The 288358-nt window shown below is 44.7% G+C and overlaps 8 protein-coding genes across 32 annotated transcripts in view; 4 read left to right on the top strand and 4 right to left on the bottom strand.

Moving 5' to 3' along the window:
- The window catches only part of zeb1b (zinc finger E-box binding homeobox 1b), a 69589-nt gene extending 2302 nt beyond the window's left edge, over window positions 1-67287 (top strand). Inside the window, exons 2-8 of one of the 2 annotated variants that reach the window (XM_054764940.1) lie at window positions 44701-44829; window positions 51180-51341; window positions 53203-53405; window positions 54002-54107; window positions 54414-56146; window positions 59523-59703; window positions 60239-67284. In XM_054764940.1, coding sequence (XP_054620915.1) covers window positions 44701-44829; window positions 51180-51341; window positions 53203-53405; window positions 54002-54107; window positions 54414-56146; window positions 59523-59703; window positions 60239-60810 — 3086 coding nt within the window. In that variant the 3' untranslated portion in view covers window positions 60811-67284. Of the gene's footprint in view, window positions 1-44700; window positions 44830-51179; window positions 51342-53202; window positions 53406-54001; window positions 54108-54413; window positions 56147-59522; window positions 59704-60238 lie in introns of both variants that reach the window. The other variant, XM_054764941.1, reaches the window with a different exon arrangement.
- An 11488-nt stretch (window positions 67288-78775) lies between these two features.
- arhgap12b (Rho GTPase activating protein 12b) lies at window positions 78776-120127 on the bottom strand. 6 transcript variants are annotated; one of them, XM_054765169.1, is made up of 18 exons: window positions 120030-120127; window positions 115440-116171; window positions 93247-93516; window positions 92313-92453; window positions 90493-90573; window positions 89965-90087; window positions 88112-88186; window positions 87025-87086; window positions 86837-86918; window positions 85415-85519; window positions 85249-85347; window positions 85092-85185; window positions 83446-83568; window positions 83266-83364; window positions 83011-83088; window positions 82233-82367; window positions 81264-81369; window positions 78776-79434 (listed from the first exon to the last, which is right to left on the bottom strand). In XM_054765169.1, exons 2-18 carry the CDS (start codon window positions 116094-116096, stop codon window positions 79260-79262), a joined length of 2505 nt encoding a protein of 834 aa, XP_054621144.1. In that variant the 5' UTR covers window positions 116097-116171; window positions 120030-120127; the 3' UTR covers window positions 78776-79259. The 6 variants fall into 6 exon arrangements, with proteins under 6 accessions (XP_054621144.1, XP_054621145.1, XP_054621147.1 ...); XM_054765170.1 differs by having other exon boundaries at window positions 85415-85516; XM_054765171.1 differs by lacking the exon at window positions 78776-79434 and adding an exon at window positions 80311-81032.
- A 1233-nt stretch (window positions 120128-121360) lies between these two features.
- On the bottom strand, window positions 121361-131941 carry u2surp (U2 snRNP-associated SURP domain containing). 7 transcript variants are annotated; one of them, XM_054765166.1, is made up of 26 exons: window positions 131803-131940; window positions 131063-131161; window positions 130866-130980; window positions 130635-130759; window positions 130481-130551; window positions 130324-130412; window positions 130101-130136; window positions 129887-129969; window positions 129333-129498; window positions 128212-128423; window positions 127933-127976; window positions 125697-125801; window positions 125531-125597; window positions 124632-124795; window positions 124401-124563; window positions 124245-124324; window positions 124082-124169; window positions 123861-123998; window positions 123300-123489; window positions 123143-123223; window positions 123017-123068; window positions 122810-122933; window positions 122190-122300; window positions 121996-122117; window positions 121732-121899; window positions 121361-121657 (listed from the first exon to the last, which is right to left on the bottom strand). In XM_054765166.1, exons 1-26 carry the CDS (start codon window positions 131845-131847, stop codon window positions 121519-121521), a joined length of 2877 nt encoding a protein of 958 aa, XP_054621141.1. In that variant the 5' UTR covers window positions 131848-131940; the 3' UTR covers window positions 121361-121518. The 7 variants fall into 7 exon arrangements, with proteins under 7 accessions (XP_054621141.1, XP_054621140.1, XP_054621138.1 ...); XM_054765165.1 differs by having other exon boundaries at window positions 121732-121923; window positions 131803-131939; XM_054765163.1 differs by having other exon boundaries at window positions 121996-122300; window positions 131803-131941.
- Window positions 131942-132916: 975 nt separating this feature from the next.
- Window positions 132917-185509, top strand: trpc1 (transient receptor potential cation channel, subfamily C, member 1). 8 transcript variants are annotated; one of them, XM_054764882.1, is made up of 18 exons: window positions 160192-164024; window positions 164121-164143; window positions 164213-164388; window positions 164969-165052; window positions 165393-169511; window positions 170734-171188; window positions 173881-174035; window positions 174093-174194; window positions 174275-174477; window positions 177425-177556; window positions 177638-177833; window positions 178275-178611; window positions 178994-179133; window positions 179359-179508; window positions 182271-182455; window positions 182517-182718; window positions 182796-182990; window positions 183055-185509. In XM_054764882.1, exons 6-18 carry the CDS (start codon window positions 171023-171025, stop codon window positions 183280-183282), a joined length of 2391 nt encoding a protein of 796 aa, XP_054620857.1. In that variant the 5' UTR covers window positions 160192-164024; window positions 164121-164143; window positions 164213-164388; window positions 164969-165052; window positions 165393-169511; window positions 170734-171022; the 3' UTR covers window positions 183283-185509. The 8 variants fall into 8 exon arrangements, with proteins under 8 accessions (XP_054620860.1, XP_054620854.1, XP_054620855.1 ...); XM_054764885.1 differs by lacking the exons at window positions 160192-164024; window positions 164121-164143; window positions 164213-164388 and adding exons at window positions 132917-133052; window positions 133590-133662 and having other exon boundaries at window positions 173884-174035; XM_054764879.1 differs by lacking the exons at window positions 160192-164024; window positions 164121-164143; window positions 164213-164388 and adding exons at window positions 132917-133052; window positions 133590-133662.
- On the bottom strand, window positions 167354-170046 carry chst2b (carbohydrate (N-acetylglucosamine-6-O) sulfotransferase 2b). Its single transcript, XM_054764887.1, has one exon. The coding sequence runs from the start codon at window positions 169149-169151 to the stop codon at window positions 167754-167756; it is 1398 nt and encodes a 465-aa protein (XP_054620862.1). The 5' UTR covers window positions 169152-170046; the 3' UTR covers window positions 167354-167753.
- pcolce2b (procollagen C-endopeptidase enhancer 2b) lies at window positions 177071-203704 on the bottom strand. 3 transcript variants are annotated; one of them, XM_054764889.1, is made up of 13 exons: window positions 203391-203704; window positions 196540-196711; window positions 196037-196108; window positions 195455-195945; window positions 193471-193653; window positions 193284-193392; window positions 192453-192708; window positions 189421-189545; window positions 189212-189348; window positions 188962-189125; window positions 188748-188831; window positions 185835-186002; window positions 177071-185465 (listed from the first exon to the last, which is right to left on the bottom strand). In XM_054764889.1, the coding sequence occupies exons 5-13, from the start codon at window positions 193554-193556 to the stop codon at window positions 185335-185337; spliced, it is 1260 nt and encodes a 419-aa protein (XP_054620864.1). In that variant the 5' UTR covers window positions 193557-193653; window positions 195455-195945; window positions 196037-196108; window positions 196540-196711; window positions 203391-203704; the 3' UTR covers window positions 177071-185334. The 3 variants fall into 3 exon arrangements, with proteins under 3 accessions (XP_054620864.1, XP_054620866.1, XP_054620865.1); XM_054764891.1 differs by lacking the exon at window positions 185835-186002; XM_054764890.1 differs by lacking the exons at window positions 195455-195945; window positions 196037-196108; window positions 196540-196711; window positions 203391-203704 and having other exon boundaries at window positions 189208-189348; window positions 189421-189564; window positions 193471-193519.
- A 957-nt stretch (window positions 203705-204661) lies between these two features.
- Window positions 204662-210172, top strand: zgc:92594 (uncharacterized protein LOC436996 homolog). Of its 4 annotated transcripts, XM_054765565.1 has the most exons (9): window positions 204921-205335; window positions 205661-206308; window positions 206410-206518; window positions 207738-207833; window positions 207901-208134; window positions 208213-208235; window positions 208314-208462; window positions 208541-208944; window positions 209996-210172. In XM_054765565.1, the coding sequence occupies exons 2-8, from the start codon at window positions 205713-205715 to the stop codon at window positions 208894-208896; spliced, it is 1563 nt and encodes a 520-aa protein (XP_054621540.1). In that variant the 5' UTR covers window positions 204921-205335; window positions 205661-205712; the 3' UTR covers window positions 208897-208944; window positions 209996-210172. The 4 variants fall into 4 exon arrangements, with proteins under 4 accessions (XP_054621541.1, XP_054621542.1, XP_054621540.1 ...); XM_054765566.1 differs by lacking the exon at window positions 204921-205335 and adding an exon at window positions 204662-204736 and having other exon boundaries at window positions 208541-210172; XM_054765567.1 differs by having other exon boundaries at window positions 204912-205335; window positions 205696-206308; window positions 208541-210172.
- Window positions 210173-212166: 1994 nt separating this feature from the next.
- dipk2ab (divergent protein kinase domain 2Ab) lies at window positions 212167-247677 on the top strand. Its single transcript, XM_054765597.1, has 4 exons — window positions 212167-212599; window positions 221929-222801; window positions 238682-238985; window positions 243985-247677. The coding sequence occupies exons 2-4, from the start codon at window positions 222148-222150 to the stop codon at window positions 244323-244325; spliced, it is 1299 nt and encodes a 432-aa protein (XP_054621572.1). The 5' UTR covers window positions 212167-212599; window positions 221929-222147; the 3' UTR covers window positions 244326-247677.
- The last annotated feature ends 40681 nt before the right edge of the window (window positions 247678-288358 follow it).

The following is a 288358-nucleotide window of genomic DNA, read 5'->3' as shown; positions in this document are numbered from 1 at the left end:
TGTGTCTCACATAAGGATTGTGGATGATGGCTGGACACTTTTCCATTAAGACGCCTCATCCACTCATTGCACAACTGACTTGGTTGTGGATTAAAACACACCATTTCATCAACATAGTGAGATATTAGATGGGCAGTGGCGTGTTCATTATCTTTCAAATCAGCACTCACATCTACCGCTGCATGAAATGAAGCCAACGCCAGTAAAAGTCAATAACTTCATGTTCTGTTGTTAAAAAGCTTTAAAATCATGAGATCATGTCACACATTTCTTACGACACAAACCTAAAAGCTCTGTTTTACCCATCTACACACACACGCACATGCCACAGATACACTGCAGTCCTGTGGGAAACCCTGCATTATTGATCACTATACATGTGCAAGCTATTCCAGCGAGAGGAGGCCATGTGCCAAAGATACTCTTCTTTGGAGATACTGTGGTTGTTTGTCTAATGTTGTCCATAACTTGGAAAGTTTGAGTGGCTGTGATGCAGGAAATAAAGACGGTGTTTGTTGGTTAGTGGAGGACGACTGCTGGACGAGTGTGGTGTGGGAGGCAACATGCCACCAAAGTGTGTTTATCTGTGTCCTTCCGTTGGTGACTTGTCACAGCGCTGTTGAGAAAGTGTCTTGTTTTTCCGCTGTGGTGTTGTTGTGGGGCGTGTTGGCTTGGCTGTTGCGTCTCTGGAGCTTGGGTGTAAATATGTGGACACGCCTTAGATAACAGTGCTGCTCTGAAGGGTTTTGGACCCGCTGTGTACCTGTCCCCTTTCAACTGATGAAACTTTACACAAGACTGTTGATATTTCAAGAGCTGTTACTTGCGAGCTCATTTGCATTTGGCTCAATGTCCACACTCGCAGTTGAGTTTAGCTTGTGACCTGTCATGCACAATCAGCACAATGGAGTTCCTGTGAAAAGTGAACTTGTGCAACATGTCAACACTTGGATATTCTTAGGATGCTGTGGTATGATGACCTTCTGCTTTCTTGTAAATCTGCACATTTCCAAAGGAAAGGCTGCTTGGACTGGTATAATTAGATAAGTGCAGGAGCGGTAGGCAGGGGTTTATGGCGGTCTGGCGTAGCTCGCTCGCTATGATTTGTAGCAGAAATGAAGGGCTGTATTTCGAATGGAATATTTCCGTCAGTACACTAGAGTAAGTATACTGTGTATTTTGAGCGTGCAGTGCTGCCCCAAAGCCATTAGTGAAATGACTATTTGACTATTTAGCCGCTTCTTCTACTTCTCTGCTTTTGAACGGTGACTTGCAAGCACTAAAGTTAGCCCCTCCCCCTCTGCTACATAGCCAAGATGGTGACTATTTAGGGTGGCGTGTCCATCACTGCACACTCACCATTTTGAGCGTGCAAGAGTGCAACATCCAACTACTACTGCACAGTGTCATCTCCCAACAGAAGAGCACTTTCAGTGGCAGATTACTATCACTGCCCTGCTCCGCCGAAAGACTGAGCACATCATTCATCCTCCACGCCATGCCGCTTTTCAACACAATACAGGGGGAGCGATAAAAACACACACAGGACTGGACTTACTAACTTATTATGTATTATTATTATTATTTATTATGTACCTATATTGCACTATACATTTGACGTGATTCCTTATTTATTTATTTATTTTTATTCTCTTTTCTTATTTTTGTTATCTGTAAAAGTGAATTTCTCAGGAAAATTAATAAAGTATCTATCTATCTATCTATCTATCTATCTATCTATCTATCTATCTACCTATATTCTGTATTCATTTTCTCCTACTTCACTTCTGCACTCAAAAGAATAAGTCAGAAGGTTTCCATGCATTAAACGTGCAGACGTGTTAAAAAGGCGGCTCTTAGCCGACACTGGATGATGATCGTTGTCGCTGTTTGCTGTGGAATACAAGAGCCACACTAGATCACACGTGCACTCTTAATGTCAGCGTTCATTCTTACCCTTTGCAACTAGCGGCCATGGTGCCTTGTGTTGTGATGTGTAACAGGTCAGCGGGAAACGTTTACCTGCACTGAAAGGAGCATAAGCGCCATCTAGCGTTTGGGAGGCACGCAGCATATGGCCAATGATCAAGCGCTTTTCATGGGAGTTGCCCTCCACGCCTACCAGGGATCGGTGAAAATCATGCATAAAACACACACATGCCTCACTCCTCCCCCTCCAAAAACTGCTAATAGCTTGACGTTGACACTCTCCTTCAGCATTTGCAATAAAAGTGACAGCTGTAATTATTAATTACACTCAGCTCCAGAACCCTCCCCATCTCTCTTCAATTGCCATTGCTCACACGTGACAGAAGCTGACAGGCTAAATGAGGGGCAAAATTATTAGAGTCCTGCAGACAGGAAATAATACCCCTATGGTCACCTTTACACTGCTATGATTCTTTGTTTACACCACATTGCTCAACTGTAATGCGCAGGCTATGGATCACTGCAAGGGTCACAAGAGACGGCTGCCGCTAGCTTAGCAAGCAAAGTAGTTAGCCTCTTCGATTGACTTATTTTACACTTAAAAAAGCATTTCAAAAAGAGTGGCGTAGAAGGACACAGCCCTTTACCACTTCCACAAAGAATGGGAGGAGAACTGCCATGTCTGACGGTAATCTAATGTCATGTAACATTACTGACGCCTAGTGGCCAGAATACTACACTACTACTTTTGACCAATGGTAGTCCATAGTCGACCGTGAAACGGGAATCATTTAGCCATGAATTCATTTCCAGGAAAACACGTTTGAACCACAAAGTAGTGTGTGACCACTGTGTTGTTATGATTACTCACTTGGTGCATGAGATGTGTTTTGTGTGAAAAAACCCCCAGCCTATTTTGGAGATAAAAAATAAAAAGCCAATTTTTTGACCCAAAAATCAGCGCCTCTGTAGGGCCGTGAATGTGCGGGAATGTAAACATGGACCTGGCATGCACGTGTGAAAATGGGAGAGAGGGATTTGTTTGGGGAGCGGGACTGAAGTAACGTAGCACATGTAAAGGTAGCGAGTGTGAGTACGGAAGTGCGGCCATTGAGGCACAGCCAAGGTGAGCTGCATTCTCTGCTGTAAACGTGGAGGTGTTAACAGATGACAGGTGTTTGCAATTGCTGGTGGATTCTACTGCGCCTTTTGTCGCTGCTCCCCAGTCGGGAATAGCTACCATCCCCGCAATGGTAATTTAACACAGCAATTTGGGAATAAAGGAATGCGGCCGGTATTAACATTCTTGGACAACTTGTGTAAACAAGGCGTCACTCGTGACTCTTTCTCTCGTAAGGGTAACACCCTGACTTTCTTCCTGCTTTTCTCTGCACTCCTTTTTTTCACGCTGATGAATCATCCGTCAAACAAGGAAGATGAGGTGGACGCTTGGCAAAGACTTGTGATGTTGAGCACCGTGTTTATGGGCTGGATGAAACTACGCTGAGCGTGCTCACCAAGTGCAGGTTTGCAGGAGAAGGCTAGCTAGCAAACGCAAGTGAAGCAAGTCCTGGCTTGGTGTGGATTGGCTGTGTCGCCCCCCATGCCACCTTGGTGCTTGCAAACATGTGTTTACATTTAAAAGCTTCACCCCTGTTGTGTGAATACTTAAGAAGAGGAGGACATTTTTCATTTATCTCTCGGCTTTTCACCAACTTCCTCAGCGTCTTCGTGTGAAAGTGCCAAGTAAGAAGAAATCGCCTCTTCTTGCCCCCCTCCCACCCTTGCAAGCGTCTCCTTTATTTGTGGGGGTGAGGACACAGTAGCCAGGGGTGCTGTTGATTGCCCCCTGACCTAGGCGCCCAGCGTGCCGAGAGTATGACTTCACCCCCCCTGTGCCATTGTGAGCCTTCCAGCGTGTCCAATTGTGTTTGTGTTGAAGTCTGTTCAATGAAAGGGGAAGAGTGGGGAGGAGAGGGAGGGAGCGTCGGAGCCCTCGGCCCTTTCTCCTCTCGCTCCTTCTTCTCTCAGTCCATTCTTCATGACCCCTTCAACTGTGGACTATGCCTTCCCCGCGGACTGGAAGGTGGGGGATGGACGGAGGTGGCGAGAAGAACAGGTGACAGCTGAAGGACTTGGTGATGGCAGATGAAATGCACGACACATGGCATGGCAGGACAGCGTGGAAAAAACACAACCAAACTTGGGGGAACGTCATAGTATGCAGTGGAACTTTAGTTTTCTTCATTCGTTCATACAAAAGGTCCGCGTCAAACCGAATCCATTTTTCTGAAACAATTTTTCCCATAGAAATGAAAATCCAATCAATCTACTCCAAACACCGAATGACTTTTAATATAAATATGCTGTATATTCTTGCTAGATCGTTGGAAAGCACAGAAAAGAGAAAGACGTGTGTTCATGGCTCACGCAAGGATTGTTGATGATGGGCAACATTCCAAAAAACGTGTACTTTTCCTTTAAGTCTGGCCAGATTTGGCGTTGGTGTGTGAGCAGCAGTGCTGGGAGCATCATCACATCTTTACTTTCAATACCACGACACAATGTGCACCAGAGTTTGTCACGTGCCATATTGTACGAGAACGAGGGAAAAGTTGGGCAGAAAGCGAATCCTATGAAAACTATTTGAACAAATATTAACATGAAGGTTGGAGAAAGGCTTTCCTGATTTTCAAACGGCAATTCTACGATGTCACCTCTGTAAAAGCTGCTTAATGTTTAGCTGCCCCCACGGAGGCGGGAGCATTAGCCTATAAAAAGGTGCTCTTCCTCCATAAAGGATGCGTTTTAAAGCCAGAGTCAGTTTCAGTAACCCCCTTAACTGTGCTGCTTGGATGTGCTTTATTGTGGTTTGTGTGGTTGAATGTGTAAATGAAGCATTGTGTGCGGAGGCTTTAGTGAGAAAGCCCGAGGAGAAAGAGCCTAGTTACCTTTGCAGTTTGCCTGCTCTACCTCATTCACTTTCAGCGGCTGAAGAAAAGGCCCATTCAGCGGGCCTGGCATGGGGAGGGAGAGCCTTTTTCACATTGGGCTTGTGGGAAACTTCTCCTCCATACTGTGCATGCCATTTGCATATGACCCATTCTTTTCCTGAAGGTCCCGGCGAGGGAGGAATCTGTGGAACGTTAGCAGAATGCATCAAATCCTTCCCACACGGCCTCAGGCCCTGAAGGACCCACATTGTAGCACGCTGACATGTTTATCTTGTGGATGGAGCTTACGTACGTCCACGTCGCCCTTGTTCTCTTTAATTGCTCGTTACCTTTCTTGCCTGCCTATTTCAAACGCCGCCTTGGTGCTGTTTTTAGCGCCGGGGCCCAAGCTTAATATGGCTCAGTCGGCAGGAGTTTCCCTGAATCCGAAACATGAGCCATAAGGACAATGTGACGGGGAGGGGGCCACACACCTTGGAGCCTCCCCAAATGAGGATGACGTAATCGTATATATCTGAAAGAAATTGGTGGGGGTGGTAGATTGATGAGCCAAACAAAACAACAAGCGTACATATACGGACTACCTGACGTAGTTGGATGCCCAAATATCCATGTTTCACCCTCCTATATGAAGACCCGGTGGACATGCACTATGTCTTGTCTCCAAAACACTAGGGGGCCATTTTGGTCATTTCAGCTCACTTAGCTGTGTGGGCAGAGGAAGAGAACCCTACATGCGAACAGCTAACTCTCAGCTTTCTACATGTCACGTGTGGTGGTTACTGTGGGTGTCAGGAGACGAGACAATACAAGAGGTTGGGTCTACCAGAACAAGATAAGATAAGATTTTAACTTCACTTTTAAGAAAAGTACAATGAAAAAACATAAAATAATATATTGCAATCTATTCATATAATTTCTACTATGTTCTGCACTCTTAGTGTGTATTCTAGCAGCCCCGCCTCCACCCAGACTCCGAGACAAAGAGACTGTGTGACTGACCAAAGGGCTCACTCCATTCATGCCGTTGTTGTATGGAACAAACACACCGAGGTTCTGAAAGCAATGCACAGAGTGAACCCTCTTCCTGCCAGACACACATGCACATGGCGGTATATTGATGATCCACTTCATTTTCATTTCGTGTGCCACGCATTCATTCATTTATTACCATATTGCCCACCAGACGGTTTTCTCTGAACAAGAAATCTTGTCACCTTTTAATCTCACGAGATCTTGTGACACCCCTAGTGGTGACCGTGTTAGCGTGCGGTTAAATGGCTTTGGCTTTGGTTTTAGTGGTTATGCCTATCCTCCAAGACAGAAAAAAAATCACATGACTGTCCCTGAAATGTAGAGAATACTTGTCCTTCTTTAAACTAAGAAGCAAAGGTAAAGGAAGGTAAGGAAGTGTGATGTCCGGGCGCTGAGCGGATGGCAACTGGACTCTTCAGGTTGTCATCTGACATCTGAGCAGGCTTCATGGGTTCATGCTCAAAGACCAGATAGGACTGCTCTAGTCACAAAGTAAATGATTGCCACGGCCCGCTTTGACTGTTTCAAGAATTCATTCGAAATTCATTCAGCGATTCTCCACTGGCGGGGCGGGACCCAGAAGATGGTCGGGTCAAAAATGATCATATACAAACAATGGTTGACTTTTTTTTTTTAATTTTGAAGTAAAATGAAGCAATACTTTAGTCATCATTCACGTTCCACATTCCACGTTCCATTCTTACTTCACAAAATAAAGTTTGATTAAGTCGACCTCAGCGTATCAGTGTGTCATGTCATCACAAACGGAACTTTCCTTTCCTTTTCTGTGCCCTTGCGGTCCCGCCCAACATCATAATTGCCATCTTTAGTGTCCTTGGTGTCCCCCGTGGTGGTGTCTGTGTGTGCTTTTCATCATGTATGTGCTGGGGTTCAGTTGTGTCTGCAGACCACCTCCTTGGCCCCCATCCCCCTCATGACTACCACCTCGTCCTCCCCTCCCTCCCGCTTGTGGTCCTCAGTGGAGCGGGTAATGAAAAAGACTGGACAGGCACAATAGGCAGAAGGCGGGCCCAAGGAGCTCAACGCCAGCTTGCAAAAAGCTCTGCTATCGCGTCACTTCAGAGCACCCGACTGTCAGTTTGTCAACTTTTTCCTCCTCACAAAGACGCTTGTGGGCGAGCCCCCTCTAACATGCTTGACTTTATTCTGGTGGCACAGCGGCCGCGTCCGCAGGGATGAAATTGGATGACATCAGATGAGAAGTAATCCGTTGCGGCGTATTGTGCTTTGAACGCAGCCTAGCGGTTGGCTCTTTGCCAGGCCATTATGATGACCATATTGATTTTCCTCTCCATAGCACACACAACCGATAATGGCCCTCCTGAGGGGGCGCACATTCATATTCACACACTGATTGCAGTCACCCAGCCTGACTGCCATGTCCCCAGGGTCACAATGAGTAACAAATGGAGAGCACTCCCGGGTCCCCCCGCGAGCTTGTACACTGAACGAGGCGGGCGAGGCAAGCCCTATGACAGCTCAAGCAAAGAAAACCTTAGTCACCCTGTTTGTTAGTCAGAAAGAGGCCGTCTGCTATGCTGAATGTCAACATGGATAAACATCCACACGGGATTAATGAGAGGAGAATGGCCCGCCTGAAAGAAGAGGGAGGGCGTAATAGAGGGAGGCATGGAGCAACCACATCGCCCCATTTAACCCATAAGCTTTTTTTGAGCTGCCTTTGGCCCCCCCGAGTATGACCCAACCGAAGGAGGCCAAAGGTAGACACCAAATATGAAATGGACAAAAGATCATCTCGTATTGGCTCAGCACCACCACACTGATTCAGCCACTTTCACATGCGTGTGTGTTTGTCCTCAACCATGCGCACGTTTAGCCCGTTACGCTGCTGAAAAACCTTCATCCACACCGGTGGAGTTTTAAAAAACACTTTCACTGGCTTTCATGCCAACTTTGGCCAATCAGAAACCTGAAAAACAACCTCAACCGTTATATCAGTGTTTCACACAGGACCTCAATCTATGTGTGGCAGTGGTGGGTGGCATGGGGGGGTGATGTAATGACATCATTGCTGAATTTGCAGAATTGGCCATGATGCATGTGCTTGTGCGTATGATGCATGTGCATGTGCGTATGATTCCCAGTGCATGTGCGTGTGATACATGTGCATGTGCGTATGGTGCATGTGCGTATGATACATGTGCATGTGCGTATGATTCCCAGTGCATGTGCGTATGATACATGTGCATGTGCGTATGATACATGTGCATGTGCGTATGATACATGTGCATGTGATGCATGTGTGTGTGATGCATGTGCGTATGATACATGTGCATGTGATGCATGTGCATGTGCGTATGATACATGTACATGTGCGTATGATTCCCAGTGCATGTGCGTATGATACATGTGCATGTGCGTATGATACATGTGCATGTGCGTATGATACATGTGCATGTGCGTATGATTCCCAGTGCATGTGCGTATGATTCCCAGTGCATGTGCGTATGATACATGTGCATGTGCGTATGATACATGTGCATGTGCGTATGATTCCCAGTGCATGTGCGTATGATACATGTGCATGTGCGTATGATACATGTGCATGTGCGTATGATACATGTGCATGTGATGCATGTGTGTGTGATGCATGTGCGTATGATACATGTGCATGTGATGCATGTGCATGTGCGTCTGATACATGTGCATGTGCGTATTATACATGTGCATGTGCGTATTATACATGTGCATGTGCGTATGATACATGTGCATGTGCGTATGATACATGTGCGTATGATACATGTGCGTGTGCATATGATACATGTGCATGTGCATATGATACATGTGCATATGATACATGTGCATGTGCATATGATACATGTGCATGTGCATATGATACATGTGCATGTGCATATGATACATGTACATGTGCATATGATACATGTGCATGTGCATATGATACATGTGCATGTGCATATGATACATGTGCAACGGGTGAGTCAAAAACAGGAAAAGCAACACAAACTACAAATGAAATGTATTCTGTCGCCTCTTTTTGTGTTTTTTTTCTTTGAGAAGAGCAATACGTGCTTTCATGTCAGTCTCCAACAGTCTTCTGACTAGATTTGTTGTGATTTACGTTTTTGAAAAAGTGTATCTGGCGGTGTCTTGACTACTTGCTAAATAAATTGGTCGTTGGTCTCAGCCATGACTCGTCCTTCTCAGCCATGACTCGTCCTTCTCAGCCATGGCATGTGTGCTGTGCTCTGTTGGCTCAGTAGCCAGTATCCATGCCGTGTAGGTAGTTAGGGAGTGGGGAAGAAGGATCTCAGCACGTTGGCTCGGCTGACTCTGGAGCTCTATGCAGTGTGAAAGGTCATGTAATGTAAGGTCATGTCGCATAACATTCCTGATGCCTTGTGACACAATGCGACATATGACTTGTCTTTCAAGACCAATAATATGCCACGAAACAGCCATCATTTATGAATTCTTTGATATCGTGAGGGAGTGCTATTGGAACCGTGACATAAGGAACGACTATATTCTAATTTGGTGAGCCACCACAAATAAATAACAGAAAACATGAAATGACTGCTATTCCTCTCTCTTCTCAAGTTCTTCTCTTTAACCCCCCCTTGGTGAGGCTGGTCCACGAAGCTCAAGAAAAAGCACCTCACCTTTAATGTCCTGCTGTGCAAACTCCAAAGTTTTGTGAGTGGTTTATTTGTGGTGGGCCTGTAGATGATATATGACATGTCCAATGACGTATGGATTCTATGTCAAATCAATGTGTGAGCTTAGGAAACATGAATATATGTCTTCAAGGCTAATAAGGTCCTGCTCTGTTGGTACATAAGGCTTAACTTTAAACACATGACATAATGTTACGCTAAAAGCCCCGTTTGAGCCATGCACACGTAAACGCTGAAGGAGCGTTTGAAAGTCTTGGTCCAGGCCAAAGTCATCCCGTGGAAGTTTTCCAAACGTGTGTTTGTGTGGATCCGAATCCCAACATGTAGCAGGTGGGGTTGGATGGGAGCTATTGTACATCTGTCTTTTTACTCATGCTGACAGCCGGCCCCCCCTCCCCCCACCCCCACCCCCTCTCTTGTTACTCTGGCGCCAGTGCTTGCGCCTGTGAGTCAATGAAGCGCGGCCTTTAATTGATTGTGCTGTGAGTTGTACAACACTATTAATTAGCGCTTCTCCGCCACTTGTTTGTTTTGTTCTTCTGTTCCCATCATAACACCCTTCATTAGCGCTGTCATATGTGAGCTCAGCGTTGACGATCCGCTTTCTATTTTCTCATCCTCACGCTCTCCCTCCTAAACTCTCTCGTCAGAGGGCCCGAGTAGTCTTTTCTTTTCTTTCCTACCCTCTTGTCTCTTCTTCTCTTATTCTCGTCTCTGGCAGCTGCCTTGGCTCGGATTCTCCAACACCAGCAGGTGCTGCAGGCATGCAGCTACTCAGCTATACAACTCTCATAAATAACACCTGACAAAAGTACCAGGGAGGCAAAGATTGAAAGTTTCCTCTGGCAGCAGAACAGGGTGTGGCTGACCGTGCAAAGCCGGCCTTCTCCCAGCAGACGTCTTCCCAATTTCTTTTTCTAAGGCTGCATTCACGCTGCAGCTCAGTTTACTTTGGTTTTTGCTCATATGTGACCCGCATCTGATTTTTTCATGTCAGTGTGAACAGTACAACTACTACTACTACTACTACTACTAGTAGTAGTACTACTGCTTTAAACTAAGAACTAGGAAGTGTGATGTCAGGGCCTGAATGGATGGCAACTGGACTCTTCAGGTTGTCATCTGACATCTGAGCAGGCTTCATGGCTTCATGCTCAAAGACAGCTCTAGTCACAAAGTGAAAGATCGCCGCGTCTCGCTGACTGTTTCAAGACTTCATTCGGAATTCATTCAGCGATTCTCCACTGGCGGGGCGAGACCCAGAAGATGGTTGGGTTGCACCCTGCTGGTCAAAAATGATGATGATGATGAAATATGTAGCATACAAACAATGTTTGACTTTTTACAATTCCAAAATGTAAACTTAAGCAATATTTTGGTGATCTTCCTCAATGGTATGCATTCATTGCAAATATCTGATTCTATTTCATTGGAATCTATGCATTATTTGCATACATATGCATTTATGGTTCTCTGCATTGCCTTAATAAAATGCCTTAATAATTCTTCCAAAATGTGTTTTAGATTTGTAATTATATGCATTCATGTTTTAATACCTAGGCTCCAGCATACCCCCCCACCCTAATGAGGAGAGGCGGCAAAGCAAATGGATGGATGGGTGTTTTAATACAGGCCAATTTCGATTCTTTCTGCTCCTGTGTGACCTGGATCACATTTTTTTCATGTCAGTGTGAAGAGTAGAATTCATGAATGTGATACGTAAGTGATGCTACTGTAGGCTGAACGTAGGGTGTTACGGTTTGCTGGAGCTCTCCGAAGCTTGACCCCCAGTGTGCAGAGACGCGGTGGCGCGCAAACAAAAGATCTTTCATGATGTAAGAACAGGTACAAACAAAAGGCGACAGAAGGAAAAAGCTCTGTGAAAAAAATAACACAAGCGGAGGTACCAACAGGTAAGTGGACACTTCAGGTGACAGCACCGGTGAGGAGTTGAGGAAGAATAGCAACAAACCTTTTAACAGCCACTACTAATTGTCCGCAGCTGCGCGGCAACCACGAGTAAAGCGGCTGCCGCCTCCTCCCAGCAGCAAGTACAGCCCGCCAAAATAAGAGCACACAACAGGAGGCGCTTGCTCCTGTCCTGCGAAACATGACATAGGGTTGTGTTTAGCCGACCTGCTCGTCACAATTTGTCACCAAAATAGACATGATGGATGAGGAAGCAGACAACAGTCCGTGGTGAAAAGATGTTTTGGAAAGATGTTACTCACGTCAACGTCCCACCATTCCCGGTTCCCACTCCACACCCACACGCTCCTGGGAACAGACGTCACAGCACCAACTGCCAAAACCTTTTTTCTTAAAACTCCCATGCAAAATCATTTGGTTCAGAAAATGTTGACTCTGGTTGCACAAAATCCTTGAAATTGCCACAAATGCGGCAGGGCTGAGACCAGGAGTTGGGGGGCCGTGATTACTTCCTGAATGCGTTACGTTCACGTTACACACAAGTACAAGTCGCAGGTTTTTTTGTAATGTGATAAATGGGAATCGGGCATCATACCCTGCAATGTGAACATAGCCCAAATGTGTTTTCTGGTGATGCCAGCCTTCAAGAGAAGCTTTTCATGCTAAAAAGATGCAGCAAATGCATCTTTTTAAGCAGGCTCTCTTTAAGTGACTGTCGGGAAAAAAGCTCTATTGTTTAATCAGGATGTAAGAGCTCGGAACAATGTTAATTATGCTTGAAAAGCGAATGAAGGGGTCAGAAAAGAAAGTACATGCACACTTTTATCATCCTTACCACTAATGAAGCAGCACTCTGAATAAATCCATCCATCCATCCATCCATTTTCTATACCGCTTCATCCTCATTAGGGTCGCGGGGGCATGCTGGAGCCTATCCCAGCTGACTTCGGGCGACAGGCGGGGTACACCCTGGACTGGTCGCCAGCCAATCGCAGGGCACACTCTGAATAAATGAATCCTTAAATCATCTGAAACCAAGAGCCTCTATTGTATTTGACTGTCATTGTACGCTCGTCAAATCCACAAATGCCAGACACACATCCGGCCTAATCACAAGTTATTGATCAGCCTCTCATGGCGAAGGTTACTTTGTCATTTTCGCTCCCCTTGCCTCAAACAAAACCAGGAAGTGTGGGGGAGATTACGGCCCAGGATGCAACCCGAAAGCCCTTTATCTCTGTGAAAACAAGAAGCTTCCTGCGGCCCAGCTCGCATCCAGACTACAACCCCCCCACCCCCCCACCGGTCCCCTGCACCTGTGCCAAACTATTTTGAGGCTGCAAGGACCACTAACCGGGACAGAAAACAAACGCTGGGGATACAAACCTGTGCAGCGGTTCGGTACCTGTTGTTAAGTTGCACATGGGAACCTCCCTTTTCACCGTTCATCGGTTCCAAAAGATCACACGAAAACCAAATGGTACGAAAGGCCATGTTTCCCATTGGAAATAATGCCAATGCAGTGAATCCATTCCACACACAAAATACATTTTATAGAGAATAATTGTAGTTTGACATGTGGAAAACAATATGAAATGATTAGAAATGAGGAAAGGATGGAAGTTATGTTCATGTGGACTTCATGTACATCCTGGTGACGTGGAATCAAAAACAAAAAGACATTTTTATGGCAATATCAATGACTCGTTTGCTGTTCAAAGCCAACGAGAATCTACTGTATTGTTTTTTGCTGTAAACATGAGAGCCAGAGCTGAGCGTACAGTATGTCATGTATTGTAATATACAGTAGACACCCCTACAACGTCAATTATCCGTTCCGATAACCTTTATGTTATAGGGATTTTATGTTATACGAAGCGTAAAATACATGTAAATAGGCTAATCCGTTCCAAGATCTTCCCAAACTCACCCCTTTGGCCCTTCAAAATATTCAAAGTCCACCAAATATGGTGGGAAAATATAAGAAAACAGTAGCATAAACATAGTAGAGTAACGCGTCTGTGTAGGCTCTCAGTTGTACAGGAGTTGTCCATCGAGGGAAAGGCTTCTTGAGACGTCATCTGTACTTCTGTGAAGAAGGTGTCGGACAATTCGCTCCTCATCCGAAGAGCTTCGTCAGCGAACAGTTCGAACAAGCGTCAGTTCGCTGACGAAGCTCTTCGGATGAGGAGCGAAACGTCCGACACCTTCTTCACAGAAGTACAGATGACGTCTCAAGAAGCCTTTCCCTCATAGTAGAGTAACATTCCAATATAAAATAAGGTAATAAATAAGATTACTGTAAATGAATAAAACTGAAAAACAAAAACAATCCTACCGTTCACGAGATGTCTTGATCAGGAGCGCAAGTGGAGGCAGGAAGTAGGAGGAGGACTAGCCTGAGTCGAAACGCGAGTCAAAGAGTCTAAGAGTCAGCTGGTCTCACAGACCAACGCACACGCACTACACGATAATGCTGTGTGCAAAATTTTAATTTGTAACTTAACTTAATTGTTTAAGTTAGTTTCAGGGCGACTACGAAGAGGAAGGAGTTTGAAGGGAGAAGCCTGTCTCTCACACAAACTCACGTACGTGCTGTGTAAGTCAGCCAATGAGATGAGAGCGCAGGCGGTGCCCCGAAAATCAGCCAATGAGAGTGTAAAGTGTCAGAAGGCGTCACCAAGTGTTAGTCTGAACTTGCATGACTTGACGCATTAATAAAGTTGATTGAAAAAAAAAGACTTGCACTGACTTGACGCTTTATGTTATATGGAATTTCTTCTGTAATACGAAGCGAAAACTTTACATAAATTCTTTATGTTCAGTGGAATTTACGTAAAAGGAGGTTTACATTATGCGAGGTACTACTGTGCTGTATTACTACATGTCCAAAAACTCCCACAGTGCCCATCAAGCAATGTTGGGAATGATGTGGAGAATTACGATGTGTGTGTGAAGGATTATTATTATTATTATTATTATTATTATTATTATTATTCATTATCAGATCGATAATTATTGGGCCAATACCATGGAATTATGACATCATACCGATAAAGCCGATATTAAAAATAGCTCAGACAATTTAAAAAATGTTCCAATGAGGCGAGATTACCCATACTGTGCAGGTGATGTTAACGTAACTTCCCCTGAACTCACTTGTAAACAAACAAGTGCTAAAGGTTTGCCAGAGGCCTCCATGGCGTCGCGCCGGCTGCTCGGAGCGTGTGCCCGAATACAGTGCACCTTGCTGGGCCATGCCGGGGGGCGTCCTCCACTCTACACTCTGGTTCTCCTGATAGTAGTGATGTGGCAGTCATGTCATATTTCATGAGGACAAATCGAGCAAATCCTAATTTGTTCAAGTCCTTCTTACTTCCAGGTGTGCAGGTGTGTAACTACACTCACATCTACATTTAAAGAGTACATATAAAAAGGTTATTGGTTTTCGGGATCATATCGGTCTTAAAAGGAGAAAGTTATCAGTATCGGTTTGAAAAAAAGATATCGCACAACGAACCCCCAAAACCAGCGGCCCCTTTAAAATGTGAAAAATGTAGCCCCTGCTACCAGTTTCACAGATGGTGATGAAAAAAAATGTCTATGATGACAGGACGCATGTAAAAGTCTCAAGGAGGCGTGTTACAAAACAAACAGTCGGCCATGTTGGGTGAAAACCAGGACTCGTACATTGACCAAATGAGCCCAAAGGAACGTGACGGACATTAGGCAGGTGGGCGACGATACTTCCAAGTGAATTTAGTTTGCACATTCATTGATACTGAGCAGCTGCAACCCTGGTGAGGACAAGCGGTGTAGAAAATATTCCACAGCAGAATACCCGTGCTAATAATGTGAAAAAGAAACGAGTCAGAGAAAGCATTTCCTGTCAGACTCGTTACAAAGATGTGTCTGTTTGGACTGATGGCTGAGCCCTTCGGGTCATGTTTTGTCCAGCAGTGACTTTTAAATAAGGGCTGAAGAAGGCCGCTACTGTCGGGTCGGGATGCTCAGCGCTTGTAGTCGCGTCCTCACAGAGCATCGAGTGTCTCCGCGGCGTCTGACACTCACGCCTCAAGAAAGAAATAGCCTGGCACTCTTTGCCTGTCATGTCAGCGTCATCCTCCAAAGGGTGGCTTCAATGAGTCACGTTGTCTGTACGGGCCTGGCTGGTCCAGTTTCACTTCTCTTTTCTATCTTTCCACTGCAAGCACAGACTCCATTTTTGATGAGCAAGCGACGCCACAACAAATGTCCTCCTATCGGCCAGTGTTGTATTTTTTGATCCCCAACTCGGCCGTGTAGAACACCCCCACGCTCCACTTGGTTGCTGCCACAGCTGGCAAGGGTGCGCTTGGTCTTGACAGGAGCCTGCACGGAATTTCAATGACCCCCACCCCCGTCCTCACCCCACAGTCTTATTATGCCATCCCCACTAACTGGTTCCTATTCACTGCTGTGTCCTGACTTCCCAAAGGGACCTAGACAAACAAGGGCTATTGAGCCACTAAATAGCACCTCCCCCCATCACCCGCCCCCCACCCGACTCGGTCCCTCCGTGTTTCAGTGCCAGGCTGTGGCGCATCTTTGCTCAGCACAGACGCCAGCAGCAACGGGCAGCGTGCCATGGATTCTTCTGCGCCTCACAGTCTTCTTTTAAAGGGATTAAACGTAGACTTAACTGAGCGCGCTGATAAATGGCCGCCGTTAATGTAACATCTGAATGATGGGGAAGGCTGGAACACTGTTTGTTTGTTTGGGCCTTTTTCTACTTGGAAAGGCACAGACTGTGTGTGTGTGTGTGTGTGTGTATGCAAGGCAGAGCTGACTTATCTGTAGGTGTGGTGTTAGTTGCGGGCCCGTTGGAGGCTGACTTCCTGTTGTTACAGTCCCATCGGTGGGATCGGGGGTGGGGGATGCTCCCGTGAGATTACCCCGTGGGAGTCACATGGTTTGGCTGCAGTGTACTTCCAGCCAATGGTTTTTGTAAGTTATGCGTGTTGTTTGGAGTGTTTGATATTAGCGAGGTTTCTGAGTGGATGTCCAACCTCCACCTGAAGCTACCTTACTCATCCTTTCCTTGTATCGTTTTTATGCTTTCTTTCTGCCTGACCGGCCACCGTTCCTCCTAATCAGCACATCTCCGTTCCCTCAGAGCTTACATCATTGTGTCTCACAGAAGGCTTATTTGTTTGTTTGTCCAACAGCCAGCGCTTGGATAGATAATACAAAGATGAGAAATGTGCTGCCATCACTGGGGTCCTCAAGTGAACATTAGTATTTAGACATGTTCTTTTCACGTTTGTCATTGTGACATCAGCTCGTTGTGTAAAACTCACTGAACAAGCATCCTAATTTAATCATAGGTCACAAACGTCGTACGGGCTCCTACTGCCGGTCTACGTGCAAAAAAACCACAAGAAACGCATGGGGGCCACACGTGTGATGTGTGCCGATTTTGGAGCCATAGACCAGCCGAAGAGGTTCTTTGTCAAGTCAAACAAACTCTACGGGCGCCTACGTTTTTGCAAGACAAAGTCCCATATCTTCGTGTGCCGTCGGTGCGGCCAACGTGTGCCTTTTGTACAATTTTCTGGTGTCGGGCAAATGTCCACTTTTTCGTATGTCACACTTGCGGACTCCTGTGTGTCGTGCGCTACACATGCACCCCACACATGTAATTAGTGCAGCCAGCGCACGTTCAGATATTTCTTAGGTGCTCCATGCGTGTCGAGATGTTACTCGTTCATGGTCACCACAACTATGTTCTCCACCAACAAAACAAACACGTGGTTTCTGAGCTAGGCTTTGTTGTGGTCCAGCAGTAAAGAAAGTACTTTGGCTTGTACAATAAGCATCAAGGTCTTTACTTGCATAGCAACATCATCCATGTGGAGCTCTGGATATGTTTATATTGCACTTTACATGGCATCAGGGATTGGCAACTGATCGTCAGTTCCAATGCAGACGGAAATGACTGTGCTCAGGCCTGTGATTGGCTGAAATGCCTTCACAGGGAGGGGCTATAGCGCCACCTGTTGCTTTGGCATGCACTGGGCTCTCCGTAACTGCATCTCTGTGTGGACAGATCTTGTGGATTTTCGGCACGAGAAGGCCGTCGGTAGGACAACGTTCCAACACGGCAACGGCGCGGCGCTCCAGCCCGGTCCCGTTTTTCGCTGACGTGCCAGCTACTTCAAAGCGGTGCCCTTCCAGTCAAACGTCTGGGTGATAAATGTACGAAAGCAGGACTGATGTCCAGCAGGGAGTGGCAGCGTCGCGGCGTCTAGACGGCTGGAGAGGCGAGTGGATGACTCTAACGTGATTGAGATCTTAAGGAATCTGGCCTCTGCTGACGTGGAATGGCATGTTAACCTGATCTGCTTCTGTGGAGTATGTAAGGCTCAGCGCTTCAGCAGGACAGGGAGGGCATCTCCGGGCCGCGGGCATTATTATGGACGCGCACAATGAATCTTAAGTGCACCCTCAGAAATAACATTGGAGATGACTGAAGCGTACGCGGTGGAAACAGGGTAGCGGGTTTATATTTGGGTCAGGCTTTATCTGGCCCTCTTCAGAGGAAAGGGCACAGGCTCAAGGCTGGATTCCACACAATAATTGTATTGCGCCATGACAGATAACATGGATGTAAAGCTGTTTATTGTTGGCAATGAGTCTATTCAACCCGGGCGTGCTCTTTCCCTCGTCCTTGGGGAGCTTATGCCTTAGGCAGGGTGACTGTTTTTATTCAAGTCCGGCTTTAAATGGACCAGATCCTCTGATGGACAAGCAGATTAACCAACTAATAAAACATACATCGCAATCACATACAAGAGATGGTCCACCCCTGAGACTCCTGCTATTAATATAAAAATATGGAGGATTACTGTCTGCTTGTCTCTATGGCAGAGGGGAGGGGGATTAAGGTCCTGGTCCAGACAGATTGGATTTAATGTGTGTAAGACTAAATGATTGGTGTACTACAAAGCCCTCGTGGATGTGCGGGCCTGATCTCTGCTGCAATCTTTCTGGATCACTTTCATTCATCATCATCTGATTATCACCACGCAATAATCAACTCGTTTGCTAGCCCAAATGTTCGTCTGATGGACCACACAGCATCAGGAAAAACAACAAAACATTAGGATCACTCGCACATCAGGCGGACAACATGACAGGTTGTGATTGACACGCTCAGATATTAAACTAAATGTTGATTTTTTCGGTGTAGTTAGCAGCATGCAGGTGTTAGGTTGTGTCCACACCCAGACGCATATTTTTAAATTGGCATAAAAATGAGATAGCGGTTCCTATCAGTTCCTACTGGTGATGTGCAGCACGGAGCTCTTTGGTTTGTGTCATAAGAAATGTTTTTTATACCTCATTCAACAACATAACATGACGTTATTGACTTTTCATGTGCATGAGTAAAGATAATGTGCACGTCTGATATGCCACTACACGGATCAACAGATGCCTTACAAGTCATCCACGCTGGCCAAAATGCACATGACAGCCTTTTTACGCATTATTTATACTTAGAAGATATGATGAACAATCACCACGTTCATATTGTCAAGCATAGCCAAAGACAAACGGAAGTCATTGTGGCTTCCACATCTGCCAGCGCACTGTGCTGCACCTTTGACTTGACCAAATACATCAAAGTCAAGTTGCACTAATGGAGTTTCATTCAAACACTCATCAGTCTTGAAAAATGAAAGATGAAAAAAAAACCTTATAAGCTGTGGGTGATCTTCTGGCTCCGTACCGTGCTGCCGTTGAACCATTCCACCTGCCTCCGCCTCAATATCCACGCCACACGGTGTCATTTGGCGGGAAATTGTAACGTTGTGGTCATGAATGGTATCACGACTAACACCCAAATATGTCTGCTTAAGTATGAATAACGAACCAAATGGCTGAAAAATGACTATCAACAATCAGTTTGCATCGAATAAAAGGCTGAGCTCCGCCCATCACTTCATCACAACAGTAGGAGCTCCTGGATGCTCCACATTGCTCATTTTGAAATTATATCTGTATCACTATTACCTTGGAATACTACTCTTATCTGTAGTATCTAGTAAGATTCTACCTGAGTAACACTGAAAATGGTAAAAGAAAAACAACCTGCTAGAATAAAATATGAGAAGCACTAATGGCTAACTAAAGCTGGCTGTCAGAAATGTTGAACATTTGGGAAGTTTGGAACGTCTTGCAACGTCCACATATATCAGAAAAGCAGCTGAAAAACTGAAAAGTCTCTGAAAAGTACATTTTGCATCCCAGCAAGTCCCAACCTCCTGCAGCAACGTGATGAGAAACAGCGTAAACATGTGGTGGGCAGCCAGATGTCCTACAGATAGCATTAGATGTACAATATGCCCTTTACCTGTTTTTACATGCCGGCCGCACACACGGCCGAAGCCACACCCCCTTGGCTATTTATCCCCAAGGGCGGGCAGCTAAAGGAGAGCGAGCCCCTTAATCATGTCCCTGTCCCATGTCCTCGTTATCAGCCACGATTAATGAGCTCTCCATTAATGAAAAAAAACAGAGGCGGTGTCTTGTGGAGGATGAAGAGGCAGGATGTGTGATAGTGGAAGTTCCTCAGGTGCAATGACATCACCCTCCAAGGTAGATATGATAGGAGTGTGTGTCTGTCTGCACTGCTATGATTGGTCCAGCTCAACTCTTGGGTCTAATCCGTTATGCCTTTGTGGATCTGTCCTCTTCTTCAGTGTGGGGAGGAAGGGAGGAGAGTGAGGGATAGGGAGCGCTTGATGATGATGAGGAGGAGGAGGAGGAGGAGAGGGCGGCAGGTGCAATGGACACCCGGTGCAATCACCGGCACTCGGCAAAAACGGTGACAGGAAATCAAGGTTGTCTTGGCAACCTGGCACTATCGATTAAGCGGGGGCCATCTCCGAGCTCCCATCAGAGTCCCGTTGGGAGCTGTGTTGGCTTTCAGGAAAGTAAGAAGATGACGTGGGGGGGTTTGGGGAGACAGGGTGGATGGAGGAGACAGCACTGACTTGTCTCACTAACAATTAGCCCGGCTTGGCCATTTGAAACTTGTGTTCCAACGCGATGGTCCCAGTCGCCTCAGGGTTTGTGAATATTGCTGATGGGGTGCTAAAATGCTAAACGGACACCTGTGTCTCTCCATAGCGCAGACTTTCCAATGCTCTTATCTATACTGTATATTCCTCTGGGATCCCTCATAATACGCTGGTATCATAACTCAATGTAACTCACCCTCATAATACGCTGGTATCATAACGCTGGTATCATAGCTCAATGTAACTCACCCTCATAATACACTGGTATCATAACGCTGGTATCATAACGCTGGTATCATAACTCAATGTACATCCACATCCATTTGCTTGTTGTAACTGTCTCAAAATAAACGTACATGTCTGTGTTTTCTTCACCCTAAATCTGATAAGACATTCAGCTGCTCAAAACCTCTATTGGCCCATCTCTGGCTTCTTTAGTTGATTTTTCTAGAAGATTCCTAAGCCAAGATCAACAAAGAAGAAACAAACATATAGATAAAGATATCCTGAAATACTTGGATATTGTGGAGTACATCCATGAACACTGGTGTTTTCATGTTGTAAGGTTGAAGAAGATCTTATGTATGCAAATACTGCTTTTCATCAGCCAATAAACTATGTAAACATACAGTATGGATGCATATGCTGATCAACATGTTGTTGTCCCTATGAAGATGAATACTGTATGCAGTAGCGTGCATGGAAAGGTGGTGGTTGATTTGAGCCGTGGCGTAGTGAGGTGGGTGGGGTGTTGCATAAGCTCTGTGAGATGCAATCAATACGCGTTATTGATGTGTGAGGACGTCTATTTTGGGCTGACTTGTGTGTTTTACACGGGCCGTGTCTCTCTGCCCTCCTTTCCTGACTCTTGCGTGACATGAGGTGAAATACGTCCAAATCCCAAACATATGTCCTCCCCTTGGTGTCCTTCACACGCACACACAGGTGTACGTTCACGTGTTCATCTTGTATGTTCTATTTTTTTTAACCCCCTCCCCCACCTCCAGAGTCATGTGAGCATGGATCAGCAGCGTGTGTCGTCCGGCCTGGTTAACCCCTTGACGTGCGCTGAGTCAGGCTGTGTTGTTCCCGCTCTTGACGGTGTTGTCACACGCCGCGCCTCACATGGCTGAACGGCGGCGGTCTGTGTGAAATCACACACCGTGGCAGCACAATGCTGCGTTTGTTGCCTTCTTGGCCAGCACCATCATCTTCTGCATCGTCTCTGAGCATGAAGGCCGCATCATTGAGTGCATTTCAGCTTCCTTGTTTGCTCTGCTGTCATCTTGGCCATCAAGCTGTTCAAAATAGAGTTGATTGCAATCTTCTACTTGATGCTGTTTGCACATCATTTGGACCCAATATACAGTCAAACTTGTCTATAGCGGCCACTAGAGGGCGTCTGTAAAAGTGGCCGCTATAGACAGGTGGCCTCTAGAGACAGGTTGGCGTCCAGTTTGAATGTTGACCAGTAGAGGGAAAAAAAAGAAAAAAAAGGGGGGGAAAAATAATAATAATAATAATGTTGACCAGTAGAGGGCACTGCGGACTGCGGATAAAAGTTGTACAGAACTACTAGGGTCGTTATTATCATGGTTCATGGTTTTAATTCATCCTGAACATGCATATGAGTCAAACAGTAGCACATCACATAGTACAATTCACAATTTTGCATGTCCAAAAAGGAGTAGGAAGAAGCAAAGCTTATTTAATCCTACCCCTCATCAGTTTCACATCAGTTGCAATACATTTATTCACCTCTTGTTCTTCCAAGTGTACTTTGTAGGTCTACATGACAATGTAGTGCAATCATAGCCAAGGTTTTTACTTACTAAAAGGAAGCTAGAGGCTTAATAATAACTGATAGAATATATCCACGACCCACAGAACAAAGCTGTGCTAGTAATGTCTTATGCTTGTTTTTAATATTTTACTTTTTATACGGCAGAGTGGCATTACAGCTTTAGTTCATCAGGAAGTGACAGGAAGTGACGGTGGGCGTCCCGAGCAGGAGAGCTAGGCTCAGTGCTAGCTGTGAGTTTGGAGAGAGTTGGGAAGTGTGTTTATGTTGGCGTGGATGTAAAGTCCTGCAGTGTTCTCCGCTCTTAATAAAGCCATTAAAGTGCATCGGCGACGTGAGTCTCTCCTTCCCCACAACAAGCGGCATTGCAGTATTGACCAGTGCACACCAGGAAATAAACGGTGTCATTTCTTACAGGCATTGGCTGGACAGCTATGTAGTGGGGCTTGTTTCTTTGCCTTGTGGGCAAGCAGGAAGGAGAGACGATGCTGAGAGATGTGTGTGTGTTCTGAGCTGCTGTCTGGTGGCCGCGTTCAATAACTAAAGTTGGCAGAAGCAACAGGAGAAGTTTCCTTCTTTGCTTCGGAGCTGAATAACACTGACAAGTTAACAGACTAGTAGCGAACGGAAAAGAAGACGGCTTTGTTTGTGTCGAATACAGAAGATGAGGACTTTGATGGATTTGTGGATGAGGATTGATGAAAAATAACGTGAGTACATTCTAAAATACTTCAATTAAGTACAACCGAATTCATTTTTGCTCCCGCTGCCGCATGCATGCTAGCGTATGTTTTTTTTATTGTAGCGTCGCTGGGAGCACGTCCTGTTCCCAGCCTACTTTGTGGTAATGTTTTGGTGCAAATGCTCTTAAAGTTACATGTTTGACCAGGAAATAGCAAGCTCAAGAAGACGGCTTTTTTATGTGGAACAACTGACAGTTTGTGTGGATCTTGTGAATGATTGTGACTGAGCTAGGACTCAGTAATTAAAGTCTACACACGACGACTTCATTGATTGGAAAATGAAACTTTTTCGTGCATGAAGCTTCTACTTGAGTTGGTAATTTGGCCGCTATATGCAGTCAGATATTGACCAAGGGAGACAAAATGGGTGGCCGCTGGCCGCGTTGGACAGGTGACTGCTATACACAGGGTCTATAACATGTAAATTTGCTGGGGGGGGATTTTTCAGTGGCTGCTATAGGGAGGTGGCTCTTCTATAAAGGTGGCCGCTAAGACAGGTTTGACTGTATTTGGCACTGCTTGTTTGTCCTCAACTCATAAACACATGAAAACACACATCATGCCATGCCAGAGAATAAGAACATGTAGCAGGAGAGATCAGTGTTGCATTTTTCATGCATGAACCTTTTGTGTTGCCATCATTGCCTTGTGCTACCTAGTCGAGGAAAACAATGTTGTCAATGTGCATCCTTTTGAAGGACTCTTTCACGGAGTAAAAAAGATACAAGATATATTTGTGTCTTTTCTACTTCTTTGTAAGCCGTGAATCAGCTCATTACTGTTGAGCAGGACTTGTAAAGGATAGAAGAACAATATGAACATCTCCTCCCACACGCTGGACGGAGTATTTGAGGAGATGGTGTCATGTGACACGCACGCCGTGAGTGCATTTTATTTGAGAGCGATAGCTTAAGATTAGGTGTTAGAAAGAAGGCTAGGGCGGGGTGGGGGTTTGCCAAGGCGTCCTTGTGGACCTCCCTCCCACTGCATGCTCCGCCCTCTTCATTTCAAACCGGTGTGGGAGTCACCGTCACACCTTCATGACAATATCGGATATCTTATGTTCAAGCTATTAAAGTGCGGGTCGTGCACAATCACTTATCCACAAACTCAAAACTATTGAATGAAAAGGTGTTTTCTGTTGTGCTCGTACGTAAGCAGCATCACATACATCCACTCAAACGCTTGCTCAGGCTCAACAAGAGACACGAGCGGCACATTCAACATCTTGTTGGTCTTCATTTCATTGCATGGTATAACTACCTGTTTTACTGTGCATGTGACAATAAAACTCTTGCATCTTCTGAGACAGCGACTTTCAAACAGGACTGCAGAGCGTTGTCGCCACCTACTGTATGGGAGTATTGATAGATGCTCCCTTTAAGAGTAAAAGCGCAAGACCCAATGAAAAGGGGCTGATTGGAATGTTTCCATTTCAACTTCTCTCATCCTGACGGCTTTGCTGAGATAGGAGTCCACTTCACAGAACACCTTGTTGTCTTTGAGCCTCTCTCGCGCTTGCAGCTGTTTATTTAGCTGCCATGTTTACATTCCTGCTCAGACAGCCTCTCTCAGGGGGAGGACGGCCTCCCTCACACTTACACACGTGCACCCACGTACCCGTAAGAACTTACCATTATTAAAGAACGTGTGCATTGGCCTCATTAGGGCCGCCGATGAGCTGGAGCCTATCCCAGCTGACTTTGGGTGCGAGAAAGGGTCCATACACCCTGGACTGGTCAATCTATGGACAATCTAGAGTCTCCAATTAACGTGGATGTTTTTGGGACATGGGAGGTAGAAAACCCACAAAAGATCATCCAAACCCTCGATCTTCTGACTGTGAGGCCCTCATGCTCACCACCCGTGAATGACACATGTACTGTACAAAGTCAAATGGGAGCACAAAGCTACAGCGCATGTACACGTATTGGAGTAAGAAAGGTGCAAGTAGATGGCTGAGGACGCTGGAACGTCACCGGCCTTATCACTGCAGTCCTCTGGCAGACTGCTGTCTGCACACCCTCAGGGCTGCCATCCCCTTGGTTCAGCCCGAAATAGCCCGGAACAAAGAGACGGGAGAGGGACTGTGCTGCAACTGTCCTGTAAGACGTTAATGGAGGCCGCATTCAGCGCCATGGACTTCAGGCAATTCCTCTCCTACGCCATCTTAGAACCATCTATCTTGTCAACAACTACCATCATCAGACACGCCACAATATACGTGTGCCACACCAGGGGTCACATGATCAACCTTGCATAACATTCCTACACCACCCCCACCTAGTTTTCCCAAATGAATGGATGTGTGTACGGGCACACATACACTACTTCCGACCATGTGTAGCGTATACGCACTTACACACACTTTATACACACACTTTCACTTCCACGAGGAAGGACTAAATCACGAACATTTCATTTATCCAACACCAACTTAGTTTCCTAACTTTCTATCTTACTGCTGTAACGAAATCAAAAATAACCAACCAAATATGAAATATGAAAATGTTGCGCTGGCAGGTGACGGTGGATGTGATGCACTGAAGGCCCGGCCACTTCGCCATTTTTAAATCCCCAAAACGCGCGACAGGTGCAGTACAAGCTGTACACAGCCGAGCATGCACGGGACTTTTTAAGGTGAGATGGGTGTCTGGATGTCCCCCATGTCATCCATGACCCAAAGCTGCTGATGGCAGCTTGGCTCGGAATGGAAGCCTCGTGCTCATCCGGTGGCACACGCTGCACTTTTTAGCCTCTTTTCCTTTCTTTTTTGTCTCCTCCAGGGTTCTCACCTTGTATTCACGGCCTCCGTTACCTTCTGCTCTTCTGTTTGCTTTGTTTTGGTTGTCATCCCGGTGCCCAAACTCGCAAAGAATGCAGACTTTTCTTTTTTCTGTTGGTTCCACCAGGACTTCCCTTTGGCAATCTGTAAAATTGCGCTTCTTCTTTCTCAGTTTCTGGCTTGTTTCTGTCATCATGACTCAAAATGAAAGAAAATCCTGTCGCTTTAGGGGCAAACAAGGGCATTGTGGGTGTGTTGGAAACCATCGGGTGAATTACGGCCATGGTTACAAGGCTTCAGGATGACTGATGTGTAAGAAGGAAAAGCACGTAGGAAAATACGTGCGTCAGTTTTAGACATCTGATGGAAAGACTGCGTATGTTCTGTGAGTACTTACACACTTTGATACACTTGGTCCCACAATATTTCAGCTTTTGTTTCCAGATATTTACATGTACAACTTAGATGGCACCTTTTGTTTGAAGTATTGGAACATGTGAGTGGCAGGTGTGTCCTATTACGTGACTTGTTCAATCAATCAATAGCACTCATTTCAGATTGGGAAGGATAGCTTTGGCCCGTGTAGACTGCATTTAGAGGTGAAAACAACATGAAAACCAGAAACCAAGCAATTGTGAATGTGAGAGAAGATGGAAGATGAATGAGAAGCATTCCACAAACATTACTCATAGTCACGCCAAGCATTTGGTGGTGTACAAAATGGCAGACGTGGAAAAGGTAGAACATGGGAAACATCAGCAGGTGATGTAAAGACAGAAGATGAGCAACAAGGTGCGGAGGGCAGGAGTGAAGGTATCAATATCTACTCTACAAGACTTCATCAACAAAAGTACAATGATACACCGCAAGATGCTAACCCCTCATTAACCAAAAAGCTCACAGATGAGCCTCAAACATTCATCAGTCCGTAAAAGTTGCAGACTTTTTGAAAAGATTCCCAACATCTGCTGCTTGCTGACTGCTTTTGTCTTTTTAAGCACTTTTGGTTTGAGGCGGCTTCTGTCCTGAAATGGGTTAGCTTGCACTTTTAGCTTGAGGTTGTCGTGGTTACGTGAATGTATCTAGCATGTGTATATTTGTAGTTGTTACCATAGCAGGACACATGCAAGCACGCTGAACGTGGCGGGGGTGGGACAAAGTTTCATACGGCTTTTACAGTAACAAAAACATGCTGTGCAGATTTTCCAGGCTCCGCCCACAACTCCCACTAATCCTTCCATCCTTGTTTTGATGTGCTGATTGGACAACTGAGCACAGGTGCTGCCTGCTTTTACGAGCTGGCGCTATTTGCCATAACGGAGGGCAGGTGGTGGCCATTACGTCTCTGTGCAAGGCAGCAGACTGGCAGGTTCAGTCGTCACCGTGCCAGATTCTGTTCTCAGTCGCCTCTCAACGCAACGATTGGCATTGCTGTGAATGTCAGCCAGACTCCCACGACCACCTGTTCCTCTGCAACATCACCAGGACTTTCCCAGAGGCGCTGCTTTAGATCGCTGTGCTCCTTTTCTCATGGTGGATCAAACAGCATAGGTCAGTGGAGGCGTACGGAACCAGAGTCAACGCCAACAAGTAGCTTTTTATATCGCCACAGCCCATTTGGATATCCTGATCCTGCTGGACTTTGAAAAGTTACACACTTAATTTAAAAAAACCTGGCTAGGAAACCATGCGTTCAATGCATGCAAGAAATACATTCTGCTTCTCAACTGCCTTCCTGGAACTTACAATGTATTATCGGTGTTGCCCACAGGACTGCCATCCACTTGTGGCAGTGGGTGGTTATTGGTGGGGGGGAGTGTACATATTGATCATTGTTGAATATGCATCATTGATCATGACGCATTTGCAAAATGTGAGTAAAGACGAAAAGCATAAGATGTACGTTTACAAATACAAATAACTTTCTTTTCTGCCTTTTTTTAATGTCACAAACAAGACGGAGCTGCTTTAAAGGAAAAGTGCACTTTTTTTGGAATGGAACACATGAACACACGTCTTTCTCTCTTCTGTGCATTCTAAAAACAGACAAAAAGAGGCAGCTAAGAATGCACGTAATGGAACGCACCTATTCTGCCTATAAAGCCTTCTGAAAAAAACTCCAACAAGCGCCAGCAAGGCTCCGTTTCCATCATGTGAGCTGCGTATGAACCACATTGTTGTTATTATTGTTACGCCCAAGAACTACCTTACTGGCGTAGTGACACCTCACCACACCACAGCGGCTAGCCACTAACCGGCTAGCGACTAGCTTCACCACACACTCGCTCACAACGCCTCAGGCCACTAGCCAAAGGTAACGCTACATATTGGAGCTGCTGCCACTGCTGCTGTGTTTTTGTTTTTGACGCTAGGTGTAGCGTTCCTTTCTATGTTGCTATGTGAAATCAATGCACCCAGGAAGGAAGTATTCCATGTTATCATGAATGTACCTGCTACTACATGCTCACAGCACGGATGGAAAACCACTAAACCTTGCTGGAGGTGTTTTAATAGCGGCCTTTCTAGGCCGAATAGGTGCGTCCCATTACGTGCATTAATTAGCTGCCTCTTTTTACCCGTTTTTATATCTTTAGAACGCACAGAAAGAAGGAAGACGTGTGTCCATGTCTCACATAAGGATTGTGGATGATGGGCAAAATTCTAAAATAAAGTGTAGTTTTCCTTAAAGATGGGGGGATGTCATAGTCTTGACTAGATGACTAGAGGACTTGATGACTAGAGGACTAGATGACTTGATGACTAGAGGACTAGATGACTTGATGACTTGATGACTAGAGGACTAGAGGACCAGAGGACTAGATGTGTTTCTATTTGTGACAGTCCAAAGGTATTTCTTAATTATTATTTTGGCGAGCCATGTCAAATGAGTGAAAGTATGAGAAATGCTGATATTTCTTTCCCGTCTCATGTTCTTCTCCTTCACCCTCCTTAGTGAGGCTGGTCCAAAAAGCCAAAGAAAAAGCACCGAACCTGACTAACTGTAAGGTTCTGTGAGCTTCAGATTTGCTGCTGAAATGATGCTGCAGTTGTCGTTTGGAGGAACGACTTGATTGTGTAGATGATGATGAAAGTCATTGATGGATTCATCATTCATCATCAACCAGCCCCTCAATCCATCTTCATGTTCCACCTTTTGCTGATGTCTTGTTCTTGGTCCACGCCACAGCAGCCGCGCCTCCAGCGCCTTGGCGCCGAGCCCGAGGTGCTAAGCGGCGTCTTAAACGGGTGTCTGAGCCTGCACTCATCCTTTATTCATCGCCATTAAAGTAGCATGAGAGTTGTTCCGGGCTTGGAGACGCTGCTGCCCCCCCCCCCCATTACAAAGACAAACGGCCACAGTGTGAGTCTCCGTCACTGCTTTGCCATGCATGACTAATATGCATCCATGAAGGAAATATGCAGGCTCTCCTGCCCTGATACCTGCATGCACGCCGCACGCCGCCTTTGGAACAAGACCCAGACCCAGACGCTCACACTTGATGGAAGACACAAACGCATCCTTTTTATTCCTCTTTCTAACCTGCGTCCCTCTCCTCTACTGGACGGTTGTATTCAATGATCACATTTGCATGTATTTCTGTCACGGCGGGGGTTGCTGCTGTCGAAGACTTGACCCCCGGTATGCAGAGACGAGGCGGCAAGGTGCAGAAATAAAAATAATTTTATTTGCACAAGGCAACAGGAACAAAACTAAAAGTGACAAAGGAAAAACAACTGAAAAGTAGCTGAGATGGTAAGTCTAGGTGACAGCTGGCAGAGCAACGAGGGTCATCAACCGTGACATCAACAATGAACCAGCGCCGCACATACGATGGCGCTGGCCTTTTAACCGCCGCTAATACAAATTGTCCGCAGCTGTGCGGACACCAGGCATGAAGCGGCTGTAACTTCCACCACACCGGAAGTTCACCTCGCCAAAATAAGGGCGCAGGACAGGAAACACTCGCTCCTGTCCTGCGAAACATGACATATTTCTATTGAAGTCAATCGTTGGAAGATATCAGCATACCAAAAACAATGAAATGTGTTCATATTAACTGTGAGACATATTTAGGGAGGGGCGAGTGAACAATGGCAATTGAAGAGAGAAAGAGAGGAGTCTGGAGCTGAATCTTATCACTACAAGCCTCACTTTTATTGCAGATGTTGATCCGAAATCGCAGGGGATCATCAACGTCAAGCCAGCAGAAGGGTTTGGAGGGGGAGGAGCGAGCCGTGTGTCAAAATAAAATGTATCTATTATTCACAATGGAACTCCCATGAAAAGCCGTGCACACAAAAGCACATGCAGAGAAAGACAGACCGCATTGTCGTCGCTGCTCCACGGTTCCATTCCACAAACGCTTCGAACAGAAAGAAAGAGGTGTCATTTATTGAATGCTGCTGCTCCTCCACGTGTCAACAAATACGATGGCAGTGGAAACTCTCAGCATCTTGTATGTAGGAGGGGAGGGAAGATAAAAGGTGGAACATACTGATGAAAATGGCACCAAGAAAAGTGCTGTGCCAGCATCTTGGGCAGGAGGGTGGACAGGAGGGAGGATTTTTTCTCCACTGGAGGAATTTTGAGCAGGAAGGTGTGTGTGTGTGTGTATTAGCATATAACACAGGCCACCATCCTAAATGACGCCTCTTTGCCCGCCGCATAGACAGTAAGAAAGTTTGATGATGTGCGATGCCGAGCAGAACCGGTGCCGTAATCCAGCTTTGGAGGAGCTCTTTAAAACGAGCAGAGCCACTTAGGAGAGGTGGATGAGGAGGTCAGGATTTTCCCTTAATCCTCACACTGCTGCTGGCACAGGAGAGTGACGGGGGCAGACGGGTGGTAAACTTGACCACTGTGACTGTTTAGAGAGGAGGGTCGGGCTGGCACCGTGCCACGCCAGCACTGTGCTACAGACTGGCATCATTCAGCACGGCTTTGCTTCATGGCTTCATGAAACGCCACAGACATGAGCACACGAGCATCCGGGGGCTTCACAGTCTCCCACCACCCCCTTGTTTCACGGAGACTCCTCATCAATAAAAGCACAAGCGTGCGCACACACACACACACACACACACACACCATTGTAGCTGGTAGGCATGGGTCCGTAAACAGCAAGATGGCACCCTCCGTGGCAGACGTCTCTGTTTCACTCGCCTGTTTTTTTGCTATTTTTTTGCTATTTTGTTATTCTTATTGGACATTCAACGTGCTGCGTTGCATTGCAACATAAGAGACAACTTTTGAACATCGGCGGGGTTCACCATGAGCTTTCGTTCAGCCTCACGGACTGGCTTTCTTCTGCATCGGGAGGACGCAGCAGCTTGCGGGCCTGGTGAGCTGAATGCCCGGCGAGCGAAGCGTCCGGGCCGGAGGCGAGGCAGGAGGGGCGGCCTGCGTGCTAGGCTAAAAGCTGGAGCGACTGGGCCACCGCAACCGGGCCTGCTGTTGGCCCGCGTCCGCTCTCGAAGACAGGATGGACGAGCTGCGAGCAAGGATTGCAGCTCTACGTGAGATCGGAGAGTGCTGTGTGCTCGCAGAGGCCTGGCTGGACGGAGGATATACCGGACTTGGCGGTCCGGTTGGGGACATTTGCCGCTTGCCGGGGAGATCGGACTTCAGCGTCTTGTGGACACAGAGCCTCGGGACTGTTCTCCCCGAATGTTACCAGCATGTAGGCTTTCCCACGAGGGCAAATAGCATCCTGGACCAAGTCTACAGCAACATGAAAGGTGCTTTGAAGGCTGTTCCAAGACCCCACTTTGGAAAGGCTAATGTCTCTTCTGTTGTTGTTGCTTAATTTATTGGTATTTATGTATTTGTTTCTTCTGTTCTTATTCATTTTCTTGTGTTTTTCTTTCTTTCTTTCTTGGGAGAATGAACAGAACAAGAATTTCATTGCATAGCAGAACCACCTGTTTTACTGTGCATATGACAATAAAACTCTTCAATCTTGAATCAGTAATCTTGGGCCAAAGTATCATGGTTTGATGCTTTCACGCTATTTGAATTCAAATGTCTTATTTTGGAATATCTTTATTGAACAGAGTAAAAAGTCATCAAAATATAACCGCATTAAAGTGGAACATGTATTTCAAATAATAACCAAGACATAGCTAAACTCTTTCTAAATAAATAGTAAAGACATAAAAAGTGGCTAATGTGTGGCTAATCCTGTAACTCAGTAAATGCAACCAAGTCACCCAAGAAGCTCACAATAGAAATAAATGTTTTTAGCTCCTAATGTTACTTATCATTATCATTATTATTACAAGTTTATTATTTGAGAGTGGCAGGTCACACTTTTCCACAAATGTGCATTTGCGGGTCATGTGATTATTAGCGGCTGAGACGTTGTTAAGTGGTTGTTGCTTTATGTCACTTACCCCCCCTACTCCTGCCTCCTTCTCAATCACATCTCCACATTTGGTGAGCCTCCACGTGAGTAATATGCCAACAGACAACGGCGTGGCCGTATGGGCGCCACTGGATGCTAACGAGGCTGTGCTATCTATGCCTGACGCACGGCAACCCGGCACACGCCTGTGCTTTCAACACGTGGAAGCCCAGTTTCAACTGCAAGGAATAACACAGGACGCGACAAAGTATTTCCACTTCCTGGCTATGATACAAAGTGATGTCTTCATAGCTTGAAACCACCTAGTAGCTAGTTTGATGATCTGCAGGAGAAGATTAGATGATGCAATGCTCATGCAGCGGGTAGATCCTGTCTAGATCTTGTCTAGGTTCAGAGATCTTGAGCTCAGAAAGTTTGGTGACCACTGGGTATGTTTCACTTCTACAGTGGATTAATGGCTGACTTTATTATTACGTTGGCTTTTTTCTGTCCTATAAAGAGTAGTATGCAAGTGTCAGCACATGTACAGCGTGTACAAAGGCTTTCTTCTTGGTGAATAATCATCTCTACTGCAATATGATGGGAACAGCCAGAGAAGTAGCTCTGACTGACTCATGGAACACAACCACAGGGTGGACCAGAAGTTTCCATACAGAGGAAAAATAATACTATTTTATGTACGCATTTGTATTTATTAATAACATATCAAGACATGTGTTGAAGTTGAAGTTCTGGTTGTGATGGCGTTGGTGATGCGTTCCTTCAGATGATATGTCTCGTATCTTCACATGATACACCATGGTCTTCAGATAACAAACATTTTTAAAAGAAAAATACAAGACACATTGGACTATGTATGGAAGGTACGTAGGGTGCAACATACGCCCACCATGCCAGTGCACGTCTCCTACTAATAACTCGTCATGTGGTGATAAAACTGTACAAACCTTCATATGCCAATCAATTATTCCCATGGGGGGGGGTTTACTTGAACACAACGCACTTGAATGTAAAAGACATTGTTCCGTAACACGCGTGAAACGTTGTGAGTGTGACCTGGCGGCTGCAGCGTGGAACATCAGCTTCATCTTTAAAGTGTCATTGTGAGTTAATACCATCATTCCAGCCACCCCACACACCGCTCACATCAACACACTTAACCCTTGCTGTGCAACTTGGGTGCCACTGGTGTGCATGTGTGTGCATGGGTGCATGGGTGCATGTGTGTGCATGGGTGCATGTGTGTGCATGGGTACATGTGTGTGCATGGGTACATGTGTGTGCATGTGTGCATGTGTGTGCATGGGTACATGTGTGTGCATGGGTGCATGTGTGCATGTGTGTGCATGGGTACATGTGTTAGCATGTGTGCATGTGTGTGCATGGGTACATGTGTGCATGTGTGTGCATGGGTACATGTGTGTGCATGGGTACATGTGTGTGCATGGGTGCATGTGTGTGCATGGGTACATGTGTTAGCATGTGTGCATGTGTGTACATGGGTACATGTGTGTGCATGGGTGCATGTGTGCATGTGTGTGCATGGGTACATTTGTTAGCATGTGTGCATGTGTGTGCATGGGTACATGTGTTAGCGTGTGTGCATGGGTACATGTGTGTGCATGGGTGCATGTGTGTGCATGGGTGCATGTGTGTACATGGGTACATGTTTGTGCATGGGTGCATGTGTGTGCATGGGTACGTGTGTGCATGGGTGCATGGGTAAATGTGTGTGCATGTTTCCATTGGATTGATGTTTTGGATGGTGCAGCTACAGAATGATACAGAAGTGACATAGACGAGGTCATGATCCACTCAGGAGGAGTTACTGGCTTAATTGTGGAGTCAGGTGACTTGGCTCAACACTGCGACAGAAAACAAAGTTAGAATTCAACTGGAAAGTCCCCCCCATTTATTTAACATGAGCGTATTGGAAGCTGGAAGTACAGTAAGCTGAGTCGTGAGGGTGAGAAGTGGGCTGGGATAAATGGAACTTGGAAGGGGATTGGACAAAGTGACTTGGGCTGGAGCGTGAAGACATCGCTTCATCACAAAAATACATGGGATGAAATGGTTTCCAGCTGCAATAAAAGTGCTGATCTTTTAGCCTGGTGGTGTTTACACTCTTCAACTTTCACTTTGGCAACAAGCACATCCTTCCTTTTTGGGTGGACCATCATTGCATCTGCTCTACTACATCTTGTTGGAGTTTACCACTGCAACATCCTCATGTCTGAAAGGCAGGATTTACTTCATAAACTTGTAACATCTCTTCTTGAAATGACAACAACATGATTTGGATGGACATGTGGATGAATGATTGATAGACAGATGGACGTATGAATGAACGGGTGAAGCATAGATAGATGGACAGACGTGTGGATGGATGATGGAGAACTAGAAGGACAGACGGATGGACGATAGATAGAAGAAAGGTTGGATAAATGGATGGACAGTAGCTAGATGGGATGGACAGACGGCTGGTGGATGGATGGATAAATGAAAAGTCTTTTAGTATGCGACCGTGCTGACAGGATGAAGACAAGCTTTTTGTCATTTTGGATGAGGGGGTCTGACGGCGTACATGAGGCTCACATGGCCTGGCCTCACCTGTTGATGAGCTGTCTGTGAGCAAGTCACAAGACGTCTAAGGGGATTATAGCTTCCTCTAAAAGTAGTCCCCGTGCCATGCCGTCTCCTCGGGCAGGCGGTGGAAGTGTGGTGTCAGCTCTCTCGACGGCCCCTTCAACTTCCTCCTGCTGCTAAGATAAAACTTCCCCCGAGCCTCGGGGTTTGGCAGCAGAAGTGTTGTTGATGGCTTACTTTGACAATACAGACGCTTGATGCAAACGAGGACTAAATGCCAGCGCCGCTGCTAAACTCGACTATTGCTTGTAATTCTGAAGAAGCGTTATTTGCAGTCTTCCTTGTTGGTGTCCAGCACCTGGGAGGAAGCAGATGGAGGTGGTGATTACTGTTCCCCAACCCCAAAATAACTTCCCCTCCTCCCTTGCTGGTCTGCACACTCTTTGCAACTCAACTAATCAGCCACACACACACACACACACACACACACACACACACACACGCCTCTGTGGCTGAATACTACTCAACCTCACGTTTGTTTGAATTCTACTAGAAGTCATGTGTCAAAAGGTTACTTTATCAACCTTTTAAAAGCAGGGGGGCAGCGTGCTTGCATTTGTGTCGCTATGGTAACCGCTATGGTGAACATTTCAACTTACATAGGCTGAGTTGGAAGTAAGCGACGTCAGTGTCAAAATATGTTGTGTAACTATCAAACACAAATAATACCACACAGACTTGCGACTACACTTAACTTTTAGTTTGCATTCTTCTTCTCTCCTCGCCTCACCTTCTTCCGTACCACCCGTGGTGGCCTTTTGGAATACCTCAGGCGCATTGTGCTTGACTGCAGGCATCATTTGTGGGAGTTACGTTCATGGGCCACCAGCGAATGGTGAAGAAACATGAGTGATAGATGCACCCACAAAAATGTTGATTTTTGACACACGGCTCACGCCGCCCCCTCCAAATCCTCCCACGAGCTTGACGTTGATGTTTTCCTCAGACCTCGGATCAACATTTGCAATAAAAGTGAGTGTTGTAATAATTAAATTAGATACAGCTCCCGAACCCTTCCCCTTCTCTCTCCGTTTGCCATTGTTCACTCGTCACACAATCCAGGTTTAATCCCTAAATATTCTGAACACGCTTATTATTCATCACATGTAGAGTGTAAAATGTATCACTGGTCACCACCAATCAATGGTCGTGGAAGATGAAACACTTGGTGTAGAAGTTATGCAATTTTCACTTTTGTGTCTCAAAGCAACTATGGTGCGTTCAAGGACTGCCCAACAAAGTGCGAAATGTCAACGCTTGGGGAAAAGCGTTAGCAGTGAAGCATAAAGACCTAAACATGCATGTGTAACAGTGGTACATGTGTGCTGTACATGTGGCCTGTATTGTCATGGTTTCCAAGAGAAGTCTTCTGCAAATTGGACCAAAAACCTGCAGATTTGTGGGGCTGCTGTGAATGCTGAATGCTGAATGTGCGGGGATACTCCTCCTAAATGCTCCTCAATGCCAACCAATGTTTGATCCTTCATAGATGTGCAAAAAAGAGGATGCAACACTCGCGTCTGCTCGCACAGATAAGTGAGATTGTCCAATATGACCATCCTGAGTGTGGATGATGGGCGTGTCCAGGCTAGGCGAACCCGATCAATCACATGGCAAAGACCTTTCAACAAGCAGCACACACCGAGATGCTAAAACACTGACACTCCTGAGGAGATGATAACCAGCTGCACACGGGAGCACACATGCGTTATGTGGGGCATGTTTACAACGTGCATTGCTGTGTGAATACGTCTACGTAACGCTCACGTTTGGTCGAGAAGGTGCTGCTGGTGGATGAAGTTTATAACGTAGAAGTCCATGTCAAATGACATACTTGGATGGATTTGTCTTTCCTTTTCCAGCAGTTGAACAGGAAGGCCAGAGGTGACGTAGGATGCAGTGGAATTCCCCGTCATGTGCATCCAAATCTTATTTCAGCCTGCATAGCAAAGAGCTCCTATACAGCCCCACCCAGCCATGTCCACCCCCCTTCTCAGTGTGACCAATCACTTTAGCAATGGCAGTCAGGGAACGTGTCGGGAAGCGTGAAAGAGAGTTGTGTGACTGGGGGGGTTTCCTCACCTGTGTGCTAGGACAAGGTAGTGTTTGGAGGTTTTACTGAGTATGGCATTACTTGGCGTGCTCCTCGTGAAAAAGAGAGAACATCTGGACGTTCCCTGCCTAATTGCTGTACGCCACTCATGACATCACATGAGAGTCCAGTCCAATGACTGCACTGTGCTACACCCTGTTGGCTGCTGCGTCTTGGAAAACGTCTCCATGGGGGAAACAAACATGTGCATCTGGCCAGAGAGGCACTGAAGTAAGAGCTGTACGTGAGCGTAGTGTGAGCACATTATCTGAGAGCTGAATTGCATTTGTGGGAGTATTAATCCTACCATTAAATTCCTCATTGGAGGCTGGCTGACTCACTAGTTCCCTTCAGCAGCTCATCTGGGATTTACAAAGAAGCACAATACAACACTTTTGGCTAACTTTTGGGCAGTTCAGAACAAAACTCGTGGGCACGAGGACGGGGATGATCATAAATAAATACATCAATCACACAATGAATGAAAGCAATCTGTTCGCCTCCAAACAGGCAGCAAGAGGTCAGGTTTGTAGGTCAGGTATCAGGTGTGTATTTTGTGTAGCAGTACAAGGGCAAACGTTTACATACACCAGTAGTTTAGGATAAGCACAGGCAGGGTGAGCAGCAACATGGCCACCTGGAAGGAGGAAGTTCATGAAAAGCTGGTGTAAACGTGTCCTAAGTCAAGTCACATGACAAAGTTTGACTAACTGGAAGTCCGGCATGGAGGCCTCTTGTGGGAGAGAGAGATCTGTGCCAGTCGATCGCCCCAGCTGGACTGTCAATACGCCCGTCAAATTCCCATGCGGTGGACTCATGGTCTCTCGGGCCGGTGGCCGCCGCATGCATGCCCCCACGCACCAACCCACCACCTTGCGGTGTAGCCAACAAAGGAATCCATAAATGCATCAGTACGCCACCTGAGCTCACCTGCCCCGTCAGCACTGAGCTGGACTAGGAGGCCACACTGACTCTGCTTTTTTTATTCTGGTTTTGTAATGCCACAAATGAGATTTTGGACAGGGTGCGGGGGTCCCACAGCTTTCATGTTAGTCTCCACAGGTGTCCAATAAGACCAGAAAAAGTTGGAGTCTGATTCCTTGCTAAGTTGTTGGGTTACCCAGCATGCCTTGCGGTGCGTAGTTTAGGGTGTGTGTTAGTTTGATGTCTGTGTGCTCCAGTAGATAATGGTAGCACATGGTGTCTTCCAAATTTGTTACTGTGGGCACCATGGGCGAGGGGGGTTTTTGGTGTTCCCGTGTGCAGGCTAACTGTACCTGCAAATAAAGAGCCCCTTGAAGTTTGCCACGGGCTCTTCCTGTGCGGCACAGTAGCCACAAAATTGCAGAGCTGACATGGTGGATCCCTCCGGTGCGCATTTGCTGTGTTAAGAAGGGGCATTAGCATCCACAGTAATTAGAATGTGTTTATGGGCAAACTGGTAGCGCCAAGTCCATATGTGGCAGGTGGCCACAAATACATGAATGTTTGGGGAAAACTGCCCCCCAGGCAACCCCAGGTTCTTTGGCAACTCTGAATTGTCCATAAGTATGAATGTGAGCGTGAATGCTTGTTTGTCTAAATGTGTCCAGTCCAGGGTGTACCCCGCCTCTTTCCCAAAGCCAGCTGGGATAGGCTCCAGCATGCCCGCGACCCTACTGAGGATAAGCTGCATATGTAATATCCTGTACCTACTGTGCAGTTACTGGCTGGTGTGAATGAAAGGTGGGCTGCTAGATGGATTAGCGTTGGTGCTCTGTGGTTTTGGTATCATTAGATGGTTCATCAAGGCTAAAAGGATCAATATCATATGTCCTGCTTACTGGAGGGATTGTGTTGTTGCTCTGGTGGGGGGAGCAGGATCACCCCCTCCCTGATCACATGGGCAAAGGCCACTTTGTAAAAGGGAGAGGTGACAAAAGATCTTTTGTGGGTGCAAGTTTACGCCATTAACCCCTCTCTCTCTCAGCATCACATGTAGAACAAGAAACTACTGTGACAACTTAGCCGTAGCCTGAGGCAGCGTCTTTTATTATGCGCTGCGTGTGTGTGTGTGTGTATGTCAGGGGGTGTCCAGGATGTTTGCCCTGGGGAGTCTTGTGACTGAGTTGACATTCTGTGGTCATCTGTTGTCAAAAATGCTGCAAAGGAGAGAATTTGCTGCAAAAAAAGGGAAGAGCTGCACTTTTTTGCATGCTAGTGTCAGAATTAGTGAAGACACACCAGGTTGTCACCTTGCATCGGGGGCTCGGCGTCACGCGAGTCAAGCTGACCTGCTGATTGCTATCAGTGGGGAAATAAAGATGACATTTGCACATGTAAGATGTTGCATAAGGGTCACATTTTGTGTTCCTACAGTTGAGGTAAATTTAAACAGGTTCAAATGTGAAAATCAACTCAGAAATGACTTGAATGCATTCTATTCTCTTTTTAAAAGAAAAGTGAATGTTGCCCATCATCCACAATCCTTATGTGAGGCATGAACACACGTCACGCAGCTAATCCGTGTAATGGGACACACCTAGCTAGTCGCAAGCAGCTAGTAGCTAGACGCTGTGGTGTGGTGAGGTGTCACTACGCCAGTTAGTTCTTGGGCGAAACAATGTTAATAACAATAATAATAATAATAATAATGTGGTTCATATGCAGCTCACATGATGGAAATGGAGCCTTGTTGGCGCTTTTTGGAGGTTTTTTCAGAAGACGTGTGTTCATGTCTCACATAAGGATTGCGGTTGATGAGAAAAATTCCCCACAACGTGCACTTTTCCTTTGAAGGCCAGGGCTAACATGAGTATTTGATGAGTTTAGAGAGAGTATTAAGGGGATGATGGGAAACATGTCAGGGTGGTGTAACCCTAACAAGCTCTTAGTGGTTTCCTGTGATCAACCAAGCAAAACAAAGCAACACGGGCTTGAGCTGCGGTGTCACCAGTTTTTCATAAAAATTATGGAAATATTACAATTTACAGGAAACTAAATGGGGAATAAGATGCAGTACTCTATTGTAAGGTACTAATATATAGTTCAACACTGTTTACATCTCTTTTCAAACTCTATTTTGCAAAAGTAATCCTAAAGAAATGGATTTGTAAGTGCCACATGATGGATGGATGGATGGATGGATGGATGGATGGATGGCATCCACTTTAGGTGGAAATAAATATTTCCTATTTGTCGTTGTGTTGTTGGTTAAACCACTTGCCATTTTCAGGGGAAATCTTTCTGTCATTTTGGAAAATATGTTGTTGAAATGCCATGAAAGCAACAGAAATCTAAAACCACCAGAACAGGTGGTTTAAAAACAGGCGAGCTTTAAAAACAATGTACTGAAACATGTTAGCGTGGCCCATAATGCTTATTTGTCGCTGAGCCATAACCAGCAGGTTCACGAGTGGTAACGAGGCCTTGTGTGGGAGTGAGATGGTGATTATTTGGGACGAGGAGGGAGCAAGAAGGAAGTGCAGCCTTGGCTCCTTCAGTCAAATGTTAGCGTTTGTTAGTGATGTCATGACGTGTTAGCGTGAATGGAGGTGGGGGTGGTCGTGTGCGGAGCAAGTGTAGGTGTTGTGGACCACAGCATCAGTAGCTGACCTTTACTGTGGGACACCAACGTTTCTACTCTTCTGTCTTCACCTGTCATTCCACCGCAGACCAGTGCTTTGGTGTTCGTCTTTCCAAAGCTACATTTAAGCATCTTGACGTGTCTGGCGCTGACATTGTGTGACACGCCCCCCCCGAGGCAGCCATCACTTCAGATGAGCATCGTGTGTGACAGGCCAGCTTTGTCTTTTTAAGCCATTAGCACTTCCTCCCCCCCACCTTGCCATCAGCCCCCCCCACCGCCCCTTTACATGTTCTGCCCTCATTTTTGTTGGTGTGCCCATCCTTGGCTTCTGCCCTGACACCTTGATGGAGCCTTGATGGCCGTACACCAGCCTTCCACCACGCCAACCTCTGCTTTTCCAAGTTAATGGAAACACAATTAACACTTTGGCTAATTGGCTAATAATTCCTTCCAGAAGGTCTGACCACAACCCAAACGTACAAAAACAGAAGCCATTTTTGACTGAGCCAATGAATCCCTTCCTGACACCCACGAGTATGCATTTTCTACAGGAGAAGTAGTTGGACGTGCAGAAACAATGCATGGATCGTCATCTCGTCAGCGAACACGTCTTTAACGTCCTCCATTTCTTCTCCCCCCCCCCCCAGGACGGAACGTATCATTGATGCGGACTTCCTATAGAGCGCAATGTTGTCCCATAAGCGAGGCAGTGTGCATAAAAACAAACCATACAAGAAGGCGAGGTTTGAGTGGAAGTCGCCTCCACCCACTCTTGATGAACGAAGTCCTGAGGTGAAATGGATTCATTTATTAGATTTATTAGTGGGCAGCGCTTTTGGAGACACTGAGTCTTCAGGTGGACTTCCATGACAGCCGTGACAAACGTGCTTAACTTGCAGGTAAAATGTAATGAGATGTTCCAGTTGGAGAGTTATTTGGCAGTGTTTGCTCCCCTCCCTCTTGTAATGCTCCTTGCCGTGCACTCCCCCACAGTAAAGTGTCAGGCCTAATACAGGAAGGAATGTGCAGTCACCTGCTCCTAAAATGCAACAGGCCTGCGCTACAGCAACCTAATATAGACCTGCACCACAGCAGCCATTGCTCCTGGCGTATATTTAAACACACACCTCACCCCACCCCACCCCAGCTGTTCCGCTGCACCCCAACACCGTGCAAATGAAAATCCCAATGCATCATTAGTACTAAACACAGTGAGCGGAGGGGGCGGTGTTGTTGATTAAGAACGGGACTCAGAAGGTCAAACACGCACAAAAGGCCATCAAGCGCCTTTTCCTAACAATCACCATCATGCAGATGAAGACAACAATGGCCGCCATTAGCACTGCTCTTATCATGGAAGTGCTCACGGAGAGCAGAGATGAGCAACCCGCTGAGGCCAATTAGCTTCTTGATGTGTCTTTAGAAACACCCCAGCGCTCGTCCTTCAACACATTAGACTAACAAGAGCACCAACTCAAATGGGAAACCTGAGCACCCTCCACGAGGGCAGCATCAGGCCCATATCGGAACCATGACGTCATACCGCTAGATAAAGTAGCTGTGATAAGGGGTCACTGCCATGAAATGAGGCGTACTGGGCTAAGGTGAGCTAAAGGAGCATAAAAGGGAAACAATCACGCCATGGATGGTGTGGGTCTTGACAAGACATGTCATGATCGCCACCCAAAAACACACAACATTCCGGCTGCTAGGAGTATGGTGTGCAGCGTGTTTGTCAGCACGCATGAAGGGTGCTTCCACAGGTCCGTCCCACAGGTCTCCTAACTATCTAACTTGTAAAGCCAGAAGGTGGCGCAAACTGGAGAAAAAGCAAAGCGCAGAAAATCCCCAATTCTTTGACTTTTATCAAGGCTTGCCTTGGCCTTCTGACTGCGTGGAAGGAAGGTTGTTGTTTTAACAAAATCAGCGGCATTTACCTCGGCGCTGGACGAGGCGCCTCACCTTGAGACAACATGCTTGTGGTTTGGAATGGAAGCGCTTTGTTTTACTTCGCTTGCCGTTGGGGTTTTTGTCGTGGTTGGCTTCCCTGAGAAAATAGCACTGTGGACTTGCAAGGGCAGACTTGGTGACGGCAGGGTCTGTACTCCGGGAGGACGCCTGCGGTCCTTGCATCGCCGGCTCCCCTCCATACCGAGTGGAAACACACAGACGACTTCATTGGTCTTAGCGTAAGCTCAATAGGAGAAGACATAATAATACACGTCACCACAACACCACCACGGCAAACAAGAGCCATCCTTACGCTGACATGCTGCGGTTGGACAGTGACAGAAATAAATGAAAGCTTTGTTCACACGCTTGGTCACAGCCTAACATGCAAGAAATGATGATGTTGTTGTTGTGCTGAGAAGAACCAACTCGCAGACAGTCCCATCATAATGTGCTGATGGGGGTACCACAGCAGCACCACATCTACTGCATGTGTTGCGGTCTAGATGTCACAGAAGGAATGGCAAGTCCAGGCCTCCATCAGATGTCACGAATACACAACACATCAGCACAAGCGACGCTAAACTGCTAAACTGTGGCCCTGAGACCATTTGTGGCCCGTGGATGTTTTGTTATTGGTCCGTGGCACATTCTAAAAATATCATTTAATATCATTTCAAAAGTCAGCAAGAGTAAAACCAGAAAAATCAGCAGTAATTTAACAAAAATAAAGTCAAAATATTGAAAGAAAAATGCTGTAATTGAATGAGAAAACATCGTACTTTTACGAGAAAAAAACAACTTTATTTTGGTAGCATATTTGTTTTAAAAAGATGTACTTTTTAACAGTTGAAGTATTCTGAGACACAAACAAAATAAAGTTGGAAATGTTGGAAAATTAGGTTACGGGGAAAAAGTCATTGAGAAAACAGCAAAAATGGGGGAAAAATGATGAAAGCCGAGTGAAGTACACTTCACTTCTTCATATCTTCACAAAATCCAAGTGGCAAACTTGCATCTTCTCATGTCCCATGTGAAAAAATGAGCACAAATAAAGGAACGTATGGGAGGGAAAGGAAGGCTTTCATCTTCAGTTGCAAGGAGGGTAATTGGCATATCTGTACTGCAGTCATGTTTGGTGGAGGTGATTTCGCCCGCATTGATTGTGGCACATTAGCAAAATGGATGGAATGTTTGAGTAATGTGGGATCTACGGCCACAGGTCACGGACTAGCTCGCACGCTTTCTTCTGTTGAAGGTAAAAGGCAGCGTGGAAGGAGCGGACGGGGCGGGGCGCATCACCTCCACCTGCCAATGAGTTGGAGCGGCCCTGCTGTTAGCATGCTAGTGCTAATACAGGCAGCTGTCCTAACAGCCGGGCTGCTCGGCCAGAAGGTCTCCCAGTCTTTGTTCATGCTAGGTGCTACTTTGCTTGTTGGAACCATTTGGCACAAACACCTCACCCCCGCCCCCACACAGGGACACCAAACACCACCCACCAAACCTTTCCTGGCCCCCACCCAGCGTGTTTTTCCACTTGGTAAAACGCTGCTGCTGCACATTGATTTTCTCTCCACCGCCTGATAGTTGATCATTTTGTGGTGATGGAGCGAGTGGAGCTGGATTTGCTTACCTGGCTGCCTTTTGGAATAAAGTATCTTGTGTTTGGCCGCTCATCAACATTTGGAAATAGCACCATAGCCCATGCGGGGGTGGACACACTGTTTCACTGGTGGGCCACATTGGCTTGTATGCAGTTTGAGTCAATAAATGATAGACATAGTACAATACTGGCCGTGTGGAATAAATACATGAATAAATGAATAAATGAATGAAAGACATAGTACGATACTGGCCGTGTGGAATAAATACATGAATAAATGAATAAATGAATGAAAGACATAGTACGATACTGGCCGTGTGGAATAAATAAATGAAGGTGCGTTGTTGTGCAGGAGTATCTAGAGGGGTCTGATTAGTTGCTCAGCTGGCAACACGGATCCCTCCTGCTGCATCTTCTTCTGTGGCGGACCATAACGTGTTCATGAACAAGTAGCGTCACGTGTATTTGTGGCAGGAGAGATATTCACACGTTTTTGGGAACGACAACGCTGCTACACCAAACGAAAGCATCAATCGGTCTTCCTGTGCTCCTCCGCAGTGGTCGGCTACAACAATGCGGTCGAGGCCGGCACAGACTCGGACGACGAGGACAAGTTGCACATCGTGGAGGAGGAGGGCAGCCTGGCGGACTGCGACGAAGACCACCCCAGGGAGCCCTGGGACCGAGGTGAGACCAGCTGCACCCTCGTGGGCCGCATGATTGCACCATCCGCCCGCCATCCGTACGGCAACTTGTTACATCGCCGTTCAGTGTTGAATTTGTTTCCCGCAACCCTCGTCCATGATTGGCACTTGGGGTGGGGAGTACGTGTCCCCTGATGACGTACGTGAGTAAGTTGGCGTCCTTAAAAGACACCAACAGTCCATCGTGTTTATTTGAATTCAATGAACGTCACGACACGGAAATAACATAGAATTCCTATTAAAAACTAATATCATCATAACAGTCATGGTGCATGGATGCAGGGTGTCCCCAGGGTCCTAAAAAGTCTCAAATCAATCACTTGATTGGAAAGTCCTGAAGTGTCCACAGTTCTCTTGAAATGTCTTCATGGCACGTTCACCCAAAATAACACCAAACACATCCAATGTTTCCATGACTGGGATGCTGTCACCCCCCCTGCAGCTTCAAGTTCAACTACTCAAAAGAACAAGAAGACCAAAAAAGGACAAAGTCGTCCTTGTGTGAGATCACCAATATGAGGACAAACAACATCAAATAGTTCAACAAAAAGGTTGTTTTTACAGTTGGAATGCTCTGAGAAACAACATAGTTCTTGGAAAGTTATGTAGGGGGGAAAAGCTTTTGGAAAAAGTAAAAAAAACAGCAAAAATGGTTTAAAAAAAGCGAAGTTGATGGTAACAATGGTCCTGTACCGTGTGCCGTGTGCCGCGTACCGTGTGCCGCGTACCTAGGACTTTCCTTCATGTCTCATGTACTTTTTTGCCAGTATGGATGTGAAATGGATCTTTCATAGTATTGATTACAGTCTTTGATTTGACTTTTGAAACCTGCAGCCCCCCCATGAATGAGCACAAAACTCATTTCTCCAAAAAGCGGATTTTTTTGTCATTTGAACGAGTTTTTTGACTCAATCAAGGAAATGAAAGTTGGTGTAACACTCCTACCATTTCTATTCATTTATTCATTTGATTTCCTTTAGAAAGTTCTGTGACTTGCATGAGTGCATGCTGTCATTGTAGTACATGCTTGCAGCACACGCAGCACATGCAGCACACGCAGCACATGCAGCACACGCAGCACATGCAGCACATGCAGCACATGCAGCACACGCAGCACACGCAGCACACGCAGCACACGCAGCACATGCAGCACATGCAGCACACGCTGCAGCCTTCCAAGTGAGACAGGAAGCATGGCAGCCAACAAGGACAATGCCAACAGAGCAAGAGACCTTCAGCTGCAGGAAAATGGCCAGCACAGACCAGCTTGACACTGGTGGGCATTGTCACATGCTGTGAACTTTTTTTTACCTCCACCCGCTTGGGGGTGACGTCAGAAGCAGGCCTGCCCCAAAGGAAGGACAGATGTGGCCCCCCCCTTTCAATAACAATGATGTGGTGTTTGAAGCTTTGGGAAGGGAATACAAGCACAACACGATGAAGACCTGGAAGAATGTTGACGCTATCTGCTCTAACATGCTGCTGCACCTGACATGCCTTCAGTGTTCCAAACACGTCTCAGACATCCTGCAAGTAAAACACATCCTGGACTAGAAGTCGTGCTGGAGTGTAAGTGGCGCCAGTCAAAAATGCATCAGGAAGAGGAAAAGCAAGACATGTAAGTTGCACTGGACTATTAGTTGCATTTAGTGGGAGAGAAGACCAAGCCAGAGGGAGGGGAGGGGGGCAATGTTTACACCTACAGACACACAAACGAAAGCAAGTCCCATTTGGAAGAATGTGGCTAGAATAAAAGCTTACCTGTTTATGAATAAATGTGGATAGTTTTAATACGTGACATGACGCCTGGACGCATGAACCCACCACATTTTAACACCAAAACTTCATTTTGGTATTCACAAATGAATGAAACTCGAGTGAAAATCATGTGTTCATCACATGCAGACAGTTAGTGTCCTAACACAACAGCACTGCTGTCTAAAATAGCACATTTCCCAGTGTTGCACATTACTTACAGACACAGTCTCTAAGGCAGAAGAATAGAAGAAAGTATTGCAAGCATTCCATTTGGGCGTCTAACTGCGTCACCCTGACCTGGTCACAGCAATCTCTAGTCTTGAGCGTGAATTGATGGAAAAACACACAGAAACCCCCAAACACAACAGCATTACAGAAATGCTCAATGTGCCACGGGCCCATCAAATCTGTAAAGCATCACCAAACAATGGAAAAGTGTCTCCAGCTCCGTCTTCTTAGCTTGATCGCTATCATGCCTCCAAGGCGCTGTCCGCATGGAAATGTGCTGGATTAGCGAATAGTTCCATCCAGACGGGAACGGGTACTGGGTGAGAAGGATGCAGTACACAAGGCACACCTGCATGTGGCGCTGTGAACAGATGGAACCATGTGACACACCAAACTGTTGAAGAAGAAAGAACTCATCAGTCTGTCGTGTTCGGCTGTGCAAGGCTCATGTGGACTTCTGAATTACGTGGAATTAGTGTGGAATTAGTGGAATTACTTCTGTCGACTGGGGTGTCACGCCCTTCCAGATATTCCGTTGGCTGACTTCTGGTCACGTGATAGCAATGGGGTTGGGGTCGGTTTCCATCAAGCAGCGGGTCGCTTGTCTACACAGAAACAACAAGCCGGTGTTTTCAGATCTTCCCACTCTGGAAGCCACGTTTCAGGGCACCCGCGATGCCGTTTCCGTGCGGATGAAAGACAAACCATAAAATGCTTTGCGGTTTTGACCTGGAAACATCTTTTGCTCCGGCTGATGAAACTCAGGGCGAGCTGCCGTCCACAAGTCTTGTTTATTTTGTTTGCTTCGACATCCTGCTGGTTTCACTCCTGAGCGCAGCCTTGAAACGTGTCGGCCACCCACTAATCTGCTCCCAGTTTGCTGGAAATGAAAGCCTGGACACCCCTTCCTTCCTTCTGGCAGGACCGCGGCGCTGCTACGTGTGGATTTACAATCTCAGCCGTCTTTTCCTTCGCTGTAGCTGCGGTTGTGAATCATTCCTCTTGATTGTACAGCATCACGGCCCCCTGCTGGCTGCCATTACCCAGCCCCTCCTTCCACATCGTGCTGTGCTGGAGATGCGTTCAAGTGCAGCCGAAGATCAGGCTGACGAATTTAGGGGAGGAAAAGGCAGTGAGAACGTCAGCCTGGGAGGACTCTCTCTCTGGGACATGACGACGTGGAGGGCATGATGCATCTCACGGGATCAGCAGGGTGGAGTCGGACAGCAGGCGGTCATCATGTTGAGCGTGAAGACATGCAGCCATCATCTTGGCCACGTGCTAGCATGACTTGGCGTGTAGTGCTCCACGTTCACTCTGTGCAGCAGGGACTCTACCAAGGCAGCTTTCCTGTGTGCGTGATGTCATGATGTGGTGGAAACGTGAGCCAACAGGAGCTGAAGGCACTTTGACACAAGCGAACCGATGGAGAGGCAAGTCCTTCCTGCCGCGCTGGAGGATCATGAATGAGTCTTTCATTGATTCATTGATTCATCAGCAACATGAACGAGCCAGAGGATGTAGAATGTAGAATGTAGAAGATAGACAGAGATGTGGAATGAGACGCCTCGCGCTAACTTGCTTGTTATGCTAACGTAGCCTATTCAGGCTCCCGGGTATGTTGATGATGCAATAGTGTAGCTGAGTAAGTGCTAATGTGTTAGCTTATCGTGGCGGACGCCCATTCGGCGTGTTGTTGTGTGTGCTATTGTGTACTTCGTCAAATACGTTTCCAAATAAAAATCACTTGTGTGTTTTTACTCCTCATGATGCATTTTGTGGACTGATGCTACGTGTAGTCCGGAGCGACGTGTAGTCCAGAAAATAGGGTGATTGCTATTGGTAGCGTAGTATGACTAATGACGTTGCGAGCGGGAGGATGGTAGCACGAGGCAGACCGGAGGGAGGACGAGTGAGTGGGAGCCACCTTGCTTTGGCTGCACCGCATTTATTTACTTTTCTGTGTCAGCACACAAGCGGGCCGCGTCACGTCAGGGGAGGCGGCCTTGATAACGCAAAGCCGCCCCAGCGTGGCCGCAAAGCCCCCCCGGCCTCGTTCCACGTACGAGGAGCCAAAACAAGAGCCCCTTTCCCCCCCGCACACCCCCTGCTGGGACAGCACTTCACAAACAAGCGCAACATTTTGGGAGCCTGGAGGTGCGTTTGGAGCGTGTGGATTCAGCAACACACAACAACACAACCTGCACACACGTTGATCCCCATCATCATCATCAGTGAAACGTCTTCTTCACCAACACGCAAACAAAGATGACGACAATCCCAACATAAGCAAAACTTTTAAGAATGACACAAATTCCAAAAGAAAAACAAAACAAGTAAACAAAAAACCAAAACAAGAAAAATATAATAATTCTAATTATATATTCTCTTCTTCTTGGCTTCATGAAACGTGTGTAATAACTACAATAACATACATAATTATTGCTTTTTTGCTGAATGGGAGTTGTAATCATGTCATATCATAACTATTATGATATGTAATTATATCATATAATAATTATAACATGAAATTATATCATAAAATTATAACAGATGTAATTTTATCATCATAATTGTAACAGATGTAATTATATCACATCATAATAATTATAACATGCAATTATATCATATAATTATAACAGATGTAATTATATCATAATAATTATAACAGATGTAATTATATCATATCATAATAATTATAACATGTAATTATATCATATAATTATACCAGATGTAATTATATCATATCATAATAATTATAACAGATGTAATTATATCATAATAATTATAACAGATGTAATTATATCATATCATAATAATTATAACATGTAATTATATCATATAATTATAACAGATGTAATTATATCATATCATAATAATTATAACAGATGTAATTATCATATAATTATACCAGATGTAATTATATCATATCATAATAATTATAACATGTAATTATATCATATAATTATAACAGATGTAATTATATCATATAATTATACCAGATGTAATTATATCATTATAATTATAACAGATTGGATGAAACTTCTTAAACATGACACTCAACAGACTCCCAATAAATAATCAAATATTGTCCACATTCATGTTGTTGTTGTGCTTTTGCAGCTCTTTTTCATGACATCCATGACTTCTATCATAAAACAATCAACTAGAAACAGTCAGGATTGTTTTCAGAGCCTTCAGAGCTGCTGAATTAAAGCAAAGGTGTGTTGGGGGTGTTGAGGTCATGGGGGACTAGCAGTATGGTGTGTATGCTTAGCTAGCTTAGCTAGCTTAGCTTGCTTGTGTTGCTGTGGGAAGTCAATGCTGCAATTCTCAGCTGTTGCATATCAGCACTAATGTTTGCCCATCTAGTCCGCTCTTTCTCAGGGTGATGTCTGGAAGCTTCATTAGGGTGAGGGGCATAAGGTGCCATGCTCCTAATAACCATAGCAACACATGAGTGCTGGCTCTTATTGTTTGATGGCTTTGTTGTGGCGCACCAGAGGAAGCAGTGCAAGATGACGCCTGCTAGCATCTCCAAGGAGGACACAGCTGCTCTTGTCCGTCAGAGCACACACACACACACACAATACTCTACTCAAATCTACACTAAAAGGGAGGGCAACACCCCTACTACTACTACTACTAGTACTACTACTACTACGTTAGTAGTACGTCCAGGTATGCAGTGATTGACAGGCATACTACCCACAGTACTTTGTCATGGATGAACAATGCTAGCTAGCTGTTACTTCACAGCAAACGTGAGCAGGCCCCCACGGGGGACACATGTTCACCATGCACAGCTGCTTCCTCTTTCATTGGGTGGGTGTGGACACACATACTGTATTCCCATACACTCATCTATTTGTGGCAGCCCACCACAAGTACATTTGGACCGCCATGATCGCATTGTAATGGGTCTGCGTACAGGAGACGGCGGCGTCCACATTCATTTACTAGCAACAAATGGAGCAACTTACTGGACACTTCAACATGAAAGCATGGATTGCTCTTCTCCGCCAGCAGCGGGTGCTTCTGTGGGCCCCCTCCCCACCTTCTTGCTTGTGACATAAAGAAAACTAAATCAAGAAGCAACAGAAGTTGCTTAGTGTTTCTATGAAGCAGAGCTATGATGTGCTGTGATATTCCACACTATGAATATTTGTGTGTTGGCTTCATGTTCACTCATCCAAACAAGCGTGGCTTTGGTTGGCTTTTTGTGTCCCACAGCCAGCTCTGCAATGACATGATGATGTCACGCACCCTCGCCACCACAAATAGATTGCGGTCCTGCGCTGCTAAGAGGCACGTGTCTAAGCAGCGTGTGCTTTTGTTGCTTTGTAGTGAAGGAAGATTGTGTGTCAGACGGCGAGGACGATGCGAGCACAGACGCGCTGGTGGAGGAGATGCTTCAGCAAGGGGACACAGCCGTCATTTACCCCGAGGCCCCGGAGGACGAGCTGCAACGCCACGGCACTCCCGACGCCAGCATTCACGATGAAAACGGTATGGCCCCGACACCACACACCACTGCTCGCTTTCCAAGCTGGTAGGAGCCTGGACCCTCCTACAACACAGTGGGGGGGTCACAAGGCCAGACGATACGTGGGATTGGGTCAAGAAAAGTACAATGAAAAAAAATCTAAAATATTGCAATCTACTAAATGAATTTCTATACTCCTCTGCACTCGTGTGTATGCTAGCAGCCCCGCCTCCACCCAGCGAGAGAGTGTGACTGTATGACTGACAAAAGGGCTCACTCTGTTCATGCCGTTGTTCTATGGAACAAACGTGCCAAGGTGCTGAAAGCAATGCACAGAGTGAAGCCTCTTCCTGCCTGACACGCGTGCACATGCTAACATTATGTTGATTACCACTTCATGTATGATGAATGAATTCATGTGTTGTGGTCCCAGACCAGTGCCCACAGCACAACTCTTGTCATGTTTTATCTCGTGAGTGGTTGTGACACCCCCGCAACGATGATCCAAGGTAGATGTGCTAGATGATCCACGGTAGATGTGCTAGATGATCCACGGTAGATGTGCTAGATGATCCACGGTAGATGTGCTAGATGATCCACGGTAGATGTGCTAGATGATCCAAGGTAGATGTGCTAGATGATCCAAGGTAGATGTGCTAGATGATCCAAGGTAGATGTGCTAGATGATCCACGGTAGATGTGCTAGATGATCCACGGTAGATGTGCTAGATGATCCAAGGTAGATGTGCTAGATGATCCAAGGTAGATGTGCTAGATGATCCAAGGTAGATGTGCTAGATGATCCAAGGTAGATGTGCTAGATGATCCACGGTAGATGTGCTAGATGATCCAAGGTAGATGTGCTAGATGATCCAAGGTAGATGTGCTAGATGATCCAAGGTAGATGTGCTAGATGATCCAAGGTAGATGTGCTAGATGATCCACGTGGTTTTATTTCTAACATTTCCACTTTTTATTGCCTTTTGCTCTTTTTTTTTTTTTGCTGTTGTGATTTTGGAATTTTCTTGCTCAGTTGTATTTCTAGTATTCTCCTTATGAAAAAATGGAAATGGCCCCCAGGTTGCACTTTGGAAAGACTGCGGCTCGCACTGACGGAGAGATGACTTGATTGAAGCAGATGAGTCGTTGCAGCGTGTGGGCTTTGTGTAGTCGCTGAGCAAGCATGTGTTCATGTTAGTGTGACTGCTTCACACTCGTAGTTCACGTTGTTGATGGTTTATTCTTCCAGTTGGCCACAGGCCAATAAAACAAACCAAGCTGGGGGCCCCGGGTCGCACATTGGACACACTTGCACCACCTGCTCCCATCTCACCTGGGGTGCATCATGACCTACGCTGCTGTTTGCTGCTGCTTGGTCGCTTTTACCTGCTACGCTGCAGGTGGGGGAGGGTGTTTGGGTCAGCAACACCTGAACAAATTTGTCAGGTCAGTGAGAGCTGACTCACTGCTACCTGTGCGATAAGGTGTGCATATTTCCAGCCTGAGGCCCTCACCTGTCCCGCAGGGGAACTTAATACATCACCTGTTAAGTAATGTTTCACCTGGGGGGGGGGAGCTGGACCACTGCCAGGCTCAGTGCTGCTCCAGGCTGATGAAGATGGAATGTGGGGGCGTAGTAAAACAGCAGAGTCCAGTGGATCCTTCCGGACCCACGGGGGAATGGTGAAGAACCACAAGTCATTGAGCCATCAAAATGGGCTCCTCCCACTTAAACCCACCTGCCGACCGTCTGATTTTGGATTAGCATGATGAGGAAGGTGACACAGTGATCAAGTATTTGCATGACCTGCGTGGTGTTGAGCTGTGGGGGAGGACTTGTAAGCCACGAGTCATTACAGACCTCTTTTCCTTCATCCCATCCAGGAATGCCCGACTCCTTCTCGCAGCTGCTCACCTGTCCCTACTGCGCACGCGGCTACAAGCGCTACAGCTCGCTGAAGGAGCACATCAAGTACCGCCACGAGAAGACGGAGGAATGCTTCAGCTGCCCCGAGTGCAGCTACACCTTTGCACATCGCGCACAACTGGAGAGACACATGACGGCCCACAAGCCAGGAAGGGACCAGGTAAACCTCCACGTGCAAACGCTTTAGAAAAGCAAGCACCAGCTGCTGCTGGCTTCTGTTGTTGCTTTCAAAGATAGTTTTACACCATTACCACCAGAATAAGAGATGTGAGGCATACAAACATGTTGAGCAGCTTATCTCAGGTGGTATCTTCGCTTACAGATCGTAAAAGACGGAACAAATATCCATGGGAGGTATTTCTGTACGTTAGTAATAAATATCCATGGGAGGTATTTCTGTACGTTAGTAATAAATATCCATGGGAGGTATTTCTATACGTTAGTAATAAATATCCATGGGAGGTATTTCTATACGTTAGTAATAAATATCCATGGGGGGTATTTCTATACGTTAGTAATAAATATCCATGGGAGGTATTTCTGTACGTTAGTAATAAATATCCATGGGGGGTATTTCTATACGTTAGTAACAAAGTGATCCCGAGGGACTCAAACATACGTGGAAGCGTTGTGTCGCATCCTTTTCCCCAAACACGATAAATCAACATGAACTTCTGCCCCGGATTGATTGATGACATGAATTAGTGGCGGTTCAAAGGTTGTGTTGTCATTGTGCGTTTCTGCCTGCTTCAACAGCGACACATCACGCAGTCGGGAGGCAATCGCAAATTCAAGTGCACTGAATGTGGCAAAGCCTTTAAATACAAGCACCACCTGAAGGAGCACCTACGCATTCACAGTGGTGAGTGGACAAGCCTCAGCCGCCATGGCAGTGCTGTGTGTATGTGTGCGCGTGCGTGTGTGTAGGTGTGTGTGTGTGTGCGTGCGTGTGTGTCGGTCATGTTTGTAGTGCAGTGTGTGTGTGTGTGTTTGTTTTAGCGTGATGGCCGAGCAATTAAAGAAGGGCATTTCCCAACTGTGTCATCACACCTCAGCCAAATGCATGACAGTTTTTCCGTCTTGCCTCTTCGAGCCTCACCTGCCGGTTTACGTTCATCGGCCGACGGAGAATGATACTTCCCTTCTCCCCTTGTGTTTGTCCGTGCAGGAGAAAAGCCCTACGAGTGCTCCAACTGCAAGAAGCGCTTCTCCCATTCGGGCTCGTACAGCTCGCACATCAGCAGCAAGAAGTGCATCAGTCTCATGTCGGTGAACGGCAGGCAGCGTCTGAGCAACAGCAAAAGCCAGGCCCAGATTCCAAACCCCATTGTTCCCACGTCCCCGTCCGTCCTCCGTGCCCAAATCCGTGAGAAGTTGGAGCACAGCAAGCCGCTGCAGGAGCAGCTGCCCCTCAACCAGATCAAGAGCGAGCCGCCGGACTACGAGTACAAACCGGCGGTGATGGCTTCCCCGGCCGTGGCTGCCATTAACGGCGGGATGTACAATGGAGGGGTTGCCGCTCCTCTGCAAGGCACCGTGCAAGCCGTGGTCCTACCCACCGTGGGGCTGATGTCGCCCATCAGCATCAACATAGCGGACCTGCAGAACGCTCTCAAAGTGGCCGTGGACGGTAACGTGATTCGACAGGTCCTGGAAAGCAACGCCCAAGGCCATCAGGCCAGCTTGGGTTTAACCACTGGAACCATCCACCCCTCCCAGCAGCAGCTCATCTCGGCCATCAGTTTGCCCATCGTGGGTCAGGATGGAAATGCAAAAATCATTATCAACTACAATTTGGACCCCAGCCAGGGCCAACTGGCAGTGCAAAACCTTAAGAAGGAGTCTGAGCCATTCTCAAGTGCTCAGCCAACCACTGAGTCCCTCAAGTGTCAGAAACTCCCTGAAGATCTGACCATCAGGGGCGCCAGGGCCACTGAGATGAAAGAAGAGGATAAAACCACTAAGACTTGTCTCCTATGCGATAGCTGTCCTGCTGGGCTGGAGGCCCTCCATGCCCTCAAACACTGCAAGAAGGAGGCTCTCAGGCTGAATGGAGAATCTGCTGTTGCTGCTCTGCTGTCAGAGGGAGGATTATGCAACCAGCCCAAGAACCTCTTGTCCCTGCTGAAGGCCTACTTCGCTTTAAATGCAGAACCCACCAAGGATGAGCTGGCCAAAATCTCTGACTCTGTCAGCCTACCAGTCCATGTGGTCAAAAGGTGGTTTGACAAAATGCAGGAGGGTCAAATATCACTAGGCGCCCCAACGCCCCCTTCTGAGGAAGAAGATGCCTATGATACCAGCAGTGTGGTGTCTCTGGTGCAGGGGAAAGGTATGGCCTCCATGAGTCCTTCCGTGACTCATGACAGTCCCACAGAAGCGTCCCCGGCTGAGCTCAATGGCTCCCACAGCTCTCCAGCCTCTCCTTTGCCACTAAGCCTGAGAGCTGACGGCCTCCTTAAAGGCCTGAAAGACCAGCCCCCTCAGATCACTGATGCACCCCTAGACCTGTCGCTGCCAAAGCTCGACAAAGAGGAAACTGAGGCCACGGTTCTAAAACCCAGCAACCACCCCTCCCTTTCCTTTGTCCGCACCAATCAGGAGGAACCTCTGAACTTAACTTGCACAAAGAAAGACACATCGCCACTCTCATCCATGGGCTCCGGCCCTGTTGCACTGTACACCAGCCCCCCAAGTGCCAACCCCCTCAATATTGTGACCACTCAACTCCCCACGCTGGTGGCTATTGCTGACCAGAGCCGTATGCAATGTCTAAGGGCCGTGACCACCAACAACAAACAGACTATCCTCATCCCTCAGCTGGCTTACACCTACACCACTACCGCTAGCAGTCCCGCTGGAACCGACACGCAGGAAACCATCCACCTCAACGGTATCAAGGTTGGTATCATGCCGGCCTCCAGTTGGGAGAACAGCATTTCACTAAGCGCTACGGTCTGCTATGTCAAGCCAGATCTGGGTCGGGGTGTGTTGGCAGGAATAAGCAAGAAACCCAAAGAGCTTTTAATGCTGTCTGACCTAACAGAACGTTTGTCTCATTCCATTGCTCTTCATCCATGTATGCTAATACGTACGCACGCTGCCTACACGCAAAGCTGCTCTCCAGGTATGCATTTTGTTGCATTTCGCCGGTTTCAGTTACCTTGTTCAGTGTCTGCGCGTAGTGTGACACATGCCCTCAAAAAAGTCGTCGAGACCGCAAAGACTGTGATCGTCCGTGTCGTCGTACATTAAGAATCGTTCAGAGCTTGTGCGGTCCACCTCCACCTCCACGTGCTGTAACACATTGATTAGTTTCAGCTACGATAACACGACACCTTTCTCTTTAAGTGCCACTGTTCACTCGCTACGGAGGAAGCTAACAAGGGTTACTCATAGAGTTGATGTCACATCGCGTGTTCAACCCTGACGAAGAGCTATAAAAGCAAGGGTGGCCCACTTGGGGCCCAGGGGCCATTTGTGGTCCATTGCTCATTGGTTATTGACCCGCGGCACGTTGGACAAATACACTTCTACTTAAAACCCAGCAAAATGTAAAACATACAGCAAAAGGCATCGTGTGACAAGTAAAAGTGTTTGTGTGTGTTGGGATGTACTCAAAATGTCTTCAAGGTTGGCAGATCGAAGAAATCCATTCCAGTTTTCCCCAAAGGCCATGTTCTGCCAAGCGTGCAAAGCTTTGGTAGTAGTATTACTTGTAGTTGAATGTGTACTTGTTACAGTACTGCTTGTGTTGGTAGGAGTATTACTAGTAGTTAGATGTGTACTTGTTACAGTACTGCTTGTGTTGGTAGTAGTATTACTGCATGAAACCCTATTTGTGTGACTTGATGACTAAAAGCAGGAGTTCTAAGGATGATGATGATGATGATGTTTGGTACAAACTTGTTTGAGCAAATATTTCTGCAGCGGGTGGTTTGTATCTTTTTCTCGTCCTTGTTGGAGATGAGCAGAAGAAGGTCTGACACCAACTCCAATCTAATCAATAAGTCATATATACGTAGAAATGTCAGCATAGATCTGTGGATAATAGCTATTCACCGTCCAGACACCTTAATGGTCCTGCAGTGATGGATGGAGATCTTTCAGGATCTTCTGCTCTGTCACCCAAAGGACACAAGGCTGCACTTTACTGCAAAGCCTCTTTATTGATCTGCTGGAATCGTTTTAAACGCCACCTGTGCCTTTCTCTTTGAGTGACTCAACCGCAGGAAGGTTGGCAATGGGGCGCTGAGGTGTTAGGAATACCACAACCACTACATTACCATATGGGACTACCACGTACTCCGTAATGTCAACCACTACATTACCATATGGGACTACCACGTACTCCGTAATGTCAACCACTACATTACCATATGGGACTACCACGTACTCCGTAATGTCAACCACTACATTACCATATGGGAATACCATGTACACTGTAATGTCAACCACTACATTACCATATGGGACTACCACGTACTCCGTAATGTCAACCACTACATTACCATATGGGAATACCATGTACACTGTAATGTCAACCACTACATTACCATATGGGAATACCATGTACACTGTAATGTCAACCACTACATTACCATATGGGAATACCATGTACACTGTAATGTCAACCACTACATTACCATATAGGAATACCATGTACACCGTAATGTCAACCACTACATTACCATACGGGAATACCACGTACACCGTAATGTCAACCACTACATTACCATATGGGAATACCATGTACACTGTAATGTCAACCACTACATTACCATACGGGAATACCACGTACACCGTAATGTCAACCACTACATTACCATATGGGAATACCATGTACACTGTAATGTCAACCACTACATTACCATATGGGAATACCATGTACACTGTAATGTCAACCACTACATTACCATATGGGAATACCATGTACACCGTAATGTCAACCACTACATTACCATATGGGAATACCATGTACACCGTAATGTCAACCACTACATTACCATACGGGAATACCACGTACACCGTAATGTCAACCACTACATTACCATATGGGAATACCACGTACACCGTAATGTCAACCACTACATTACCATATGGGAATACCACGTACACCGTAATGTCAACCACTACATTACCAGTAGCGTAGAGATAACTATTTGTGGGGTAGTAGTTGTTGCACGTAACAAAGCTGTATTGTTCACATCCTCACTTCGACCTTTATTGAACAGTGTTGTTGAAGATGCTGTGTTTCCTTGACACACCAACAGCAGCTTCCCGCACTTGAAGCACGGCGAGTAAGGCATCGACGTGTGGGATGCTTTGTTTGGCAGCTGCATTACGCAAAACAATAACAGTACAGGGAAAATTGGCTAGTTTGTTACGTGTCATGAAAACTGAAGAAATTTCAGTGAAAATGGTTGTTGGAAAGCTGAATCACGTGCCAGGTAGGATTTTAATGGAGGTTTGACTATAAAGTAATGCATCACCGTTTATCACTTTCACTCTCATTGCTTTCAGCTATCAATCTATGAATTGATCATGCTGTTTTGTAGCGGAATACAGTCTGTTATTAGTCCAAGAAGATTCAAGATTCAAGAGTTGTATCGTCATATGCACAATAAGACAGGCAGTTCTACTATGCAATGAAATTCTTATTCTGTTCATTCTCCCAAAAAAGAATATGCATATTGAAGCGAAGTTGATGATAGTGTAGTGTTGTACACCGGTCACTAGGTGTCACTAATGTTATTGTAATGTTGGCTGAGACACACAAGCACCAGACCTGATGGCTTTTATGGCGGCTTTGAATGATCTCACAACAAGCACAATAATCTCTAATGTAAATCCCTCGTAAAAACACGCCAAGCTAAAAGTCACCTCTGAACCCCAACATCACTTCCTGTCCGCCCCCCGTTCAGCTCCCCATTTACAGCAACACACGAGTATGAGTGTTGTTTATGTCTTAAATGTCTTATGTTCTGTTCTTATGTCTACTATATTGGCTAATAGGAATGTAAAGGTGACTATAGGGGTGTTAGTTCATGTCTGCAGGGCTCTACTAATGTGTATTTAGCAGGTCATTAACAGGGTTTCTGTGCTCTAAGGATGAAATTTAGGAATCAGGAATCTTACTTAGTGATGAGGTTTGGAAGGAGGGATTATTACTGTATTTGCTTCATTCCTTCCTTCCCGAGACCAACGTTAGATTCTGCTTTCTGAGTCATGCAAGCTTTTTTCCTTTTTGTGATTTGTCCCTTTCGTGGCATCCCAGGAAGAGAAGCAGGACGCGGGCTCGGAGGGCACGGAGGGCGCGGAGGAGCACAACGACTCGGACTTGGGCCCTCTGAGGAAAAAGATGAAGAAGACAGACAGCGGCATGTACGCCTGCGACCTGTGTGACAAGATCTTCCAGAAGAGCAGCTCGCTGCTCAGACACAAATACGAACACACAGGTACGCAAGTGTTGAGCTTTGCCAGGAGACACAGTCAGCGTTGTGAGGTAGGAACATTGAGTCAGTGGGGGATTTTTCAGCAAAAGAAGGGTGGACACCACCATTCCATCAGGTATGACTCAACACACACAGCAGAGGTCTGAGAAGATCTTTCCGCCAACTCCCCAACCTTGGCACTGACAGCTCCTCCGAGTAAGCATCAAATGTTGCAACATGCGAGCTGCTGGTGACCTTCTCCGAGGCTAAATAGCATCATACCTGGAAACCAGCAAATGTTGTTTTCATCTCCAAATAAGCTCAGCCGAGCCAACACAACCCCCCCAATTGGATTCAGCTCAGTATTTGCCTAAGCACAATCATGTCATGTACAATCACGCCGTAGAGGGTTGAGTTTGACAGCTTAGCTGCTTGCTTGCAATGATGGAACTTCTCGACTTTTACGCCTTTCACGTTTTTTAGGCAGGTGTGATATTACGCCATTACTGTATGTGTGTTACACATGCTCCATTAATCCTTCTTGTCTTTTTGTGGACAGGGAAGCGACCGCACGAGTGCAGCATTTGCACCAAGGCGTTCAAACACAAACACCACTTAATCGAACACATGCGCCTCCACTCGGGGGAGAAACCCTACCAGTGCGACAAGTGTGGGAAACGCTTCTCCCACTCGGGCTCCTACTCGCAGCACATGAACCACCGCTACTCCTACTGCAAGAAGGAGTCCCCCAGCCAAGGGCGAGGCCGGGAGAGCCCCGAGGAGGACACCCTGGGCCCGGCACCGGACTCTCACCTGGTCCCCTTCCAGGCGGATTCGGACGAGCGAGGGAGCAGCGCGAGGGAGGACGAAGAAAGCGAGGAGTTTGAGGAGTTTGAGGAGGAGGAGGACGGGGCGGTGGACATGAAGGACATCCAGGTGGTGCAGGTGGGGGACGAAGACGAGCAGGAGACGCAGAAGACCGGAGAGACAGAGGAGGAAGACATGAGACAGGAGGAGGGAGTTGAGGCAGCGGATGTGACGCGAGAGGAGGAGGAGGAGGAGGAGGAGGTGACGGCAGGCGGTGCAGGAGAAACAAAGACGGCATGTGAAGACGAGGAGAAAGGAGACTAAAAGAAGGACAAGCTTGCTACTGTGTAGAATCCAGGTGTGCCTGAAAAAATACTTTTCCCGCAGGAAACGCATTTGTACAAAAGAGAAAGTGAAGGCAAACAGGAAGGAAGGAAAGGACTTTTATTTTATGACTAAAACACGTTGTTTTTATCAGTGTTACTAATTTGACCACTCTTGTTTTACTCCCGGATGCTGAAGACGCTTTCTATTGCCAACAAACACCACAAGTCAGTATTTGATGGAAGGAGGAAGACAAATGCACTACAACAATCCCACTTTTCTACCCTTCAGTATTATTCTTCTTGATTGCTCGTTTGGATTGTGAGCCTTAGGAATCAAAACATCGGAGCGATGACGGGTCTTTGCAGCCATTTCCACTTTATTGAGGACATCTCCTTTGCCTTTTACTAATCTTTGACATTTTCGGACGGGTGCTCATTCGCTAGCTTGCTTGTGTAGCAAGACCGCTTCCACTTTCTGATGAATATTTGATGATGGAAGACGAGCATGTCACGTACTGAAAAAGCTTTTATCTTTACTTCTCTCATTTTGCAACTTTTTATTCTCTTCTCTCACAAACTATTTTCTCTGCTCGTAATTTCAAACTTGACATTTTCTTTTACACATTTATTCTTGCAGTGTTGTTTGTCCTGCTACTTTTATTTTAACACCATGTCCTTTTTGTATTTGCAATGAAATGAGTGTGTTTGGTTAGTGAAGGATAAGGAGACAGCAAGAACAGCGGCAGTAGATAGACAAGTACGATCAATAAGTTAGATAAGTATGATCAATATGGATGAGTTATGTTGGGTTATTATTTGGCAGTTTGGATCAATCAAGTCGTTAATTACCAAACGATAAGCTGACACACACCACCACAACACATAACGCAAAACACCAACAATAAAAGAGGAAGGCTAGTTGGCATCCATCCATCTTCCACCGCTTATCTGAGGTAGGGTCGTGGGGGCAGCAGCCTAAGCAGGAAGCCCAGACTTCCCTCACCCCAGCTACTTGATCCAGCTCCTCCCGGATCCCGAGGTGTTCCCTTAAGGTCTTGCCCTTAACACCCCCACAGGGAGGCGTCCTCATCTGGGCCCTCTCAATACGGGTGAGCAGCGGTTCTACTCTTGACTTTTTCCTGGATGACAGAGCTTCTCAGCTTGTCTCTAAGGGAGCCCAGCCACCCTACCCGGAAAACTCATTTAGGCCGCTTGTTCGTATCATCTTGTCCCAAAGCTCATGACCGTAGCCTTCAACACCTTCAGCTTTACCGGATCCGTTGGCAGCCGAGTGTGAAGCAGCCAGGATGAGAATCAGCACCTCCATGTCCGAGTCCACGGTTATCACCCGAAAAAGTGTAGCGTGCCATCTTCGGGTGGGGGATGAGATGCTGCCCCAAGTGGAGGAGTTTAAATATCTCAGGGTCTTGTCCTTGAGTGAGGGAAGGATGGAACGTGAGATGGACAGGCGGATCGCTGCGGCGTCTGCAGTGATGCCGACTCTGCGTGGGTCTGTTGCAGTGAAGAGGGAGCTGAGCTCAAAGGCAGAGCCCTCAATTTACCCCCCCATCTATGTTCCTAGCCTCACCTGTGGTCACGAGCTAAGGCAAATATGTGCTGTACCTCACCATGGAAGGTGGAAACAGGAACATGCATGAGGAGAATCAGACCAGAGAAGAGGCAAAGCAGCAGCGATGCACGCAGGGAGCAATGGTCCAACACTAATCAAACCCATTTGATCAATTCACGAATGACAGCTGCACACCACAAAGGGCAGCATTAAGAACCCAAACAGGAAACAGATAACAAAATAAAGCACGGAACAGGAAATACAGGAAAACACAGGACTTCTAACACAACAACACTGAGCCTGCAGTCTCAATAGTATCATTACGATCATGATGACGATGACGATGATGACGTGTGACTGTCAGGATGCACAAACAATAATAGATATTTCATGATGAGGTCGCGCTTGCAAAAGAGTGAAAGAATGAAGAAAGTGGAAGCTTTGTCTTTTCTCCAAAGTGGACAAGAGAGTGAATGGGCATTTTCCCCAAATGTCAAACATCACGTAAATGTTTAGAAGTCAGCAGGAAATGAATTAGATTTTTATTCTTCTATACAGGCACCCCTCCCCCAACCCCCGCCTTCCAAGCCTTATGCAAAAACAAAGTAAGATGCATCCTTCTGAAAAAGTGCCATTGAATTTGCTGTGCAACGTTAGCAGCCAAGATCAGGTATTAGCAGGTCCCAGATCAGCCAGTCAACAGTAGAATCTAGTTGAGCATATTCTAGACGTACGGCTATTGGAAGTAGAAGAAGAACGCACACGTGTTGCGGTGGTTGTGTTGGTTTAACACACAATCATCAAATGTGTCTTCAGGTAACAACACCACCTGTCAGTATTATTCATTCTTTTTTTTGGTCACTTCCTGTGTGTGCGTGTGCGTGTGTGTACTGTATGTTATGTTCAGCAGTTGCAGTATTACCCCCCCCCATTGCCCTCCCCCCAACCCCCAAAAAAGAGATGGGTCTGTCTGTTTAGTCATAGACAACTTTTCTATTTATGTGTCTTATTTTTTTTATATTTCTTTATGGTTTATTTATTTCATGATGTAGTGTACAAGACTGTAGTTTGTATTAATACGATAATATATTTTAGTATGGGGGGAACAAACATTTTTTCTAAAGAAAAAAAACAAGCCCTTGCAAGCGTGACAAAGTGGAAGCTGTGATTGTTTGCATCCATCCTCCCCTTGCTTCAGTTTCCCCGTCAATAAGAAGCTACTGAAGTGGTGGAAGATACAGTATATGATGTATGTTAATAGCATGGATGTGTGTCGTATTGCAGGATCAACCCTAACCACCCAAAGACTAAATAATATTCCATTCTTTTTCTTTGGACATCCTTGTCAAGACCACGCCCACTTTTATATGTTTTAACACCATTATCTCTTTGTTGCTTTTTTATGACTCCCCATCTCACAATAAAATACACCAAATACAAGCGTCTGCCTTTGTGTTGATATTCAAGCAGTCATGTCTTTCATCATAGTCACCTTTGAGAGAAGTCTCTTGTTTCGTGGTACAGTGGAACACAACCACACCATCGGTGAAAGAAGAGAAAAGGTTTTCCCCATCGGAAATGTTGGAAATTGTCGCCATCATAAAAAGTCTTATCACACACATGCAAAGCTAAATGTTGAGGAAAAGCACTTTGAGGAACATTGAAACAACCACAAGGACAACAGTCAAACACCAGCAAACAGTGGAGAGCAGCGTGTGTCGTCGTCATAAGGGACGTCCCGATCTACACTTTTTTAGCTTCCAATACATTTTTTTTACAGTCTTGCCGATCTGATCCTTTTTTTTTATATGCTTTTGTGAAATTTGATATGGTTATGAAAATAGCTCTCAAAGCATTAGAATAAAGCAAAGTACTGCTGAATGTACCTTTTTGTTCCACAGCATGACCAACAAATAGTTTGGCTTTTGTAACAAACCTCGAGTCGGGTCCCTAATCCAATAAGATAGATCCAATAAAAAAAAGGTCCATCCAATAAAGGATAAAATTGGAAAAAATGAGCGTGCAAAATGCTTTTCGGGTGGGACTAACCATTTGACATGGTTACATGGTTATAGATGAGTTTGTGGTTTGAGGCGCATTACGGCACCTCCGGTGTCGGTGTGTGCCTCAGCTACGAACGTGATACGGCCCGATCTTGTGGCAGAAGCCGATATTATCCGATCTTCAAAATACAGTGGCTCAGCAGCCGATCCCGATCCTGAAGATGGGATCTGGACATCCCTATGATTAAATCCATCAAATGAGAAGATTTACATCACAAACCACCTAGCGTCTAGTATTCTTCCTCTAGCGCTAAAACACGCTGGACATTGAAGACGAAGAGTAGAAAAGTACGCGTTTATGATGATGAGAATCTCGTCTTACCTTTGCTGTTTTCTCATCATAGCTTTGAATGGATTCGTCCATAGTTTGGTGTTACACTGAAATGATTCCCAACACAAACAATGATGCTTTCCTTAAATGTTTGTGATGATGAATCTCGTCTTACCTTTGCTGTTTTCGCTGCAAATCTGTGCTTCCCAAGAATGAATGCATGTCCATCGTTCAGAGTTATAATGAAATGATTCCCATCACAAACAATTGACGCTTTCCCTATAATAGACACACATAGCCTTAACTTCCTGTCGTGACATCCTTATTTGGACAAAATGTACAACTAAACAGGAATCATACACAAAAACCTGAGGGTTGACTTGATGCTAATGGATAGTCACAGTCAGTCTACCCATGCTAGCATGCGAGGACTAACCATTAGGCAAACACAGGCCATTGCCTTGGGCCCCAACATTTCAAGGGGCCCCGATTGTCCCATAAAAACTGATTTAAAGAACATGTTACTGTTTCAATTTTATCATGCCATCTATCATGATGGTTAGGTCTGCTCCCCCCTCCGTTGTCATGCAATAGACCAGGGGTCACCAAGGTTTGTCCTTGTGAGAGCTACTTTTACAAAATGAAAATGGCCAAGAGCTACTCATTTTTGTAACATTTATTTTCAGAGCTTATTTTAAACCCAAACAAAGCGAATATGCTTGTTTTACCAGAACATGAACAAAATGCTGGTGTCCACAACTCACATGTTGTATTTCAGAATGCATTTCTTTCTACTGTTCTTTCATTATTAACTGAACACCTGAATGAAAAGCAGGCTTGTGGGCACCTCATGTGGTCGTGGGGGGCTACCTGGTGCCCGCGGGCACCACGTTGGTGACCCCTGCAATAGAATATTCCATGTTACTGTGGATGTGCTTATTGGTTCCGGAAAACAGAACAAAACATTTTGGCACGGTTTGGAGAAAATTGATGAGGAGTTACCCCAGTGGAGCGAGGAAGAGGAGAAGGCGAGAGGAACGCAAACAGTTTTTAATCAAAACTACTGAAAGGCGCCAACCTTTTTCACAGTCACAACAAACGTAGATGCGCGAGGACAGCAGCACCGCTACTGGCAGTCTCTGCTGAGGAGAATGCAGTTTTACAGATGAAGCTGAGAGTGATGCTTTTCATCACAAAGATATGAGATATGCTAAACCCCAGTATGTTAAATGTTGCTTAATGGGCTCATCAATTAAAGTAAAAGCGTTGAGATGATTCACTTGTTAGGTAATAATAACCCCCATGGAAGCTTTTAAGAACGCTGGAAAAATAATTTTCTAATAGTCACACTTGTTAATAGATGATAAACTTGAATATTTAAAATGGTTTTGGGGGGTGTATGTGAACATGGCTATGTAATTACAGATAACTAATACACACTTATATTTATAAAAAATTTTAACTAAAAAAGGATGTGGAGGGGCCCAGTGACTAGGTTTGCCTTGGGCCCCCAAATGACGAAACACGTCCCAGCACTCTTAAGCAAACACTGAGAGACCAGCACATGTCATTAATAAATCCATGAACTCATAAGCTTTACAGCCCAAACTTCACCTTGCTTAAAGCTAACGTTAGCCATGGTGTTGTTAGAATTAGTCTTCACTGAATGAATGAAGACAAAACAGTACAAAATGAGTGTTTATGATGGTGACTTTTGTCTTACCTTTGCTTTTTTCTGAATGAATGGATGGATGGATTCGTCCATTGTTTGGTGTTACACCGAAATGATTCCCAACACACACAATGACGCTGTCTTTATGATGGCCCCATAGTCCAACTTCCTGTCATAACGTCTTACGCGTACATTTCTGACAAACCGATTGGCAAATTTGACATGTGGAGGCGGGAGCTGCTTTCTATTGGCTGAAAGCATTGTAGTGACTTGTCAATCACTGAGATCAAACGTCACATTCAGGACGTCACAGCCATCCATAAACACATTTAGTATTCGGAATATCACGCTTCAAGATGCATCATTTGTGACAAAATGTCTCGTTCAGTGTCAAACATTACTCACACGTGGACACGTATGTTAGAACTAGTCTGGTTTAGTTAACTTTATTCCATAAAAAGTGGATTCCCACTAATGAATTGCGTTTTTGCCAGCGTGTCTGTACATCCTCTGAAGGTTTTGTTGATTCATTTTGTCTGTTTGGGGTCTCCACAGTGAATTGATACCATGAAGGGTTTTGGATTAGTTTTCACGCCGGATGCTCTTCCCGACCAGTTAAAAATAATGGCGTCACTCAGGTGGTGATGGTTTTCCAGCAACAGGTAAGCTAATTCATTATTATTTCAAACGTTATAGCGCCGTTATCGTTAGCGACAGTGAAATGTGGACCGATATCGTGCACTGATATCAAACGTCTGGATGTGGCTTCAGTCGCCATTGTTCACTCGTACTACACAGGAAGCTAAATAGCTAGTCAACGAGAGTTGTGTTGCTCATGCTCAGGAAAACACTGCCCCCTCGCGTTTTGGTGGAGCACTGCAAGTCACGAGCTTAGCCCCCCTTCCTATATTATGAATCATCTCTCAACGCCACCACTAAACTAAACCCTGGGGGTTTTGGAATCTTTTTCGAAAAAGCAATGCAATAATGACTTTCTCTGATAAGTAATTCCATTTATGAAGAATTGATTACTTTATTACTTTGATTATTTTGGGTAAAGTAACTATAATTACTTTTTTAAAGCAATTTGCCCAGCACTTCCTATAAAATTCATAATCATAATAATAATAATATATTTTATTTGTAATGAACTTTACATTTTAATGACGCAACTCTGGCTGGGAATCAAACCTACGCCCTCTCCCATGCGTGACAGAAGCGTTAACGCTACGCCACCCCACCGGGGACTTGGTAGCATGGCAATGTTGTCGTGTTGCTTTCAAGTGAATGCAAGCGGTAAAGTGGAAAGTAAGAAATAAGTGGTGACGTGTGATATCATTGGCTGACACCGACATAAAAAGGAGCGGTAAGGCAACACAAGCGGTGTCCTGGCTGGTCCACCAACATTTGAAACCACTAAAACAGGCGATCCGGGGTTGCCATATTCTGTATCGTACTATCATGATGCTGATACCTGTAGGTACAATCTAAGCCAGTGCTGCTAGTGGCGCTAGGAATGCTTTTCTTACCCGCACCCCTGTTAGCACTCCAAGGTCAAACCTATTGATCCGGATTTGGTTTCCAGTGGGGGTCGACCCTCCCTCCCCCACCCGCGCCCAGCCTGTTTGCCAGCATGAATTAGTAATGGAATTGAGCCAAAAAATCCATAGTCCTTTGAGAAGTGGAAAATGATACAATAGTAGGTGTTCATATTTGATTGGGGGGGAGGGGGCTTCAGACAGCCAGAAAGGAGGAACAGTGTATGTTCCAGAGTACGCGTCACATCAGAATGTGAAGAGGAAAAAATACAAACATACGGACTCTAAGTGGTATTTATTTAGAAATGATTTCACCAAGATTCAAGGCTCAAGAGGCTGAATAGGTGTCGGCTACGTTAAGCTAACACATGAGCACTTATTCAGCTACACAGTAGCATCAACAACGTAACAAGCAAGTTCACCAAACTCCCAATCTCAGCCGCATCACTGTTGTTGTCACAAGCCTAGAGCGCCCTCTGGTGGCCGTCCATGCTAACGTTCATGCCAGTCACTATGAATGGACATTTCCAAATAAATATGAATGTCTTATATTTGGATGTATAAGTTGCACCTGACTAGAAGTGGCCAAACTATGAAAAAAAAGAAATATGAGGAAATACTTCAAAGCTTTACTGGACGGCGGAAAGCGTCACCTCAGCGTGTCCGACCCCCAAACAGGATCCTGTCATGGAGTCAATTCCAAACGTTGCAAAATGACTCTTCAGCGTGGCAAAGGTCAGCGAGTGTGTGGCCTGCAGCTGCGTGTCCAGGATGTGAGCGGGCTTTCACGGCCGTGGAGATATTGCCGTCTCTTCTGCTGGCCTCAGCATTTCAAAGGAAAATTGAAAAGCTGCAACTGCAAAGAGGATATGGAGCACTCTCGCCAATGATGGCGCGGAGGCCTGATGAAGTACCGCTGCTGCTGGGACTCTGACACCGAGCCAAGCCCAGGAGAGCCGCGCTCCCCCGGGAAATTTACAGAAAAGCGTGAAGGAAATAGCAGACACTTCTAGTCATGTTCATTCAAGACGTTCACTGTGAGGGCAAGTGGAAAAAGCAACGTTAACCTCCCAAAGCCTTGCCAGAAAAAGACAAAATCAACCGTTTTTCATGTCCACCGTGGACATGCACGCTCCTGCCATCACGCCACACAAAGCAGTTGCCTTCCTAGACGCTGACGCCAGAGCAAGCGGGGACTCATACCCAAATAATACATCAAAAACAGACACAAGAAAAACACAAGAATGTCATGAAAAGTCATCAAAAGACTTTTATCTTTTGTAACAGTGTACAGAATCCATGACCCCTCTAGCGTTCATTCACATTCAAGCCTCTTCATCCTTTTGATGATGCTAGCCACTGCTGGCCAATATTGGTGGGGGTGTCTACACCTCCTGGGTGGTCTTTTTACGATGTGCATTTTCACTTGCCTGGTGACGGCTTTCCTTTTCTTTGGCACACTGCCGCTTGGGCGACGTAATGAAGTGTAAAAAGTCAACTACGACTTCTTCCTCGGTGTGGCGAGCAGAAGAAACACACACGGTATCCGACCTCCCAGCCCCAGCCACTCGTGCCCACTTCTCCGGCGAGTCTCGTGTTTACTGACCAAAATTACCTTTTTAATTCGTTTATGGGAGCGGGACATTGTAAAGCGAGGACCACCTGTAATGAAATGACACCCACAATGACGTTACACACACATGTGGGACAACTTGCAGTCCTGACTGGAATAACAAGGAGCTGAAAAGAATTCAATTAAATAGGCCCCTCTTTGAAAAGCTCCCGCCCACCTGCCTGCACACACACACACACAATAATTGACCCTCTCTCCTGGGTTTGTGTGTAAGCTGCCCCTCCTCCTTCCAGTCTTGCATCTTCTCCAAAGATGACGCCTCATCATCTGCTGCAGGTCATGGGATAATCCCCCAAAATCTCTCTTTACACTCGTTAAATGTTCCCCTTATAAGACCAGCGTGTCCTGTACATGTAGAGCAGAGTATGATGTCAGCACCAGGCAGGATATGGAACATATGGACCAGCAGTCGGGTGGTGTGTACTTCCTGGTACTTCCTGGTTGATGGAAGACAAAAAAGAAACGATGGAAGTGATGATTCTAGTCTATTGTCCTACGCTTGTGGCCCAGTCTGCTCCTTGTCGCAGATGTTCACCAACATTTCACGGCTTCTTCTTCAGCCACACAATGTTGTGTTTGACTTCACATCCAAGGCCGTCCACACTCCAGCTGTTTAGCTTGCAGCCTAGCGTTACGGCGGTGTGCATCCAGCATTTCAAAAGGACGTCATGTCCACACAGACACGGAGTTGTAAAATGTCCATCCACGTGAGTGGACTTTAAAAAGCAGCCACAACTACGTTTGTTTGCATTTTGACCAATCAGAGGCCTGAACTCAATAATCGCAGCACGCTACGTGTGTGTGCGTAATAAAGACGTGTCTTTTCATTCCTGCGATCGCTCCTCTCACACGTAATTCATCAAAATAAGACTGGAAATAATTCACAAAGTCAAGGAAATTGCAGTAAAACATGAGAAGAGAAGTGGCGGCACAAGTACAGCGCTGGTGGCACGAAGGCTCCGTGTGAGCGCAGGCAGAGGAGGAATGGAAGGAATGTCCACGGCGGGACCACCGCTCTCCTGCCGAGGCCTCCGACGTCAGGTGACAAATAAAGTCATTCGCTTTTAGTAAATCCTTTACTTTCAAAATAAAATGAGGTGGAAGAAAAAGCAGGGGCGGGAATGAAAGAATGGGGGTGGGGAACTCCTTCTGTCCCCGTGTGTCCCCATGTGACCCCCATGTCCTCCTTCTCTTGTCATGAACACACCAGAGGTCTCATTAGCATCACTGACCTTCACACAGCCAGTGTGACCTCTGAGCTCTCACTCTTTGCTATGTGGACACCTACCGTAACCCTCCCGTCCACACCCTCCCATCCGTCCACACCCTCCCGTCCAAACCCTCCCGTCCGCACCCTCCAATCTGGGTCGTGCATCTCCTGTTATGTTTTGGGTGCGAACCAAAAGTCACTTCAGAATAAAAGAGAGAGAAAGGCACAAATGAAATTTTTGGTTTTTTTTTTAAGGTGTGTTTAAATCTCATTGGTCACGTGACCCGCTTTCTTCCTCCACAGGAAGTTGGGGGCCATGTTTCCGTGCCAGATGGTTCCACATTGACAAATCAATCAGGCTCCACCTCGTCATCCAGGGGCCGCCCCCACCACCCTGGGGTCTACTCGGTCAACAACCCCCACCAACAACCCCACCTCTTCATCACCCCCCGCCCGGTTCTAGCCTGGTGACGGAGCGCCAGAAGAAAACACAAGAAAGAAATTGGCAGCACGTGAATCACGTCCACGCCGAAACACGACTAGAGAAGACAGGTGGTGGACAATAAATGGACGTTTAGAAGACTGTCTACTTGTCCTCATCAGTGGATGGACGTGCTTGAGGGTACTTGAAGGTGCTTGAAGGTGCTTGGGATTGGAGAAGATCAAGAAAAAGAAAAAGCAGAGCCTGAGAGAAAGGATGTGCATTTCACTGCCCCCTAGTGGAAGAAGAGAGAACTAAAAATCCAATACATCAACAAGAGAACGTCCAAATAACAACAGCAACAATGCAGCCGTTTAACAAGAATAATAATGATGAAATATTCAAATTGAATATATATATAAAGGAAAAAGTTGGAATCTTACCAAAGAACAACTTTATATTTTTTAAATATTTTTTGGAGAACAGTATTTTGTAAAGTAATACTATGAGAACAAAAGACTTCTTTTATTGGTTCACATTCTTATGACTTGTTGTGTTCCTCGTCCTTGTTGACGTGTCTTCTTCTGGCTGGCCTCAAAACAAGTTTACCAAAAAAATGAAGCTACAGCAATTTTGGGAAAATTACTTGAAAAATGTATGATACGACAAAAATAAAGTCCTCATATTCTGGAATAAAGTCAGCAATTTGTTAGGATGACAATATTTTCTTTAAAAAACATACAAAAAAAGACGAGATTGTTGTTTTCTTCACAAATCACGCAAGGAACGCTTTCACGGATTCAAATGTGGGTCTTTCAAGAGAAGCTGATTGGCTGGTTATTGTTTCCCTGCAGGAGGTAATCCAAACTGCAACCTGCTGGTATTACGTCTTTCATGCCGAAATGAAACTGAAGCAGCGTGTGAAAAAGGTCTCCATGGAGACGGATGATGATAAGCTGAAGACATATTTGATCATTTGAGCAAATAAGGAACTCTTTTCTTCTGAGCAAAGCGGGCCCGCAGCAGAAGGTGGGAGGCGGGTTAGCACCATGTGTGGGTGCCCTCCTGGCTCTCCTCCATCCTCCGTCCTTTTCCTGGCAGTCTGGGGGCAGCAACCGGAGAGAAGGCGAGAGCTGCCGCTGAGACCCCTGGGGAGAGATTAGCGCTGACAGCACAACAAAGAAGAACCGTGGCAGCGGCCCTCCGAGCTCCTTCCGCAAATTCAAATGTAATGTATGCTTTACGGCGCCAAGGAGGATCAGCATAATATATCATCCACCCACTTTGCACTGCGCTGCCTTGCTACTCATGGAAAAAACATTTATGCCCCCAAAATGCAGGCTAATTAAGGAGCATGTTGGCACACCGTGTTGGCAAATCCCATCAGCTTATGTGGGACACAGCAAAGTCCGCCTTCTCAAACCACCACACCACCTGCACGCAACAACACACTCAACAAAGCTGCTTTTCCACTGCAGGGACCACAAACTTTACCCACAAACCAGGAACTTTAACCAGGAATCAGGAATTTTACCAAGGAACTAGGAGCTGTAACTAGGAAGCTTAAACCAGGAATCAAGAACTTCACACAAAAAGTCCAAGTAGCAAAAAATAACAGCAGGAAACATCATCAATCATGCAACGCACACGGAACCACAGCACAACCAAACAGAACCGGACACGCCCTTCCACACGAAGGACAGGTGTGCTCCCCAGCTCCCTCCAACCAGAGTAAAGTTGAAACATTCAGCTGAAACAGGAAACAGATGCAACGAAATAAAAGCACCAAACAAAAAGAGCGAGGACGCAACAAGGCAAGTGTAAGAAAGTGTCCACGGAAGGTGACGGGGATGCACGGCGCTGCATGTGGAAGGTTGAAAGGTAGCATCTCCATGCTCATGTGGGAGTGCTTCAACGTGCAAAGAAAGCAGAAGGAGGCTTTGGAAAGCTTCCACGCATGAATCTTTAATGTTCCATAATGGCATGTTCACATTACCTGCCCACACCTCCGCCCCGCCAGCGCCCAGATGAGGCCGGGAAACCACCGCCAGCATCTGGAGCACTTCAAACGCTCCGAGCACTCAGGCTGCGGTCGCAGGCATCAATTATACAAATCATCTCATTCTTCCCTCATTTGGAAACTTCTTTCTGTCTCCGCTTGAAAACACGTTTGTTGATTCTGAGGTGCTCCGTCCAGCCCAAATAGACCTTTACGTCATGGAGGAGTGGGGGTGAGGTGGGCACCTGTGGTTTGGACACGTAAAGCTGGAATTTGGCTGCGGTTGACTTGTGGCTCATCAAACATTCAGCAGAGGTTTGTTCGTTCCTGCTCCAAAAGCAAAAAGAGCAAATAATAGCACATTTTCACCAAGTCAAGCGTGAAAAAATAACAAAGTTAAACTTCCAGTACGCCGTTGAAGTGCAATGGATGCCCAATGTGGCGTCTAAGACGGTGACAGCTCTTCCAAAAATCACACGGACACGTTGGAATTACTGATGGAAGCTCCTGTCTTTTACGGGAACCGCTTCTTTTGGCTCAGCTCCCGAAAAAGAGCCGGACCTTTCAGCACCCAAACGGCTCCTCAGATTTTGTGTTGCTTAAGTTGATTTCTGAGCAAAATACGTCCAATACATTCTTACTGTACAAATACTGTATACCAGATGTTTCTTTGCACTGATCCTCCTTCATGGCGCTTCATTGGTTCCAGACACGACCATGATAAGTGAAGCTCTGCCAAGTAGGATTCCTGTTTTGGTATTTTGAGCATAGAAAACCTGTTTACTACCTTCTGCATACACTTTTTTTTTTTTTTTACATTATTAGAGCCCTGTGGACATGAAATAACACCCCCATAGTCATCTTTACACTCTTGTTACCCAATACAGTAGACATAGTAAGACAAAATAAAACATATTAGGCATAATAAACCTGTTGACCACCTTCTAAATACGATTTTAACATTATTAGAGCCCTGTGGACATGAAATAACACCCCCATAGTCCCCTTGACACTCCTGTTACCCAATACAGTAGACATAATAAGACATAAACAAGACATAATATAGACTCACATGCGTTAACATTGAGGGAGTTCCTTGTTGTTCCTTTTTATGTCTGGCTTCTGTCCAGTACTTCCTGTGGCGGCTCTTGTGTCATCAATGTAACATTAGTGACACCTCGCGACCAGTGTGGAATACTACATATCATCACAGCGTGTCTTTCAATGCGTCTTCTGAAGCCTTATATTTGTCATTTCATTTAGACATTTGTATGCATGAAAATGCTTCATTTAGGCAAAAAGCTGTCAACATTGCTTACATTGCTTACTAATAATAGACTGTATTCATTCATGAAACAACATCAAGCTAGCAGGAGTGTTTGATGCGAGACATATGTCAAAAGAAGACATTTTTATGTACCGTACTGACTCCTGGATTTTGTCTCTTTGCTGGTCCTGGAAGGTAGTCCTGTGGAAAGTGTGGATTTACTTCATTGAGGAGAATGATATGATAGCGTGTGTTGACATACTGGATGTAGATTGCTGGATTCTACAGTGGAACTAATGTTTGCTGATTTGTGTTGCTGGGACATGAATGACTTGTAGGGTCTGGCCACACTGCAAACGTTGGTATCAATGTGATACCAAGTAAATACAGGGCTGGTATTCCTGATACTGATACTTTTTTACTTCATATAAAATACACTAAAATGAATAAATGACGTGAAACATCTACATGTAGCTGTTATTTATCTTGTGCAGTCGTGCATGCAGTGTAGCTCATGTGATCATTGACAGCTTGCAGGATAAGAAATGGAAAGCTAAATGAAGCTTTCCTGCAGACCGCTTTGCTCAGCACTTTCACCGCTGGGTGCTTCTTAATCAAAGCTGGCACCCTGGCAATTACCTAATTAGACATCAATTAATCGGAAACCTTCGGGTCGGCAGTCACGTCTGACCTGCAGAGTCAGGACTAGAAGAGAAATTGATGGAAGCGTCTGAAAACGACGAAGAAATATACTAAAGTGCTTTTCATAATTAACAGCTAGGAAAATAATTGATTGAGACAAGGAAGCTTAATCACGGCACTCAATAAGCAGGACATCACAGCACAGGACATCCATTCATGAAAGGCTTTACACTCGATTGAAGTGGAACAACACATACTCACCTCCTGCCTTTGCCATGATCACGCTCACATGCACTATGGTATGCAGCATGATAGATATATACGTATATATATATATATATATATATATATATATATATATATATATATATATATATAGTATGATATACAGTATGATATATAGTATGATATGCAGTATGGTATATAGTATGATATGCAGTATGATATATAGTATGATATGCAGTATGGTATATAGTATGATATACAGTATGATATATAGTATGATATGCAGTATGATATATAGTATGATATACAGTATGATATATAGTATGATATGCAGTATGGTATATAGTATGATATGCAGTATGATATATAGTATGATATGCAGTATGATATATAGTATGATATACAGTATGATATATAGTATGATATGCAGTATGGTATATAGTATGATATGCAGTATGGTATATAGTATGATATGCAGTATGATATATAGTATGATATACAGTATGGTATATAGTATGATATACAGTATGATATATAGTATGATATGCAGTATGGTATATAGTATGATATACAGTATGGTATATAGTATGATATACAGTATGATATATAGTATGATATACAGTATGATATATAGTATGATATACAGTATGGTATATAGTATGATATACAGTATGATATATAGTATGATATACAGTATGGTATATAGTATGATATGCAGTATGGTATATAGTATGATATACAGTATGATATATAGTATGATATACAGTATGGTATATAGTATGATATGCAGTATGGTATATAGTATGATATGCAGTATGGTATATAGTATGATATACAGTATGATATATAGTATGATATACAGTATGGTATATAGTATGATATGCAGTATGGTATATAGTATGATATGCAGTATGGTATATAGTATGATATACAGTATGATATATAGTATGATATACAGTATGGTATATAGTATGATATACAGTATGGTATATAGTATGATATACAGTATGGTATATAGTATGATATGCAGTATGGTATATAGTATGATATACAGTATGATATATAGTATGATATACAGTATGGTATATAGTATGATATGCAGTATGATATATAGTATGATATGCAGTATGGTATATAGTCATTGTGACACCCGTATTCAATTTGAATTTTTATGATTACATATAAATATTTTAGGGATGTCTGATATTGGCTTTTTTGCTGATATCCGATGTGCCGATATTATTGCTAGTGGACACAGCATCAGCAGTGAGCTGGAAACATCCAGGAGTTTGAAAGGCTTAAAGTTGGACTTAACACTCAAGGCCGCCACCGAGAGGATGTGGTCCAACACAGGATAAATACTAAATAGTAAACTGAAGAGGAAGAAGTAATGTACCTAATAAACATGTATCTGAATGAAAATACACGCAATGTCATACGGAAAAAGCAGCATTTTCATGGACATCCCTACAGACTCTCCTAATCCGGCGCACACAGAAGTGTCAGATTTTATCCGCACTTGCTTCTGGGAATTGTAACATTTCTGCTATTGAGCATAAGCGACACAGAAATGGATGGAAGGAGTGAGCTAGCTTGCTACTAGCCACCCACGGTTGTTGATACGCTTGAGAGGTGTTTTTTATGGCAATATCGCTGAGCCGATATTATCGGCCATCCCTAATATCCCGTATATATACTGTAAGTCAGCGGTCCCCAACCCCCAGGCCGTGGCCCGGTACCAGGCCAGGGGTCATTTGGTACCAGGCCACACAAAAAGAAAAAATAATTTCCATTATTTCATTTTTTTTACGTTTTATTTTGAAAAGTGGCCGGATCCGTCTCACTTGACATTGTGGGTGTGCTAACTTTATCTCATGCCGCACAGATAGACTACTACTGTATTTTTACCATTTTTCTTTCACCTCATATTTGGTCTCAAATGCTGTTTCACCAAGTCCTCAACTTACGAACACAATTGGTTGCAGACGACCGTTCTTAAGTGGAATTGTTCTTAAGTAGGGGAAAAGGTAATATTAGCAATAATATAGGTACTACATGTACGTGTATACATATACAGTATATGTGTATGTATGTAAATATGAGTTTGGATGCAGTAGTAATATTAAACCAGGATAATTAATGAAAAAAACAAGAATAAAAGTGATATAATAATACGTAATGATAAATGTTATTTACCTTTGAAGAGGAGTGGTCCAGCATACGTCGTGGAGAAGGAGGAGTTATTGGAAAAAAGGGCAAATGGTGGTGGTGGTTAGACTCTTCTAAAAGAGGTAGTGTTCTGTGGGTGGTGTAGAATTAAGCAGCCGTATTAACTCTTCATAAACTTTAATCACGCGCTCTGTCCGGGTTGTATCATACAACTACAATGTAGCTTTCTCTCTCCTCCCCTCCTCCTCCTCTTGTTCTCCCTGTTGGTCCCATTAGCAGTGTCACAGTGCCCTCTGCTGGTCAAGCATGTACAGTATAAATATGGACTTATAAGGCAAAACACATGAAAACATAGACTAGTCAGCTTGCGTTTGTATCTCCGAAAGTTCGCACGTCGGATGTTCGTTAGTAGGGGACTTACTATGTACTATGGACTTAGTGTACTATGTGGGAATGCATGAAGGTAAGTTTGATGATTAATTGAGTGCTAATGTGCACATTTGTCTCAAGTTAATTCATGCTAGCACACTGCCTTTTCCCACACACGTCAAGCAGCCATGTCATCATCTCTCTGGACACCTTGGCAGGAACTTGAACTGGTGGATTGTGGGTCGGCATTCATTTTGTGCTTTTAATTTGATGTTATTCATGTCTTAGTTTTACACATTACATCATAAATAAGATAAATTAGGTCGCTATAATGTATGACCCTCCCCGGTCTGCGGGAGATTTGTGGGAACACAAGCCAGTCTGTGGGTTGGGGACCACTGGTGTAAGTGACAGGACCAGCCAAACTATGAAGAGAAGTGTGGCTTATGGTCCCAGAAAGTACAGTACTTTGGGTTGCTTTGACATCTTTAATGTAGGAAATGTGTCAAAGTGGCCCCCACTATTTCATTGTCATGCAAGCAACATGTGACACCCGCGGTGTGAATACATTTGTGTATGTTTTCTTGGAGAATTGTAAAGATCATTTTACTCAACCCAACGTGAACCAAAGCATCACCTTGAAAGCCAACCGGGAGTGTGACGTGCAAACCGTTGCGCCCTGCCTACATGCACGCACACATGCACGCACACGTGATCAGTGGAAGAAATTGCAGCCATGAGCTTGTGTGAGAGCGAAGCGTGTGAACTAGTGCTGCTATTGCGGGAATGCTTGATTGGGAGCCGAGTGGAGGCTCATCAGCGCTGGAACGAGTCACTGCGGGACCCCAGAGACGCCTGCAGCCGCCACACCGAGCGACACAGACAAACAAACATGACAAGAAGAGCACACCGTGTTGTACAACCAGGCCAAAGATGCTTCTGTGCAGGTTTTAATTCAGTCTCAGCAACAAACACTGTTTTTTCCCCTCCATGGGGGTCAACACTTACAGGTGTGGGGGTGGGGTGACGGGAACACAACGTGAACGCTGCTCCAGTTCATTCATGTGCAAACAAAACAAGAAAACACTTTACAAACACTTCCCACCTGAAGCACAAGGTGGCGTCACAGACACGGAAGACCACCACAGCTGAGGGTCTGGAGCAGCGACCTTCAGGATTGGAGGATCCTGAAGGATTCAGTGGCTGGAAACAAAAAGCCTCCACTCTCAAATCCACCAAATGGCAACATAGTCCATGTGAAACCTCGTCATCCACATGTCAAATCCTTCCAACTCATGTCCGTCGCTTGGAAGTGCCCACGACGCTCGTTTCCCTCCCCAGCTCGCCGGCGACACGCTCACGCCCAAAAACAGCAAAAAGTCTGAAGCGGCTTGGCGTCTACCTGCCAAAGATGCCCTCATACTCCAGCAGGATGAGCTCCACTATCTGGTTCTGGTAGACCATGTGGACCGCTATGTTGCCCGTCTCCGTCTCCGGCCGCAGCAGCGTGGGTCCGAACACGATGGCCACGCTTTGGGTCGTCATGCGGTTCGCTTCTCCGTGGTCGATCACCCTGTGTGGGACCAGGGCAGGTGAGGAGAATGAGACATTTGCAACAAAATGATTCCTTTGTAAACGCAACAATCTACCAGGGACAGTCATTGCAGGGGTCCTTCGTCTAACGTGCGACCCGGGTAGCGCATTTTACAGATAACATGCTACATTTTCGTTACAATTTTGCCTTGGCTTGTGTTCGCCTGTTCGGTTAGCGTGCATCACAAACTGTTGTACTCGTGCTTGGTTTGTTTACGCAGCCATCTTGGATCACACCTCGAGGCGAACGCTCATGATACTTAGCTCACGCTTAGCTGCAGCAGCCTGCAAGGCGCATGCATTACATGTAATATACGTTTATTACATGTAATGCACATGCATTACATGTAATATACATTCATTACATGTAATGCACATGCATTACATGTAATATACATTCATTACATGTAATGCACATGCATTACATGTAGCGGCATTGAGAGAACACTAGGGGGCAGTGTTTTCCTGAGCATGAGCAACACAACTGTCACTGCCTAGCTATTCAGCTTCCTTTGAAGCAGGTGTCCTGCTCTCAAGGGTGACTGAAGCCACATCAGATGCTTGATCTGACATCACATCAGTGCATGTTTATTCATCGTTTCTTTTACATGACATAACTTACATCCAACGTCGATGGTATTCTTCCTGTAAAAGTCAAAACCAATCCATGTATGGTGTCTGTGGCTGTGCGTATACGCAAGTGTTTAGCATATGGAATGGATTGTGCCTTATGAGCATCCTTTCACGTTCATATCGCAACCCTTGGTGGTAAAAGCAAGCAGTGTTGGACATTAGGAAGATTACAACAACTCCTACAGTGTTTACATTCACTTCCATGGCTAGCATTGAGATGTAGGACTCAGAACACACACACACACACACACACACACACACACACACACACACACACACCAAATCAGCGCCGGCACCCCCGGCAAGAGGAGAGCAATACGACTGGAGTTGCTTTTAAACAGAAGCAAGGAAACAATAACATATTCATGAAGGGAGAAAATAACATCAAATCCATCCGCTTGATATAACGCCCTCCTCCATACGCTGAATGTCACACCATAAATGTCCTCAACAAACACCACCATGGCTACTAAATTACAGCAAATGCAGGGCCATATAAATGCAAATGCACAAGCTGGGAAAATGTCATTGGGAACATTGGGAACCACCATCATGCTACTGGGGAATAAAAACACTTGAATTAACATATTCATCTCCTCATCAATTCACACGTATTATTCTTTCATACTTACTATCAACTGATACTTACTCCGCACCAGTTCTCCTCTACATTTCAGATACAATTTTGCCTTGGTTTTGGTCCATTATTGCACGTAACAAACGAGTGTGTTTGCTGTGTACTACTTCCATGGAATGGAGTGCCCAAACAAACAAAGCACCCCACATCTTGCTAGAACAATAACCTGGTGTAAGGTTGCTTCACGTCATGTAAAACTACATTTATTCTCTACAAAAGGCATTTTTTCTTCATAGTTTTGGGTGTCTGCAGCAGATGAATTGTGTTGACGTGATTTCCTACGTGAAGCATCGTCTGGCTTGAAAGGCCTTGTGGAGGAAATGAATGAGTGAAAGGTTAGGGATTTCTTTCATGAAGTGCTGATATGCAGGAGATGTTTTTTTAAGCTTAGCCTGGAAGTGAGGACACACACACACACACATTGTGTACTGTACGTGTGTCCACACCATTTAGTGTAGTGTGAAGTATTTGTACTACATACAGTGTACCTACTGCCAGGAAGTGCAAGAAGATGTGTAAATATGATGGTATGGTCTCACCTGCGCAGGTGTTTGAAGAGGACTTGCATTGTGTCCTGGTTGGCTTTTGGCAACTTCTTGATCAAGTCTTTGATGGAATTCAATCGCTGCTTGTAGTCACAACATTCTGAAGCAGACACACGAGGGCAGGGAATTGTCAGGCAAGCGGCGCCACCTTGTGGACACTTTGTACACACGCAGCGGCAGCCAAACACCTTCAATGTCTTCCGTACAGCGCAATACTTCACTTGAACTCATCACCTTCCTGTGACGTCTAGGAAACATTTACGAGTCATGTGACTATCCCGGGCTACGTGTCCCTTTTTCTTTTCTTTTACAAAATGATGAAAATGTCCTGCTTTTCATCATACGCTGTAGTTACCTGTCTTGAAGAGAGATTACTCTATATGGCTACCGTGTATGTACAGTACACGTGTAGTTACTGTACGTGGGTACTTTTACTGTACGTGGCTACAGTACATGTGTACTTTTACTGTACGTGGCTACCGTACATGTGTACTTTTACCATGTATGTGTACTTTTACCGTATATGTGTACTTTTACTGTACGTGGCTACCGTACATGTGTACTTTTATCATGTATGTGTACTTTTACCGTATATGTGTACTTTTACTGTACGTGGCTACCGTACATGTGTACTTTTACCATGTATGTGTACTTTTACCGTATATGTGTACTTTTACTGTACGTGGCTACCGTACATGTGTACTTTTACCATGTATGTGTACTTTTACCGTATATGTGTACTTTTACTGTACGTGGCTACCGTACATGTGTACTTTTATCATGTATGTGTACTTTTACCGTATATGTGTACTTTTACTGTACGTGGCTACAGTACATGTGTACTTTTACCTTACATGTGTACTTTTACCATGTATGTGTACTTTTACCATATATGTGTACTTTTACTGTACGTGGCTACCGTACATGGGTAGGGTGTGGTACAGAGTACGAGAAGTGACGTACTAATAGCATGAACAAAGTCGTTGAAGGATCCGTAAGTGAAGAGCGGTTCAGGAAGTTCCCGGAAGAACATCTTGAGCGCTCCCGTGGTGACGTGGATGTCCTCCCACTTGCTGTCGTCCAACTGTACCTTCTCATCTGATGAACACACAAGGAACATTTCAGCCCACACAGAGAAGATGTTGCTGACATGGATGGTACTGCAGTATTTCCTGCAGCAGTTATGGATTCCTTTGGTCTACAATCATCCCACAGAAAACTGCTCTTAAGATGGAAGCGTCTCTGACATGCGCCCTCTGCTGGATGTGCTTGGAAATGCGCCGTGATCAGCCTCCATATGCATTCATCATTCATCACACCCAAGCACCTGTTCCCACAGGAAATACATGAAATCCAACCAATCCCTTCCAGGCAGCCACAAATATGAAGAAAATGTACATTCTACAGAGAATAACCATCATTTTACATGAACCACACTGGAACAGGTGCAATCGTTACACGTGAGGAAGAGATGGAAATGATACATCCTGGCGACATTAAATACTCAAGTTAGTCCCTCCCCTTCCACCACGGAGCCAAGATGGCGACCAGTGAGGGTGCCGGGTGCTCTCTCACCATTTTCAGTGTTTTAAGTGCAATGTTATAGCCTTCTTGATGAATTTCATAATATGTTGAGGGCCGATACAAACCAAGCCTCCGGCCGCAAACGGTCCCCGGGCCGCACTTTGGAGAGCGCTAGTGCGGGGCTAGCTAATGACATAAGACAGTAAGTGTGTTTTACCGTGATTGACAGCAAAGCGCAGCTTCTGAATCACTGCCAGGTTCCCGCTCACTCTGTACAAGCCATCAATACTCAGACCTGCAACACACACACAATAACAAACATAAACACACATATGATGCACACAGCTTGTATAAAGGCTGGACACCTACTGTGCTTCTCACGAAGGATAAGCACTGACATCAAAGCACTGATATTTCTGTTGATCTACCGCATGTTAGTGGCCAAGAAAAAGTCATGTGATGTTCATCATACCCGTGTTCTCCACGTGCTCGATACACGTTCTGACGAACGTGGGCACAGACGTGTTCTCCCGCTGGCACAGGCTGCTCAGACTGCAGCCAAAAACTTGATCTGAAAGGCAGAAAGCAGGACAGAAAGGTGATCTGTGAAAGCTGCGTGTGGAACACGACGTCGTCTTCTTCCTCCAGCTACCTTTGATGTAGCCTTTGTCTCGGACCGCCTGGTAGGTGGGTCGGCGTGTCAAAAACTTCTTCAGCTTCATGCGAGTTTTCTTCTGGTCTGACGCGTCCATACTCACGGAGGTCTTCATCACGACTGTGGGAAGACGGCAGACTGACTACGTTAGCTGCCTTGCTAACAATCAATGTCACCCTCCCATTACTGCTCCCTCACAGTTTTTCACAAAGCACTAAATGATGACTGTTTCGTGTTTGACTGCGGTGTATTATTAGTCAAACAATATACAGTAGACACACCGAAGGTGTAGGTAGTATTCTGGCCACTAGTGGTCAGTAAAGTTCCATTACTGACACAGGTACTGTATTAGCTTACCATCACACTGCATGGACTCCACATGATAAGAGTCAAAACAAGTTCTCCTCCCATTCCATGTGGAAGTGGTACGCTTTTGGCTTCTTTGTTCTTCTTCCTCATCTCATTTTAAACCCTTTCTTAAAGGAAAAGTGTACCTGTTTTGGAATTTTGTCCTGCGACAACCTTGAACACAAATGTCTCTCTTTCCTGTGCCTTCTAAAGATATAAAAACAGGTAAAAAGAGGCAGCTAAGAATGCACGTAATGGGACGCACGTATTCCCCTTATAAAGCCTTCTGAAAAAACCTCCAACAAGCGCCAACAAGGCTCCATTTCCATCATATGAGCTGCATATGAACCACATTGTTATTATTATTGTTACGCCCAAGAACTACCTTACTGGCGTAGTGACACCTCACCACACCACAGCGGCTAGCTACTAGCAGGCTAGCAACTAGCTTCACCACACACTTGCTCACAACGCCTCAGGCCGCTAGCCAAAGGTAACGCTACATATTGGAGCTGCCGCCACTGCTGCTGTGTTTTTGTTTTTGATGCTAGGTGTAGCATTCCTTTCTATGTTGCTATGTGAAATCAATGCACCCAGGAAGGAAGTATTCCATGTTATCATGAATGTACCTGCTACTACATGCTCACAGCATGGATGGAAAACCACTAAACCTTGCTGGAGGTGTTTTAATAGCGGCCTTTCTAGGCCGAATAGGTGCGTCCCATTACGTGCATTAATTAGCTGCCTCTTTTTACCCGTTTTTATATCTTTAGAACGCACAGAAAGAAGGAAGACATGTGTTCATGTCTCACGTAAGGATTGTGGATGATGGGCAAAATTAAAACAAAGTGCACTTTTCCTTGAAGTTTAGTATAGAGTAAATAAACAGGAGGCTAACCAGTTAGCTCGCTAGCTTGCTAATGTTTAAAGCCAAGGCTGACTCTTGTGTCCTTGCAGTGACCCTGTAGCCTGCGTATTACAGTTGAGCAACAAAGAATAACAGGAGTGTAAAGGTGACTATAGGGGTGTTATTTCATGTCTTGAGGGCTCTAAGGACATTAAAAAGCAGATTTAGAAAGTCACAAACAGGTTTTCTATGCTCTAACTATGAAAATGTTCCATTGATGAATATTGAATCCTACTTCATGGAAATTCACTTATTGTGGTCGTGTCTGGAACCCATTAACCGCCATAAACGAGGGGAGGGGTGAATGTACAGGGAACTGTGTGTGTGTGTGTGTGTGTGTGTGTGTGTGTGTGTGCGTGCGTGCGTGCATGTGGACACACGTCCTCACCTCTGTTCTTCTTTGAGTCTTTCTCCTTGTCCTGTTTCTCTGCTCCTGGAGAGTCTGGCATGTCCTCCTCGATGGCCTCGTCCGACTCCCACGCCTGAAAGAATACGAGCAGCGTTAGACGCTCCATCAAAGACACAAGACCAGCCAGTCCTCTCACATGTGTGTTAATGGTCTCAGTCAGGGCCCGGTACCAGTCGCTGATGACGCTGTCAATCTCAGACTGGATCAGCAGCTCTGTCCCCTGACGTGTCTTCAGCTGAGGAACGGAAAGGTTGAAGGTCAGAGGAGCACGACATGCATCTCGGCCCAACAGTGTCGGATACCTCGATGACGTGCTTCTTGCTGGACTTGTCCTTGGAGGCCCAGTCCACTGAACCACCGCGCAGGTCCACTGTGAACTCGGGCTTGGATTGGTTGCTGCCAAACTTCTGAAAGGCAGCGAAGCACAATGAGTGACAATGTCGCACACAGTGAAGTCAAACACACACTCCCAAGTCAGCATTCCGATTTCTGGTCCAAAAAAGTTATTTTCTCCTGAAAATTGGCCATTTTTCACGCAGCGATCACACCTCATTCACCACAAGTCAACAAATACGTGCTCATTAGGGGTGTCAAAAGATCCTGCGAGGTCAAAATGTTCTGAAAAAAACTAATATTAGAGCGGTTAGCTCTAGCCATGCACTGCCGATCAATAAACGAGCTCAATCACGCTAAGTCACATTTATTGGCTACTCTGTGCTCCCCAGCCTGTGGAACCTTTGCTACTGCTCCAGATTCCGCTAGGTCTGGTGCCGCTAACACGTTTTCCTTGGCTTTCGCCTCCAGACAGGCAGGAAGAGTTCACTCTGTGCACCGGGATGAAAATGCTGTGGGCCATAGTTGTGTGATGTGACTTTAGCATTTGGTTAGCAGAGTTCGGACGGGAGGGGGGGCAAGTAGACATTTGTATGGGTTTTTCACTGGTGGTCCTGGAAGGGAAGCAGAGCTCTACCGTGCATGCTGTCATTCCTTGCGCTGTTTTACAGGTCTCTTTGAAAGCCCACGACGGTTATTTGATGGTCCCTGAACGCATCACGGTTAAAGGCTGGTTTATACTTCTACGAGGAGGCTTCAGTGTACGCCATGCCAGCTCACTTGTCCACCTTCCCCGTAGAAAATCAAACCTCACAGTGCGGCGATGCAAGCCATCAGGGCTGTCTGTGATTGGTCGGCTTTTAGTACATTATTTCCTGTTGGTATATGACTCGTTCCGAGTCTTAAAGTCCGGGTTATGCTTCTGCATGACGTCTCATCGGTTATTTGGCTTGTTAGCACAACGGCAGCTGGAGAGAGACGGGCTGTGTGATTGGAACGGATCAACTTTTATTGCAAATGTTGATCTGAAATGGGAGGAGACTATAGACGGCAGCATAGAGCATTCAAAACGTCCACGCATCCTCTCACAGAGGTGAGTTAGCGATGTCAAATGCAGGAGAAAGGAGCTGCCGCTATTAGTAAAAATACACACACACTAAATAAAGTGGGTCCATGCTGGGGGGGACATACAGCACACGCCTGCAAGGGCCTGCAGACGGCAGCACGGGGCTTGACCGAGTGCTTCCAGGTGCTAAGAAGAGAGAGGAGCAGCTCCGGGATGGAGCCGCCGTGGTAATACGACTTCAGGAAGGAGGAGAGGAGAGAGCGTTGGCCAGAGGAAGACAAGATGACGGAGATGGCTGGCCTGTCTAGAAGCCATCACCACGTACCCAGCTGGTGCTGCCGCCTTGACCTTTTGCAAAGAGGAGGGACGACCCCTGTAAGACCGTCCACGAGGACGCCCAGTTCTTCCTGCGTGTCACAACAAAGTCACATTTGGAACCAATGACGAGCAAAAGCAAAAAGCAAAGCACCCCCCACCCCACCCCACCCCACCCCGTGCATCCAAGCTTCCTACCTGACTTTCTTGCCATTTTCCGTAATTTTGGTGACATTTAGGACCCCGCACTTCTCTGATGGCTGTGGAGGAACACACAGCAGCCAATTAGAAGCTGCCAGAACACGTGGAAATACACACACGCGGACTGATGCAATGGCCAAGTATCGCCAGCAGGCGGCGACATTTCTCATACTTTCAAGCATCTTTTCCCGTCGGAAATATTGGAAGCAAACATTCTCCGTTCCAGAATCTTCAGCAGTTAACATTTGCACGTTCTGGACTGCCATACAATTGTTAAAAAAACAACAATTTATGGAGTAAAACAGGTCAATAATCTACAGGGTGTAGAAAATGTGCATCATGTATAGAATATACAGTTTATCTTCTTGTCAAAAGGAATTGATTCATTTTAAAACCATTTAAAACCATTTTAAAACCATATACAACATTTTTATAACAAATAGATTTTTTTACATTTCTAAAATGTAAGAATTGTGCAATGATTCTTTCTTTTAAATGAAATATTGACTGTATCTGATATATGTGTAGTGTATTATCTGTCCAGACGTCCGGGACATCCTGAACGTGTGATGATGATGATGATGCATGATGAACATGGTGATAGCATGACGGCGGGAGAGGAAGCCGTTCCTTTCCTCTTCATGCAAGTATTGAAGGAGAGCAGCACGGCTAGTGTACGTAACACACCGTTATGACAATCACGTAATATTGTTGACTTAGCCGTTCGGTACAGCTTTAGTTGCTAGGCAACCGTTAGCATGCACGCAGCTACATTATCCGGTTCTATGGTTATCATCACGTATTTCTTGTCTTGTCAGGTGACTGGCGGCATCACGTGATAGACACTTTTGTGCAAAAGCCTGAGGAGACGTACTGAAGTCCAGCCAGATTTGCTGCGTTTGGTTGAACTCTGGATTGTTCAACGTTAGGGACATTCTGAGTGGTCAGTGCCACTAGAGCTAGATGACTTAGTCAGCTCAAGGTGGTGCCATGCAGCAGATGGGATGCAAAACAAGGCTGGGATTTAGCAAGAGGATGAGCAGAGAGGTGATGATGATGATGAAGATGGCGGTGGGATACTAACAGTTGAGGGGTGCTTCGGAGATGATGGGCAGGAGTCGGAGTCAGGAGAGCTGTGCTTGGGCGCCGGAGCACACTCCTAACAAGAAAAGCAGCACACCATGAGTTCCTACGGCTCTAAAGACCAGCAGCCAATGAAGAATGTCAGTCGGGTTAGCGGATCAGAACCGTGCTGTAGAACCACAACATGGACTGGCAGAAGAAAATCATGTGTTAGTCCTGGAAGATAACGCAGACGGGCCAAAAGGGACTCCCGTAAAGATGATGAAAGGATGTGAGAAGAGTGTGATGAGGAGAGAACGAGGCAGTAAAAGGCTTTCTGAATGACGTTTAGTAACATTTGGGCATTCTTGATTCATTCATGAATCCCTTCAACAACGACACGAGGTGCAAAGCTAACCAGCCATGTTTTTGGCAGCCTGTTTACTTTGAAATAGTAACTTTCAAAAATGCACATTTTAGTCAGGTCTATGTGTGACACTTTGTCACATTTACTCAACAAAAACTCAAAAAGGTCTTCGTTTTAGTATAGAAAAATACAAAATGACAATATAATTGATGTCAATCAGTATTGGGAATGGGATGACGATAAACAAAGCGGACTCTCTCTCATACAAAGTACACCTGAAAGACCGCAGCCAATCAAATGTGCAGGAGGTAAATGTCATGCGTTCTAAACCTCTCATACCCCAACCACCGGTCCGTGTGCAGGGCCGAAGCGGGCCGCTAAGGTGGTTGGCTCCGTGGCTTCCTTCCTTTCGTAGAGGAAGTGGGGGAGAGAAGGATGTTGGCTAAGCTGACATCCATCATGGACAACACCTCTCACCCGCTACATGACACTGTGGGTTCCCTTAGCAGCTCCTTCAGCAGCAGACTGTTACACCTACGGTGTAAGAAGGAGAGGTTCCGCAGGTCCTTCATACCGACCGCTGTCAGGCTCTACAACACCTGCACCACCTGAACCATGTTGTAGTCACTATGTATTCTTTACACTGTTCTCTTTACTTGTCTTGCTTGCTTGCTGCTGTAACAAGTCAATTTCCCCGCTGTGGGATAAATAAAGTACTATACAAAAAAAAAAGGCATATGTGAATAACTACATCGTATTTCATGTAACTGCATATCAATGCTGGAGATATGGGCCATTACTGTACTGAAAAAAACAATATACAGTAACAAAGCCTTATGTCAACAACAACCCATTCCACTTTGTTTGACGGTCCTTGAACGCACCATTGTGCCACGCTGCACAGAAGACAACTATACTGTATTTTTAACCTTTTTCTTTCACCTCCTATTTGCTTCCAAGTGCTGCTACTACGTGGGAATGCACAAAGGTCAGATTTCATGACTTTATTGAGTGCTCATGCCATCATGTAGGAACCCCCCCCAACATGAGTCTGGTCCGTGGGTGAAAAAAGGTTTGGGACCCCTGTGATAGACCACCCGCCAGCATTTTAGTCCAGTCTGGTCTTGTCAAGGAAAACTGACACACGACTTGTCACGTCGTAGCCATCAAAGAGCCACGTGAGCTCGTCATGACAACAAGGGTTTGTCAACGCAATGACTGCATCGTCGTTTTCGTTGATGAAAACACTGATTGCGATGCTATTTTTGTTACTGCAACGCTATTTTGAAAGCCTTGAACTATTTGCACTATGAAAATGATTCCAACACTTTGTGAAAGGGGGGGTCGATGTGGCGTACATGTCGTTCCAGCCATCCCAGGGACTGCGTCACAGCAGCTCTGAGCAGACGAGGCTGTGATACAAAGTCTGAAGATGCCTTAAAGATGGCGCTAAAATCGGCCATGGGAGATGGCAAAGCCGCCAAAAGCTGCGGTCACAAACGTCCTACCTTGTCGTTGAGGTCGAGGACGTAAGTGCTATGTCTCCACTTGGTGAGGACGATGGGGTCCGGCTGCTTCCTCTCCAAGCTGCGACTCTTGGGGGCCTCGCCAGAGTGAGGGGAGACGTTGTACTGCGTGGAAAGAGGAGGACATCTTCAAAGCTTTTCACTCCACTGAGTTAGCCTGGAGCACCTTCCCCTCCAGCCCTACCTCTCCTTTTGCTGTCCACAGCAGCATCGGAGAGAGACGCCCCTCTCTCAGCCCCCCAGCGCCACACCCGTGAGGGGCCTCTAAACGTGCCCGTGTCTGCCTTAGCGAGTAATCACTCAGAGAATGGGGCGGCCTATTGTGATCAGCTCTAAAGCCTCCAGATTAGTCATGTCATGAGCTGCTAATAGACCTGCAGGAGTCTCCTGTGAGCTTGCCAGGCCCTCATCCACTTACGTAATCAGGACTGAAGGGGAAGACTTCTATTAAAGGTGAACGTCTCAGGTGCAGAACATAATGTTGCTGTTGTACTGACATAGGAATCCTACCTTTGGTAGCTCCCATTCAGACCTGGATCCATCAGCATTGTAGTAGTACGCTCGGCCTTGTTCATCCACGTGCTTTATCCACTGCAGACACACGGAATTAACTTTCACTGCCTTTTAAAGCCACGCTTTTTTCATAGTTGGGGTCCTGTGAGAGTCAGCTGTGACTTAGCAAGGAATACTTAGCAATACTGGATGTTTCAGTTAAAACGGGGTGGTGCTTGGCTTTTTGGCGACACCTAGTGGCCACAATAAGTCATTGATTTGAGCTTGTTGGGATGCAGCTAAGCACACAAACTGAATGATACAAAGCATACCAGATGCGTTTTGCTTTTTATTTTGTTCGAAACAAAATGTTAGAAACAAAATGCGTGCCTGGAGAGCAGTGACGCGTACGTCCAAGGGTCAAAATGTGTGGCGTGTACCAAAACTGCGTACATGTTGGCAGGTCTGACGTTCAACACAGCACAGCACATTCCCAATGTTGTTGCTAATAATGTCCCCACATCAAAACAAAAGAAATGCATTGTTTTTGAAGACAACATGGCTGCCGTTATGCTACATCAGCAAAAGCATTAACCAATGCTTGGTGTTCAAAGCCACCAATGACTGCACACACAGTCACAGCATAGGCAATTACACTCCCACCGTACAATGTGGATACAGTATACACTCTACCTACCGTATACTACAATATAGATATATACTCTACGTACTGTACACTACAATATGGATACTGTATATACTCTACTAGAATATCTATATACAGTATACTCTATGTACACTACAATATGTATATACAGTACACTGTATGTATACTAGAATATGTACAGTATATAGAATATGTATATATACAGTACACTGTATGTATACTAGAATATGTACAGTATATAGAATATGTATATATACTGTATGTATACTAGAATATGTACAGTATATAGAATATGTATATATACTGTATACTGTATGTATACAAGAATATGTACAGTATATAGAATATGTATATATACTGTATGTATACTAGAATATGTACAGTATATAGAATATGTATATATACTGTATACTGTATGTATACAAGAATATGTACAGTATATAGAATATGTATATATACTGTATGTATACTAGAATATGTACAGTATATAGAATATGTATATATACTGTATACTGTATGTATACTAGAATATGTACAGTATATAGAATATGTATATATACTGTATACTGTATGTATACAAGAATATGTACAGTATATAGAATATGTATATATACTGTATACTGTATGTATACTAGAATATGTACAGTATATAGAATATGTATATATACTGTATACTGTATGTATACTAGAATATGTACAGTATATAGAATATGTATATATACTGTATGTATGCTAGGGGTGTCACCGAACGAGACAATACACCAGATTGAGTCGACAAGAACGAGACGAGATTTTAACATTACTTAAGAAAAGTACAATGAAAAAATATTTTCTAAATAGGACAATATATTGGGCCCCGCCTCCACCCACAAAGACAAAAAGACTGACAAAAGAGCTCACTCTGTTCATGCCATTGTTCGATGGAACAAAGGTGCTGAAAGCAATGCACAGAGTGAACCCTCTTCCTGCCAGACACGCATGCACATGGCGATACATTGATGATCCACTTCATTTTCATTGGTTCATTCATGAACCTATCATCATGCCAGGCCGAGTGCCCACCAGACTTTTTTTTCTGAATGAGAAATCTGGTCACGTCATCTCAGGAGACACCCCTTGTGACACCCGTAACAGAGGCACAACAAAAAAGAGCATACTGCACGTACTGCACCTTCTCTTGCGTGTATTCCGACACATAGAGCGTGTGTCCGTGCTCGTCAAGCTCCTCAGACCAGCCTCTAGGGGGCGAACCGTACTGGCTGTCGGACTGACTGGAGCGGGTGCTGTGGCAGTTTTCTTCCGATGAAAGCAGCTATTGACAAAAGACAGAGCGTGTATTAGCAGCTACTCTCTCTTACATGAGAGCGCATGTGCATGTGGAATGTTTAGTCAGACCGTCAAGCCCAATCTAGCACGTCGTCATCAGCAAATGTCCATGAACCTTGACTTACTAGAACTACAAGACACCCGTGGGCCGCTGTGTTCTGGGAACTTAAAACCTACCTACCTACCTACCTACCTACCTACCTGGTAGCCCAAAAACAGCTCTGCAAATTGCCCGGAACTGAATTCTTGCCCCAGTTCCTGGTTTGTGGGGCAAAGTTCCTACAGTGGAAAAGTGAAAAACAGACCACAGGAACTACAGCTAACAGGAAATGGTGGAAAAGAGGTGATCGAGGGTGGTGTCAACCCAAAAGTTCCTGAGTATCAGGTCCAATACGATATCGATATCCGATATTGGTCCAATATTGACAAGTATCAAATGATATCAGCCTGCATCTAGAATCTCTGAGCTGGTCTAAGCATTCAAATATAAGAAGTGCATTCTACACTCCAGCACTTCTATCTAACAACAGCGTGTGCTAATATACATAAAAGTATGCATGATTCTAGCTGATATCGGATCTGTATTGGCTGGTACTCAAGGTTGCAACATTGGTATCATAGTGGAAGTAAAAGAGTTGCATCAGGACACCCCCGGTTCCTGATATGGGACAGTGAGTATGACAAACATGGAAATGCATGTACAGGATGGCCTAGATGCTTTAACGCAGTGCTCTCCAACTTTGTACCACGACGGAACATGAACATGTCCTTCAGCTCACCTCGCTCTCTGCTGTGCCTTGGCTTTCTCCTCGGAAGCTGCTGGTGCTGCCGGTGTCGCGGGTGCGTGGCGGTTTCCATGTGCGCTCCCCCGTGGCCCTGTTGTAGTAGAAATGCCTGCCACTCAGGTCTTTGTGGGTCTCCCAGTCACCGTGGATGTGGAGAGGAGAGCCGGAGGGCACAGGCGGCAGGCTGGACTGGGAGATCTTCAGCTCCTGAAGGTTCGTGTAGACCGGCGAGTCCGACCTGCCCTGACCTGTAGGGGATGTCGTCTGGAAACAGACAGAAGCCAACAGGAGCTCAGATGTCATCCTTTCCTGAGAGAATGGCCTTACTCAAGACTTGTAAGAAGTGTCGGCCAGAGAGAGAAGGCTCACACATTTTGAAAGGCTTTGGGTTCAGTGACCCCATGACACAAATACTCTAACGCTCATGTCTCAAAACGTCTCATCAAGTCCTGGTCCATCCTCATCTTCTGATAGCTAAAAAAGTGCTTCGTGCTACGGTCACACTGCAGGGTATCATGCCCCATTCTGATTTTTGTGGAACGTGAACAAAGCGTCCGGGAAGTGACAGGAAGTGACAGGAAGTGACAGGAAGTGACGCACGTCCGCACAAAGCAGGATGAAAGTCCTGGCGCATTTGTGGCAATTTCAAGGATTTTGTGCATTTAGAGTCAACATTGTCTTACATTTGGTTTGTGGGGAACGTGCTGGCACGTCTCCTGGGGGAGCATACGGAGGGTGGGTGGGGCATCGACGTGAGTAATTGGTCTGCCATTTCTGCCACCTTTGTCTCCTTTCCATCACGTACGGTCAGATATGTGCGACCCCAAAGTTCAGACTGCAGTAGCATATCCCATTTATGGCTGCAGAGGAAAGTGGCCTAGGTTGCATTTGAAAACATCAGGATTGTTCACACTCACGTCCAGTTATTTGATACATGGGGCCCTATGTTTGCCACCTTAACGCAATCGCAGAATTGGCCAATAGAAACGGAATCTCCCAGAAAATGACATCATGTGAATGAAATGCTGTCATCATGACGAGAAGAACCGTTTGTGTGGGGAAGTATTTCCCCAGCAGGCCGCTCGATCGTCATCACAAACACTAAACCGCTGCTGAACTAAACGTGTTGTGCTGAAACACCAGCAAAAGTTGGCACAAAGAACTCTTTTACTGAGCATGAATGGAAGCTAGCTGGGTTAGCTTAGTTTAGCAGAGCATGCTAGTGCAGCTGTGTGTGTGTGTGTGTGACTCAGGCTGTGTTGCGTTTTACTGCTTGCTAATGAAAGCAAGCGTTTTACAATGCTCGCTGACGTTGTGCAAGGCTCATCTTACCCATCAACAGACATTCTCAACACACACATTTCCGGCCTTGAAAATATGAGCGCTACATCCTGGCTAATTGTGCAAACAAAATAAGGGTGTCATAAAAAATAGCTTACATGACAAGCCACATCCGTTTCTGAATTACTGGGCAAACGTAAAAAGAGGAACACGGAAAAAAATAAAACAGAATTTGGGCGAAAATAAAAGATTTCACAGGGCCCGGGACACATAGGACTTGTAAATCAACGCTGACATACGAGGTGTTTTAATGCTGGCTTTATTTTTGCGGCCCGCAAATGACCACCCGGCCCAACTGTGGACGTCCATGACTTAGATGGAAAATCTCAGTGAGCTTTGAGTAACAGGGAAGATTAAAACTAAATGATTGTTTCATAATTGGTGAGAACAAAAAAACACAGCGCACGGAAGTGACGTCAAGAAGATAATTGGGGCTCTTTTTAAAACAGCTCCAGAGCAATGCACCATATGGCGAGGCAAAGACGCCCAGGATGCATGTTTAACTGAAGTCAGCATCAAGCACTTCCCTGGCAGACCAGCATCTGCTACTTTGTCTACGTTCACGTCTCATTTCATGCTCCCTGGAATTTCATGTAACCACTCAGGGAGAACAAAAGTGGCAATAAATAAACATAACCTGCTACATCAAACATTTATTCAGAAATATATCGGACAAAACTCAAGAGCGAGAAGAGACATTTCATGTGGAAAGGCAGGGTATTCAAGTACACAACAACAGGCTGAATGGGTGTGCTTACCCAGCTACACAATAGCATCAACAACATACCCGGGAGGCTGAATAGGCTACATCAACATAACATGCACGTTCACCAAACTCCCAATCTCATTCCACATCACTGTTGTTGTCACAAGCCTAATGTTCACTCCTTGCTTCATGTCAGTCTATGAATGAACAATTAGTAACACGTTCTGTTCAGTATTTGGATTAGAAGTGGCAGGACCAGCCAAACTATGACGAAAAAGTGCTACTTTTAGTCTGGAAAATACAATCCAACAACTATTAGTCTTTTCTTTCACACCATCTCTATCCATGTGCACCTTGTGAAACCATGAGAGCCCCATTCTAAACCACTCACACTGATTTTCCCAAAATAACACATTTGTCAAGATTGCATCACTTCATCTTTCCCCCGCAGGTCACCTTGTATCCGGAGATCCTCACAAACACCTCATCGTCATCCTCAGCAGCTCTCCTATAACCTCTGAGCACACGCTGCATCGTGGCACCAGCTGGGCGCGGGGGACGGGAAACACAGCAACTCTTGGGGCCGCAACGAGTGGCCGTCGCTGTGCAAGATGGAAAATGGACGCGTGCAGCGGCTGCGACGGAAGCAAAGAGGAAGTGGCTCTTCCTATCTGTCAAGCGCACAGTGCACCAACGGCAGTGGCACAACAGGAAGTAGTGGTGAAATATTAAGATCCCTCTTTGGAAGATTAGGTAGGCCCTTATGTTTGCTCATTTGTTGCGTTTTTTGCAGCTAAGTGGTGAAGAATTTGAAGTGAAAAGCAGCAACCCAATCATGCAGTAACACCATTAGCATGACGTAGAATGGCCAATGAAAGCCAGTGGGTCTCCAGCTATGTGCACGTCGCTCCTCTACCACTGTTTCCTATTCATTTACTTTTGGCGGACGACCGCAAAGAGATTTGGCTCGACCTGTTGACCCTTGCGCCTGGTCTGCCAGAGAATAAGAAGATGTAACAGGAGGGGTCTGTGTTGCCAACTTATTGGCTTTGTAGCGATATTTACCGAGTAGTCAGACCCCTTTAGGTGCTCTTTTCCAAAAAGCGACTAGCGACTGGAGGCTGACATGAAAGTACGTATTGCTCTTCTCAACGAGTGCCGAGTGCTGCCCCTCCCTATCTAAAAAGAGACAGGCGGCTCTGTCTTGTTTGTGACATTAAAAAAAGCCACTATGCCTCTGCATCATGGGGTAGTGCAACACGCAACCTTAGCAGAAGATGGCACTGCTGTTATTTTGGCTGCACTGGTTTGAGAAGAACGAGATGTGGCAAAGGAACTGATGGAAACGCCAATTAAAGCTGTACTTAATAGCAGCAACTTCTTTAGACCCACGGAGCGGCCCATGTTCCCACACACCCCCGGGGACCAGGAAGTTTATGTGTCAAACTAAGACAGGAACAACATCAAATTAAAAGCACCAAATGAAAACAGCGCCACCATCAGTACCAGCCTGAACTTTGTTTTTCAGAGAGAAGATGATTACGTTGCTGTTTGATGTGCAGTGTGAGTTAGATGGTGTGTTCATGGTGGGTATGGGTCGCTGCTCGCAACAAACAACAAACATGCAAAAACTGTGGGACTTCTATTATTTGTTGAACAAAATAATGCCCCATATTGTTCCAAAATGGATACTCATTTGCACAAACTTCTATATAGTTATTTACAAATGTGTTATTATTATTTTTCTATTTTTAAGTGTATTTTTGTTATGATTGCGCCTGAAGGTCGGGAAGCCCTGGTGTAAAAGACACGTTGGGGAGGGAAGTGAAAGCGAGGGGTGCATGGAGTGAGATTGGGGGCGTCTGCGGCATGTCTGTGCAGCCGTGATAAACGACTTTCACACGGTGGGCCAGTACAGCCCATAATCTCCACACAGTGCATTCGGATGCACACGCAGGCTGGACACGGTGGAGGCTCACTGAATACTAATCACACGAACATTCAACCACTCGTGACGGTAAGACAACTGATGCTTATCGCCAGGAACACGCTGCCCATGCTTTCTGTGTTTATTGTCATGTTGGCACGAATGATTCTTCTTCTCTTTCTGCTCTGCATCCTACCGTCCCGCAGCGGCTGCACAGTCAATGAAAAAGACCTGCGCCTGGCAGTGCACTGCAAATGAAACCATAAATCAGCCGTGTTCTGACGAGCGGGTCAAGGTAAGGGCAGCGGGGGCGGGGGTGTAGTACTACCACATGCCCACTTGGTGACTCACACCAGCCAGGGCTGGAGGTCCATGGAGTGCCAAAAGATTGTGGCCAAGCAGGAAGCAGTGCAAGGGGGAGGGGATCCAATCCCTGCAGACATGGCAACGCACACACGTTGGTGCAGCGTCTTGGCTCACATTTCATCCAATCACCTTGCTGCTGCATCCTCACACTCGCACTCAGATATTTGATTGGAAAAGGTTCTATGTTTCTTCCCAATATTCAGTGCAGCAAATTGCCTTTTCCACATGAAACGTCTCTTCTTCACATCGATACCATTCCTGAGTATCGGATAAGACCATCCCTAGTCACCACGCTCACGTGCACTAAAATGATAAAAAGCTTTTTTGCTGTTATGTTGGACATTTTAAGGACCACAAGCGTGGTGGTGATGGTGGCCATGGAGACAGCGAGCCAATGAAAGTGTCTCTACGTCAAGAGATGCTTGAGGATAGGCTGCAAGGTTGGAGGGGAAGGTGGCGGGGGTCACGCCCCTGCCAAGCTGATACATCAATCCACTTGGCTCCCTCTGTTCTTTTGTCCTAAGTCCTCCCATTTCTCTCTGTAGCCCTCTTCACCACCCCCTTCTGTATCCTCTCTGGAGAAACTAAATGCATGGCGTGGCAATCCAATGTAGTACCCTGGTGGGCACGTTCTTTCCCTCCAGACGACGGCCCACTGCCTCCTCCCTGCCCTTTCCTGCTGCTCCAGGAGCTATGATGCTGCTGATGAGAGTCATGTCAATATGACCGGATTAACCTACATTTCCACCTCAGTGATCATCAGTCAGACCGCGTTTGCCCACTCCTCCATCACCACACATGTGGCATTTTCAGCCAGAATGATGTTGGAATGTGTACATGCTTGGGAAACACACATGCTGTTCATCTCAAACCTCTGCACACAATTCCAGCAAGCACTGCATGTGTAAAATAAAAAAACGACAGGCTGGACTGAACAATACTAATTAGATTGCAACATGGGCTTCATACGCAGGTCAGGAAGACTTAGACGAGGCGTGAGCGCCAGACGCACAGAGTGAGTCAGCATCTTTTCAGTCAGCCTTGCTGACAGATCAAAGCGTCTGACAAGGCTGGACTGTCATGTGCACAATTAACCTTTGGCTCTGGACAGCAACAAAATGTCAGCTCAGTTAAAGCCACAGTAACTCCAGTAAGCGATGGTGCTGCCACACAAAGAAGCTGAGGGCCACCATCAAACATATTCATTCTAAACTGTCAGCAGTTGATAGCTGATCTCAACAAAGAACACCGGTTCCTCTCCAATCAGACTTTCCTTTTCAGAAGCACCAATGGTTCAAACATCCTGGCTTCCACTTCCAGCAAGTTAGAGCTCAATGTCTCCTCCTCAAGAACAAGGAGGCATGGAGTGTCTGGGCGGGTATCTCAACACATCCAAAGGAGTGTATAATGTACAAGTGCTTCTAAACCCTGACATTTTTATTGAATCGGGAGTCACGGGTACTCGTTTTTCTTCACTCATTGACTTAGAAAAAAGCAACACATCTTATCCTTGCCTCAAATCAACTCTCCTTTCCACTTCCTACCTGCGCTGCATCACAGGTGCTCGACAAAGACTTCGGTTTTACTGACTCACGGGTGCTCAATGAAGACTCAAGTTACACTGACTCACAGGCGTTTTACAAAGACTTGAGTTTCATGGACTCACTGGTACTGAACGAACACTCGAGTTTCACTGACTCAGTCACAGGTGCTCGACGAAGACGTGGGTTTCATTGACTCTTTAGTGCTCGACAAAGACTTGCGTTGCATGGGCTCACAGGTGCTGAACGAAGATTCGAGTTTCACTGACTCGCGGGTGCTCGTTGAGCATCCTCCAGCTCAGCTGCCAAAATTGTTGCGCATGTGCGAGTTTCTACTTTCTGTGACAAGTGACTCCAGTAAATCAGGTACCCGATTGACTCCAGTGAGTGACTCATAAGAACTGGAGTCGGTAAAAGGAACGGACCAGCACTTGTGTATAAGCTTCTGGTGAAGCTGTGAACATCCTGGTACGATTCCTCGAGGAATATACTGTATCAAGTATTGCTTTTTGTAAGAATGATTTGTCTGGTTGGTGGCAGGAATTGCGAAGCCGATGCAGCCTTAGCAGCGCTTCCCCCATCGTTGACAGCTGACAGTTAAGCCTCCAGTTAATGACTAATCCTGACCTAATGCCTCCGGCCTGATTGGTTTGAGCCAATTACACAAGGCTCCCTGTCTGCGTGCTGATTGGCCGGCCGGTTCCAAGTAGAAGTGGAAATTGCTGAAAAATACTTTTTTGGTAATCAAACAAAAGAATATGAATCATATTCATCAGCAGCAACTGTTTCTCCAGCTGTGTCAGCTAATCGTTTCCCATTGAAAGGACTTTAAGATGGCACATGCTCTTCCAACATTTGATGAATTCTTATTTGAATGAAGCCGCAACGAGAAAGCAAACAAATCCCTACACCCCCGGGGAGGATGAAACCCGTTTACAGTAAATAATTGCTCCTGTGGGACACCATAAACTGGACCGTCAATACAGCTTTTGGATCAGTGGCACAGAACTAAAGAAGACCAGGTGTTCCGTAACCCTCCTGCTAGCTTGACGTTGATGTTCTCCTCTGATTTTTTTATCATTGGGGTTTCCAATAAAAGTGATGGTTGCAATAATTAGATTAGATTCATCTCCAGTACTCTTCAATTGTCATTGTTCATGAGCAACACCAATCCAGGTTGAATCCCTAAATAATGAAAGATAAGAATAAGACGATCACCTTGCAACCTTTAGCCTGGTCTTCAGGCTAGCACTAGAGTTAGCAGGTTAGAGAAGGTGTTTTCCAGGCTGCGTCTACATAATGCACACTACTTATCTGTTGTAATTCCAGTAATGACTTAGCATCATACGCTACGTTACCTTGTGCTCACCTCACTGCAAGTTTAGCCAAACAAACCTTTGCATCTCACAGCACACAACTATGGTGCATTCAAGAACCGTAACACAATGAACACTTGGGGAAAAAACATTAGCAGTGAAGCATGAAAACATAAACATGTAAAAATGGTCGGCTTTGGTCTGGCTTTTCTGTGTGCTGTACATTTAACTGCATTATCTCATATCTATAAAACATGACTGACTTGTGAATGAGATGTGTTTTCTGTGGAAAAAAACATTCTATTTTCAGAGATTTTTGGGGGGACTGGCAATCTGGGGGGTCATAAATGCTGGGTGGCGAATATGCAGATGTACTGTCCAGTGTATTGGGATTGCCGCATGGAATTAGTTGAGCCTATGAGGTGCAGGGGCGCGACAACAAATAACTTCGCAGCAGGCACTCATCTGCATCAATAATGGTTTTGAACTTTGGTTTACCGCTCTAGCCGTCATGGCCACAGGATGAACCCGCAGCCACTTCCTCTATGAAACATTCATTGTGTTTGTAGGCTCCAGTTATTTCAGGCTGTGTTGTTGCAACACACCACCGAGGAGAGTAAACGTACTTCACACTTGAACACTTTAACATATCACAGCTGTTGTCGGGGACGGAACATGCAGACAGGAAGATGGATATGGAATAGCAATGCATTGATTTGGTGGCATTGTTTGCTTCTTGCGACCTAGAAGCTAAGAGGAGCATCAACAGATCCGTTTGCAAGTATCTGTTGGTCAAAGGAAGATATTGCTTGTGCAATGTCCTTGTTCAGACACATGCCAAGCAAGTTCCCTTTGACATGACATGTCCAACACTCAGAAAAGATCATTTGAAGCTTTTCTTGGTGTAGTAATTGCTGTGTCACTGCAAGAGGCCTATAGTCAACTTCACTTTGTACTCAATGCAAGAAACGGTCACGAGGCCAACCAACACCTGTTCTACTTTTACGTCAGCCAAGCAGCCTAAGCTTTACTGCACATTCACTAAGCCGGCTGGAGGACAACACAGAAATGGTTGCTACTCACAATGTAGTTGGGGCTCCTCAGGTAGGAAAACATGGTCCAAAGCAGCACGTCCTGCCAGGAGTAAGGACATCCAAACAGGTGAGGAAGGACAGGTGAGGATTCTACATCAGCCTCGCTGCACTCAGACGCCTGTCCCAGTGATTAAAGGGTCTTAAGAGATCTATCTAGGACGATGGTGCTTAAACAGGAGCACTCATTCGTTCTCTCTGACAGAGGCAGAGACACACAAAGAGGCAGTGACGTGACTACACTGTCTGATGAAGAAGTGGTGGAAGTGAGAAGAACCAGTGTGGATCGCTTGATGGGCTTGACCATGCTCAAAGTTCACACAAAACAGGTCAGGGTTTGTGACCCCGCCGTGGTTGACACGCTGACACGTGTAGTTGAACACTTCAAGACAGAAACACTTCCAAAGTGTTTGGAAGGAAATCCCAAAGACCAGAGAGGTCAGTGATTGACACCAGATAGCTAACTCAACTCAACGCAACGCAACGCAACGCAACGCAACGCAACGCAACGCAACGCAACGCAACGCTTGGATCTGGCACCATCCCCCCAGACTGGAGCTGATGCTTTGGCCGTTCATATGAGGTCCAACCCTAAGTACTACGTATGTGTAAGTCCGGGACGAGACATGTACACATGTACGTGCACACGTACACACGTACACGTGTACACATGTACGTATACATGCACGTGTACGTGTACATGTACGTGTACGTGTACATGTACGTGTACGTGTACATGTACGTGCACGTGTACTTGTACGTGTACGACTCATATGGTTGATTGTGAATGCAGTTTGGCCAGTTTGGCCATTTCTTCAACGTTTTTACAAAAATAATGACTACTTCAAAATAAAATGGGTGTTACTGTTTTCTAGTAACGGGTAATGTCATGAAGTACTTTTTCAAACATTACAACGCTGTTACAGTTATCGACGTGAATTGTGGTGTGTTATTATAAAGTGATATCTAAACATCTGTTATCCACTGGTCGGCTTGCTCATAAAGATGTGACGTTTCTGATTGAGTCGAGTATTTTGAACTCTTTTGAGTATTTTGTCTCTTTTAAGTGACCGATAGGAACCCATTTGCAGATACTGTACAAGAATAGAAGAGATTAGAACAATCCCTTCTTATACTCACTATGACTCGACTTCATTGCGAACATCACATCTAACTTGTTAGTCACTCTAAGTGACTTATTCTAAACTTAAGAGAGGGTTTCAAAACAAAGAAGACAAGGAAGCCAAAAATGTACCACTTCCACACAAAATGAGATGAGAACCATTTTTTCTACTTGATCTCAGCCATGGCATGTGGGCTGGGCTGTCCATGCAGTGTGAAAGGTCATGTATCATCACGTGTCACAATACTGATGCCTCGTGACCACAATACCACATAGAAGTTGTCTTTCAATATCGTTTGACTAAATAACAGTCCCCCACCAAACAGCCACTGTTATTTGTTCCTGTCCTTTTTGGCTTGTTGCCCAGTGTCTTTTTGTTGTACTTTTTGGACTGTATTGTGTTCCTCCCTCGCCTGTTTTTTGTATTTTTTGTTACTACGCCAGCGTGTTCATTCTCTGCATCTTGGGATCCTTGGCCGAGCGTGACAGTGTCCAACACTGCCTATGGCTGGTGGGACGTGAAGTCTGTCGAACGTGAGGCTAGCAGCACACAACGAGTAAGCTGGATTGCAATGAAGTGAGCAAGGAGAGCTTTTGTCCAACACTACCAATCAGGTGAAAGCGATCACAAGATGAAATAAATGGAAGCCTCAGCAGGAGTCAGCGTGTAGCCTCCACTTTGTGTTTTTGTCATGTGATATTTGGAGTCATGCATATGCAAGTAGTTTCTGTTCTCATGTTGCCAATTTCTAATGTCTCATATTCATTCCTCCTCTTCTGCATGCAGTATGTGACCCACATAGCAGCCACACTGCTGCCTCGGAGGCTACGTTGGCATCGTTTCAAAGCCCTCCTCCACGACGGCAGCACTCCAGCGTAGCCCTAGAACCCATCTTGAAGCCCAATCAGGTAGCTTTGCGAGAGCGTGGACATGGCAACATCAGACAAGTGATGATGATGGGCAAATACCACATAAGAGCCACACACAAAGGAAATGAAAACCTCCCAGACTCAAAGCAGCTTGTGTTAAACATTACAGACACACTAGATTCAGAAGCTGGGATGGGGGGGACGATGCCTTGCCATTGGTGCGTTTGGTGTTTATTGAAAAGTACTAGAAAAGGTAGAGTGGACAGAGTGGATTATTTTGTGCACCAGCAGATTGTCAGAGAACATTTTGGCGGGGAGAGACTGTCAGCAAAGACCCCCAACTGAGATGACTGCCATGTTCACGGCTCGTCCACAATAAGGAAATGGAATTACCACATGCAGGGAGAGAAAACCCAAAACACAGCAGGCGGGCGAGACAAATCATTTTAGTTCTCGCTTCAGGCACGGCATGGGAACCAAAAAAAAATCATGGTGAGCACACATTTTGTTCGAGTTAGTGAAGGAAAAATGGGACTATAATCAGTCTTTGGCATAGTTGGATCTCCAATAACTGAACATACTGAATTCTGGAGGGTTTGAGTCTGGTCCACAGCCTAACACGCACAAATCCATTTGGGAAAGCACCGAAACAGTCTCGTTAGTAGTAGCAAAACATTTCAATCCCACTTGATGTGTGTTCTTAAAAGCAATGAGGGGTCACGTTCAAAGACACCACATCATCTGCTGTACCTCCCACATTTTGACTGATCTTTCAAGGCACACAGAATATTGTGTTGTATGGCTAAAAACATGGAACCCACCAAAAGAACAATGAGACTGCCGTCTTTCATCGTTGTTTCTACCTAATCAGCAGTAGAACATACAGTAGCTAACATCAGTTCCTGACTAGAAAATTTTCCTTTTTATGAAAAGATACATTTCAAGGATAACTTTCACTTTGACACAAATTGTTCCATTAGTGGAGAGTTGCATCATCACCTCTTTTTGCCTCCTGCGTAAAAAACGACGTATAAATGCGTTGTTAGGGTTTATAAAAGCGTACAATTACGTCTTTGGTAATGGATGAGTTGACTTGAATTCGCATCTTTTCAGTGTATTTTGGGGGGATTTCCAAGCATCATTAAATGTTCATAAATATATTGTATCCACTTATTGGTGTTTTTGTCTCTGTTTATCTAGACCACACATATGCGCATAGTCCATCTATCCATCCATCCATTTTCTATACCGCTTCATCCTCATTAGGGTCACGGGGAGCCTATCCCAGCTGACTTGGGGTGACAGGCGGGGTACGCCCTGGACTGGTGGCCAGCCAATGGCAGGGCACATATAGACAAACAACCATTCACACTATGGACAATTTAGAGTCTCTAATTAACATGCATGTTTTTGGGAATGTGGGAGGAAGCCGAAGTGCCCGGAGAAAACCCCCACACACACACGGGGAGAACATGCAAACTCCACACAGAAATGCCCAGGGGAGAATCGAACCAAGGTCTTCCAGGCTGTTCCTGTATTGGCCAACGTGCTAACCACTAGACCACCGTGCGGCCATATGCACATAGTATCATAGTATAAGATGTTGTGATGGTTGGCGTGTCAGTGAACGCACCTGGCACTAGGCAGTGTGGTGACAATGAAGACGCGTTGAACGGATAGACAGTGAGATACAGTATGTGCAGTATATGGTGTTGGAATTGCATGGCTGTTGATGTGTTAAGGTAGGAATAAAGTTATAAAAGTGTGTGTGAGTCTGTGGGGATACTACAGCTGCGGCTGAGGACTGGCTGGTCAGGATGCACATGCATTAATTATGCTAAAAGTATGAAGGAAATACATTTGTGATTTTTCACAGCTTAGCTCAAAATGTGAGAAGGTATGAACAGAAAGCTACACTTCTGGGTCACTCAGTCCACCATCCACTGCTGGGGTGTCATGGTCTTTCCCTCAGTAGCCAACCAGCGTAAAGTTCCAGCAAGCTGGGGGTGTAAAGCAACTATTGTGGATGGTCCATGCCAGAGAGAGGGCTGTTATTTTCTATACTGCCCGTCACATGGTCACAGTTACAGAAGTTAAGTGCATCATCAGCAGCTGCCCACCCGCTTCCACCTTCCTCTGAAAACCTGAGCATACATTTATTCCAGCATCAGCATCTTTTAATCCTGACAAATGCTCGATGGCTGGAAAATACGATACAAAGTGGTACAATCAGCTCACATTGTGACTACACAATGCTTGTATCGGAGATTTCAGATGCAGGCTGGTATCATCCATTTCAATATTGTTGATAGTTTTCCTGGTTAGAACAATGTTCCCAAGGGGACAGCACTGACCTCTGGATGAACCGTAAACGTGTCATGGTTAGCCAGCACATTTCCATGGAAGTCATCCAATTAGCACTAAGTATGTCTTGCACCAAGACTCAGAATGCCGCTATTGTTTTCCCAAGCTGGTAATGGCACGAAAAGGCAGTGCTGCCAAAACACCCCCAGTCTCTGGATAGAATGTGTACATAGCAGCCATAAACGAGAACGCCGTTATCTTTGACTGACTATCAATGGAACTATCAATGTACCCCTGGAGTGGACTACACGAGCAAAGATGCTCAGTTGCTCTTGACATTCGGCTGGTGAGTAACCAGATGGTTTGTGATGTAGTCCCCAGTAACCAAGCCACATAACGCAACCATCACCGTACTTTCCATGATGTTTTATGCCTTAAACTTAGATTGTCTGAAAATGGACTTATATATATATATATATATATATATATATATATATATATATATATAGGGTTAGGATCTACCCCGCTGAGGATCCAATACATACCATAGTTTTCCAAACAACCCAAATCAATTGTAATTTGTCCATCTTTAGTTGAGATCTTTGGAGTGTCATTAAATTGACACAAATTCAAATAGTTTATTCAGTGAATATTGGGTTTTACTGGAGTGGCTTTCCAAATGAAAAGAATCCCAGTGTTTGGTCAAAAGAGAAACTGGAATGCTCACCCCAACCATATTCAGCCTTTAGACCAACAGCCTTGTGTGCATATTGGAAAGAACGTGGTGTGTGATGACAGGAGTTTATGGGGGCTACAGAGAGGTTTAACACAGGAATGCACCGTACACAACCCCTTAATCCAGATATGTAAGAAGATTTCATTCTTGTGTGTGTGTGTGTGTGTGTGTGTGTGTGTGTGTGTGTGTGTGTGTGTGTGTGTGTGAGAGACAGAGAGGAGGGTGGGGCTAGGAGGTAGGGGGAGGGGGGTTCTGTCTCAGCTCAGGACGACCTGTAAGCTGCTGTGAATGCTGCTCACCAAGACCAGCCTGGAACACATTTCAAAACAATGATTGTGGTGAAACGACAAGCAGGCTTGCTTTCCCAGCTCATTAAGCCCCCCCTTGCTGTATTATTATTTGCAATGTTTCAAAGCAATCTGCTGGCAGAAGGATATGTCCTCAAAGGTGCTTTGAGTAGAAGAAGCCCAATGTGTTGATTCCACAACGTTAGTTTGAGGGACCTGCTGCTGCCTGCATCAGTATCACTATCAAGTACTGGACAGTATCCCATAGCAGGAAGAAAGCCAGTATCAAGCATCTCTCACTTGACTGTATGTATGTATGTATGTATCTATGTATGTATGTATGTATGTATGTATGTATGTATGTATGTATCTACGTATGTATGTATGTATGTATCTATCTACGTATGTATGTATGTATGTATGTATGTATGTACGTATGTACGTATGTATGTATGTATGTATGTATGTATGTATCTATGTATGTATGTATGTATGTATGTATGTATGTATCTATGTATCTATGTATGTATGTATGTATGTATGTATGTATGTATCTACGTATGTATGTATGTATCTATCTACGTATGTATGTATGTATGTATGTATGTATCTATGTATGTATGTATGTATGTATGTATGTATGTATGTATGTACGTATGTATGTATGTACGTATGTATGTACGTATGTATGTATGTATGTACGTATGTATGTACGTATGTATGTACGTATGTATGTACGTATGTATGTACGTATGTATGTATGTATGTATGTACGTACGTATCTATGTATGTATGTATGTATGTATGTATGTACGTACGTATCTATGTATGTATGTATGTATGTATGTACCGTATGTGCTCGAAGTGGCATCAGGCAAAAGAGAATATAAAAATAAAAAAGCATATAAGTGGCATTTAGTGGTATTTATGATGGACCTATCAGAAGGCATCGCTCCTAACAACATTATAGTGACAAGAGAAGACGACGCCAGAGGGAGGGGCCAACGTTTACACCGACAAGGGCACAAACTAAAGCAACACAAGCAGAAATACGTCACATTTTTTAACCTTATGGATACAATAAAAGCTTACCTGTTTAATATGTTGTGGAAGAAGACACTTTTAATATGTGACATGATGCCTGGACGCACCTCGCTGCGTAGAAACGTATCAAACAGCCGTATTTTAACAGCATGTGTGTATTTAGTTAGTCAGTGGCTGATGCAGCAGCTCCAATCTTTAAGCCAGACATAATTAGTGTCCTGATGAAACAACACTGCTGTCTAAACTAGCACATTTCTCCATCCACACAGCTGTCATATGATTAACTTGCACATTACTTACAGACACATAGTCTCCGGGGCAGAAGCGTATTAGAAAGTATGCCTGGAATGCCTTTTATCATTCCATTTGTGTGCCTAACTGCGTCACAAACTCAACTCAATGAATTATTGCAGCCACTAGGTGTCGCCAAAAACCAACAACAGCCCACTTCTACTTAAGAGCAGCACATGTTCAATAACATCCAGGATGTACCGTATTTTAATATACAAGTCACACCTGACTATAAGTCAAACTATGAAAAAAAGCGTGACATATACTCCAGAAAATACCTTCTGGTTTTGGACGTTGGCAGTAAATGCTGTTGACTAAAAAGGACACTGGCCTCCAACATAAATATTTTTTTTTTTTTTTTTTACAGATAAACTCCCCAAAGGCCATGAGACACCCGATGGTCTTATGCAGCTTTCAGTTCCATGGGTTTCCTTAAAGGACCCTGACTGTGACTCTCTGCCAATCAAACACGAAGCTGCTCGGCTTGGCTGTTGGAGAGAATGTTGATCAGCCCTTCCAGTATCTTTCTTTGAATCCATGAACTGTTTTACTTAGCTTTGAGGAAATGTGCAAGGACTTGTAGTTTAGGTTTAGCAGGAAGACCCCCTGGCGAGCTGGCAGACCATCCCAGCGCAGTTACGCCACATGCACTGCTGCAGGGTTAGAATTGGATTGGGTGCAGAAGCAAGCATTAGTTTACAGAACTGTAAAGCAGGCGGTGGTCTAGACCCATCCACAGTGTTGTCATTGTTTGGTGACAGCGGGTGGTGGAAGGTTCTGAGCTTGAAAACAGATGCTTTGATTGAATGGTACCATCAACATGGAGCGGGAAATTAAGTATTTTGTCCCCTGCTGTGTGACTGATGGGTTTACCACCTTACAAAGATATGAACAGTCCATCATTTTTATGGTAGTAACAACAAATCTCAAAAAAATACCATGAAACTAAAGTTATACACTGAGGAAAATACGTATTTCATCCCCTAGCAGAAAGAAAGTACCCCAAATCTCAAGTCATTATGTGCATGAAATACACCTGCCCCAAAAACACCCTCCTCCACTCAAACCTCTCCACCATCATGGGACCAAGACCACAGAGCTGACCTCAGGAACAAGGCTGTAGACCTGCTCAAGGCTGGGATGGACTACAAGACCACCAGCATGAAGCTTGGTGAGAGAGACAACAGGCAATCACTGGTGGGAGGAGCTGCTTAATGATGTCAGGAGAGTTGGGAGCACATGAGCGACACACTTCCACCATGACAGTCATGTAAGTTTGGTAAGGGATAGTTGAGTGTTCAAATAGCTTGATCCCAAGGGTAGGCCAGTGTAGGAGGACAGCTGTTAGAGGCTCTAAAAACATCTAGCCTCGGTTACGTAACTGAGCTCCAGCAGCCAGGGTCTTGGGCGTCCCTAATTACAGATCAACTGGCTAAATAAATCAGCTGCCAGTTGGTGTCATGACTCTGTGGATGTAACAAGATATCCAGACACCTCTCAGGCATCAGGATGCTTTCTGCAGGTTGATAGCAAAGGAGGGCAGGAGGAGGAGGATGAGGAAGCTTTGGGAAGATCAATGAAAAGCAGAGCAGTCAGGTGTTCTTACCTTCTCGGGGTGCATGCTGTGCCGATCCAGCAGGTTACATGAGTGAGGCGGGCCCACAGAGACGCACAGTGACAGGCTGGAAAGGCACAGGCTGACCTACATCCAGCCACAGGAGGGAAAGGGCGGGAGTGATGCTTCCCGTCGTTCCATCCCCAAATCAATGCTCAGGCAGAAATGCTTGATGGACATAATAATAATAATAATAATAATAATAATAATAATACAGAACAAAGGCCAGCAGAGAATGTCAGGATCAAGAAGCCAATCTAAGGCCATGTCCACATGAATGTGCATATTTGATATTTGATATTTTCTATGTGTTTTGGCCTCTCCTCCACACGCAAGCCCTTCAAAAAAGAGCTTTTGGAAAACTCCAGCTTCAGTGTTTGTTTGTGGACGGGGAAAACAAAGCTTTTTGGTTTGTGTCATAAGAAAAGTGTGATATTATCTCATGTTATTAAGGCTTATTTAACAACAGAACATAAAGTTAGGAAATGACAGTGCTGGTATCATTTTGTGCGGCGGTAGACGCGTGCACTGGATGTGCCGCAGAATTTCTGACCAGGCTGCACGGGTACTTTACTTCAACTTCATGCATTTGTTTTAAATGTTTTAAATAAAATACATTTTTAAGACCTTTAGAAATCATATTTTATGAGATTTTAAGAGAATTTTTGTCACTTCAATGCCTTAAATTGAAATGATTGGATTTTAAGACTTTTTCTGACTTATAGTCAGGTGCACTTATATATCGAAATATATATCTTCATCTTCCTCCAGAGATGTTCAAAAGTGACAGCGAGGATGAAGAATTGAATGGATTCAGTGATCCCAACTGAGATCGGGAGCTTGATGAACTTGATGAACTTGGTGGTCACTTGTTATTCAGCTAAATAAGTGTTATTGTGTTATGCTAACATACTATTCAGCCGGTTGTTGGGTGCGCTATTGTGTAGTGTAGAATAACTTTCCACAATAAAGGTCTCTTCTTGGTCTTGAATTAAACGTGTAAACGTGTCTTAAAATCCAGTGTGACTTATTTATGTTTTTTGTCATTTTTATGACACATTTTTGACTGATGCAACTCAGACACCGGAGCAACTTCTACGGTAGCGGTCTGGTAACCGTGTGAAACTGGTTGCTGATGAATCACTCCTTGCAACAAGTGAGGCAGAACAGAGGATAAAACAATAGACAAGTAGAGGCAGACACTGCAGGGGAGGATCATGGGAAATGGAGTCCCGGTAGTGGGTGTGTGAGTGTGTGTGTGCGTGTGGGCACTGAGGCAAGAATGTCAAGTATGCAGTGAAAAACAAGCTGGGAGCTCCTTTTCAGCTGCTCCATTGGCACTGAGAGATGACGGGGGCACTGACTGACAGGCTTGGACATTTTTAACCGGGTTTTCATGTCCATCATTGAAAATCAAAGATGTGCACTTCTTTGGAATTTGGCTATAGAGTGTCTCTGGAAAAAAGGCGTTTCTGTGAAACATGCACGAAGACTAACCAAGGGGGCTGTTGGCATGTTTATGGTAGGAAGAGTTCCTTTCTGTTCAGGCGACTGAAAAGCTTCCATTCACCCTCAATCTTGTCCTTCTAGAAGAACAACCAACTTCCTGACAAGAGATAAATACCCGCTATTAATGATCCAATTCACTGCTCCCCCCCCCCCCCAGTCAGCACACATGACCAGGAATTATAAACCATGACCAGGTAAATCACTTCCTGGAAATGTCGTGGGGGGTGGGCCGCACGGCGGTGCTTGCGTTTTTTCATGGTGTTGTAAAGGAAAAGTGCAATTTTTTTTTGTGCCCATCATCCACAATCCTTATGTGAGACAAGAACACATACGTCTTTCTCTTTTCTGTGCGTTTGAAAGATATGAAAAGAGCACGTGTGGGACATACGGTACTTTTTCCTCCTATAAAGTCGTCTGAAAAAGTCTCAAAAAGCAGCAACAACGCTCCATTTACACATAATGTCAGGCGCATATAAGCAAGCTGTTATTATTATTATTATTATGATTAACATTGTCACACCGATCCAACCACATGACTGGCATATTGATACTTAGCCATACCACACCAACCACACAGACTGGCGGGTAGGGTGTCAGCGTCGCGCTCACAGCACCAAAAGGTAAGGCGACATGTTTGAGATGTTTTTATTTCTGAGTTTGGAAAAGTTAACGCTAGGCGTTAATGCTTAGAATGGCCGAAATACGCAGAATACTAACATGTACCTGCTACTAGAGTACACGCTCACAGCACGGATGTAAAACCATAAAACCTTCTTGGAGGGGTTTTAATAGCAGCCGTAGCAGACAGCATAGGTGCATCCCATTACGTGCACTACTGAGCTGTCGCTTCTATCTCTTTTTATGTCTTTAAAATGCACAGAAAAGGGAAAGACATACAGTCTGTGTTCATGTCTCACATAAGAACTGTGCATGATGGGCACAATTCCGCCAAAAAGTGCACTTTCCCTTTAACCCTTTGGAGTCCAAAGGAGGATTGTAAGCATTTGTGTAATTGTGTGTTTACTGTCATATTTCGCCTTAAAAAGTTTGGTTTCTTTTTTCCGCCAGAACACGTTCACATGTGTGACTTATTTTGTCATTTTGACATCACGTATTAATACACTGGGACTAACATCACCCAAAAACCTAAATCCCGGTCAGTGAATTTACTTGTTTTTCTTCCTGTGAAAATGTCTAACATATGAAATGTATCATTGGAAAAGTCATATAGAAATGCAGCAAACAACAAAGTGAACTGGTGTGTACTTTCAAAGTCAGGCACGGTCTCAGGCAGCTAGCTACCGTAATAATAATAATGATGATAATAATAAACGTAATAATGATAATAATGTAGTAGTAGTAGTTGTAGTAGCAGTAGTAGTAGTAGTAGTAGCAGTAGTAGTAGTAGTAGTAGCAGTTGTAGTAGTAGTAGTAGTAGTAGTAGCAGTAGCAGTAGTAGCAGTTGTAGTAGTAGTAGTAGTAGTAGTACTTGTAGTAGTAGTAGTAGTAGTAGTCATAGTAGTAGTAGTAGCAGTAGCAGTAGCAGTAGTAGCAGTTGTAGTAGTAGTAGTAGTAGTAGTACTTGTAGTAGTAGTAGTAGTAGTAGTAGCAGTAGCAGTAGCAGAAGAATAGTGGCAGGGAATGACTTAACATGTGAGTGAGCAGAGTGTGATTGTGTGAGACAGTATCATGGTGGGGGTGGCCGGGGGCCTCTCAAGGTCGTCCATGGCTGCAATCAGGCGGTGAATGAGTGCGTGCACGGCTCCACAGTGCACATCCACGCACAAAAACTCAGCCAGCGCCACCACGTCTTCCACATCGTTGAGAGAGCAACAAGACCATTTGGTCTCTGGCACGTTACCACGGGGGCACAGTGCGCCCATTCATGGTGTCACCGCGCTTCGCCAGCACAGAGATTGAAGTCACACATACGTCTTCTCTGACAGCAAGAAGCCAATGCAAAGTGGCTCCATGCCAAATGAGAAAATGACAAGAACTGCAGAGCTCTACTAAGCAGTTAGATGCGTCCTGGTGGCATCTTTCCGCGCAAGGACTACGTCGCTTCCTCCTTTAGCTCATTTTTTCGACAGTGCTTGTGCGACGTCACGTGCTGTGGTCGTTATTATCTATGATGGTTAGATATATATAATGGTATTACCTATGGTCTTATGACCTCCACCAAGACTGAGCTACGTAAAAACGTAGGCAAGGCACGTAGCGCAGACGTACGTAGAGTGCGATGATGGATTCATCTACAGGATTCAGCTATTTCATCTTTTGTTCTAAACGGGGAAATAGCATCCATCCAAACATATCTTCCTAGCAAATGCTTTTGTGTGTCTTTTTTTCAGTGGCAAAAAAAAATAATAATAATGTATGGGACAGAGAAAAGAGGGCTTATAAACTGTCCACTTGCACCGTGGGTATGATTGATTATGTTATTTCTCTAGTTTCTATCCATCTTAATAACATTTTTGGGAGTGGGGGAGGCAGGCGTACATCGCTTGCTGCCTTAAAATAGATGGACGGATGGCGTAGATTACACATGCCTAACATGTGACTACCGAAAAATAGTCAGAGCGGATGTAGACGCGTTCTGCACATGCATAGAACCCAGTTGAACCGAATGCGTGTTTGACAGAGCTACTTGTTGTTGTTCTGCTTTAGCACCTGGGCTGGAGAGTACTTCCTGTGGAGGCTATGTAACATTACTGACAGTGCAGAATGCTACATATCATCACAACGTCTTTCCACAAGTCTTCTGAATGTCTTATATTTGTACTTTACTTCATTTGGCCATTTTATGCTACTTCAAAATGCGTATTTGTGACTAATAATAACCACAAAACAGCATCAGTTATTAACATGATGGAGTGGAGCAGCGAAATTCAAAGTGCAAAGTGGCGAGGGATTAGCGTACAGCTTCCTTAAGCAAGCTCAAGAGCCTCTGCCCATGCCAAGTTACCATGCCATCTAGTGGGCGAAGTTGGAACGACAAGCCACTCAAGCAGCACCGCTATCATGTCATGGGGCGTAAAGTGTCAAACCTAAAAAACAAAACAGAAAATCCTTCCAGTGCCGGGTCAAACGTCATCATGGCGGTGGGCCGCCACAAGTCAATGACAGTGCGGGAAACCCTGCACTTCTTCTCTTTAGATCTCAGCAACTTCTAATAGGCAGCAGAAGGAATGGCTCATACTGTATGTGGTGACGAATCACGCTGTGTCTAAACTGGGGCTGCATGATCATTATCAACCCATAGTTATTGGGTGGATCATGATACCATTCCCATAAATCCAATAACATTCAAACTAGCTCAGATAACTGATCATTTAGAAAAAAACGCTCCACTGAGGCAAGATTACCCGTACTGTGCGGGTCAGCAAATCAAGCGCTCCTTTTTTCTCCTGCTTGTGACGTAACTTCCCCTGAGCTCACTTGTAAACAAGCATTCACTTTAAAAGGAAGACATTTTGTGTGCCAGTTGGACCAAATGCTCCGCAACGAGGGGGGAGAAAAACATCGCGCACACGAAAAACCTTAGCACCTGAAACGCCAGACCTCCGTGGCGTCACACCGTCTGCTCGGAGCGTGTGCCTGAATACAGTGCACCTCCTGCTCAATACTCTGGTTCTCCTGATAGTGATGTGGTGGCAGTGATATCATGATATTTCATTGGAGCAAATCAATCAAATGCTGTGCATAAACTGCAGTTGAGTCCAAATAAAAAGTTATCAGTTATCAGTATCACTTTGGAAGAAAACAAGAAATGGTGCAGTCGGGTCTAGATGAAAGCATGTGAAGTGTCTTTGGTTTGCTTCACATGGCATTCCCAGCCTTTGACACGGTGGGGTGACTGGGGGCTACAGACTGACCCTCCTCTAATATGACCTACTTTCCATTCAAGCCTGCCGCTTTGTTGGCGGCGTGGAGGAGGAGGATCCTGTGCAACAAAGACGTCGAGCTTCAAACAAGCCAACCCCACCTCCAATACGCCACCCCAAAATTGTGACGGGGGAGTTGTCGGTCGGACTGATAATCGATAGAAAGACGTAGAAGTGGCAAAGACAAAGACTGCCTAGCTTCCACGTCCCCGGCGTCTAACAAAGCATCACGTTACCTGCATGTGTTCTGTTGAACTGCTACTGAGCTCGTCCCCAGACTCAGAGTCGTTGTGCAGCTTGCTGAGCCCGTTTCCTGTCAGCTGGCACTGCGGAGGGGTCTTGTTCCGGTCTGGACTTTGGTTGCAGTTGCGCTCGTCTTCGAGCGGAGGCGACTCGGCTCGCGTGCGTGGCAAAGTGGAATTGTTAGCGAGGTGATGGTTGTTGTTGTGAAGAAGCACCAGTTCAGCCACCACCTTGCAGTTCTGGTTGGCGTCCTTGGGCGGAGCCGGCGGTGTGAGGCCGTCCGACGAAGGCGATGGCGTGGAGGAGGGTGACGAGCGGCCAAAGCTGGACATTTCTGGCTGCGGCCTGTTCATGTTCTCATTTGCTGCCCTGCAGATATCGAGAACGGTGGGCTTGGCCCTCAAGGTGGGCTTCTGGGGGGGCATCAGGGCGCGGCGCACCTCCCTGACATACTGGGCTGGCACATAGAAGGCCTTTGTGCCCTCCTCCTTCCTCACCTGCCACCAGTCCTCATTGGTCTTCTTCACCAGCATGTAGGACTCCCCCTGCCGGATGCTCACCATCTTGTCCTTGGCCTTGTACTCGTAGTCGTATTCCACTTGGATGTAGACCTGACCCGGGGCCGCAGGGAGTCCGTCTTTATCAGCCATGGCTGTCAGGAAGCGTTCTTCACTCCGACTCAACCATCCAGGCCTTGAGGGCTCCTCATGTCCAACCAGGGTGGGCTGGGGGGGTGAAAACACATTTTATTCATATCAACGTTTTCTCCCGAATTACACTTTTTTCTTGCTTGTGTTTCCATTTCTGTTGTTTTTTTAAAAAAATATTTTCCAAATATTTCAACATTTATATTTCACTTAATTCTCGTAATATTTTGACTTTATTCTTGTAATAAAGTTTGTTTTTTTGGTTCTTTTTCTTATGAGATGACAACTTTAGAAAAACATGTTTTTTCTTTAATATTTCAGCTTGGATTCCTTTATATTTTACATTTCGTTGATTTAATTTTTTAAATAATGATGAGTTTTTTCCTCATAAGGTTACTATTTTATCTCATAAAATTACACTTTTTTTATTATTTTGACTTTAATCTCTTTATATTTCAACTTTATTGTTGTAAAATTACTGCTGTTTTTTCCCAATTTTGCTAGGGTTTGTTTTGTCCATTTTCGTCTTTAATCGCATTTTTAGAATGTGCCGTGGGCCCCCGGGTTGGACACTCCTGCTTTAGAAATTCAAATGAACGTTTTTTTTTAATGTTGTTTTATGAGAAAGGGAGCGCTCGATTTGCTCACGCTAGCCTGCCTACAGTACAGTGCTCGTTTTTAAATGATTGGTGATATGAGCTATTTTTTACTGTTATCAAACGTATGCGTATGACGTCATAATTCCTCATTTATTGTGCACCCCCACTTCTTACTCACCAAAATCGCACAAAGTGCCACTACTGCAGCATACGCATGCACGCTACACACACGGGCCAAAGGACAAGTCGTCATGCGCCACACACCACAACGGCGGCCGGTAAGCGATACGGCGAAGGATATTCAGCCTGATAAACGATCCCCCCCTGTGTGGAGCACAACATGATCCTACGTACAGACCCCACGTGCGATCCCATGACGACAGACACTCTTTGGCGCTTGCATTCCTGCAATGCCTTCATCCGAAAATAACAGCGTCATCATTTGGCATCATTTCTCGTGAATGAAAAGATTTGTATTTGATATGGTATCAGGTCTTCAATCCACCCAAATAACGACACTACACGACAGATGCAGCTTCCTCCTGCCTAAAATAGCTGCCAGCAAGGCTCCGGCACGTGTAGGCTGCAAGAGCAGGTGCTTTTAGTGGGGCGTGAGAACCTGCCGTTCGCTCTATTGGAGGCCCAACCTCCTGCAGGAGAAAATGCACCCTGAAGCTCAGACTGACAGCCTGGCACCCAGAATAGATCTACGGTGGGGGAGAAGCATCCGTGCTTCCCGTCATTCAAGACAGTGAAGAACATGCACGGTGTTACATAATAAGCGGGCTGTAAACGTGGTGCCGCCTCTTTCAAGGAACGCTGCTGAACAATGAATCACACGCCAGGCGGATCCTGGTGGAACCTCCTTTCATGGCCTCACACACCACAAGCACACCCGGACATAAACAACATCACATTTGGACTGATATGAATAGACGGAGGTCACATTGCCCGTGTGTCCACAGATATCTTTATCTGCTTAGACTGCCAGCAGTCTTCCATCTGACACGGGAGAGGCCAAGACGAAGCTCCCAAGCAGACAACTGGAGGCTTTTTACGTCAAAGCTCATTCTCAGTCTTCTGGGCGTATTCACCAATCGATAAAACCAAATACTTTGCTGGTTTGTTCTAGTCAACGCACCATGAAGCAATGGGGATAAAACACCAACGTGCGACAATGGCAGTGTAACGGAACGTGGGTTCAGACTTTCGGTTCAATTTCCCATCAAAAGTGAGGGACAGGAAGTGTTTATGGCATCTACTCGGTAAACAAATAGAGCCGACCGACCCATTAGGCAGTATAGGCAAACGCTAAGGGCATCAGGAAACGATTCACATTCAGTATCATAGTTTTCCTACTAACTCATAAACTGGACAAGCTCCATTGATTCAAACGTAAAGCAACGTCCAATTCACAGTACTACAAATTATAGCAGGGGGGCCCAAACTTTTTCCACAGGATGAGGGGGGGCCACTTTGATATTTTTCAGTTTTGTTTTTTTTAAGGCTCAAAAACCATTACATATAGGCCTGTCACACCAACAAATTTTGCTGGTCGATAATTGTGCTACAAATTATCGTCAATAATTGATGTTATCGACAACATTTTTTAGACCATTTTTTTCATGAATTACATGCCATAAAACATATGCCATTTAACCATATGGAATGGTTGCATTCCTTTTGCAATGTAGCGAGCGACACTGGCTGCGAGCGCGCACCATTTTGTTTATATTTACATTGCCGGCTGTTGGGACGAGGGCTCTGCTGCACCTCCAGCGGTAGTTTTTTTCCCCAGATGGGAAAACTGAAAAGGATGGTTGTCTTTCAGGTGTGCATAAAAGTTGGTCGTGCCCCCCTTCCTCCTCGTCATTACTTCCGAACAAATGCAACATATGGGTTCGTCTGTGTTCATGTGCTCGCCGTGTTCATTCTGTAATATATATATATAAAAATATTCCCACACTGGGGCTGTCAGTAAAACATGACAAGATTTCTCAATCAGAATGCCTTGGGGGCACTCGGCACTCATAAATACATGTACATTCATTTATCATACAATAAATGAACATTAAAATATAATATATTGCCATGTGCATCCATGTCTGTTTTCCTCATCTGGCGCCTCCAAAAAGGCAGGAAGAGGTTTCACTTGTTTGTTCCAAAGAACAACGGCATGAACGGTGTGAGCCCTTTTCTCAGTCATGCAGTCTCTTTGTCTCGGTGGATGTAGGCGGGGCCGCTAGCATACACACAGAGTGCAGAAGCGTATCGCCTCATGCAGTAATAAAAAAGGACACCCCTGAACTGGAGCAAGTATGGTGTGTGAATATTGTTATTTAGTTTTTGTATGTGCCGCTCCAGCCCTGGTGGAGGGGTGTGCTCATGGGCTTATTGGCATGCTGACCACGCACATTAAGAGAGCTCACTCTTCCGAAGCAGCAGGAAAATGGGTTACAGCAGTAAAGTGTACGACATGCAGAATAACAGTGCAGCCCAGCAACAGGTGAGACAAAGCAAAAGCACCAACGTGCAGCCTTGGCAAGTAAGAAAGCTGGCATGTGTGCCCCACCTCTCACCCTCAGTCAGCTGGGGTAGGCTCCAGCTTCCTGCTATCCTGATTAAGTGGTAGAGAAAATGGCAGGATTGGTACAGCATGTGTTGATACCACATCAGGATCACCACCTGTGCCTTTGTGTGCAGCAAAACGCCCCCAGACCGGGACAGCCTTTGTCCGTGTCCTTCCGTCCCTGAGCAGCATCCACTCCAATGTCTGCTCCTGCTGCTGCATTTCATCACTCTGCAGCTTCTGTGCAACATCATGATGCTCTTATTTGTCACTGGGATCTCCAAAAAGAAGACGAGCAGCTAAGCTGTTCAAACATGGGGGCTGATGGACAAGCGAACGTCCGAGGGGGGTGTAGGTGGTGATGGGGGGCCATGGGGTGGGGCGGCAATGCTGCACAAAGCCATTTAATTCATGTCTTTAGGTAACAAAAGGCACCGAGAAGACATTCCTGGATACCCGGAGGAGGCGAGCGATGGCAGCCGAATAAAGAGCACCCTGAGCGGGCTACAGCAGCCAAGCACACCGCTAGAAAATCTCCCAAAAAACCGGACGTGTTCCGCAAACATCAACGCTTTCTAACCTAATGTTGTCCAACATTTAAAGCCTTCACGCAATTATTATGTGGCCGTTCCTATCTGGGTTTGACGCTTGGACAAAGCACGGCAGGTTGACGGATCAAAAAAAGACAAATAAGACACACAAACGGCGTGCACAGCAACAAAGTAACTCACGATGGCGTCAGGAAAGCTAAAAAAGACAAACACTAACCTTTAAAAACTCTTTATGGACCTGAAAGATGTTTGCCCTCCCGACTCAGTATCGACAGCCCGTAGCTTCCATCAGCATTGTCCTTCTCATCCAGGGTGGGCGGGGAGATTCAAACATCGATATATCGATACCAAATGTGGTGTCGGATTGTTACGAGCGTAATGCGATTGATTTTTTTATCGGTTCTCGTCTTTTTATGGTCACAAATATCATATATTGTATTCATATACAATTTAATTGTTCACAAATACGTTAGTTGATAAAAAATAATATTAGTTGTTTGCCGAGAGTGTTTGACCCGTGTTTTATCGTGATTATAATCAGTATCAAACAATTTAAGCCCAAATCACAAAATTATTCAAATTTAAAATTCAAGTTAAAAAAGCATTGGTATCAGTAATGATATCGCTAATTATGGCTCTGTATTTACTTCACATCGGGTCGATACCATCATTTGCAGTATAGCCCAAACCTAATTAACAATGCATCTTTAGTGGTTTCATGACTTCCGCATTGCATGTTGGCGGGAAATGTATGGTCAGGACCCGGAAATGGTGATCCATTAAACTTGGCTTAAACATTTAACTTGGCTTGGCTCCTTATTTAAATAAAGCCCGCAAAGGAATATAAAGGTTTATTCCGCTGAACACACACACACACAGTTTATTTTATAGTTTCATTATTTTATTTATGGGCTCTTTTCTACTGCTGCGAACGTTATTTTCTTGTATTATAGTTTGGTTTTGTTTTTACTGTCTGCTTCAGCCTTCTGCCATCTAGTGGAGGAGTATGTAATTGTTCTGCTTATAGACGAAGAAAATAGATTATCTCACCGCACACCAATATGGTTGGGAATCGTCAGTACGGTTGCAGGATCACAAGCAAATGGTGTAAAACTGCAAGTAATTGATACGTCCATAGAAATGTCTGACACGTGGCTCCTCCACCCTCTCACACTAGCTTGACTGTTGAGTTCTCCTCCGCTGATTAAACACATTTAAAGTACAAAATGTACGATCGATGAACGGCTGCAATCAGTCGAGGTATAGTCACAACATACAACTGTGGTGCATTCAAAGACTGCTAAACAAACCTGTATTATCACCTGGTCCACTATTTTCAGAGACAACATTTTAATATATAAAACACATTTCATTTTTATTGTTAAAGGTGAAGTATTTGCTTTGCAGGTATTCCTTTATTGATTGCTGATGGATCAGGTGAGGTGCACACCTGTCCATGAGTGCGGTGGAGGAGTGAGGGATGAATCATCACACGAGGTAAGCGTCCTGTGGTTTTTGCAATCACACAACAGCGTCGTGCACAGAATGCCTGATTAGAAATGAACTTTTTATTAGGAATAATAACTGATGAGGACTACAAAAGAACAGCAGACTATTGTCTTCACACTGTGGCAGGCCATGAGGACACGAGACATTTTGTACAATATAAAACAGCAAGGACGCCACCTTCATTGTCTTCCTCAGCGTCAGTGTTTGCTCTTCTTGGACTTTTTGTGGGATCTGTGCGGGGATCTGGACTTGGAGCGAGACTTCTTTGCTGACTTCTTGGGCGTCCTAGAGCGCGACCGCCTGGACCGTTTGGGTGTGCGAGGTGATGACGGAGATCTGGGAGGTTTGAAGAAAGTGACGTTAGCTTCACCAAACAAAGCAAAAGCAACAAGTTGCTGTCAGGCAAGTACCTCTTTGAGGACTTTTTGCTGGAAGATCGAGGAGAGTCTTTGTGAGATGAACGAGTCGACGTGTCTTTAGAGTACGAACGCTCAGACCTCTCCGAGCGAGGAGACGACGAGCGTCCTCGTCGGCTGCTGCTGCGTGTGGGACTAGGGGAGCCGCTGTGACGGCGCTTCCTGTCAAGCGCAGGAGACACATATCTGTCACACAAGACATGAAAACACGTGAAAGACTGCTGGTGGAAGAAGACCAAGACATCCACGTTAACTCACTTGTCTTTTCTGGTGGGCGTGTCTTCCTTCTCCTTCTTCAAATCTTTCAGGCGAGCCTCGACTTTCTCCTTGTCCTTCTTCTCCCTCTCTTTCTCACGCTCCAGCTTCTCCTTCTCTTTCTCCTGCAGGACGCCAGCAGCACGATGGGGAAAAACACTCTGAATAAAACCCGTGAATGTAAAGGTCTCTCCTACCTTCTGCAGTAGTTTGTCTCTGTAATGTTCCACTTGCTCCTGAATGCTCTGGCCAGTCTTCTTGGGCCTCTTCCCTGACTCCAGCTCATCCTGGAACTTCATCACCTTAACCTATTTACCACATTCATGTACAGGACATGGTCACTTAGGGGGTGTACTCTTGTTTTAGACATGAATGTCTGTGTGTTGATGTATTTAGTGGAGACAGTACAGTTCTCCAAGCTATACCCTGATGACTTTGCATTGTATCTCCTCCTGCTGGAGATGGTCAAATGAACCCAAAGCCTCCAAGCTTGTGCCAGACTTCCTGAATCAGCCTGTTTCAAAACCGCCTGTTTGGAGCTTGTGTCGTTATGCAAATGATCACGTGACCGATTACTGTTGGAAGCGTCACAGCACACTTGGTGGCTGTCGTTGCTTTGACAGGTTATTTTGGCGCTAACTTGTGTATACAATAACCACCAAGCTGTTGGCCAATGATGGCTTGTAATGAGAGCATTGGCGGCCTACTGTATGTTTCACTCCAGTTAGTGACATTGATTGCTTTGACTTCACTCTTCCACTTCATGAGGCTTCACAGGAGGCTCCTGTGAGCTTGATGTTTACCTTCTGTTGCTCACCTCTATCTCCCGTAGCTTGGTGCGCTTCTCCTCGTTCATTTTCAAGTCCATGTCATCCCTGACGGAATAACCGGGCGTGTCCACTGAGCGGGGGCTCCTCTCGTCGTCGCTGTTGTCCACGTACCTTCAAACATCAAGCACACTTTTGTTAGCAAGGTGTCCCTCACATGATCTCTGTCTAAATGATCATGAGAAGAGAAAGGTTACTTTTTCGTTTCTTCAGGCTGTTCAAAAGCTTCCCACTTGGAGGTTGTCACAGCTGAGGAGCAAACCAAAAGGTGTTGGGCGAAGCAAGCACAGTTTCAAAGAAAAAAAGATGACAAGATGTCTGACCTTGAGACGCCAGCTCAGACTCATCCACAGCTTCCCACTTGGAGGGCGCCACCTTAAAGGTGGCCTCCTTGGACTGGTCGACTTTTGACGACAACAAATTCAATCATTCTGTTCACTTCTTCAGCCTCACCACCACCATCTTGTCTGCTTTACTCACAGGGAATGCCATCAATGTCTTCCTCTGTCTGCTTAATAGGAACGCCATCCAGGTCGTCCAAGGGCGCCCCGTCGATCGGGGCACCGTCAATGGCCCCCCCGTCGATGGGGACCCCATCCACATCTTCTAGTGGGGAGCCGTCCACATAGTCACCTATTGGAGCGCCATCGATGTCCTCCGTTGGCTCCGCCTACGACGACACAAACACAGCTGTGTTGAGTGCTTCCCACACGTTCCTTTCATTGTGGCGGCCCATCACTTTGACATTTGGACCACCACAGACAGGTTGTTTTTTTTAAAGATATGTCTCTACCTGTTCACTCTCACTCACTAACACATTGTAATGGGACTGCGTGTACAACTCTGTCCACTAGATGGCGTGGTGACATCAGTATAGTGTTACGTTACACTATATACAATGATGTGTACAATAAATCACAACACACTTGCATGGAGCCCAGAAAAGATCACAAATGTTTTGTTAATGGCCCGTGTGTGTTATAAAGGTGCACCACGGCACCAATGAAGCCATCCAACCATTCTGTCCTCATGACGCTTTACCTCGACCGGCGCTGGAACGGGCTCCTTGTCGGCGGCCAAGTTGACGAGACCCAGGAAGATGTTCTGCAGCTTGATGAGGAAAGGGTCGGGATACACGGCCCACTCCTCCCACGCTCGGAAGCACGCCATCACACGTTGCTGCAACCGAGGACACCACACAGCTAAGCGCCGCCGCCCACTTGGTTAAGCCACTTTAGCCGTCGTCTGTCATTCTTGCTCACCTTAAAGTTCTCACTCTGCAGGTGACCTTGGATGGTTTTGTAGGTGGCGTTGAGATCGGAAAAGATCTGACAGAGCTTGTTCTCAAAGCTGTGGACAAGCAAGGACAGACAAAGGCTGAGTGTCTTGTGACAACAAGCAGACTGAGGACAGGGCAAAACTGACTATTTTCTGTAGTAGGACGCGTTGGCTACTTTGGCAGAGGAGTTGTAAAGCACGTCAGACACCAGATACAAGCGAGCAATCTGAAAGCACAAAAAGCGGTCTGTTGAAAACATAGATATACATTGATAGAGATATATTGTTAAGCTGTCTGCTTGCCTTCTTGGGCAGAGGAGTCTTGAGGATGGAAAGAGATTCTGCGACACATTCCACAATCTCTTCAGCAGCTTCAGCGTGATTGAGACAAAACAACATGGCCTCCGCCACGTCGCCCCTCCTGGGGCTCAAAGCGCGCAGCATCTCCTCCAGCTTGTCTCGCTCACTGGATGCAAGCACAGCAGCAAAGGTCAGCTAAGTGTCACCAGAAATGTCGTACATCTTCACTCTTACTCTTCTTTCAAGCAGCCTTTCTTGATGGACTCGTCATCTTCATCCTCCTCCTCATCATCGTCGTACGGACCGTGCAGGTATGGATTGAGAGGAGGTGGGCGCCACAGGGAGCCATTTTTGAACATTCTAAAGTCATCCGTTCGCCATTTGACTGGAGCTTCACCCTGCAAATGTCACCTTGTCCAGTTAACATCAAACTCATTGTCATAGACAACCACAACGTACCCCCACTGGACATCACCTGGATGCTTTTAGGTGAGTGTAAGTACCTTTAAAGGAAAAGGGCACATTTTTCGAATTTTACCCATCATCCACAATCCCTATGTGAGACAGGAACACACATCTTTCTCTTTTCTGTGTGTTCTAAAGACATGAAAACAGATAAAAGAGGCAGCTAACTAATGCGTAATAGAACACACTTATTCTGCCTAGAAAGGCCGCTATTAATAACAGGTACATTCATGATAACTTCCTGGGTGCATTGATTTCACATAGCAACATAGAAAGGAACGCTACACCTAGCGTCAAAAACAAAAACACAGCAGCAGTGGTGGAAGCTAGTCTGTGGTGAAGCTAGTTGCTAGCCGCTGTGGTGTGGTGAGGTGTCACTATGCCAGTAATGTAGTTCTTGGGCGTAACAATGTTAATAACAATAATAATAATGTGGTTCATATGCAGCTCACATGATGGAAATGGAGCCTTGTTTTTCCAGAAGGCTTTATAGGCGGGATAGGTGTGTCCCATTACGTGCACTCTTAACTGCCTCTTTTTGCCTGTTTTTATATCTTTAGAAGGCACGGAAAAGAGGAAGTCGTGTGTTCATGTCTTTGTGGATGACAAAAATTTCCCCAAAAGTGTACTTTTCCTTTAAATGTATTATGGTGTGACAGATCACATACCTGCAGGATGGAGTACAGCTTCCAGCGGTAGTAAACATGCGCTGGACTCTGGTTCTCAAACAGAAACCTATAAGAAGAAGACAAGTAAAACAAACAAAACAAAAAGTCAGCCATAAGCCATCTAAGCTAGCAGCAAAGCTTGCCGAGGCACGGAGACATAGCCGACCTGTACATGGGGTTGTTGATCTCTCGGTTCATGATCATGGCTTCAAACATTGGGCCTTCACGCACCACAAACTCGATCATTCGGTGGATGAGAGAGAGCAAATTCCTACAAGAAAGACACAGTTAAAGCAAACACATTCAGACCGGCTGCACGTCTAACATGCTACAGTTCATTTTATCACGAATGCTTTTCAACTGTTGCGTCTCCAGACAAAATCACTTCCATTGGGACAGGAACTCCACTACATCACCTTCACCGATTCATTGAGGGAAAAAAAATGATTTTCCCAATTCATCAACAAAGGAAATTTTGTGAAATTTCAATCCCGAGTTTAATGGAGGAAGCCTCTAAAGCAGGGTTGCCCAAAAATGCAGCCCAGGGGGCCATTTGCATGTGAGGCGTTGGGCCAGTTAACGTTTTGCCCTTAATGATGTCTGACAATCAGAAGGCAGGCTTCTGGTGGCAGTGTGCCAAAGAAAAGGAAGGGCATCACCATGGAAGTGAAAATTAACATAAAAAGATCGGCAAGCTCAACTGTCACTTCCACTAGTGATGTGCAGACTGATACTGAAATATCCATCCCGATACCAGTTCTTCATGCTGGAAAACTGATTCTCAAATCAAAATATCGATACTTCAATCATTTGATACATTTGTCTGTTGAAATGTGAATTGTGAATGAAGTTTTCATTTTTATATTTTACTTTTTTTTTTTTTTACTGTTCAAAATACCATTTTTACATATTTTATATTTTACCCTGCTATGCAAATACACATCAGGGTTTAACATGAATAAATTAAGGACCTTCAGTTAATTATTAAAGTAATTTTTTCCATTAATATTTAATGAACGTAATTAAATGCCTCATTTTTTTACTGTTGTATATTAGCTTGATTATATTTAAAATCATCAACATACTTCAGAGTTTAAAATAAATAAATTACTTTAATGAATTAAATTATTAATTCATGAATTGATAATAAAATTTACTAGACACATTCAATGAATTTGTAGTATTGAATCGGAATCGCCAATGCCAGCCTGAATTTGACTCCGTATCGGATTGGAAAGCGATGCGAGTGGTATCGCACGACTGGCTACCACCGTAAAGGATAAAGATAATCGGTCAAGGTGTGTTGGTGTGGAGCGTGAGTAGCTTCCTTCAGGTAGGAGTGCTGACTTACAGTAAAAATAAGCTCAGGACTACAAGGAGGCCAACTCCTCATTTTGTTTGCTTTTACAATTCATTTGCTTAATTGTAAACATATTTTGTATAACGACTGAGCACATTGGGTTGCTTCCAACATTTTGGAAACATGCGAAATATGAAAGTGGTGCCCGAGTGGAGGAGGTTTGGACAGCCCTGCTCTGAGGGACGGTTGAATAATTCATCGACTGTGTCGTCAGAAAGGCAACAGTTAAAAAGGGTCATGTGACAGTTATCCCCCCGCCCCCCAACGTGTAAGTACTATTACATGATGTTTGTGTTCCTTGTTGTGTGTTTAATGCTCAGACTCTTCCAAAGACGCACTGACAGGACACGTGTGGACACCAAGTGTCCACACGTGTCCTGCTAGTGTGTCACTATGCTGGGACTGGTGTAGTGTGTAAGGGAGCATCCTCATGTTGTGGGTGAGTGCATGGCTGGAGGTCAATTTGGGAGATAACTAATCAATCAAATCAACACAGATGACAGTTACTTGTATTGGAGCCGATCGTACCAATGGCGGGGTACAAGCCCGTATACTTTCCCAATCCATCCCATGACGCCTTTTTCAGGTCCCTCGCTGCCGCAGACAGTTCAACGTGTGCTGCTCACCAAGGCCAATGTCAAAGGTCATAGCTAGGCTAAGAGTGGCTTGTTTGGCGGGGGCCAGATTGAGTGTGACGCAGGCCAAGAGGGAGGACGGCGGGCGTGAGCAATGATCTGACGGCACAACGCGAGACGTTCAAAGTCAGCGCTAAGCTACCGTGTGGCTACTCTTGTGGGAGTGAGGTGGAATGGTTGTGGGCAAGTGTGACGTTACTTATGGCGTTTATTGTGATGGAGTCGTCTATCGTACAAGGCGGACATGATGGTGTGGCCGCAACCATTGCTCACACACACTGACCAGCCCCCTGCAGCATGCGGTCATCAACTGATCAATAAGCTTCATTATTATTGATATTACTCATTGGATGGGATGCTTTTGTGTTGCTACACCAATTTAGGGAAAAAAGGAAAAAAGCATGTACCTTTCTGTTGGGATAACCACTTTGACTATGGCTTGCGACAGAGTCTGTATATGAAGTCACATCAGATAATAAACATAGAGCGTGAGTATTGTTACAAACAGGTGAAATATCAAATATGCATTTGAAAAGTGCAAAAAAACATGACAGCTCTGACCCTGACCTACAGTACTTCAACTGTGATATTCAGTGCAAGGCTACTGTTTACAATATGCAATAACAACTATGTCTAACACAGTCATGATAAAGGCTAACATTGAACACAACGGATGGTGGCAATACCTTCTCAAAGTCCTCCTTGTTTTTGGGGAGGGGCAGCAGGGGGGCATTGGGATTCTTTAGCCTCTCGCGGGGCTGTGCGTTGAAGGGGAGGCCTGAGGGAGGCGGCGGGAGCGTGTGCTCCATCATGGAAGGAGGGATATAGATGGGGTGTGGTGGAATGGGAACACCTTTGCCCCATCCTAGCTTCATCTCAAAGTTCATGATCATCTTTCCTGCGACAGAACAACAACTATTCAACATATCTGTAGGACACTATGAGTTCCGTGTTAACAGAACCGCAATATTGGCCAATATATACGGAATCTCGCGGAAAGTGACGTAATGTGAATTAAATACTGTATCATTGTGAGGAGAAGGAACATCTGTTTGGGGAAGTATTTCCCCAGCGGATCGCTCAACTGTGGTAGAATCTCATCACAAACACTAACCAGCCCCCCCACCAAAACAAACATGTCAAAACGGCAGACTAAAACACCAGCAAAACTTTAAAAAACCTGGAAACTCCTCTCTTACGCCACGTGAATGGAAGCTAGCTGGGTTAGCTTAGCTAGCTGGGTGTGTGTGTGTGTGTGTTTACTGTGCTGTGTTTTTACCAGCATTTAATGAGGCCCGCAGATGTTGTGCAGGTTCTGAGTCGTGCAGCTCATCTTAGCTGTCAACACACATTCGCAACACACTTGTGGCCTTCAAAATAAGAGCACCATTTGCCACAACTTGTCTCATCGTGTGACCAAAATAAGGTGTCATAAAAACCAAAGTATTAATAATGCAACTGGAATTGCATGTGTGACTACAGCTTGCTGGAGATTTAGTAGCAAAGTGTGCATAGGATGACACCCTGTTAGAAAGGTTAGCCAGGCTACATCCATTCTCAATTACTGGGAAAAACTGGCCAATGATGTATTGCATCAACAAATGTGAAGACTTTTGCATTTAATTCATGGACATTGTATTCACTAACCCAAAAGTCACATGCTCTATGTATTCTATGTAAAATAAGTGGAAAAGGTAGAAAATGGAATTCTAAAAACATGAAAAACCAAAAAAATGAAATTTGCGGGGAAAAAAAAGGGATTTCATATATCTGCTGCTTCTTATTATTTCCAAGCAGACAAGCCTACCATTCAAGTTTTTTAGGGCTCTCTCTGCATCTCTCCTGTTCATGAAGGCCACAAAGCCACAGTTCCTCTCCCGTGCCCTCTCCTCGTCCGTCCTGGGCCACATGATCTTCACGCTGGCTAGCGGTCCATAGCGTCCAAACTCCTGACACAGCATCTCCTCGTTCATCTGCATACCCGCCATGCAGCAGGTGTGTAAATATGTCATTTGTAAAGGAACAACTGTTGGCATTAGACAACGTGTTTCCCATTTCATTTGTGGAGCTGCCACTGTTTTTTTTTTAATTTTAAGATTTGGACATGCTCACCCTCACTTACAATTATAATAGCACTGCCTGTGTGACTTGTGGTTACAACGCTGCACAGTAGATTGCATCATAACCAGTCAAACCGAAGCAAGGTGCTCTTCAATTTGCAAAACACTGAATAGTGTGTTATGGCCGACTATGCAAATTAGACTATGATGCTATGTAGCTCCACCCCCAACACGATGCTGCAGACACGGGTACATTGTTACTTTGGGAAACACTGAAGCAATGTGAGTGCATGGAGGTTACCTGTGGATTGATGTTTCCTAAATACAAGTTAGTGGTGGACGGGTCGCCAACATCGTGCGAGCCGGGTGCGCAGTCATCCAGAACTGCAGAGACAAGACGAGAAGACATTTCCAACTGCAGTCTGCGGAGAAAGACTTGCTCTTTGCCAGAAAATAAAGTAATTCGTCATTTTAACAAAGACATTTACAGCCACTGTATTCAAAGTCTAAATTACCACTGGATGGACGGTTTCTTCGTGAAGAACCATCCGCTAAAAGAAGCAGAGAGGCAGTGTAAATTTTGTTTCAGGGTTCGGTGGTGAGGAGCTGAGCAGTGGCACACAGGTGTGTGTGTGTGTGTGTGTGTGTGTGTGTGTGTGTGTGTGTGCTGTTCCCGGCGACAGGCCGGTTCAGACCTGCTTCAAGTAGTGTGTCTAGTGGCTGTTTTTGGACACTTACATGAACGTCTTCCCTCTGCGCCGCCAAGAGGTTCAAACCGACTAACTCTCCCTTTCAGCTTGTGCCTCTCATCCCTCTCCTCCTGGATCCTGGCAATGCGGTCACAGGTTAGACACAAAGACACACCAAGACAACACTAAATGTAACAGTAACGTACTGTTTAAGTTCCTCCTTGAACAGCTCCAAGTTGCTCTTCTTCTTTTCCTTCTCGTTCCCTTTCTTCACAGGCTGCAGTATGAACAAAACAAGTTTTTAAAAAAAACTAACACCGCACACCAAGTGTTTGCTTTTGTCGCCACCAGCGCACTCACATGTCGTTTGTCCACTGCTATGAACTGAGGTGGACTTTGCAAGGGCAAGATGCTTTTGCTTTGTGCCTCAAAGCGGGACTTGGGCTTGTACAGTTTTCCTCTCTTCTCATCTGCTGCTGCTTCCTCTGAAAGGTATGCAAGGTCCACACAAACGCACATATGGTTGAAACAAACATATCTTTTATGCCTTCTTTCACATGCAAAGGGTGATCTTTTTAATAAATGCTGGACCTTTTGTGGCATTTGCAATTCCACCGCGGACAAAAGCTTTGATTTTTCCCTCCCCGCCTCCTTCAAAAGCGGCAAGAAACTCCTCGTAGATTTCTGCTGCTGCACGCTCGTCCTCCTGAACACACAAATTATACAAACATTTATTAACTCTTATCATATACAGCTGGAAGGAATATTTTTACTTGGCATCTACTGACCTTTTTCTTGATCTCATCTTGCTCTTTTTTGCTTAGGGTCCTCTTTGTAACGGACATTTTTCCTATGCTGAAAGACTTCAGTTTGCTCTCCAGCAGCGCCTGTGGATGTCATATGTGCCAAGAGGCCAAATTTCATTGTCATTATTATTATGCAAAACGTACCAGATGAGTTGACAGCTGTCATTAACTTAATTTATTATAGTCACAGTCTACCACATTGAACAGACAATGGTCACTCGTGTGCAACATTTATTGGCATACTTAACGTAGAGCTGACCTTTTCACCAATTTTTTTAAATTTTATTTTATTTTTTAGCAACATCAGGGTACAATGAGTAAAGGGCCTACGAACCCAGCCCGTGCATGCCGCCGTGCCACCGACAGACTGCGGCCAAGCAACCTTAGCATTGTTAGGCCCAATTACTACGTTTTCCCGCACACACTTATTATGCAGGTATGCTATTCCCAATATGTTAGTGGCTGTATTGCTTGATCATCGGTGGCAAAACTGGTCTTCTGTGCCAAAATGGAATATGACTTTAGGAAGAGAGTAGTTAGCTGTGCTAAGCTAAACTAGCAGACAAGCGAAGGTTGGCTAGTTAGCTTGCTAGCATAGTGGCGTACACACTGTAAGCTGCATATACGTCTCATTTTCACCGCTGTTTTAGTGCATTAATACACACATGGTTCGCATTACACAAATAAGATGGATCTACTGGAAGCAGAAAGCGTAAATTCACCTTAGCGCTAGCTTTATGAGAGCCTCCTGGCGCTCGGTCCGCCATCTTTTGTGGAACTCAAACACAATCGATCACCGATAAATAGATAAGGGAGGGGGGAGAAAGTTGGGCTACATAATCAATCACAGAATCCGCAATAGTCACTTTTTCAGGTTTTAAACCTCAAACATAAATGTCAACATTATTTAACAAAACACTATCGCGTGTCCTGTTTTACGTCGTTTGGGAGGGTTTAAAAAACTGGTGAATATTACGAACAATTTCCATAAAAGTACTAATATAACTTATGTCATATAACCTGCACACACGCCGTATAAGCTCCCATTGCGTTTGTTACATTTAGTTTATTCAATGACGTAGTTATTAAGAGAACAGCTCAGTAATTATAAATGTAGTATATTCACTCTACCAGATGGCGCTCACTCTAAACCGTCAATTTTACAATTGTATTTGGCTGCGTTCCAATGTGTGCACTTCCACTTAGCATTTTGAGTACATAAGTGCGTTCACACTGGAAAGTACGGCGAGGTGCGGTGCGCTGCCAGTACCCGGATGTAACACTTCGTGATGTGTCGGTCGCGAAGGAATCTGCTGTAAGAGCCGGCTTTTTAAAATGAACGACAGGAGCCGGCTCGCGTCGTTTTCAAGCCAATTGAGAGCAGATTAGTTTTTTCCTCGCCTTTTTTCTGTTAACGTGTGACGCCATAGGGGCGTGGCTAAACACACAGCACACGGAGGAGTCTTTGAACGCCAGTCTTCAGTAAACACACAACTGTTACCCGGATGCAGCTTTTTCCTTTTGTTTTGCACTTTTTAATTTATGTTTTGCCGTGTTGTTTGATTGTAACTTGTTAGAAATAAAATGTGTCTTATATTTTATAATATATGTTTTGTAGCTGGTCATTGAGGATTTAAATAGATTCACTTAATTAGTTTTGACGTTATTTATGCTTGACACATAACTTGGTAATAAATTCATTTAAAACAACAAAACAATCTGAGGAGCCACTTGGGAGCCGAAAGAGTCGGCTCTTTTTAGAGACGCAGCCAAAAGAGCCGAAATTTCCATCACTCGGTACACTCAACACTCCCCGTCATTAATCGACACTTACTGCCCTCAATAGTCGCCATCTTGGCTACGTAGTAAAGGGGAGGGACTAACTTGAGTGGTTGCAAGTTATTTTTTTTAATTCCGCCTTTATAAAGAGACAAGAAGAGGAAGCGGATAAATATTACGAGCGTCATTTCCGGTAAGTGCCGATGTCAGTGTGGATTTGGGACAGCGGCACGCTGTCAAAATTCGCGCCCCCAGGAACCAAGTACACACTGTACACCGTATATATTTACATTATTGGCAACAGTGTGTGTGTCCATCAGTTTTATGTAGTATTTGTCGTACACATATCATCTGAAGAGGAGATCTTCAACTGTGTGGGTACTTGCGCTTGCAAAAACATGAGCAAATGTGAAAAACACGGTATTTGGCCCTTTACAAAGCAGTGCAACTGCAAATACTGCAGTCAAGAGTGCTAATGCCGCCATTAAAGAGACGTCAGGTTATGTAATGCATGTACTGGTCACCAGTGGTGATTGATTGCTAATGAAGGTAATGCCAAAGCCTGCTTTAGAGCTCAATAGCTGAGATCTAAGAATTTGCTGTGACTCCATGCTCTCCCTTAATTGCATTAGATCAAGTACAAGAAAGGGTGTAGTCGAACCTAACCTGAAGTGTGTATCAGTCAGTCACATTGCAGTAAATCTTCATGGAGCATCTCATCTTTCTGCAGGAATCCTCTGATGCCAAAGCTCCTCTTCCAAGTGTTTCTTAGCATCCTGACATCTTCCCTGGGGCTCAGTCAGGTGAGTCCGCTGTCCCGTCAAGTCTAAAATATCCAGGACGTCTTTCAAGGACTGATGGGATGGTGACCGATTTGAAAAAATAATATATTATTGTTACGTAATCCTCGATTTTCGACTGACCCTTTGGAATGAGGTTTTACTGTATGGCCTTCATTAGTGTATCTAATGAAGTGGCCATTGGCTTGTCTTGCTATTCTTTCCTGTGAACACTAGATGGCGCCGACAGGCTATCAAGGAGCTTTTTGCATTGACAGGCTGCACACAAAAGAAAAAAGTCTCAGCAGTTGTTTTCTTGTCAGGATCCTTCATGATTGTGTTGTTTTGTCCTCCCTGACGTTGTGGAGATGTTTTACCACATCTACACTTAGATAGCTTCAGCAGTGACTTATTGTCCTTTTTTTCTTTGTATCCACAACCTCCATTTCCATGTCATCATTGTGCTGTCAGCTGTTATTTGTTTTTTCCATTATTATCTGGGAGTGACAGCCTGATGTAAGCTGTCGTTAAAGACGTCGTCTGGTCTTGCTTCCATTCTCAAAAACTCCCTAGAAAGCCTTCCTCCCCCTCGTTCGCGCAGTACGTGTGTGTATTGGGGGGGGGGTGAGGCAGATTTGGACAGGCTGGGTCACGTTTGCATTCTTTGACATGCAGACACTGGACCCGACCAACCCTGTCGCTTGTTAGCGGGAGTGACGGAGCTTTACTTCTCCATTTAAAAGCCTTTCCTCCCTTGCCGGCCTGTCACTGTCTTCCCATCCTTCATGAAGACACTGGCTGCATGCCATTACCATACCTTCATCACCCTTCAAGATCAGCAAGCTCCTCTTGAGAGCAGACTACTCGAACCTGGCCTTCTGTGTCGTCACCATGGCGACAGAATAACGCAAAACGGGCTGAAACGTTCCCCACGGGACACTTGGATGCGTTGGTAATCACAGCGTTAGGGCCTGACGTGTGTCATACAGCAGTGCATTGTGGGAGAGCGTTCAGTGGTATTCATTGTCTTGTGCTAGAAGTGCTTGCAAAAAAAAAAGTCTCCACATTGTTTGGAGTGATTCTGGGAATTCTGTGGGCTACGCTGTGCATACAATCTACCCACTTACACACACAAGCCCCTTGTGTCTAGACTACTGTAGAGCCGTCCTATCTAGTCTGTGATGGATGAGAGTGAAGAGTGATGGATTTTATCTGCAGAATATGCTGCGGGACAATAAAAAACGAGGTGCGGGCAGCCAATGGGCCACTGGTCGCCCTGTGGACAGCCCTGCCCTAAAAAGCCTTCATCTTGTGCTGTGACCAGACTGATGCTGCCAAGCAGCAGTGGGTGATATAACCTTGTGCCCGGTGCCAATATGTCACAGCAGGCCAAGGTAGCAGCTCGCAGGCTGTTTAAAGGAGATTCTACAATAACTTTCAGCAGGAACACTTCAAACAGACGTGCAAAGCCTGCTGCAGATTGTTGCTGTGAGCATGAATATGAGTTCAGAGACATCACAGGGATCTGCCTCAGGATGGTGCATACAAATGAGAAACAGGAGGGGGGAAAAAAAAAAAAACAGGAAGGAGGGAAATCTAAAACATGTGACGTGCCAAGACTGTCTAAGCATCTGCACCAAAAAAAGGGAAAGCTGCTAAGGTGAATATTTCTCTGGACTTTCATCTCCCTCCCAATCAGTGCACAGGCTTGTTTGACCCGAGAAGGCTTCCGTAAGACCCCGGTGGTCGAATGCATGAAACAACTCTTCACGTTAGCATGTTGCTGTGGTAACTGATGAACACTTGTCAACTGTAGCACAGGGGCGCCATGGCAACATAGCCCGCCACTTGTGTGTGTGTGTGTGTGTGTGTGTGTGTGTGTGTGTGTGTGTCTTTGTGTGCAGCCCGTATTTGCTGCATGACATGCATCCGTCTATCTGTCTAGTCATATCTGTACATCCATCTATTGATTATACTATCAATTGTCCATCCATCCATCTATCCATCCATCCATCATCTACTGTATATATCTACCCACCCCTCTCTACATCTGCCCATCCATCCTTCATTGAGCTACAGGCCCATCCATCCATATATCTATACATCCATCTATTCATTTGTCTATTGTCCTTCCATCCAACATCTACCTACAGTATCTACCCATCCATCCGTACAGCTACTGGTCCATCCTTCATATATCTACCTGGTCCATGCAGCTATCGCTTCATTGTCTGTCCATCCATCTACATTTCTGCCTGGTTATCCATCTATTGATGTATCTATTTATTGTCCATCCATTCATCCATCTGACCATCCATTCATCCAGCCATCTATCGACCTGACAGTTCATCCGTCCGTGTCCATTGTGTTTCCAGGAGTGGCATAGATGTACAAGTATGGAGTTATGTAAGACCGTCAAACACATGTCGTACATATGCAAAGGCAGCCGTGCTTTTGTCCACCCCACAGTGCAGCGTTTGTTCCTTGAGTGTCGTGAGCGGCCCTCGCTCCACGTCCCCGTCACTTGACCGGCCCGTCAGCCTGCCGTTCACCCTGGCCCCCCACACAAAGGCGGCCCTTATTAGCGAGCCACGTGGGGTCCTGGCACCGGAATGTTAACAAGCTCCCAGGAGCTGCTTCCAACCTTACGCTGACGTGTCAACCGGGCCCGCTCGCTGACGTCTTGACGTGTTGTCACAGCTAAGAGGCCGTTTCCACCACGTGGCTTTCACTTGTCAGACGTTTTCACAAGGCTAAGGCTGAATCCAAATACTACCCCCCACCCCTAGTCCTACCCTTTCAGTTTACACGAGTAAAGCGACTACATGATTGTGTGAATAAGAGTATTTCTCAACCCATTCAAACCATCACAACATGAAAATGTTCAGCTCATTCGGGACATGCGACATAGGATCTGTTGACACGTTCCCAAAAATATGTAATTTCACATTTTCTGCAACAATGTTCCCATTCAAAATGAATGGACAGTTCTCCCATTCATCCATTCATCTCCCATGCCGCTTATCCTCACTTGGGTCGTGGGGGTACGCTGGAGCCTATCCCAGCTGGTTCTTGCATTCAAGCTATCTATTTTCCACGTTCCAGAAATTCCCAGTCTTCCTGAAATTCCACATTTTTCCTGTCCAAGAATTCCCATTAAAATCAATGACATTTTTTTTCAGCCCATTCAAACCATTCCAGCATCAAAACATTTTCCTTACTCCAAAAATTCTTGGTCGTCCCATAATTCCACATTTTTTTGCACAGCATTTGAGTTCTGCTTCAGCAGTCACCATTTCTACACAAATTGTCTTTTGAAGTTCTCCATCATGACGTGACTGTGTTTTTTTTTGGATAGAATAATAGCTCCTCCATCATTAGCGGCAGCTTGATTGATTTGTCCTTCTCTACAAGTGCAATGAACGCATGTTGCAACGTGGCAGCGTGAAAAGTGAAGCTCATTGGTCAGGCGTTTGATGTATTACTATTTTGCTACTTTTTCCATCGAGCAGTTAGGCTTGCAAGAACATAGTCACTTTCTGAAGTGTCCTATCCCGTTAATGGAAGAGAGACACTGAGTCATTGTTGTTCAAAGTCCAAAGGGAGAGAGCAGTGGCGGTTCTGCAACAAAGCCAACCTCAGGCCCTCGCATGGCTGCCTGCCTCGGGACGGCTCTCACTCTCTCACTCCCTACCTATTACCCAATTCAAGCCTCGCTCTTTCATCCCTGTGAGGCCTCTTTTCACGCAATTACTTCGATGTGGAGGTCACTACCCCCCCCCCCACACACACACACACACACACACACACAGTATTTATAGCCACAGAAGTAGCATGACTCCACTCTGTCGCCCACAAACTAAAAAAGGGGCTTCCCGGAAGGAATTACTGTCCCAGGAAGTCCTACAAGTCATGGATTTAAGATTAGACTGACCGGCGATTAGATTTGGGTATCATTTAGATATTATCCAATATGTATAATCACTACTTTTGAAACGGTGGCGGAAATTGACCATTGATACACAATTGTCGTGACAACATTTGTTGTTCAGAAGAACAATGTCTTGTCGGTACTAGGCCTGGGACAATAATACATCAATAATACATCAATGACTCACACATGAGAGTGAAGTGCTGGCCTCAGTATCGTATTGCCACGTGCATGCATGTCTGTTTTCCTTGTCTCTCCTCCGAGGAAGGGGGATTCACTCTGTGCATTGCTTTCAGCACCTGGCGCAAGCCCTTTTGTCAGTCATACATTCTCTTTGTCTGGGTTCAGGCGGGGCCGCTAGCATACACACAGAATGCAAACAAGTGTAACTTAGTAGAAATGAAATGTGTAGATTGCAATACATCCATCTTCTATGCTGCTCATCCTCACTACGGTTGCATGTCCCAGCTGACTTCGGGCGAGAGGCGGGGTACACCCTGGACCGGGCGCCAGTCAATGGCAGGGCACATATAGACAACCAATGACACGCTCACATTCATACCTATGGACAATTTAGAGTGGCAATTAATCTAACATGCATGTTAGTACCCGGAGAAAACGCACGCACACACGCACGGGGATGACATGCAAATTCCACAGAGATGCCCAACAGAGATTTGAACCCAGATCTTCCAGGTCTCCTGACTGTGTGGCCAACATGCTAACCACTAGGCCACCGTGCGTTGTCATACATTTTGGATGTTTTTTCATTCTACTTTTCTTGCCTTGCTCACGTGGACCCGGTCTCGTATATCATCTCGTCTTGTGAGAAGAGTGTCTCGTGACACCCCTACGAGTTAATCCTACATGCATGTGTCGAGCAAAATGAAGTGAGTGTGACGATGTGCTTGTTTTGTAATGTTGATGTTAGTTTTGTGCCAGTGGGAACTGAATGACCATCATGTTGATGGAAGCCAGGTGTTTAAACCATTGTGTTTTCCTACGGAATGTTCCTTGAAGACTTTCTCCTGTGCCACCACCTCTCTTAACCAGGTGGGTGTGCTTGAAGCCCCATGACCTCCAGTGTGCACCTTCAATCCCTCTTTTTTGCTTATTTTCTTAGCAGGGGTGCCTCCTTTTGTTTTTGTTTTCAAATTTAAACCAGCACCGGCCTCTGTAGCCAAACTTAATTAGCACCTCCCCATTTCACCCGCCTTGGATTCGCTTCTAAAACAAAGCCTGCCTGCATCCGGCCATTATTAACAAACACTGAAGTGCTGCTGCAGCATTAATGCTCTCTGAGAGGCCGTCAATCAGCTCAGTGGCTCGTGATGAAGCATCGACTCGTGCTGCGTTTCTCTCTCATCTTGCTTTTGTTGGACTTCAGACTTTAGTTTGACAAATGGGCCACGTAAGGTTTGGGTCTTATTCTCAGAGGGGATCTGGGGTGAGGGCAAAGTGCAAAAATGAGAATTCAGCAACAGCCTGCAGCTTTTTGTTTCTAGTAGTTTGTATAAAAGATCATCTTTAGCGGTGACTCACCTGTCCTTTTTCTTGACCATCTTCTTAACCATCTTTAAAACGGTTGGCACGCTAAGAGCTAAGCAGATGTCATGTTTCACTTTGAGTTGGTGTGGCGTTACCCCGGGATGCACGGACATGGTTGGAATACCAGCAAGAAACAGGAAAACAGCTAATGGACCAGACCAAACACACGGGTAAAACTAGCCATATGCAGGTGCGCTCCTCGGCTCCCTCTGACCACAGTAATGGGGACGCATTCAGTCCAAACAGGAAAAGACCTCACAAAATAAAAGCACAGAACTGGAAATAATGGCTGCAATGGAGAAAAACAAAAGTCCAAACTGTCATGCAGAGCCTCAATAACGAAGAATCCGCTTCCCTGGCAGTGCCGTTACTTTTTAATACTAACTATCGGTGCTTCTTTCTATCATTGAAACGCTGAAGCCATCCTCCATTGGACTCGTCAACATCTTGATGGGACGCCTTGTGAACGTGAAGATCCCTGAATGTCATAATACGTCTGGCAGCCCAGAAATGCTGCACATGCTGTACATAAATCCCCTCAATCAGATGCAATAGGAGGGCAGCATGCAGGTGTACTTAATCATGTGTCCAGTTATAAAGTCAAACAATGTGTCGTTTTACAGCTCAATCATTTGCTCTTTGCTGTCCTTCAGCTGCCCCCCCTCACATGTAGCCAAGCTTTGTGTGTGTGTGTGTGTGTGTGTGTGTGTGTGTGTGTGTGTGTGTGTGTGTGGGTGTGCGTGCGTGCATGTGTGGGAATGTGCACGCTCTGGTCTCTGGGTGTCAGGGGGAGGTCAGACAGGATACAAATCCTTTTAATGAACAACTGCCCTTTTCTCCCCAGGCCTACCTTCACCACTGCGTGCTTACACACACACACCCACACACGCATGCATGCCCACACGCACGTTAGCGGGTGGTCATTTATGCAGCTTACGGTGCTTTTCTTACTGGGTGGATTTATTAGCCTTGTTGACTGGCATCAAGTGCAAACCATCAGCATTTTTCCAATAAACAAAAGAGTGAGAAGCCCAAGAAAAGACATCTATTGTGCGTGTGCAGGGTGACTGCGACGAGGCTCGCTGCTGCTGTCGTCAGGGGGCTTCCTCTGCAGACCTTGTCGTCCTCCCTGTGGTCCGTAGAGGCAGACTTAATGAAAGTGTTGACTTTTCACCTCGTGTGGGCATGTGGGAGGTGCAGCACAGGAAAAGCAAGGAGGTTTTTCCTTACATAGTTTCATGAAGATCCTGGAGTGTTTCTAGTGTGGTAAAAAGTCATTATGGACATTGTTTCAAGATAAAGATTGTAACATATTCATTTAGATGACTAATTCACACACACATTCTGATGTTGGAAGAGGCGTCCGAAGCAAGGATATGCAGTATATCTACAGTATGTATACCTGTTGGGTGTCGTGAGGTGATGGCGCATCTGAACAACAGTCCAAGCTCATTGTATCTGTATCACATCTAAACTGTGCAGGGGATGGAAGAGCACGCTGGTGGCCTTTTTCTAATTGAGCCACTGTCAGGGTGTGTCTAATGATCCTCAGGCTCTGCCGTCATTAATCTTGTGCCCCCTTTCAACCGCTCACATCAGGATGTGTCATGTCTCAGTGGAGGCTCTCTGTTGTCAACACGCCGGATCTCTCCACCAATGGGAGTCCAAATGAGAGGCGCCGTGCCGGCACGCTCCATTAGACGTAGTTGAAGAGTGCTGAGAAGGACGTTTCTGGAGCGAGTGCAGTACAGGTGCAGGTCAGCCTGCTAGCAAGTGCGTGCGTGTGAAGTGTACACAGCACAATAAAAAGAGTCATAAGTAGGGCTGGAACTCTACACGCTCTTTCCCATGCATTCAGTGTTCGCCACAAATAGACTGGCGCTACCTGTTCGCCCTCGCTCATAAACACATTATCATGGGACTGTCTGTGCATGTCTGGAATGGACCGGAATAAGATGATTGCTGTGCACGTCTTTCGCTCACTCACATTAAAAAAAGCACAGAAAAATGACAGAAAAACATTGATTTGTATTTCTCAACATATTTGCTTTGCTCAATTTTTGTCTCTCCCACAGCATCCATGAATAAAAATGGCGTGCACGTGTCACGGCCAGTTATGCAAATGAGATGATGACATCATCTAGCATATTCTCAAAGTGTGGCCCCGGGGAGATTTTCAGTCATTTTCTTTTATTGCCCCTCAGCATATTGTAAAAATACAATCCATTCATGATTAATGAATGACTGCACTCCTAACATAAGACAAAGCTAACGTGGACGTTTTGTTCACGTAGCTCAGCATATTTGGAGCTACGCTGGATTGTTTTTAGCATCATTCATGTAGAAAATGTATGAAATCTTCATAGAGACAAAGTGATGGACAGCCTCCCTCCAGTGGTGTCCTCTTCGCTCCACGTGAGACACTGTCTGACCGCCATAGCATCGTGTCAGCATTTCTTCCCGACCTGCCGTCCCCAGAGCCGAGGTGGACGTCCAGCTCTTGGCTGCGAGCTTGTTTCCACAGCTGGAAGCGCTTCAGTGGGTGGTGTCTGGGTTGGGTCGCTGCGACGCGATGTTCCTTAGGTGCACCATTTCAATAAGTCATGTGGACATCTGGAATTCTCTGTAAGCTCTTCTCTTGTCTGCTTTGATGTGATGTTTTCTCTCCTCACCTTCTTCTTCTCCTCTTAACCTCCCTTGCAGGCTGCTCCTCCGTGTTATCCATACCCTGAAAACAAAACACCAAAAACTCCAGTGTTACATGTGATCTTTGCAGGACATTTTGAATTCCAGCCTCATTACGATGAGGGTTGGGCATTGTTTGTATTTGAACGATGATGGTTCTGATTCCTCGCTTCCATTCCGGTTGCTATAACTGTTCTCTATTCCAACACTTTTAAGAGGCAGGCTCAGAAAAGTTTGCATGGTTTAAACGTGGGCGCTAACCAGAGTTCTTTTTGGATGAAATACCTCAACTTCCCAATGATTTCATCTTTACTGTGAATTTACAGGAGTAGACTTTCACAAAAGATGACAAACCATTTCCACATATGCTGTTGTGTACGTGTTGGTGGTGTGCCCTCCTTTGCATGACATCATTGTGTTGCAAATGTTGCACTCAGCCGACCGCTCTTTTTTTAAATAATGAAGTTAAGCTAAACTTTGTAGCTTCTTTTTCTTTGGTGTTTGTGGCTATTTCTTCCTGTCAGCAGATAGGGCATCGAATATCCATCCATTCATCCATCCATCCGTTTTCTATGCCACTTATCCTCACTCGGGTTGCGGGGGTATGCTGGTCGCCAGCCAAACAACCATTCACACTCACGTTTATACCTGTGGACAATTTAGAGTCTGTGGGAGGAAGCCAGAGTACCTGGAGAAAACCCAAGCACACACGGGGAGAACAAGCAAACTCCACGTAGAGATGCCAAACGGAGATTTGAACCCAGATCTTCCCCATCTCCTGACCGTGGGGCCAACATGCTAACGACCAGGCCACCGTGCATCAAAAGTAATAATTGAAATAAAACAAAATTGAACAATCCCGGGAGAACCGGACTGTTAGTGCTGGTTCCCATCGATGCCCGAGACATGATGCCCAACCCGAGTTCCGATGTTTGATGTCATGATGTTAGGCTCCCATAAATGATCGACACTCTAGAAGAAAAGAGAATAAGTAGGCGTCACATTTGTTCCTTTTTAGTTAAACTTTTTCTTGGGATGTCTGTCAGCCAATATCAGTCAGTATTGGTATAAAAAAAATCTTTTTTAGTCATTTTCTCTGCTGATATTTATCGGCGTGCAAGTAAGCTCATCAAATGCGTTATCATACACCCCTACCGAGCAGTGTGCTGGTCTTCCTCCTCCCAATAAGCCTGTCTGTCTCCGCCTTGCAACGCCCCTTCCAGTGATCACCCACAGGGATAAAAGTAAGGTGTTGTTCTCTCGTGTTTCATCTTTTTAATGCTGTGCTTTATATGTCCTCCGTGTGTTCTGTTCACACCGTGAGCGACTCAGGTGTTCTTTAGCGTTACTAAAATAAAATCCAACACAACTGGCACGTAGACGTAGGACGTCCTGTATTGTGCAGTAGTTTTTATTGACTACATGCTGAAGGCATGAATCTTCCCCACGTGCATTTTTGTGGTGTTCCATTTTGCCGTGAGGACCCCCTACATCATATTGTCATTCTTTGTGATAAGCAAGATGACACCGTGTGTGTGTGTGTGTGTGTGTGTGTGTGTGTGTGTTTGTGTGTGTGTGTTTGTGCGTGTGTGCAATGCATAGAAGCATGTTTTTGTTTTTTTTTTTCCTCCAGTCCCAACCGCAAGAATCAATCAGTCTAAATGCACCTTGTGTTTGATATATGATGGTGTTGGTTGTCTGGTGTGCAGGCAGTCATTAAATGTCCTCCATTAGCCGTCCTAGTGTCCACTTGTCCACCGGGTGTTGTCACAGCGGCCTGCTGGCTTCACAAGGGAACATCTCCATCATACCGCTGCGCATCAATTATTTAGTAGTGCCAGCGTGTAGTGAGGCCGGAAGTGCTTTTTATGTGTGTGTGGACTTTATCTACAGCATGGTTCTGATTATTTGTCTGCAGTGCAGTGAAAGAACACCACAGTGTGATGTGGTTTGCAGATACGCAGCTACACAGTCAATTATTGACAAGTCACTCACGGACTACGTGTCAATCACGTTGTCTAAATTATATACGGGCACTCCTTTCTTGATGAACAGTTTGATGAAGTGTTCTTGTCACTCGCTGATACTGTATAGACATATTTATCTAGTCAGCATTTCTATCACTTTTATGGGGAATGTGAGACAGGCAATACTTTCTTCTCTTATTGGCTATAGTGTGTGTGGGTGTGTGTGTGTGTGTGTGTGTGTGTGTGTGTGTGTGTGTGTGTGTGTGTGCGCGCGCGCGTGTGTGCCCTTTTTACCACGCACAGGCAATTAGTGATGTGCGATTAGTGATACCACTGATTTTGTTTCCCATCCAATACTGAGTAAAATTCAGGCTGGTATCGGTGATACCGATCCGATTCTGATATTTTGTGCAAATTCCCCCGATGTGTCTGGTAAATATGAAAAGGTAGTATATTTCATATCATAGTATAAAGAATACAAGACATGGAATGAATTTATGAATGAAATAAATGATCAATTAAAATACATGAACAATTTCATAGTTAAACTTATTGAAACCCTGCATGGAGTATATGGGGGGGGGGGGGGGGGGGGGTTACAATAAAGAGCATTTTCAACAATAAAAAAAGAACATAAGTAAATGAATAAAAAATGAATTATTAAGAAGCGCTAGAAGAATGAAAACATTATTGACATTTCACACATTTCCGTTTGCAATCGGTCATCGCTTCAACAGACAAACGTTTCAGACCTCAAATGACTCAAGCATCAAAAGTATCGATTTGAGAGCATGAAGAACTGGGGTGGGAAGTATGGATATGTCATGATGGATCCGCACATCACTACGGGTGATTGATGATGATTCCGGGTGTCCACATAAGCGTGCGCTGATAACGTAATCTAACGTCTCACTGTAATTCAAGATTCAAGAGTTTGATTGTCATGTGCACAGTCAAACAGGTGTTCTACTACGCAATGAAATTCTTATTCTGTTCATTCTCCCTAAAAAAAGAAAGAAAACGCAAGAAATGAATAAGAACAGAAGAGACATCAATACCAATAAATGAAAAGCAACAATAATATGTTGAGTGTTATGTGTGAGTGCTTCGTTGAGAAGCCTGATGGCCTGTGGGTAAAAGCTGTTTGCCAGCCTTGTGGTCCTGGACTTCAAACTCCTGTAGCGTCTGCCTGACGGTAGGAGTGTGAAGAATGAGTTAATATTGTAACAACAAGCGACACAGATAGTCCCATTATAACATGTTTGTGAGTGAGGGCAAACAATGACACACATCAGGGGTGTGTTGGGGCATCACGGCGCGTATTAATGGACGTGTCTTATTGTAGACACTTATTAAACAAGTAGCTTTTTATTTGAAGATATACTTAGATTTCCTCCTGTGTCCTTGTTGGGGTTCACATGCTTGCTGTTGTCGTCTTGTGAAAGTGACGGAGTTCACTTTGTACCAGAAGTCCTCATGGAGGCCGGTGCTAATCATCCTTCTGTCAAGGTCTGCTTTCCAGTCCCATGCGTGCATGCCATAGGATGGCTCCAGACGGGCGTGATCCCCGTTTAGGGCCCGCTTTAACAGAATCACGGAACTGCCCGATAAAAACCAGGAAATGCTAAACGAGGAATCTACAATGAAAAGCAGGATTTCATAGAGCCCTGCCTGTGTGCGTGTTGTCTTTTGCAGTTTTAGAAGATACTTTGCTTTTGGAGTAGAACGTGTGAGCTGGTCTGAGGACACGATAACATCCTCCAGGCTCCTGTACGTAAACATCTACTGGACCTAAAAAACCCAACCGAACATCACCTTCTCCATGGCAGCGTTTGCAAGGCTGCCATGTCTGTCCAGCGTCTGAGACTAATGTCTGTCGGGCAGAATGGTGAAGATGGGAGGAATAATATTTGATGTGAAGCGATGTGGGCTTCTCAGCAGCAGCATGTCTGCATGGCTGCTATCTTGACCCACTTTGCCTCTTACGTCATTTCAAGGTCAGAAGAAAAGAAATGACAACACAGCCGCACAGCTCTTGGATTGGATGTAAAAATAAGTTTAGTGTGAGAATTGTCGTCCAGTTGAGCCGTGAGGAGTGTAGACGTTTGCTGTTTGAGCTCATTTACCCTCCTGGATGCTCCCTTGGCGCATTGATGAATGGTCGTTGCAGGTGGCACATTTCAGCTCCTGGCAAAGCTTTTATCTGCGTACATGCTTGAATTGATGATTACTGCCCGTGTCCTTCATTGTCTCAGCTGCACATCCTTCAGACACGTGGCACTAACATTAAAATGAAGAAAAATCATAACAAGAACACGCAGGCTGCTGGTCCATCAATGATTGTTCGGCCAGCGGGCGCTAATGATGAAGGCCTGAAGATGCCAGGCAGTAATTATTATGGCCCACATCGTGCTCTATTTCACTCCCACACTCTTTCAAGGCTTTGGAGTCTCAAGGCACCTTTTCTTCATGCACTTTGCAGCTGTTCTTAACAGGGTGGTAACGGTACTTGTATTCAAAATCCCAATTTAAGGTATGGAACATGTGGCACCCATTCCCCAAATCACACTCACAGCGAGGGACAGCAAGTGTTTATGGCGTCTACTCTGTAAACAAACACAGTGAAGTCCGGTCGTTGGCTAGCAGGAGTCACGGCTGCGATAGTGCCAAGGAGAAGCCAGAGCTTGAAAAGCCTCTTCTGTGGTTAGTCTCCTGTTTGGGAACACTTGGCCTTCCTGTGATCCAGTGTCAAGCCCAGAAATGTCAGAAATGTTTGAAATACTATTGAGAAACTCAATCTATTTATTTTAGTGATGGAAGCATGTTAGCATGTTGGCCACACAGTCACAGTCTGGAGTTGGGGAAGACGTGGGTCGATTCTCCTTAACCCTAACCCTAACCGTTTTTGTGTTGTTTGCATGTTCTCCCCGTGTGTGCGTGGGTTTTCTCCGGGTACTCCGGTTTCCTCCCACATTCCAAAAACATGCATGTTAGGTTAATAGGAGACTCTAAATTGTCCATAGGTATGAATGTGAGTGTGAATGGCTGTTTGTCTATATGTGCCCTGCCATTGGCTGGTGACCAGTCCAGGGTGTACCCCGCCTGTCGCCCCAAGTCAGCTGGGATAGGCTCCAGCATACTCCCGCGACCCTAATGAGGAGAAGTGGCATAGAAGATGGATGGATGGATAATGTACTATTAGCAAAACAAAGACCCATCTCAATCAACAAATTAGGTCAAAATCGGTTAAATATCTTCTTGCAAATTTCTCACAAACTAATCCAAGAGCACCACAGCGTGTTTAACCCCGCCCCTCCCCCGCTCGGTGTGGACACAGCAACGCCGCCACACATCTTGACCAATGACAGAAGATGAGGAAAGAAGGAATCGGCTCCCAATCAACTCCCACTGACACGAACCGGCTCCTGTCGTGCATTTCAAAGAGCCACCTCTTAGAGCCGATTCGTTCGCAACCGACACATCACTCCTGTATTCACTGTATAGGGGTATGTGTACTGTACAAGCTGAACTGGAAAGTGAAGGAAGCAAAATGCAACCAAATGGAGAGCAGTGAAGCATACAAGTGTATTCAAGAGTCACGTTGCAGATTCTAACATGTTGGATGACCTACAAGACGTTTGCAGTTTCTCTGTTTGATTGTAAAGATCGTGAAAGCTAAGCAGCTTTATGTTTTGCTTTTGAACCCAAAATGAAGCTCCAATGCCAGACATGTACCGTTACACCTAACCCTAACTTCCAACATGTGCAGCCACTCCTAGCTGCAGTAGATCATGTACGCGTGTTATTAGTGAGGCAGTCTTGCACAATGAAGAACACGTGTCAGTCGTATGTGTGGAATAAGGTTTGTTTTGGTGTGATGATGTGCATAAGTAAATAGTTCATCCCTGGTCAATTGAAAACTAAGAATGACCTCTTGACATCGTCAGCAATGTGAAGCAGCGGTTTTATCTGCAATTCGTTGCAGATTGTTTTCTGCCAAGCTTTCACAGCCAATAAGCTTCAGTTCATTGCGAGCGCTAACATTTATCAACCGCACCAGGAGCTGAAATCTCTCTTTAGAAGGAAGCGCTTTGATGAGCAGGCTTCTTTTTGTGACCTCTGATAACGCTAGCCACGCTCTAGTGCAAACGTATGAAATGGAGATCCATCCTGTGCATCTTTGTTGTCCTTCCTCTCGTGGAGAAACACGCTGGAAAAATACCATTTAGCTCCATAAAGCATCACATCCCTTCCCTCCCCCCAGAGACCCCTCCACAGCTGCATCAAAACACTGCGGGTGTTGAAGAGAATAAAACAGGAAATGATCTTCTTTCAAGTTATCGGCAGCGGTTGATCACATGACCATGACCTCCTCACAATGTGATGGCCGTTTGACGTTTATGGAGCGTGCAGCTGTCGGTGGTTCAATACCAACATTTCTTTTTGCTCTGCGTAGGCCACTATCACGTACAGTGGATCACATTTGCATCATCACCGTTCAGACATTCCTTTGATTTGATTTGATTTGATTTGATTTGATGTATGCATTCATGTTTTATGTTAGTTTATAATATATATTTTGTTTTATTTGAATCTATTTTCAATGGAATACATTTTGTAAACATATTTTTATTTGTATTATGTACATATAGTATATTCCGTCCATCCATCTTCTATGCCGCTTCTCCTCATTAGGGTGGCGGGGGTATGCTGGAGCCTATCCCAGCTAACTTGGGGCGACAGGCGGGGTACACCCTGGACTGGTGGTCAGTCAATGGCAGGGCACATATAGACAAACAACCATTCACACTCAACCATTCACATACAGTGTATTCTTTAAAATATTTATTTAGCAACCTGACAGTTTTTGCTTTTTTATCTCTAAAAAATAGGCCGTTTTTTTTAAAGGACATGTATCTCATTTTTTGGTCGTAATTATTTGCATGCTAATAAAGCATAACTTGTGAGCATAGTACATAACGGCACTGTAATACTGTGTACTGTGGACGCAAGTTTCACTTGTTTTACTTGCTAATGCTATCGGTAATGGTTTCATCTCTTGTGAACGTACAAGTTACATTGGAACACATCACATTGTGCAAGTCACAGTTCCACATGTCCAAAGCAAAGCTTTATTTCATTCGTCAACTGCAAGACATTTGTTCACTTCCTGTATTCCAAATGTACCAATTTTAAATACATAAGGAAATATGTGGTACAGTAGGAGTCAATGTTTATAATCCCTGTAAATGAATGATATCACGGTCATAATAAATACTAATAAATATATCCAAAATAAGTGATAAAAAGGTTAATAGTTGACAGAAGCATAGTAGGATGCTGAGTGAGTACAAGCAATGTAATACGTCAAAAAGTCCTAAGAAATGAAGAGTTGGTAGTAAGTGCAAGAGTGGTTCGACATAGCACTGTATGCGCTTGCTAATAGTAGCTTAGCAAACACTCATCCACACGGCAAAAAAGAGCAGAGGGTCGTCAACTCGAGCCACTGTCTCACTCTGGGTCTGATCGGCACAAACACGATGCCTGCTGGGGATATCAGATGCTTTATTCATCATTAATAAAAATGATAGATCAAAATATTAGTAATACTGAGGGGTGTAATGGTACACTCTATCATCACGGTGAGGTGGTACCTCAGTTCCTATAAGGACAGGTTTGTTTCCTTTTGGGTGCATTAGAAATAAAGAATAGAAAAACATTAAAGAATTGCTAAAAGCAATTCAGTGTATAGGCAGAAGCGGACCAGCCAAAATCCAGGACCAAAAGTTTGTCCCAGTCCAGCCCTGAATGTAAGCTAAGCTGTGTGAAGAAAACATCGTAGCTTAAAAGAGGCTTTTCAAGCTCTGCTTTCTTTTTTCTGATGTGACTCAGCGACAAAGTCATATATTCCCATAAAGTCACTTCCTGTTGTCAAGGCTGAGCTCTCAGCTTTGAGGGCCCCCCCCCGGAGAGATCCAAGGCAAGCACAGTGAGCGTCCTCAGACTTTGAACGTGGACCAGCTGCATCCTATCTAGGGCCTTCCAGCTCAGCCATTCCAATATTATTTGATTTGAAATGGCTCTCCTAAGCACGTGCGCTTGGCTATTAATAGAGGGGGGGGGTGGCGTCACTGTGCATGAGCAGCGGTCAGAGGGTCTGAGGACTTATTGCCTCGGCTGCGTATTTATGGCGGCCGTCCTCCCTTCCTGTCATTCCTCATTTGCATAGTCAATGGGGTGTGCATGATGGAGGGCGATATAAAGATGTGCAAATTGCTCACATTGAGCCCAGTAAGTGGTTGTGCTTGTGTGGATTAGAAGCGAGCGGTCTGCTTTGGGATCTTGGTGTGTTTGTGTGCGCACGCTACTGTCAATTAGCAGCATTAGCCCGTCGCAGGCTAAGAGGCTGGAACAGCTGGAGCTCTCCAGTGACTGGCTCGTTTGTTCCGAGTGGACAGATGGACGGGTGGAAAAGCGCCTCTGATGTCACTGGCTCTCCTTCATGGCCCACTGACCCGATATCTGCCTTGTCGGCGCTTGACGGCACGTTTTAACTCGACGAGGACATTCAAAGAGCACAAACACATCTACAGGCCGCAGGACACACTTATACAGTACACTGGTTCCTCGGATAACGTCCGCCCCGGTTAGTGTGTTTTTTGGTTAACATTCGAAATTTTTGCTCAAATTTTGCCTTGTCTTGTGTTCGCCCGCTTGTTTAGCATCCAAAATATTAGATCACATGTGGTTGTGCTAATGGAAGGGTAGGGAAACACGGCAGACGTTGGAGCTTTGGAAAATAATATGCAGGAAGAAGGCTGCATTCACGGCTAATAGATTACGATGAAATGGACTTTTTTTCTTTAGTTTGTCGGTAGTGTGGAAAGTGTGCAATCATTTGTTGTTTTGTGGGAGAAGAGCACATTGCTTATTAATAATGCAGCCTGGCTCGCCTGTGATGGATTGGACTTGTAACCCAGTGTGCACTGTTGGTGTTATTCATCAAAACAATGCAGAGTTCATCCTCTCTCTTCTTTTTGCACCTCCCTCCTCGTGCTCGCTCATTTTTCATGGTGCGGCGCCGGGCTCCAGCGGGCGCTTCAGCCACGTCGGGCCATGGAGCTGCACTGAGCGCTGATTATGTCTAATCAGGCTTCATTTCAGCTCTCCAGCTCTGTTTGATTTGTTGAATTCTCAGGCAGGGAAAAAATGGTGGCTGCTACGACTCGGCTTCCACCTCACCTTCATTTGCATTCCGCTTTTGCTGCAGTCTCATTGTAATATTGATGAAAGCGGCTTCATGCTAGACGGATGCAAGCGCTGATAGATGGCGGCAGCAAGAGCAAATAGTACGGGAAACTTGACCTCCTCCAATGATCTTACTCTCTGTGGTATCAGACACCAAACGCCATCCCTCAGCTCAACTGGCCTGTGCGTGTTCGTGTGTGTGTGTGTGTGTGTGTGTGTGTGTGTGTGTGCATAAAGTAAACAAGCATGCACGCTGTGGCCCTAATGCACACTTCAGTAGGTCTTGGCTTGCAGTGGATGGACGGCATGGACAGATTGGCAGATCAGTCCAGGTGAAGACTTTATCAAGTGGAGATGGACTGTCGGCACAGCCTTCATGGATGTGGCAGCGTGAAGGGAGGGATGCAGAGGCACCCTTAAAGACAGCATCAGGGTCATAAAAGTGTTCTTTGTGTGGGCGTGAGCAAGGCATCTCAGCTTCAAGGCAACTTTTTATCGTCACCCAAATGTACTTCAGACCACACCGCCCCCCTTTTGGGGGAATTTTGCCCATCGTCCACAATCCTTATGTGAGACATGAACACATGTCTTTCTCTTGTCTGTGCGTCCTAAAGATATAAAAACAGGTAAAAAGAGGCAGGTAATGAATGCACGTACTGGGACACGCCTGTTGTGCCTAAAAAGGTCGCTATTAAAACACCTCCAACAAGGTTTTGCCTCTTGTTGGCGTTCCTGCTGCTTAATTCGATGTTTTGGTGGATTACCTTCTTGGGCCAAGGTGCCATAAGGTGCCGTTAGTTTGGACTTTATTGAAAGGATTATTTGTTCCTGTGTGAACACATTTTGGATTCATTTCATTTTCCGCTCATCTTTGTCCCTTGATGTATTTCACTGACAAGGCCGAGTGTTCCCCAATGACGGAAGAGGATTTTCAAGGTCTGGATTCTCCTTGGCACTATCGCTCGCCATGACTCCTCCCAGCCAAAGGCTGGGCTGCGCTGGGTTTTTGTCGCACATATTCTGGTGTGGGATGGGGAAGCAGTCCAGTGGTGCGGGACTGCTGGGATACGTCCAGGATGATCAGTCAATAGGAAAAGGATGGATGGATGACACAGACCTACAAGAAATGACATGTCAGGTGGTGATAGTGCAGGCAGGAGGTGCTTTGTCGTTGGTTGTTAGGGAAGGAGGAGATCAGTACGTGCTGGGTCTATCTCAGGCAGGTGAAAGAGGAGCCACACATGAGGATGAATAATAAAACATGAGGTGCCACTCCTGCACGCTGTCCCCCACAGCACAGGCACACAAACACACACACTTTGCTGCTGCATGAACAATGCTTGAAGACTGCGCTGAGCGTGGAGATCTCCAAGGAATGGAGGGTGTGGTAATGAGGCTTGAAGGATGATGCTGACTGGGCTAAACCTGCAACACTTTGGACCCCAGCGTGGTATCGCTGCGTGCGAGGACGCCATGCAGCATGTTTGCGTGGGAGAGCGGCCCACGCAGGCTCCCGTACGGAAGCCAAAAGCGCTGATGAATCTGAGCTCAGCAGCCTCCCCAGCTGCCTCTCAATCACTCCAAGTGGGCGCCAGTATTTTTAGCCTGCTTTCAGTGCATCTTTCTGAATAATTAGCAACCTGGAGGGAGAGCCAGAAAACATCCACGGAATTCTACAAACAAGAAACAGAAACAAAGCTAAGCACCGAGGTCACGATTCTCCATGTTTAGAAAGATACCAAAGTGAACTCGCTGCGGAGTGGTTTCCACATGACGCCTCTTGTGATTGGACCAGGGAAGTTGTGTGGTGTAGCTTCAGGCAAGGACACGTACTGGAGGTCCAGTTTTAGGAGGGAACGGAACACCAGCAGGAACTCAACCAGGAAGTCAACCCTCAGCCTCTCACCAATTGCAACAGAGGAGACGTGGTCAGGGGAGGAGCATGCTTAATCTGAGCATGTCAGCCAAGAGGAGAAGAATGCAGATTTACCTGTCAACAATTTGAGATTTATGGAGTATTTTAAGCACTTTAAAACTCAAAAATGAACAGAATAGGACCCCTTGCGTTGGTCCAAACTTCTTCTTGAGGAGATGAAGGATTTAATGATGTGGGCGTGCACAGGGGGGCGGGAGGTGGGCGTCGCGGAGACATGAATGGACTAACTGGCTTGTGGGTCGAGATGGTCATTTATTTATTTATTCAGTCCTGAAAGCCTCCGAGCTTCAAGACGGTGTAAATCAACTCCATCAAATCAAATCTTCATCCGAGGCAACCAAGCGTGTGTTGTGTACCCGGAACACCGCCTGGAATGAGACGTAGCTGGAAGATGAGGTCTTTATACTGTAGCTATTCTACGAAAACAAAGGCTAGACTTTGGAGACCTTGACTCTGTTTGCCATGGATGTCATCAGTCTCAGCAAGTCTTCCTTCACGCAGGGCTGTGTCTCAATACTTGCATCAGTACACGCCAATAAGTACACTGTGTACTCTGTGAATTCCATGACTGTCATTGCACTCTTACTGTAAATAACAATTCTGGCACATTCAGAAGTCAGTCATTTTGGTGCAAAGAAATGTTTTATTTAGATGTTTTTGTATGTATGTGACAATGCAGGTCAAATGTGCAGTATATTGCACAATCATTACAAATGCACAAGTTAAACATGAATTTCTGACTTTTTATGTTTTGCGTGTCCCTCGTCACTCCCCTTCCGCTCCGTAGCCAAGATGGCCACTATGGAGGGTGGTAAGCATCCGTCACAACCCACTCAGCATTTTGAGTGTTTGGAATGCAGCATGCGGGTGCTGCCAGTGTACAGTCATCCCTCGCTGTGTTGTCTTTTTTCAATAACAGTGAATTAATAAATGATTATTGTGGTTGACTACAGCATATTATAGGTCAAAAACATTGAAAGACAAGTTATATGTATTTGTATATGTGGTATTGTGGTCACTAGACATTAGTAACCTTTCACATTGTATGGAGACTGACACGCTATGGCTGAGACTGAGGTTCTCCTCTTATTCTGTGTGGAAGTGGTAAGTTTTTGCCTTCTTTGTCCTTCTTCCTCAATCCGTTTAAAATACTTTTCTGTAGACGTGTGTTCATGTCACATAAGGATTGTGGATGATGGGCAAAATTCCAAAAAAAGTACACAAGTTTAGAGTAAGTAAATTGGAGTGGCTAACTAGTTAGCTCGGTAGCTTGCTATGCTTGCAGTGGCCGTTTCTTGTGTAGTAGTATATAGTATAGTATGTAGTATAGTATATGTATATAGCATATGTATACAGTATGTATATAGTGTATAGTATATGTATAGTATATGTATATGTATAGTATATAGTATATTATATGTATACACTGTATAGTATGTAGTGTAGTGTATAGTATGTAGTACAGTATATGTATTGAGTACATTATATGTATAATATGCAGTATAGTATAATATAGTACTGTATATGTATATAGTATAGTATATGTATAGAGTACATTATATGTATAATATGCAGTATAGTATATGTATAGTATATGTATATAGTATATGTATAGTATGTAGTATAGTATATGTATAGAGTACATATGTATAATAATAGATATATATATAATATACATATATGTATATGTATAATATGCAGTATAGTATAGTACTGTGTATGTACATAGTATAGTATATATGTATAGTATACTGTATGTATGGTATGTAGTATAGTATAGTATATGTGTATCGTATACCTGTAGTATATGTATAGAGTATAGTATATGTATAGTATATGTATAGCATATGTATATAGTATAGTATATGTACAGTAGTAGTATAGTATATGTATATGGTAATATGTGTAGTATATGTATATAATATAGTATATGTATATAGTACACCTGTAGTGTACGTATAGCATGTAGTATAGTATATGTATAGAGTATAGTATACATATAGTATGTAGTGTAGTATAGTATATGTATATAGTATAGTATATGTATGTAGTATAGTATAGTATATGTATATAGTATAGTATATGTATATGTATGTAGTATAGTATATGTATATGTATATAGTATAGTATATGTACAGTATGTAGTATATGTATATAGTACACCTGTAGTATACGTATAGTATGTAGTATAGTATATGTATGTAGTATAGTATATGTATATGTGTAATATGTAGTAGCATAGTATATAATATGTATATATATAGTATAGTATACCTGTAGTATAGTATATGTATAGAGTATAGTATGGAGTATAGTATAGTATATGTATGTAGTATAGTATATGTATGTAGTATACCTGTAGTATATGTATAGTGTGTAGTATAGTATAGTATATGTATAGAGTATAGTATACATATAGTATGTAGTATAGTATAGTATATGTATGTAGTATAGTATATGTGTAATATGTAGTATATGTATATAGTATAGTATATGTATATGTATGTATGTAGTATAGTAATATGTATGTAGTATAGTATATGTATGTAGTATACCTGTCGTATACGTATAGTATGTAGTATAGTATAGTATATGTATAGAGTGTAGTATACGTATAGTGTGTAGTATAGTATAGTATATGTATGTAGTATCGTATATGTATAGAGTATATAGTATATAGTATACACACGCAGTGCTTTTGTGACTCAACGGAAGGATGCCAGAACTGGAGTACAAGAGTGAATATTGCAGCGCCTGCCAAAGTGGACAGAGCACATTGCTTGGTAGAAGTGTGTATTTGTACGGAGGTGGTAGTAGTGGTGGGGGTGTTTGGGGGTTGGGGGGCTGATATGGATTCATCCCCTCCAGCGAGGTGCCAAGAAGCTGCTTTCATAATCTCTCCTTGCCTAAATAATTCATCACTTGCCCTCAAAATTTCATCAGCACCTCCACAGCGGAGAACAATCTCCTCCTTCTCCTCCTCCGCGTGGAAGGCGAGGGGTGATGAAGATGATGACGAGGATGCCCCCGTTTAATGCGGCATGTGAGCATCTACTGAGACGTGGTGGCGTGGCGGCTCGGTGCCTGCAGGTTGTGATTTGACACCTCCTGTGATTTGTGACACACACTGGGCACACTGGGGGGGGGGGGGGGGCACACATCCCTGAAGATACCACAATAATTGACTGCAGTACCATGGTACTAGAACTTACTAGTACATGTACTACAAGTGACTGTGAAGCTAAGCTGCTATTGGCCCAGCACTGCTGCTTGGGTCGCATTGTCAAACATTTGGAGATGTTGTGCTGTCCCACTCCGTCCTGACAATGTCCCTCAGCAGCCGTGGAAGCCTCGTCTCAGCGGGCCGTTTGATCTCCTCGACTCGGGGCGGTCTTGGCAAAGGCGATAAAGAAAGGAGAAGAAGAAATCCAAGCATGTAAAAGGATTAGTTGTGGTCCGGACTGACGAACGCCGTGGCGAGCGAGCGCACGCTTCCAGGCACGTCCGACTCACCCGCTTACTTGAAAGCCACATCAGCCACCCGTCTTCTGTTTCACAGACCCCGCCCCCTTTTTGTTTCATGACTGCTGTCCCACATAGATGCCTGCTGCCAATTACATAATCTACGTATGCTAATCCCAGCTTTAAAAAGCCAAACACCATCTAGTTAGAGTGTTTACTTGCCTTTTAAAAGCTGCTTTTAAGCACATTTACGCAACACTTGTATGGAAGCATCCTGAACGTGGCGTCAAGAGAAATACCCTAGGTACCACCGAAAGTAGGGGTGTCACGCTCAATGTTGGGGGTGATAACCGCTACAAAAATAACTACTACTACAACCGCTAACGCTGTTATTGTTTTCCAAGAATGGGTAATTCATCAACGACTATTTGAAACATCGCCCTCTTCTCAGTTGGAAAAGGGTGGACTACACACTCCAGGATTTGAGGTCCTGCCCCAGGTGGAGGAGTTCAAGTATCTCGGGATGTTGTTCACCAGTTAACGAAGGTTGGAGCGTGAGGTCGACAGGTGGATCGGCACGGCCTCTGCAGTGATGCGGTCGCTGTACCGGACCAGAATGCCTTCCGGCTTTAGCGCTTCATCTATGTTCACACCCTCACCGATGGTCATGAACTGGTTGAGCATCGAGTCCAGATGACTCCTGGATGCCTTCCTGGTGAGGTGTTCTGGGCATGCCCAGTGGGAGAATGCCCAGGGGCGGACCGAGGACACGTTGGAGGGATGATGTCTCACAGCAGGCCTGGGAACAACTTGATGTCCTCCCGCTGGAAATGGAAGAGGGGGCCGGGAAGTCTGGACTTCCCTACTGAGACTGCTGCCCCCATGACCCGGACTCTGATAAGTGGAAGAAACTGGAATGAAATCCTATTTGAAACATTCCAACGTTTCACTGTTTTCAGTGTTACTGTTGGGGGCAGTGACATGCAAGATGTGGCTTCACTGGTGTCTACTACCACACAGGAAGCTAAATAGCTAGTCAACAAGAGTTGTGGTTGCTCAAGCCCAGGAAAACACTGCCCCTAGCGTTTTGGCAGAGAATTGCAAGTCACGAGCTCAGCCCCCAGCCTCAGTCTCACAAATCGTCTCTCAATTGCACAACAAAGATAAATCCCAATTCTTCAACTTTCAAAGAAGTATGCAATAATTACCTTCCCTGGTAACTGATTACGTTTATGAAGGAGTCATTCCATTACTAATTCAATGAACTGTATCGAATAACTATAGCTCATTACTCATCGACACTGGTTATACATACATGCATACATACATACATGCCTACGTGTATACGTGCACATGTATGTATGTATGTATGTATGTATGTATGCATGTATGTATACATACGTGTATACCATGCATGCATGTACCGGTACATCCATGTCTTTGACAATGAGGGCAGATCGTGGCATTGATGGCGAATGCAGAGAATCCAAATAAGAAGTTGTACTTTCACACTGTTTGTGTTAGCAGGATGAAGGCTTCAAGTCAAGTATGAGGTGTGATGTCTGGAGTTATTTCTGGTTCCTTTATCCCTTTGCTGACTTCATGGAGCTGAAATGACAACACAGTTGTTGAGTGCTTGAATCCTCCACGACTCTGCAATGTGTCGTAACATTAGTAGTTTTTTATAAAAGCACCTTCTCTTCACTACCTCCAAGCTCAGTCCACTGCAGCCCTGCAGATAGTATGCTAACTTAGACACACACACACACACACACTCACACACTCACACTTCCACAGTGCTGCCAATTTCATTTTATACCAGCTGAAGTCATAAAAAGTAGAGAGAAATGACCTAGATTCTGCAGTGGGAGTCTTGTCTTTATTTGGTGTGTTCTTGTGTGAAGCTGCAGGAAGACCAATGGAAGCTTGGAGTTGTGCTGCATTGTTACTTCTTCAACTCCTCTTGCACTGCAGACTCACAGTGCACGCACACGCACACAACAAGTCATAAGTGAGCCTAGCTCATGCATGACATCTCACATGCACACGTCTGCACCGGCGGTTTGTTAGGACTAACATGTACTCACCTAACGTGCACTTCATTCCACTAAATGACTGCATAAGCGCGGATGAGCGGCCAATAATGCAAAGTTACAAGAGGTGGAACATCACCTAGCTCACGTTTAAGGTGATGCTTTGGTTCATGTTGGGTTCACTAAGGGAACAAAATCCCGATGATGGACTCATTCCATTGTGTCCTTCCTCCACCAGCCCAGTTGGCTTTCTATGAGCCCAATGTTATACGCTTTCATCTGTTGCCTGTGAATATTCTCATTGTCATTCTTCTCCTTCATTTCTTCTAAGAGCAACACGCAGGAGCTACACGCTGTGTGATGGATGCTTTGTTGGGATTTGCCACGGCCAGCATCTAATTAATTAGCGAGCATCCAAGGGGCTTGATTGGTGATATTGTCACGAGATAACAACATGCGGGAGCAGCAGCAGAGAGCAGGATGATGGAGGGAAGGCAGCCAAGATGAAAATCTGCTGCACTGGAGAGTTCTGACCACGCTTGCCTCCGCCGTTGTGTCGCCTGCAAAGACTTTGGATCAGCGCTGGAATGGTGAGAGGCTGTTAACTGCTGACTCGAACGGCATCAGAAGCATCCCTAGGAGCACTCCACGGCCGCACTGGATCCACTCATTGGGACGATTCTGAAAGGCAATGTGGCGGCAGGCAAACTACGCCCCGCAAGCCGTATACAGCCGTCTCTCTCATTTTGAAAAACACATTGGATGAATAAATGATGGCTGTCTCATGGTTGACTAGGGCCTATTATTAGTCCAAAATACTGAAAGACAGGTTCTGTGTGGTACTGTGCTCACGAGGCATCAGTAACGTTATGACGCATGATGTCAGATTACATTAGCTTTCACACTGCATGGGCCATGGCTGAGACAGACATGCCATGGCTGACATCAAGTGAAAAATGTTCTCCTCTCATTCCTTGTGGAAGTGGTAAGTTTTTGGCTTCTTTGTCCTTCTTCCCCACTTCTTCCACACTTGAATCACTTTCTCAAGTTTAGAAGAAGTACATCGGCGATTGCTATGTTAGCAGCATCAGTCCTTTTTTCCTACAGTCCCCGTAGCCTGCACAATGTGATGTAAACAAAGAATAATAGGAGTGTAAGAGTGACTCTAGGGGTGTTATTTCATGTCTACAGGGCTCTAATCATGTTTGATTGCTTGTTTTCATCCAAGTGGACTCTTCCTGTTTGTTGAATATGTTTTACCTTTCATCCAAAAGGCTTCTTCAGCGTCCATATTTATTATTTTGGACATTGTTGTCCTCAAAGGACTTGATTCTGGACAGGGAGGAGCGCTGGTTTGAAGCCATCTATACTAGAAAGACCCTAACCCTCAGCAGAGGAGGAGGTTGATACCGTGACCTGCTGTCTACTTCCAACAATGTCCTGACATCTCTCCTCCAAGGATTGTCTCATTCCACGGGAAGTGTGGCCACTAACGAGCTGCCTGTGAATATTGTCATTCATCCAGGTCAGTGTGCCCTGGGCATCGAATGGATGGCAACTGGACTGTTCAGGTTGTCTCAGAAGACGTTTCACCTCTCATCCGAGAAGGCTTCATCACTTCGTGCTCAAAGACTAGGTGGGACACACACCAGTCAGACTAGATAGGACAGCTCTAGTCTAGTCTTTGAGCACGAAGTGATGAAGCCTGCTCGGATGAGAGGTGAAACGTCTTCTGAGACAACCTGAACAGTCCAGTTGCCATCCATTCGATGCCCTAGAACACTAACCAGCTGTTTTGCCAGAAGGCAGGAGAACGACCTTCTTCTTATGAGGACGGTCATTCACCAGCCACGACACCCCCAGGGGACACACCCACCAGGGACAAAAACAGGGAGACTCCACACTTGAAAATGTTGAACTGAAATGTAGAAGACCTTTTGGATCAAAAGTGAAACGTCTTCAGCAAACAGGAAGAGTCCGCTTCACCCATTCAACTTTTGTGGATTCCCGTCATCTGGGTGACTGACAATCCGCACACGCACACGCACACACACACACACACACTTTGATGTTCAGTTTGCTATGCTTGACATTAGCAACTGTTGATGTAAAGTCCGTGGCTGCAGTCCATCGTGGTGTCTGGTTGAGTAAAAACCTGTAGAATGTGCTTGTTTTTAGCGTTGACATCTTAAATCATGACTGGCTTTGTTTCGTCTCAAGCTCCCCAGCAGCAGGGCAATCACGGCCGGCGGAACATCAAGCATAATTGCCACGCTGTTTGTCGCCAATCAAGGCTTCTGGCGGCTGACATTTTCTTGGTGTGATGTGCGGATTTTGATGGCATTGCATCAAAGGTCAAACAGTCAGTCTGATTGCGTTGATACCAGATCAAATACCAGATTGATGCATGTTCTACATGATCGTTTATCTTTTCATGTGATCTCATCTTGTCCACACAATCGGGGAAGCTGCGGTTGCAAATCAGGTGATCTCAGCCAGCATATCCAAGGCAGCAGGTTAGAAATATTACTTTGTGCCAGCCACTTTGCCCTGATTGCATTTGACAAAAAAACCCAAATTCCTGAGAGGGGCATTCAGTATTCCGCCGCTCGCCTCGTGCTCAGCTGCCTCCGCATTGCTGCGCCGCATAGCTCATGCAGGTGAGGCCTCATCTCGTTAACAATCTTTGGCATTTGTGGCGCATTGATTCATTAGCAGTCTGTCACCAGCGTGTTTATTTAGCTTGAAAGCATCCGTGCATGTTGGACGAAGCATATGTGGAACACCCGCCCCCCCCAGCTAATTAAACATGCAAGACAAGAGAGCACTGTTGTTTTTAGCAGACATTTTACTTCTACTCTCTTTGTTTTAGTCACATTTTAGCCATTTCTATATGTGAGAGTTGTAGTCCAGATTTAGTCAAGTAAAGCTGAAAAAGGTTTTCGTAGACGGAAACTGAAACCATGTTAGTCAGTTTTAGTAAAACACTCAAATGAAGTGTATCATGTATTTCAATAATGATTGGAAATTGGATGAGGGGGTACAATTACTCTCTCTGTACCCAAAGTAAAACAAAACACTTTAAAAAAGTCCATTTGTTAGTAAGTACACTGACTTTGATGTAAATGCATGTCAATCCATGGAAACATGGGCTGTTATGTTATGACAGTCCCTTAGTTGTTGCATGTTTATGTTGTTTATTGCGAGCACCAGCCCGTCCAACTTTGTTTGACAGCCCTTGAATGCACCGTCATACGTGTGCTACCACCCCCTTATTTCTCCGTGTTCATGTGTAATCCGTCCGGTCCGCCACTGCGCACGGCCCGGGCTCCAACCATGGTCCACTGAAGGAGAGTTGAGAGCGCTAGCCATCAGGCTAAAATCTCAACTCAATGTCCAGCGCGATTCTTAAGGCATCAGGGAGTCTGGCTTACCATCGTTAACCAGCTGGCATCTTCACACTTGTAAGGATGATGGACAGCCCTGAGAAGCGCAAACAGTGCATAGCTGAGCGGGAAGACGTTATCGGATACGACCCCGCTGACCCAGTCAGGCAGTGAATGTGGACGCCCCCGAGAGGGCCTTTGTGCCGCCGTGAGCAAGCGCGCTTCTGTCTCAACACAGCCGCTATTATGCAGGCAGCAAGGACAGATTGTTAGGGAAGTCCTTCATGCACACGCTGGAATGGAAGTAAACAGGAAGTCGGTGAAAACGAGATGAGACGTTTGCACTGCACCCACGGGACACTTTATTAGGTACACTTTATTAGGTGCAGACCATTAAGCTTTGATGCAATTCATGTATCGATACAGTAGGTTTGCTTCCACGCTTCCGATACCATCTCTTTATGCTCTAAAATCGATTCTCAAATCAAAATATTGACACCTTGGCTACTTCAGCCATGTTTGTTGCAAGGAAGACTGATAGTAAACGGAGCCATGTGTGAATTAGCAAGCAGCTTTCATTTTTGTTGTAGTTCTCAAGAAGTCATCATTTATTTGAATGCTTTGATATTTGACCTATTTTGCTTTTGTATTGTTTAAAATAGCATTTTCACATACTTTCTATGATTCTGTCTTCTGTTTTTTCTGTTGCGTATGAGCGCGTCTGCATTGGAAATCATTTATTTCACATCATAACTGATTGAAATGAATGATTTTTTTACTCCAAAAATGACTGAAATGTCTTGTATTCCTTACGCTATGATATGAAACACACAACAAATTTACCAGACACATTAGGTGAATTTGCACAAAGCATCGGTATCGCCGATACCGCCCTGAATTGTACTCAGTATCGGATCTGAAACTAAATCGGCGGTATCGCACATCACCAGTGTCTACTTTTCTTATTTTGAAGGTCTGTTTGATAGCGCTATATTTGTTTAAATGCGAGCTGTCTTCCTCTACTGCTGCTTCCCTGTGAAGCCTCGCCGCTGCCCCCTGCAGAGCTTAGACAGTACTGCATGAAGGAGACCTGAACGCTTTCTTATTTGGGTGATGTTTGGTGGCCCAAATGAAAAGCTTTGGCGGGCAGGATGTGGCCCGTGTACTCGAGCAGGGGGCCGTGAAGACATATGGACGTATGATGCTAAGCCGTACCTCGTGCAGATCAGCGCGCTCACACGAGCCAAACGTGACGGACTTTAGGTGTGAAGTGAAGCCAGTGTGGGTACGTACGTGTGCAGCGCTTCCATGGAGTGATTCAAGTGGAGGAAAGGTCCATGTGTGTCTTCTGCACGGCATGACTCCATTGGCTAATCCAATTGGACCACCTCATGGCCTTGCGCTTGGTAAGACGCACATCATTTTCCATTATGGACCCCATCTCTGCGCTAAACGCCAAGAGGTGCAGCAGGAGGCTGTGAGCTACACGTCCTGAAGTCAAAGTCCACGCTGGTGAAATGGAAACATCTTTAATGACACTCCTTGGCAGAGGTAATCCTCTCAAGCAGCTCATTCATGTTTTGTCAGCATCATAAGCACCCACTCCCTGCTGTCACCATAGCAACAGACAAGCGTCATGTGTACCCAACAGACGTCATTGAATTCTTGTTTTTTGGACTGCTTTGAGCACGTGTGCGGGTGGGGGTGTCACGGTACATCAATTTGAAATTTTTCAGCACGGAATTTGGGGATTTCCCACACAGGACACATGAAAAGTGACAGGAAGCGGTTGAGGCGTCATGTGTCTACTCTGGAAACAAATACAGTCCTGTCCTGTTCATCATGGCTAGCGATAATGCCAAGGAGAAGCCAGGACTTGAAAAACATCTTCCCTCATTTGGGGACGCTTGGCCTTCCCGGTGAAATACGGACAGGTTGGCGTTGTTAATCTGTTCCGGAAGGTCCAACTCAAACCGAAGCGTTACCTTTGGCTAGTGGCTTGAGGCGTTGTGAGCGAGTGTGTGGTGAAGCTAGTCGCTAGCCGGCTAGTAGCTAGCCGCTGTGGTGTCACTATGCCAGTAAGGTAGTTCTTGGGCGTAAGAATGTTAATAAGAATAATAACAATGTGGTTCATACGCAGCTCACACGATGGAAATGGAGCCTTGTTGGCGCTTTTTGGAGGTGGAGGAGGTGCGTCCATTACGTGCAGTCTCAGCTGCCTCTGTTTAGCTGTCTTCATGTCTTTGACATGGCCACAGAAAAGACGTGTGTCAATGTCTCCCGTAGGGCTTGTGGATGGCAAACGTGAGGTGCGTACCATCGAACGGTGGCTGTATGACGTTTGTGTGACGTGCCGCATGAACGTTTGCCTTCCGCAGCTGCTTTGTGGACACGGCTGGCGATGTGCGGCACCTGCGGGACAGATGCAATTGGATCTTGGCAGGACCCCAGCTCTCACCGGGGGAGGTCTACGGGTCCGGGAGCGACCTCTGACCCCAGCTTATCAGCCCCCACCGCCCTGAAAACAAAGGCTCTTCCTCCCACAATGAGCGAGGTCAGCAGCCGGGGCATCACAGTGGAAACAGACACTGCTACACTTTATCTCACACGGTGTCACACACACACGCGCACACGCACACACACACACACACACACACACACACACACTGCAAATATTCAGTGAGGTTAAGCGCATTGCAACAATGTGATGGTTGTGAGTGAATATTCAATAGAATGTTCTCTTACATTCATCCTCACTGGCATGGAAACAGGAGTTCAGAACATTCATGGATATAAACAACCAGGTCATTGTTCATTTGATCTGTTTTTCTGTTGTAGCTGTGCATTTTTTCACCTCATCTCTTATCTCAGCCATGAGAATAAATATGACTTCAAACATCCGATCCTGGGTGTGTTTTGGCTCCTGATGAACCAGCGAGTGCGTTTTGGAGGCACTGGGGTGTGAAGCGGCTGCCTCAGTGCTGGGGGAATAAACTGCTGCTGGGTGGGGGTTTTGCAGTGTCATCTTGTCATTGTGGGGAGATGAACAAGATTACATTTTGCATGTGTCATTTTTGGGCCACTTAGAGCATCAAAAACATCTTTTTTTGTCTCTTCTGTCTGTGTGACTCCAGTGTGATCGTCCCCAACCCAAAGCTCATCACATGACCAGATGAAGACATCAAATGTCAAGCACGTGTGACCAACTGCCTTCCATGGTATGACGCATGCTCTTTCTCATCAGTATGTTGGCCTACAGCACATGTGTCAAACTGCTGCCCTGGAGGGCCGAGACGCTGCAGGTTTTCTCTCCAACCAGTTTCTTCAGCAGGTGATTTAATTGATGAGCTCCTTCCCTCAAACTGAAGGTGTTGATCATTAAAATCACCTGCTTTAGTGACTGGCTGGAAAGAAAACCTGCAGTGTCTCGGCCCTCCATGGCACCAGTTTGACACCCCTGGCCTACAGTATGTGCAACTACTCTATGAAGACAGGCAATGAGTTCATTTCATCTGTTGCATGTTCTGAGCTCCTGTAGTAATGCCAGTGTTGTCCTAGGGTGAAGGTCTGCAAGCATCGTCACTACGACACCCGTGCCGGAAACACAATCGGTTCTATGCATGTGCAGAACACGTCTGCATCCGCTTGGCCTGTTTTTCGGAGTCACGTGTGACGCATGTGTCGTCTGCTTCATCCCGCCTTCTATTTCACGGCAGGCGCAGATCACAAACGGCAGGAAACAAGGTTTCTACTCCGCACAGACCATCTTTTTATTCTTACATCATTTCCACGGTGCAAGTGGATCAATGATAAGACCTCTTTTCTCGGTTCCATAAATGATTTGAACTTATTTTTGGCCACTGAAAAAATAGATCAAAATAGAGACAAAAGGGTTTTACCAGCAGGATGTTTGGGGGAAAAGCGAGCCGAATCCTCGACATCAGTGTTTCCCAAACTTTGTACAGAGTTCATGCTCTGTCTCCTTTCTGCTCCGTTCTTCTCGTGCCGCCGTGAGATGTTCAGGCGCACTCGTAATTGTGAGTGTTAGGCGCTAATTGTTTTTCATTTTTATTCACGTAGCCCCTACTCCAATTGGTGTACCCCACTTTGGGAACCTAGACTGTGCATGAATGCATCTTTGCACTCTGCTCATGCTTGGTTACACTCAAATACCAGCGTGTTTTATGTGCTGTTTTACACTATATGTATGTTTTACAGTAATGTGTTGTTTTACAATACATGTATGTTTTATGTGCTGCTGTTTTACAATATATGCATGTGTATACCAGGGTGTTTTATGTGTTGTTTTAAATGTATGTTATTTATTCATCTACATTGTACGTAACCCATTATGACCTTTACGTCTTCGCTACGTTCATTGCGTACGTTTTTACTTAAGTCTTTCAATAAGAGTCACAAAGAAAAGAAGCCCCCAATATATGACGTATAGGAAGTACGGTTATTGATGTTTGCGGCCCACAGCTTGTTTCTTTACTGGAAAACCCCCCCCAAGTATTTCCGGCATGATAAAAATACCAAAAGTGTTACAGAAAACACAGTAGAGTGTTTCCCCGAGGTTTACAGCTTAGGCGGGGGCGCTCAAAGCTGAGCCGACTGGAATGTGATCGCTCCTCTCGTGTTACAAACTTTCATCAAAGAAAGCAAAAGAACTTTTCCAGTTGAGTCCAAGCACAGACAGCACATGATCAATTGGAAAGGTGACGTGAAACGTTATTTTTTCTTTGTTTAAATTAATGCCTAAAATGTGCCGCGGACCATCCGTGACCCTAGTGAGGATGAGCGAGATAGAAAATGGATGGATGGGTGCCGTGGGCCACAAAAGGCCCCAGGCCATAGTTTGGACACCCCTCTGTGATAATGTTGACTCATATTAGCCAATAAAGTCCGGAGTCTTTCCCGGGTCCAAATGTAAAAATCCAGAACCGCCCCAGCCGTCAATAATGAGGGGTGATGGACTGCGGCAAAGCTGTGGTTGTTTTCATCTGAAAGTGTCTCGGCAGGTTATTTCTGTTCCTTGGAAACAGCCTTTCTAAAGTAAACATGCTGTACGCTTCCCCCACTGCATTTGGCTAAATGAAATTTTCGAGTCCAGTCGCTGTGAAAAGTCCAATTTTCAGTGTCTTCTTTTTTTTTTTTTCCCAGATATTTGTGTAAATGCGGTCTGCTGCTTCAGTGTCGCCTCGCTGTTGCCCCCTACAGAGCGCAGAAAGTACTGCACTTCTCTAGTTAGACTAAATGCTGGACATGATTCAGGTTTTGGGCGGACCACATGTGGCCCGTGGGCTGCCTATTGACCTTCTTAGGGGGGTTGTAATAATAATAATAACAATCATCTCAGAAACATCACAGCAGTGAGGGCAGAAACCTTTTGTAGATTGAAACTAAGTTAACTTAGCTGAGAAGACCTTCTCTCCAGCGCCGTGTTAAATGTCACTTAGCGCTCTCTCGGGGTGCATTGAGAGGCGCCGGTTCCAAATCAATACAAAGCCAAAGCGTAGTAAACTCTTAGCTTGTTTACTCGATGTTTCCCCGTCACGTGAGCGCATGAGAGCGAGGAAACACACGCTTACATCAACAATGAGGAGGACGTTGTCCACACTGGATAAAAAAACAAGACAAACATCCCTCGTGAAATCAACTACCTGACTGATTGTCTTTAACTCCAAGCTTAAATTAGCATTAGCACTTTTCTTCTGCTTCTTCCGTCCACTAGTTTCACGTTCACAGACAACATGAAGAGTGTAAAAGATGTTTTTGTTGCAACATTCAAAAGGAAGGAGATAAATGAACGGTGGAGACGTCCATAGTTGCAGTAGAAAAAGGTGAAGGTGATACATTCCCAATGTGGCGTGAGGTGCTCCTCCAACACTAAAGCTTGCAAGATGGAGTCTTTGGTCTTCACAGTCTGGAGTGCGTCAGCAGCGGCTTGCTCAGGTCCTTGGCCTCGCCGGCCGTGCGGACCCGCTCGTACCCCAGCACGGACATGGAATGATGGCAGTAGTCCTCCACCTGCTTGATCTGCTGGATGCTGAGCACCGTCCTCCACGCGCTGGCGGCTTGTGTGGCGTTCCTGGACGAGACGATGAAGGGCTTGGAGGAGGAGCTGGAGCCGCTGGTCATGTTGAGCGCAAACGACTCGATGTCGTGATTGGCGGTCAGGTTGGCGAAGCGGTAGACGTTGCGCAGGGTCTTAACCGGGTTGTCCACCAGATCCTCGTAGCGCACCGCCATGTACTTCCCCTTCAGCCAGCCGGGCGGGTTCAAGGCCGTCCTCAGAGTCCTGGAGGTGCGGTCGCAGATGACCTCCATGGCACCGATGGAGTGGTAGTCCGAGCCGTCCTTCTTGTTGGCTTTGTGACCGGGATCCACAAAAGGGATCCGGCGGAGTTTGGGGTCTCTGCTGCGGACCACCTGTAAATTCTCCCGAATGAGGCCATGACGGGACTTGATCCTGGAGTTGGCCACCGCCCGTGGATCCCGGACAAGATGGATCACCTTCAAATCCAAGGAGGGGTCCTCCATGAGGGGCGCCAGCACGTTGACGTCCAGAATGCGCACCCCCTTGATGACCACCGTGTTGTACTTGAGGCACTCGTCCTCCAGCAGTCGGAGGCTTTGCGGCGGACACTTTTTACACACCTTATCGTCCACCATGCCCACCACCTCCTTCCTGTAGGCCGAGCAGAGCGGGAAAGAGCACACCACCTTGTTCAGGGTGGCTCCAAACAGTCCCAGCGAGGTGAAATTCTTGCCCCCGGGGCTGTTGTAAAGTTGAAAGACGGACAGATCGCAGCGGTACAAGGAGCTCAGCATGTCCCTGGCCGCCCCCTGCAGGGACACGGCGTCGCCCGGGTACAGTTTCTGCCAGATGTGCCACATGGGCTCATACAGAAAGAACACCTCCGGGTTTTGGTTGAAAAGCTCCCCGAAGAAGGACGAGCCCGACCTCCAGGTGGTCAGAACGTAGATGAGCTGCCTCCTCTTGGCCAGCGAGGGTCTGTAGAGGAAGCGGAGGTCCGACCTGCCCTGGTAGCTGGCGCTCCTCATCTGGTGGCTGCACTGCTGAGGCTCCTTGGTCCACTTGTAGTTGGCCAGGTTGAGCATGGTGAGCACCAGCAGCAGGAAGTAGGCCATGAACAGCACCATTCTCTTCCTGCGCAGCACCTTCATCACGATGCCGGGCTGCGCTATGATCTTGGTATGGTTCCTGTAGGTCTTGAGCTTCCTCCCGAAGCCGGCATCCTTCTCCCAGGGTGCCGTCAACTTGAGAGGTGGATGGAACTGTTTTCCTCTCATCTGTGCGCTCCCTCGCCACAGCTTACATGGACGAGTGCAATATGTGAGATGACAAGGATGATTAGATTATGTAATTGTTGCCGCTTCAAAATCCAGCCCAGGCTTTGCTGTGAGGCGTCTTCATGGCAACTATGGAGGAGAGCAGGCTGTCCATGGAGGGCAGTGCAGGGGAGCAACGAGGATGGAGGCTACATCATTGTCACAGACGCCCATGTTTGTCCTGCCGGAGCACCCCCGCCGTGGGACGCACCCCCCCTCCAAAAAATGCGCCGTGCTCGCGCATCGCAGACAATAAAATAGGCCGCCGGTGTGGCGCGGAGGCTCGGATCTCACTCCGACTGGGATAGAATCACATCCACGGTAAGCAATGTTTGTTTTATTGACGTCAGACGAGCCTCTTGTCTCCTTCTCCTCCTGGCTTCTCTCTCTAAAACACACAAGACACATTGAACGACAAGCTAAGCGCTCAAGTCCGCCCACTCGGTCACGCTATTGGCTTGTTGTGTGACGTCACACGGCAACCAGCCTGGCTATTGGCTGAGCTCACCGCCAGTCTCCTGTCCGGCTCGTGCCTGCTGAAAATGCTGCTGTTGTGTTTCGTGGCCATTAATGTCTAGGATATCTTGTCTTTTTTAAGCTTCTTGAGTGTTTTTGGACAATCAGACACTCCCGTAACGTACCGGAAAATCTAATAGATTGAAGAGTGGTTCTGAAATAGGCAAACGTCCTTTTTATTTTGGAAAAACACACGCTGCAGTCTTTGCTGTTGCTTCTCCTTGTGTGTCACGTCGTTTGACTTTACCAAGTCATGCTTTCATGACAGAAGTCAGTAATCAATAAGTCCAGATCAATATATTGGACTACCGAGGAACAACCTGTGTTGATCACATACTCTTGCACCTGTCTAATGACTTCACCATTCTGCCTTTATCAAGAGAATCACTTGTGCGCAGCTATATTGTTATAATAATAACTTCAGGTGTTGATGTAGTGTATACTAACAGCAGAAATAGCAGTAATGTCATAATAAATAAATCATCATGGTTCTCCATCCGTCCAGGTGTGAATGGAAGAAGGATGCTGTGCAGTTGGAAAGTCATGTTGGTTGTGTGGAATAAATGTCTCGTCCACGTCGATGCTGTCGGTGTTTAGTTGTGTTGTCTTGTTGCTTTGTGGCAAACACTTGATTCTGTCCTAGAGTGGAAGAACGCATGCAGGATGTCGTTCTGCTCTGATGACAGTAAAAGCTTTGTGCTTACTGACCTCTGCTGGTCGGTGGAGTAACTGCTCCATGCCATGGACAAGCGCTGTCCATGCAGGTAAACAAACAAATGTCCCATGGATGCCCCAAAACCACCAACCATTGCATGTTGACATTTGTGGACAAAAACATTCCATCTGTCTACTAAATGCACACATCCGCTCACTGGACACTTTATTAGGCACACCTGCACCATCTAATGCAAGGCTTCATGACCTGGTGTACCTAATGTTGTGGCTCGTAGTGACGGCTGCATTATTGTGATTATGATTATTATTTAGGGTGGGTGATTCTTCTTGATTGTCTTAATGTGCTAAAAAGCTGCAGTGAAGACAGGCAGTTACGTAATGACGAGATGAAGAAGCAGACATGCGCAGTGGGATCCTCGCCATCATCAGCATCGGCATCAGGATCGCCAAGATCTCCACTGACGGTCGAGTCGCTGTCCTCCTCGAGTTGATCTGACGCCACAGCAGGTTTCATTTTCCCCGGGCGAGTGAGCACACGAAATAGATGATCTTTGCCTGACACTGCGACGCTGCTGCGACGAGAAAAAAGGCTGCCGTCCGCGGCGGGCTTTCTCTGGTGATGCTGGCCGCTTCCCGGTGGGATGCACATCAGTGTTTGGCCCTGCTCGCTCTCCGTCGTCATGGCCGCGCTCTACCAGGGCACCGACGCCTCCTCCCCGGATAAATTCCTGGCCCTGAAGGACGTGAGGGAGGTGAAGGAGGAGACCACCCTGGACGAGAAGCTCTTCCTGCTGGCCTGCGAGAAAGGTGGGTGCTTATTTTATAATGAAGCTTTGCTGCCATGGAAGACATGCTTGGATGAGTTTGGTGTGGAAGAACATGTCCATCATTTGGAAATGACACCTCCAAAATCTACCTGGGACAAGTTCACTTCCTGTTTGCCTAATGGTAAGCCCTGGTAAGCCCCTGTTTAGGGTGGTTGTCCATTTGGAAGACCCAGCTTCAACTTCCTGGCTGATGGCTTGAGATGCTGCTTCATGTACTCGACGTCATGTTCTTCCTTCACGGTGCCTTCTGTGCTATCAAGTGCACCACTTCTTCCTGCAGCAGAACACCCCTGTACCTCACAGTTGGGATGCTCTTCTGAGGTTCACACGTTTAATGGCCAAATACTTCCACCTGACACGTCTCTAAAGATGAGGACCTTTGTTGTGTACACTGTAAACCCGGATAAGTTGATTGTACTTAAAGTATTTGTGTCAAGTGATTGCCACAAATGGTTTAAGTAATTGACAGCAGAGAAAATTACTTTGTTCAAGTATAGTCAACTTAAATGTACAATAGTCAGAATTTAACATTTTAAAGTTATATAAACTTAAATGATATAAGTAATCAACAATAAAAAAAATAAATTGTTGAGTCTACTTAAAATTCTAGTTTTATTAACAATATCAATATATTAAATTTAATATATTTGGGATAATAAAATTCCAATTGAATTCTTTTGTCAATGACCACACAATGCAATACATTTTATTTATTTTATTTAGACACACAACAGAGCAACAAATATGTATTAACAATGATGCTGTGTGAAATACCAGATGCAAATCCAAAATAACAGTAAGACCTTGTTTTCATAAAATTATCAAAATGGGTCTTTGCCAACAATTACAATAGTATGTTCTTACTTTTTGCTGCAGATATTACCCTTACAGTACCATTCTATGATGCAGCAAACAGAACATGTGTATTGAATTATGAAACAATTTCCTTCCAAATACAACCACAGCACAGTTTTTTAATTATTTGTTCTATGAACAGTTTGAAAAAAACAACACTGACCATTAGCAGCATAGTACGAGTGCTAAAGGAAAAACTGTATGCTTTGTGTGCCACACAAAGTAGGCATTAAGAATAACTATGCAGCGAGGACCAGAGTTGGTAAGAAAAACCTGCAACTTTCTCCATGTGTCCTCTGACAAGGCATCTAATGGCTGCAAACAAATATAACACACACTTAAATGTAGAACAAAGATATGCATCTTATATCAGTTTATTTGTTCATATAGAGAAGTACCACAAGGGAAGGTGGGAGAATTAGTTTTTGTAATATGTATGAACTAACCATCAATATCATTACAAGAAAAAAAACAGTTGTCTGTTGTAGCAGGTCAGCTAACTGCTTGCCTGTCCGACCTGTCTTCCTCTTGAAGATTTCCATCAAGCTTGGACACAAACCATCAAGAACACCAAAGAACTCTTCTTTAAGATTTCTACCAGCAACCCTGTTCAACTCCATGTACACCTGAAAAATATGAAATATGCTCAATTTTGATACAGTATTCAGGCAGAGTTACTTATAACACTAATAACACAAAAAAACACAAGCAAGGAAAGGGCTCAGTTCTTGCATAAGTCCCATGTGAGCCTATAATGTTTAAAAAGCTGTGCTCTCTTCTCACAGATGTCAGGGCAGTACTTGCATTCCCAAGACATTTTAACATGGCTTTAAACAAAAATAGGAGGGCAAAGTAGAGATGGCTACTCTAAAAACACAATGCTGCAATTGTCCAATGCTCAAAATTGACCTAAGTCAACCTCAAATTTACACACATTCAAATGTACATGTTTCAAACTAGAAATGTTCCAGCAGTTTCTAAAACTTGAATAGAGAAAACAGCTCACCTCATTCAGGCAGAAAATGGTATCCTCTTTATGGCAGGCAAATGTCCTTTAAAAGCGTCCAAACTTGCTAAAAACAGAAGAATGCTGGCAGAAATATTTGTCCAAGGAACATGCAAAGTGCAATGACCTTAAATTGCTCTGTGAAAATTGGAAAATGGCGCAACTTTCTCTGTAACCTCCAACGGACAAGCCCAGACTTGTCTTGAGTTTTGAGCCAATCACAACAGGGCAGCACTGTGACCTGAGACTAAAACTTGATAGTTTAAGTTTGTTAAACGTACAAAAATGAGTACACCCAATGACTGTCTCATACCCTCTTCATTAACTCATACTGTTTAAGTCATGTGATAAAACTCATTTTTAAAAGTGGTATTTACTCAAACTGTTTGCATAGAATGAACTTTCGGGTTAACAGTGTGGTTTCATTTCGTTTTGTACTTTAAGCCAAGTGCATTATTAGTAGTATTATATTATACATATATATTATATATATTTGGACACTAAAGTATAGTCCATAGTTGTACGTGAAGCTTCATGCTTCATTCTCCATCTTAGCAAGACAAGCTGGATGGTTGCATGCCTCCAGCGTACAGAAAGACATGCTTGGAGGAGCTTGGTGTGGAAGTCCTTCATTTCAAGCTCCAAAGTGGACTTGCTGTAGCTGTAATAATCTGGTGTCCCGATACTTTTGTGTTTTTGTGACTGAGGTATGAGGAGGAGGCGGCTTGAAGAAGTAGGCCACAGTGACCATATAAAGCCAGCTGTCCTGTGAGGGAGACGTTCCTCTAAACGTTCCTCCCCTTGTTGTCAGGAGACTACTACATGGTGAAGAAGCTGCTGGAGGAGAACCGACACGGTGAGCTCAACGTCAACAGCGTGGACGTGCTGGGCCGAGACGCCATCACCATCGCCATCGAGAACGAGAACCTGGACATCCTGCAGCTTCTGCTAGAGCATGGCTGCCAGGTGAGGAAGACACTTTTACGCCGGCGAGTGCTTTGTTGACTTTGTGTTTGCGTGCAGGCCACCGACGCCTTGCTGGTGGCCATAGACTCGGAGGTGGTGGGGGCTGTGGACATCCTCCTCAACCACAGACCCAAGCGCTCGTCCAAGCCCTCCATGGCTGTAGGTCTCCACTCACACGTGCTCTTCCGTGAAAGAACATCCTCATCCTTGGTCTTCTCCTCCGCTCCGTGCCCTCGTAGAAGCTGATGCAGCGCATCCAGAACCCGGAGTATTCCACCACCATGGACGTGGCCCCCGTCATCCTGGCGGCGCACAGGAACAACTACGAGATCCTCACCATGCTGCTGAAGCAGGACATCTCCCTCCCGAGGCCGCACGCCGTCGGCTGCGAGTGCACGCTCTGCAACGCTAAAAACAAGAAGGACAGTTTACGCCACTCCAGGTAGGAAATGATGCTTGGGGGGGGGGGGGGGGGGCTATGGTCTTGTCATCTAAAGTCTGGATAACATACTCATATAACATACATACTTACATAATATACATACTCACATAATATACAGTACATACATACTTAACATACATACTTACATAATATACAGTACATACATAACATACATACTTACATAATATACAGTACATACATACTTAACATACTCATAATATACATACATAATATACATACATACCAGGCCTGTAACGGGGGGGGAGGGGGGGGTCACAAAAGTCCACTTGGTTTAAAAAAAATAAAAATAAAAAATCAAGTCTCAGGCACATTCACACTAGCAAGCTTGATGATGTTGAAAATATGCAAAAATATACATACTTAACATACTCATAATACACATTCACATAATATACAGTACATACTTAATATACTCATAATATACATACTTACATAATATACCTACCTACTTAACATACTCATAATATACATACTTACATAATATACCTACATACTTAACATACTCATAATATACATACTTACATAATATACCTACATACTTAACATACTCATAATATACATACTTACATAATATACCTACATACTTAACATACTCATAACATACATACATAATATACATACTTAACATACTCATAATATACATACATAATATACATACATACATACATACCAGGCCCGTAACCAGGGGAGGTTCGGGGGTCACAAAAGGTCCACTTGGTTTAAAAAAAAAATAATAATAATAATAAAAAATCAAGTCTCAGGCACATTCACACTCGCAAGCTTGATGATGTTGAAAATATGCAAAATGGAGGTAACACCAGCACCAGCACACACACCCCCCCCTTCATCCGTCCAAAAGGTCCGTTCACTGTGATTTTTGCACCCCCCCAAAAAAATATCTGGTTACGGATACTTAACATTGTCACGGTGCGTCAGGCACGAGAAGAAGCTGTCGAATGCTTGACCTCCAATATGCAGGGAGGAAGCCACGGAGTGCAAAAAGTAAGGGTACTTTAAGTACGTATATAAACGGGAGAAACAAAAAGCGACAGAGGAAAGGCTCTGTGACAAAAGGTGCAAGTAGTCCAGGTAAGTAAATTGTTTAAGTCACAGCACTGACATGGAGACGAGAAGCATGGATAACAAAGACAATAATAATGAACCAGCCCGCACATTCGACCGCGCTGGCCTTTTATCCGCCACAAATGTTAATTGGTCGCAGGTGCGCGGCCACCAGGCGAGAAGCGGCTGCCTCTTCCTCCCCGGAGAAGGCACAGCCCGCCAAAATAAGAGCGCAGGACAGGGGACGCTCCTGTCCTGCAGAACGTCACAAACATACTCATATAACATACATACTTACATAATATACATACTTAACATACTCATATAATATACATACTTACTTAATATACATACATACATACTTAACATACTCATATAATATACATACATATTTAACATACTCATATAACATACATACTTACATAATATACATACATACATACTTAACATACTCATATAATATACATACTTAACATACTCATATAATATACATACATATTTAACATACTCATATACATACTTACATAATATACATACATACATACTTAACATACTCATATAACATACTGACTTACATAATATACATACATACATACTTATATAACATACACTTACATAATATACACACATACATACTTAACATACTCATATTATATAAATACATACATACTTAACATACTCATATTATATACATACTTACAAAATATACATACATACATACTTAAAATACTCATATAACATACAGACTTACATAATATACATACATACATACTTAACATACTCATATAACATACATACTTACATAATATACATACATACATACTTAACATACTCATATAACATACATACTTACATAATATACAAACATACTTAACATACTCATATAACATACATACATACTTAAAATACTCATATAACATAGACTTACATAATATACATACATATTTAACATACCCATATAACATACTTACATAATATACATACATACATATTTAACATACCCATATAACATACATACTTACATAATATACATACATACATATTTAACATACACATATAACATACATAGATACGTGACATACTCATACAGTATAGCTTACATACAAGATACCACAGTAAAAAAGGTTTCATTGAATTAAACACTAGATTGAATAATTCATTATTTTAAAAACACAATTACATCTTTTCACAATAGTTTTTACAAATGTATTATACTGTATATGTGTATATGTACATAGATAATATGAAGACATGATATCAAAATGAAAGTATAATATACACATATAATGCAGTATACATACATTATGCTAAAAATTACATTTAATAAATAACTCATGAATTGCATAATAAATATTGAGCATTTAAAAATAATTAGTCTTGAAATGTATAAATACATATTTATATCATATAAATAAAATATATTAGTTATAACCCACATCAAATCTGCATATATTATACAAAAATGTCTAAAAATTATTTAAAAAATAATTACAATAAAATAATTCTTGATATGTATACATAAACAAATAAAATGTATAATTACATTAAAAAACATTATTTATAATATTTTATATATGAAATGAGCCTTGTAGTCACTGCACTGCAGTATAAAGTGAAGTATCAGTACTCCAAAGCTAGCATACAAGTACGCCTATAGTACAACAGTATCACTACCTGTCTTGTCCCCCGTGTGACACCAGTGTTTTGGTGCTCTTGTCATCTCAGGTATGTTGCAAAACATCTGTGAATGAGTTGCTAGGAGGGTTGGAGCCTTCATGAGTGATTTAGTGGCCCATGCAGGGGAATTGGGAATTTCCCAATGCTCCAAAGGTCTGGCCTCACCTCCTCTTCTCCTGCATGTTAGGTTCCGCCTGGACATCTACCGCTGCCTGGCCAGCCCCTCGCTCATCATGCTGACGGAGGAGGACCCCATCCTCAGGGCCTTCGAGCTGAGCACAGACCTGAAGGAGCTGAGCCTAGTGGAAGTGGAGTTCAGGTGCCGCCGCGCGTTTCTCTGCACGTGTTGTCCAAGCTTGGCAGGCGTCCTAAACGGCGCTCGGCGGTCTCACGTGTGCAGGAACGACTACGAGGAGCTGGCAAAGCAGTGCAAGATGTTCGCCAAGGACCTGCTGGCTCAGGCTCGGAACTCCAGGGAGCTGGAGGTCATCCTCAACCACACGTCCAGCGAGGATCTCGTAGACAAGCGGGGTCTCCTGGAGGAGCGCATGAACCTCAGCCGCCTCAAACTGGCCATCAAGTACAACCAGAAGGAGGTCAGTCGTGTGCTCAATGTGCTAAGTCATATTTGATATCTTGCACAGAAATGACTGCTGGAGCAGAAGGGTAGGAGGTAGGGTCAGATCCTTCCTTCTTCTCGACAAGTAACAAACGTTATGTTGCGTTATGGATAGAATGAAAGCGCTGACTCAGCAGTGATATTTTTATGAGCACATGAAGGTCAGCGGCAGCCAAATTTAGCCCATCGTGTGAGAGGATTTGACCCTGGTAAGCCACGCCTCCTGCAGTCTTAGCGGCGCTCCGATGCTCACAATCTCCTTCCTGCCAAAGCGAGGCTTGTGTTGCTCTTAAACCCGTGAATAGTCAATACTGCATCAGCTGCCTTGCATGATTGCATCTATGTCATCCAGTCAAGTGAAGCTGAGGAATAACAAATGGTAGAAAGTGTTGGGACAGCCCTGACCTCCTCCTTTCAGTTCGTGGCCCAGTCCAACTGCCAGCAGTTCCTCAACACGGTGTGGTTCGGCGAGACGGCCAGCTACCGGCGCAAGCACACGTGCCTGAAGATCTCCACGGTGCTGAGCGTGGCCGCGCTGTGGCCGCTGCTGTCGGTGTGCTACCTGCTGGTGCCGCGCTCGCGCGTGGGCCAGATCATCCACACGCCCTTCGTCAAGTTCATCATCCACAGCGCCTCCTACTTCACCTTCCTGCTGCTGCTCAACCTCTACTCGCTGGTCTACAACGAGGGCAAGAAGAACACCATGGGCCCCCCGCTGGAGATGATCGATTACCTGCTCATCCTCTGGATCATAGGTGTGTCTTCTAAACCACTACTTCCATATATTTCAGAATGAGATGCTTCTGGTTGCCAAGTGACTCTCCTGGCTCCACAAGAATGAATTCTCAAGATTCAAGAGTTTTATTGTCATGTGCACAGTTCTACTATGCAATGAAATTCTTATTCTGTTCATTCTCCCAAGAAAAGAAAGAAAACACAAGAAAATGAATAAGAACATAAGAAACATAAATACCAATAAATTAAGCAACAACAGAAGAGACATTAATACAGATAAATAATACAAATAAATAAATAAATAAAGTGCTATGAGTGTTCTCATCCAATATGATTATGCCCCCCCACCACAAATAGATAGATAGATCATATTCCAACCCATGACTCTGGTGTGTGCTGCAGGAATGGTTTGGTCGGACGTGAAACGTCTGTGGTACGAAGGTCTGGAGGACTTCCTGGAGGAGTCCAGGAACCAGCTGAGCTTCGTGATGAATTCCCTTTACCTGGCGACCTTTGCCCTCAAGATCGTAGCCCACAGCAAGGTACTGGCACACGCATCACTCGGCCTTGTCACTGCGCAATACGTACCCGGAACGCAATCGGCCCCGCGCACTCGCAAGGACTACGTCACTTCCTCCTTTAGCTCATTTTTCCGACAGCGCTTCTGCGACGTCACGTGCTGTGGTCCTTATTATGTTTTAAATGTATGAACATTTATGGTTGCACCATTCAACTCACATCTTTTCAAATAAATGTCGTCTTTGCAGTTCAAGAACATGGGGGACACCGAGAGGAAGAACTGGGACGCCTTCCATCCCATCCTGGTGGCCGAAGGACTGTTTGCCTTTGCCAATGTGCTCAGCTATTTGCGTCTGTTCTTTATGTACACCACCAGCTCCATCCTGGGCCCGCTGCAGGTAGGACACCAGCGTGCTCTTCCTCAGTAGGCCACAGCGTGTAGGAGGACAAAGCTGTGAAAGAACAGCTCAACTAAATGTTACGCAACCCTCGTCAAACACCTTTCATTTCACACTTTCTATAACGCCCACGCTGCTGCACCAACGTCACTTAACTCTTCACACGCCTTCAATGTTTTTACCCCATAAGATGACCTGGAATGCGTTTGTGCTTTACGTCAACCCCTCAAGCCCTTAAGTGACATATGCTGCTACCTCGGGTAACATCCGCCCTGGTTAGTGCGTTTTTTTGGTTAACATTAAAAATGTTTGCCTTGGCTTGCGTTCACCCGCTTGTTTAGCGTCCAAAATACCGTCTGGTTTGTTTATGCCGCCATCCTGGATTACGAACCCAAAACGAAATCTCATGATACTTGCACGTGATCAAGCAATGCATTGTGGGCCACGGGCGCCTCTCAATGTCATGACTTCAAGAGAAGAGTGGTCATTTCAGATGTACACACGCGTCTACAGTCTATCAACACATTTGACATCCATAACTCTCATTTCTGCTTGCAACAACAAAACATAAGCAATGCAACTTAGCTAAGCCTGTTCACACCACCCACAGTCAAACCATCCTTGCCGCCGCACTTCCACCGAATCACCGCCCCAGCCGTTGTTTTGTTTTTGAATGTTCTATATTAAAAGGTAGTTTGGTGTATTTGTGACATTTTTGCAAATTGTGTTTGCAGCATAATAATGTGTTTATGTTGTCTTATTTTGTTCATTGATGGTTTTGGGGGAAAGGGGGGGTCCAACAAAACAAGCCAAAAGTGATGTCAAATGTGCATTTGCCTTTATTTTTGCATCATTTTCTGCATGTAAAACTATAACTACTGTCTATAAAATGTGGTGTTTGGGTGTCTGGAACGGATGAATCGGATTTACATTATTTTCTATGGGAACGTTTGCTTTGGTTACAGTCCATTTTGGTTTCAATTGGCCCTTCTGGAAAGAGATTAATGACGTTAACCGAGGCACCACCATATAGGAAACATTTACAGTAGGAGTGCTTGTCATGCGACAGTCTTATGACTATCCCAGGTTATGCTTTTCCAAACATGACTAAAGTCTTCTATGTGCTTTACTTCTGTGTCATATGAGGTGAACCTGTGTAAACGAGACGTCTTGTTATTGCTGGTGAGGTCAGAGAGACGTGAGCCAACGTGTGCGTCAACTCGGGCTGTTTGTGGTTGGGGTGTGAAACAGGCAGACGCTGATTAACTACCCAGCTAGCTAGTTAGCGCTGTTGATGTCTGGCTGCCTGTGACATCACCGTCTGGCCCAAATGGAAAAGTCGTTAAGTGGTGCTGACAAACGGCCACGTGTCCTCCCACGGGGCGCCAGGGTTTTCTCTTCACCTGCTGAGGTTGGAAAGCGCGCAAGTGAAGGCGTGTCGGGCATGTCGGGTGGTGCCAAGAGAAGAAGAGAGCTTCTTGTCTGCTCAGCTTACATGTGAGGCATGTTGGGCTTCCAACAGACAGTTTGTGGTGTTGTTGAGCAACAGCAGAGAAGCTTCTCACCTTCATGAGCCCATCAGCATCTCAAAATTGCATCTCCTTTTTGCCCTTTTTTTTTCTTTCACACATTTCATGTTTTCCCTCAGGGAGGCAGAGGGGACTTTTCCTCGTCGACCACACAAGAGGGGTTGGGGTGGGTGGGATAAATTATAGCTGCAAACGCTCATGAAGATCAATCACACCAAAGGTGTCCAAAGTGCGGCCCGGGGGCTATTTTTGGCGAGCAGCTCATTTTATTGGCCCCCGGCGCATTGTGAATATAAAATAAATGGATTATTAATGAGTTCTATTCCGTGTTTCCCACAGGACTGCAATCTATGTGTGGTGTTACTGTGCTGGTTGAGAAGAGCGAGGCGTGCTTTCATTTTGTCAACTGTAACATGAAATGTCACTGAGTATGCATTTGTAAGCAAATGTGTGTTTAAAAAAAATCTGTTGTAAAACATTTTTTTAAACATTTCGAATTTTTATTTTTTTTGATGTTTCAAAACTCATACATACACTTCCAGGAAATGAAGACTGAAGCAGTCAATCGTGTCTCAGAGCCAGCCAATCAGGTATAAAGTGTGTAGTCACATGACCTAGGTGTAGCGTATCCGTCCGTTTTGAAACATCACATTTTTTACCAGTTTTCAACAAACTTCATTTTAAACACACATTTTGGTAATATGGAAAGAAAATGTCCAACGAAAACCCAAACGTAGGAAATGTAAAACCATTTCTGTTCCAGTTGAGCCAAAATCCTTTTTTCTAGAGAATAATTTTAATTTTCCAAGCATAAAACAATGTGAAATAATCCTAAATGAGGAACGGATGGAAGTTATTGTTGGTGAGATGGAATTGAATAGTGTTTCTCACCTTCAGCCACAGCCACCTTTCTGTGGCCCCATGGCGGGTTATTTAGCAGCCAATAAAAAATGCAGTTAGTGCATTTTGTTCTGCGGGAGGATACAGTGCAGGACAAAGCAAGTCGTCGTCGTGATCTGCAACACTATTCAAAAAGCGAGGCTCAATGTTAGCAAACATTTTGAAATCCTGTGAAACCAAAAGTGTTGCGCATGAAAGCGAGGTTTATTGGACTGCTTTGGTGTTAGCCTAGCATATGTAGCATATCGAGTGGATGGCTTTTAGCGTCTTTGGTGTAGAAAATGAATGTTTGGAGTTGTTGTGAGTGAACGACTGTGATGAACTTGTCACCAGATCTCCATGGGTCAGATGCTGCAGGAGTTTGGAAAGTTCTTGGGCCTCTTCCTGCTCGTCCTCTTCTCCTTCACCATCGGACTGACCCAACTCTACGGAAAGGACCAGAAAGACCCGGAAAAGAACCCGCCCAGCGATTGCCAGGGCATCTTCTGTCAGCAGCAGAGCAACGACGCCTTCCACAGGTACGTCAGAGGACCGCTGTGATCGACGCCTTCACCGACGTCTTTGTCCTCCTCGGCACAGCTTCATGGGCACCTGCTACGCCCTCTTCTGGTACATCTTCTCGCTGGCGCACGTGGCGCTTTTCGTCACGCGCATCAGCTACACGGAAGAGCTGCGCTCCTTCGTGGGGGCCATGATCATCGGAACCTACAACATCGTGGTGGTGATTGTTCTCACCAAGCTGCTGGTGGCCATGCTGCATAAAAGCTTCAGGCAGATCGCCGTAAGTGGACCTTCTCACCTTCTCCACGTTCTTGGTGACCCGCACGGAAGCTGAGTCCCGCTCTTCTTTGGTGGCAGAATCACGAGGACAAGGAGTGGAAGTTCGCTCGAGCCAAGCTGTGGCTGAGCTACTTTGACGACAAGTGCACGCTGCCGCCCCCCTTCAACATCCTGCCCTCCCCCAAGACCGTGTGCTACCTGCTCACCAGCATGAGCAAGTGGATCTGCTCGCACACATCCAAAGGCCGGGTCAAGAGACAGAACAGCCTGAAGGTGGGCACATGATGTGCATGTCAGAGATACAAACACTGATCTCTGCGGCTTCTGTCCCCTGCAGGAGTGGAAGAACCTGAAGCAGAAGCGAGATGAGAACTACCAGAAGATCATGTGCTGCCTGGTCCACCGCTACCTGACGTCCACGCGGCAGAAGATGCAGAGCACGGACCAGGCCACCGTGGAGAACCTCAACGACCTGCGACAAGACCTCTCCAAGTTCCGCAACGAGATGAGGGACCTGCTGGGCTTCCGGACCTCCAAATACGCCATGTTCTACCCGCGGAGCTAGAAAGCCTCCCTTGCTCGCCGCCGCTCCACTAACACGTCTGCTTCTATTCTCATGTTTGTGTCCCAAGAGGAAGTGACTCTCCCCCCAGCTTTTCTAACGATATTCTAACACGAACATCAATAAACATTTATGCAAACATGCCATCATTGTGCTCCTTTTATTAGGGACACCATGACACCATCAATCATATTGGCAGACTGTCTTCCTTCCGTACACGATTGCTCTCTTTCAAAATCAATAGCACGCAGCAAAGGCAATCATGTTGTAAATACCGCTCTACACATCACCTGTCTCAACTGGAATACTTCCATCAGTACACTTGAATACGTACACCGTGTACTTAATTACTCAAGTGTGTCATGTGACCATGTCGTGCCCTTGCACAATGACCACACATGGCAATCACAATATTTATCTTCTCCTTCTCCTTGCTACTGTCCATTGCACTGTGGCTTCTCAAATAGTGGGGTGTGGGGGGGTGAGAGGCAAGAAAGACTTTCAATAGCAGTGCAGACCTGCCAACATGTATGAATTTGTTGTACTCAGCATGCAGTTTAATACGCTTGTGTGCTTCACTGCTCTCCATTTCGCTGCTTTCACTTTGGAGTTCAGTCTGTGCAGGACAGATAAATAAATCAAGATATGAGCAGTATTTCAAATTGGGGGGTCGCAAAAACGTTTCTGTCCCCAAGTGAGGGCGTGACAGAAAATAATTCCATTGCACTGCCGAGATCTGTGGTCCAAAAAATATATATTTATATTTGTCTCCTTTTTCTCACGCAGAAAACATCTCATTCACCATAAGTGGATCATCATTCATCCACTGTGCAGCACACACCGTCTTCACGTGTTTGTCCCTTTATGCTTCACTGATCATGGTTTTTCTGCAGAATTCCCACTTTGTTCGCCAGTCCTTGAACGCACCATAGTCGCCGTGAGACGCAAAAGTGAAAGTTGTACACCCATGCCATCTTATCACTGATGCGTGGTGAGTAGCTGTGCATTTGATACTGTCAATGAGTTGAACAATAAGTGGCTTATTTAGGGATGAAACCTGGATTGTTTCGCAAGGCAACAATGGCAATTGAAGAGAGAAGGGGCGGGTTCTGGAGCTCAATCTAAGCTAATCATTACAATGCTCACTTTTATTGCAAATGTTGATCTGAAATCGGAGGACAACATCGATATCAAGCTAGCAGCAGGGTTTGGAGGGGGAGGAGTGAGCTGTCTGTTAAAAATGGACATTTTTTATATGAAAATTAATTTGAGTCTTTCTTACCAAAGCTATTTTTAGACACTCAATTGACGCACTGCGTTTGGATTTTGTGAACTGAAGTTTTTTCACATGCAACGATGCGCAAAATGTCACTGAATATAAATTTGTAAGCAAAATGTGTATGATTAAAAATTATGTTTTCATGGTGCAAATACATGTGATGTTTCAAAACCCGGGTCACGTGATTGCCCGGCTCTGAGACAGATGCCAGCCTTTGGCCAAGTGTTCAGCACTCTCGCTTCACATTACGATGGTCCCGTGTTGGACCTCCAACGCGGGCAGGGTGACATGTACAGTATCTGTCCGTTTTGAAACGTCAACATTTTTTGCACTGAATTTTTTTAAAGTAAAAGACTTTTTTGATCAGCTGCATTTTGAAACACGTGCATTCTGCTTCCAACTTTTTATTCAATACCGTTTGCAGCATCATTTGGTGTAAAAAAAGGAATGCAGTTCACGATATTCCAATGCAAAAAAATGGAGTTCCATCAAAGCTTTGGTAATAAAGAAACAAATGAACCCTCGTGCACGTATCCAATACTCCATTCCTCGCACCTTTCATCCTTTATTGTGTGCTACTTGTCAGTATGAAGACTGGAAAGAGTGAGTGTAAGTATGCAAGCGCACCAGTTGAGTGAAATACAGTGAGACTTTGGAAGGCGTTCATACCTGACAGAAGATAGAAAAATGCAAATATAGAGTTTTACTTACTAACAATGCCGTGGTAGGAATGAAAAGATCTGTTCCTAATCTAAAGACCGTGGTCCACGATCTTCTCAGCAGCGTTTGTTCTTAAGGGTGCCGAGTGCCTTCTGGTTCTTGCTCTTGAAGGCCAGGACAAAGTGCTGGGGACCCACCGTCCCGCGGCCGTCCTGGTCCACGTGGCCCATGAAGATGTAGTTCAAGCCTGGTGAGGTCACACACAGACAGCCTGAATGCAGCGGCGGAACGGCGGACACATGGGAGGGGGGGAGGGGTCACGCATGAGATGAGCTGTGCATGATTGCCACCTTGAAACATCTGCTGCTCTTTTTTCATGACTGTTTACGCGCTTTGAGTTGTGCCGCTCACCTCACGTCTTTGTGGGAACTTTCTAGCGCCTCAGGAGGAGGCAAACTCAGAGGCGTGAAATGCAGTCAACACGTTTACACCAGCGCTTTGTCAAAGTGTGAGCGCAGCAGCTTGACAAAAACCAAGAAAAGCTGCCAGCCTCGCTTTGAAAAGCCGCGATGTAGAAGACACTTCTCTCTGCTTTTATGTGTTGCGTGGCGCTCACCTCGTCTGACGAAGGGACACTTCTTACACAGGATGAGGATCTTGGTGCTCATGGTCTTTCCCGCCTGCTGGATGGCCAGGTTGCCTTCTTTGTACACGTTAATGATGGACACCGTGGCCGACACGCTGCCTCCTCTCGGCACGGCCGAGATGACCGTGCCGGTGATCGCTGTTTGACGCACACGTCGGAAAACTTTACACAACTTTCTGCTTAAATGCACACAAACATGCATCATGTCAGACTATGAATAGTCTTACATGAACTATACTGGAATAATAATAATAATAATAATAATAATAATAATAATAATAACTACACTATATATACACTGTATATATATATGAGTGCTAGTTATCTTACATTATATTTCTATTTGGTAGGAGTCATGCCAACTCCACATATCGGTCACTCACTCGAGTCGATTCACCCGCCACAGACTCTCACAAGCACAACAACTTGCATCCGTGAGTCAGTGAAACTCGAGTCTTCGTCGAGCATCCGTGAAACTTGCAGGCTGCGAGAGGGAATCGTTTGTTCTGTGGAGTCTGTAATGCAGCTTAGTCAACCCGTAAGTCAGTGAGACTCGAGTCCTTATCAACCCAAGAGTCATTGAAAGTCAAGTTTTCATCAAGCACCTGTGAGTCACTAAAACTTGGGGTTTCATCAACCCATAAGTCAGTGGAACTCAAGTCTTCTTTGAGCACATGCAAGTCACAAAAAATGAGCTTTTGTTAACCCGTGAGTTGGTGCAACTCAAGTCGTCGTGGAGAGTCCGTGAAACAGGCTGCGCAAGTGAATCGTTCGTTCAGCGGAGTCTGTGATGCAGCTTTTGACAACCCGTGAGTCAGTGAAACTGGAGTCTTCATTGAGCACCCATGAGTCACTACAACTGCAGTTTTTATCAACTCATGAGTGAATCTTGAGTCTTTGTCAAGCACCTGTGAGTTAGCGAGAGCAAGCACGAGTCAGTGAAACTGGCAGGTTGAGCGAGTGAATCGCGCGGTGTCGTGGAGTCTGTGAAGCAGCTCGTGCAGGAAGGGAAAAAACTACTTTTGCAGCACGGCCAATTATGCAAATGACATCAGCTATACGTAACGCCACAGATACATTGCAGTCCTGCAGGGAATCCTGCATGTACACTGTACTGTACAGTGAAATCTAAGGTGATATCATGATATCAGGTATGATCCAGTATGTGACGATGAGGCTTATAATGCACGTGGGTCACGTGACTAGTACACAGCAGACCAATGGTGATGCAGGACCCTTCAAGGACGTTGCACGCCTGCTCTTTCATTTCCTGGCAGGAATGAGGAAGCTCGTCGCATTTCTTCTTGCACGCAGCAAAGCCCAGCTTGAACAACAACCTCTATCCACTGGAGTTCCATCAAGTGTTGATGACTTCAGACTATTTTTGGGCACAAGGACGACCTGAGCCGCCCTTGGCTTTCCGCTCCATGCCAGTGAAATGCCAACGCGAGTCATGTGGTCAGCATCTCAGGGAGGTAAACATGAGAGTGTGAATTGGCGTCATTGATCAGGTTGGAAAGGCACAGCAGCGTTACTGTACTTCAACCTTCCTCTCTAACAGCAAGGCTTTGACACGCCACGAGTAACATCACAGCCTTTCAGACGCCTTCAGCTGCTAGCAAATCATCTTTTCATCAGGCAGGAAGACACGATCATCATATGGAAGTAGAGTCACGATGCCATCTACTGTACGTAGTATAGTTGTCCCTCGCAATATGGCTCCTTCTCTATATCGCGAGTTTTCAAACGTTCATTAATCAATGACGGCTGTTTTGTGGTTGAATATGGCCTATTAATAGTACAGAAATAAACAAACTGTACTCATTCTTGGCCTCAATGAAGCATTTTCAAGCATCAAAAGAGCTAAATGAGCTAACTAAATGAAGTAAAATACAAATACAAGGCAGAAGAAGCATTGTAAATGTGAATGTAGTATTCTACATTGGCCACTAGGTGTCAGTAATTGTTCGGTGAGACAGGCACTGAACTCCTCACTAAGGTTCCCTTGGGAAGACATTTAGTGTGACGCTGGTCCAGCAGGAGTTGTATTTACTCTTCTTCTGTCTACTATATTGCATAATACAAGTGGAAAGCCATTCCCAGCTGCAAGGAAGTATGCTGTCTAGAAAAAACAAGGAACTGCTAACGTGTTCTCTTATTGATGTCTAATATGTCTTATTTTCTCTGATTATGTCTGCTATATTGGCTAATAGAAATGTAAGGTTATTTCATGTCTCGAAGGCTCAAACAATATTAAAAAGTGCATTTAGAAGATCATAAACAGGTTTCCTATGCCATAGCTATGAAAATATTCTATTTATTAATATTGAATCCTACTTCGCTGTAATTCACTTATCGCAGGGAACCGCCACAAAGGAGTGTTTACTGTAACGTACGGAGTTGTAACGACAAACTACACAAACAGTCCCGGTATCATGTGTTTATGTGCAAGGGCCAACAAAAAAAAGGAGTGCTAAATCTTTCTGTGGCAGTCCAAATGTAATTGTGGCGAGCCACCACAAATAAATGTATGGGAGACACTGGAATATATAAAGATAAGAGCAAAAAAAACCTGTATTATATTACCATACAATACTAATTGAAAAAATGTATATACTAACATTTGTTATGAGTCATTATGGTTTCATCTCCTTCATGATATGAATGACCATTCAGCAATAAATGATGAAGGGAGCAGAGGAGTGCTTCAGTTGGCTTTCCTGGCTCCTTTTTTCTTTTTTCCAGACAATTGAATTGTTGTGTGTAAATATTGTGGCGTTTTTCATTTCATTTGTACATTTCAGCAAGACATTTAGAAATATATAGAATAGAATTCAGAATAGCAAAATAAGGTAAATAACAAATAACAGGTTACGTCCTTACCAAAGTTGCTGGAGCAAAAGTTGCTCTCCAGCGTTCCTCGTCTTTTGCATTTCTGCCGACACAGAGCCACTGAGTGCTTGAGAGCTGCACACGCGCGCGCGCGCACACACACACACACACACACACACACACACACACACACATTGATTTGACGTGTGTGTCAGCGTAGCGGCACATGAAGAGGTCCAGATGCAGGATGAAAGCTGGTACCTACGTATGGGCCTGCTGGTGGCAGGCTGCGTGGTGGTGGGGGGCGGCGTGGTGGTGATGGAGAACTTCTTGGGTCGGAACTTGTAGTGGCCGATGAAGCCGTCTGCCGTCAGGCTGAGGTCAGACAGAAACTGGATGACGAGCTGGTTGCCCTCAGACAGGACGGGCCTGGACGGGACCAGGTGGGGTGAAACGGGACGCGTGACGAACATCGCCGCATCAAGCAGCCAAGCTGTCGTGACACAATCACCTACGCTGGGGGGCTGTCTCCGCAGTATTTCCCAATCTTCTTGGCATCGTTGATTTCGGCGCCATTAAAAATGGAGACGTGGTCGTAGCGGCAGTAGTTGTCTCTCTCCACGTCAAACTTCTCAAACTTGACTTCAATGATCTGCAGCAGAGAGCAGAAAGTCAACAACTGCTCTTTTATTTTGACATGTCGGCTCCTCAAGAAGACGTCTACCTGGTTCTTCGGCGCCACGATGTGCCATGAGCATGTGACGCCAGCTGGGTAGTCCCTGTCAGGCCAGTTGGGGGTTGTGAAGGTTCCAGAAGGTTTGTCCAGTCTGCCGCCACAGTACTGCTCCCCTGTGGAGCAACGAGTGGCCTGCAACTTGGTCATTGGGAGCATGACAGCATCATCACACCTGCTCCTGTTCACATGTACTCCTTCAGGGGTGTCCAAACCTTTTCCACCGAGGGCCCCATACAGAAAAATGAAAGATTGGGGGGCCACTCTGATACATTAAAGATGCCAAAAGCAATCCAGCGTAGGTGAGTATATGCTAAATTAGGTTGGGAAGCACTGCTGTAAGCTAACCAGGGGTGATATCCTTGGCAAAGACAGGCATCCCTCGTTTATGGTGGTTAATTGGTTCCAGACCCCAACAGACCACAATAAGTTAATGTCCACGAAGTAGGAGTCCCTATTTATAAACACCCCTATAGTCACCTTTACACACCTATTTACAGTCATCCCTCGCAATAGTGTGGTTCGATTATTGCTCCCTCGCTATATCGCATTTTTCCAAAAACAATAAATGATTTGATCTGTTTTGTGGTTGTATACGGCCTATTACGAGTAAAGAAATATACATATATTTAAGCAAATTGTACTTATTCTTGACCAAAACGAAGCATTTCCAAGCATAAAATGACTAAATGATCTAACTAAATGAACTCAAATACAAACACAAGGCAGAGGTAGGTTCTCTCCACTATATTGGCTAATACGAGTGTAAAGCCATTTAAAGCGCAAGAAGTATGCTGGAAGAACGCTGTCCAGAAAAAAAATGTGTGAGGCTATGTTATCTTATATGTCTTATTTTCTCTGATTATATCTACTATATTGGCTAATACAAATGTAAAGGTGACTATAGGAGTGTTATTTCATGTCTAAAGGGCTCCAATCATGTTAAAAACCATATTTAAAAGATCATAAACAGGTTTTCTATGCTCTAACTATGAAAATATTCCATTTATTAATACTGAATCCTACTTGGCAGAAATTCACTTATCGCAGTTGGGTCTGGAACCAATTAGCCGCCATAAACGAAGATTACTGTATTCTGTATTCACCACATCACGTGACTCTTCCTCGCAGGCTACGGGATCACTGCAGGGTAACTAGTTAGCCTCCAATTTATTCATTGGAAATTTAAGAAGGCGTTTGAAACGAAGTGGGGAAGAAGGACAAAGTAAGTAGCCAAAAACGTACCACTTCCACACAGAATGGAGCTTTTTTTCAATTACCGGAATTACTGTATGTACTTTGACTTCTTACTATTTATGGTTTTACTAGTCTGTGCAGCACTTTAGAAACAGTGTTTATAAAAAGTGCTATATAAATAAATAAAGTGCACTGGATTCACATGTCATGTGACAGTGCAGGTTAAGGTCATGTCTCATCAATGTAACGTTACTGCCACCTAGTGACCACAATACCACCGTAGGACTTGTCTTTCAATAGTTTGGACTAATGATAGGCCATACAGTCATGAAACATGAAACAGACATCATTTATGAATTCATGCATTTTTGGAGATCGCGTTCGAGTGAGGGAGCAAAGTATAAACCGCAACATTTTTCTTTTTGCCAGATTGGGAAAGCCTGCTGTAAAGTCAAGTACTCTTAATAGAGTCCAGTGATGGTTTTGGAGTAAAAAGCCTGCCAACAAGCTCTGAGCGGAAGAGCCAGGCCAGCTGCCCGATGCAGTCGCTCTGCTACGAGGAACCGGTTATTAAAATTCCTCTCGGAGACGTTGCGACCCTGCAGAGAGGAAAAGCCTGTCTGACCGTGTGTTCTCTTGTGGGGTGTGGAGGTGGGGGTAACTCCGCATAAATGCCAGAGAAATTTCACATGCGAGCGAGAGGAGATGTTGCTGTTGTCGTCCAAACAGAACAGCCTGAAGGCCAAAGCTCTGTCCTTCTGGCCTTCACTGGTTTGGCTGCTCAGCATGAGTCTGTGCTTTGACTGGAAACGTTGTCTCGCCTTTGCTATCAGTTGACAACTTTGGGGCATGCAGAAGAAAAAGCGGAGGGCTAATGGCTGTGCTAAAAACATAGTGCCTTGTTTAAAGGGGGCAATGTGAACCACTACACTACTCGTGTCTGCATTGAAGGAAGACATACTTCTGTGACTATGCTGGCGTCTTATTCAGCAGACCAACTCTCTTCCAGACCCATCACTGTGGAACCTGCTTGTGTTGATGATTCTTGGCCTACATGAAGCATTTAAGCATAAAATGGCAAATCACCTCACTAAATGAACTGAAATACAAATACAAGGCAGAAGAAGCATTGTAATTGTGAATGTAGTATTCTACATTGGCCACTAGGTGTCAGTAATTGGTCAGTGAGATAGGCACTAGACTCCTCACTAAGGTTCCCTAGGGAACACATTTACAGTGACACGGCTATAGCAATTTAAAGCGTACACTCCAGAAAAACCGACAAGGAATTGCTGACATGTGAGTCTATGTTGTCTTATTTATGTCTAACATGTCTTATATTCTCTGATTAGATCTACTATATTGGGTAACACAAATGTAAAGGTGACTATAGGGGTGTTATTTCATGTCTTGAGGGCTCTAATAATGTTAAAAAGCATATTTAGAAGATGGTAATCAGGTTTCCTATGCCAGAACTACAAAAATATTCCTTTTATTAATATTGAATCCGACTTCACGGAAATACACTTATCGCATTCGGATTCTGGAACCAGTGAACCACCATAAACAAGGGACGACTGTACTTCTGTGGGAATCACTGACACTACAACACATGCCGCCATAAATTGACCCATTTTTCATCGGAACGAGCCCTTTGGGTGTGACATTTTATGTCGACTTCAGCGGTACAAGGGCTATATGAGTTGGTCCGCAAAGACAGGCCGTGGACATAAGCGGGTTCCAATGTATTCTGACTGAGCACATTCCCGGCCAACATGATTGACACTCAACACAACACAGCACACGCTATGGTAAGCCACGCCTACCTCTCTCGTGCGGCTGCGCAGCAGAGAAGACAGACAGGAAACCGCTCCCGGCCGTGTTGGCATCCGACACCATCTGCAGCGTCATCTTGTTGCCCGTGGAAACCAGCGCCCCCGGCTTGAAGGTGCCACAGAAGCGGCCCAGCCGCTGGCCGTTGACGTGGCCGCTGTACACGTCCACGTAGTCGTAGCGACACAGGCTGTCGTTCTCCAGATCCAGGAAGCGGAAGGACAGCACCGCCACTTTCCCCTCTGGGACCTGCAGGGGGCATGGTGCCAACAGTACCATTGTTAGAACACAGGGGTGCCCACTGAGAGGCCACATATTGAAAACTCAAAGGATTCAGTCGGCCACTGCGATATTATTACTGTATATCATTTTTGTTATTGTGTAAAAAGGCTACAAAGAAAGTTCATGACTTGCACTTCTCTGCCAAAAACACTAGGGGGCAATGTTTTCCTGAGATTGAGACACTACAACTCTTGTTGATTAGCAAAAACCAAAACTCTTGTTGACGAGCTATTTAGCTTCCTGAACAATGGTGGCTGAAGAGACATCTAGATGGTTGATAAACATATAACAAAGCTTACATTAGCTTACTCATTACTCGAAAACAATAGTTTTCATGCCATTACTCCCAACACTATTATTATGAAAAGCACAAATCATAATAAATATTCCAATGCTTTTGGTGTACTTTAGATCCATGTTTTACTTTTCTCTTTGATACAACATGATACATCTTTCATCTACTTTGCATTGACTTTATGACCACTATAAGAGATGTACTAGTGACTAATCAGCATGCGTAGAAATCATGAAAATGCACTTACTGTGATCCTCCACACACATTTAGTGTTAGGGGGGTAAACTCCTGGGTATCCTTGGCTCCCAATGATTCCCGACTCTCCCGTGAGGTTCCCCCCGCATGTAAAAGATGGTCTAGAAGAGGAGAAAGTGTGAGAATGTGCATAATAACACTTGCAAAGCGTCCAGGCTGCGAGTAATGCTTAATTGTACCTGTGCTGGGACTGCGCACAGATTCCAGTGAGGAGGAAGGCGAGCTGCAGACAGCGTGCACACAAAGCAGCGCACACTCTCCTCATTGTTGGCCGGACTGCTTTGCAAAAGTCTGCAAGCAGGGAGAGCAGTCTGCAGGGGATGAATGCAGCGTTTGTTCTTGGAGGAGGGACGCACAGCAGCCTGGGAGGGCACACCAGTTTGAAACACATTATTTTGCATTTTAACTACTGTTTTCATCGTTAATGACTATGATTATGGCAAATTGCTATTTACATTTTTTTAAAATCACATTTGCCCTTAGCAGATTCTTCCCATATTGTTATAAGAGTGCATATTTTATTTACCTGAGGATGTTTACCCAATACCTAAAAATTCTGACGTTGTGTACATTTTGAAGTGTTTGTTCAATAATGGCGTCCACACAATAGGCTAGGCATAGCTACAAGTGCCCCTTACCGTCAGATACCCTTCTTTCTTCTCATGCATACGTTTATATTTACACTGTTGTTGTTGGACTGTCGCTGGGTTATACTGCTTGGATACAAACTGTCAAGCTTTTTTACACTAAACATTTTCTCCCTTCTTTTAAAAACATTTTTCTTCAGTCAGTGACTTCCGCATTACTTTGTTACGTTCCTGTCCCACTGTAAAACAAAGAGTTTCACAAAATTGGAAAACCAAATCAAATTTATTGAAGCACATTATTGGTTGCTGTAAAATATTAATTCCCAGATCATTTTCGTTCATTTTTCTGACGGGTTCATGTCCACATTCTACGAGGGCAGAAGTGATCAAAATGAACCAAAAATGTACGTTTGAAGTTCAGTTTCTCTGAAAAGCTCTGTCTCCCTCTCGTGGTGGTAGTGTGACATTACACCAACACGCTCAACTGCAACCGATGAGTACAGTAATTCCGTTTGTAAGAAGTGATTGTTTAATAAGAATAACACGAGTAGAGATAGTGCAACTCTTGCTGTGCACTATCTTTAGGACATACAAACACACACACGCGCACAGGAGTCAAACAAAGGACGAGTTCAAAGATAAATGTGCTTTTCTAGGCGTTAACTCGTGCCAACGAGGACCGAGACACTGCAGGTTTTCTTTCCAGTCGGTCACTAAAGCAGGCGATTTTAATGATCAACACCTCCTTCAATTTGAGGGAAGGAGCTCATTAATTAAATCAACAGCTGGAGAAACTGGTTGAGAGAAAAACTGCAGTCCCTGCTAAAAATTTTCTATAGAACATTCCAAGAAGAAATTCTACAGAAACATTCCATAGAAAATTCAATAGGGACTTTAGGACCGGAATTCTATAGAACTATGTTCTAAAGATAGTCTGTAGAGATAGTTCTATACTCTATAGTTCTATATTGTCTTAAAGAACTGTCCTAAAGAAATTGTTCTACTTCTCGAATTTTTTAAAAAAGCTATAGCTTTAATATTTTTTTTTAGCTATAGCTTAAAAAAATATACAGAAGTAGACTTCTTGATATATCAAGAAGTTGTTGCCTATATATAAAGAATATATACTTGTCCATTAGACAATCTTCCTGCCAGAGCTGGACCATGCTTTCCTTGAACTAGTTACCACCATTTTAGCTGGGTCCAAGAAATGTACTGTGATCCCCATAAGCAATTAAGGACCATTAACAGTGAAATCCTCAAATTCAGTGGCAAATCCTCATTATTTTACGAAATAAACAAATATTTTAGTTGAAGTTATATTGTAGTTTATTAAATCGTTATGTACTACCACCATCAAGGGAAACATTAGAACTCTTGAGACAAAATTGTTGAGGATTTAGGTTTAACGTGCCATATGCTCTTAAGGCATCAAATTGAACAACTGCAACATGATATTCAAAAGAAAAATGATCTTGCATTTATTTATTTACAATAATTACAAAGTATAAACAGTGACATAAAATAGGTATGGCCTCTCCTCTAGGTTTTGTTTTACATGGTGACGATGGCTTGCCTTGTGGGGACCTTACAGATGTCGTCTGAAGAGCTGGGGTCCCGGGTGGGAATGAGCTGTTCCTAAATGGAGTTGGCATCTGGAGGGCGGGTACAGTAGGCCATTCTTGCCTCCCTTCATGGTCCGATCCCTTGCTCACAAGCTGATTAACCTCTTGCCACAAAATTAAAGACAATCTATCCATGAGTTGTAGCATCATAAACCACTCTGTCAAAGGCAAAGGCACCAGGTAGGTGCTGCAACGTCAGTCATTTGAATCACATATCCAGCTGTCCAGATTTATTTTATTACGATTGTTCTTTCCTGGATGAATGACCAACCTTTATAATCATATTTTATCATATAATCTTATTATCCTTTGATCAGTTTTGTTCATTTTCCAAATATAAAAAATCTACACGTACCATTCACGACAGCCAAGACATTTTTCAGAGTCTGATTCTCTGCTCTCAAATGCTGTACCTGCAGATCATGAGCATCATCCTGCGCTTCTTAGAAAGAAAACATAAATTAAATGATATAAAATATATATATTTCATGGCTAAATCAAGTATTACGCGACATGTAGATAATTGTACTTACAAGGGCAACTTTTGCCATAAGCTGATTCTTAGCCTCTTCATTGACGGCATTTCTTGTGGCCTTCTTCTTGTGCTAAAATTGGCAAAGTAAAACAATTTTAAGTACTGGATTGGCTTTATCGCTGTGAACAAAACGCTTGCATTGTGGGCAGAGCATTTATTATAAACAGCGCTTCCGTTGGCATGGTGATCACTGTTCGGAGATGAATCCAAGAAGCAGCAGTGTAAACAACACTGTCACAACATCAATGCTTGTGTGTTGCAAGTGTATGGTCCACCTTCAACAAGCCTGGCAATAGGTCCTGGACACATTTGAAAACACCCCTATGTATACCCAGAGTGACCCATGTCAAATGATGTCTAACGAGGAGATAATGGGTGATTCTATTTTCTCTGAATGGGGTGTTCTAAGAATGTCAGTCACCTATTTGCAGACTTTTTGAATCAAAATCAGAACAAAATTGGTTACCAAATTTTACAAATGCACATGTCAAAGTGATGTACCTGTTGCCTGGATGACAAAACTGCTTCTTCATCTGATTTGTCTGTCTCTGATTCCCATAACCTTTTTGGCTGCTTAGCCCTTGTCCTCGTCCATATTCAATATCTCCAGTGAGAAGCACATCTCGCCCAAGCTCAGCTGCCTTTCGGTAGGGCGCCAGTTCCCCAATGCTAGCTATATGTGAAATATAGAACTTGTGGTAAAAATGTATATATTAATCACATACATATACATACACACACACACACACACACACACACATATACATATATATATACATACATATATATATATATACATATATATATATATATATATATATATACATATATACATATACACATATACATATATATACATACATATATATATACATATATACATATACATATATATATACATATATATATACATACACACACACACACACACATATATATATATATACACACACACACACACACACACATATATATATATATATACACACACACACACACACACACACACACACACATATATATATATCCACACATATAGATACATATACATATATATATGTGTCTTAGTCTTAAACCTGTCTTAGCGGCCACATTTATAGAATGGCCACTTGCCTATAGCAGCCACTGAAAAATCCCCCGCAGCAAATTTACATGTTATAGACCCTGTGTATAGCAGTTACCTGTCCAACGCGGCCAGTGGCCACCCATTTTGTCTCCCTTGGTCAATATCTGACTGCATATAGTGGCCAAATTACCAACTCAAGTAGAAGCTTCATGCACGAAAAAGTTTCGTTTTTCAATCAATCAGTGTGTAGACTTTAATTACTGAGTCCTAGCTCAGTCACAATCATTCACAAGATCCACACAAACTGTCAGTTGTTCCACATAAAAGTCTTCTTTTGAGCTTGCTATTTCCTGGTCAAACATGTAACTTTAAGAGCATTTGCACCAAAACATTACCGCAAATTAGGCTGGGAACAGGACGTGCTCCCAGCAACGTTACAAAAAAAAAAAAAAAACATACGCTAGCATGCATGCGGCAGCGGGAGCAAAACTGGTTCATGGTTTTAATTCATCTTGAACATGCATATAAGTCAAACAGTAGCACATCACATAATACAGTTTACAGTTTTGCATGTCCAAAAAGGAGTAGGAAGAAGCAAAGCTTATTTAATCCTACCCCTCATCAGTTTCACATCAATTGCAATACATTTATTCACCTCTTGTTCTTCCAGGTATGCTTTGTAAGGCTACATGACAATATAGTGCGATCATAACCAAGGTTTTCACTTACTAAAAGGAAGCTACAGGCTTAATAATAACTGATAGAATGATTGAAGAAGTGTTTGATTGATAATGAATGAGTACAGACCATGTACTCACCACAATGAAGAGTTAATAGTCAGTATAGTAGTGGTTAGATGTTGCATTGTATGTACACAGTGGTTCAGGACTCTTCTTCTTTGTATTTTGTGAACATCAACAACTTGTACTTTTTCTTAAAATCGCTCATTGTTGTGCATTAACAACTTTTACCCACAGGCCATCAGGCTTCTCAATGAAGCACTCAGACACGCCACACGCAACACACACTCATAGCACTTTATTTATTTATTTATTTATTTGTATTATTTACTTGCATTAATGTCTCTTCTGTTGTTGTTGCTTAATTTCTTGGTATTTATGTATATGTGTTTATGTTTCTTATGTTCTTATTCTTTCTTGTGTTTTTCTTTCTTTTCCTTGGGAGAATGAACAGAATAAGATTTTCATTGCATGGTATAACTGCTGTTTTACCATGCACATGACAATAAAACTCTCTTGAATCTTGAATCTTGAATTGTTTGAGTTCCTTACTCAATCCATTCCACAACTTGATTCCACATACAGAAATGCTGAAAGTTTTCAGTGTTGTCCGTGCATATAGGTGTTTTAGGTTAAATTTTCCTCTCAGATCATATTTCTCCTCTCTTGTTGATAAGAATTGTTTTACATTTTTCCGTAGAAGGTTATTGTTTGCTTTATGCATAATTTTAGCCGTCTGAAGGTTTACTAGATCCGCAAATTTTAATAATTGTGATTTTATAAATAAAGAGTGCATGTTCTCTGTAAGCAGCATTATGGATGATCCTGAGTGACCTTTTTTGCAGCACAGTTAGTGGCTGAAGTGCACTTTTGTAGTTATTACCCCATAACTTGGCACAATAAGTTAGATATGGTAATATCAGTGAGCAGTAGAGCGTATGTAGTGCTTTTTGGTCAAGGACAAATTTAGCTTTATTCAGTATTGAGGTGTTTCTTGCCACTTTATGTTTTAAATTTTTAATGTGAGATTTCCAGTTCATCTTCTCATCTATTATAACCCCGAGAACTTTATTTTCGTTCACCCTGTCAATGTCTACACCATCAATTTGTATTTGCTAGTACGTTTCCTTTTTACACTTACCAAATAGCATTACTTTAGTTTTACTGAGGTTCAGGGATAGTCTGTTTTTATCAAACCATCTTTTTAGTAGAGTTAGTTCATCTGTGATTTGTTGTACTGGCTCTGGTGTGCTGTCTCCAAAACATAATGCGATTGTATCGTCTGCAAATAGTACTAGCTTTAGGTCTCTTGGGACTTTACAGATGTCGTTTATATATAGATTGAATAGTTTTGGTCCTAGAATTGACCCCTGGGGAACGCCGCATATGTTTAACTCCTCGGACGTATGTTCTCCTAGCTTCACATATTGCCTCCTGTCAGGTAAGTAGCTTTTAACCCAGTTCAAGACTAACCCTCTAATTCCATACCTTTCTAGTTTAGTGATTAGAATATCATGATTAATTGTGTCAAAGGCTTTTGTTAAATCCATAAATACTGCAGCAGTGCACTTTCTGTGATCTATAGCATTGATGATTTCCTCTGTAATTTCTATCAGTGCCATGGAAGTTGAAATGTTACTTCTGTATCCATATTGACTGTCCGTGAGTAACTCATTTTTGTTTATAAAATTGTCCAACCTGTTATTAAATACTTTTTCAATGATTTTGGAAAATTGTGGCAGTAAGGACACTGGTCGGTAATTTATGAATTGATGTTTGTTTCCATTTTTAAAGATTGGAACTACTTTAGCTATTTTCATTTTATTTGGGAATTTACCTGTCTGGAATGATAGGTTGCTAAGGTACGTTAGCGGTTGTACAATCTCATTTATAACCCTTTTTATCGTTTCCATTTCTATTCCGTTGCAATCGGTTGATGTTTTCGCTTTGAATTTATTGACAATATCTATGATTTCCTTTTGTGTGACGTTAGTGAGGAACATGGAATTGGGATTCTTGTCTATGATCTCATTTCTTTCCTCTATTGGTGGGTCATTTGGGATCTTTGTTTCCAATTCCGGTCCAATATTTACAAAGTAATTGTTGAACTTTTCAACTACCTGATTCACATTATCATATTTATCATTTCCATCTATAAAATAAAGATTATATTATATAAGATTATATATAAGTAGTCTTTCTTAGCACTGTTCCGTATAATACTGTTTAAAATGCCCCATGTTGCTCTAGTGTTGTTTTTATTCTTGTTTAATAATTGACTATAATATTCTTTCCTACACACTCTCAGGATGTTTGTTAATTTATTTTTGTATGTTTTATATATTTTTTCTGCTTCTTTAGTTTTTTTGAATGATAAATCTCCTAAATAGTGTATTTTTCTTCTTACAGGCATTTAGTAGTCCCTTGGTCATCCATGGCTGATTTCTCTTCCTTTGCTTATTAAATACTTCTCTCAGTGGACAATGTCTGTTATAGCACTTCATATAAATATTAAGAAAGTTTTTGTACGCCCTGACCATCATTCTCACTATATACGCACTCCCATCTTTGTTTTTCCAAATCTTTCCTAACAGCACTAATACTTTCCTCTGTATGTGATCTTCTGACTGTCCTGATATCGTCCTTCTTTCTCTTTTTGTAGTTTTCATTATAAATCGTAAACACCGGAAGATGGTCAGTAATATCATTAATTAACAGTCCACTTGTCGTGTTTTTTATCGAAATCATTGGTAAATATGTTATCAATTAATGTTGCGCTGTGATCTGTAATTCTGCTTGGCCTGGTGATTTTTGGATAAAGACTTAAACTGTTCATTGTATCTATAAAGTTATCTATTCTGTTTTGGTTATTTGAATTTAGAAGGTCAATATTGAAATCTCCACATACAAAGATTATTTTTTGGCTAATGTCTGTGAATGTTGCTTTGATCCGATCCTCAAATATTTCAATGCTAGACTTAGGTGTTCTGTATATACAACTTATTAGTACATTTTTACTTTTCTCTTTACTGATTTCAATAGTTATGCATTCTAGAATGTTATCAATAGCAATTGACATGTTCTTTACTACTTTATAATTCAGATTTTTATCCACATACACAGCCACTCCTCCTCCACTTTTGTTGTTCCTATTGACGCAGTTCATGTCATAACCTTCCAGCTCAAAGTCCACGCCTTTGTAGTCATTAATCCAAGTTTCTGAAATAGCGATTATTTTAAAGGGTTCCTTAAAGAGACTCAAGTATTGTTTGATATTATTATAATTTGCATACATACTTCTACTATTAATGTGAATGATTGACAACTTATTGCCTATATTAAAGTTGTCATTGTATTGTTCATCTGTATAGTAGCAGCAGTCATTTCTGATATGAGAAAAGAAGTTTGTGTCTGGGTCTATGTCTTCCTCCAATATTGTTTGTATGTGTTATGAAATGTAGTAGTTTATTGTCTACATATGTTAACCAGCTACCATCATCATGAGGTCAATCATGAGCTATTATCAATAAGACAATTGTATTATATTAGTTTCTCCAGATCCTTCAGACTCCTGACCATTAATACTTTTGCTTGTTCTGGTGTTCCGTTTAACGGAGTTTGGTTGTACTTAATTGAAGTATTTTAGAATGTACTCACGTTATTTTTGATCAATCCTCATCCACAAATCCATCAAAGTCCTCATCTTCTGTATTCGACACAAACAAAGCCTGCTTTTCCGTTCGCTACTAGTCTATTAACTTGTCAGTGTTATTCAGCTCCGAAGCAAAGAAGGAAACTTCTCCTGTTGCTTCTGCCAACTTTAGTTATTGAACGCGGCCACCAGACAGCAGCTCAGAACACACACACATCTCTCAGCATCGTCTCTCCTTCCTGCTTGCCCACAAGGCAAAGGTTAAACAAGCCCCACTACATAGCTGTCCAGCCAATGCCTGTAAGAAATGACACCGTTTATTTCCTGGTGTGCACTGGTCAATACTGTAATGCCGCTTGTTGTGGGGAAGGAGAGACTCACGTCGCCGATGCACTTTAATGGCTTTATTAAGAGCGGAGAACACTGCAGGACTTTACATCCACGCCAACATAAACACACTTCCCAACTCTCTCCAAACTCACAGCTAGCACTGAGCCTAGCTCTCCTGCTCGGGACGCCCACCGTCACTTCCCGTCACTTCCTGATGAACTAAACCTGTAATGACACTCTGCCGTATAAAAAGTAAAATATTAAAAACAAGCATAAGACATTACTAGCACAGCTTTGTTCTGTGGGTCGTGGATATATTCTATCAGTTATTATTAAGCCTCTAGCTTCCTTTTAGTAAGTAAAAACCTTGGTTATGATTGCACTATATTGTCATGTAGACCTACAAAGTACACTTGGAAGAACAAGAGGTGAATAAATGTATTGCAACTGATGTGAAACTGATGAGGGGTAGGATTAAATAAGCTTTGCTTCTTCCTACTCCTTTTTGGACATGCAAAATTGTGAATTGTACTATGTGATGTGCTACTGTTTGACTCATATGCATGTTCAGGATTAAAACCATGAACCATGATAATAACAAGCCGAGTAGTGCTGTACAACTTTTATCCGCAGTGCCCTCTACTGGTCAACATTATTTTTTTCCCTTTTTTTCTTCTTTTTTTTCCTCTACTGGTCAACATTCAAACTGGACGCCAACCTGTCTATAGCGGCCACTTTTGCAGACTCCCTCTAGTGGCCGCTATAGACAAGTTTGAGTATATACATACACACACACACACACACACACACACACATATACATACATATATATACACACACGCGTATATATATATATATATATATATATATATATATATACACACACACACACACACACATATACATATACACACATAGACACACACACATATATGTATATATACACACACACACATATATATGTATATATACACACACACACACACATATATATATATATACATACATATATATATATATATATATATATATATATATATATATATACATATACACACATATATATATACACATATATATATATATATATATATACAAACTTGGAATTCACTGCTGTTTTCAATAGAGAAGATCACATTTAATGCAAAACACAGACTTAACTTATATACTGACTACATGTACTTTTATGCTTTTAATCAAGAAGGCTTGAGTGAGGGCATTCAGGCTGTGCAAAAATACAAGTATGATGTTATGTATTGTAAGCATAACCTCCTGCAGAGGTAAGAAAACAATACACCATAGACTTTTTTAAAATTTATTCATAGACACGTTTTTGTGAATCCACCCTTAAATTACAAGAATAGTTAAATTTTGAAAAAGAATAGGAGGCAGTGAATTTAATTTGAATATTTTTTGAGTGAAATGCTAACATGCATGCAAACAAAGTTTCTGTTGGGCTACATAGACTGTGTTAGAAGAGTAATGTTTTTGGGCCCACCATAAATGTAAAAATTAAATATCTATTTTGAATACAGAGAAAAATAAAAGCGGTGGTAATACTTACAAACAAACCTGAGGATTCTTGCAGCATATTTATGTTGATTCTTGCCCTTGTTTAATGGCGAAGGGATCTGCACCTCCGTATCAGCTTCTCAGTCGTCTCCATTCATATCCTCGCGATCGCAGTTCTCATCCGTAATATATGTCTGGTCTCAATTATTTCGACCTCATTCGCATACTTTATTCGGGTCATCGTATTAGGCTGACAAACTTCACAACAGATGTCTCACGCTTGAGTTATCAAATCAAATAAGCGTGCCAGTCTTCTTCGTGAATGCGATCTTCTTTGTGGAAGAGACAATGGCTATTCCCGCGCATTGCAAGAAAGCTGTTTCAGCCGACCGTTTTCATTGGTCGATACGTATTTCCGGAGTTTGAACCAATGAAAGTTCTCGGTTCTCAGAGGGAAGAAGCACACACAGAAAATGGCCAATGGTAAACAAAGTATACGAAAACATACAAAGCGACTCTAGACTGACCAAGAAGCCTTGATGTTCCACAGAAACGGCAACACAGCAACCCTGCTTTTTCATGCTACCGTCTCACGTGACACCGATGATGCCAGTTTGACAGTATGTTTAATATAAAGTATTAATGTTTTGTATGTTTTTTTGTTTTTCTCATGAACACGATGTTACAACATCAACACTTGATAAATAACTTCCAGAATTTATGAGCTGCCTTTGCCATCCAGTTGTCATATGATTCTGCTATATATAATTTTTTACTGTTGTATCAACTCAAATTTGTAATAATAAACCATTTTGAATGACATCACCCAAGTTTAATTTCTTTCTTGCTGGTTTGCAATTAATAAATGAATATGTTTCTGCTCCAGTCTGCCAATGTTACATGTATGTTTGACTATGGGAACATCTGCAAGCTGAACATATTTGAAAAAATATGGCAGCTGCTTATCTTTGTTGGTCATGTCAAATTCTATAGAACTGTCCAGATGAAGTAATGTGTCACTTTCTGTTCTTCAAACCTTTCTATAGAATTCTAAAGAATCACTTTGTTTTATCGAAATTCAATAGAAAGTTCTATAAAGTTCACTGCCAAAGTTCTACAGAACAAGTTGTTCTGATCAAATTCTATAAAATTGTATAGATTTCTAAAGAGATTCTAATGAACATTTTAGCAGGGGTGCCTTGGCCCTCGATGGCACGAGTTAACGCCCGGCCTAGAGAAAGCACATTTAATCTTTGAACTCGTCCTTGTCGTCTTTGTTTGACTCCTGTGCGTGTGTGCGTGTGTGTCAGCAGAGTCAGTGACGTCACCGTGACATCTAAAGATAACGTTTATCAAAGAGGAAAGAAGGCTCCAACTTATTGTGATCAACGAGCAGAGGTGGGCGCAATTACAGTATTATTCTTATTATCTGCATCTTTATTATGCTTAATCAACATCCAATCGAGAGATAACGGCGGCCTGCTGCTTGTTGTTATATTGGGTGTGTAAAATGATAGAAACGCCATTTAGTTTGTCCGTTATGTAGTTCTCCTGGCTCCTGAGATTCTCATTCAACTGATTTTGTCCACGCATGTCTGTGGAGCTTCACGCAGTCCCTTGAACGTCTCATTCCCATACGCTTCTATTAGGAAATGGCGGGATGTCCGAGGTGTTCCGAAGGCATCTCGCTCGCATCTGCCTGCTTCCTGTCACTTCTCTTTTGGCACGTCAGTCTCACAGGTGTCCCCAGTTGTTGTGGCCCACACGGAATGCTCTAGAGAGAAACGTAGTCTGGAACAATAGGACAACAAGCAGGGCTTTTTTTTTTTTTTTTTTAAAGCTCGTATTGTGTACATTCATGTCGGTCGTAGCACGGCAGGTGCACCGCGGCATCGGGATCATTCTTGGGCTTGTCCTGTGAAGACAATTCTCTACATCTCAGGGACAGTCACGCGCGTTTTTGGAGAGGACCTCTCCTACAAGTAACCGTCATCAAAGTGAGTAAACTTGAAAGCTTAAAGGAGATCAGAGGAGGGGGATTACCATCGCGTTGCTAACAGGCTAGCGAACGACACTTCCGCTTCCTGTCCTGATGTAACCAAAATCAAAGTTGTGTCAGTTTCCATATTATAGCAGATGCCATGGCTTTGTTCCAAGCAGGCAGAAGTAGTTACCATGTATTTCTGGCTTGAGCCGAGACCTATGTATACAGTATAGATATATATGTATGTAAATATATTCGTACTTCCTTATTGGGATGCTCAAACGTGTTAATGTAGTTAAGGGGCCTTTTTATCTAACTCCACCTGTCTCTTCCAACAGCTGACTTGTGTGGTCTCCCACATTCTACGTTCTAGTCAGCGGCCCCGGCAACATGGCGTCAAGCCACCCGCACCAGTCCAATGTCCTGCAGGAGGAGCTCACCTGCCCAGTGTGCTTGGATGTCTACCACGACCCCCACCTGCTTCCGTGCGGCCACAACTTCTGTAAGATGTGCCTGGATCGGCTGCGGCATGAAGCAGATCGCAGCCGCTTCCGCTGTCCAGAGTGCCGCAACAGCCACCGCTGCAACATCAGCTTCCAGAGGAACTTCAAGCTCGCCAACATTGCTGACGACTTCCGCTCTCGCCGCAGAGTGAGCGCCACCGCTGCCGACTCGGCCGATAAGATTTCAAAAGAGCGTGTCACGTGGACTATCCCACAAGGTTCTTTTCCATGCGACTACTGCCCGCCACCCAGCGCCGCAACCTCTGCCTCTGCGGATGGCGCTTCTGGTTCTTCAGGCGACACGCAGGAAGGTGCTGGCGCCTCCGGCATGGCGGTGAGGATGTGCCTCAAGTGTGAGGTGTGCATGTGCCAGGAGCACGTCAAGCCACATCTCGAGCTGCCGGCCTTTCGAGAGCATCCGCTGACAGAACCCATGAGCGACCTCTGCAAGAGGAAGTGCCGTGACCATGACGAGCTTTACAAGTGAGAGCTTGGATAGACGCAACCCCCTGCACACAGAATGGATGACTGAGAAATTGTCAATGAAAAGCACGTATTTACTGAATGACTTTGTTTTTCTTCAGGTACTACTGCCTGGACGACAAGGTGTGCGTGTGCAACGCCTGCACAGTAGAAGGACGACACTTGGGCCACACCGTGAAGACCCTGAAGAACACCATGAAAGACCTGAAGGTGCGACACTGCGCTCTTGTCAGGGTCACGTTCATGTATGTGGAGCCTTTTGTGTCCATGCTACATTGTTGCCTTGGCACAAAGCCACGAGTCTGGAATGAACGCTGCAGCAGTTACCTGTCGTTCTGTAGGTGACACTTCCTGAAGGGCACACGTGCGCTTCATGTGCTCCAGCACATTTATCAAGTGCTATTATGCCCACACTGGTACACCAGTGTTTCCCATGCAATCATTTATTTGTGTCAAATAAATTAGAATTGCCGCAGACAGATTTGCTACTACCTATTGGCCCTCGCTCATAAACACATTATGACGGGACCATCTGTGAATGTAGCTTGTTGTTCCAACTCCGTACAGCAGATGGCGCTCTAACTCTGCTTCTTAACACCTCACATGCTTCTGCTCTCCTTCTTGTCATCCAGCCTGTTTGGGAGAAAGAGGAGGAAAACAAACCTGCATGCACATGTCAATGTATCCAGCACGGCAAAATGATCAACTTTGTTTTTATTTCTCCTGCTTTATGGGTTCATTGATTTATTGATTATCGTGACAGGCCGAACTGCATGCATACAAATAAGGCATACTTGGAAATGAAATATCAACGTTGCACGAAATAAATGACTAAATCAGCTATTTATTGACAACTGTGCAATGAGTATACCAAGGAGGAAAGTGACTACAATATTTCTAGAAAAGAAACAAAAAAAGAAGTGGGGCATGGGTTGTACAGTATATGACATATTTTTATGTCATTATTGACCAACTGACCCACGCGGGATTGACCCACAACCCAATTTAGGTCCTGACCCACCACTTGAGAATGGCTGATACATATTCACAGCCTCCTACACTGAACACCTCCACAGGGAGGGGTGCGGGTGGCATCCTGACCAGAGGCCCGAGCTCCCTCATCTGGCTCCTCTCCATGCGGAGGAGCAGCGCTTCCACTCAGTTTCTCCTGGATGATAGAGCTTCTGAGCCCAGCCACGCTACAGAAAAAACTCATTTTGGCCGCTCGTACCCACCAGCTCGTCCTTTCAGCCTTTACACTTTGGATGATACTTTGTTTTTTTAAAAATATGATGATATACCGTTGGTTTACCCTTCCCTCATTTTAGCACCTCCCAATCCTATCATCTCTTGAGAGAATATCAAACCTTGTTTTAGTACTGATGAGCACATTTTGTTATTTTTGTCCCGTGCATGTGCTTGCCAGCAGATGGCGCTAGACAAGCAGATGTGCAGGGTGGGGAAGAAGGACAGCGTGGCCAAGCGGAAGCTCCAGGAGCAGAAACAGAAGGAGAGACAGAACAAGGTGAGGAGTTTCCAGGCACATGATGTCGCTGTCACCGTGACAACGTAGCATCTGCTCTTTCACGCAGAAGTTCATGGAGGACTCTGAGGAGTGCCTGGCCAGGCTGCGTCTGGAACTGGAGGGCAAAGTGGACAGCTTTGTGGGCCGACTACTGGAGTGCACGCGTACCAGCTCCGAGACCAACGCCCCCGCCATCCACAAGAACATCTCCCGCATCTGCCAGGACCTGGAACGACTCCGTGAGGTGCGCTGCAGCATCTGGGGCCTCCAGCAGGAGAACGACCCCTTCAGCTTCATCGAGGTGAGCCTTCTCCGAATGTTAGCTCACCTTGTTGTCTTATTTTTGAATAACCGGCATGTGTCCCCCCGCCCCCAACAGGCCTACAAAACCACGGGAAGACGGTAAGCTTCTCATTGTCCTCATTCTCTTCATGAGGAAGAATGCCTGAGCCTTGCTTCCGCTTCTGTGCCTCGCTCTAGATGCTCCAAGCTGCTGAGGAAGAACATGTTCTACCCGGAATACGTGGACATGGAGCCAGAGCTTCTGGGCGTCATGATGGAGGAGGAAATGCGCAAGTTTCTGGATGAGGAAATACCGTGTTACATCGTGGCCGCCATCAACTCCATCTGTAAGCGTGCTCAGTCGTGTGGGGGCCATCAGAGGTAAAGAAACCAAAGAATCCTGGCTGACGTGCTCACGCCCTCAGGTCGACTCTCCAACGTGGAAGAGGATGACGAGCGCATCCACAACCAGGAAGCGACCAGGGAGACAGACGACGACGACGACGATGATGATGACAACGATGACGACGACGACGTCCTCGACGATAGCAGCGAGGAAGAGATGAGGAGCGAGGGCGAAGAGGAGGAAGAGGAGGATGAAGGGCATGACCTGAGTGAGCTGGCTGAAGATCTTTACATCCCTGAGGAGGATGACGAGGAATTGGAGGAGGAGGAAGATCGGGAGGAGGAGGAGGAGGAGGAAGATCAGGAGGAGGAGGAAAATCAGGAGGAGGAGGAAGACTATGAAGATGATGAGGATGGGGAGGAAAGAAGGCACTAATTGGAGGATGGGCTGGTGATGTGCACGAGGAGCTTGTATGTTCTCCAGGTGCTACACACACACACACACACACACAAACACACACAAAGCTGAATGTATAATCAAAGAATGTTTTTTTTTTCTACCAAGTTCCTCATTAAATAACAAAAAGGGGGTTGGGATGTATGGGATTTTGATGAGAAGATTCCAGGTCTGGAAAAGTATGGAACAATACTCATGTTTCCAAGACTGATACCACTGTTTCTGTTTTCTGAAAGATAAAATTCTGAATAACTAGAAACAACGGAGGGATGTGTTTTTCTCAGGCACTTGCTGGGGCAGCTGAGATGTTTGTGTGAGAGCACACGCGAGACGCATCCCGGAAAACATTTGTGAAGATTGACAAGCTGAATGACCAAAGCCTCTGCTCTTAATCTCTTCCATCACTTTGTATGAGCTACATGACCGAGCTGTAACCTGGAAATGATATGCTGACGTATGGCGTACATATTCACCACTCATCCCGTCATTTACTGACATCATACTAGGGCTACTACTAAACATTGTTTCATCTGGAGCTTGTTGGGGTGAATGGAGTAATGTCTTAGGCCCTACATGGACCAAATCAATATGAAGCAAACACACACAGTTAGTGTTTTGGTTGGCAACAAAGCAAAGATTTGATAGATATTCACAAAGATATTCACAACTGGGAGACTGAAATCAGAGGATATTTACATTTTTTTTATTTTAATTGAATAATCGATTAATCATGGATTTACCAATTAATTGTTGCAGTTCTGATGACACACATTTATTTACAGAGTCCCGAAATGTGTGGAATTTTTGCCACCTGTGCACCAACTTTTGTCTTCAACCCCAGTGTTTCCCAGACATTTATGTATTTGTGGCAGCCACAGAATATTTTGAGAATTATTATTGTTATTATTATTACTAGCACAGTTGTGTGGGAAACACTGAACGTTCCACATTTTAGACTCTGTTAAGGCATTCATGCATGTCGCTTAGCCAAAGACTGTTGTTTGTATGCATGGATACTTGAATAGGACGATGGCTTGCTATGTGATGCTAACACCAGCTTTTTTTTTTATTCCTTCAGATGTGTCAGGTGATACTATGCACACTTGAGATGTTGTTTCAAAGCCACGTTGGAGCAACCTGAGAGTCTGCACTTTAATACAAAGATACTATGCTAATAGGCCTAATATATTTGAATGTTGGAAGAATACATTTTGATACAGGTGATGTTGTGATGGGTAATAAAAGATTACATGTATACAGTAGATGTCTTGTCATTGGATGTGGTATTATTTTTGTCATCCTCGAGTTGGAAGCGGTTAGTATTAACTATTCCTCTTAAAAAATAACATAAAAACAACAGCAATTCATTGCAACATTGCAGCAGGAGCGGTGCAGCACAATCAAACGTTCATTCACCACATCTCATTATGTTAAACTACTATGTAAAAGAAATATCTCAAGAGAACTCTGATTTCCACACAAATAATGGCCATGGACTGAATTGCATCCATCCATCCATTTTCTGTACCGCTTCTTCCTCATTAGGGTCACGGGGGCATGCTGGAGCCTATCCCAGCTGACTTCGGGCGACAGGCGGGGTACACCCTGGATTGGTCGCCAGCCAATCGCAGGGCACATATAGACAAACAAACATTCACATTCATACCTATGGACAATTTAGAGTTAATGTTTTTTGGAATGTGGGAGGAAGCTGGAGTACCCGGAGAAAACCCACACGCACACGGAGAACATGCAAACTCCACACAAATGCCCAGGGGAGAATCGAACCCAGGTCTTCCCGATCTCCAAGCTGTTACTGTGTTGGCCAACGTGCTAACTACTAGACCACCGTCCGCCCTGACTGAATTGCAAAGAAAGCAAATCTAAGCATCACGGGTAGGGAGGGGTAATGTGATTTGCTGTTGTACAAAGGAAAGATGACTTTTGCATTGATAGTCCAATAAAATCCTCATGTCAACTTCAACTATTGGTGAGATAATGACAGACTGTTTACGAGTAATGTGTTGGTCGCCAACGAATCGGCTCTAAGAGCCGGTTCGCGTCGTTGGGAGCAAATTGGGAGCCGATGATTTTTTTTTTCCCTCGTCTTTTTTTCTGTTAAATTGCCATTGGTCAAGATGTGTGGCAGCGTCTCTGTGTCCACACTGAGCAGGGGGAGGGGCGGGCTTAAACACACGCTGTGGTGCTCATAGAGCCGAATCATTCATGAAAAAATTAGCATGAATAGATTTGACCTAATTTGCCTATTGAGACAGGTCTTTGTTTTTGTATTTTAGAATATAACATTACATTATAATATATTTTTGTAGATGCTCATTGAGGTTTAAATAAATCAATTTAAAGAATAAACATTTGATCAAATGTATTTTTACATTACTAGTGCATTTTACATAATACACATAATTTGGGAATAAATTGATTTATCTGAGGAGCCGAAAAAGACGGCTGTTTTTAGTGAGCCTAGCCAAAAGAACCGTCTCTCTAAAAAGGAGACGTAATTTCCATCACTGTTTACAGTCAGCGACTTTGTCCTCAGTACGGCTTGATGACCTTCTGCGTTCTTTCGTGCTGCTTTCAAGACTCCACGTAAATCTCATAAATGTATTTTTTATGTTTCAATTGAATTAAAAGGCTCTGTGGTGTTCCAGGAATGCCACCAGATGGCAGTGAGTGCAAACTAATGCGCTCGGCTTCAACACCGATACTGTGTGTCGACCCCACTATCAGTATCTAATTGTTGGTGGATAGATACTTTACTTTATCTCCAAGAGAAATTCACAGTGGGTGGGACTGATTACTCAATTAGTCATTTGGTTAGCGTGAATTTTGTGTTGCATTCTCGTTACTTTTGTTGATTGTATGTAGAATAACATTGCTATTCACGGTGATCACAATGGAATAAATATGTTGTCTCTATTGCACAAATTGATACTGCCTGCTATCTTAAAAAAATAGTAATTTCTACTTGTGCTGCCTTTAAACGCAGCATGTGTTTACGACACATACCTTGATTTATTCATTCATTCTATTGACATAAAAATTAACTTTGATTGAAAAAAACTACCATTTTAGCTTTTATTTTTCCATGCGAAGAGGGCAGGCATATATGGGCGGAACAGCCATTTTTGGGCAAAGTTTGCACTTGGAGGCGGAGCCTTTGGGGGCGGGGAATGTAACGTTGGTAGAGTCGCTTGGCAACGCGAACGTAAACGGAAGGTGAGTGTCGTAAAGAGGCTGCTGTCGGAACAGCGAGTAAAGAGCTCCATTGTGCTTGGAGACCAGAGCGGACAAGAAGAGCCAAACAAGAACATCTGCTGACCCGTAAAGACACTCATGATATGCGGACACACATGGACGCCAATGCGACACACTAGCGCGGTTGTCTTTCGCGGGGCGGATGGTGTGCTCCCGGCGGAAGGAGCCGGAATAGGAAGAGTTAAGACTCGACATCAGAACTGTTTATCTGTGCGGCTAGCAGGCTAGCTGGCTACATGCTCCGGAGCTGCTGGCGTGTCTTTGCTTGATGGAAACCTCCATCCGTGCATCCTCCAACAAGCTGCTTTTTCTTGCTCTTTTCCACCGTTTGCGGTCTTAACCGTCCAGACGCAACTTTGAAGGTTGACTTCCGAGAAGAAGCGGAGGGCTGGAGAAGTCACAAAAGGTTTGTTGCCTTTGCTTGAACTTCCAAGCGAGCTTCTTGACTCGCCTCGATGTTCACGTTTAAGCCAGCAAGTGTCACATTTCTTACTTTGTTCTTTTTGACCTGAGGGTTTGCGTGACGCTTTTCTGTAACATGAGCAGATAAGAATATATTTTCTTATCAGATGCCCTCATCGTGACAACTAACGTGCAGCTTTTCACGTGTTTCATTACTCAACATTGCATTAAGCGATACTCTACTGCTATGACCTGTATTTGGGATTGATGAAATGCAAATCAGCTGACAGCACTAACCTTTCTGCATTTGCTTTTCCTATAAACAAACCACAGCAGGCTTCCACCCACCGACTGGACTTACATTGATTTGCTTTGCATTTGCATGATTTGTAACCAATTTGTGCAATAATACACGTTTGGAGTGACGGCAAAGTGAGGCTTTTGCATGCAGATGAAACTTTGCATGCAACGGCAGATGAAGACAAGTCATGTTGTTCCCCTAAAAGTGGGGTTGGCTATCGGTGCCACATCGGTACTTTTGAAACGGTGCTTAAAAATTGCAAACATAGAACTTCTGTCCAAAAGCAATGCTTTTTTTATTGTTACGGAATTATGTGGTATGCAAGTTGGGCAGAACAGCCACTTAAATACTTCAATAACGTGAACAGAATGATAAGTACACCATAAATTCACCAAAATGAAATAAGATTCACCACAAATGTTCCAGCAAAAGCAGCAGCAGTGCACAACAGGGAATGTGCAAAGAAAAATGGATACATTAAGCACAAACAATCCACACAATCGATACACGACTGTGGCGACGTTAGACCGTACTAGCGTTACTGTAGTATTTGCTCGTTAATTCTACATGCAAGACTTGCGTATTCATGGAGCAGAATGAAGCGAGTGTAACAACAAAGCTTGTGTTGCAATGCTGATGTTCGGAATTCCAGTGTTGGTGAATGCACCTCACTGTGACCGTGTTTGGTGTGTCACTTTGGGAGTATAAGACAAGGAAATACTGGGAGAATGTCAGCTGTGGTGAGTCGGGCTAGTGGAAATATTCACATGTTATGTTGGCTTGTCGTCAAAGCTCACTTCTGGTCATGTGACGGCAACGACGAGCCGGAGTTTTGAGATTTTCCCACTCTGCAAGCCGTTTTCAAAAAAAGGCGTTTCAGAACACCGTTTGCGTGTGGATGAAAGGCTGAAACCATAAAATACTTTGTCGTTTTGACCTGAAAATGTGTCTGTGTGGATAGCCCCTGAGTATTTTGGTTGGTTTACGTGATGGTACTAATTTCTGGGACGCATCCCTCCCTAAAAGGAGAACATTTTTGGTGAAAATGGAGCATCTCTGAGGAGTTGCTCTCCCACTTGGGTTTGAATTACAATTGAGCATCAATTTGAGCACATGAATTCCACCCTGTCACCAGGGTAACAGCAATAACACAAAGACTACTTGTCATGTGGTTTTATGTCGTTTACAAATGTCTGCTGCATGTCGGCAGACGACTAAAGGATTCCATACGGTTTGTTTTAAATGCCCTTTTGATTTTCCTTAAATGAGCTTTGAACGTCATTTTGAAGTCTCTGAAACAGGTGAGGCCGTTATACCACCGAGAGCCTCCGAAACATTTATCCCTCCGTTTGAAATAGATCTCAGGATTAGTAGTGTTCCTGCGGGAGGAGAAGCGGGGTTGGGGGTGCTGTTAATTGGTGCCTGATATTTGAAAAGACTTTAGTGTTCCGTTAGGAGCGTAAAACGTTAGTCATTGAAACCCGTCCGTTGCCGCCTGCGCTGTCTCCACTGAGGCTGTTTTTCTGATCAAACATTATTGACCCCCCCCAGTCGATAACCTTGGCAACTGGAGCCTCGCATCGTCGTGACGGCAGGGTTGGGAAAGCCAGAGCCTCGTCTGATCTCCGGGTTGGGTTCTATGGGTGGCAGATGAGATGAAGTTGGACTTTGTGTTCACGCTCTTCGCTCACACGGGACCACTTGAAAAAAATTCCCGTCCACACTTTGCCAGATGAGTAAATAGTTGCATCCAGATGGGAACGGATGACTGGGTGAAAAGGATGTAATACACAAGGCACACCTACGTGTGGCACTGTAAACGCAGATGGACCAAATCACAGAAGAAGAAAGAACGCACGTGCATAAGTCTGTCGCCTTCTGCTTTCCAAGGCTCATCTCGACTAAGGAGAAGTGGAATTACTTTTGCCAGAATAAGACGACAAAATCTGAGGAGAATGTCGACTGGGGTGAGTCAGGCAGTGCTCACTTCAGGTCACGTGGTGGCGACAGGTTGGTGATGTCGTTTTCAAAAAGAAGCGGGTTGCTTGTCTACAAGGAAACGACAAGCCGTCGTTTTCATATTTTCCCAAGCCGATTTCCAAAAATACCCTTTTAGGTCACCCAGAACGGCGTTTCCATGTGGATGAAAGCATGAAATACTTTAGCCTTTTGACCTGGAAGCCTTTCCGTGTGGAAAGCCCCTTGTTCATTTGTGGCTCAACGGCAACGTTGTCCAAACTAACCCTGATTCTTAGAGACACTGTGGGGATGTAACGATATGAACATTTCACATCATGACGCAATGCACTGTGGGCCGCCGGCGCCAATTTTGACAGCAAGATCTTGTTTTTACGTCAGAGTTAGTGCATTGAGAGGGAGAGCGACACGACATACGTATGCTTCTTATATAGTTGATCAAAGTACGGTCATTTGTCACCGTTTTAGGATAATATTCATTTGAAACGGTAATGCTTACCGCGGGTAATCATTGTGTCCCTAGTACACTGCAGTATGCATGTCAGGCCAGTAGGCGGCGATGTCACTTTGTCAACAAACTGAATGTGCGAGCCGACAACATCTAACTTTTGTTTTTCACTTAAAACGCAATCACTGTCCCCTGAAGTGCGTACATCTTTTTTTTTTTGTCAGAACCAGTCAAATTTGCTGACATGTGCTTTTCATGGGTTAGAACCAATCACAAGAGTAGCTGGTAGGTGTGCAACGGTACGCCGTACTCACGGATTGGTGTTTTAGGTCACGGTTTGCTTCAGTTTGGCTACTGTAAGGGAACAAAATGCAAACGTAAAACTGCTTGCTTTTTGTGTGTTTGGTTTCATGCCAGTAGACGTGCGCGTCTGATCACATGCACGGGCGATTTAGAAAACAAACAAACAAAAAACTACATTTAAAAAGCATTCATGTGTCCTGGGCTCCGTGTAAGATAATGTACACGTCATTGTACGTCTAACCTCTCACTGTGTTGTGTGGGATGTACCGCTGGAGTACCCAGCATGCCTTGCGGGCACTGTGTAAATAACAGATAAAGTTGCGTGTTTGTTGTTAGCACTTAGTTTTCGTTACCCACATAGAATGTGTGTAGTTCATTGTTGCTGAGTCTTAACTCGCCTGTGATTTGTTGCGCTAATTGTTTTTGTAGTATAGCCAAGCTAATGAACAACAGGACAAAATCATATGGATTATGTGAAAATGCTATTTGAAACAATAAAAAAAGAAAATAAGTAAAATAATAAAAGCATTAAAATAAATGAATCATTATTAAGAACTACTATACTGTAAGATTAAAAACTTCATTCACAATTCACACATGGCTCCGTTTCAACCAACAAACATGACCGAGTGTGACTGAAATATCAAAAGTATTGGTAGTTTGATTTGAGTGTTGATTTTAGAGCATGCAGAGCTGGTATCACAAGTATGGATATTTCAGTATCGATCCACATGTTACTACTGTCCAAGAGCGCTTTCCTTAATCAAGTCCTTATGACTGCGTAGCATCACGATGCCATCTACTGGACGGAGTTGGAAGGACGAGCCATTCAGACAGTCCTGTGGGGGGGGGAGCAGATAGTGCCAGATCTATAAATGAGTAAATAGTGCCAAATCCTTCTGTTTCACTTCAAAAATGAATTTTAGGGTGTTGCACATTGTCAGATTAACAAGACATTTGATTTCCTTCCTTGGTGCTCCTCAGCTTGCACCTTGAACCTGGAACATTTGTCGGACTTGTTGAAGACTAAAACATATCATGACACTATTTCAAACATTGCTATTGTTCCCCGTTGGGGCTTTAAAGTTCAACGTGGGTTGCCGAGCCCTCTTAAATCTTAATCTGAATCTGGTTTGACTCGACGAACAAACGGTGCAGATTATCTGTGGAGGAAATTCCCTTCCTTATCTGGCTTACCCTGTCAGAGCCACGGCTAAATAAGAGCTGGAATATTGGAATATGACAATGTCATTCTCTTTTAAGGCCTCGCTCGTCGTCTGTGGCGGTAATGAGGCATTTTGCACTTCTTAACATCTGCCCCCATCTCCAAACTTGCATTTTGCATGCCAGACTCATTCCCTATGCATGAGGAGCAGGGCGCCCTTTGATTTGCCCGCTTTCCTGTGCCTCTACTTCGTGCTCACTGCCGTACTTTTGCGGAGTGAGCGTGCTGAAAAGTTTATTCCCCCGCTTTTGGCTGCATAGGATGAGCGGTAATTTGGTGCTTATTCGAAACAGTATTGTGTATCCCTCCTTTGTCGAGCCCAAAGAGCCGAGGCGTCGGTGGGGAGAGATGCGGGCCTCATTTAACACACGTTTTCATTGAGCACAAAGGAGAACACGGCCTTAAATTTCACTGGTGGATAACATCTGCTGCATAATACAGAGCGTCTGGCTTGAATAGAAGGTTTGAAGTAGCCTTTACCCTTGTGAGGAACCAGAGGGAACGTACAGCGCCACGGCGTAAAAGACCGTGAATGCAGGCTCTTGCAGGTGTGAAATTAACAAACTGCACTCCAGACTGGTAATTACCAGGGAATAATATCCACATTATGATGACCATTTTGCAGCCTTGCACTAAACCAAGTGCTTTGGTTTTCTTGTATCCATGCCAGCTTCATGTAAGGTTTCTTTTGGAAGTGTTTACACCTCTGGTGGTCTCGTTAGCGGATAGAAAGCGACGGTGTGCATGTTATCCTCCACCGTGGCAATTAGCAAAGTCACTGGCATAATCCAGGTAACGCTCCATAGGAAATTGAAGCCTAACGCTTGTTCTCAGGAGAGAACGTTACGTGTTAGCTTGTTAGCCGCCCGCCCGCTCATGTCATTGCTCTGTCGTGTCCGAGGCTCATCCGTGAGGCTTGTTGAAGCTCGCCACGGTGCTCCGTTTGCCCTTGGAGGCGAGCGTCTTCCCCGCTCGGTCGAGGTTATGTTTCAACCCCCCCTTCCCTCCCTCGAGCCCTTTGCTGATACGAGTTAAATCTCATACCTACTCCCTCGATCGGGCTGCCACGTCGGTGCCCTAACCGCCTGTGTCAGAAGCTAAATGGCTTTTGATTGCATATCTCAAAGCGTCGGGATATTCCGCTCCCCCCCCCCCAAGCTATCCTCTCCCTCGCTCCTTGCAGTGCAGTGTAAAAGGCGCGTATCCTTTTGGCCCGTATCGACATTTTACTGTTGGCTGACTTGTTGTTCTTACTTTCTCTCCCCCAATTCATCTTCCTTTCCCAGTTGAATAAGATTATCTTGGAGAAATAGATTTTTTGGACCCTATCAAATTATTGTGTTGGCTTTTTAGCACAGTCTGAGCGGCCGCTGCTCCTGAGAGGTTATTCGCTTTATTGTTCATTTATCACACTGGAGACATTTTGTGGAAGTCAGCGTGATGCAGAACTACTTTTTTTATTTTTTTTTTTAGCTTGCTCAGTGTTTTCAGGCTAAAAAGCATGAAGGATTTCCTTGGACCTTTCCACTTCTGACGTACCTCCAAAGTGGAACACAATGTGTAGGAAACTTAGGAAACGTACAGGAAATGTTTTTGCACAGAGACGTGACTTGTGGGGCTTTGGACGTTGGAGGTGTGACACTATTTGACATTACATACCTCATGTATAGTCTACATCCCAAATCTTTCACAGTCCTGTACCCCTTCAGACATTTGACCTGAAGCCATGTACCCCCTCCTCCTGCACACTTAAACATAAACCAGTGTAAGAATGGAATTAAAGTACCTTTGAGGCCCAATCTGAATTTGATCAAGCACAGCCAGCTAGGGTGCTGTGCACATGCCGCAGGCCTCCGATTTTCTTTCATGGCTTTTGTGTATTTTTGCTGGTATGGATGTGAACTGGGTCTTAACTTGTGTTTATTATGGTCTTTAAAAGTCTTACATTTGACTTGTTGAACCCTGCTCAAACCCTTTTATTTGCTCATAGAACCCACACAGAACAATGAACCGCTTCGTGTCTGTGTCTTTTCTTCTACACTGTACGCTGTTCACATGATGAGTCGTTAAGTGGCTTTTAAACGCGTGGCAATTTATTTGTTTATTTATGGAACGCCTGAAAAGCGTGAAGACTAGTTTGCACACTGTTTGTGCATAAATTTTGCATCGGTATGATATGGCCTCACTTGCACCTTCTCAAGTAATGTTTATGTCTAGTGCAGTCCAATAGTGTGCATTGTTCCCTCATGGGTATGCATTGTCACCATCACATCCCGCATCCGTGAAGCAGTCGTGGCATTATTTGGTCCTGCTGCGTCCCGCGGGACGGCACGCCACACAGGCACCGCCCCTATAGCTTCATTAATTCCTCTATTTGCAAGAGACCTACAAGGTATTGAACTCCGGAGAAAAAAGTTGACGCAATAAAGAAAGGTAAGTCAATATTTTCTCCCAGCTGCAGGTAAAGAATGTGCAAAGAGCACGAAGGAGGCAATAAACTAGAAAAAAAGACACGGACGGTGTGGGAGAGGGAATTGCTGACTAGAAGACACGGCTGTCGGCATTATGATGACAAGTAAGATCCTAGATGCTACATAAATCACTTCAACTAGAAAAGCACTTTAGAGCGCAGACCTCCGCCAAGCGCGAGTTCCCTTCATATTGTGATTTACAGCATAAATATTAGTCCTACATTTATTTAATCTCCATATTTACATTCCTGGACCATGAAAACATGGCATTACCAATTGGATTCATAATGATATCAATATGAGTTCAGTAGTTATTCACCAAAATCACTTTCTGTAAAGGCGGGTTTCTTCTGGATCACACCCGTTTACCACCAATTTACTCGTTGGCACGCCATTGTAGTCACGCTGTGTTTAGTTTCTATTCACATACCCACTATGACCATTTGCGTACCCCTGGGGGTTCGCCTACCGTGCTTTCGGAACAGGCTCTACATGAATCACTGGTGAAGCTGTAAAACGGTTGCTGATTGAGTAAGTCAATGACTGGCGTTAAGTCTGTCCGTCTTATTTATGACACATTATATGCTCACTGGGTTTTACGGTGGGACTAGAAAGGCAGCTTGAATAAATCTGGTTTCCTCTGTTAAGAAAACATGCCGTGCAGCAGTCTGCACTTGCTCTTAATTGGATCCGCTCTATTTTTAGTGATCTTGGCCAAGGTAGGCTCAGACAGAGGTGGCTACAGTTTCTGCTTATCTGACGCCCCACAGCTGTAAAAGTCGCCACCGCCATCATCACTCACTTTGCCGCCTTTGTTGCAATTCCACATATCCGCTGCTCAGCTCGGAGGCCAAACACGAGGAATCCATCAAGCACACGCAGACACACGCCACACTAATCTCCCCGCTCGTTAGCCGCGCCCTCGCTAGTCAGCTGTCCTAATAGGCATGTCCTAATGAGCTCTAATTGAAGAGGGCTAATTTGCAAGGCTTGCTTCATTGTCTTTCTTCAAGCGTCTTAATGCTCTTTGCTAGGAAGCTGATTGGGAGTCTAACGTGATTTGTTCTCGGACGGACTGTCCCTAATCCCAGATTGTTGTCTTTGTTCCACACGCTCGCTTCTTGACATGCCTGCTTATGCCTGACAGAGATCCTCATTTTTTTCCTTCCCTTCTGAACCGTAAGCGTGTGGTGTCTGACCGCGGTCCCTTTTTCACAGAACTTTAAAAGTGTGATGAAAGCAAAGCTTTGCTCTTTGCAACACAAAAGTGGGATTGTTGTGTTTTGTAAAGGAAGGCACTGGGGCGTGTCACAACCCCCACACAAGGAGGAAGCGCAGCCCTTTTTTATTTTTATTAGTAGAGCAAATGTTTTCCTTTTAATTTGATGGCTGATACTTTATCGCCCCCACCCCAAGCCCCTGCGTTTTATTTATTTTTTATTGGGGGTATTCAGAATGGTTTCCTAGAGAGAAAGCTTTCAAACAGGTTTATTGCACTGGCTGTGAGCCGTCTCATCTCTGCACAGAAATGAGAGAAACCTCTCAGATGACCCGAATTTGCTAGACGGTTTCTGCCAAGAAGTGTGTTTCTTTCCAGGTATGGCACATTTAATAGGCGGATGTTTCTGGCCCAGCAGAAGATGAAGTGAGAAGTCATTTACTTTGTTTACGAAGCCGCCTGTGAGTGCGCTTGGATGTGGGGGGAGGAGGAGAGCTGCTCGTTGAGAAGAGCAATAAGTGCTTCCATAAGTATCCCAATAAGACCAGAAAAAGACGCTAGATTTTTCACTTGTTTTGACAAAAAAGAATGTGGAATGTTCTGAATACTAATTATCGGAGATGCACGATATCTTGTTTTTAAACAGACACCGAGCAATATGATGCCGATAACCAATAACTTTTTAAAATGTAGATGTAAGTGTAGTTTGTGCACACCTGGAGGTAAGAAGGACTGGAACAAATTAGGATTTGGTTGATTAGTACAAACCCAAATATGATGACATCACTACTACCACATCACTACTATCAGGAGAACCAGCGTATAGAGCGGAGGGAGTGACTTGGTGTGTCCCAGCAAGGTGCACTGTATTCAGGCACACGCTCCGAGCAGCGGGGTGATGCCACAAAGGTCTTTGGCAAACCTTTAGCACTTTTTAAAGGTCGTGGCGCTGGTGTTTCAGGTGGCTGATAATGTTTTATGTGTTCGTTTCACCTCATCCCGCAGCATTTGGTACAACTAGCATGCTAAATGTCTTCCTCGGAAAGTGAATGTTTGTTTACAAGTGAGCTCATGGAAAGTTACAACAGGTCGTTAACGTCACAGGCAGGAGAAAAAGGAGCGCTTGCTCACCCGCACAGTACAGGAAATCTGGCCTCATTGGAGCGTTTATAGGTTATCAGAGCTATCTTTAATGTTATTTTTTTTATTGGTATGACATCATAAGTTTCCCCTAGTTACATTGCCATTTACTGTACAGAGTTGTAACCACAAGCTGCATTCACAGACGGTCCCGTTATAATGTGTTTATGAGTCTATCTACTGCTAAACACTGCTTTTGTGTTGTGATTTGCTCTCACGAGCGTCTTTCTATTTCCTCTTCTCTTTCAGGTTGGCGAGCTGAAGGTGGGCCACAAACAGAAAGCTTGGTTGAACATGACTCACCAGCCATTGCCGCCAAGTCATACCCAGCTTGTGACTGAAGAGGCCAAGCCAATGCACCGTGAGGGAGAGGCATTGAGGTCAACACGCTGACGATCATCTCAATACCTCTCCTCCGCCCGATCCCCGGATACGACCCCCACCCCCCACCCCCGTCCTGTCCGCACCATGCTGCGCTTCCTTCCTCTCAAACTTGGCCGCCTGTACCGCTGTCTCAAGCTCCTGTTTGTGCTGGGATTGTTTGTCATCTTGCTGATGAACACCCACAACCTGTTTGCCTCATTCCAGAAGAACGAGCTCACCGACCGGCGCTTCATCAACCTCAACAAGTGTCCCGCCTGCTTCGGCACCAGCTGGTGCCGCAAGTTCATGAACGGTCAGGTGTCGTTTGAGACCTGGGGGCGCCTCCGCTTCCTCGACATCTTCAACGTCAAGAATGTTTACTTTGCTCAGTACGGGGAGCCCCGGGAGGGCACCCGGCGCATCGTACTGAAACGGCTGGGTTCCAACCAGGAGCTGGCCGAGATAGACCAGAAGATCTGCAAGAGGGCCACGGGCAGGCCACGATGTGATCTGATCCAGGCCATGTACAAGACTGAATTTGCAAGGATCAATGGCGATGTTCGTCTTCTCACTCCAGAGGTGGTGGAGGGCTGGTCAGATCTGGTGCACTGCCCCTCTCAGAGGCTGCTGGACCGTGTGGTCCGACGCTACGCTGAGACCAAAGACTCTGGCAGTTTCCTGCTCAAGAACCTCAAGGACACGGAGAGAATGCAGCTGCTCATGACCTTGGCATTCAACCCGGAACCGCTTGTCCTGCAGGTATTGTTGTTTACTTCCACAGAGGACTCTCGGCACAGGAGGGGTCGACGAAGGACACGTTACATTGTTTTGTTTTGTTAATGTTTCCTTCAGTTGCCATTGGCAACATAGCGACATGTTCATCAACATCAGACATGTTCTGTGAAATTTTGATAAGATTGGAGTCTTGGCACCAGCTGCTTTAAGAGTGATGTCATGCTTCCTGGATTACCTTTGGATAAGATCGCCAGTACAAAGCCAGGAGGCCTTGTAGTAAATTACAGGCTGCTCCTCCTGCTTCCATATGTAGATGTAGGGACTATTCCTACATCCTCCCAAGCACTTGGCACTGCTAGCAAAGCACCTATGTTTCTCTGCTCAGAAGTTGGTTGGAGAGTTGTGGCCTCCCCAAAGATGATTTTTGCTGGCGGCAGTTGTGCATATTTAACACTATATGTGGGGCGGATTTGAATTATGCAGGAACGCATCTGTAAACGGTCCAAGTTGTTTTTAATTTTAATACATGTCTCCGTCCGGTGGGCTGCCATCATCTGTGGGAGATGACGCTTGGAGGGATATCACAGCCCTGCCAAGAGTTGTCTGAATCTTTCATTGCAGCTTAATAATAAGACTGTTTTATCTCTTATTGGGGGTGTTTTCACCCAGAGTTAGAATATTCTGCCATAAATCTGAAGCAGGGTATGAACTGAAAGTAGGGATGCTCCGATCGATCGGCCAGCGGTCAGTATCAGCTGATTTCTGTGAAAGAGCATTGTGATCAGCATATGCCGATAAATGCCTTTCAAAGCCAATCGCAAAAGCCGATCACCTTTGGCTCGTACTATTGCAGCCTGTAGCCATCCCTGCGTGCACATGTAGTGTCTTGCCGTAACTACTGTCTCAAGTAGCGCCCTCCCACTTCCCCCACTTTCCTTTCCACTAACGTAGCCAAAATGATGGAAAGCACTCGCCTGTACGTGCCTGACAGTCAGAAGGCTAAACTAATAACGAAAAAAATAATTGAATTCATCGGAGGAGAAGACCGGCCTTCGTCAGCGGTGGAAGACACCGGGTTCGCCGACTGCTCTGTCTCTTGGAGGCCACCTAAGTGCCACCTGGAAGTCCTGCTAGGGCCCCGCCAATGTTCTCTCACACCCAAAGTCTCCGTAAAGAAGGCATCTCATCCCCTGGAAGTTTCACCAGTGATGTATGTTCTCTTGGAAAAGTACATGAAATATGGTTTTGTCTAAATTGAAGCGATTTTTATGCGTTCTTTTTTTATCTCAGCCAATAGCAGGGCTGCAGCCAGGAATTCTCTGCCCCATGAAAAAACAATACGTTCCTCTTTTTTGTATTAATTAATAATTTTATGAGTAATTACCTATTTTTTGGGTCCCCTGGCAGTGAGGGAATCTTGGAATTTTACCTGACTTTCCCTACAATACGGCACCCCTGGCCAATAGCACTCATCATAAATAAATTGACAAATGTGTAATTAATCCATGTGATCGGTTTTGGCCGATTTCACTCATGGATGATCAGTATCGGAGCGTCCCTAACTGAAAGTGTGTGGAAGTGGTCACACCGATGGCCACGGCTTGAACGCTCACACCACACGTTCATCTTGTTGCTGTTCTAAGTTCATTTCTCATCTGCCAGAAATGGAGTCCGACACCCAGAAGTGATTCGGTTTGTCTTGTCTTGTGGTTCCTGTTACGATCTGGCTTTTGACAGCAGGTCTCTCGACTATCGTCCTGATCTTCGGAGAGGTCATCGAACACCCCCACCACTTCCGTCTCCCTCGGTGATTTACAAGCGTCCAATCAATTTCAATTTCAATCTGCCATTGACCGCGTCTCGTGAGAGGACAAAACAACAATGGTCGTGGCCCGTGTAGACATTCAATAACTCAGGGTGACCTACAACCCTCACCCCCTTTTCCTCATACAGGCAAACACCTCCAGGCTTTTCAGCGGGACAAAAAGCGAGATCAGCTTTTATGTCCAGGAGATCTATGACGCCTGATTAGCCTTGTGTGGGCACTCCTGCTTCCTCTCTCTAGCACTTCTTCCTCTTTCGGCCAATGTCTTTCTTCTGTTTGTGTCAGCGTATTAATGCATGGTCCACAAACTGCGGCTGGATAATTGCATCAGCACGGCCTGTTGCCAATACACCCCCGGTCAAAGGCTGTGACTCAGACCCACAGACAGAATGCGAGACGTCACACGCATGCCTCTACTCTTCATCACGCTTTACAGCCTTTCCTTGTGCATCGCTCATCGCGTACATGCAACGTCGCCAGCACTTTCGGGTCATCACATGCACTTGCAGACCTGAGGTAGCAGATGGTTGGCATTGATAACATACGGTTAGTCTGCCAGGAGATTCGCAAAGTCTGATGGTTTGTCAGCTTCACTGGTCAAAAAAATGAGAAGATTTGCTGAAAGAGCGAGCAAGCAAGCGAGCCTATGCACAGGCGCATGCAGCAGTAGAGCATCAAGAATTAATGGGCCCTATAGAGATTGAACACGCTGTAGTACAGCACCTTGATGTCTGGTTTTTGCCAGGGGTTACAGTCGCCGTGTGGAGACGGATTTTTGCAGAAGATAAGAGTGAGGACAGAGTTTAATGAAATCCTATTCCTACGGCTTCAATTTGCCTCGATGCAATCTTCAGTAAGTTTTGGAGGCCTTCATCCCTGGATACGATTCTCAGATTGACTATCTTTAGTGTAAGTGATTTCCTGCTGTCATTGTTTAGCACTGCCTCTCTTTCCTCTGGCTTTATTCACTTGAATAATGCGCGGAACATTTCTACTGTCTGCTCAGTGAGCCAAGCTCTGTCTCTCTCCCTCGCTATCTCTCACAAGGGCTTCTGTTTTTGGTCTTTTGAAGCCACCGGCAGTAAATCGGCCCTGTTTCACTATGAGAAAGCAGACCTCCTTTGTCAGTGGGAAACAATCTGCTGTGCTGTTGTGGCTCAGGCCAACAATGCCCTGTTTTTGTGTGTTGTGCTGCAGTACATGACGCATACACAAACACAGCTCCCACTCCTCTGTTTTGGCCATAGGGACTAAATATTTTTGGAAATGACCACAGATACAAATCCAAATACAAAGAGCCATGTGCAATGGCTTTTTCTTTGCTTTGCTCTCAGTGCAGTGCATTTTAGAAATGGGTTGTGTTTTTCATTGGACAGCAAGAGCATGCTTGTGTTGAAATCACATGATGCCAATTGATTTGGACGTTCATTCTATCCTGGCTCGGTGATTTATAGAAGAGATGGCCAGGCCAATTGTTGGTGATCGTTACAGGCATACAGTGGTACCTCGGTTTTGGTTATTAATCTGTTGCAAAGGGTCCGTACACTGACAATCATTTGTTTGCTGCCATGTTTGGCCATACAAACAATCACTCAGCGTATGAAAACTGAGATATATTTTTGGTAATACCGTCATTTCCGTTGCATAAGCCGCTACTTTCTCTCATGATTTGAAGCCTGCGGCTTACATGATGATGTGGCTAATTTATGGCTCAAACTACATTTCCCCTGATGCTTACAGTGCAGCTTCAGACGTGGAAGTGGAAGGTAATATCACATTTGGAAGTCTACTCGGACCGCCAGCCGTCCACTATCATCGGGTTTCGAAAGGCTGGACTGAATGAAGAGGATAGCTCAAGCGAAATAGCTAATTTACCCAGACAACGAGAGAGAGAGAGACTGACAAAGTGTGTGATGAAAGTGTTATGATGCTGTTCCATTGTGATGCTTGTCAAGACTACTTCAGTGGTTTTAGTTCCTAGGAGAAGGAGGAGGAGGACGGTGATGCATGACATTTCTGGTAGGCTACTGTTTAACCAGTCATATTACACTCACATCCGGCACTGTTTGGAGAAAAAGCATTTATTCAATCAAAAAAATGTTTGTGTGTAACATCTTTGTGTACTAAATATTCCATGTTATGACAAGGACACCTGCGGCTTGTAGACAGGTGCGGCCTATATATGTACAAATCTTTTTTGTCTTTAATTTTAGTGGGTGCGGCTTACACCGCTGTGCTCTATAGTCCGGAAGTTAGTCATTTTTGTCAAACTGAATCCAATGAAAACCCAGGTTCCACTGTATTCGAACAGGTCTGTATCAGCTGAAATCTTCTTTGCTCATTGTACTCCTCATCGGCCCGCTCTGCCCCCCCGCTACAGTGGGGGCTCACTGAGCGTTCCACCACATTGGTGAATGTGAGAAATTACTTGCGCACTGATGAGTGCCTCTGGAGTTCAGATGCAGGGCTGGGTAAAATGCACAAATTTACTACGCCCCAGTGCTCTTTCTAATTATCCAAGCACAGTGTACAAAACATTCAGGTAGCAGCTTCTCAGCCTGACCGCCTCTTGCACCGCTCCAAATGACTTGCTGGGAGCAGCTAATATCGGGTGATGCTAATTCGGCTCAGTTCAGAGAGTTGCTTGATGGCGGGCCAAATTTTGACATAATTTCATGTTAAATTGCACCCTGGAGCTGTTCGTGTTTTGGAGGAACTGCTTCGCCTTACACAAGCCCTGAATTTAAGATGAAAAGTGGAAGGAAAAATTGTAGCATTCCACATGTTTTGAAAGGGCACAATGAGCATCTGTGCCACTTGTGCTTGGGTGACAATAGAAAGAAAGAACAAACATACAGCCGTGCTTGTTTATAGATGGAACATGCCTTGGGATGTATGTATTTAGAAGCATCGTCTCTCACCCCCCCTCCCCCCCTTCGCCATCAAATCTCTTTCTATTTGGAGTTAATTTGCCATTCTTGGCGCTTCTCCTCAGGCTAAATGACTCACTGATTCATCAGGTGACGCTCGCGTTTGATGCCGTACAGTACGTCTGGCCCAATCAGAAATTAGTTTGATTTTTGCCTGGTCTTCCGTTCCAAATCATTAAGCCTTGCGAGTTGGCCAGTAACATGTGACTGCGCTCGCACCCTTTTTGGTCCTTGGCTTTGCTTTGCTCAGTGAAGCTGAGAATAGGAACTGACAGGCTGTGGGCTTCACTCAGCCAGTGGCACTCTCATCGCCTCCAGACTCAAATCTGTGCCTTTTTCCTTCCCTTTGTGTTACCACCTTCCCGAGAACCACCTCTTCACTTAGCACTCGGTCCTCAGCTGACACGGGCGTACTCGGCAGAACGAGCGTCTCGCATAGCGCCATCTTTTTTTCCCGCACAACATCTGACGTAGAGAAGAAAGATTAGATGGATGACCTTATCTCCTGTGCCTGCTAAGATTTTTGACAGCAGGATCTTAATTTAAATGTGAAAGTAAACACTCAAAGCTAACTCAAACAAACACTCTGGCTGTTTTCTTTGCTTTTGCCCTTTTGGCTTGTTGTTGATTTAATGAGGTTCTGCATAATCAATCACAATCCTCACCTTCTTTGCAAACTAAAGCCTAAGTAAACATGGAGGTTCTTCAGGCTCACAGTGGGCCAAAGGTGACCCTGAAACGTGAGCCCCTATAGGTGATTTATTTATTTGAAAGAAAGGAGCATTCACTGACCTGGAAGTATGGATCTGCCTTTGCTTTGGTAGTCCGTACTTCAAGATTCATCAACACATTTTTTTCCCATCATCCACAATCCTTATTTATGTGAGACATGAACACACGTCTTTCTCTTTTCTGTGCTTTCTAAAGACATAAAACAGGTAAAAAGAGGCACCTAAAAATGCACGTAATGGGACGCACCTATTCGGCCTATTAAAACACCTTCAAAAAGCTCCAGCAAGGTTTAGTGGTTTTTCATCCAAGCAGTGAGCATGTAGTAGCAGGTACATTCATGATAACATGGAGTACTTCCTTCCTGGGTGCATTGATTTCACATAGCAACATTGAAAGGAACGCTACACCTAGCATCAAAAACAAAAACACAGCAGCAATGGCGGCAGCTCCAATATGTATGTTACCTTTGGCTAGTGGCCTGAAGCGTTGTGAGCGAGTGTGTGTGGTGAAGCTAGTCGCTAGCCGGCTAGTGGCTAGCCGCTGTGGTGTGGTGAGGTGTCACTACGCCAGTAAGGTAGTTCTTGGGCGTAACAATAATAATAACAATGTGGTTCATATGCAGCTCATATGATGGAAATGGAGCCTTGTTGGCGCTTTTTGGAGATTTTTTCAGAAGGCTTTATAGGCAGAATAGGTGCGTTCCATTACGTGCATTCTTAGCTGCCTCTTTTTTGTCAAAAGAGAAAGAAGTGTTCATGTCTTGCATAAGTGTTGTAGATGATGGGCAAAATTTTAAAAAAGTGCACTTTTTCTTGACTATTTGTTGCGCAAATAACACGCAATTGAAGGCTGATTTAATTTATTTATAGGTTATTTCTTTCGTCTGACGTCATTGCAGACACAGCATGCACTCCTGGTGTCAGTCTTATATCCCTTCAGGCCATTTCAGTGGCTGAGGTCCACCATTAAATAGTCTTTAGTGATTTAATACCTTATTTTGTTTCTGGCTTTCAGAGATCGTGACACTCCTTAGCGCTTAAGAGAGAGTTGTTTATGCCGCTTAACCCTGCTTCCAGTGGGCCCAATCCCCCTTTCTTTATTCTTCTCGGCCTTTGTGCACAGACTGAATCCTGTTACGATAGGGAGTGATCTGGGCCCAACTCCCCTCTTTTGGATGCCCTCGCTGGATGGTGTCCCTGCTCGGAGGAGGAGGAGGGGGAGGGCAGGGAAGGTTTTGGCCTTGTGCTGTTGTCTCTCATTTGAATGAGCCGGTCTGCTTGTGTTACCATAATCCTTTCTCTTTCTTCCACTCAACAAACACACGCATGACAGCTGTGTTTGGTTAGGTGTAAATGCCTGTGGTTGAGCTCCCTCCGATGCATCCTCTGCCCACCCACCAGCTCCCCTTCCCCCCAGCCCAACCCAAGCATCCTACTGTTAACGCCTGTTACCCACAACTCACCGTATGTCCCCACCAGCTTCCTCCCGAGGACGCAGTACTTCAATGCTGGCGAGTCAAACACAATTCCAAGCTCCCCCCGGGCCCTTTAACATGACCACAACCAATATAGATTAGTAACAAGTGTCTCTTTGAGAGCACATTGTTGTATGTTAGAGCAACAATATGATTTTAGCACATCTTCTTGCTCTTGGTAATAAAAGTGTAAGAATGAAGAACGTTCCTGTCAGAGAAAATATGCAAGATCACAAATAGTGCAGTAATTTTAAATGACTCTATTCAACAAAAAGAGAGTAGAATTGTAGTTGCTGAGGTACACTGGAACCTGTCTGTAAATGTTCCACCCAGTGGGAGATGCTGATGGCGGTCTATGCAGCAAGGTAAGAGCACAGGGTCCGTCGCCACCGCTCCTCCACCCCTGAGATAATTGCAGCCTGCTGTAGAATACGCAGCGCTTGATGCCGGGCTCTAACCCGCAGCCTTCGGAGCGGAGCCTCTGGTTTCAGTTGCTGGCTTCATCCTCAGTGGGCGTGGGCGGCACTACCACCCAGACTCATTCAACACCAACCGCCTTTGACTTATACATTCCTGGGCTCCCAGTAAAGGGGATTTATGAGGTCTGTGCTCACATTGGCTCAGGTTTAGGTCAGCACACAGTTATCACTAGAAAGCACCAGGTCTTACCCCCCCTCCTTCTGCTCCCATTCTTCATTCTGCCCTGGTTCAGTCTTAGAAACCAAAGATCAAGCTAACCCACTTATATCTCTGTACACTCAGTGAAGGTGAGGGCTTTTGCCTTTCACAAAAAGAGAGCTAATACACTAAATGGCAGATGGAATTATTAAATTATGATAACATCCCCACATAGATTTGGTTCTGCTCTGCGTGACATTTTATGTGAAAGCAGGGGTAAATACCAGCGTTCAAACGCTGACTGACTGAAAAGCCACACACTAATATCCATTTTCTCTGCCGCTTGTCTATGCTGGAGCCTATTCCAGATGACTTTCTGCGAAAGGTGGGGTACACAAACTAATATCGAGAATATTTTTTAATGCTGACGTTAGGCTTCAGATGATTGATTTAGTGGCAGCTTTGCCCGGCAGTGAATAAATGACACAATGCCAAACATCAATGTACCTACTGCTAATGTATGTACACTCTCTCGTTTAACTGACTCCACTATAAGTCCATTTCTGTGAAGTAGGATTCAATATTAACAAATTGAAAATTTGGTAGTTGGAACATAATAAACCTGTTTATGACTTTCTAAGTAAGACTTTTAGCATTATTAGAGCCCTATAGACATGAAATAGCACTCCTATAGTCACCTTTAAACTCCTATTATTCTATGTTTACATCACATTGTGCAGGCTACGGTATCTCTGCAGCATAGCATCCCATCTAGCGTAGCAAACTACCCAGCTAACTAGTTAGCCTCTCCAATGTGCTTCTTCTAAACTTAAGAAAGGGTTTCATGCAGAGTGGGGATGAAGGACAAAGGAGGCAAAAACTTACCACTTCCACACGGAATGAAAGAACCTTTTTTTTCCACTCGGATCTCAGCCATGGCATGCCCGTCCCGGCCATGGCATGGGGGCTGTGCATCACTGATGCAAAAAAAAACAAAAAAAAAATGCACTATGGTGAGGGAACAATATTCGAACAACGACATAACGAGGGACGACTGTATACGCAATAGCTTGGATAGGTTCATTTTGTCTCCTTATTGAATCTATGTTCAGTGTCTTATATTTCAACAATACTTGTGAAGATATCTTAGATGGAGATTTACCTCATCTGCCATCTTCTTCAGAAGGGTCAGCTGCCCACTGCCAGGTTCATTGGCCCTTATGAGGAAGACGGCAGACGAGGTAAATGTAATAAATAAGTACTGTAAGTCTAATATACCTTAAAAAATACTGTGTGACTACAAGAAATGGAACATACGATGACACAGAATATTTAACAGTGCCATACAGTCAAATGAATTGTTGTTGTTGTTGTTGGTTGTCTTGATGCAACACCACCCACCCCCACCCCCCGCAGGGTGACTTTGCTGTCTGGGAGCAGCGTCCATGGTAATGAGGCAGACTGAGGCCATTGGAAATCAAGACACTCTCTCCATTCTTTGTCTTTCTACTCTTTGATACTCTGCTCAGCCTACTGTGCTGACTAGGAATTTGTAGCCTGCAAAATGTGCAACATTGCTGCCCCTGACTGCAGGTTTTGAGCATGGAACAAAGAGAGGCAGCGAGGGGGTGGAAATGTGTAGCCACGGGATGGGTAGCTAATGCTGCTTCCCGACTGAGGCCTGAGTGCTCGCTGTGGGCTGTCCCACAGGATTTGAGACTTCAATTGCCCCCAAAATGCCAGAAGGGTTTCAGTGCACAGCCTCCATGTGCACAAGGTCAATAAGAGATGTGTGCCCCCGCCTCCTCCTCCTGACTTCAGCATGGCAGTCCCAGCCTTGCGAGGCAAATCGCACTCCTGCTGAATGAGTGACGGCTGCAAGTTTGCTGTTGTGTCTGAGTGAACGCGTCTGCACCACACACTTCCTCAACATTGCCATTTGATCTACATGACTCCCCCCGTGGAGTCCTGTCCCGACGTGCGTGTCATAAAAACCTTGTGGTTTTGTGGAGGACAGAAAATGTGGAGAATTTAAACCACACCCTTAAGCACTCCTGCGGCTAGCTACTAATTTCCTCTAAGTAGTTACTGTTGTGAGATGAAGCCTTTTTGGAAGCTTTCATGTATAAATGCAGCTCTGTGCCTCAGCATTTGCTCACTTGTGTTTGTTTATGTGTGCGTTTGATGGGCCAGTGTTCTTGCAGGGTAGCCAAGGCAATATCTTGGGAGCCGCTGATGTTTACTCGGCCCCTGAATAGAGGTTGTTATCAGTCCCGGTCACGTTGCATTTTCTCATTCATATGCTGGGATACAGTTTCACATAGACACACAAGCACACACGCACACAAAGAGCCTCTTTCCAAGTCTAATGCACACGCCCGTGCCCTCCCCAAGTTGTCCAGTAGAAGGGCACGTCTTTGTCAGCAGATGTCAGGACGCAGGTGTGTATTCCTGTGCCGCTCCCTCCATTCGTTTCATGCTCTTCTCCGGAGGCTGCCCATTTGTCTGTGGCCCCGTTTGATTTCTGCACCCCCACCCCTCCAGGAGGACACCAGCACGTCTGTTGTATTAAAGAGAGGAGAGCAGAACGCAGACACATCCCCACTCAATGCTGCTGTTGTGCATCCGCACTGCTTTTACATGAGATTAGTAAGAGATGGACCTACAAGTCACAGCGAGGTCGCCGAGATGAGAACACACTACTGTGTGTACCTCTCAATTATTTTCTGTCATGCGAAAGTAGTACTGTACTTGACTGTACTCCACTTACCTTTTTCCTCAGAAATTGTTGGACTGCTCAAAGCAGCCCTGCGCACACACAAGTAAGAGTTGCTTCATTGCCTGTGTTTTTAGCATCAACAATGGCCGCACTTCCACTCAGTCTTTTGAATGAAGAAGTGCGTTCACACTGACAATTCATGGCAAATGCGGTGCACTTAAAATGGTCACAATGGTAAATGCCATGGACGCTTACCACCCTCAATAGTCGCCATCTTTGCTATAGGAGCAGAAGTCGAGTGGTTGCAATTCACAATTAAAATAGAAGAAGAAAAATATGGTGATCGGTGATTCCGGCAAGTGCAACGACAGTACAGTGGCCACATTTAGGAACTAAGTACGCAGTGTACTGACGGGGGTGTTCCATTTGAGACATAGACTGGCTAATATGGGCTTTTCTTCTTGATTAGTGTTCACAGTCAACAACAGTTTGAGAGATGCTATCTCGCTACCACCCACAGGATTGAAATGAAACGACAACAACTTGAATGTAGTTTGTCACGTCTGTTGTTAGCGTTGGCTTTCCATACCAGGCCGTTAACGCTTCAGTGGTCATTTGAAAACGAACGTTTCCAGAAACACGTCCAGTCTGTTCCCAGGTTTAGGATCTCGTCATCCACTGGCAAAGACAGCGTTTGGCTTTTCAAAAGCCATTAAAGTTGCTGGAACGTGTCATTTCCAGGATTTCAGTCTCAGCGTTTTTTAAACAGCATTCTCATCTCTGTGAGACAAATGGTAAAATTTACCACCTGTGCGGCCCACACGCTCTGAAAGAGAACTTCCCACTTGTGGCCAGAGATAGCATAGTAAATGTAATATCAGACCAGGCTTTCCAATTCATTTTGTCACCCCCCCTCATCGCCTCATTGCGGACGTTAATGGCTTCTGCAGTGTAACTGTTTAAAGAGCGCTGAGGGAGAATGATTGGTGGGACACGTGGCGTATTTATCAAGCTAGGCAATAGGAAGTTTGAATCACAGCTGCGGGCTTTCATGTACGGCCTTCAGTGCCACTGCTTTTCACACGTAAATATAGGCCGCTCATTGAAAATGGCACCTAAATTTGAGTTGTGATCTGTGGTAATTGACGAAGCGCACATAGAGCCGTCAGCACGTTGAATGAGCAGCATCCACATTAAGAACTGCAGATGCGGGCCCGGCAGACATGAAGGCCTTCTCATAACAGCCGCTGACAGAAAGTCTGAAAGTAGCCTCCGGGTATTCATCCTTTTCCTTCCTCCTCCCACCTGACTCCCTCCCCCCCAGCTGCCGGCGCTCTACTTTTGCACCCGTTCAGGCTGCAACCTGACAACAAAAGAGAAATGTGTTTAAGCGGGCCGGTCTGTGGCGGTTTACTCCTGCCGACCGCTGGAGCGAGGAAGCGAAAGGCGCTGGGTTTTACTTCCTCCATCCTCTTCTCCCCTCATCTCTGCGACCACGCTGCAGGGGCGAGTGGGAGGATGGTGTTTTTACAAAGCCGCTCTAGCCGTTACATTGGACAGGCTAAGTTTTGTCAACAAGGCCGAGAGCTGCTTACGTTTCCAGCAACATGAAGCGATCTGAGGTTTTCAATTTGGGTCAAAGGGAAGCGAGCCTAATAGGGATGTACCAGCAAATGATCCAGCTTCAATCTTAATCTTTGGATACCCACTTTGTATGTTTAGAAAGCCATTTTAGATATTTAGCCCCTCTAGTCTCTAATCCTTAACTCTTGTAGCATCTCCACATTGTCTCTTTTCCAGCCAGGACATACAGCAGGACTACTTTCTCCTATTTCCCTTCGTTGTCAATTTGACTATAGCAGGAAGTGTGAAGGTAGACTATTAATCCAAAAGTAAGTGTGGAATTAGGAGTCTTTGCCAAGACAGAGGATGACATCCCAGGCTAAGTGACAGGCGGCTTGGAGCCCGTTGTGCTTCCTGGACACAAATTTGCCTGCCGTCCAATTGATTGGGATACCTCTGGGAAAGGATTCACCCGAGGCTGCACAGCTTGCAACTTATCCCTGTCCTCCCCATGTGGTCTGGGATCTATTTTGGTCGAGCTAATCAGAACAAAACATTGGCCTGTGGTGTACGTTTACACCACTCAAACCAAGCAGCTATTTTTTACCTGAAGTAATAACATCAAGGTTTGAGCTATATGATGTGTTTCTATGTGGAATGTTAGCTCTTTTTGGCAGGGATGTGTTTGACTTGTTGAATTGTCTTCTTTAGCACAAGCTGAACGTCTGCTTTTGTCTTTCCTTCACTTTGCAAATGATAGTTAGCACCTTTCACTTACAGTTTTGAACATTTCTGCTCCTTGGGGCGTCTCTGTTGAGTTGAAGAGTTCAAGAACGTACATGTTAGGGTAAAAGTTACCAGTTGCTCTGACCAAGGTGCCGACACGACTTACTTCTTAAATAAGCGTGCTCTCGCCTACTGGCCTCGATTCAACCAACTGCATTTTTTTCTTTGCCATGTAAACCTCAGCTGTGTTGAATTCTTTCTGCAGTCAGTGTCCAGCTATCCGTGAGAGTAAATGTATGTGTTTAAATAATTTCTGTGTCATTAAAAATGGAGTGGAAGTTTAGTCTTGCATATGGAAAAGCCTCCTTGCTCACACAAGCCAGCAAAGCGTTGAGTTACCAGCGGTGACCGTGCGACACAACAGGAGTTGTTCACACCTTGCCTGCATTGACGTGCCGTGTTCCCTGACATTTCACCCACGCGATCGGGTTTCAGGACTCGGAAACCCGAGTTTCCTTGCACTTCCTTGTTTGTGTGCCTGGTGGCTGCCAGCCAGAGTCAGACTCCTTTTGTGGGATTGGTTACTTAGGACGTTATGGAAATAGTGTAAATCCAATACATCCGTTTCAGACACCCAAAAATAAAAATAAATAAAATACTTTTTATTGAGGATGCATGCAGAAAACAATGCAAAAGAATGGTAATGACCATTGAAATGGACAAATTAACGTTTGACATCCCTTTTACTTTTCATTGAAGACTTGTTGGCAAAGAAGGAGAAGGGAGGGCACGCCATCTTAGTACAGTGGTGCCTTGGTTGACATCATTAATCCGTTCCAGAAGGTCCGAAGGTCAAACTCTAACCAAAATGGACAATAAATAATAAATAAACAGAGCAAATTATCCCACAGAAGATAATGTAAATCCAATTCATCCATTAATGCGTGATCACGTGCAAGTATCGCAAGACACCGCCTTGGCTGTGTGACCCAAGATGGTGGCAGAAACAAACTGGACGGTATTTTGTGCTAAACAAACGAGCAAACGCAAGCCAAGGTCATATATGTATATATACATATATATGTATATATATATATGTTTATGTGTGTGTGTGTGTGTGTATATATATATATGTATATATGTATGGGAAATAGTTGTAAACGATTAGTCGGTTGTTGTAACAGTTTTGCTTTTTGCAAACATTTTGGATGTTAGTGCGGACATTAACCGAGGTACCACTGTACTTTGTGATGAGTTCTTTCTTGAACCCATGAGTGTTGCTCACCTTCTTTATCAAATTGCCGGCACTCGCAAGTCGCACTCAATAAAACAAAAAAAGCATGGCCAGTGAGTCAGCAACGCGTTGGGTGCTTTGTTTGTGCACTCGATTACATGGAACGATGCAGTCCAGGGCAAACGGACTAGCTTGTTATCCATAATATTGTACGTAAACCAGGGCAAATTTTTTTGTCGAAAACTGGGGTGTATTTGAATCCATCCATCCATCTTTTATGCCGCTTATTCTCACTAGGGTCACGGGTATGCTGGAGCCTATCCCAGCTGACTTCGGGCGACAGGCGGGGTACACCCTGGACTGGTCGCCAGGCAATGGCAGGGCACATATAGACAAACAACCATTCACACTCACATTCATACCTACGGACAGTTTAGAGCCTCCAGTTAACCTAACATGCATGTTTTTGGAACGTTGGAGGAAGCTGGAGTACCCGGAGAAAACCCACACACACACGGGGAGATCTATTTGAACCATTTCTATTATATCCTTGAGCATAAGCATTGCTATTATCCAGGAAGTCATTAGCTGTGCTAACCAGTGGTCACGGACTTGTGAGGGAAATACTTCCAGTGCTGTGATGACATGCAGATTTTTACGGCTGGTTTTGATGCAGTTGCACGTGATGCATGCTTGCCAGTTCTTTTTCAGTCATCTGGGTAAATTGGAGTCAAATTGTGGGGGATGCCACACCCTCCTGGCGGTTCTTCCCTGTAATTATTTATCACCCTGTTCACCCTGTAATCGGCCGTGATGTCTTGTTCGCCTGCCCGAGTCGCATTAACTTTGTTAGCCGACATCACGCAGCGGTCGGAATAGCCCCGCTGCCTGATGGCAACACACGAGTCTTTCCTCAACCTTCCGCCTACCGCAAATCACCTCCTATCTGTTCTGTGGAACGGCAAGCAGTGAATATCAGCTCGTTGCTTGAGGGCAGGGGTCGGGAACCTTTCTGGTTAAGAGAGCCATGAAAGCCACATATTTAAAAATGTATTTTTGTGATAGCCGCATCATATTTTTTAATATTGAATGCAACTAAATGTGTGAATTTAAGCAAGACCAACACTTTTAGAGTATAATAAGTCTCTGGATGTTTTCTTTTTCATACCATTTTTACACCGAAGCAATCCAATGATAAATAAAATACCTCTTACCATTCACTCATTCAATCTCAGCCATTTTTCAAAATGGCTATATGAACATTCAATCTACCAAAAGAAAGATTAGACTGCCACCTTTGTTTCTACCTTTTTCTATTATTTAGTAATCAGCAGTAGAACATAGGTAAGTTTCAGGAAAATATCAGTTCCCAACTAAAAAAGGGAAATGATCCCAGCTGAGCTAATTATCAAATGCACTTCTGCCACCTTGTGGACGTTCAAAAGGCTTAAAAGTGCTCTGAAATGTAAATGCTTTAGTGGACAGTTGCATCATTGCCTCTTTTTGCCTCTTATGTAAACGTTGAGATTGGGCGTTCGAGATGATAAAAGTGTATAACTGTATCTTTGGTATTGAATGAGTTAATGTAACTTCTGGTGTTGCGTGGTTTTGCACCGTGCTCTGTATCTTTCTTTCTTTCTTTGTGAAGATAAATGAAGATTAAAAATTTGTTTAAATGTCCCGAGACATACTGTAGGTTCCCTGCCCCTGCTTTAGGTGCCTCGATGCAAGCCGGGTCTTCTTGTGTTGGGTTGAATCCGTCGTAGCCAAGGCTGGCTTGGTTTCATGCGTTCCTTTGGCAGATGTTCAACTCTTGTGCTTACCACAGCGTGTCAAATGTTAGCCAAGCCTGCACGGCAACTTTGAGTTTAATGTATTAGATTTTTCCTGCTCTGTCTTCATAAAAGAGAAAGGCGTTTATTTGCAAGTGAAACAGGTTCTTGCTGACAATGAGAAAGGCATATGTTAACCTACTTGGCACGTGTGTTTGTCCCTGCTTCCAGGTCTCCTTGCACAGCCAACGTCTTTTTCATCTGCGCATTGACTCTGCTTTGTTTTCTGCTCCGTTGTTTGTCCTTCCCAGAGCTTTCCGTCAGACGAAGGCTGGCCGTTCGCCAAGTACCTGGGGGCGTGCGGGCGCGTGGTGGCTGTCAACTACGTGGGCGAGGAACTGTGGAGCTACTACAACGCGCCCTGGGAGAAGAGAGTGGACCTGGCACGTCAGCTGATGGACATCGCCGAGCAGCTGACCAACAACGACTTTGAGTTTGCGCTCTACTTGCTGGACGTCAGCTTCGACAACTTTGCGGTCGGCCCACGTGACGGAAAGGTCATCGTCGTCGACGCGGAGAACGTTCTGGTGGCAGACAAGCGACTGATCAAGCAGAGTGAGTGGCAGCTCCCCTCATTACCTGAGCACCTTATGGCCGTCTGGTCCTTCAGTTGCCATGGCGATGCTTCCTTCCAGCACACACGCTATATCGCTTTGGCTTCATTTACAATTACCAATTCACGCTCAGACAGCCATGCTGCGAGTCCATGTTAAGTAGAGCTAATAATGCGGCCGTGCTTCCTTTCTTTACAGAAATTCATCAGTCACACCAAGGCCGGCTCTCGGCTTTTTGTGGCCTGAAACCAAATAGAGTTTGTGGCCTACCAAACGACACGTCCTGCTGCTTCTAAACAAACACGCACAAGAAATGAATGAATGGCACGAGCTCTGTTATAGCAACTGAACCAATGGGGAAAAATATACAGTTGTCCCTCGTTTTTTTAGTGGCTAATTGGTTCCAGAACCGACCGCAATAAATGAATTTGTGCGATATAGACTTCAGTCTTAATAAATGGAATATTTTCATAGTTGGAGCATAGAAAACCTGTTCATGACTTTCTAAATATGTTTTTTTCACATTATTCGAGCGCTGTAGGCATGAAATAACACGCCTACAGGTCACCTTTATACTCCAATTGTTCTTTGTGTCACATTGCGCAACTCCTATGCTACAGGCACTCGAGACGGCTGCTAGCGAGCTAACCAATTAGCCTCAAATGTATTTCTTCTAAATGTAAGAAGCCCAAAATGTACCACTTCCACATGGAATGGGAGGAGAGCTTTTTTTTTTATTGTATGATGCTGACTTCATGACTTCATGCGCGATTGGAGAAGCACTGGCATGGGATCCTGCATGGGCGTGTCCATGAAAGCCTGCTCTTTAGTGAAGGTTTGGAGGGTCCGCAACCTCCTCTCTTTTAAGAACATTCTCATCCTGCGGCAGTCGAACACGCTCTTCCCCATCAAAGTGGAGATGGTCCCGATAACGAGCCATCTCCCTCGCACTGCCCCCCCATCCATTCTTGAAATAAACCTCATAACAAGGACGGAGCGATACATCACACACGCTGCGTGACAGCTCCCTACCCCTCAGTCCTCCTTCCTGGGGCTGCTTCACAGAGAGGGAGGACCACCCAGTCACTTTTTTTGATTTGTGCCTTTCTACAGAAATCCTATTAAAGTGATGGACTGTTGTGTCGCTGATGCTGAGGCTCCACCCGCGTTCCTCGTTCCAGATATGAAGTGTTGTCTGGCTTTTGTGTGTGTGTGAGAGATTGTGTTATTCTTTTACAGATAAAAGGGATGCAGTTATCCTGACGACGTCATGCATGTGAAAGCAGCTTTCCCCCCACGCCGCTTGACAACTCCCGCTGCTTACCCGGGCCACCGCGTCGACGGTGCTTATGGGTCTCACGCTCGTTTGCGTGTACGCAGAGTGTGCAGAAAGAGCGAGTGAGCGACAACAGCGGTAATGAGCATTACAAGATCACGGGCGCATGTCAAGCGGCCGTAGGAAATAGGCGCTAACCTCCCTGAGCTGAAAATCCAATCCTGACAATTAGAGCTCCAGACCCAAAGTGACTTAAGTTGTGATGAATGATCAGTTTAAAGTCAGCCTGATTGATTTGTAAATCAAACGTGCGCCACTCGTGCCTGTCCTTTGTTGGCTCCACAATCACCGTGTTGAGTTGGGGGTGCAACCATATAGAAAAGCCACAGTTGGGTTGATGCTTTCGCGTCAAAATATGATGAAAATAAAGTCATAATATTACAAGAAAAAATGTAGAAGAAAGTTGAAATATTAGTAAAAAAAAAAAAAAAGTTACTACTAGGAATACACTTGAGTGATAACCCCAAGCTGAGATGCAGGCTGTTCTTTCTTCAAATGCAAAAAGCCAGCATGCATATCTACATGGGTGGATTTAAAAATGTAAAAGTGGCCCCCGCATCCTTTGATTTTTTTCAGTATGTGGCCCTTGGTGGAAAAAGTTAGAGTAAAAGTCCAGTATTATTGAAGTATGTCATTGCTGGGTTTGTGCTAATCACGCTGATACTACGTAAATATTCATTTAGCACCCAAACGAGACACTGATATCCATGTCGTTTTTCGGTCTGGTTACTAGCGTTTATGTCTGCACCGGTGCCATTATGCTGCCGAGTTTGGGTACTCATCCCTAGATAGGAGTCCATTTCCATCCCTCAAGGTACAATCTGCACTCAGTTACGGCACAGGGACTCGGAGGCAGCGTTTATTTTACCATTCAAGGACCAAAAGGGTGCAGTTTCATCCTCGGCTGTGAAAACGAAGCGGCGACGGGACTATCGTACCCCGAAAGCTGCAATGATGGGACAAGGTGACCTGTCTTGCACATACCATGTTCTCCAATCCATCTCCACTGAAAATGGTTTCCACTCTTCCTAAAAGTACGTTTGATGTTTGATCACACTCGGTGATCACAGATGGTGAGTCAGCAGCACTTAGGGTGCCTTGTTTGGACACATGATTTCACATAACCATACAGTCCAGGACAGATGGACGAGTTGATCACGTGCGATACTGTAGAAAAATAGACAGCCTGGGGCCATTTGCATCACTGATGCACACATTCTTCAACTTCTTCTAAAACGATATCAACAGAAAAAGGTTGTAATCTAACAGAATTTTGCTGAAATCATAACTGTTTTACTGTCATATTATGAGGAAAAATAACAATTTTAGCGGTCCGGCTGCTCCAAAATTGCATCACAGCCAAACATCAAATAAATTCTGTACAGTATAACGGGAAGAGTATCTTACACTTTTCCCTGGCAGATCATCCAGATCAATAATACTATGTGCTCTAATGGCTGGACAGGACAAAAACAATAATCATAATAATATAGAAGTAGAACATTTCCAAAGATGATTTAAAAACAAAGTTGAAACTTTGGGGGGAAAAAACAAAAAGAAACAGCAGCAAAAATGGTAAGAAAACGAGTTGAAATGAATCAAATGTTTTTTCTGACAAAGCTGAGATGTTCTTTCTAGAAATGTAAAGATTCAAGACTTTTTATTGTCATATGCACAGTAAAACACGTAACTTCTTAGCATCCTTTACAAACTATCAGAGTGGCAAAGTTACGTCCTTTCATCTTTGACTTTGTGGCCCTCGCTGCACACCCCTGGTGTATGAAAATGGAGGCAAAAATATTCAGTGAAAACCAAATGATATGAAAAGTGTTGTGCGTGTGTGTGAGGTTGGAGTGCATATCTGCCATCTTGAAGTGTTTGCACGGACGCTGTGGCGCGTGTCAATCAAACCGGGTGCAGAAACGTGAATGACTGCGGCCTCACCTTTGCTGCACGTGTGCTCATCTTTATTGCGGCATGTGAGAGGACGCTGGCGGCACGCATGCGCCAGCAGATCTATCTTCATCAAGCTGGCTGATTGATGCTGATGCGCCCCTCCCTCCTCCACGACCGCTCTTTGCTCGCAGGGCAGCGCTTGATGCTTGATTGAGTTGCTGGGATGAGGAGGAGGAGGTGCATTCACATTGAAGCCCTGAGTGTGTCTTTGCATCATGTGGGTACCCCCAGCCCGCCCCCACTCCTCATCACTCCTGCTCATTTTCTTGGCTCCCCCTCAGCGCAATCCCCGTCAGGGAAAAACAGCAGGAAATAAGATGGAGAAAGAATTTTATTTGCTTGATAAATCTTGAGAGTGGCTCATTTCTGCCAAATGAAAGCTGAGATGGCTTGTTTGGCCGCTGGGGATGAAATATTGTTTGTTCCTTTTGGACTCTTAAAAGCTCGCACCCGGTCCACCCCGTCATTCTTTCTTTTTTCCTCTTCTTACCCCAAAGTGGATCTCAAGTTGAGCACTCGATCGTGTCCAAAAGCTTTTCATCCTGAGCCAAAATGTGTGAGGCCGATGCCAAAACTCACTCAGACAACCAATATAGTCGTTGATTACATTTGTGCATTTTTTGCTGTAGTTCCAAACACCTGTTCCAAATGTTACACAACATTATTTTTTTATTTGCTCTTCTCTTCTTTTAACCTTCAGAATTAGGATGCGTTGTCCCGTTTGCACTGAGGTGGTGATGGTTTACAAATATGTGGTACGGGATGATTCGCAAACGCCAACCTCACTCACGGTGCAACACAAAAAGTGCACACAATGGCAGACTGTGCAGCTGTGAAAATAAATGCCAACACAGGAAGCCCACGCACACAACTGGAAGTTACCCAGCATGCCTTGTGGGTTATCTTTCAGCATGTCTAATATGTATATTAGCCTTTTTCCACCGAGCCGCATACTTTTATATATATATTATATATATAAGTATGCAGAATATATATATAAGTGTATATATATATATATATATATACACAAGTATATATATATATATATACACAAGTATATATATATATATATACACAAGTATATATATATATATATATATATATATATACACAAGTATATATATATATATATACACAAGTATATATATATATATATAAGTATAAATATATATATAAGTATGCGGCTCGGTGGAAAAAGGCTAATATACATATTAGACATGTGGAAAGATAACCCACAAAGCATGTATATATACTGTACATATATATGATGTTTATATGTGTGTGTGTATATATATATATGTATATATTAATGGGAAATAGTTGTAAACGATTAGTCGGTTGTTGTAACAGTTTTGTACATTTTTTGTAAATATTTTGGCAAAATGCTCCATTTTGCATTTTTGCTCGATTTTTCTATTTTTCCAATTTTTTTTTTTTTAAAGTGACTTTTCTGTCTAGATTTTGCTGTTGGCTGATAAAAAAAACAAGCTGTAAAGCCACAGTGGGATAAGTTGGACACAAACACTGAAGTGAGAATGCTTCAGTTTCCAAACGCTCAGCATTTCAGCACCAAAAGCTAACCTACATGTGGACGAGAGGCCAGCACACATAGACAAGATGTCTTCTTAGAACGTGGTATTGGTGTGGGCGTGGTTGTTGAGTCGTTGTCATAGCAATGTGTAACATGCTGCCACGTGTCCCCCTGCAGACAAGCCGGAGAGCTACGACGTGTGGTACGAGAGCCGCTTCGAGGAGTGCGACAGGGAGGCCTGCCTGTCCTTCTCCAAGGACTCGCTGTGCTCCCGGGTGACCGTGGACCACAACTACTACGCCGTGTGCCAGAACCTGCTGTCTCGCTACGCCACGTGGCGGGGCACCACGGGGGGCCTCCTCCACGACCCCCCCGCCCACATTGCCAAAGACGGACAGCTGGAGGCCCTTCTGGACGAGTGCACCAAACCCAAGAAGCGCTACGGCCGCTTCCAGGCCGCCAAGGAGCTGCGCGAGTACCTCACGCGGCTGTCGGCCGACTCCTCCCCCGCCAGGTAATGGACGGCGTCGGCGTTGGCCCGACGCACTCCTCCAGACCGGATCCTGGAGCGGGAAGAAAGTCCTAGTGCACGATGTCATTAGCGCTCCTTTGCACAGGAGCAGGAGGAACCTTCTAAGACCTTGCTGCTGCCCCACCAGTCAGCCGCTAAGATTCTGTCAGGAAACAGGATAGACGGTGGCCATCTTTAAAGGAAGGGGGCGGGCTCTGAGCGGCGCTGACCCTCACACACACATCACCGTGGTTTCATGACAGCTTTGAGTTGAACTCTTCTTTTTTTATGTTTTTCTTCTTCAGTTCAGGGCTACATTTGCGTGGATGATTTTTGACGCACCGTGGATTTAAAAAATGTTATTTCCCATGTAGCACAGCTGCAGGGAATGCAGAGGTAGCACGAGTGCACCTGACGAGGCAGCTTGGATGAATCGTAACTAGGGTGCACGATATCAGGGAATTATGACGATGAATCCTATAACATTAAAAATCACTCTGATAAACGACCATTAAAAAAAAACGCGCCAGTGAGGCAAGATTACCCGTACTGTGTGGGTGATCAAATGAAGCACTCCTATTTTGGCCTGCCTGTGACGTTAACAGCATGTCATGAGGGGGGGAAAAACCCTATCAGCCTCCTGAAACGCCAGCGCCGCAGCGTTTGAAAAGTGCCATAGGTTTGCCAGAGACCTCTGTGGAGTCACGCCGGCCGCTCGGAGCGTGTGCCCGAATACAGTGCACCTTGCTGCCACAGCAGGTGGCTCCTCCCCCTCTATACTCTGGTTCTCCTGGTAGTGATGTGCTAGTAGTGATGTCATCGTATTTCATTAGGACTAATCAACCAAATCCTAATTAGTTCCAGTCCTCCTTACCTCCAGCTGTGCACAAAGTAGACTTTGGGTGTCCTATCGGTCTTGAGAAGCATAAAGTTGTTGGTATGTGTTTGAAAAGAACGATATCGTGCATCTCTAGTGTAAACGGTGTGCTGCTCCAGTCAATCAGTGTTGTTGTGGCAATCATCTTCTTTCTCCTCCAGGAGCGAAGAAGGGCAGACGTAGGAAACGGGCTAAAGGGAACATTAAGAAGCCCGAAAGCTTCTTCTTCTGCTACGTGATGTCATCACATGATCGTCTGTGGGAGAAGTGTCCTCTGATGATGAGAGGAAGTGAAAGAGCTTTTTTTTTTTTTTTTTTTTAACCTGACCAGTCCAGTGTAGCACGCTCAGCGCCTCCCGTGAGAGCCGATGACGACGCTTTGGAAGCAATAGTTTAAAAAGAAAAGAATGAGTTTGGCTCCTGGCTTGTTGGAACATGGCGCCCCGTTTGTTGTGTCATCTGTTCCTCTTGGACCCCCAGAGGCGTTTGTACGTGTGTGACTAACTGTCCACTTTTGTACTGTCCCTTTCCTTTGGAGTATTTGATCAGCATTGTCTGATTCTTCCTGTGCCTTTCATTCAAAAGTTGGATTTGCAACTTTTTAGTGGGTTTAATGATTCCAATAAAAGAAGATCTATATATATATATATATATATATATATATATATAGAAATGTACACTGGCATGTGTCATGACTCTTCTTGTCGTGCGCTCACCTTTCTAGAAGACGCACGCTGCACCGTCTCACCATGGAATGACGAGTGTTTCTCACTGGACTGCAATCTATGTGTGGCAGGCGTGAATGTGCATAATTAACCATGACACATTTGCAGAAAGTGAGTTAACAAACCAAGGAAAGCAGAAGAACCATGTTTAGAACTGAGGATGTCCACATCTGACCTTCATCATCGGGATCGGCTGCTCAGCCGCTGTACTTTGAAGATCGGGTCAGATTGGTGTCTGCCGCGAGATGGGGCTGATCCGGTTGCCGTATGACACTTGGAACTCCAACACGGTAGGTGCGGTGGCCACTCGACTCCCGCCACCCGCCAGAAGAAGAAAAGGCAACACGGCCGAGTACCGTGGTGAAGTTAGTTTCACGTTGGACGTTGGGTATTCGGCTCTGTAGTCCTTTAGCACACCTATTTAATCCAATGTGATCTCTTCATGGATTAGAGAGCTGACTCACAGGTTTGTTCCAAAAGCCAAACAATATTGTTGGTGCTGCTGTGTAACAAACGTACATTCATCATTATTTGTCATAATGAGCAAGAAGAGCAACAGTGTTTTTACAACTACAGTATATTCAATTCCACTAATTCAAGTTTGGAACAAAAGCTTATTAAAAAAAATAAATCTGATGGGAATCTAAAAAGTGTGGATCTGGACATCCCTATTTAGAAGCACAAATCAACTTTCTTCTCTCACTTCCTTTTGTATGTTCTTTAAATAGGACTCCATTTTCCTCCTTCCTGCGCCTCCTGTTGTTTTCTTTGCCATCCTTGTGGCCTTTTGTTGTGTGCACAGAAGGAGGAGGCAGACTGTGCCTTTAAGACCGACTGTGTTTATTTTTCAGCAGAGGCCCAAATGATACGTGATCGGTTGCTGCGTGTGGTCTTTGCTTCTTCTTGCTTTGCTTCTCCCAGCATAAAAGTCATCCAGCAGGAAAATTAGAAGCTTTACAAGTGACACTTTCCTTCCTCCCTTCCTGTAATTGCCGCTGTTGGACACGCCCTCCGGTTTGTGGGGAGAGGATGACGTCACGCCGTGCGGTGAGCGCCATATAACACCCACCCCCCCTTCCTTGGGTCGTGAGGAATGTTTCCAGGCTTGGAGGAAAAGGCCACGGACGCAAACCCCTCCAGCTTTAAATAAACATGAGGCCATTTCTAGACGCGCCCACGGGAGATTTCAAACAGGAAGACCCGGGAGACCAGAATGCTCGGAAAAACCACCAAAAAAAACATGAGACCAAACGTTTGCTGAATGTGTGGAAAGCAAATAGTTGCTGAAACGACCTCATTGAATCTCTTTTAGCTGCACGTTTGCTCTCTGCTCTTTACTTTAGCACTTTAGCACTTTGGCTGCAAAGATAGAATATCCGTGCTGTCCTACGGCATCCTTATCTGTCACCGTCACTTCTCCAGACGTCACACTGAGCGTTCCTACTTCTCCATGCCAATGTTACCGAAACACCACCTCGTACCACACCTACTTTATTTTGACACAATCACAACCTGAAACATCCTCACGTACGAACTCTGGGAGATCAATGACGTACGTATCTTTCCATCTGCTACTGCAGCCGTTACTAATTACATTTACTCATTACTAATAAAGTATCTATCTACAAGTACAGCCGTTACTAATTACATTTACTCATTACTAATAAAGTATCTATTTACAAGTACAGCCATTACTAATAAAGTAGTCATTACAAATAAAGTATCAATCTATCTACAAGTACGGCCATTACTAATTACATTTACTCATTAGTAATATAGTATCTTATCTATCAACAAGTACGGCCATTACTAATTACATTTACTCATTACTAATAAAGTATCTATCTACAAGTACAGCCATTACTAATTACATTTACTCATTACTAATAAAGTATCTATCTACAAGTACAGCCGTTACTAATTACATTTACTCATTACTAATAAAGTATCTATTTACAAGTACAGCCGTTACTGTCCAAAATAGCGTTTTAATGCCGGTAACTAATTTATTTCATTAATTACTAATAATTGAAACATTTTAAGCAAATTAATCACTTTTCAAATGAACATTAACCACTGTTTGCCACTATATGTGAAATATGCCCATTTTTACTGTATTTTATGAAGAGAAAGGTTCATATAGATATACATTTATACAGTATATATATTTATATATATTTATATTTGTATATATACAGTATATAGGTTACATTAGTGAGTGATAAAAATATCCACTTCTGTTTATTTAGACCACACATGCACGCATAATTAACACCATCTTGTGATGTTCGGAGTTTCCCTGAATGCACCTCAATTATCAAGAACTCCGATAAGAAGGACAAGTTTATTCCTAATTGACACGTGGCTCCGTCATCCTTTCACAGACAAACATGACCTCAAATGACTGAATTATCAAAATTATCGATATTTGGATGGGAGGATTGATTTCAGAGCAAGAAGCGCTGGTATCGCTGGTCTCACCTGTCGTGTTGCGACGCCTGCAAAGCGCTGATGTCATATTCAGGTCGTCGCAGGTTGACGGGGGGAGGGGGGTTGGGGTTTCAGACGCCATATGTTGGCTTAGAGCAACGCAGCGGGATGAAAAATGAGCAACAACAAAAAGCAAAGTTTCTTGGTGAGCGTGCTGTAAAGTCTATTTCATGCTCTAGCAAGCCTCGGGCCCACTGAGCCATTTTTAGTCCTGCAATGACCTACATTTGTTTTTTTTTAACACTCCAGGGGACGTTACATTTGGACACTGTCACTGTGTATGTGTGTGTGTGTGTGTGTGTATGTGTGTGCGCGTGTGCACCCTAGGCTGTTGTTTTTGGGTGCTTTTCCGGGCTTGGCCGAGGCTCAGGAGAAGTGATCCAGGGACAGAGCAGCCTTGCCGCTAAATCATGACTAATGCAAGACAGCAGCCGCTGGTAACGATGTTCCTGGCAGGACGCTCGCTCGCATTCAACGTGATTATGTCACGCGTCTACTATGCCTCCTTTAGATAAGCTGTCGCATGCGCTACGCTACACGTCCAAACTTTGGAAGCTGCACCGGGCCTGACAAGCGATGGCGAGTCAAGTCAGGTTTTACCTTTCAGCACAAGAGATTGAATCAGTACGCCATCACGTGCGTGCAGTGGAACCTCGCCTGGCGTCTTTTTGCTTTAGGTTCCAAACGTGAATGTTAGCACGTTAGCAGCCTGATAGCATAAAAGTCTCCCATCTATGAGATCACCAGCGCTTGACTGTGTCGTTCCTTGCTAGCTAACACACGAGTTACGCGAACACAAGTCTCTGCTTTTCTTGTTGGTCACGGCTGCAAAATGCACCAAAGAAAGTTTCACGTGAAGAAGGTGGACTGAAGAAATAAGTCATGGCAAAACAGGAAGGTGGTGTCCGTGTTGATCTCGCTGCCTCATGGTGTCTTTGGCAACAATCAGTGAAGGTGAACATCAGCTTGGATGTTCATGTATTCATCATTTCGATGACTTCCACACTGTTTTCTTCATGTAAAACTAATTCTTCTGGATAAAATGGATTTATTGTTCATATTTTGGGTGTTGGATTTCCTGATTTCCTGTGGGAACACTGAATAAAAACACTTTGGTGTGTAGTCAATGGAATTTGATATAAACATTGTAAAATTAGGATTCAGTGTTTGCTAGCTTTTTGCTACGTTCTCCCTGCTGTTCCTGTTATTTTCCTCCCCAGAACACCCACCCTGGCAGGAGGCGGTGCCACGGGGCACACCTGTAGTCGACTGCTGCTGTGACCATCTTGACCAACGACCTTCGCCTTTAACAGAAAAAAAGACGAGAAAATTCCAATCTTCTGTCGTTGGCGCCCGACACGTCACGATTCCCCAGCGCCCGGCGGACCTTGGCCTCCCCCTGCTGAGGTTTGGGAGTTCCTTTATGCTGGACTATTCCATGGAGTGCCTTTCTTTTTAACCTTTGGACTGAATTGAAAGCTTGTTACAACGCTCAGCTCTTGTCTCTGCGTCGGATGCCACCTGTGAGGCTGTGCAAGTGTACGTGAGTAAAACCTCACTCCCTCTGCCTTGAGAGCTGCGCTGAACACGCGGCCGACAGTCCAGGCTTTTGGCCGAGTGGTCAGCCCTCTCGTGTTCCTGTCTTCGAGTCCCGGAGCAGGCAGTGCGAAGCAGGCCGGTTACATACATGTTTTTGTCGGACATTTTGCAACAAATTACCAGTGAAAACCGAGATACCACTGGGTTATATCTTATTTTGTAAATATCTTATTTAAAATCATGTAGTATTTATGAATTGTATTTGTTGGGGCATTTTTTGTATGTTTTAATTTGAAAAAGCATTAAAGCTGCATGCGTACAAATGCATTTCGTTTTTTACTGTACCCAAAATGAAGCCTGACCGATGACGTCGTACCTGTCACGCTCCGCAGGACAGGAAAGGTGACTTCCTGTCTTGCGCTCTTATTTTGCGTGGTGTACTTCCTGCCGATCTGTGCGCGGCTGATTCCAATTGCAATTAGCTGGCTTCGTAAGAACGAGCCGGTGTGTTTTCTTCTGTGGTTTTTCTTGTTCATTCTGCGCACAGCTGCGTGTACACGCACTCGCTCGCGCTGTTAAAAGACTTTAATGTGCACACTTCCTGGTGTCTGCATGCCGGGGGTCAAGCATTGGACATCTCCACCTCAGAAAGTCACAGTACTTTTCTGGAAGCTAACGTCTTTCTTGTAGGAGTTTGAAGACGTGTACGAACATATTCCATGAAAGCTGGCCAGGGACAAACAGCACGTGTGCCATAGTTTTCACGTCCCAGTGTTGCATTGCATCGGTGCCCTCCTGCCTGCTGGTCTTGTCATGACTACGTGATCACATGATCATCTGGAAGGACCGATGGCGGGAAGCTCATCGTCGTCATCATCATCATCATCATCACGGGCGTACCGTGCAGCCAGCAGCGGTGAACTCCCGCGCTGTCGTTACGAACCTCATTTATTCCCACGACTCCATCAACCAAGCCCGCTCCACCAGCCTGGACGGCCATCAGCACGAGAAAACGTTCAGTCCCTCCAGAGCACTTCTCACCATGTAAGTTACGTTAAGATAAGATAAGATAAGATAAGATAAGATGGGATTTTATCGGCTGTGCCTGTCCTCATTTTCAGTCCAGACCTTTGTAAGTAGTAAAAGTAAACGTAGTAAAAGTAAACTTCTGATATCAGCATTACTTAAATACTGTACTGTACATACACACATACTGTATCTACTAGAGATGCACAATATCAAACTGATACCATCGCTTTGTGCTTGTCAAGACCAATATGATACCAAAAAACAAGAACTTTTAAAAAAAATATCTACTTAAAAAAAAGAGATTGAAGTGCACACGTGGAGGTAAGAAGGATGGAACAAGTTAGGAAGTGTTGATTCGTCCTAATGAGATATGATGACATCACTCCGACCAGGAGACCAGAGTCTAGAGGGGGAGGAGCCACCTGCTGTGGCCCGGCAAGGTGCACTGTATTCGGGCACATGCTCCGAGCGGCCGGTGTGACGCCACGGAGGTCTCTGGCAAACCTTTTGCACTTTTCAAACGCGCTTCAGGTGGCTGATCAGGTTTTTTGTGCTCTCGATGTTTTTTGTTTTGTTTTCTTTCCTCGTGGCGGAGCATTCGTACAACTAGCACCCAAAATGTCTTCCTTTTTAAAGTGAGTGTTTGTTGACAGCAGGCTGTTAACGTCACAGACAAGAGGAAGAAAAGGAGCGCTTGATTTGTTGAAGCGCACAGTACGGGTAATCTCACCTAACCGGATGTCCCAGTTCCCTCATATGAGCCTGATGTTTATGGTGCCCCCAAACAGCACGTGTGCACATGCTAACATGTCATACGTGTTTCATCTCAGCTTTGGCATCTTTTTAATATCAACTTCTCTTTTTTTTTTCCCCCCATTTTTGCTTTTTTTTTTTTACCACCCAAATATTTCCCCTTCCTTCTTTAATAATTTGGTAATTTATCTTTGAATATTATGACTCGTGACTTTTTCCTGGTAATATAACTTTTTCCCCTCATTTTCCCTAAAAATGACCACTTTGTTTTAGTTTCCTCATATTACGCCTTAAAGTCTTTTCTTTGATATTCCAGCGTTATGCCCTAAAATGACGTATTCTTCCTCATATTACCTCATTCTCGTCAATGTTTGGCTTTCTTTTTGTTAGATGACATATTTGTTCTTTTAATATTTTGAGATAATTCTTGTAAAATGACTCCTGCGGCCCCCAGGCTGCACTTTGGACACCCCTGGTTTAACTCCGCTTGAGAAGCGGTGGTGTACGATGTGGGAAGATGGCGGATGGACGTGTACAACACGTGACACCATGAGGCAGCCACAGGGTGAGTGTGAGGAGATGTTCTCATCATCATCATCATCATCATCATGTCTGTAAAAACACCAGTCAGCGTGCTGGCAGATGACCTTTGCAGTCATTACAGAAATGTTTCTTTTGTTAACCTTTGACGACAATGACTGACTAATCACATGACTCCACTCGGCTTTGATGGAAAACGATGCCGCCCAGCTCATGCTCTTTCTTGATAAGACGACGGAACTGTCCTGTCCAAACGGCAACAATCTTTCTGGAAGCACCAGTGAAACAAGCGTGTTTGATGGGGGGGGGGGGTCAAGGCTAAACTGAGCGTTGGTCGTCTGCAGCCGCTCGTCAGGGAAGCTGACTTTCTAAGGTGCTTTCTTCCTGCGCTTCATCAAGTCAGTGCACGTTCATGTGTACTTCCTGTCTTGTCCCCTGCCGCCCGCCCGTCAATCATGAGCCCCTCCCCCTGAACCGCCGCCATCTTGGTTAGGACACGTTCACGTACGTCCGTCCTTCATGTGGTCTCGGACAAAATGGTTTTTATGAGCGTAAATGAATCCCGTCCCGGCGTTGCAGAAGAGTCGTGCACGTCGTTGATGGCTCGTTGGCGGCTGCGGGTGCAGGTGGGCAACGTTTAATTAGAACAAAGTCACTGGGCTGACTTCAATCAGACTGACAGCGGACTTTTCATGTTGGTGCCAACAGCTTGCTCGGAATTTTGGAAGAAACGTTCATTCATTACATTATTATTATTATTATTATTATTATTATTATTATTGTTTATTATTTTCAGATTTTTAACACCCAATCCTGCGTGTGCCCCTCCCCTTGCCTGAAGACAGCTGGGATAGGCTCCAGCATAAAGTACTCACAACCACATGGATGGATAATATTTGTAATGCAGTTGAATGATTGTTTACCTACGCTGGATTATTTTTATCATGAATTTGATGCACAAAAGTATTTTAAGAGCAATGGTAGCTTTTGTGTGTCCAACATGTTGCAGTTGAACATTTTCATGCAAGTAATGAATGTTTGGGAGGAACAGAATCTATGAAAATAATAACAAAAACAAAGAAATCAATCACTAAGTTGCCTTTTAAAAAGTGTGTGTGTGTGTGTGTGTGTGTGTGTGTGTGTGTGTCTGTGTGTGTTGAGCGGTAATAAGCGAGTGAACACAATGAAACCAATGAGCTGTTTTTCACTGCAGCCTGTTTGTTGCACAAAATACATTTTAATGCAAATGATGAGCAACCATTCATTCATTGACATGATTGGTTTTAATAAATGAAAAAAGCATTTTCCAAAATGTTTATGGGGTTGCATGAAAAAAACCAACCTCATTTTGTTCAATGAACATGCACTTATTCATTAAAGTATGGATCTTTTTGGGGAGAAGCAATGCCACCAGATAAGATCCCACACGCGACGTGAAAACCAACACAACTTCCTTCCTGCTGGAAAATTCATTCCTTGCACGTCGAGTCACGAGGGCAGCCGAGGCGTTCATGACCGAGACCGCCCGCCCTCGGATTAGATGCTCTTTGGTGCTCAGGAACAAAAGGATTCACCCGAGATGTGGACGTGGCTCACGGCTTGGAAGGTCAGTCAGTCATTAACTCAACCAGTCGCTCACTTAGTCAGTGAGTGAGTGAGTGAGTGAGTGAGTGAGCCTGAGGGCTTCCTGTCTGAAGGTTGAAGGTTGCCCAGTGAAGGTCACAGAATGGTCTTGCTGGAGTGGTCTGGAGCCTTTTCCCCGTGGTGTGACGTTGTGCTGAGGGGTGAAGTGGGCGTGTGGCAGACGGGATGAGGATTAGATCTGGATTAAGCTGCTTGGTAACCTTGCATGTTTAGGAAAATGGAGAAAGAGCGGCTTTGCTTTCTTCATCAGAAACGCACCTCGAATCGCCTCGCGTCCAAATCACAATCACTTTTACAGAAAACTCCAAGAAAGAAGTTTTTCATGAGCTATGAGGAGGACAAGGAAGATGTGAGATACTGCATGGAAACTTCTTCTTCTTCTTCTTCTTCTGTGTTATCGTGGGTTTAGGACCAAGGGCCAAATGCATTTGTAGCTGACAAAGTATGCTGTTTTGGAACAGGGGTGTCCAAAGTGGAGTAGGGGGGCCATTTGCAGTAAACACCTCATTTTTTTTAATTGGCCCCTGGCGTGTTGTCAAAATAAGATGAGTTGATTATGAAGGAGATGCACGGTGTGGTGGAAGATTCCAGACCATGGCCGTGTCAGCTGAGATGTGGATGTTTGCCTCCAAAGTGCGGACAGTGATTGTTTTTTTAGTTTTAGCTTTTGGCCCGCAGCACAGTCTTAAAATATCATTTAAAAAGAAAAAGCAAAAAAACTAACAGCAATGGAAAAAAATGTTTTTACAAGCATAAAGTCCAAATATTAAGAGAAAGTTGTCATCAAACAAGAAAGTCGTAATTTTGTGAGGATCACGTTGTGATTTTATGAGGAAAAACAATGAATAAAAAAATAACTACAATCATTTTAGTAGCATGAAAGTTACAATATTAAAGAAAAAAAATGTTCATGTCATATTATGAAAACCAAAGAAACGATAGCGTTACGTAGAAAGTTAGATTCAGAGAGAAAGTCATTTTTGGGAGAATAAGCTTGTAATATGAGGAAAAATGATTTCATTTTAGTAGCGTAGATTAGAAATATGAAAGAAAATGACAAGTTGTAATTATGAGGAACAAACACGTCATTTTTGGAAACTGAGGTTGGGGGGGAAAGCTCTAATCATACAAGAATAAAGTCATGATATTCCGACACGAGCATTCATTGAGAAGGAAGCTGAAATATTTGGAAAATTAAAAAGAAAAAACAGCAAAAATGAAGACAAAAAGGAGCAAAGCAGAAAGTTTGCACCAATAATCCGCATTTTCAGCTGCAGCATCTCACAAAGCTGACATGCACTTTTTCATGGAAGCCATCTCCAGTCAAACTGACCTTTTTTTGTTGGGAAAAATTGCCCTCATTTTCACATGCAAATGTTGACATTTATGCAAAAGCGCAAACTATACGATGCTAGCGTGCGCATGGCTTCCTTGCCCTGCTGTCCGAGGGCGGTGCTTGGCTCGTTAAAGGAAGATAATGGTGGAGATGATATCACGCTGGTCTAATGACTCTGACTTGGCCTCTACGGCAACTCAGGAAGTCCAAAAGGGCCCAAAGATGCGATATGAAGTCTCAGCAGGAGCCGCTTCTTATCGTGATGAGATCAGCCAGCAACTCTGTGACCTACATCTCCTACCTAAACCCACATCTGCTACCTGGAATTCCATGAAGCACTCAAGGCAGACACACACACGCACGCACGCACGCACGCACGCACACACACACGCACACACGCACACACACACACAGAGCAAAAAACGATTTGTGAGAGGCGATTTCAATCAAAGGTTGCCATCTGCGAGCAGGATAATTCCAGGATGGAGGAGAGGAGATGATGATGGTGGTGATTGTGGCGTCTAAATAAGATTGCTTTGTGACAAAGAGGATTACAACCTTTGAGGAGCAAGTAGATTAAACACCGCTACGCCTACAACCTCCCATCATCATTTTACACCATGCTTCTTACTGCTCAGCCTGTGTGTGTGTGTGTGTGTATGTGTGTGTGTGTGTGTGTGTGAGTTGCTAATCATGCAATCAATGCTTATAAATAGACATTTGTCATCGTTGCCAAAAGTAGGTATTAATATCATCAATAGATGCGCTGACACTTTGAATCAGTGGCAGAAGTGAGAGGAAGATGAAGATGAAGATGAAGATGATGTCATCCAATGACTGTGCTCATCACAGCACACAGAGCACGGGTGTCCTAACTTTTTCCCTCCAGGAGGACCACGTGTCGTGGAAAATGAAAGGATGAAACTTATATTTCAACTTTCAAATAGCCTTCATACATTTTCTCCTGGGAATATGAGGATATTATTCCCACAATATTATAACTTTTTCCCAACCTAATTTTCCAAAAACAATCCATTTTCCCCCTCCTAGTGACATTATTCTCCCAAAATGAGTCTTTTCTCCCTCGATGACAACTTTTTTGGTTAAGATATTGACTTTATTCTGGTAAAATAAAATGAAATAACATTTTTATCAAATGTTGTTTATTCTAATACTGCTACTTTTCCCTCAACCTAATTTTCTGAAAAGTTACGCGTGGATTTTGTTTTGTTTTTCATATGACGACTTAAAACCCCCCACATTTTTTCCTGAATATTTCAACTTCATGCCACTAAAATGAATATTTTTTCCTCATAATAGTACGTTATTCTTTTTCATTCTTTTCTCGTTAGATTATACATTTTTCTGTTAATATATTGTCTTTGTTCTTGTATAATAACCGCTTATTGTTGACATTTTACAAATATTTCAACTTTCTTCTCAAATAATCTTCATAAATGTTCTATTAAAACTTTCCCCAGCCTCATTTTCCAAAAATGACATTTGTTTGGTTTTCATATTACAACTTTAAAAAATAAAATATTTTCATGTAATATTTCAATTTCATGCTACTAAAATGATTATTTTTCCTCATCATGACAACATTCACACAAAATGATGACCTTTCCTTTCCTTGGATGACAACTTTGTTTCTCTGAATATATTGACTTTATTCTTGGAAAATGACGTAGAATGATTTAGTTTAGTTTTCTTGTTGAATGATATCTTTAGAATGTGCCACGGGCCAATAAAAACACAGCCATGACCTCAAATGGCCCCCGGACCGCCTGGACAACCCGGCGTGGCCCCCCACCAAGGCTGGAACTGGGATTTGAAATGACCGTGTGTGCTTCATTCACTGACAAATGCAGGACAATGTTTGAAAAGGTCAAAGAATCTTCTGGAGCCCCAAAATGGGATTCATTGTTCTATTGCATGTTCCTAAAACTACAAAACAAGTCCTGTCCTCAATCACAATGTCTTTAGTCCACCAAAGTTCATGCGTGATTTCATGCATGATTCAGCGTCCTGCTTTCCCTTCTCCGTGTCCCCCACATTGCCAGACAGATGGATGATTTGCATCAGAGACAGCAAACGGGAAAGGATTTGATGTTTTTTGTTGTTTCATCGGGTGATGACGAAAGACGGCGTGGGCTAACGAGGCAGGACGTGTGAAGACGGCGGAGGTGGACGCCTTCAAGGTGGAAAATAATCCTTTTAATGGACGAGGAGTGCCAAAAATGAAAATGCGTGGCAGGTTCAACGTGTTCTCAGACGTGTGCACGCGCGCGCGACTTGATATGCAAGCAGTGTGAGTCTTCATCAGCGGCTGACATGAGCAGACTGGCGCTGCAGTCAGGAGCTTGAAAGTTGTTTGCTGCTTTTGGTTCGTGACCTTTAAGGCTTCCAAATAAGTCTCAGAAACGCTAGCTCAATTTGAACGGTTTAAAGTACCAGCAAGGATGATACACGGCGCGGGGACGAGTGCAGGAACAAGTCGCAGGCACTTCTGGTGGTCGGATGTCCTTTTACCTAGCCTAGCCCCCCCGTCCTGTGGTGTGTCTCTGTGTGACCCGGTGGTCGTAGCTGCTCGGAGCCGGTCGATAGCGAGTGTGCACAAAAGGGTCCGATAAGAGAAAGATGCAAGGGACTCGGATCAGTGTGCTCTGGTCACTCGGACGTGTGCCAACACAGGCCGACTGTGTTTGCACAGCAATCAGTAACCTTTCTAACTGACGAGAAATGGCAAAAATGTGTGTGTGTGTGTGTGTGTGTGTCTGTGTGTTGTGCAGTGGTTTGATATGCAAGCAGTGTGAGTCTTCATCTTATTAGACTTTCAGTGGTTGACATGAGCAGATTGGCAGTGCAGTCAGGAAGTCATTTCTGCTCCACAGCCAATTGAATTGCACCCTGTGTGTGTGTGTGTGTGTGTGTGTGTGTGTGTGTGTGTGCGTGTGTGTGTCAAGTAAGGGGTTTAATTTGCCGTGGAGTGTGTATTCTCATACTGATAAGTCCAAATGTAATTGGAGTCGCCTACAAGAGCGTCTGGCTGTCATTTGAGATTTGAGAGTGTTTATTTTGCCGGCGTGAATGGTATCATCTGAGCTTTTCTTGCGCGGTGCAACAATATCAACCTCACGTGGAAGCTGATAAGAAAGCTCGCGCAGAGCAGAGAAGGTTCCTCCCTCCTCAAGAGGAGCCTCGCGGTGCAGCTTGTGGTCACATGAGCATGCATGGAGACAAACAGACGGGGTTCCCGGCGTGGACGGTCGCCGTCTGCTACCTCGCCGCAGGATGCCGAGGAGGAGGAGGAAGACGAGGAGGAGATGGTTTTCTTCTTCATCCTGTGAGAAAGTAGGAAACACAACCTCCCACAGAGACAGCGGGACAAGTCACTGAAAGCTTGTAGCAGAGTGTAATGCAGGACACTGGATAGTCCTATACTGGGGGTGTCAGGAGACATGAGGTTGGGTCTATGGGGACGAGACCAGACAAGATTTTAACGTTACTTTTAGGAAAAGTACAATGAAAAACATAAAACATATACAGTACATTGCAATCTACTCATTTCATTTCTACGATGTATCTATGTATATACTAGGCACTCTTCTGCACTGTGTGTGTATGCTAGCAGCCCCGCCTCCCCCTACCGAGACAAAGAGCCAGTATAACCGACAAAAGGGCTCACTCCCTTCACATTGTTCTGCGGAATGAAGGTGCTGAGAGCGCTGCGCAGACAAAAGGCACGCGTGCACATGGCAATGTAAATGATATACTCAAGCCTCTTCCTTTGTGTTTGTTGTGTGATGAACGGATTGATTTCGTGTCATCCCAGGCCAAGTGCCCACAGGAACGAGAAATCTTGTCAGGTTTGGAAGGGGCGTCGCAAGGGAGGGAGAGACAAGCTTAGGCTTCAGGCTTGTGAAGAATTCCATGGATTCAGAGGTGTGGAATGAGATCGGGAGCTTGGCGAACTTGCTTGTTGACTTGCTGGCTGATGTTCATTTAGCCTTCTCAGCCTCCCAGGTAACTACGGAACTACCTCGCTTCCTTGGTCTACAGTATTAATGACTTTTGGGAGTGCGTATGTGACCATGAAACGCCACAGCACAAGGACACACGGAGTACAGTGCACATATGCTATACATTAGTATAGTATACTATACTTCAGTACTACTATACCAACATAGTGTTTTCACTTGAGGCCAGGCTTTACTAAAATAAGACATCTTCTTCCCTTGGGGGTGTTTGAGGGGGTGTGGGGGCGGTGTGGGGGAAGATGCTGCAGAACCCCCCACCCCACCCTGTAGAAGAGTTTAGCATAAGAAGCTTATTGTGAATATTGACCTACTATCTGTGGAGGATGAAGAAGAAAGCTTGAGCGATGTTTCATCCAGAAGTGAGAGTTGTGACTGAGACGTCGACTCTGATAAATTGCATGCAAGCAAAGCAAGGCTGCTGGAAAAGATGCCATGGCGACGACACAAAGACAGAAGAATCCTAGCCAGCATTATTTTAGCCTGCGAGGCACTTTTAGCATCCCATCATATCAACAACATTAGACTTGGTCATAAAGAACCAATCAATACGCTTGTTACTAATGCTTTATTTCAACAAGAATATTTCTCTGCGTCTACTTGGACTCTCGTCTGGACGTGTCCACACCAGACTGTCCCAGTGGTCCAACAGCACGTGCACAGCATTTGGACTGACTTGTGTGTCCCACCACATGGCAGAACGCACACTGTTGCAGTGGACACGTCTTGTCTTGGAAGGAATCATCAGCATGTTGTGGCTTATTGATTTGGTGATCAATGTGACGATTGCACTTTGCTGGACTGTTCTTCCCATCTGAATGTCCAAACGCTGACATGTTTGCAAGGCCTTTTGGGAAAGTGCACTTTTTTTGGGAATTTTGCCCATCATCCACAATCCTCATGTGAGACATGAACACACGTCTCTTTTCTGTGCCTTCTAAAGATATAAAAACTGTTAAAAAGAGGCAGGTAATGAATGCACGTAATGGGACGCACCTATTCGGCCTATGAAAACACCTCCAAAAAGCTCCAGCAAGGTTTAGTGGTTTTCCATCCAAGCAGTGAGCGTGTAGTAGCAGGTACATTCATGATAACATGGAATACTTCCTTCCTGGGTGCATTGATTTCACATAGCAACATAGAAAGGAACGCTACACCTAGCATCAAAAACCAAAACACAGCAGCAGTGGCGGCAGCTCCAATATGTAGCGTTACCTTTGGCTAGTGGCCTGAGGCGTTGTGAGCGAGTGTGTGGTGAAGCTAGTCGCTAGCCGGTGTTGTGTGCCGAGGTGTCACTACGCCAGTAAGGTAGTTCTTAGATGTAACAATAATAATAACAATGTGGTTCATATTACACATAATACACATAATATCAAAGGATGGAAATGGAGCCTTGTTGGCGCTTTTTGGAGGTTTTTTCACAAGGCTTATTTGGTGCGTCCCATTACGTGCATTCTTAGCTGCCTCTTTCTTGTTCTTGTTTTTTCATATCTTTAGAAGGTGCAGGAAAGAGAAAGACGTGTGTTCATGTCCCACATGAGGATTGTGGATGATGGGCAAAATACCCCCCAAAAGTGTGCTTTTCCTTTTTAAAAGTCAAAACAACTTTATAATGCTCGCTACCACCACCTAGAGGACTGGCATGGAATATCAAGGGACGGCATGTTATGGAGTGTTGAGTGTTGGCATCCTTTTCTGAAATGTTATTTACAGTATTTGGCAGCACATTTCCTGCTGACATGACTTCAAACAAACGACTCTGCTCTGCTTGTGATCTCGGCAACAAGCTAAACCTACGCAAAGTTTGCAGGAAACGAGCGTGACAGAGTTTCTAATAAGTGTATTTTTAACGTGCCCACGTGGCGAGACTGGCAGATGTTTGGAACGCCAGCAAGACAAGCTTGAGTGGGGAAAAAAAGATGTAGAGAGAGAAAGAGTCTGTTGCTTACAGATAAATCTCGGCCCCCGCCACGCAGCTCTAACTGAAGAGGAGGAATTTAATGACTGATTCTTTAATGTCACTTATTGTCGCAACAAGTGTTTGCTTTGCATGTTTCATCCACACCCAGACCACGACTTTTAGACGTTTAGTGTTGCTCATCCATTAAGGACTGTCCTAAAAAAAGCAAAAGCAAAAAAGAAAATAAGGTGGTGATTTGAGGACATCACTTTCAGGCAGGTTGCAGTTACAGAAGGGAAGCTCCACTCCTTCTACTGACTCATCAGTCACTCCCTGAAGTGAATCGGTTACTCAGTTCACTCGATTCACTCATCAAGCATCCGTGGATCAATGCAGTGCAGTCTTTGAATCTCAAGTCGTTCAGCACGCTTGAGTCAGTGAAACCTGGTGAGTCAGTGCGACTCGAGTGCAACCTGAGTCTTCATCAGCGGGTGTGTCTGTGAAACTGGAGTCTTGGTTGAGCACCCGTGATTTGGTGAGCCTTGAGTTGTTTTTTGTTTTGTGGCACACAGTTCGCTAGAAGTATTTGGGCCGCACTGAGACGGCATCTTAACATGAGCGCAGATGAGTAAGATTAGGGGAAAAAAGTCAGTGTTGTGAGGAAAGCGTTGTTTATTTACGTTGTGTCCACCTGACCTTTGCTCCCGTGACGTGCGCACCAATAAATGAAGGTTGAAATAAAAAAGGCAAAGAATAATCAGGCCCAGCTTGCAGACTGTTAGCCAGTTCTTGTAGAAGATGGAGTGGAGTGCAAATAAACGTCTAATGTGTCCTCCAATGACGATGAGCCCGTTATCACCTGGCCCGGTCTTAATAGTGGGCACCATTAACAGACAGCAATAAATTGCCAGGGAAGTCGTATTGAAACGGTGTCGCCCGTATATGAAGCCATTTGACTTCATCAGGCGCGACGCTTAGGCCGCCTTTTACGACTCTGCGGGGAAACATGCTTCATATTTCCGAGACGTTGTGGCTGGAGAGCGCACCTCCTTCAGCGGCTCCACGGTGGAGCCTGCCGGGCCTTCGGTCTCTGCAATGCAAACACGGCTTTTTGCAGAACATGAAGCACTTTAATCACATCCATCAGCCTAATTAGCTGCCGAGGAGCCAAATAGTGAGAGCGTCTTACAATGTTTGCACGGTTAGAAATACATAAAGCCCCATCTGCTGCAGCTCTCACTTTGTTTTGTTTTGTTTGGACTCGCACTTCAAACTCAAATGCTGTCATACAATGACCCGCACACGACTTCACGCCAACGTGACCCAAACCTTTACCGACCACAGCATCGCCAACGTCTTCATTTGGAACAAGTTCATAAGGTACCCCCGCTGCAGGGCACGGGGGGGTCCAAACTTTTTCCACTCAGAGGGCAACTTAGCTTTGTGTCGTGTTGTGATGACAAAGCAAATTAGTGTCGTTAAGACGTTTTGTGTCCCGACGCGCTCACATCAATTATTCGTGTTGTAGAAACCCAAAAAGAGAAGTAGTGCAGCTCCGTGCACACGGCGGAAGAAGATGTGTCCCAAGCATGAGGTGGACTCTTCTGATGGCAGTGCGTCAAAAAAAGGCAGAAGTGAAGGGAAATAATCAGGGGTGTCGTGACACAAGATCTCACAATATTAAAACAAGACAAGAGTTATTGTTCTGGAAAAAAAGTGTCTCGTGGGCACGAGGCCTGGGACGATAATAAATTCATGAATTAATCACGCAGTAAATGAAAATGAACTCAATCATTTTGCCGGCCTTAATACAGTCATGGAAAAAATGATTAGAGCAGCCTTGTTTCTTCACTTTCTTGTCCCTTTGGATGCCTGATACAACTAAAGGTACCTTTTTGTTTGGACAAAAATCACAATGACTGCAAAAACAGCTCATAAGAGTTGAGTAGTTTGGCAGTGCAATGCTAGAGCTATTCATCTAAGAACTGAAGTGATTTTGGTTATTATCAAGAAAAGCATGGAAGTTGCTAGATATCCATCCATCCATCCATCCATCCATCCATCCATCCATCTATCCCGCTTCTCCTCATTAGGGTCGCAGGGGCATGCTGCAGCCTATCTCAGCTGACTTGGGGCGAGAGGTGCGGTGTTGCTAGATATCAGCTCTTAAATTCAACTCTTATGAGCTATATTTGTTATCACTATCATATTTGTCCAAACAAACGTACCTTTAGTTGGACCAGGCAATCATTTTTTCCATGACTGTATGTTGCCATGTGCATGTTTTCCTCCAAGCAGGCAGGAAGAGGGTTCACTCTGTGCATTGCTTTCAGCACCTTGGTTTGTTCCATAGAACAACGGCATGAACGGAGTGAGCCCTTTTGTCAGTCATACAGTCTCTCTGTCTCGGTGGGTGGAGGCAGGGCTGCTAGCATACACACACACACACGATGCTTCCGATACCAGCTCTTCATGCTCTAAAATCAATTGTCAAATCGCCACTGGTGATACTTCAGTCATTTGAGGTAATGTTTGTCTGTTGAAACGGTGATCGATCGTAAATGGAGCCGTGCGTGAGTTGTGATTTTTTTTAGTTTTTTTAAATACCATTTTCACATATTTGATATGATTTTGTCCTCAGTTTTTGGCGATATTGCAAACGAGCTCGATCTACTTCAGGCTTTCAAATACATCATGAAATAATGACATGATGAATGTATTGGACTGTGTTCAATGTCTAGTAAATATTATTCATGCTGAGATAAGAAATACACTTCCACACTTCCACTTGAGCAGACACATGAGATGCATTTGAAACCAAGTATGAGTACCGGATGGGAAATGATATCCGTGGAATCGCACGTAAGTGTCTACTGGCCTTCCAAGCTCCATAAGAATAAGAACAGAAGCAGTGAGAAGTTTGTGGAGAAAGAGTTGCAACTTTATTTAGAAGATGTCTTTTTCAAGACAAAGTGTCGGCACGCTGCAGCTAACAGGAGTCCAGGCTGGACTCCATCTGGTATTTCCTCAAACTACGTCCGCACTGCCAAAATGTGGAGGGTGGGCTCAAGAAAAAGGAATCAGTGGGATTGTTTGTATCGCATTGACGAGGAGGTGCAAACACACGCACACACACACACACACACACACACACACACACGTCCGCGAGACGATGCGGACATATGGTTCACACGTCCACTGAGACGCTCCCAGCACTCGTTTAAACAAGTGTGACAATTCCAACTTGATAAATAAAATGATGAAAGTATTTGGGAAGTGGTCAAAGACATTGTAATGCTCCTTACTGCCACCTGGAGGACTGAACTGGAACTTTATCGGAATGGGAATGTGCTGTTTTTGTTGGAATAGCTTCAACTTTTTCAGCAAATGGCTTCTTCATCTTCTTTTTTTGTTGAAATAAGCTTGAAGGAAGCTTGTGTAGCATTGCTGTTCTGCCTTGGGGGAGGTCTCCTGACAGTTCTTCTTGATGTCTTACGGATGCACGATATCTTTTTTTTTTCAAAACGATAACGTCATGCTTCCCAAGACCGATATGATACCGAGAACTACTTTTTGAAAATGTAGATGCAAGCGTAGTTTGTGCACACTTGGAGGTAAGAAGGACTGGAACTAATTAGGATTTGTTGATTAGTCCTAATGAAACATGACATCACTACTAGCACATCACTACTACCAGGACAACCAGAGTATAGAGGGGGAGGAGCCACCTGCTGTGGCCCAGCAAGGTGCACTGTATTCGGGCACACGCTCCGAGCGGCCAGTGTGACACCACGGAGGTCTCTGGTGAACCTTTTGCACTTTTTAAACGCCGCGGCGCTGGCGTTTCAGGAGGCTGGTAAGGTTTTCTGTGTGCTTGATGTTTTGTTTTATTACTCCTCCTGGTGGAGCATTTGGTACAACGAGCACACAACATGTCTTCCTCTGAAAGCGAATGTTTCAGTGAAGTCAGAGAAAAAAGGAGCGCTTGATTTGCTCGCCTGCACAGTATGGGGCTCTTGACCCGGGTTACATATTGTCACCAAAGAATCTGCAGCTTTCGTTTTCTTATTCGCTAAAAAATCAGCAAAGGGTGATCTTCACGACGGCCACCCCTCCTGTTTTCACTCCCGTATTTTTTCCCGTATTTTTGCACTTGGTTTCCGTTTTATTCATTTCTGGCATTTTAACTTAAAACAACATCCAAGTGTAACGCGTCCTGTAGCTGGTAAAGTCAGGCTTTCAAAATAAAAGAAGCACAGTAGTAAAATAGCACGGTTGCACTCCAGTAGGCAGTCGGGTCAGGAGCCCTCCCTCAGGAAAGGGACCAGAATGTCCCTTCTTATTTTGCAACCTGGCAGGTTGTGTTTGATGTCGTTGAGTTCAAAGTTCATGTGCCAGGAAGGTTTAGCTGCGTTACTCCACTTGTCTGAGTTTTGGTTGCCGATGTCGGGTTTGAGAACAGGAGGAGGGTGCGTGTGTGCGCGTGCTGTCCCGTCAGGCATCCTGACCTAGCTAAGCGTCACCTGGGGTGCTGATGTTGTGGGGGTGATGCTCTCAGACGACCTCACACGTTCTCCGGTGGTTCCTCTTTAGTGGCGGCGGCCTGTGGGGAAGCCAATGCAAGAACTCTTCTAATGAGTTTCCACAGGCTTCCATCCTACTTCTCCATTGCAGTTTGGGGATGAAGAGGAACCCGGCTGCATTATTAAGGCCGACGGGGTGCATTGCCGAGCGCATCTCTGCCATTCTCTTTGTACTGCGTCCCGACCCGGCCCGCCTCGACATCGCGCCGCCTCGTGTGTCCTCCTGTGAAGTGGAAATGTTGCCCCATTAAAATGCCTCAACGTGGAGGAGATGACTGCTGCGCTTATGCTCTTGTAGACACTGCAAAACATCACACCAGCAAGGAGAAACGTGGAGAAGGTGCAAAGACATCATCGGGATGCACTTGGGGGGGGCGGCTTGAAGAGAAGGAACACGCTAACAGGAAAGGTGGAAGCTGCTTACGTCGACAGTAGATTTGGCACTACCTGTTTGCCCTCGCCTATGAACACATTGTTCTGCCAGGGAAGAAGAAGAAGATGTAGCAGGAAGGATCAATGCTGCTAACTTAGCGACTATGTCACTATATTTAGCCAGTAACCACACCCCTCGAGATACTCTTTGTTTTCAAAAAAGCAGCTAGAGACAAATCTAGCAGAGTCCAACATGAAAGCACGTACTGTATTGCTCTTCTCAATGAGCAGCGGGTGCTGCTGTGGGCCCCTCCCCCATCTAAAAGCACTGACAGGCGACTGTCTTGCTTACCGACAGAGGAAACGTTCATTTGTAGCGCTGAACATATTTGATTTTCATGTTTACTGCTCACTTTGCAAATGCATTTCGGCCAGTAGTAAAAAACTATGAGAAGAAAGTTGAGAGAGTTGAAAAAACCCCAGCAAAAATGGCAACCCCCCCCCCAAAAAAACTGCTGTAATTTTACAAGAATAAAGTCCAAATATTTAAAGTTGCAATTTTACAAGAATAAGATAAAAGATTATGGTAAAAATAATGTCCTTTTTAGTAGCATAAAGTTGAAATAATAAAGGAAAAATACGTTATTTTTTACACGCAAGAAACCAGAAACAAACAAAACAAAATAAAGTTGTCATTTTTGGAGAATGATGAGGATGTTATTTCATGGGAATAAAGGCCAAATATTACAGGAACAAAGTCACAGAATTACACAAACGATCATTCAAGAAGAAAGAAAACCAACAACAAGAAAGTAAGCTTCAAAATAAAAGCAGGGTAGCATTAACCTGGATTCTACCACAGAAGCTAAAAAATGAACCTTTTTCATGGTTCTTAGATTTTAAGCAGGTTTGTTGTCAAAACATTGACAAACAAGACGAGATGCGAGACATAGAAAGAAATCAGGATAAGGTATGAAATATCAGATGGAAACACAAGAATCTAAATATGCACATCAACAAATTATTCCTCATGTCTCTGGAGAAAGTGACAAGTAAATGGGCACGCAATGCTTCTTTTTGGTTTCTGTTTCAGCGACGTGGACAACCGTATTGTATTGTCCCAGGGGGCGTGGCCATGCCCTAGTTTGGGCGTGTCCAAAATGTTAGCAAGCATGACGACGTAAAAAATCCAGGAAGTGTCCTCGAAGCTAGCATCATTCCTTCCTTTCTTTTTTGATTTGAAAACTTTCCCAAGTTGAACTTCAGCAGGAAGCGTTTTGCAGGCCGCCGTCATCGAATCAGCAATTAGGATCTAATAACGCTCGGGAGCAGCAGCCAGGCGTAAAATAAGAGACCACTTTGTGGCCGTGTTTGCCCACGATAAAGCATCGTAATCAAATGTGCTCCCACAAGAGCGCACCTCCTTCCTCGGTGCGCGGAACGCAGAGAGGGGAGGAAAATGAAGTGTCCCTTTTGAACCGCGTGGCTGAATACTGAGCGTGGAGAAAATTAAGAAGAGATGCTGGATGTATACCTGCTGGGAGAATAAAACAATTCCTGCTTTTTATGCTTCATAATGCAAGACTTTATTTGTTCTCTAGACACACCACAGTATGCCACGGATTACAGTACACATACAGTACTGTATATACTTCCATATACATACTGCCCATATACTGCATCTGCTGTGCTAGATAGTTCAGACGTTAACAGTACTTTTAAGAAAAGTACAATAAAAACATGTATTGCAATCTACTCATTTAATTTCTACTACTCTGTGTGTATGCTGGCTGCCCCGCCTCCACCCACCAAGACAAAGAGACTGTATGACTGACAAAAGGGCGCAAGCGTGCCAGCAACAAAACATTCAAGCTAACAATTTCAATTCGCACCTTCCCTGTAATTCCACATTGCACTTTGTCTGGCCTCGTTGAGCATGATTATCTTTGTGAAGGCAACGTATTGGATGGTGCAGGTGTACCTCATGTCCATCACAAACGTGCACTCGCGTTGTCCAAGCACGGCTGTGAAATTCAAATATTCCGCAGCCTCAGTATGGAGGTAAAAAAAAGTGATCTGTGTAATGTATTCTCAGTCCTTAATTAGTGCAAACATCTGTGCACCTCCTTTGCAAATGCACATCTTGATCGCACGCCGGCCTCATTGTGAGGGTTACCATGACGACCGAGCGCCGCTAATAGGATTAAGTGGTTGCAATTGAGCAGGAGAATATCAGCATGTCACGCTTCTTCCTTTTTTAAAATCTTATTTTAAAACAGCCCCCGCCCCTCAGGTGAGGCTGATTGGCTGCCACCCACAAAGACGCCGCAATGATAATGATGATCACGACACTAAAGACAATCATATGCCAACAGCTGGCAGCAGCGCAACAAGCAGATGTTTCATTCCTGCAACCATGGCGACTGGGGGGAGGAATGAATTTCAGCCTCATCAGCCTGCATGGTTTCTTTTAAGGCAATACAGGAGGTCCTCGGCCTTCGGGCAAGTGTAGGTGGCGTAGGTGGGACCTAAACGATTACTAAAGCAACTCCTACAAGGACATATGAAATGCACTTAGAAAAAGATGACATGCGTAACCAGACCAAATCCTTACTTGCAGACCGGAAGGGGCGTTGCAAGGGAGGGAGAGACAGGCTTATTTGGAGGAGAAAGTCTCAATAATGAGAGCACTACACTGCTTAGTTATCACTGTCTGTTTCATAGGAGCAGATCCTTCATGACGGTCGCTGCATTTGAACGGCTCGGACCGAGCATGCGACCATTTTGCCACTTTCTCGACATTTTACCATGTCTACTTTCACGTCACTTTTCACTTTCACTTTCTCTTCTTTGCCGCATTACCACCAGAAGAGACTGCCTCACGCTCAGGAGACCACATGACATTCACTAAAAAGAACTGAAGAGGCGTTTTCCTTTCTCATTGCAGCCTTTTTATTTTTGTAGTGTAGTCATCATGATGGGAGGAACCACTAAATGGAACACGTAAAGTCCTAAAACCAGGCCCGCCGTATTCAGCAATTTTGTCTTTAGGGCTAATGAAGCGTCGAGCAAAGTGTCACAAGAAAATCAGAAAATAGACAACAGACGGGACAAGTTCTTTGAAAGTAAAGAGAGGTACAATTTCGTAAAACTTGCAAAGACACAAATCAGTATAACCTGAACAGACGACTTCTGGAGAAAATGTTTGACTATTCACGCTAAAATGCTGGTATGCTGATGTAGGACAGATCGCATGCAAGGGCAAGGGTCATCTTCTCCTAGACCATGAAGGGCAGACTCACACCCAAGGATATTTGAATCAGGTGATAAGCATTTGGAGTACTTCTATTGGAAACAAAGGCCTCCAGCTTTGTTTACATAATCACAGCAAGCCAGTATGACATGAATGTGCATTTAGCAGACATACAAACATATGTACTGTATGTTAATGCACAATTCAGGTACTCGGGCTTCCTCCCACATTCCAAACATACGCATGTTAGCTTCACTGGCGACTGTGAATTGTCCATCGGCCTGAATGTGAGTGTGAATGTTTCTCTATGTGCCCCGCCACTGGCTGGTGACCCATCCAGTCGCCTGGGATAGGCTCCAGCATACCCCCACAACCCTGGTGAGGACAAGCGGCATAGAAAATGAATGAATAAATGAGTGCAATAAAATGGAATAATGGACACAAACCACTTTCTACTGAATGAAAGAAAGCATATTTACCTGCATGATGTCATAAGATGCTCCAATATTAGGTCATTATGCTTTGTTTGGCCTGATTTGCTATCTTGTTCTGTGACTTCATGGCTGTGATGTGTTTCTAATGAGAGGGTGAAAGTATGAGGAAGCTCGCCAATGAAACTTTTTAACAAGACTTATGGGGGTCAAAGGATGGTGGCCTTGTGTTGTCATGAACAGAGAGCAAATTACTGAGTGTGTGCACGTGTGTGTGCGTGTGTGGAAACAAATGTGAGGCCGAGCTTTAATTCTTGTCAGTGTGAGGCTAAACTTCACGCAGGCTGGAAAGAAAAACCAGAAAGGGAATTAGGCGCGCTTTCACCGGCCCTGACAGCTAATTAGCTTTAAAAGCGTGGCGACGGGCAGAGCGGCCAAACAAAAGCGGTCAGGACACCTTTTATTTTTTAAAAGATCAAGCTTCACTTTCAATGCTAAAATATCATCCTCGCTCTTTTTAATTGGCACCTCCTCAAAATCAACACTGATGGACCCCCCAGGCTGCAAGATGGTTCCATGGAGGCTCTCATCCAGCATCAATGTCGTGAGGCTCCTTGGCTGCTTCCTGACCGTCCCAATTGGTGCACTCGTGTACTTACACTTGCACACTTAATAAGAAAAAGAAATGCAGTATTGGAGGATGCACTCAAAACACTCAACATGGTGAGTGTGCAGTGATGGACACTCGCCACCTTGGCTGGATTTGGTACTAAGTACACACTGTACACAGTATACTCGCTCGAGTCAGGGACACGCCCACGACAACATGGCTGTTTTCAACCGATAGATACAATGAACATCTGTCAGGGCTTTGTAGTTCAACTTAACATTCATTCTTCCTCCATTTCCACTCAATATTTCCACATCCACGTCTGCGTTTCCTCAAACTACAGTGTGGGCCGGGGGTCAAACAGGACGTGTGCACGTTAAAAATAATAGTTCCGTTCAAGGAACTTTCCGTTACGCGTTGCAGCCGTACCATAAAATCTTTGTGTATTTGTGTTGGTGTGGACACGGCTTCAGTGACGATGTCCTTGAGCCGCTCATGTTGTGTAACCAGCAGCCTTTTACAAGGAAGCGCTGATAACGTGTTTATTGGTTTTGCACCCAACTCGGGCGAAGGCGGAAGCAGCTGCGTTTGCCCATGTTGGCGTCAATGATGTCAGACGTCATCACCGCAAACAATAACTGCCTAACGACTGATTTAGGACGCCCAAAAAAAGCTCGGCGTTGAGCCCTTTTGCGGGCGAAGCCTGCAGTTAAGACACTTTGACAGCCGTGAGATTGACATGACTTCCTTGGTGACACACTCAGCATCTTCAAGCTGCTCTAAGTGTCCGTGGAGGTTCAAGTCTAATGAAGCTAATGCAAAGCATGAAAATGATAACGCTGATTGCAGCACAGGAAATGTGTTGAGCTGATAGACGTCTGGTTGGTGGTGGAGGTGGGAAAAGGAATTAAAGTAAAAGCTCTTTAAAGTGAGTGTCAGCAGACGGCCAACAGAAGGGTTTTTTTTTTTACATTTTTCTTCCCACTCAGACGTCATCTTGTCACACGAGGATGTCAGCCATCAGTCAGCGCTGACATTTTACTGCATGGCTTCCTTCCTAAACGCCTTTCTCTTCTCCAAACCCCAGTGAAGTGCAAATGATTCTTTTAGATTTAGATGCTCCGTGACAACAAGAAGTTTGAATGTTTCCTTTTTGCTCCTGCACTTTCTAAGCCCGTGTTGTGTTGCTGTTTGGAAGAATTAGCATCCGTTGTTAATGTAATAGTCTGTATTTAAAAAACAAAAAAACAAAAACAAAACAACAACACAGTGTCGGAGATGTTCGTATTTTGCCTCAAAAGATCCGACAATATGTGCAAACGCTCCACATACGCCATGTACTGCACTTTTCATTTTACAGAGACAGACACTTTGCAGGAAATGACTTTGTCACAGCAGTCCTGTGCCAATAAGATGAAAATAATAAAACAAAAAATACCAGTAGGAAAAAATAAATGAAAACGTAAAGAAAATAAACAACCTGCTATATGCTGCGTGTACTGTATGATCAATACTTGTATTGTCTACTTGTATCAACAAGGTGCCTAAATATCGATGCAGGGTTTGAAATGTGCAGTTACCATCCAGAATGCTATTTGTAAACGGGTATATTTCCATACAAAACATGCATACGTACATTGTAGAGTACATATCTAATAGTAAATGCTACTGTATATGTACCGTATGCACACAGCACTGTTATCCAAAGTTAGGACTTTTACCAGAATAAGGTCATCATTAAAGGGATAGTTGGGATTTTTTGACATGAAGTTGTATGACACCCCCCTCAGCAGTGTAGTGCATCAACGATGACTTACCCTCCCAACAAGTCCCTGTTGATGTACTACACTGCTGAGGGGGGTGTCATACAACTTCATGTCCCAACTATGCCATCTGTCTTCTATGACTCTTATCCTTATTCGGGTCGTGGGGGTATGCTGGAGCCTATCCCAGCTGACTATGAGCGAGAGGCGAGTACACCCTGCACTGGCCCCCAGCCAATCACAGGGCACATATAGATGCATGTTTTTGGAAAGTGGGGGGGAAACCGGAGTGCCCGGAGAAAACCCACGCGCACACGGGGAGAACATGCAAACTCCACACAGAAATGCCCAACGGAGATTCCAACTCAGATCTCCTGGCTGTGTGGCCAACATGCTAACCACTCGGCCACCATGCGACCCAAACTATCACTTCCCTGAAAATTCTGGCAGAAATAAAAATGCAAACACAACATAAGATGGCAACATCTGTGGCCATGACGCCCTCATTATAAGTGAACTTTATTCTTGTAAAATGACAGCTCCAATGCGGTGGTCTTGTTTCTTAGCATGCGCTCCTTAAAGACGAGCATTGCTGCTGTCCAGAGTCCTAATATTCCTGCCAGTGTTTGTTTGTTGCATCTCTTAGCAGGATTACTGTTTTTTATTACATTTGAACAGGAGTTGGGAATCGTCCAAGAAATGTTCCATAAAAATTTGGTGGTGATCCAGAGCTATCCCTTTTTTAAAAAATAAAATAAATAAATAATAATAGATTTTATTTTTTACCCCAATTACTGTTACAAGGGAACAACACAGTTCAGCCATAAATGCTGAACAAAGCGAGCAGATGATCTCCATCGGGCACGATGGAACATTCTGTATGCAGGCCTGGCATACTTGTAAAGATGCATCAATGAAAGCATCGCAAAGGCAGAAAAAAGGTTTTGTTGTTGTTTTTAAGTGTAAAAATAGACAGAAATCTTGCTTTTCAGCTACCTTTTCATTGGAGGTGGCCTTGTAGATGATCATGCAAATAATCTTTTTCATATTTCTACATCCTCCTCACCACAAACAAACACTGTGTTTTGTTTTACTCCAACACTCAATTATTTATGACCTACATTTATTCTGGGGAGAGAATTCCCTGATCTTGTTTCGGCAGTAAAGCTAATATCTGCCGTTTTTGCGATGTCATTACCACTGCTTTATATTCTGACTGGACTCATATTTGCAATATGAGCGTCTTCTATTTTATGTACAACAAACACATTTTTGTGGCATGCCGCTACTTGCACTACTATTTTTGAATATCTCAGTTGTTTTTACTTTTGTCTTTTCCCGGTCAGGCGCGGCCAACCACGAAATACCACGGAGGCCAGAGAGAACACACAACACAGTTGGCAAATCCACCGCGGGAAGGAGGGCCACCACACCCCAGGCCGAGGATAGAAACCAATATGCGATCGGTCAGAAGGATTTTGTCCACACATACCTGGGGCTTTATGAAATCCCTTTGACTTTTCTCCAAATTCATTTTTTTACGTTTGCATTTTTTAGAATTCCGTTTTTTCCGTTTTCCACTTATTTGGCCCAGGATAGCGTGTGTTTATGGGTTAGTGAAGAAAATGCAAAAGTCCTCATATTTATCGATGCAATACATCATTGGCCCATTCTGCCCAGGAATTGAGACATGGAAGTAGCCTGGCTAACGTTTCCAATGGGATGGCAGCCTCTGCACACGTTACTGCCAAACCTTCAACAAGCTGTGATGCCCGTGTGATGCCCGTGCTTATCAAGGAAGAAGTAATCACCCACGCAAGTCCAACCGCATATCTAAGATATCTTTGACACTCTTATTTGTTTACTCACTTGGACAAGACGCAGCAAACAGTGCTCTTATTTTGAAAACCGGAAGTGTGTTCTGTGTGTATTGAGTGTCTGTAAGACGAATTGGGTGCAGGAAAAAAATGTGCTTCTCGTCTTCTTTTCACTCAGAACCTGCAGGTGGTCATCGGGCATTGTAAAACACAACGTGGTGAAAATAGACTCATCCGGCCTGAGTCGTGCACGCTAAACTAAGCTAACCACGCTAGCTTCCATTCACGCTCCGTACGAGGAGGTTCCACCGGTGTTTATCGCCATTTCAACGTGTTGAGTTTGGGAGGAGGCGGTTTAGTGTTTGTGATGAGATTGAGCGGCCCGCCAGGTAAATACCAACGTTCCTTCTCATCACGATGACAGCATTTCATTCACATACCAATTTCTGCAAGATTCCACGTTCAACAGTAAATTCCGCGATTCCGTCTGATTCCATTAACGTGGCGGTCATAGGGACCTGAATACCGTACTCATGCGTTTCCCCACCCTAAAACCCTCAAACAAAAGCTGCTCTAGGGCGTTTGTGCCATCACCAATTTCTTTCTCTTCCCCCAATGATCGTCTCATTCCACGAGAAGGTTTCTGTTTTGCCCCCAGGCCGCCCTATTCTTATGGAAGACGGTCGTTCACCAGCCATGCCAGAAACAACCACAGCAACGAGCCTATTGTGACCGCCTGGGGGCACACCCACCAGGGACATAAATAGGGAGACGCCACCCTCAACATTGAGAACTGAAGAAGCCTTTTGGAAGCCTTTATCTAGAAGAAGAGTCCACTTGCTTGCATTCAACCTTTGCTGAGAAGATGAGGAGTATTTAAATTGAGCGTCGGATGCCAATAAGAAAGAAAGTTCTGCATTGGCCATGAATTGCAATCCAAAAGCAGAGTTGGCCAGCTTGTGTTGTGTGCTAAAGTGATGGTTCAGCAGCACAATGGAGATTCTCTTGACAGTTGCATGGAAACAGTAAGTGAGGGCAGCGTGCCCGAGCTGGCAGGTGAAAAGAACAATTCAATCCGTAATGAGCTGCAGAGGTAGAAGTTACCCAAGCTGTGAGGATGAAAACATGCAGCCCTGCAGGACTTCCTCCATATGCCGCCACGGCACACTGGCACGCTGCTAGCGTCCCGAGAAAATGAAGTTCTGTGACGACTGGCAGGAGTCAATTAACGGCGAGGCCCGGGGGTCAGGCGGAATGAGGAGGCGGGGTTAAGTCTGCTGGGTTGCTAATTAAAAAAAGAAGCAGCTCTCTGCCTCTACAGCACAATATCACTGTGGACGGATTAGATTAGTGTTGCTGTTAGTATTATTATTATTATTATGATTATGATTATGATTATTATTGCAGGTCTGAAATGCTTCACTGTGATTATTCCAATGAAAAGACTGGATAATGAATGCGGGACACAGAGAGAAGCAGTCGTCAGCTTCATTTGCCTAATAAAGATCTCATTTGCCGTCTTTGTGCAACTTTGCTGATGGTTTTATCTCAAAGCGAGCGACGGACACGCACCCTAAATGCTGACAAAGACCCTACATTGCTTTTAGTGCCGATAGCAGCGCTCCGCTTGTCTTCTTCCATTCTGCTGCCGCTAGGAAGAAGACTTTGCAGCAAGAATGACTCACTTCCATTTACCTCCACATGCACTCATTTGCATATTTTAGTCAAGGACCCAAATTGGGTGCCATGATGCAACATCCTAACAGCAAGCCTTTGTCTTTTGGAAGGTGTCACTGAAGCCTTAACTTCACTGGTAATGTTGCTCATACTCCACAGAGTGCTGAAAACATCTTTCAGCTAAATGCACGCAAAGCATATTTATAAGTATATTTATAAGTATATTTATATACTATAAGTATATTTATATTTAAAGCATATTTATTTTTAACCTTAAAGGAAAAGAGCACTTTTTTTTTAAAAGAATTTTGGTAATCATCCACTATCCTTATGTGAGACATGAACACACGTCTTTCTCTCTGCTGTGTGTTCTAAAGATACAAAAACAGGTAAAAAGAGGCAGCTAAGAATGCACGTACTGGGACGCATCTATCCCACCTCCAAAAAGCACCAACAAGGCTCCATTTCCATCATGTGAGCTGCATATGAACCACATTATTATTATTATTATTATTAGTAGTAGTAGTATAGTATTGTTATTAATGCCCAAGAACTACCTTACTGGCGTAGTGACACCTCACCACATCACAGCGGCTAGCTACTAGCCGGCTACCAACTAGCTTCACCACACACTAGCCAAAGGTAACGCTATATATTGGAGGTGCCGCCACTGCTGCTGTGTTTTTGTTTTTGACGCTAGGTGTAGCGTTCCTTTCTATGTTGCTATGTGATATATGCAAGATGGCGCCCTCCGTGGCAGACGTCTCTGTGACACTCTCCCGTTTTTTTCTATTTTTTGCTATTTTATTGTTCATTTTGGACATTCAACACACTCACGCAGTACATTACAACAGAGAGACACTCTTGAACATCGGCAGGGTTCACCATGAACTTTCATTTAGCCTCTTAGACTTTGCCTTTCTTCTGCGCCGAGAGAACGCAGCAGCCTGCGGGCCTGGTGAGCTGAATACCCGGCGAGCAAAGCATCCGAGGCGGAAACGAGGCAAGAGAGGTGGCCTGCATGCTAGGCTAAAAGCTAGAGCGACTAGGCCACTGCTACCAAGCCTGCTGCTAGCCAACGTCCGCTCTCTTGAAAACAAGATGGACGAACTACGAGCAGGGATTACAGCTCAACGTGAGATCAGGGAATGCTGTGTCCTCACCTTCACAGAAACCTGGCTGACGGAGGATATACCGGACTCAGCGATCCAGTTGGAATCATTTGCTGCTTACCGGGGTGATCGGACTTTAGCGTCTGGTAAACACAGAGGTGGCGGCGTCTGTGTTTACGTAAACAAACGGTGGTGCACAGACGTACAGACGATGGAAAAGCACTGCTCGCAGGACATTGAGCTGCTGATGGTGAAATGCAGACCTTTTTATTTGCCTCGTGAGTTTAGCGTTGTGTATTTAACTGCTGTTTACATCCCACCACGAGCTAACACTGCTAATGCACTAGGCCTCCTGCATGACATCATTGATAAACACGAGACCAAACACCCAGACGCTGTATTTATTATATCTGGCGATTTCAACCACTGTAACCTCAGGACTGTCCTCCCCAAATATTACCAGTATGTGAGCTTTCCCAAAAGGGAAAATAACATCCTGGACCAAGTCTACAGCAACATGAAAGGTGCTTTGAAGGCTGTTCCAAGACCCCACTTTGGAAAGGCTGACCACATCTCTATATTCCTTTATCCAACATACAGACAACTTCTTAAACAAGCTCCCCCTGTACGTACAGCAGTTAAAGTGTGGAATGAAGAAACTGATCAAGTACTTCAGGACTGCTTTGGCTGCACAAACTGGGATGTGTTTAGAACTGCAGCGGGGAGGGAAGATTGTACTGTTGATTTGGATGAATATGCTTCTGCTGTTACTGGCTACATTAGCACATGCATAGAGACTGTTAGCACCACCAAGTATTACAGAAAATACCCTAACCAAAAACAGTGGATGAACTGTGATGTAAGGGCTAAGCTACGTGCTCGTTCGACTGCATTTGTCATGGGCACCGCTGAGGACTACAAAAAGGCCAGATATGACCTGAGGAGGTCCATACGAGAGGCCAAAAGACAGTACAGACAGAAGCTGGAGGGCTACTATTCCACCTCAGACCCTCGGTGCATGTGGGCGGGGCTCCAGCACATCACAGACTATCGACAGCGGAGTAGCGTAGCCACGTCCAGCCAAACCACACTTCCAGATGAGCTGAATGAGTTCTATGCCCGCTTTGACACCCAAACTCCTGATGAGCAGAGAGGGTGGCTGGACCTGGGGAGCACACAGGACTCACCTCTCATGGTGACATCAGCTGATGTGCGCAGGGTTCTGAACAAAACAAACCCACGAAAAGCAGCAGGGCCAGACAACATCTCAGGACGTGCACTTCGGGTTTGCTCATCAGAGCTAGCTGATGTGCTTGCTGACATATTTAACCTGTCGCTTGCACAAGCATCTGTACCGACCTGCTTTAAGTCCACCACCATAGTGCCCGTACCCAAGAAGAGCAACGTGACCTGCTTGAATGACTATCGCCCTATAGCACTCACTCCTATTGTTATGAAGTGCTTTGAAAGAATAGTCATGACCCACATCAAAAAGAGCATCCCGGCCACTGTGGACCCTCTACAGTTTGCATATCGCCAGAACCGGTCCACGGATGATGCAGTCAACACTGCCATCCACACAGCCCTTTCTCACCTACAGGGCCAGGACACATATGTCAGAATGCTATTTATAGACTATAGCTCTGCTTTTAATACAGTCAGCCCCCACAAACTCACAAGTAAGCTCCTCACACTTGGCCTGTCTCCCTCCCTCTGTAACTGGGTGTTTAACTTTCTAACAGGCAGGCCCCAGTCAGTCAGAGTCCACAACCGCACATCCAGCTCAAGAACTGTGAGCACTGGGACCCCACAGGGGTGTGTGCTGAGTCCGCTCCTCTACACGCTCTTCACCTACGATTGCGTGGCCTCCCAGAACAACACCAGCATCATTAAATTTGCGGATGACACTACAGTCATCGGCCTGATCACTGGTGGTGTTGAAACATCATACAGAAGAGAGGTGGCGGACCTCATAGCTTGGTGTCGTGATAACAATCTCCTTCTCAATACAGATAAGACTAAAGAGATGATCATCGACCCAAGAACAAGGGAAAAGGAGCCGCATAGACCCCTGTTTATTGATGAGACTGAGGTGGAGAGGGTGAAAACCTTCAAGTTCCTTGGCACACACATCAGCGAGGACCTCACCTGGTCTCACAACACCCAACAAATTCTGAAGAAGTCCCAAAGGAGACTGTACTTCCTGAGAAGACTGAGGAAATTTGGCATGTCCACCAAAATCCTGAGTTGCTTCTACAGATGCACTATGGAAAGTGTCCTTACAGCCTCCATCACTGTTTGGTACGGTAACTGTACAACACGTGATAGGAAGGCACTCCAGCAGGTGATCAAGACCTCACAGAACATTGTTGGGGCAGCCCTCCCCTCACTGCAAGACATTTATAAAACTAGAGTCCTACGAAGAACACACAACCTCATCAAGGACAGCACACATCCACAACACTCATTATTCACACTCCTACCGTCAGGCAGACGCTACAGGAGTTTGAAGTCCAGGACCACAAGGCTGGCAAACAGATTTTACCCACAGGCCATCAGGCTTCTCAACGAAGAACTCACACACGCCGCACGCAACACACGCACACACTCATAGCACTTTATTATTTATTTATTTATTTATTTGTATTATTTATCTGTATTAATGTCTCTTCTGTTGTTGTTGCTTAATTTATTGGTATTTATGTTTCTTATGTTCTTATTCTTTCTTGTGTTTTCTTTCTTTTCTTGGGAGAACGAACAGAATAAGAATTTCATTGCATAGTAGAACTGCTGTTTTACTGTGCATATGACAATAAAACTCTTGAATGTGAAATCAGTGCACCCAGGAAGGAAGTATTCCATGGTATCATGAATGTACCTGCTACTACATGATCACTGCACGGATGGAAAACCACTAAACCTTGCTGGAGCTTTTTGGAGGTGTTTTAATAGTTGGAACAGGTGTGTCCCATTACGTGCATTCATTAGCTGCCTCTTTTTACCTGTTTTTATATTTTTAGAGCGTGCAGAAAAGAAAAAGACACGAGTGTTCATGTCTCACATAAGGATTGGGGCTTATGGGCAATATTCTAAAAAAGCCACTTTTCCTTTAAGGCAGTCATGTGTTGTGGTGTTTTCATACGTTTTGCTTGGTCCGCTAAGAAATAGGAAATGTTAGGGATGATAAAATTCCTAATGTTGACTGCCCACTGCCAATGTGCTGCACCATTGTCCCAAGTATGGATTAGTCACCTTGTCGCCTAAATAGAAGACCAATCAACTTGAAGCCAGTACTTCTCCAATAGTGTGGCGGGGCCTCTGAGAGGCAGGGTTGGTAGGTCGTTTAGCATCTTTATTCATGCTTGAACAATGCTGCTGCCAGCAACTTACACAGTGGTTTGTACAGACAAATACATTCATATTACTGGTTATCAAATGGGAGGGAGGGGAAAAAGAAGTGAGAACCACTGACTTCGGAAAGCCTGCATCTTTTTCTCTTCCATGTTTCCCATCCACAAGAAGAGCACTGAACAGAAGTGTCATTTTCACCTTCCATTCATCACACAGAGAGGAGGAATTATCACATTTCCTGTTACTTTGTGGATGAAATTCAGACGTAGATGGTGGCGGCATAATGCGAACGAAGACATATAGCAGCTATTGGGAGCATCAAGTGTGTTTCTCCCCGGGAGTCAACTAACAACAATGACAGCACATCTCCAAGCAGCACCTGGAAAAACACATAATGATGATCTCCGTGGTGTCACAAGCAGCTGCTGAAGGGAAATTCACTTTGACTGTTCTGTTATTTCATGTGTGGAGGGATCTCTTGATGGTAAAGCGTATTTAGAAGGTGTAAACAGGTTTTCTATGTTCTAACTACAAAAACATTCCATTTATAAATAAGGAATCCTACTTTGCATAAATTGGCTTATCATGGTCTGGTCTGGAACCAGTGAACCGCCATAAAGGAGGGATGACTGTATATCGCTTGTGCAGCGTTAAGGAATAAATACAAATGCCGAAAATAAAGATACAAATACAATGAAAAATGTAATCAAATGTGAATAAATTGTTCACAATAATAGAAAATAAAATGACCAAAAAAGTTAACCCTAAACCGTAACCCTACCTTGGTTAACAGCCGCCCCGGTTTTTTGGTTAACGTTAAACATTTTTAATGTTCACCCGCTTTTTTTAGCGTCCAAAATACCGTGTGGGTTGTTTACACCACCATGTTGGATCACGCGCCTAAGACGAAATCTCGCGATACTTGCACGTGATCATGCAATGCACTGTGGGGCACGGGCGCCATTTTAGGACAACAGCGTTTGTTTACATCAGAGCTAGAGGTAACAAACACATGGAGCACAAAAGAGAAAGGCGATGGGCCGTACCGAGACAAGGGTGCTAGACCTCCCAATTTCACGGCTTACAGAGAAGAGCGTGCTCGTTTCAGAGGTATGTAAATGTGAATGGGCTGCGGTGCGCACACATCCGTGCATGCACATGCATAAACAGTCTATCAACCCGGCGCCACATGGAGGGTGACTCGGTGTTTCTGCCAGTCTCATTTTACATCCATAGCGCTCATTTCTGCTTCCAACAACAAAACATAAGGATTCAAACTTAGCTAGGCATGTTCACACCACCCACAGTCGAACATAGCACACGTCACCGAAACGCCTTCTAAGGCATCCTCGCCGCCACACTTCCACCACGTCACCGCCAGCCATTGTTTTGGTTTTGTTTTTCATTTCCTATATTAAAGGGCAAGGTACATGTTTAAATTTTGTTAATTGATGGTTTGGTGGGGTTTTTTCCAACAAAACTAATGTTCAACGTTCACTTGTCATTATTCATGCATCACTTTCTGCATGTAACACCGTAAATGTCTAGAACATGTGTTTTGTGTTAACATTTTTGGGTGTCTGGAACGGATGAATTGGATTTCCAATTTTTTTTTGCATGGGAAAATTTGCTTTGGTTAGAGTCCGTTTTGGTTTAAGTCGGACCTTCTGGAACGGATTAATGACGCTAACCAAGGCACCACTGTATATAAATTCTGGAGGAAAGAATTGGAATTGCACAATTTGTAAGTAATTTCTGTACGTCATAACTTCTTGGTGGTGATGGATAAATGAAATGTATTGCTTCAAATTGTTGAATTTGGCCTCATCTATTCTTATTGTGGAGTTGTGTTTGTCCATTTCCTTGATGTCTTTGACAACAAGTACTTTTGCTTCCTGTGGTGTAGATTTTACAGTTGGCGTGAATTTTGAATCAAGTGCCGTGAATTTTCAGTCGCATGCTTTCCTCGCGATGTGGTTTTTGCGTTTTGTCAGATGCTCACCATGCTCCCGTTGCACTGAAGCTTTTTCTCTTTGACTAGCTTCATGCTAATGGTGCATTTGTCATGTTGGTCATGTTGCCGTCTGGTTCTTGGTGGTGGCGATCGATCCCAAATTGGCGCTGAGCGGGAGAGCGATTGACGTCGAGGCCGCTCTGGGATTTGTTTGCTCGTCTTCTCGGTCGAAAGCGATGCGGGGTCGTTGTGAGCGGAGATCAGCATGAGGAAAAAAAAAAGGACTTGTTGTTTTTGAATTCTCTTCAAACGGGAGCTGATGTTGTGGACTCTGAAGCACTTTGAGTGTTCTTCCTTTGCAGTCCATCGGGAAGCTGAGAGCGGAGAGGCTTCAGTATCGACTGTCCTAACACAACAACAAGGAGAGCACGGCTGGAGATCCTGAGTGAGTGTTAAAAGTCTGCTTTTAAGTCACAGTCAAGCTGTTTCAAGCATCTATTCAGTCCTGAAGTAACATTATAATGCAGCCATGAAGCTCCACACAAACCAGACAATATTTGGATGCTCTGCCTCCGCCTTCTCTGTGTTTGGAAAGGAAGAGGATAGTAGATGTAAAAGCGATGATGTTTGACAAACATCCTCTACGGGAGGCACCTCATTCTGCTTTCCCCGACCCCCGCCAGCACCTGGAGCGACTGTTTCAAATCCGCCAGAGCCGCTCGCGTTGACATTTTCAGCAGACGTTTCACCGCAGCATGTAGGCCAAACAGTCTGGGGATTAGAGCAGAGCGTGGATGTCAGCGAGCGTGGGTGGCGCCAGTACGCAGCTGCCATTTTATCTGCGTACTCCCCAGCCATCGACAGTATGATCACGCATCAAAGCGGCGGCGGCGTCTGACGGAATAATCATCGGAGAAAATCTCACTCCCATTCAGCTCTGAGTTATCGCTGGAGATATTGTTTCAACCTCACAGAATGCTGCTGAAGAATACGCAGCTTTTATTCCTCTGCTGGCAGCTTTACACGCAGACGATGCCTTCAAGTACACATGAAGTCATCTCACTCATCGATAACACACGTATGCTACACACAATCTCAGCTTCCTGATGATCAATCATCCTATTTATTTGACCTTTAACCTTGGATTTGATCTTAAAAAGAACCGAATCTGTGAAGGTGGAAAATCCTAAAAGTTCTACAAAAGGTTCTAAAAGTTCTTGGCTCTGACTGGGCCTTTCCAAACCTTCAATTTCTTCTGCTTTTGTTGCTTTCGATGCATTTTTGTGGTCCACCCTCTTCAGGTTTAAAGGACTTCAGCCAAACTGTTGTTGGGAATGATGCGTAAGCCCCGCCCACTTGGTCAGCCTTGCTGTCGGGAGTGCATACAGACGTGTGGAGGCCATACACGCTCCCGAAACACATCGTGAGCAGATCAGCTCAGCCGTGACGATGTGACTTTCTTACAGTCATTCATCAAGTTTATAAGTAACACAAAGAAATAAATAAATAAATAACCCAAAAACCGTGTGACAACACCTTTAATAACTGAGATGAAAAGCTTGAAGACCAAGTGATTTGAAGGTGTGGAGAGAGTCTGAGTTCCTGACGTGTGTGATGCCAGAGGGGCAGCAACACCAAAGGCTTTGGCGCCTGGTTCTGGTTGTGCTGATGGGGTCAGGAGGTCGGAGCCCACGAATTGGAGAAGGTCAGACCTCTACATGACCAAGTTCTGGTTCCCGTAGCAACCCGGTGGCTCATGTTTAATACCACGCACACGCACAACGACATCTGTATATGTCGCTCGCCCAACAAGCGTGACCACCATTAAGGCCCACCCACATCATTTGTGACCCTCCTTCTCAGAGACACATGAAGCTATCCTGGAATAGCATTTAGCTTCAGGCCAACATGTGTTTGTCCCGCCTTCCATGCGTGTAGCTGCCCTTTAGCGGACCCTGCGGCGTGGTGATGGATCACCTGTGCACAAGGATGGATGGAGCCTCCACCTCCTCCCAACCTGCTGCGCATTTTCATCCTCTCTGTGCTGCAAGCTTAACGTGTCATTCGCTGCGTGTGCACTGTGCACTCGCATGCACGTTGCTCGTTAACAGCCGTGGGGATGCCACCCCGACACGCACCCGTGGGACGCTGGCTTTCCTGTAGCTGTTTGTTTCTCCATTTCAGTGCAACGCATCGTAGATTGGCTCTGTTGAAGTCTCCTCGCACGGTTCCAGCTGGCGTTTGTCCGCTGAGCAGAGACAAAGTAGGCAATAAGCAGCGCCGTGCTTGATGAAAAGGTGAAAATTGCTTTGTGGCGAGGAAAAGAAGCAAAACGCTCTTTGCAGTATTTATCGAGGAGTAATAGCTGTTAAGTGAGAAGTAACACTTTCTATCCGCGTGTTGAATCAGGCTAGAATGCTCCCGCCATCATAGAAAGTGGAAATGAAAGAAAAATATATCACATTTAGCAAGCATTGTAAGCAACAAAATATCCAGTTTTCAATGACGAAATAAGCTCAACATGAAGTAGACAGGAACTATTCATTTCCCCGTGAAAGAATGCCTCCTTCCTTTTTGGAGGACATTTTGGCTTTGAAATAAAACAAAACAAAACATTTTCCCCACCTTTTCATGATGTATTCATCAATAATAATAAAAATCCTTGATTAGCTCAGTGCAGGCATAGAAGGCATCATTTTGATTGAAATGTTTTATTTATTTGCTAGATTTAGTCCAACTCTGTTAACGCTCAGTTTCTTCAAAACAGGGTAGAAAAGTAACAAGGTTGCAAATTCATGCTAAATGAGCTTTTTCCCAGGAATAGCAACGAGATATTTAGCTAGCTCTACTGGACCTAAAGGCAACACCAAAAAATCCGTGTGCTTGATCCTGATCATTTGCATAGCAGTGTTGTGTGAGGCATTCTAGCAGATATGAAAGACAGAAGCGAGAACATACCCTTGCTCTGCCCGTGCCGTCGGCAAACTTGGATGATATCTGCTCCCTCATGTCACGTGACTCACTGGTGTCTTCTTCTCCATGATCAATGTTAGAGGAGCAGGGTTGCATGCGTGGTGACGTGGACACGCAGTCTCCTTGCATAAAAATGCAATGCAAAAGTTTCATAGATGAACACAAATATTTCCACAGCAACCTGAAACGTGGATGCAACAAATGCAACCAAATAAATCATTTCAATTGTTTTATTTGATTTTCAATCTGTCAGCAGGATCAATATTCAATCAATATTTTCTCAGTTTATTTAGATTTGGCCTCAGGACAGTTGCTTCGATCCTACGTTTAATGCATGCTTCAGTATTCTTTACGGTCATCCCTCGCACTTTGATCAACACTCCCTCGCTATATCACACTTTTTAAATTACTTAAAAAACTTATTTAGAAAGTCTGTCACAGAAATGAATTGATCATGGTCGGGTCTGGAACCAATTACCCGCTATAAACGAGGGAGGGCTGCACATGGTATACGGCATATATATATATATATATATATGTATGTATATATATATGTATATATATATGTATATATATATATATATATGTATATACACAGTATACGACATGACATCCTTCAATTCTGGAAGGACCCTAACAACAATAGGCTGGTATTTTATGAAGAGCACGGCCTGGTACATGTCTAAACCATGGTTGAGGTCTGTGCTCTACAGATCTTTCAAATGTATCATTTGCCGTGAGGGTTGTTTTTATAAACCAGGAGGTTTCTGCCGCCGCATACCGTTAATAATATCCAAACTGGCTGCAAAAAGACATTCATTCATGTATGCTGGCCCGCCACAAATACATTTGGCACTGCCCGTTCGATCTTGCTCACATAACACACCTGCACCTGATCTGCCAGAGCATAAGAAGATGTAGCAGGAGAGATCAATGTTGCCAACTTAGCGACTTTGTCGCTGCTATTTAAAAAAATAAAATAAAAATGAGTGACAAATCTAGTGCTTTTCATGTTTTTTACTGGCTTTTGCAAATGCTTCCTGGTCAATTATGCAAGTTGGACCATTATGTCATGATGAGACCCTGAAAGAGAAACACATTTTCTACCATTTGTAGTGCAGAAGACCACACGGGGCGTGGTCCTCAGCTCCAAAGCTTCTACTGTGCACCAAGCAGACTGCTTCAGCCCTGCAGCTTCACATCAAATCAAGGAAAGCGTGAAGCAGCCAATCAGATTGCGATCAAACACAAACAAACTCCGCAGCCTGAGGAAAATCTGTCTCACTCTTTGGTCCTGCTTGTTTTTCTTTCAGCAGGTTCATGCTTGAAGGGGATTGTACTACGTGGGCCTCTTGATCCACTGGAAAGAGAAGCCAACCGCCCCCAGGAGGCTTCGATGAGGAAACATATGCTCGTGTTTATGTCGAACGCATCCAGCTTTCCTGGTTTAGTGTTTCATGTTGGTAAGTATTTGACTTGCGCTCTGCTAGCAGGCCTCCAGGCAGCGTGCTGATTCATCGCTATTGGAAGCTGCGGTGTTGGATGACCTCCGGTCTTTCAGTGATCAACAACACCTTTGGACCGTGTCTTTTATATTTAGGACAGACTAGTGCAACACGACACCCCCTTCATCACGTCTTTGCAAATAGAAAAAGATGACCAGGTTTGATAATTCATTCTTCTCACCATGAGGATGCCAGGCCGGACCACATGCTTAGAATCTTTAGAACATTTGAGGGGGGGCCGTTCCTCCCCTGATTGCTTAAGCTTTGCAGTGAGGGGAGATCTTTATCTTTTATTCATGTCGTTTAACTTTATTTATGACCGTCCTCGCTGCCCTTCACAATCTCTCCAACGTCCAGATGGTTGCAGGTGTAAGCGTCTCTCCTCCGCTCCCGTCTTGGGCATTCCCTGCCAGGGCCTTTGGGCCTCCACGCCCTGCGGCTTCTCTTCATTCCTGCTTTGCACAACATACCAGCCAAAATAGATATGGAGGTTTCTCCTCAAGATCTGCAGTGTTTCTCCTTCAGGCTCCACTCCATGAGCAGCAGGAAGGGGAACTTAACCTGTGCTTTGTTTCTCCTTGTCTTGGCGTGTTTGAATCCTTCATTCAAACAGAAGTGTGTACTTCTCAGTGATCCATCCAGGCACTGTTGGACAACACGTCACTTTCACTCTGCTACACGTCCGCAGAGTGACCTCGTCCCTTCTTTTCATTTTCTGACATGTCTTCTGTCTTATGGAGTCCAGGCAAGCCAACTGAACCTTACTGTGCTGCCACTTCTACTCCAGCAAAAGGATGCTGACAAGTGGGCCGATGTGGGTTGGACGTTCTGCTACCTTCCTATGTTCTTGCGCTGCGCTTACGAGCCTGTGGATGCTTTCATTCATGCAGGTCATTCTATTCTCAGAGCACCCAGGCAGTCTGCTCAGCTTGTCTGAGAAGAGGTTTCACCTTTCATCCGAGCAGGATTCATCAGTTCATGCTCAAAGACGAGATGTAGTGCAGGATCCCAAGTATTTTCAAACAAGAACGGTTTCACTCTTTGGTGCTCACGACACCAAAAAAAGTGAGCAAAAAAACAAACAAAATGAAAGTACTGACTTAATAAAACATCTTTGTCATTGATAAAAAGATGAACAACTATGACAGGAGTGAAATGAAGTGGTTATTTTGACACACTTCACCAGCAAGTTTGTGAACCGCCGCCATCTCGGTTGTGATGTCACACCAGGAACCCTATCCGCAATTTCACTAAACACACAAAACACATGAATAACAATAACAAACAGGAACGTTGTGCTGCTGGCAGTGATTGCCAGCAGGCTAGAAGGTAGAAGACCAGCAAGCAGTGATTGCCTGTGTAGCTTGTATGCTAGCACTGAAATGTGACCTATTGTTGTCAGATGAGTAGAATATATCTAGCACAAAAATGTGGATTTATTTACTGTCTCCTTGGCACGCTTCGTCTTCTGGGTTTTTGACTTTTAGTCGGTGCTTGTGTTTCCACTGGTGGACGCACCCTCCACCAACACACACTCACTCCCAAACGTTCCTGTAGGAACCTGAGGAAGGCATCTAAACAATTGTCCTCCAAGTGGGCCGAGCCCAATACCGACCAATCTGTCCATTTTGCTCGTGTTCGTTGCATTTGCCTGGTCCATTTATCGCAGTGAATCGGGTCTTTTGGAAAAGTGAACAAGCGTACTCCTTCTGCTCAAGTGTTTGAGCAAAATTCTGCCACACAACGCTCAGACATAATATAAAAAATAT

This window comes from Dunckerocampus dactyliophorus, chromosome 21 (assembly GCF_027744805.1).
Source record: "Dunckerocampus dactyliophorus isolate RoL2022-P2 chromosome 21, RoL_Ddac_1.1, whole genome shotgun sequence".
Lineage (NCBI taxonomy): Eukaryota > Metazoa > Chordata > Actinopteri > Syngnathiformes > Syngnathidae > Dunckerocampus > Dunckerocampus dactyliophorus.
This window is presented reverse-complemented; position numbering and strand designations above follow the sequence as displayed.

Bases quoted from the DNA above. Each gene is read 5' to 3' on its own strand.
- arhgap12b (XM_054765169.1), bottom strand. From the start codon at position 116,096: ATGGCTGATAAAGACGGACTCCCTGCGGCCCCGGGTCAGGTCTACATC. The intron at 90,574-92,312 runs GTGCAGTACGTG...GTGTGTCTGCAG, and splicing joins CGGAATACACGCAAGAGAAG to TGGATAAAGCACGTGGATGA. The intron at 83,365-83,445 runs GTAGCTGGAGGA...TCTGCCTTTCAG, and splicing joins AGACAAAGGCTACATCAAAG to ATCAAGTTTTTGGCTGCAGT.
- u2surp (XM_054765162.1), bottom strand. From the start codon at position 131,847: ATGGCGGACCGAGCGCCAGGAGGCTCTCATAAAGCTAGCGCTAAG. The intron at 123,490-123,860 runs GTAAAGCGTCAT...GTGTCGTCGTAG, and splicing joins CCGTTCCAGCGCCGGTCGAG to GCGGAGCCAACGGAGGACAT. The intron at 122,934-123,016 runs GTAACCTTTCTC...TGATGTTTGAAG, and splicing joins CAGCCTGAAGAAACGAAAAA to GTACGTGGACAACAGCGACG.
- chst2b (XM_054764887.1), bottom strand. From the start codon at position 169,151: ATGAGAGGAAAACAGTTCCATCCACCTCTCAAGTTGACGGCACCCTGG.
- trpc1 (XM_054764880.1), top strand. From the start codon at position 171,023: ATGCACATCAGTGTTTGGCCCTGCTCGCTCTCCGTCGTCATGGCCGCG. The intron at 174,036-174,092 runs GTGAGGAAGACA...GTTTGCGTGCAG, and splicing joins TGCTAGAGCATGGCTGCCAG to GCCACCGACGCCTTGCTGGT. The intron at 179,509-182,270 runs GTAGGACACCAG...ACTTGTCACCAG, and splicing joins CCATCCTGGGCCCGCTGCAG to ATCTCCATGGGTCAGATGCT.
- pcolce2b (XM_054764889.1), bottom strand. From the start codon at position 193,556: ATGAGGAGAGTGTGCGCTGCTTTGTGTGCACGCTGTCTGCAGCTCGCC. The intron at 192,709-193,283 runs GTAAGTGCATTT...TGCCCCCTGCAG, and splicing joins AATGTGTGTGGAGGATCACA to GTCCCAGAGGGGAAAGTGGC. The intron at 186,003-188,747 runs GTAAGGACGTAA...TGCGTCAAACAG, and splicing joins CTTTTGCTCCAGCAACTTTG to CGATCACCGGCACGGTCATC.
- zgc:92594 (XM_054765566.1), top strand. From the start codon at position 205,713: ATGGCGTCAAGCCACCCGCACCAGTCCAATGTCCTGCAGGAGGAGCTC. The intron at 206,309-206,409 runs GTGAGAGCTTGG...GTTTTTCTTCAG, and splicing joins GACCATGACGAGCTTTACAA to GTACTACTGCCTGGACGACA. The intron at 207,834-207,900 runs GTGAGGAGTTTC...TCTTTCACGCAG, and splicing joins AGAAGGAGAGACAGAACAAG to AAGTTCATGGAGGACTCTGA.
- dipk2ab (XM_054765597.1), top strand. From the start codon at position 222,148: ATGCTGCGCTTCCTTCCTCTCAAACTTGGCCGCCTGTACCGCTGTCTC. The intron at 222,802-238,681 runs GTATTGTTGTTT...TGTCCTTCCCAG, and splicing joins CGGAACCGCTTGTCCTGCAG to AGCTTTCCGTCAGACGAAGG. The intron at 238,986-243,984 runs GTGAGTGGCAGC...GTCCCCCTGCAG, and splicing joins CAAGCGACTGATCAAGCAGA to ACAAGCCGGAGAGCTACGAC.